The sequence below is a fragment of the Pleurodeles waltl genome, chromosome 6, assembly GCF_031143425.1.
Source record: "Pleurodeles waltl isolate 20211129_DDA chromosome 6, aPleWal1.hap1.20221129, whole genome shotgun sequence".
Lineage (NCBI taxonomy): Eukaryota > Metazoa > Chordata > Amphibia > Caudata > Salamandridae > Pleurodeles > Pleurodeles waltl.
This window is the reverse complement of record NC_090445.1, coordinates 473,562,971-473,851,328: the sequence shown is the minus strand read 5'-3', so window position 1 is coordinate 473,851,328 and position 288,358 is coordinate 473,562,971.

The following is a 288,358-nucleotide window of genomic DNA, read 5'->3' as shown; positions in this document are numbered from 1 at the left end:
CAACCAAGCCTTTCACAATGCCGGACCAGAATACCTCAACTGCAGACTCCCCTTCTATACGTCAACCAGACAGCTCCGCTCCACTAACCTCGCTGCCATTCCACGCATCTGGAAGACAACAGCCAGAGGAAGATCCTTCTCACACCACTCCGCCAAGACCTGGAACTTTCTTCCCATCCACCTCAGAAGATCTCCCACTCTATCGCAATTCAGAAAATACCTCTAAACCTAGCTCTTAGACTGATACCAAATGATCATCAATGACTGTTCACTTGCTTCCCCACCCAGCGCCTTGAGACCCTAGTGGGTGACTAGTCACGCTCTACAAGTCTGTTGATTGATTGATTGATTGACAACCAGTCCAGATTGGCAGAGCATTGTACACCCCAGCAGTGTCACCAGTACTGGGCCAGTGTGGTGTGCCAACACATCGCTATTCATGTCTTTGGAAGGCCCATCGGCTTCCTCAACAATGACACAGGACTTTGCATCGTAAGCTCCCCTTAACAGTCACTGACTTCACTGTGTGACGCATCTTGGCACAGGACCTTGCTTCGCAAGTTCCACATAGATGGTTTCTTGATGACGGTCAGCGCAACTCAAAAGCAAGGAGTTTGTATCGACTAGGAGTTAAGGTACTGTAATTGAGCTGACCTAATTGAGTCCCTGTAGGTGGCCCATGCTCCATTGTGGTTGTCTTGAATTTTTGACGTTCTCCACATCTGGTGTGACCAGATGATCACAGTTGGTGCTTTGTGCTCTTAACCATTGAAGTCTTTAAAACTTCATATCTCAGGTTCTACTGATTGGATTTCTGTTTTGTTTTTAGTCTCAAATATTTATTCCAATGCACTCTATTTTTCTACTTTGGTGCCAACTTTTTCTTGTGTTTGTGTTTTCACATTATTACTGTACACATTGCCTCTAAGTTAAGCGTGAGTTCTCTGTGCCAAGCTACCAGAGAGGGTTGAGCACATGTTAATTTGGGGTTTACTTGTGATTCCACTATGAGAAAGACTGTGGTTGCTGCTTGAGTAGGGTTACACACTCCTCAACCAGTAACCCAAGTTCTTACATTCTCTTACAAATACAATAGAGAGGGTTTTTCCACTGTTAATTCTCTTATGAAACATTAGGAAGGAGGTTCTCTGAGAAACACCATGGAAGAGGTTTTAGATTGTTTAACATGGAGAGATCTTAGCCAGATCTCCAGCAAGGGAGGGAGTAGTGTGCGCTTCCACACAGAAGAGGTGGATGGTTTGAGGTTGGTAAATGGGGCAGACGTCAGCCAGGGAGAGCTGCTAATAGAAACCGCTGGGGAACTGTTTATTTGAGACTGGAGCCAGAGTCCTAGAGCCGAGAGTGAGTGACTGCAAACACTGAGGGGAAAAAGGAGAGGGGGATGAGGGCTAAATGTCAAAACATTCATAACAAAAATGTTTTCTGACACAAATAATTGTGTCGTTGGTATCATTTACAAAGATGTTGCTCCATTGGGCATAGATTGTCTATTGTTAACTTCAGTGGGTGATATTTATGTAAACAATTATTTCGTCAGAAGACAATATTCTAGGACCGTTCAGGGCTGAGACTCTGTTTACTGGTGTGAATGGTGCTTGGCAACACCAGTAAATAGAATTGCTTTTACAAATGATTTGTAAGTTGATCTACACAAGGGCAGGTTTGGTGGGTATGGGCGTCTTGCTGGCAGTTGCTGGGCAAGTGTTCCAAAAATAAATACATTTATCACCTAGACCTTTGATGCCTCATCAATCTTCAAGAAGCGTCATTAGGAAAGGCCAACCATCAAGGCTCAGAAGCAGAGGAAGTTCCTTTTAAGGAATTATTGCTGTTGTGTTGTTTCAAGAGTAGGACTTGTTGATTAAAAAATAAATAACGAACTGCTAAATCCCTAACGTTGGAAAAGCAAATCCCCCTAAATAACAACGGCGCATTTACAAACCTCACTGACTAGCAGCCTCTCCAAACCAGAAGTACTCCCATATTCTACACAACATACTAGTCAATCACTAACTGAAGTAATCTTATAACCCTCATATAGTAGCAGTCTGACACTACCAACAGCAGTCTCACATCCACCAGAGTAGCAGTCAAACGCTACTAGAAGCACACTCTCCCCTGCCGCCTTCCCAGAATCACATAAACTCACTATTGACAGTACTCTCATCCCCCTCACAAATTAGGAGTCACACATTTTTGGATGCAGTTTCACACCCTTTACAAGTTAGCAGCAGAGATTAGAGGTCTGTCTGATTGCTGTGTTTTTGTATTTGGTACCGTGGATGAGCTACTGATTGAATGTAAGACTAAGGTAATGATTGGATGAAGAAATGCATGAATGCAAGGACATTATTGAGTACATGGTAGAAGAGTGATTGAGGGTATTGAATGATGTATGGTTGCATGCGTGAAAGCACCCAAGCACTTTCAGACCTAGTGGCTTTGCCAGTGTTTGATTGATTAAGTTGTTTTATTTGGACTGTCAACGTGCTTACAGATTGGTAATTGGAGTAATTTAATAAATACGTACATGTATGGAATAAAATAAGCAAAGATACACAAAGTGGCCTACGTGTATACAGACACCCAAACGCATTAACACATGCTCCGACACCCAAAACTGTTTCAAATGTGAATGTGTTTGATGACGTTGTAGTAGTGATCTAAAGAAACATAGGCCCTCATTACAACATAGGCGGTAAATCCCGCTTACCGCCGTACAGAAGACCGCCAACACACCCCCGCGGCCGCAGAATTCCGCCACAGCTATTACGACCCACAGCTTGGAATCCGCCAAAATCTAGACACCCACACAAGTCCGCCACATCAAAGGTCAGTGATAAACTGGCGATAACAAAACCGACACCGTCATGCCAACAGGAATACACCCACACTATTACGACCCAAGAATCAACGTGGCGGTCTTCCAACCGTGGTATTCCATTGGCGGTACAAACTGTCGCCCTCAAAATACACACACATTTACAAAACACAACCACATTGGACAAATCGAAATACACACCTGATACACATACACACACCACTCCCACACACCCAATACAATATAAAACACCTGCCAACATCACCCACAAACCTTACGACCAAAAATTTAGATGAAGGCCACAGAGATAATCTGCACAGCAAAGACAATACCAGCATACAGAGGCACACAACACCATCACACATACACATCCACGCACAAAACACCACACACCCCTAAACATCACCCCACACATCACAACACACACCACCTCACACATCACCCACACCACCCCATGGCACCGCAAAGACACCCCAGGTTTTCTGAGGAGGAGCTCAGGGTCATGGTGGAGGAAATCATCCGGAAGAGCCACAGCTATTCGGATCACAGGTGCTGCAAACCACCATAGCTAGGAAGATGGAGCTATGGCGAGAATCGTGGACAGGGTCAACGCAGTGGGACAGCACCCAAGAACACGGGATGACATCAGGAAGAGGTGGAACGACCTATGGGGGAAGGTGCGTTCCGTGGTCTCAAGACACCACATCACGGTTCAGAGGACTGGCGGCGGACACCCACCTCCTCCCCCACAACTAACATGGGAGGAGCAGGTCTTGGCTATACTGCATCCTGAGGGCCTCGCAGGAGTAGCTGGAGAAATAGACTCTGGTAAGTTAAATCTTTCACTACTTCATCCCCCACCCTACCTGCATGCTATCACACACCCCCACCCTCACCCCCATCACTCAAACTCCTCACATATGTCCCACTATCTCAAACCACACATCCCAACACCAAGCCCTGCATGCAACAACAAAGCATGGACACCCATTACCAATGCATGGCCACTACACATACCCACACAGACCCCTAAACAATTAGCACACAAGGGGCTATATGTACAAACAATTGTTCTAATAGACACAGAATGGGGAAAAACCTTTGCTACATCTGGCCCAAGGTCCTACACAGGAATGCAAGCACTGGGGTACAGGGTCACCCACCCATTGCACACCATGGCACACACAGATACAATAATTATGCCTTTCCACCTCTGCAGGACCCCTACCCAACATCACTGGACAGGAGGTTCCAGACATGTCCACTCCACCCACAGAAGAGGCCCACAGTGATGACAGCAGCTCTTTCCAAATGGATCTAGTAGACCAGCCCGGCTCATGTCGGCCCTCATGACAGTTGGTTCCCCTCACACTGGCACAAGCCACAACAGAGCCTCCCCCTCTAGAAACACCAGCAAAGCACCCACCCAGCGGACCCATACCTCTGTCCCCAGGACACGTCAAGCAGCAGTGTGTCCACCACTACAGGGAACCCAAGCTAACCCACCAACCAAAGAACAGCAGGGACCTGGGGGCGGTGGTAGTGGGCACATGGTTCAGGTGACAGAGGCACAGGAACACAGGGGAACTGGGCTACTGTGTGACAGGGGGAGGACCTGCCCAGGTAACCAACTCTCGACGAGGCCCTCTCCAACATCATGGGAGCCTACCATCATTCCCAGGAGACGATGGCAACGGTACCTTGCAAGTCTCAGGAGACCCGGCAGCTGCAGGAGGAACAGTGTTTGGGGTTCAGGGAGGAACTCAAATCCATCAATACCACCCTTGGCACCATTGTAGGGGTGCTGAAGGAACTTGTGAACTTGTGAACACTGTGGCACAACAAGGGGCCCCTGACACTAGCCTGGACGATGAACTGCCCACCACCTCCGCCGGCGCTAGTGGACAGGAGGCACCGCCACAGGACCACAACAACAGCACCCCACCCCCAGCAGATGGAGAACCACCCTGCAAGCGGTCCCTGAGATCTAGGACAAAGACAGAGAACAATGCCTAGACCCCCGCCAAGAAATGAGACCACCCTGATTGTCATCCTTCTGTCCCACTTTGTCACCCTGTCCATCCCTAAACTGCCCCAGCTCCACTTCCTATGCCCCTTTGGATAATGCACCTGTGAGACTAATAGACTGGACTCTGCCATGGACATTCTTCCACCATCGCCCCTGACCATTCTACAACCCCCTCCAATATTTAGCACTTAAATAAACACCCTTAAATCACAAAACTATTTGGAGTCAGTCTGTGCTTTCACAAATGTGTATTTGCAATAACTGAGGTAAATAGCAATATCCATTCTATTGTCAACATACCTATGTCACACAACTCTAGTCCATGAGGTTACATAGCAGAGGTCACACAGTGGGACCCACATCTGTGAAATCGAAAGGGAAAGTGACAAATCAGGTTCCATATACTGGGTGAAAGTGACAGACAGATGAGAGGTAGAACAATTGTATCAGATGTAGGAGGCAGTGATGTCTTTTTACCTGTGTCTCACTGGAAGTATTGATGGATCACAGTGTTTCTGTTGTCTAGGTCCTCTTCTTCTGCCTCCTCTTCTTCACTGTCCACAGGCTCCACAGCTGCAACAACACCCCCATCTGGACCATCCTCCTGCAGAAAAGGCACCTGCCGTCACAAAGCCAAGCTGTGCAGCATACAGCAGGCCACGATGATCTGGCACACTTTCTTTGGAGAGTAGTAGAGGGAACCACCTGTCATATGTAGGCACCGGAACCTGGCCTTCAGGAGGCCAAATGTCCTCTCTATAACCCTCCTAGTTCGCCCATGTGCCTCATTGTAGTGTTCCTCTGCCCTTATCCTGGGATTCCTCACTGGGGTCAGTAGCCATGACAGGTTGGGGTAGCCAGAGTCACCTGCAAATGTTGAGGGACAACTGTTAGACACGCACTAACCCTTAGGGACAACCCCAGACCCAGACAACTATTCACACGGTATAGGGTCCTTGTCCTCACCTAATAGCCACACACAGTGCCTCTGGAGTTGGCCCATCACAACAGGGATGCTGCTTTTCCCTAGAATGTAAGCGTCATGCACTGAGCCAGGAAACTTGGCGTTCACATGGGAAATGTACTGGTCGGCCAAACACACCATCTGCACATTCATGGAATGGTAACTCTTCTGGTTTCTGTACACCTGTTCACTCCTGCGGGGGTACCAAGGCCACATGTGTCCCATCAATGGCACCTATGATGTTGGGGATATGTCCCAGGGCATAGAAGTCACCTTTCACTGTAGGCAAATCCTCCACCTGAGGGAAAATGATGTAGCTGCGCATGTGTTTCAGCAGGGCAGACAGCACTCTGGACAACACATTGGAGAACATAGGCTGGGACATCACTGATGCTATAGCCACTGTAGTTTGAAATGGCCCACTTGTCAGGAAATGGAGTACTGATAGGGCCCGCACTAGAGGGGGGATCCCTGTGGGATAGCGGATTGCTGACATCAGATCTGGCTCCAACTGGGCACACAGTTCCTGGATTGTGGCACGATGAAGTCTGTAGGTGACAATTACATGTCGCTCTTCCATTGTCGTCAGGTCCACCAGCAGTCTGTACACCGGAGGATGCCGCCATCTCCTCACCTGCCCCAGCGGTCATGCCCAATGGACGAGAACAGCGAGCAGAGAGCCACCCAACACTGAGGCAATATTTATTGCACACATTTGTCAATCCGCTATGTGCCTGTCTTAGTGTGTGTGCAAGGCCTAGATATGTGTGACGCATTTACAATTAATGCCATGTGGCCCCCTGAAATGGCGGCTGTGTGACCTGTAAGGTGGGACAAGGAGATATGAGGTAACTGTGCTGGCGTTGTACACCGTCGCGGTAGGCGGTCGAAGACCGCGGCACAATCCTGCAATAGTTAACATTGGACCCTATGGGTCCCAGGAGCCAATGACGATGTACGCCGGTGGTGACGGTATGCACCACCGTGGACGTGACTGCCATTTTCTGTCTGTTCACTCACTTGATACCTGATCATCGACAGGAGAGGACCTACACTGCAAGTGTTGCTGTGACTTCAGTCTTGAAGCGACAATGGCTCAAGTGTCTGGGGAAAGGGTCCCTGCCTTCACACCGGAGGAGTTGGACAAACTAGTGGATGGGGTTTTCCCCCAGTACACGCTACTCTACGGTTCTCCAGACAAACAGGTGAGAAAACTGTGAGTATGCTGTATGGGCAATGCCTGTTTGGAGTGGTGTGGATGGGACATTTGGTGGGGAGTAATGAGGCGTGCATGAAACAACTTTGAGTGTATGTGCGTCATGGCAAAGGTAGGAAAGTGGGCCAATGACTGTGACAGTCCGGACGGTTATATCTTCTCCTTTTCCCCTGTAATATTCCTGTAGGTCAGCGCCCACCAGAAGAAGGATATTTGGCATGCCATCGCCAAGGAAGTCCGGACCCTGGGGGTCCACCACAGATGGAGCACCCACTGCCGGAAAAGATGGGAGGACATTCGCCGCTGGAGCAAGAAGATGGCGGAGGCCCAGCTGGGGATGGCCTTCCAACGAGGGAGGGGTGCCTGTCGCACCATGACCCCCCTGATGTTGCCGATCCTGGCGGTTGCGTATCCGGGGTTGGATGGGCACTTGAGGGCATCACAGCAGACACAAGGGGGTGAGTACACTCACATTCATCTGATTCAGCGTGCATTGGATGTGTCTGGGTGGGGGAGGTGGGCTGTGGGTACCCCTAGGCCAGGGTGAGTTTTGTAGGCAAGGTCCCTTCGTAAGGCAGGCCATGTGGCACCCCACCCCACCAGTATTAAGAGCTTTCTACCCTAGTCAAGCTCCTGTTACTTCCATGTGTTCAGCAATCGGGCATAGGTCTTGTACCCCATGGCCCTGTGATTAATTAGGGATCTCTAAGTGCATGGCGTAGTGCAGAGGACTGCTGTGTCTGTAGTGTCCGCCAACGGTAGCAGTATTGCATGCACTGAACATGTCTTTCTACTTTCTTTACCCCCCTTTTTGTGGTCTCCCTGTTCTTGTGTGCATTAGCATCATCATGCGGAGGAGCAGTGCCACCGGAGCAGGAGGGAGCTGCATCCCACATGGCCCTGGAGGGCGAGAGTATGGACTCCAAATTCACCAGTGGGACAGAGGGCAAGGGGAGCTCCACAGCGGGGACAGGAGCTGAGACCAGTGACACCGACTCCTCCTCTGATGGGAGCTCCCTTGTGGTGGCGGGCCCCTCTGTGTCCACCGCATCAACAGGTACAGCCGCCACCCCCCCTACCAGCACTGCCCTCCCAGCAGCCCCTCAGCGTGTGCTCTGTGGCCGCTCACCCAGGAGGGTGAACATCTCCTTCCCCCCAGGCACCTCAGCCCTTGCCCCTGTCAGCCCTGCTGCCCTCAGTGAGGAGGCCATTGACCTCCTCAGATCCCTCACTGTTGGGCAGTCTACCATTCTGAATGCCATCCAGGGTGTAGAGAGGCAATTGCAACAGACGAATGCATGCCTGGAGGGCATTCATTCTGGTCAGGCAGCCCAACAGTGAGCTTTTCAGACACTGGCCTCAGCAATGATGGCAGCCATTGTCCCTGTGTCCAGCCTCCCCCCTCCAACTTCCTCCACCCAGCCCCAATCCCCAGTACCTTAGCCTATCCCAAGCACATCATCAGACCAGCATGCACACACCTCAACCCACAAGGGTAGCTCTGGCAAACATAAGCACCACACATCCCACAGGCACTCACACAAGCATCATACCCATGCACACATACCAACATCCACTGCCCCCACTGTGTCCCCCTCGTCTCCCTCCTCCCTCCCTGTCACGTCTCCACTCACACCTGCATGCACTACATCTTCAGCCACTATGTCCATCACCAGCACACCCATCACCACACACCGCTCACGTGCACTCACCACCCCCACTACCATTCACACATCCCCTGTGTCCTCTACCAGTGTGTCTGTGAGCCCACCTCCCAAACTACACAAACGCAGTCACACACCCACCTAACAGCCATCCTCCTCACAATAGCCTCCAGCCCATGCACCTTCACCCAAAGTCAGCAAACGAACACCTCCTACAACCACTACCTCTTCCTCCACTCCCAAACCCCCTCCATCTACCCGTCCCAGTGTTTCTAAAAAACTTTTCCTTTCAAACCTTGACCTCTTCCCTTCACCTCCCCCACCCCTTCCATGCCCTAGGGCCCACCTTTCCAGGTCCCAACCCAGCACCTCAGCCACCACATCACCGGGAACTGTGGTGCCAGCAGTAACCGGCTTCTGGAGTGCGCCAAGCAGCAGGGCAGCCAGTGTGCCAAGGAGCCAGGCCAAGGACAGTCCCCTACCTCAGAAACATAAGAGGTTGGCCACAGCCCAGAGGGAGAAGGGCAAACACCTGCCATCAAGGGCTCTCCCAGGACTACAATTGGGAGTGGCAAGACAGCTGCGCCACCTTCCAAGGTGGGGAAGGGGCAGCGAAAGAAAGGGAAATCGCCGCCAACCTGCACGGCGGACAAGACCGCCACCGCCACAGGCACCGCCGCCACCAGCACCGCTACCCAGGACACCGCCACCACCAGCACCGCTTCCCAGGACACTGCCGCCACCAGCACCGCTGCCCAGGACACTGCTGCCACCAGCACCGCTGCCCAGGACACCGCCGCCAGCAGCACGCTCACTGAGCCACCCACCAGCACCGCTGGCCAATGAGCGCTGCAAGAACCGCCGCTACTGAGGCCGCCACAAGCACCGCCAGCGGCCACGCCACATCATGTGCCACTGCAGACATGGCTGCCATCCCCAGTGGTCAGTCGTACGAAGCTGGTGGTCAGTTCCAGGGGCCTGGACAGTTTCCATGTAGGCCCTCCGTCAGTGGAGTTTCACATCCACTACCTCTGTCCTTGGCAGGATGAAGCACTCCAGGTACAAAATTCACTCCAGAACCAGTGGAGAAAGGCATCCACTACCTCTGTCCTTGGCAGGATGAAGCACTCCGGGCACACAGCCCCCTCCAGAACCAGTGGAGAAAGGCATCCACTCACCCAATCCTTGGCAGGATGAAGCACTCCGGGCACAAAGCCCCCTCCAGAACCAGTGGAGTATCACATCCACTACCTCTGTCCTTGGCAGGCTGAAGCACTCTGGGCACAAAGCCACCTCCAGAACCAGTGGAGAAAGGCATCCACTACCTCTGTCCTTGGCAGGATGAAGCACTCCGGGCACAAAGCCCACTCCAGAACCAGTGGAGAAAGGCATCCACTCACCCAATCCTTGGCAGGATGAAGCACTCTGGGCACAAAGCCCCCTCCAGAACCAGTGGAGTAGCACATCCACTACCTCTGTCCTTGGCAGGATGAAGCACTCTGGGCAAAAAGCCCCCTCCAGAACCAGTGGAGAAAGGCATCCACTACTTCTGTCCTTGGCAGGATGAAGCACCCTGGGCACAAAGCCCCCTCCAGAACCAGTGGAGAACTGTTATCTACTTGAGAGACTGTGGCTTTGCACTCCCCAGGATAAAGCAGTGGGCAAACCACCCACTGGAGAAACTTGAGAGACTGTGGCTTTGCACTCCCCAGGATAAAGCAGTGGGCAAACCACCCACTGGAGAGACTTGTGAGACTGTGGCTTTGCACTCCCAGGATAGAGCAGTGGGCAAACCACCCACTAGAAAGACTTGTGAGACTGTGGCTTTGCACTCCCCAGGATAAAGCAGTGGGCAAACCACCCACTGCAGAGACTTGTGAGACTGTGGCTTTGCACTCCCCAGGATACATCAATGGGCATGGTGCCCCCTCGTGGAACTGGTGTCACTCTCTTTTCCCTCCCCCCTCCCCTGTGTCGTAGGTGCAGTACTCACCATGGTTGTCGCCGCCGGCATTCATGCTCCTGGTAGAGGAGCAGGAAGACAATGGCAGGTAGAATTTGGAGTTCCGGCTCCATGGCGTCCTGGTTCCTCGTGGGGTGTGTAGAGGTGAGCGTTTTCTGCTGTGTTTTTGTTCACGGTGAATCCGCCCCGGAAAAAGGTGGTGGATTGGCCTCTCATGATACTGTGGGCGGTACATTGTCTTCCGCCTGTCTGTTGTTGGTGAGCGCTGCGCTGTTTGTTTGTACCGCCATGGCAGTTGGAGTGTTAAAGTGACTGTCTATGTTGGCGGTTTCCGCCTCGGTCGTGATTCAATTTTTTTTACCGCCGGCCTGTTGGTGGTTTTACCGCCGCTTTAACACCGACTGCCAGGGTTGTAATGAGGACCATAGTTTTAAAATATTTAAATATTTGCATCTGATGATTCCTTGTTGTTATACATATGCACATGGATAGCTTTTCCGATATTTAAATGCGTGCACTTAAACAATCACCTCTGAAGGACATGCATAAAGCGAGTTCAACATGTAAACTGGGGATGTTCCTCTACTTACCGTGCTCAACAGTTATCATATTCATGCTCAGCTTCAGAAAACGGGACACACGTGCAGATAATGTTTGTGAAAGGCAAACACGCTCATAAAGGTGCATGTTTAGATATCTTAGCTTTATTGGTGGTATCCTAGCAGTCCAGGAAAATGTGTGCATGATTTCACATTGTCGTATGGACTGTATTTTTAAAAGGGCTTAAGCAGGAGTTGACAGCCCAAAAATGGGGAAAGAGTATTCAGGGCCTGATTCATGAAGCCTTTTTGCAGTCACAAGAATGGCCACTAAATTTGCAAAGGCATACAATTTTACTGAGAAAACTATATAGGGCACAAATGATAATTTGAGGAAATCGGATGTTCACAAATATTTGCCATTTGCACATCAACAAGTGAAGTATCTTGATTTGGTTGGGATCATAATATAATCATTTTTTTAAAAGATATCTTTATCACATTTTTTTAAACATATATTCTCAATCTCAAATCGTCTTGACAATGTTCCCTGCCTCACTGGTAACAGATGATAGGCAATCAACAGTATTCCCCCGCCATTAATCAAACCATGTCATTTATGCCGCATCTTGTGTTCTCTTGTGGCGATCCGATGTGTGAGGAGAGACAAACTTCCGTTTGTGGTTTCGTAATAGCTTGTAATACAACTTAATCTATAAATTGAACTAAGCATCTCCGGGTAGTCCCCCTATTAAGCATGTACACGTTTGAGTGAGGACATGTTATCAGCTTTTATGGCACATTTAATCATATTCCACTTCCAGGAGCATCATGGGCAGTCTCTCCTCAACATCCTGTGTTAGCCACTCTCCTTTTGAAATATTATCTGTAGTGGGTTGGGGGGTACTGCCATTCACTCCTGTGAGGCCTTGGTCTATTGCCCCCTTCGTATCTCTTGGTCCGCAACTATCCCATCTATGTTCCACTCTAATGTGATACATCCTCTTCACTACCTTCACTTGTGCTGTTCCGTTCCCCACGCAATCCCAGTGTTGATGAGGTTTCCCATCCATTCAATACCTCCTCCCATAGCTCGGCCATAGGTTGGCATCTAGTGCCCTGTGCATCCTTTCAGTGCAGGATCGATCTCTCCGCCCCAGCCCAAACTGTGACCTCCTTCCATGCATCTACTGGGATCCCAGTACTGGATTTCCATATCATTGCAATTTTACGTTTAACCAAGGCCAAAGTCAAGTCCGGGAACCTTGTACCCACTTTGCCCTTGGCGGGTCTAGGTAAGTTCCCCAGTAAACATGCTACCATGGTCCTCGGGGATGCCTGCCCAATTCGATCCCCAAGGTCCTGTAGGGTTGCTGCCCAGAACTCTTGAACAAGTGGGCACTCCCTCACCATGTGTTTGAAATCGGCATCTGTTGTGTGACATTTCGGGCAGCTCTTAGTTTCCCTGCCATAAATCACCTTGAGTCTGTGTGGGGTGAGATATGTCAAGTGGAGATAGTTAAACTGTATGTATTTTAATCTAGTGTTGCTTGATATATGTCGAGAGAACACAAGAATTTTGTCACAGTCCGGGTTTAGTATATCATGCCCCAGCATCCATCCCATCTGGCTTTGAGTGCGGTCATAGGCAATCGTGTCATGTCCGTTAGCCTCTTATATATCCACGTCACTTGTCTCGTGGAGGTGCCTAGATTTAACAGCGTGTGCAGCACTTGGTGTTGTGGGGGTTCCTCTTGCCCTGTTTCCCATAGGTCTCGGAAAGCATTCACTAGTGCCTCATAGAGAAAAAATTGTCCAGGTGGGAGGTGAAATTTATCAGTGAGTTTGGCCCAAGGTATCAGCGTCGCCATTTCAAGGCAGTCTCCTGTCATTGTCTCCCCTGCTTCCGTCCATACCTTTAATGGGTTTTCGGTAAAGTAACACACTGGTTTCCCATGTGGTAGTCCCACCAGTGGCAATGCTCGAGCGTACCTTGGGGCTCCCCGTGTTCATCTCATACTCCCACGCCATCCATCTATGGCCACCTGCATCAACACTCCTGATCAATGCAGCTGGGTCTCATGACGCAGTCATTTAGCAATTTGTTTGTTCTGATTAGGTGCTAACCGCAACCGACTCAGGCCATATTGAGCATAAATAAGGAACGAAATGCTGCAACTGTTGCACAACTGTCGTTGTGTTAGGCAAAGGCACTACTGTAGCGACATGTGTCGAAGCGACTCCGTATAAAGGAGTTGCAGCTTCGCGCCAACAGGGTGACATATGTTGCGTAAAACTCTGCTGGGAGTCCATCATTGCCTGGCATCTTACCTTTCACCATGTCTTTTATTGCCTGTTTTATCTCGTGCAATGTAATCGATCCCCCTAGCTTCCTCTTCGTATCCGAATCTAGAGTCGGAGAGGGAGTCCGGTCAAAAAAGTCTGCATGTCTGGGCCCAAAGGGGTTAGGGGCTCTATAAAATTTCTCATATTATTGTCTGAATTCCCTATTGATGTCCCATGGTAAGTAGACCTCTGTTCCAGTCCCTGTCACTAGTTGTGTAATTGGTGATCCTCTTGATTCAGTCCTGATCAGCCATGCCAACAATCTTCCCCATTTACCCTCCTCTGCATGGATTCTGCTCACCTATGTTTTATGCTCATGAAATCTCCATCTTTTTCTACCACCTCCCCATGTTGTTTCCTAGCATCTAGTAACTGTTGGCAAGCTGTAGGGTTTGTGGTCGTAGAGGTTTCCAATGTGTTCATTGTTGTTTCCAATATGTGGAGCTTTGCAATGAGTTCCCTAGTGATGCCCACAGATTGTTCCAAGCAGTGGCCTCATACCACCACTTTGAACACTTCCCACTCCACCAACGGAGATGCGGCTGTGCCCTGATTAGTGATGAAGTAATCAGCTATAGTTGCATGTAGCAACTCCCTATATGTCGGGTCCTCTAGCACCTCTGGCTGTAGTCGCCATGTGGGGATCACTGGTCTTTCGTCAGGTACACAAAATCCCTGCAGTATGGGGCTGTGGTCAGACAGTGTGTGTCCAAGATATTCCGTAAAGGATATAATTCCACTCAGTTGATCTGAGCGGAGGAAGGCATCTAGTCTTGTATGTAGTGAGTGTAGGGGTGAGTAGAAGGAGTAGTCCCGATCTTCGTCGTCTTGGATCCTCCAGATATCAACAAAACCCCATTTACGTTGCAATTCCGCAAAGCCGACTGCTAATTTGCAGGTGGTGCTGGCAGGGTAAGGTTGGAACGGTCCCTAATATAATCTTTGTTCACATCAAATTTAAGAATTACATCCTACAGCCTTTCCCTTCACACTACCAGGATTGTGATTTTACTAAATCCTCTCACTTTGCAGTCAAAGAAAGAAAAGTTAATTTTCATGCTAAAAGAACAAGAAACAGTTTGCCAGAAGACATTTCCTGACATTTGGCCTCTGTGTCAAAAAACACATCAAGTATGAAAATTTAAAAACTAAACTTAAAGGCATTCTTTATTGCCCCCTCACCTTTAGAATTTTCAGGTTGCTGCAGCAGCACCATGCTTCTTCTTCCAGCAGCTATGCTTTACGCACTTTTGCAAGATTTCAAATTTTGGTCCACTGTGCATGAAATTTGAAAACTTTGCAACATTGTACAATCAACACAAGTGCAATCTAAGTAATATGGCTCTTGCTGTAGGTGCATTCTCCATGGTGCTGAATAGCACACCCACACAAATTGGCATCATTGATCAGAATACCACAGGGCCTATTTGCAAAGGTAAACATACACATATATATATATATACTGTTGCACATTGATGGAACACTGCATTTTTCCCAATTTACCATGTCTGAATGTAGATTTACACCTAGATGTAGACGTACATCTCTCCACTCCTTCAGATCAAATTGTGCAGCCTCCTACATCACGATATATGAGTGTAAAGTTAGAGGGAGTAACTTTGCACAATTAGGTCATTTCCGCCGCTGTGATGGCGATTGCCTCACAGGTAAGTATATTGAAAATATTGAAGTTTGACATTTTAAGAAATTGGAGTATTAGTAGAGGAGAGTGAGTATCCATCTCAAAAAATAATCACAATCCTTGTCAGGATGAAACACAAAATTCAATAAATAGACCTGCGCTTAACCCTCTGATAGCTTGGCACAAAGCAGTCAGGTGTATCTTTTTTTATTTTGATACTTTTATTAATAATTTTGAAGCATAAACAACAATAAAAAAGAAACAATGGTAACAAATAGCATGACACTTTATACTGTACGGACCACCATGGCTTGTGTGGGCCGCATAGCCAATACTCCTGTGCATCCACAATGGCCACCCCAGTACCTACCTGGGCACCCACTGTCAAATCCCTCCACAATGATACATAATCCTCTAAGTCATCGGCCAAATGTTCATCTGTGTGGACTATTTTCATTCTTATTTCCCCTGTTACAGCCCACTCCATCAAATTCTACTCCCAGCACATAGTATCAGCACGGCCACTGGAATTATGCAATTGTTCAGCCACGATTAATTTCACATCACTATATATTTACCTCATTTGCCACATAATCCATAATCTGCCTCGTAACCTGCAGATTTTAACAACAAAAAAGGTTTCTAGCTCAAATGGTTCAAATGTTACCAACAATGCAGCAAAACATGTTGCTGCACAGCGGAAGGCCCTCTGCAGAGCTGGACTGGTCAACTTTCTGTTGTTTATTACTCTACTTGGGTGCTAAACAGAAGGCACTATTAAGGTGAAACCAATGCCCATACAGTGTTACCAAATTTAAGCATGACGCACTAATTAAGTCATATTATTACAAAATGTGTTGCATTATGCTGCATAATTTGTCTTTTCCTGTTGTGTAATTCTCTCAACCCTGTTATATAATATGACCCTCCTGCAGCATAATTAAAGTGGCCTTGAGTATCAGGCCCTGTCACCTGCATCTACCGAATAGCCGTGCATCATTCCACCAACACTAACCCCCAACAATGAAAAATGATACTACATCTTCTCCAGTTTGTGCAACAGAAGAGTCCCCAACAAACAGTAAAGGGGGAATCATGCAATGTTCATCCCAGTAACCCTGCATAAAGTCTCTATCCCATCTGACCAGTAGCCCTGCAGCTGACCACAGGTCAATGTCATGTGCAAGAAATCTGCATGGTCCAGACTGCACCTGGGGCAATCCGAATGCCTGATTGGATACACCCTGGCCAGTCTCAGAGGTGTATATCAGGTTTGATGCAAAAACTGAAAGTGGGTTAGCTGCAAGTGGGCATTACTGGAAATTGTTCTGACATGCTCACAGGAGCGCCTCCACTCTGCATCGGAACACAGAGTTTTGAGAGCCCTATCCCACTCCCTGTGGGCCCGCAGTTCCGGTTTCTGTTTCTTGATGTTTAACACCCCATGCAATCTTGACACCCATGTGCAGCTGTGTCCAACTCCAGCAGTATTGTCAGCATCCTAGAAACTAGAGGAGCGACAGGAAGTACCAGCCAAAGCTCAATCATCACCTTGGTCAACCTTGTTTACTCTAAACCTTGCCCTGACCCTACACTGAACTAATCCTGTGCCTCTGCAAAAACCAGCAATATCACTTCCAGGAACAAGTTCCCCAGCATTGTGCATCCGTAGCACCCGGCCAATGATCTCTTTCCCTGTCGTCACCTTGATTACACCAACTAATGGCATGCAGCAGGTGTGTAGCTTAATAATTATATAATTCTAAATCAGGGGGGCCCAAGCCCCCTTCATCCCTGTCCAGCTTCAAGGTCGACAGTGCAATCCTGCTGCATTAGCCATCCAGACCAACTTAGCCAACATGGAATCCAATTCCAAAATGTGGTCTTGGAGATCTCACAGATTGTGTTTAGAAGATGATGTGAACATCTCTGCAACAAATCCATGTTTGCCAGAGCCATGCATCTGGCCAGCGATAGTGGCAGAGTGTTCCAGAAGTCTATGGATTTTCTCAATCCCTCAACAATCCTTCCCATATTCAGGGTATACTGTCTTTCCTTCTGATGTGTAATCATAATGCCCAAATATCAACAGAGTTGCTGTTTCCAACGAAGCCTGGTATTAGGAAGGTCTATCCGTGGCACTACAGCTAGTTGCCCCAGGGGCAAAATAAGTAGCATTAACACGCACCCCTGAAACCTCACCAAGCTGCTCCAGTGTGGCCAGCAGGAGTGTCAATCGAACATGTGAGTCCCTTAGATACACCAGCATGTCATCTGCATACAGCGAGATAACATGTCGTACTCCACCAGTCTCTATACCCCAGTCAGACCATATTTTCTATGAGTGTATTGCTGGCATCTCCAGTGCCAGAGCAAATAGGAAGGGTGATAAAGGGAACCCCTGCCGGGTCCCTCTTTCCACATCCTACGCCACCAACACAGTGCTCCCCATATGCACCCTCGCTATGGACTTTGTGCACCCACTTCCTGAAATGGACCCGTGGACCCATGCAACACAGTGTCTCAAATATGTAACCTCAGCAGGGCTCGCCTTAATGTTGGTGGCGTCCGGTGCGACAATCTTTTTTGGCGCCTCTGACACATGACCTCCTCCATGTATTCCCTCACTACCACCCAGCAAAAGTACCCCTCATCTCTCCATAGCCCCTATCTCACTTCACTTACATTTTATTTGTTTTAACACACTACTAAAGGTTGGCTCAACTAATCCACTCAGCTGTCCACCTATAACATAGTTCTGTTCTTTGCAGTAGGAAAATTAACACTCTGCTCTACTTTATATCGAGTCAAAACTGTCACTAGACAAAAATCGTATCTCTCTCTCCCTAGAAAGAACATTAGTCACAGGAGTTTTTTTGCATTTTAATTGCTTCCTGAAGGCTTGACACACAAGTACCTTTTCAGCAGGTGCTTTTCAATTGCACGTTTTGTAAGGTATTGCTAAACACAGCTCCCCCTAAGGTCAGCTCCCCCTCATCCAGGTCAGCAACTGGTGTGGCCGCACTGGTTGCACCACCCTTAAGCCAGCCCTGAGTCTCAGCCCACCATGCCAGAGGGCCACCAAAGTCCCATTAAGTTCCATAGCCATTGTGGAGCAGAGTACCTGAGTGATAGTACAAATTTTAGCAGTGGTGATCCTCCCAGGGATGAATCCACACTGATTGTTGTGTACCAATGTACAACCTATTGACCAAAACCTTGGCTAGAAGTTTAATATCAGTAGTTTTCATAGATACAGGCCACTAGGATCCCATATGTGATGGGTCCTTATCAGGCTTGTGGACCATCACAATCACCACCTCCCACATCGTAGGGGCAGGTGCTGAGACTCAGCAAGCACCTCACGGTACACCTCCAGCAGCTTGCTCATGACCAGGGGTGCAAATGATTTGTAAATTTCAGTAGGCAGGCCATCCAGGCCCAGTGTCGTATGACTTGGCATCTCCTTGAGTGCCACGTTCAAGTCAAGTCATCTCTTCTTGCCATGCAGTCACCTGCGCTCCTTTTCAGTGACTTGAGCCAGCTTGCAAACCTGCAGGAAATTCCCAACCTCCCCTAGGTGGGTAGGGCCCTAAAGGTGTTGGCCAGGTATTGTTGCAATGTCTCCGTAATGGCTGTCTGTGTGTTTACTCACCCGATGTCCCGCTTTATGAGGAGGAGGATCTGCACAGTAACCTCACTAGTAGCCTGCCAGACTTATCGCCCTCCCCGTGAAGTTTTTGCCTAAATTCTTGTAGCGTGAACCTGTCCACTTCCTCGCGCAGACCACCCTGTTTGTCACCAGCAGGGCCAAGCTATACTCAGGGTCCAACGGTACCCTGCATCGCATGGCCACCAACCCCTCCTCATGTTGCAACAGACCATTGCATAGCTGCTGCTGAACTCCCACCATTTTGCCTCTTAGACCACACATTTCAAGGACTTCCTCTCCACAGCCTGCGAGGCTGTTGTACCCCAGTTCTGTTCATAGCAGACCATAATTCTCTATTCCAGACCCACTTGGAACACAGCATTTTGTAACAACCCCAACCTCAGTATCCACCTAGGGATCAGAGGTCTGTTCCATGTCCTAATAGAGCAACAATGAAAGGGGAATAGTTCAACAAGTATCTTTAATGGTACTGCCCCTGTTCAATTCTGTGCAACACACTCTAAGGGACAAGTATGTGGACTAGCCTGCTATATGTATTATGCGCTGTAGCGCGACAAGAGTACTCTCTCCTTTCAGGATGAAGCACTCCTCATATGTTCACATAGGCCAGACTGTCCATTAACTCGCTCAGGCTATGTTTCATGTTCGATTTGGTATGAAAGCAGGGAGGGTGATGATCCCGCTCTCTTTCCAGCACACAGTTAAATCCCCAGCATGAATTATTGGTATAGTAGGTATGGGGTAAGCATCAACCAGAAAAATTGGCCATCTTCAATGTTTGGCACATATGCATTAACAAAACGGGCCTACTGCCCATCTCATAGCCTATGCACCAGGACGTCCTCCTCTGACGAGGTGCTGAGCAATGGTGCTGCAAGGGGACCTCTGGTGCTGTCCACAAGGACAAACCTCTCACATAGGACGAGTATTTTGCAGAATACATCTGATCTCTCCATTTCCTGTGGCTCTTATCCACCTCGACATGTCAGATGGATTTCCTGCAGAAACGCTAGCCTGATTGCCTATCTTTTAAAATAAGCGAGTATTCTGTGTGGTGCTTAAGATGTTTATTGAGGCCCCACACATTCCCAGTGGCCACTCTCAAACAATTGCTAATGGTGTGTGTAATTGAGCTTGTGAAAGCACAAAGGAAAGGGCCCCAAGTCCTTTCCGGTGTCCCTCACAGTGTATCAGCATACGTTCACCCCATGTGGTGGTCGTGTCCACTGTCCCTAAACAAACAGTCTCATCATATGTAGCACTAACTGTATTACAGACAACAACCATGATTCATGAATTAAACCCAAACAAACCCTGGGGAAAATGATATATGTGCTGTCCACCATGCTCAACCCTAAACCTACATAGCACTTCACATACATAGAAAACAGTATCCAACCATAAACATTCCCTCCATCCCTAAATCCAGGTAAGGAACCAACTATTCTAAACAGCCTTCTGAGGTGTTGTCTCCAGCGGGTCACACTCCATTCCAAAGGGGAGGCGTGCTCTTCCATCTGGGACCAGCTACCCATATTGTGCCTAACCTAAGAGGCTTAAATAACATATTGTCACTAGCCCAGGGAGAACCACACCAACAATCTCAAATTAAAAGCCCCATTCATTGGTAACTAGCAGGATGACAGACAATTTGAACAGTATGCAAGACATCATCGGAAGTACACATCCCCCCTTTCCCTCGTAAGAGCTACATAGAAAGAGTCATAGATCCCCTTTCCTCAGGAGCTATCCCTCAGACATGACCGTCTCTGGAATCACAGTGTCCGGAGCTTGACTCCTACCCTCCACTCCCCATAGCTCCACTTCACCCATAGACACCTTCAGTTCTGCACCTGGAGGGGTGGGAGTTTTTGACACCTGCATGCTATCATCTCCCACTGTAATCCTCTGGCTGGGTGAAGAGGTGTGATCAGTCATTGTGCAGGACGTTCAATTTAGCTGGAAACAGTAACATATCATGCACCCACATTACTCTTAGTTTCTGCTTAACAGGGTCAAACAATTTTGGCAGTTTTTGTACCCTGTAAATATAGTCGGGGAAGATGTGTAGAGGGCGATTCTTACATTGTTTCTCCTTCTCCTTCTTTGTGTGCTGCACAATATTGTCCCAGTCTTTGTAATTCAATATGCAAGATATAATGGCTTTGGGGGAACTCTTGGAGGAGGCACTGGTGCCAATGCCCTATGTACATTCTCCACTACAAATATTTTGGAGATTCCAGGTGGTTTCAGCGTTTCCGTGATACAGCTATACAGATATTTTGATGTAGCGCTCTGGGGCTGAACCCTCAGCTTCTTCCCCAATTCCCATGAAGCGAAGGTTATTTCTATGGGACCTTCCCTCTGCATCCTCCAACTTGTTGTCCATCTGGTGTGAGAGGTCTGCAAGAGATTTAACTGTGCTCCACATATCCTCCTGTAGCTCAACTAGAGATTGGTCAGTGGCCAGTGCCCTCTCATTCACTTATTAGAGTTTTGCATGTAGGAGATTGACTTCAATAGTTACAGTGTTCTATTTTGGTTTCCAGGAAGTACGTCAAATGCTAAAGGGCTGCCAGTATCTCAGTCTCATTGATACCAGATGCCTGCGATGAGCCATTGGAGTCCTCCTCAGCAAGTGGTGTGACCTCCCTGCTACTGTCTATATACCTGTCCATCTTGGTCTGTTGTGTGGCATGTGTAAGAAGCTGACCCTTTATGTGGTATGTGATACCATGTAAAAGGTCCTTGGGTTCCCCAGTGAGTAGATAGGATTTGTTATGCAGTCCTAAAGTGCTCTATTTTGGGGTAATGTGGTCGAGCAGCCTTAGACTTAACACAGAGGAGTGCAGGAAATCTACAAATACACTGAATAGGTAATAAATGGGGCACATGACTCAAGAAGGAGATCCACAAGAATTTATAGAAATAGCAAGTATCTTTACATACGTTTAGGCATCAGAGAATAATCATTCAGGTAAGTATGTTTTTAAAGTACAATTTCCAAGTTCTGCAATGTTATCCTATGGGAGTAAAAACAAGTTCTGCAATTAGGTACTGTTTGATGACTTACTGCACCAGTCTCTGAAACTTAAGGTGAGCATCTGGCAAGGGCCAGGACCACGCCAAGAGGTCTCTCTGGGCAGCACTGGGTCAGCTGGGAGCAGAGGTGTAGTACAAGGTTTGGTCTCTATGCAAAAAGACTGCAGGCTCTGCCTGGGTGGCCAGTCGAGGACAACCAACAGGTAGGTTACAAACATGGCGTGGTCAGGGACGTAGGTGCACCTTTGGTCCTCTTCTCACCATGTCAGGGTTGACGGGTGCAGAGGTGTCCTTTGGTGTCAGGTTTCTGTGTCTGGAGGCACTTGCGGTTGAGGGATGCTGTGGTCTGATGCTGCAGGTGTTGTCCAGGTTGTAGTCCAGGAGGGGTGACATCCCAGTGGACTCAAGATCTGAAGAGCTGGGGGACTTTGTTGACACCAAGGGCCCACTTCGACTCGGGTCGGAGGCGACGGGTGCAGTGGGTGTTTTAGATATCAGGTTTCTCTCACCACAGAAGCTGTGGGAGAGGAAACCTATGTGCAGAGGCTGCAGGTGACTTCAGTGAGTCCAGGAGGGGTGGAACCACAATGGACTCAGACTCTGGGGAGCTGGGGAACCTTGCTGGCGTTCATGGTTCACTTCACCTTGGGTCAGAGATGACAGGTGCAGTGGTGACTTCGGGTGTCAGGAGGCTTCAGAGGCCCTTCTTTGGAGTCTTTTGGAGAACAGGTCTGCTGTTCACGGGAGGTCTTGAGTCTTTATCAAAGGTAGGCAGTCCTTCCCAGTTTCTGGAGTCACAGCTGCAGGATGAGTCGACCTTTGGTGTGGATTTCAACGAGGGATGCATACAGGTCGACAGGGTTTGTACCAGGTCAGCTGCTTCTTTCCTTATTTTCTGCTTGTGCAGCTCTTCTATATCCTTGGTCTTCTTAGGGCCTAATGATCTAGTTCTCTAGCGCCAGGGGCTCCCCTAAATACTGAATTTATGGGTGCTAGGGGTGTGTAGGGTAGTTGCCAATGGGCTGCTTGAAATGGGTACTTCTGAAAAGTTGTGTCCACCTCACAGTAGCTCACTTTACGGGTGGTCCTACCCCGGCGGTGGCACGCCTGCCTGACTAGCTAATTTTTCCTCCTAATCAGGTGTCAAATGGGGTCCAGACAGTGGGGTGGCTTCCTTCTTGGGAGGGGAGCCAGATTCTCATTTCAAAGGTGGCTGCCCTTTGAGGTTTACCGCCTTAGAAAGGCTAATCAGCAGGTCATCTTGTGGGATGGGGTGTTACACCCTCTTCCTGAACAAGCCTTTGTTCTGGACCTCCTGAGAGCAGAAGGCTCTCACCCTAGGGGTCCAGAATGGTGTCTTTGTTGGCAGTCTGGTAGAAACCAGTCTATGAACACACCAGAGGCTGGTACGGTATAAGGGGGCACCTCTAAACTGCCCTCGGGGTGCATGTATTGGTAAATTCAACACTGTCATAATTGCAGGTTTACTGTTAGAAATGGGGTCTTTGGTAGACAGTCAGGTTACCCGCTGTTCAAGCAAGGACCCTCACTCTAGTCAGGGTAAAAGAGAATCACTCTCAGCAAACCCCTGCTTACCCCCTTGGTAGCTTGGCAGAGCAGTAGGCTTCACTTCAGAGTGCTAGGTGTAAAGTATTTGTACCAACACACACAGTAACTTAATGAAAACACTAGAAAATGACACAACACCAGTTTAGAAAAATAGGAAATATGTATCTAAACAAAACAAGACCAAAACGACAAACATCTGAAATACACAAGTCAAGTTATGAATTTTTAAAGATTAAACTCAAAAATAGCGCTTAGAAACACAAAATGCTTTGATGAGGTGTTAACACAGTGTCATGACGGAGTCGTTCCCAAGAAGCCGGCACCAGCAGCACCGGACACAGAGTCGCATAGACCCCCAAGTATAGTACCTTTGGTGAAGAGTGAAAACAAGTCGATGCGCGAAGTCGGGGATCGCGGCGTCTGTGTGAAACGTTGAATCCGCGCACTTCAAGCAACATAGGTCACGACGTGGTGCGGCGTCTTCCATGGAGGGCTGCAGCGGCGTTGAAGGTCATCGCGTTCCAGCGAAGATCATGGAGTTAGTTGCAGACGGCGTCACCAGATTCAGCAGCGGCGTCGGTCCAAAGTCGTCCGAAGTCAATTACCTTGGATTTCAACCAGCTTTCTTTCCAAGGGTCCAGGGACTGAATAGGGCACCACTTATCAGAGCAGGAGTCTATCCACAGACTCCAGGTGCTGGCAGAGGGAAGTCTTTGCTGTCCCTGAGACTTCAAACAACAGGAGGAAAGCTCTAAATGAAGCCCTTGGAGATTTCTTCACAAGATGGAAGGCACACAAAGTCCAATCTTTGCCCTCTTACTCTGGCAGAAGCAGCAACTGCAGGATAGCTCCACAAAGCACAGTCACAGGCAGGGCAGCACTTCTCCTCAGCTCTTCAGCTCTTCTCCAGGCAGAGGTTCCTCTTGATGTCCAGAAGTGATCTAAAGTCTGTGGTTTTGGGTGCCCTTCTTACACCCAATTTCTCCTTTGAAGTAGGCCTACTTCAAAGGAAAGTCTCTTTTGAATGTGAAATCCTGCCTTGCCCAGGCCAGGCCCCAGACACTCACCAGGGGGTCGGAGACTGCATTGTGTGAGGACAGGCACGGCCCTTTCAGGTGTAAGTGACCACTCCTCCCCTTCCTCCCAGCACAGATGGCTCATCAGGAAATGCAGACTACACCCCAGCTCCCTTTGTGTCACTGTCTAGTGTGAGGTGCAACCAGCCCAACTGTCAAACTGACCCAGACAGGGAATCCACAATCAGGCAGAGTCACAGAAATTGTATAAACAAGAAAATGCCCACTTTCTAAAAGTGGCATTTTCAAACACACAATCTTAAAATCAACTTTACTAAAAGATGTATTTTTAAATTGTAAGCTCAGAGACCCCAAACTCCACATGTCCATCCGCTCCCAAAGGTAATCTACACTTTAATCAGATTTAAAGGTAGCCCCCATGTTAACCTATGAGAGGGAGAGGCCTTGCAACAGTGAAAACCAAATTTAGCAATATTTCACTGTCAGGACATATAAAACACATTACTATATGTCCTACCTTAACCATACACTGCACCCTGCCCTTGGGACTACCTAGGGCCTACCTTAGGGGTGTCTGACATGTAAGAAAATGGAAGGTTTAGGCCTGGCAAGTAGGTACACTTGCCAAGTCGTATTTACAGTTAAAACTGCACACACAGACACTGCAGTGGCTGGTCTGAGACATGATTACAGAGATACTTATGTGGGTGGTACAACCAGTGCTGCAGGCCCAGTATTAGCATTTGATTTACAGGCCCTGGCACGTCTAGTGCACCTTACTAGGGACTTACTAGTAAATCAAATATGCCAATCATGGGTAAACCAATCAACCATACAATTTACACAGAGAACATATGCACTTTTCACTTGTTAGCAGTGGTAAAGTGCTCAGAGTTCAAAAGCCAAGAGCAACAGGTCAGAAAAAATAGGAGGCTGGAGGCAAAAAGGTTGGGGATGACCCTGCATAAGCAAAAAAGTCCAACATTCACCAATACAAGATGTTTGATACCAAAACATCCCTGTCTTCGGTGAAGCCATCATGTAGCTGGGGAACTTGTATTGACCAGTGTCCTGCAGATGCATTTAAAGTAGATTCTCTGGTCACTTACTATGTCTGAGAATTGACAAAGATATAGCAATGGCATATCTGCTCATGCAGATATTCCCTCACATGTAAATTAATGCACCCCGCCTTAGGGCTGTAAGGACTGCTAGAGGAGTGACTTACATATATTGCATGCAGTGGTAGGGGACATGGCACATAGGCTGTGTTCCATGTCATGTTTTCACTTTTGTCTGCACCAAGACATGCAGCCTGCAATGGCAGCCTGTCGTGTGCTTGGTGAAGAGTCCCTTAGGGTGGCACTATCTGTGGTGCAACCCTTAGGGACCCTCTTTGGTACCCCAGAGTTGATAGGTACCAGGGGTATCATTTACTAGGGACTTACCGAGGGTGCTAAAGTTTTTTGCCAAATGGGAAAACAACTGTGCAGTTTTGGGAAAGAGATCTGGCACTAGGGACCTGGCTAGCAGGAACCCAGTGCACTTTCAGTCAAAATCACATCATGTACCAGATTAAAAGTGGGGGGTAACCATGTCAAAAAGAGTCCCTTTCCTATAGGTTGAGCCACTAGTTATCACCACTCTCCAGCACCAAGCTGACCATGCTCCTCTGCCAGCAGTAAGTCCACACATGTGGAAGGGGACCCCAATGCCTCATGTTGCACTCTCAGCTCTCTACTAGCCCAGTACAGTTCTCAGGCTCTTCCCTCATAGCGCACTAGGGCCCTGGAACCCCCTCATAGACCTTCAATAGCACCTCCAGGCAAGACGCCCATATTGGGATCCCACTGGGTGATTCAAGTACCAAGGACTCCTTCTCTCCATCAAAAACAGAATCCACGGGTCTCTCCTCTCCAGAAGCCACTTTCGTGCATCATTGCAAAACAGTCTTGAGTCTGCAATTCTCTGGGACGCTGCTAATCTCACAGAGCATTTAGCAGAGCCTGGCCATCACAGAAGCTATGCCATCTGGCTGCTGCCCACTGTCTTATTTACCACAGTGCTGCCTCCATCCCAGCTGGGGTAGCATGTCACTCAAATCACCTCCACAGCCACACCTCACCAGCACATTTTGCTGCCCTCATTTCTCAGGCCGGCAGCTCCTCCACTCATGCCAACCGCAGCATGCCAGCTCCCCTGCACCCGAAAGCTGCTAGGCCTCAGCAGGAGGATGGTCTCACTCCACAGGCTACTCGGCTCGCACACAACATGCCGATTTCAGGCCATGACAATTTATCAGTGTCTCTCTCACGTCTGGCTCAGTCTCAGTACCGGGAGTATTCCAGCAGGCACCCCATACCTCTCAGTGGCCTCCTATTCATTCAGGCATCTGACTCACTGCACTCTGTTGGCCACCTCATACCAGAGAGGGTAGATTGTGGCCACCCCTCACCAGCGGCAGTTCAAAAGGGAGGATATCATCAGTCTTCCGTGCATCACAGGCTCCATTCATTGCATCTTCAACCAGGATGTTGAACAAATAAAAGCAATGTGATACGGAGCTTCCCCTTAGTGCATGCAGTCAGCCATCTTGTCAGGCCACCCCCCCCCCCAGTCAGGCTTATTTTAGAGCAATGTATAAAGTATTTATGTAGTACTCGAAAAGCAATATCGTTAAAACACACACAAGAAAATTACTAAACCAATTTAGAAACAGGGAATATTTAAATAAACAAAATGGCAGCAAAATGACAAAAATCCAATAAGGAGAACAAGAAATATAACTTTTTGATGTTTGAATTAAAAATAGAGACACAAAGCACAAAGAGTCAACCACACATATTAGGTCATGCTAGAAAGGGCCACAGTCTCAAGTTAAGCCTGACAGTGATAGATCACTGGTTGAATACAATGACCAGGTTCGTTATGGTCAAAAGTGTACCTTCAGACTTAGAAAGTTTTATGGAGGAAAGTGATCATCGACAATTAGACGTCAGGTCAAGCTGCAAGCTGGATGCGAAGCAGACCTTGACGATAATGGGTTGCTGAATAGCAGGGTTCCAGTGCGTTCAGTCATAACAGCGGGAAAGCTCCAAGTAGCAAAGACCAAAGCCCATGCTTAGGAGGACTTTGACATTGATCAAATGCTGCTTCGTATAAGTCCGACGCAGCTCTCTACATTCAGACTTAAAAAAATTCTTGAAGTCATAACTCATTCAGAGGAGCAAACCAGTGAGCTGAGGCTGAACAGTGATTCTACGTTGATGACTGCAGCTTTGACGGTGATCCCTGGTCTTCCTCGATACTCCAGGCATAAAGTTGACAAAAATAATCTAAGTCCCTCTTCTTGCAATTTGGGGACAAGAGGAGTTGACTCTAACACCAGCCCTGGGTCCAGGACCTGGTGGATACCACTAGGGGGTTAGGAATCACTGCTGCAGAGCCCAGCAGCAGGGTCCAGAACAGGGTCCAATTGGAACGGTCAGTTGGGCAGTTGCAGGGAGAGAGGCCTCTGAAAGCTTGTTGTGTTTCTGTAGCTCAAACAAGATGTCAGCCAACTGACCCTTAGAATCACTCCTGGGGTCCTGGGCTTAAGGCACGCAAGTCCAGTCTTTCTTCAGTTTCTTCAGACAGCAAGGCAGTCTTACTGATTCCTTGCAGATCCAGGTGTGCACTGAGGAAAGGTTTGTGGGGTCTGCTTTTATGCCCAGTTCCAGCCTGTGAGTGGAGGACAAGCTTTTGTCAACCCCCTAAACCAATTTTGGTAAGTTCGTATACTGCCACTTGGTTTGTGCCAGCCTGACTAGAGAGACAAAAGGGAGGCAGGGCTAGGTGTGAGCTTCATCTGCAGTGACAAGATAGGCTTCTATTGAAGCTCAGGAAGAGCTCAGCACAGCCCCTAGGCTATTGTGTCAAGGGAGGAGTCCTCCACCTCACAAAGAGAGCCCTTTCTTCCCTTTTTGGGGGCAATATGCATCTCACCACAGTGGAGCCATCATGGGTCAGGTGGCAGAGGGAGAGTGGCAAGAAAACATTTTGGTTTTACATAGGATTATGGTAAATATCTAAAATTGTAATCTCCAAAGTAGTAATATAAAATCCAAATTGACCATTACATTGGATTATAAACTACTATTAAAATCACTCCTTGAGTCATTTTTCTAGCTGTTCTCAAACATTAGCACTTATTAAAAGGTAATAGTGTAAACAATTGTTAACCAATGGGAGAGACAGCCTTGCCACAGTGAAAATGTATTTGACCGCCAGGGTTGTAATGACCCCCTAAATGTTCCAATTAGGGGTATACCAATTGTAACGTGGTTAGAGAGGAGAGCCCAAACACTTTACCACTGGTTAGCAGGAGTAACATGAGTCCTTTGACCAGCAAAAGCTGGTAGGTGTCCAAGGTGAGATCAGGACACTACCCACTGAAAAAAATGTTTCTGGCTCCCACCAGCACCGAGGATGGATGTCAACTGGGTGGCCAGCAGGTTAGTGGGGCCATGGGCCTCCCCGCACAGCCCCTTAGGAACATTTTTTGAAAAACCTTGCTGTAAGTCTAGTGGGTCATTGAATACATGACCCCAGGATAGCTTAGCAAATTTTTTAAAACACGCCGAGCAGGAGCTGTATGTTCTTCAGCCAGAGTGCAGGGACAACTTGCAGTTGGGTCTAGGGTTATGTTTTGTGGCCTGAAGGTGTTAAAGAAAGACTCAATAGACTCAGTGCATGTATATGGTTGCTTTATTTAAATGTTCTTATGGCAATAAATGTTATTCATTGCCATGTTTGTACATTGAAATACTTTGGAATATAGTTATTGATACATTATTACAGTAATTTATTGACAAAGTCAATAGATCTGCTTTATATACGTTGGTGAAAGCAAATAGGCCTGTCTTTTATATTTTGGGCTTCCGATCCCTTGACAAAGCCAGTAGGTCTGGTTTTCTTAATATGAAACCTTTTTTATTGTTACTTTATGTTTAAAAAAAAAGCTCAGAAATTCACTGAAAAAAACTAAGGGTAAAGCGATGGTATCACTAGATTATGGTAATAGTATATTACTTTGAATTGTAAAAACTTCAGAAATTCACTGAAAAACCAAGGGTTAAAGTGATGGTATAGTTAGGCGAAGATGCCAGTAATAACGTTACATTTTAAACTAGAAAAAAGATACTACTGAAATTCACCTGTTTTACTTAACTGAAGTAACCACAATTTACACCATCAAACATGATGACACCATTAGTAACATCACTAAATCACCGATGATGTCTGAAATTACATAACTGAAGACAACATTTTGTAGCGTGGTGGCACAATAAACCTGACTTCTTTCAAGGGATTACCCCTTCATGCCCAACCTAAGCCCCTCTTTAAGTGAGAGTTTATTGTAAATGACTGATGGATTAACACATATCACAAAAAAGCACAATTTATGAGAAGGTCTAAATTTTGTTGTAATTCCATTCAGCCTGGTTTTCTATGGGAATTAATATGAGAAATCCTACTTCTGCTCCGGTTTTCTTGACCCCATGTGATGGATCGGCTTGAGTCTTTCTACAAAAGAGGTGAGGTTGCCAAACCTCTCTTTTGGAACTTTTCATCCAGATTTCTCAAACAGCACTAAAGTTATTAGTAAACAAATATATGTCACAAAAATCCCAAAAAGCATACTGTCTGAGCAAAGTTGTGCCACATTTGGGGTAATTCTGTTTAGCTGTTTTTTGTATCTTAGAACAACCTTTCCTATAGGAATTAACATTACAAATTCACCCTTTTGGGGAACCCCTCATATTTTTCTTTGCCATTAATTGATGGATGTGCAAAACCTTCCAGGAAGGAGCCACGGTGGGTAAACCTTTTTATGGAAAGTTTGTAATATTTTGTGCAGATTTATCATAGAGCACCGAAGTTATTAGTGGAACACAAAATATTATTCCTATGGAAATTCTTACTGAACCACAAAACATAGTGGTGACCGCCACTCTGTAATATATATGTAGATTGTTAGAAATGGGGTCTTTGGTTGGCAGTCAGGTTACCTCTTGTCCAAGCAAGGACCCTCACTCTAGTCAGGGTAAAAGAGAATCACCCTCAGCTAACCCCTGCTTACCTCCTTGGTAGTTTGGCACGAGCAGTAGGCTTAACTTCTGAGTGTTAGGTGTAAAGTATTTGTACTAATACACACAGTAACCTAATGAAAACACTACAAAATGACACAACACAGGTTTAGAAAAAATAGAGAATATGTATCTAAACAAGACAAGACCAAAATGACAAAAATCGACAATACACAAGTCAAGTTATCACTAAAAATGTAAAAAGAGTCTTCATGTAATTTTACACACAATGCTAACGCTGTTAGCGTGAAAATGTACCTTGGGCGCATCAAAAATAACCCCACACGGGTGAGTTTGCGTCAAAAAAGTCTTCAGATGCATCAATTTCATTCACGAGCGAGACCTTGCGTCATTTCTCCTTCTGTCAAGTCGGTGTGCGTCATTTCTTCTCTCCGCAGGAGAGCGATGCGTCGATTTGGTCCTCACTTTTGGTCCGGGCAGGTCTTGCGTTGTTTTTACACATCCAGCAGTGTTTGCGTCGGAAATCCAGCCGCACAATGATCCGAAAAACACGCAGCGCGTGTTGCGATCTCACCAGCCTCCGTCAGCGATGCTGTGTGTCGTTTCTCCAGCCCCGGGCATCGATCCTTGGGTCGCATTGCAAGCGAGCGTCGATTTTTTGCCACTAATCCAGCGGTGCATCGATTTTTCAGCTTCAGATCGTAGTCCCGTCAATCTTTTCCCCACACGGCGGTCTGTGTGTGGATTTCTCACTCTTGGGCTGCCAGCTTCTCCTTTCAGGATCCCAGGAACTGGATGGGCACCAATTGGCAGAGTGGGAGTCTCTCCAGAGACTCCAGGTGCTGGCAGAGAGAAGTTTTTGCAATCCATGAGACTTCAAATAACAGGAAGCAAGCTCTAAATTAAGCCATTGGAGAGCTTCACAAGAAGGAAGGCAACACAAAGTCCAGTCTTTGTCCTCTAGCACAGGCAGAAGCAGAAAATGCAGGATAGCTCCACAAAGCACAGTCACAGGCAGGGCAGCTCTTCTTCCTCAGCTCTTCTACTCTTCTCCAGGCAGAGGTTTCTCTTGGTTTCCAGAAGTGTTCTAAAGTCTGTGGTTTTGGGTGTCCTCCTTATACCAATTTTTCCCTTTGAAGTAGGCTTCAAAGGAAAGTCTCTCTTGATTGTGAAATCCTGCCTTGCCCAGGCCAGGAACCAGACACACACCAGGGTGTTGGAGACACCTCATTGGGTGAGGGCAGGCACAGCCCTTTCAGGTATGAGTGACCACTCCTCCCCTCCCTCCTAGCACAAATTGCTACACCCCAGCTCTGTTTGTGTCACTGTCTAGTGAGAGGTGCAACCAGCCCAAATGTCAAACTGACTCAGACAGGGAATCCACAAACAGGCAGAGTCACAGAAGTGGTTTAAGCAAGAAAATGCTCACTTTCTGAAAGTGCCATTTTCAAACACACAATCTTAAAATCAACTTTACTAAAAGATGTATTTTAAAATTGTGAGCTCAGAAACCCCAAACTCCACATGTCTATCTGATCCCAAAGGAAATCTACACTTTAATCATATTTAAAGGTAGCCCCCATGTTAACTTATGAGAGGGTCAGGCCTTGCAACAGTGAAAAATTAATTTAGCAATATTTTACTGTCTGGACATATAAAACACATTACTATATGTCCTACCTTAACCATACTCTGCACCCTGCCTTTGAGGCTACCTTGGGCCTACCTTAGGGATGCCTTACATGTAAGAAAAAGGAAGGTTTAGGCCTAGCAAGTGGGTACACTTGCAAAGTCAATTACAGTTAAAACTGCACACACAGACACTGCAGTGGCAGGTCTGAGACATGATTACAGAGCTACTTATGTGGGTGGCACAACCAGTGCTGCAGGCCCACTAGGAGCATTTGATTTACATGCCCTGGGCATCTCTAGTGCACTGTACTAGGAACTTACTAATAAATCAAATATGCCAATCATGGATGAACCAACTACATATACATTTTGAATAGGAGCACTTGCACTTTAGCATTGGTTACCCGTGGTAAAGTACCCAGAGTAACAAAAACAGCAAAAACAGAGTCCAGCACACATCAACAACCTGTGAAACAGAGGCAAAAAGTTAAGGGAGACCTCGCCAAGGATGAAAAGTCTAACATATATGTACATATATTACTCTGGCAGTGATGACATCAGAGTATAGTTCAGTGCTTCAACAGTAAAGGCATGCTTTACCTTCTCAATAACTTTGACACCTTTCAACAAACATGCACAAAACTTTCACAAACCTTCATGTAAAGTTTGCCATTGATCCATCAAGTGGAGGGTCATAAAAAGGGGATCCCAAAACATTAATTTCATATTTAATTCTCTGTAGTAAATTTTGTGCTCCAGTAACGAAAAAACACAGCTCAGGCGAATTACACCAAATTTGACACACAGTTAGAACTTTATTTCAGCATAATGCTTTTCATTACTTATTGTAAATCCATTCAGTAGTTATCATGAAAGTGTGCTTAAAGAGGTTCTAGGGTGGGCATAAAGGGGTTGACCTCCAGGAAACATTAGTGATATCTGGACCGTTGGTGTCCAGCTATGCTGTGTTTGGGCAAGACAAAAGTGACTGGTCAGTCTTAATTGGATGGCCACAGCATAAGCAATATGTTGTGGCAGCCATTAAAGAATACAGGAACATGACCTCTGCATCCTGAAAATGAAATTAGAAAAATATAGGGTAGTAAAGCACATTCTGACCTCCAGCCCCTTCAATGGCTGGCCACAACATGGGCAACATGTTGTAACATCGATTATAAGACTCGAGGACATGGTCCCTATTGAAATGCATTGCAGTGAGAGGCTGTTTTTGAGGGACAGATAAAGGAGCACATATAAAGGATGATAACAGATTGCAGTCACAATGTAAGTTTGTTGATGGTACCATAGTAGTTTCAGTAATTGCATTTTCTAAGGTGAGTTTACTCTGTGACAAATGCTGATCCTCCGCTGTGATTTAATAAATCACATTTGAGAGAAAAAAGTTTCTCAGTATTTTTTCATAGAATCTATGGAAGGTGCTCAAGAATCTAAAATGAGAACACTTTTTCTATAGGCTTGCATTATTTTTCTCAGCAGTGTGAAAAATCAGTTCTGATATTCTGAGTAAAATGTACTCCCAACAACAGCAGTTTGTCAGTTGATTCCCCAGTGTTCTACTGCAACCTCCCACACTGTTCCAATGAACAACTAACAAGCTATCATTTTGTATTTATGCCAAAAGTGTAGTGTACTTTAACGTCATCTTTATGTAATCAAAGCTATGAAATGGAAAGTGTTTCCTACAGGGATCCTAAAATAAAATAACAAAATGAGGGATTTTTATTTTTTCATAGAGTTAATGGTTACAGCTCTAGAAAGTTAAAATAAGGAAGCAAGTTCTACAGGTTTTCAGATATCTTCCTCACCCATGTCAGTAAAACAATCTGTCCTGCAGATTAAAAATTACCTTCAACATCAGCAGTAATGTGTCAGTTAACACCCTAGTGATCAACTGCAACTTCACTACGGAGTTCCATTGAACAACTAGAGCACATCATGTTGTATTCAAGACAAAAGTAAGGCACTTCTGAACACAATTTTGTTGAAATAGGAGCTATTGAATTTAATCCCTTTCCTAAGAAGCAGGCTGAAGTAAATGGGCAATGAGATTTTAATGCAGTTATGAAACCAGCAGGATGAACATGTGAGGGGGAGTAAGCATTTTTATTAACTTGAAGCATAATGTACTTTTTAAAGTGTAAAATGTTTAAACAGAGAGAAGAATGTATAAGCACAGAATTCCCTATTTACATCTGTTTACTCACCATACCCATCTTCTCAGTAATGGTATGATTAAATTGCTTTTGCGTATTAACGTAAAATTATGTGAATTATGCAAAAGGTAAATCCATCACTTTGTGCTATATTGTAGTGTGAAATGCATCCTTGTGTCAATGTTTGGTGCAGGGATGAATTTAAACAAAGCCCCTCCCAGAACTACCACTTGCATTCAGTTGTTAGCTGTAAAGTGTCATAATAGCCACAGAAAAGAAAAGAAAGATAAAAAAAGGTGTTGGGAAATGAGCGCATGCAGAGGTTTGGAAATATTTGTCATGAGTAATATAATATGTGAGAATATAAGTAGTGCATGTTGGAAGCACAAGATATAGGTAGTCGACTAAATTGTAACGGGTATTTCAGTGTTTTAGGTTTTGTAAATTTTAGCTCTTTTTTCTTTTTTCATTTCCACTACAACATCACTTTAACATTTTCTTCAGTAAAAATATATACTGATAGATAGATAGATAGATAGATAGATAGACAGACAGATGGATGGGATGATATGGTGTAACAGCCTGGTGACTAACTTCGGAGCTGGGGAAACCATGTTTGAGTCTTGGCATTGGCTCAACATCCTGTGATTCTGGCCAAATCACTTAATCTCAGAGTGCCTAAATTTCAGGGCTCTGAGATCCTCACAGGTGATTTGCTGCATCCTGAATGTATTTATTATTTTCCTGCTTCATTTATTGTATATTGGAGCATATTGCAGTACCTGTAGGTGGGCATGCCTGGTGCATGGCTTCAAGGCTCAGATGGTGTGCATTTGAGCCTGTTTTGACACCTTCAGGACAGCAGTCAGTTTAGAGATGTAGTGTGTTAATAGCAATGGGCTTACACTTTTGTAGGTATGGGTCTGTATCATAATATCTCTCTCAAAATCTCTTCTTAAGGTTCCCGAAAGCAGTCCTCACTTTCAGCAGAATGGAATTTCTGGTACAATATGCCCACGCAAAGGAAGTGTTGTTTAAATACTTATAAGTACTGGATTCAGCATGCATTCTTGTCAGAAAAATAGAAAATAGCCAGAATATGTGGGTTACAATGTGTCACTGTAAATTTAGCCAATGCAGAGATGTGCACATCTAATCCCGCCCGCACCTTTTTAGGTTGAGCATAGCAGCACGCAATCGCTGCTTTTCTGACGTGTTGGTATGTATCTGGGCTTTTGACCATGCCCACCACACACCCATCACTATCACTCGTTCATGGGCTTACCCTTTAAAATTACTTTATGTTCGTTGGTAAATGCTTTACAGTTGTCCCTCGTTGGGGCAATTTAGTTACAGCTTTGGACATTACCCCTGTTACATGACTAATTGCACTTTTGCTGATATGTTTGACTGCAAGTGAACTTCTTTTTCATTGTATATGCTGCTTCACGCTGATGCCGTGACACTTTGAATCAGCTTGCTTATGTGAAACTGTATTACTTTTCATTTTTAATTTATGTGGTAAGAAAAGTCCGGTTAGGCGTGTACAACGCTAATAGCTCTAACTCGAGCAAATGCGAGACGCATTGCATTGCAAATGCTTGTTTAGCTCTAGCAAACAGGCAGCTTTACCTGTCTGTGGGCCAGATTTCTTCTTTCCAACACACATAGAGCATGCTTTGGACCATCTTTTTGTTCATGACTGTAAGCCTTTGTGGTTCATCTCACTTCTCTGCTCTTGATTAATGGCTTTCTCCCCTATTATTGTGCTTGTGCTGTCCAGGAGCATTTCGGTGTCACATTCATCTGATTATTTGACTTGTATTCTTCCACTGCTAAGGATGCTTGCATTCAAAGAAGAACTTTCATCTTTTATTTTCAGTAGTTGGAATACAAGTGTTTTCTTGCTGTCTCCACTGTGTGCTGCTTCCCCCTTCACATTCTTCCCCGCCCCTTCCCTAGGCTCCTCCATTACTTCCTCTGCCTCGCTCTGCTTTCATTTTTTAGGTTGAACATAGCAGAGCGCAAGCGCTGCTATTCTGACATATTGGTATGTATCTGGGCTTTTAACCATGCCCACCTCACGCCCATCACTACCAGTCGTTTGTGGGCTTGCCCTTCAAAAATCCTTTGATGACATTGGTAAATGGTTTACGTTTGTCCCTCCTTGGGGAGGTTTTGTTACCGCATTGGCCATCGACCCTGTTACATGGATAATTGCATTTTTGCAGATAACTGACTGCGAGCGAGCTTCTTTTTCCCTTTGGCTCGCTCCTTCGCGCTCACAACGGCACTCTGAATGGCTCGCTTACGTCAACATTTTTACTTTTTATTTTCAGTTTGTGTGGCAAGAAAAGCCCAGTTAGAAATTTACAACGCTAATAGCTCTATTTCGAGCAAACGCGAGACCCATTGCATTGCAAATGCTTGTTTTCAAATGTATTTATTTATTTTTAATCGTCACCTGCAATTTGCTGCCAAACTATTTAATTCTCAAAATGCGCTCTCGTGTACATCAAATACTTTGTTTTCATGCACTGCTACAGGATGGGAGCTTGCCATCTTGGAACCGTAAACGGAAAAAAGCATTCAAATGACGACCATGCCTTGATGCAACTATGCATCATGACTCATTTGTGGGCATGTGTCATGACGCTATCACGCAAGTGCACATGCATGCACATTTCATGACACATGATGGCCATCTTGGCTACTGCTTATTTGCACCTTACATTCACTTATCCATATCTAAATTTCGATGTATTAGTAAAATTACTTGTTTTAATGGGGTACTTGTATGTTCTTTTTAGTATGTATATGTCCAGTTTGTTTTCTTACTAGCCATAGAAGTGGCCCTTCCTCTCACTTGTCTCCAAGTGATATCCTCATACTGTGTCTCATTCAATCCGGCCCACATGTAGCATCCCCTGAAGGTTAATATACTGCAACATAGGACATGCAGAAATGTTTCTGGAGCACTTTACAGTTGTGGAGATCCATTAATAGTAACAATTTTTAGAGCAAACGTCTTCTCCACCGAGACCAAGTGTTATGCAGTATTTTATCTGCACCACCTTACTGTCATATGATTGTGGTCCACTCCTAATTTGTAGATCCATCTGGCCGTATTGGAGGCATTTCGTTTTTGACAGCTGTATGTCAGCCATCTTTCTAGTTGAAAAGACTATTTTGCTTCATGTGTGCAGCCAGGATGACACGTCACTGTCTGTGTGATGTGTGTGGCGTGAACGCTAACTGTACACTGAGTCAGATGTGTTGTTACATGTTGTAATATATAAAATGTAGAGCAGTCTGTAAATGCAGTGATATTTATGCTCTCAATTGCATAAATCACATTCTAGAAAATGGTGCAATTTATCAGAATTCTACGGCACACCGCCCTCCTGCTAGCATGTACGGTAAGTGTTACATGAGTGACGATGGTCCTCTGGAATTGGTGGAGTATCTGTCACACAGTATTCTGGCAGATTCAACCTGCCATGTCTACAAGTAGTTGATCCTCTCCCGTTTAAACATTGGTTAGGAATCCGTTGGTACTGTACATCTTGGTTGCACCTGTTTAAAGTAGTGTCTGGAGATGTTATTTTACCAGTTGGCATAATTCACTCTTGCATTTTTCCAAATATTTTTGTCTTTAAACAAATGCCACATTATGATGTTTTCGTTTCTTGGTTGATAAATATTTATTTTGCCACGTCCACAGTTCACATTAGCATGGTGGGTCTGTCCTTACACTAGTGTTATTTTATTTGTGACCATTTGCAGAAAAGCAGTCACTCGGTAAATGTGGCATCTTGTTTGCGTTACTTTTACATATAGCAACTGTGCTGGCCGTATGAGCAGAGATGCACGAACCCCTATCTCTAAGACAAAATAATTTTCTAAATAGAATGAAAGCAAATTTAAAACCAGAAAGCCTTATTAATCCAGGTTTTAGTAAAAGGCGTAAAGATGTGTTGTCTAAATCCAAACACAGATTTACTGGTGAATAAAAATAAATATTTTAAAAATGCTGATTGTATGCAGTGAATGTTTTGCTTTTTCAACACCTTAGTCTATTTGAAAGAGATATTGTAATGGTTTGTTCACAAGTCTTTTAAATGAGAGCCCATAGCAATGTTTGCATGATTAACTGGCATAATGTAATTGATTGTGTAATTGTCAATGAATGCAAAAACAGCAGTTTAATTAGTCAATTTCCTTCAGCGGATTCTATGCAACCTTGCTACAGGGTCTTCTATTGGGATGCTGTGGTATTTCAGCCACTCTAAACAAGTATGGCTCTCCTTCCCTAGATGCTCTTGTTTCAGAGGTAGACAGGCATGCAGCTGCTTTCATACGTGTAGGTGCATTTTCAGGGGCAGGCAGGGGGGTTTGCGAAATTAATGTAATTCCGTGAAATGTTGGCAAAATGACACAAAATTATGTAAAATTACATGTAATTGCATGTAATGCAAATATGTTATGTGCTATATTTTAACTCGACATGAGCCATCTCATCAAGTTTGGTGCGAGGAGGCATTTAAAAAAGCACTGAGAACAACAACCTCTCGCGTTCTGTTGTTTGTGTGTATTCGCAGTACATTTTTATCATGAACAGAGCATATCGCAGTAAATGTTTACCGCCTATAGCACAGAATTGCAAAGTGGCATATATTATACGGATTATGCCGGCATAATTTAAATTTTGCCCAGGCCTATAAAACCTACGCAAAGCATGCGAGCAGAGATGTAAAGAGGTTTAAGCAGTGCGGTTGCTAAGGAATCCAGGGGCCCTATCATGACCTGCTGCTCTGACTCACTGAACAACCGGAGTCTGTTTTTAGTGTACCCTATGGCCCGATATGTCTCCTACTAGACCTTGAATTTGGAGAGTACAGCTCAGAAACAGTGAGCACGGCTCGCTTCTTTCTGTTTCTGAGATTTGCTGTCTAAAACAATGCTTAACAAACATTGGTAAAGCCAATAGATCTCGCCTATACTAGAGCAATTGGTTTTGGCAGTGTGTTTTGCCATGTTTTAGGCGATTGTGGCTGCTGTCCAGCATAGCTAAAAGTTAGTGGCATGGAGCATTTGAAAGGAGTGGGGGTGTAGAGTGTTGTAGTATGGATTTGTTGGAGTGTCGTAGAGTGGAGTAGGGGGAGTATAGTGTGTCGAATTTAGTAGAGGGGAGTGGAGTTCAGTGGTTCAGTGACAGAGAGTGTTGTAGAGTGGAGTGGGGGTGGAATGGGTTGGAGTGGGTTGGAGTGGACTGAGGTAGTCGGTTGGATTGGATTAGGGTCGATCAGATTGGGGTGGAGTGGATTGGATTTAGTGGGGTGGATTAGGGTGGGGTGGATTGGACTGAGTGTGATGGATTGGATTGGGCTATATTGGATGGGGTGGGGTGGGGTGGATTGGATTGGGGTGGATTCAATTGGTTTGAGGTAGGGTGGATTGGACTGGATTGGGTGGGGTGGGGATTGGATTGGGGTGGGGTGGATTGGGTGGATTGCAGTAGGTTGGGTTGATTTGGCGTGGGTGGATTGGGGTGGGGTGGCTTGGATTGAAGTGGGGTGGATTTGATTGGTGGTGGTTGGATTGGATTGGAGTAGAGTGGGATGGATTAGATTGGAGTAGAGTGCAGTAGAATGAATGGAATTGGGTGGATTGAAATATGTTGGGTTGATTGAAATAAGGTGAGGTGGATTTGAGTGGGGTGGATTACACTGGATTAGGTAGGGGTAGGGAATGCAGTAATATGGTGTGGTGGGATACAGTAGAGTAGGGTGGATTTGAATAGAGTGGAATGAGGGTGGATTAGACTGGACTGGAGCAGGGTAGATTGGACTGGAGTGGGGTGGACTGGATGGGGTAGATTAGACCCACTGGAGTGGACATAGTGGATTGGACTGGAGTGCAGTGGGTTGGATTAGAGTCGGGTGGATTGGATTGGACTGGGGTTGATTGGATGGATTGGAGTCGGGTGGATTGGATTGGAATGGGGTGGATTGGAGTAGGGTGGATTGAACCAGGATAGGGCAGGGTGGATTGGACTGGGATAGAGTAGGGTGGATTGGAGTGAGTGGGGTGCAGTGGAGTGAGTGGTGTTGAGTGGAGTGGATTGGATTGGCGTAGAGTGAGGTGGACTGAAATGGGGTAGATTGGATTGGGGTGTGGTGGGCTGCAGAGGGATGGATTGGATTGCAGTATGGTGGGGTGGAGTGGAGTGAGTTGGGGTAGATTTGGGTGGATTAGAGTAGAGTGAGGTGGATTGGAGTGTGGTGAAGTGATTTGAAAATGGGTGAGGTGGATTGGGGCGGAATGGAGGCGGTATATTGGATTGGAGTGGGCCAGGTGGATTGGATTGGGGTGGCTTGAAGTGAATTGTATTAGAATGTGATGGACTGGAGTGTGGTGGACTGGATTGTGGTGGATCTGATTAGGGTGGATCAGATTGGGGTGGGGTTGATTGGATTGAGTGAGGTTGATTAGGGTGAGGTGGATTCGATTGAGTGTGGTAGATTGGATTGGGGTATATTGGATGGGGTGGGTGGGTTGTATTGGATAGGGGTGGGGTGGATTGGAATGGATTAAGGTAGGGTGGATTGCACTGGATTGTGGTGGGGAGAATTGGATTAGGGTGGGGTGGATTGGATTGGTGTAGGGTGGATTTGATTTGTGGTGGGTGGATTGGATTGGTGTTGGGTGAATTAACTGGAGAGGGGTGGACTGGATTGTGGTGGGGTTGATTAAAGTGGTTTGGAGTGGGGTGGATTGGACTGGAGTGGGGTGGATTAATGCTGACTGGATTGGACTGGAACGGGGTGCATTAAAGTGGATTGTTTTGAAGTGGGATGGATTAGGGTGGGGTGGATGGATTGGATTGGAAGGAGGTGGGTAGCAGTGGACTTGATTAGACTGGGGTTGATTTGAGTGGGTGAATTGGTTGGATTGGATTGGAGTGGTGTGAGTTGTATTCGAGTAGGGTGAGATGGAATGGAGTGGAGTGGAGCAGAATAGAGTGGGGTGGATTGGGCTGGAGTGGATTGGGTAGGGTGCAGTGGATTGGATTGGGGTGAGGTGTATTGAATTGGAGTGAGGTAGATTGGAATGGACTCGGTTGGGGTGTATTGGAATGGTGGGATGGACTGTGGTGGATTGGAGTGAGGTGAATTGGGATGGAGTGAGGTGGATTGGATTGGAGTGGGGTGAACTGGAATGGGTCAGATTGTTTTGAATTGGAATGGATTGTTTGGGATTGGAGTGGGGCAGTTTGGAGTGGGGCAGGTTGAAGTGGGACAGTTTGTTTTGGATTAAAGTGGATTAGGGTGGGGTGGATTCGACTGGATTTGGGTGGGATGAGGGAATTGATTGGATTGGGGTAGGGTGGGGAGGATTAGACTGGAGTGGATTGGGGTGGATTGCAGTGGGTTGGATTAATTTGGCGTGGGTGGATTGAGGTGGGGTGGATTGGATAGGAGTGGGATGGATTTGATTGGTAGTGGGTGGATTGGATTGGAGTAGAGTGGGATGGATTAGATTGGAGTAGAGTGCGGTGGAATGAATGGAATGGGGTGGATTGGAGTTGGGTGGATTGAAATAAGTTGGGTTGATTGAAATAAGGTGAGGTGGATTGAGGTGGATTTGAGTGGGGTGGATTAGACTGGATTAGGGTAGGGGGTAAGAATTGCAGTAATATGGTGTGGCGGGATACATTAGAGTAGGGAGAATTTTAATAGAGTGGAGTGGGGGTGGATTAGACTGGACTGGAGCAGGGTGGATTGGACTGGAGTGGGGTGGACTGTATGGGGTGGATTAGACCCACTGGAGTGGACAGAGTGGATTGGACTGGAGTGTGGTGGGTTGGATTGGAGTCAGTTGGATTGTATTGGACTGGGGTGGATTGGATGGATTGGAGTTGGGTGGATTGGATGGACTGGAGTAGGATGGACTGAACCAGGATAAGGCAGGGTGAATTGGACTGGCATAGAGTGGGGAGGATTGGAGTGAGTAGGGTGCAGTGGAGTGAGTGGTGTCAGGTAGAGTGGAGTGGATTAGATTGGAGTAGAGTAGGGTGGACTGAAATGGGGTAGATTGGATTGGGGTGTGGTGGGCTGCTGAGGGATGGATTGGATTGCAGTATGGTGGGGTGGAGTGGAGTGAGTTGGGGTAGATTTGGGTGGATTAGAGTAGAGTGAGGTGGACTGGAGTGGGGTGAAGTGAATTGATAATGGGCGGGGTGGATTGGGGAGGATTGGAGGCAGTAGATTGGATTGGAGTGGGGCAGGTGGATTGGATTGGGTTGGCTTGAAGTGAATTGCATTAGAATGTGATGGACTGGAGAGTGGTGGATCGGATTAGGGTGGATCAGATTGGGGTGGGGTCGATTGGATTGAGTGGGATAGATTAGGGTGAGGTGGATTCGATTGAGTGTGGTAGATTGGATTCGGGTATATTGGATGGGGTGGGGTGGTGTGTATTATAGATAAGCTGGATTCGACTTGATTGAGATAGGGTGGATTGGACTGGATTGGGGTGGGGAAAATTGGATTAGTGTGGGATGGATTGGATTGGTGTAGGGTGGATTGGATTGGTGGTGGGTGGATTGAATTGGTGCTGGGTGGATTAACTGGAGAGAGGTGAACAGAAGAGGGGTGGGGTTGATTAAGGTGATTTGGAGTGGGGTGGATTGGACTGGAGTGGGGGATTAATGCTGACTGGATTGGACTGGAGCGGGGTGAATTAAAGTGGATTGTTTTGGAGTGGGAGGGATTAGGGTGGGGTGGGTGGATTGGATTGGAGTGAGGTGGGTAGCAGTGGACTTGATTAGATTGGGGTTGATTGGAGTGGGTGAATTGGTTGGAATGGATTGGAGTGGTGTGAGTTGTATTGGAGTGGGGTGAGATGGATTGGAGTGGAGTAGATCAGAATAGAGTGGGGTGGATTGGGCTGGAGTGGATTGGGGTGGGATGCAGTGGATTGGATTTGGGTGAGGTGTATTGGATTGGAGTGGGGTAGATTGGACTGGACTCGATTGGAGTGGGGTAAACTTTAATGGGTCAGATTGTTTTGGATTGGAATGGAGTGTTTGGGATTGGAGTGGGGCAGTTTGGAGGGGGGCAGGTTGAAGTGGGACAGTTTGTTTTGGATTAATGTGGGGCACATTGCAGTGGGTCGGATTGAGGTAGATTGGTGTTGGACAGATTGGAGCAGGGCAGTTTGAAATGGGACAGATTATTTTGGATTGGAGTGGGGCAGACTAGAGTGGGGCAGATTGTTTTGGTTTGGAGTGGGGCAGATTGAAGTGGAGCAGATTGTAGTAGGGCAGATTGGAGGTGGGTGGACTGGATTGGAGTGGGGAGGATTGGACTGGGTTGGTGTGGGGTGGTTTGGATGGGAGTGCAGTGGCTAGGAGTGGGGGAAATGGGATGGAGTGGGTGGATTAGATTGGGGTGAGGTGAGATGGATTGGAATGGAGTGGGGCTTATTGTTTTGGACTGGAGTGGGGAAGATAGCAGTGGGGAGAATTGGAGTGTGGCAGACTGTTTTCGATTAAAGTGGAGCAGAATCGAGTGGGGCATATTGTTTTGAATTGGAGTGGGACAGATTGTTTTGGATTGCAGACAGCAGGTTGTACTGGGGCTTATTGTTTTGGATTGGTGTGCAGCAGATTGCAGTGGAACATAATAATGTGGATTGGGCAGACTGGGGTGGGGCAGATCATTTTGGATTGGAATGGGGGAGATTGTTTTGGATTGAATAGGGACATATTGGAATGGGGTAGATGGGAGTGTGGCATATTGCTTTGGATTTCACTGGGGCATATTGTTTTAGACTGGTGTGGGGCAGATTAGAATAGGGCAGATGGATTTGGATTGGAGTGGGGTAGATTGTTTTGGAGTGGTGTGGATTGTTTTAGACTGGGGTGGGGCGAACTGGAGTGGGGCAGATTAGATTATGGTAGGTTGGGAGGAATTGAGTGGGGTGGGTTGGAGTTCATTGGATTGGGGTGGGGTAGATTGGTGTGGGGTGAGATGGGGTGGATTGTAGTGGGGCAGATTGGAGTGGGGTGGATTTGGGTGCAATTCACAATTATGTGTTAAAGCATAATTTCAGAAATTGCATATAACAAAGAAACATTGTTGCTTTGCAATATTTAGAACAAGATGATCGTCATCTTTTGAAAACATCGCCCATGAGCAAAAACAAAAGAAAAAATGAGTGCAAAGTGACAAAAGATGACTTGGACAAAATAAAAAAAAGTTAGCTACAAAAAATATAACTGCAATTTTGATTGTCCTGCTGGGCATGCTTTTACAGTCACACACCTTTTGTTTGCAGGGCACTGAAAGTTAAAAAGAACAAAATAGAACCTCAATCACATTTCGAGCAAGGGACATCACTGGTTAAGTTGAATAAATCACTTCTTGCACCTTGGTCCACACAGAGGAATGGAAATGATGCCAGACCTGCAGTGACACCTTACTAGGCTCTAAAGTAGACTGCCACACAAACCAACAAATGGTAAGCAACAGGTAGGCTCCAAGCTCTTTACTGTATACAACAGTCTTGCAAGCAAGACGCATGTGCTAACTCATGCACTTATAGGCTCAACCCTAAACATATGAGGTTGAAAGGAATTCACTTTACACACTGTGGGCGCACACAAATAAGCACCCAGTTCTGCATGCATTGTATATTCACAAATATGCCTTCAGGGCCAGATTATGAGCCTGTTTTTTGCACTGTGGCGTGCACAAGGAAACTGTGCATTTCATTTTGGTATCTCAAGTGCATACAATGTCTCTGAGTTAGCGCCTATTTTGCTGACAGCAGAGCTCAGATACACGAGGCAATTACTGCCTTGTGGTTCAAGCTTCATTCTGAGCCAAACGTACACTGACTCAGATTCTTTTTTCAACTTAATGTATGCAAAAAAGATGACAAAAGGAAATGCACTGATCTTTTCTGTGCTGCATAGAGCAGAAAAAGAGGTGATGATATGGGTCCAGGATCTTGAGTTATTTTCATTTTGTTCATGCTTTGCAGCTGCTAAAGAGTCAACATGTGCTGTTACATCTATCTGAGGAGACATGCAGGTGTATACCTGAAAGGTAAGTGTGTTGGTAGAAGAAGTCTATGAGTTAGTGTGTGGTGAAGTCTATGAGAATGCACAGTTCATAGGTACTGGACAAGTGCTCCATTTGTATTTGCGGTTGATTAACAAACATCATATAGTGGTTTATGTAGAGAAGCATGTGAGGAGATGCTCCTTGTTTTCCTGCTTTCTGGGAAGGTTGGGTATGGGCATTCAGTGATGACTGGTGAGCTATGTGTGTCTGGTTATGGTGAGGTGGGATGCATGATGGTTAAAGATGTGTTCCACTGTTGGCATATCAAGAGGAAAGCACGGTAAACCAGGCAGGGCATATGGAACGTAATGGCACCTCACTCAAAATCCGTATGGGTTCTTATGGGTGTTCTTCTAACAATGAAACTTAGCAACTTACCAAAGATCACACAAAATGATGTGAGCTGTGATCAGAAATTAGAATAGTTTTACATGGAACAGAATAGACTACACCAAACAGTAGCAGTTCACTGTACAACACTGCTTGGCACAGCTACTAAAGTTGCGGCAAATTTGCAAGTATTCTTTTAGACGATCTTCGCTAAGTAATTCTTTTTGTCTGAATCCTTTTCGATTGATACATACCAGGAGCGCATGTCTAAAGGGACACTGACATATGTTCATAGATGTATCATACATATAGGTGCTTCTTAGTGCAACACCACCAGTGCCACTAAGAATGATTTCAGGAACATTTACAACAGTACAAATTAGATATATGGTGTATGGGACTTAACTACACAGCCAGTGCTTAATTTATAAAATAATGAGTACGGATGTGCAGGGCTCTGTTCAGAAGCCCACAGTGTAGTCTTAAATTCACCCAGGCCTCTTTAATTCACTGCCAGACACACCCTGCCTTTTTTTTTTTTTAAGCTCTTATGGGTTCCTGCTTTCTCCCTTTGTGACCGGTTTTCCATCTTTCTCTTCCTCCTTTTTTAAGTCGAGCGCCCAAGTGCTTTGACTTGTTGTAAGTATTGTGGGCTTTTAACCACACCCACCAGAAGCCCAGTGCCTTTACACATTTGTGACCTTTCCTTTAAAAATCCTTTGATAACACTAGTAAATGCTTTAAGTTTGTCTCTCCTTGGGGAGGTTTTGTTGCCACCTTGCAGACTGCCCCTGTTACATGAATAATCACCCAATTACCGATATGTTTGACTGTGACCAAACTTCTATTCCTTTTGTGTCTCTCCCTCATGCTCATGGTGGCTATAGCGCTTTGAAGTGGCTCGCATGTGTCAACTGTTTTACACTTCATTTTCAATTTATGTGGCAAGAAAAAGCCAGTTAGGAATTTACAACACTAGTAGCTCTAAGTGGAGAAAATGCGAGACCTATTGCATTGCAAATGCTTGTTTCCTCTTTGTGTGTTTTCCCTGTTTTTCTTTCAGAAAATGAAGAGAAAAAATAAGTGCAAGCCCCCAAATATTAGTGCTGGTGGGCCCCTCTTTTAACTACTGCAAAAATTAAGCACTGTACCCCGCATTTACATGTTCTGGCCTATAAATGTCGAACCTCGACAATGAGAACTGCTGACATTCACAGATAACAGTGCTTGAGTCTTCCCCTTAAAATGCAGTTTGGGCTGAACTGCTTCCGCGAGGTGTCTGTTTCTGAGCTTTTTGGATGTGTATATTTATTTGTCTCATGATTTTTATTTACAACCATTAAGGTGAATCTCACCTTCGTCAATATTCTTCGATATATTGTAAACATGAATAGAAGATTAGAGATAAAACTAACAGACATGCTTTATGAAATACAGATGTGAGCATTTTAAAGCAGTATCCAGGGCATACTTGTAGTACAACAGGTTACCTACCAGAGGAGGATCACTTGTGTGGCCAACCATAGGTATTGTATTCTTGAACAATTTTCACTTGTAATATCACACAATAAAAATATGTATATATTCTTATCTAAAAAAAATAATATGTAAATTACAGTTTGAAAACCAACTCAAAAATACAGAAAATTAATGTACTTCTTATACCACTGTCAATACCCGTGCCCTAAAGCTAGAAACCTACGTGCTAAAAGGAATTGGAGGAAAACCTAGTGTGCGGACTCTCATAATTTCCACCAGAAAAGCAAAGTAAATACAAAGAGGCAATCACGATAGCAAAAAAGAAATCTACTACACTAATGGAATAACAAATGCTTCGAATGTACTTACAGACCTCTTCAGATTTGTTTAAGAGTTTAAAGACTACTGTTGCTCTCATCTCCCATCCATTCCCATACAAAGTCTATGCAGTGATCCTTTCCGGCACAAAGGTGCTACCGATTTCCGAAACCCTTCTTTGCCCTTGCGATCTGATTGTATTTGCGATTTGATCTCAGCCACCTCACCTTTTCCAAACATTCTCCCCTCTCATTGCACGGCCGGTAGCCACTCTCCTAAACAACTCTTGTGTCTCCAGTTGGCATTGATTATGTTGGTACATTTTCAACATCAGTGCTTTAAATGGGCAAGTACTGTCCTGTACTGAGTACCTGCACTTCTTTAATTTGAACGGGAGGGTACCTGTACTTCTGAACACTGAGGCAATACATTTATTGAGAGAGTACCAGCACTTTTCAGGAGCATAAAGGTACTCTAAATAGTGAGTACCCACACTTCTACATTTCCATTTAAAGTACTGAACAACATAATCAAGTCTCTCTTCAAAATTATATGAAACCCACACTAAATTCTCTACTTGCTCTTTCCAATGAAAAATGCAGAGCCACCAAAACATTTTTAGCCAGCAAGATTATCATAAACAGGTAGTATAACGCCAACACAGAAACAGGCTACATCAGCACACAAATGTACACCCTTTAACACTGTTTTCAATGAAGAATGGATAAACTTACTCCAATTGTTTAAGACACCTTAGTACTGATATGTGCATGTCCCTCGATGCACGTCCCTCGATGTACTCTGTTACCACAAGAAATTGCTTTACTGCCTCTTTACAGCAATCTGGTGTCCAGACGCTAAGCTATTGCAATTGATGCCAGCCTCATGTACCATCCTGACTTATTTCACATATATATTATTCTGTGTATAGTGGCACTATGGTCACTATGAAGGGATGTCCGTTACGTGAGAAACCTACAAGGGGACTCAACAAACCTTCTCAACATCCACTCCTTGCAACAGCAATGACACCTTAAGCTCCAAGGGTCTAGCACAAGAGTTGCAAAAACTGTGATTTGAGAATGTGGTTCTAAAACACACCATGGTGGCACAGTCTTCAGGCATCCCAATAGTCCCTACAAATATAATCTGTTTTTCCTGGGAATCCAATAAAATTAAGAGGGTTTTTTGGATGAACTTTTGGCGCATTCTGCTTTTCACCCTGTACATTTCAGTCAAGACCAAGTCAAAGTGGGTTACCTGATTCATTGACTTCCTGAATCGACATGGGCTTAGGCTACTCCTTTAATAACACATTTGCACTCTTCTTTGCAGTCTTGTGATACCATCTTCTCAGGTTTTAAGAATATATTTGAACCTACTCATTTGAAATACATTGGTGATTGAGCACTGTGTGACCTTCAACGTGGTGGATTGGATGAACTGACTTATGTAACACCTTTTCGTTAGTTAAAAGATGAAGCTATCTTGATTGCTGAACTCCAATGGTTCACTGATGACGTGGTTTTAAGGGCACAAACCATATACTCCAAAAGTGGAAGGTGAACCACGAATGGACCCCAAACCTATGTGAGCTTGTAGAGGGTCGCTGGGACTGTAAGAAAACAGTGATGGTTAGAAAAATAGCCCACCCAAAGACCCTGAAAGGTAGGTGTAAAGTGCACCTACTACCCCCAGAGAGCACAGAAGTCGTGATAGGGGGATTCTGCAGGAAGAACAAACACCAGCAATGCAACAACAGTGGATTTCCGGACCTGAGTGCCTGTAAGACAAGGGGACCAAGTCCAATAGTCGCAACAGTGTCAAGAGTGGGCAGGAGCCCAGGAAATGCCAGCTGAGGGTGCAAGGAAGCTGCCACCTGTTGGAAGAAGCTGGGAGTTCTGCAAGAACGAAGAGGACTAGGAACTTCCCCTTTGGAGGATGGATGTCCCACAATGTGAAGAAGCTTGCAGAGGTATTCCCACGCAGAAAGATCACAAACAAGCCTTGCTAGCTGCAAGGGTTGCGGTTAGGGTTTTTGGATGCTGCTGTGGCCCAGGAGGGACCAGGATGTCGCCACTTGGATAAGGAGACAGAAGGGGCGTCCAGCAAGTCAGGGAGCCCTCACAGAAGCAGGCAGCACCCGCAGAAGTACCTGAACAGGCACTTAGAGGAAAAGTGAACAGAGTCCACTCGAAGTCACAAAAGGGAGTCCCACGATGCCGGAGGACAACTCAGAAGGTTGTGCACTGCAGGTTAGAGTGTCAGGGACCCAGGCTTGGATGTGCACAAAGGAAATCCTGAAAGAGTGCACAGGAGCCGGAGCAGCTGCAAATCACGTGGTACCCAGCAATGCATTCTAGCGTGGGGAGGCAAGGACTTACCTCCACCTAACTTGGACTGAAGAGTCACTGGACTGTGATAGTCACTTGGACAGAGTTGCTGAGTTCTAGGGACCACGCTCGTCATGCTGAGAGGGGACCCAGAGGACCAGTGATGCAGTCTTTTGTTGCCTGCGGTTGCAGGGGGAAGATTCCGTCGACCCATGGGAGATTTCTTCACAGCGCCTGGTGCAGAGAGGAGGCAGGCTATCCCCAGAGCATGCACCACCTGGAAACAGTCGAGAAAGCCGGCAGGATGAAGCGATACAAGGTTGCTAGTAGTCGTCTTGCTACTTTGTTGCGGTTTTGCAGGCGTACTGAGCAGTCAGCGGTCGATCCTTTGGCAGAAGGTGAAGAGAGAGATGCAGAGGAACTCTGGTGAGCTCTTGCATTCGTTATCTGGTAAGATCCCCAAAGCAGAGACCCTAAATATCCAGGAAAGGAGGTTTGGCTACCTAAGAAGGAGGATTGGCTACCAAGAGAGGTAAAAGCCTATCAGAAGGAGCCTCTGACGTCAGAAGGTTGTGCACTGCAGGTTAGAGTGTCGGGGACCCAGGCTTGGCTGTGCATGAAGGAAATCCTGGAAGAGTGCACAGGAGCCGGAGCAGCTGCAAATCACGCGGTACGAAGCAATGCAGTCTAGCGTGGGGGGGCAAGGACTTACCTCCACCTAACTTGGACTGAAGAGTTACTGGACTGTGGGAGTCACTTGGACAGAGCTGCTGAGTTCCAGGGACCACGCTCGTCGTGCTGACAGGGGACCCAGAGGACCGGTGATGCAGTCTTTTGTTGACTGCGGTTGCAGGGGGAAGATTCTGTCGACCCATGGGAGATTTCTTCAGAGCTCCTGGTGCAGAGAGGTGGCAGGCTATCCCCAAAGCATGCACCACCTGGAAACAGTTGAGAAAGCCAGCAGGATGAAGCGATACAAGGTTGCTAGTAGTCATCTTGCTACTTTGTTGCGGTTTTGCAGGCGTCCTGAGCAGTCAGCGGTCGATCCTTTGGCAGAAGGTGAAGAGAGAGATGCAGAGGAACTCTGGTGAGCTCTTGCATTCCACTGGCCACTCAGAGCAGTCCAGTGTGCCACAAACACCTCTGTTTCCAAGATGGCAGAGGTCTGGGACACACTGGAGGAGCTCTGGGCACCTCCCCTGGGAGGTGCAGGTCAGGGGAGTGGTCACTCCCCTTTCCTTTGTCCAGTTTCGCGCCAGCTCAGGGCTGGGGGATCCCTGAACCAGTGTAGACTGGCTTATGCAGAGATGGGCACCATCTGTGCCAATCAAAGCATTTCCAGAGGCTGGGGGAGGCTACTCCTCCCCAGCCATCACACCTATTTCCAAATGGAGAGGGTGTTACACCCTCTCTCAGAGGAAGTCCTTTGTTCTGCCTTCCTGGGCCAGGGCTGCCTGGACCCCAGGAGGGCAGAAACCTGTCTGAGGGGTGGGCAGTAGCAGCAGCTGCAGTGGAGACCCTGGAAAGGCAGTTTGGCAGTACCCTGGTTCTGTGCTAGAGACCCAGGGGATCGACAATTCCATGATCTTAGACATGTTACATGGCCATGTTCGGAGTTACCATTGTGATGCTGTACATAGGTAGCGACCTATGTACAGTGCACGCGTGTAATGGTGTCCCCTCACTCACAAAGTCCAGGGAATTTGCCCTGAACGATGTGGGGGCACCTTGGCTAGTGCCCTGGTGCCCTCACACTAAGTAACTTTGCACCCAACCTTCACCAGGTGAAGGTTAGACATATAGGTGACTTATAAGTTACTTAGGTGCAGTGGTAAATGGCTGTGATATAACGTGGGCGTTATTTCACTCAGGCTGCACTGGCAGGCCTGTGTAAGAATTGCCAGAGCTCCTTATGGGTGGCAAAAGAAATGCTGCAGCCCATAGAGATCTCCTGGAACCCCAATACCCTGGGTACCTCAGTACCATATACTAGGGAATTATATAGGTGTACCAGTATGCCAATGTGAATTGGTAAATTTAGTCACTAGCCTGTTAGTGACAAATTTGGAAAGCAGAGAGAACATAACCACTGAGGTTCTGGTTAGCAGAGCCTCAGTGAGACAGTTAGGCATCACACAGGGAACACATACAGGGCACATACTTATGAGCACTGGGGCCCTGCCTGGCAGGGTCCCAGTGACACATAGACTAAAACAACATATGTACAGTGAAATATGGGGGTAACATGCCAGGCAAGATGGTACTTTCCTACAATCAGTATGTTGTTGGACACCTCTCTCACCTCATCTGTGAGCGCCCATGTTAAATGTTAAGTTCTGCTATCTCCATGGACATGGTCATCTGGAAGGGTGTTCTGCAAGTGACTGGTAACACAGAGTATAAACGACGACAGGGGACTGCAGAATTCAGTGCAGCAAGAAGGAAGTTAGACTTTCTCTTTGTTTTGCCAGATGAATCCAATGGAATGAAAATGGAAAAAGCCCTTTCTAGGATGGTGGTCTGTTCTTAAAATATTCGCAGAGGTTCTTATTCCAATGTAATAGAATCTGTTCCTGTCATGTCAATTCCTGTTTAAAGCACATATCAAGGAGGCAATCACAAGAGGAAGGCATGTTGCAGCACATTCATTCCTTGATTTTTTTGTCATGCTCTTCACACTTTTGTTACAATTTTTTCCTTTGATTTTTGCTTCTCGCATTTAGGGGCATATTTATACTCTCTTTGCGCCGAATGTGCGTCAAAATTTTTGACGCACAATCGGCGCAAACACTGCCCCATATTTATACTTTGACGCGGGCGTCAAAGTTCCACCATGTGCGTCATTTTTTAGAAGGGGGAACCAGCCTTGCGTTAATTATATGCAAGGTAGGCGTTCCCTTCCAAAAAATGACTTTAAGGCCTGTGCGCCTTATTTATACTGTGACGTCATTTTGACGCACAGGAGGGGGCAGGCCTTAAAAAACAGCCTGATGGGCGCCGTTTTTTAACGCCTGGGTCAGGGCAGGCGTTAAGGGACCTGTGGGCTCAGAAGGAGCCCAGAGGTGCCGTCCAATGCCCCCAGGGACACCCCCTGCCACCCTTGCCCACCCCAGGAGGACACCCAAGGATGGAGGGACCCATCCCAGGGAAGTTAAGGTAAGTTCAGGTAAGTATTTTTTTCGTATTTTTTTGTGGCATAGGGGGGCCTGATTTGTGCCCCCCTACATGCCACTATGCCAATGACCATGCCCAGGGGACATAAGTCCCCTGGGCATGGCCATTGGGCAAGGGGGCATGACTCCTGTCTTTGCTAAGACAGGAGTCATTTCAATGGGGGTTGGGCGTCAAAACAAATGGCGCAAATCGGGTTGAGGCCAAAATTTTGCCTCAGACCTGACTTGCACCATTTTTTTACGCCCAAGCTCCATTTTCCCCTACGCCGGCGCTGCCTGGTGTGAGTCATTTTTTTTTACGCACACCAGTCAGCTGCGCCGGCTAACGTCATTCAATAAATAAGGGGCCCTCATGGCGCTTTGGAATGGCGTTAGCCGGCGTTAAAATTTTGGACGCACAACTGCGTTGGCGCAGTTGTGCGTCAAAAAGTATAAATATGGGCCTTAGATCTTCAACTGGAACCTTCTTCTGGATATTGTGCCTGGTTAAATTGCCAAGGGTTTGTTTTTTACCATATGTGGTTTATACTTCATGTCTGGCACTCTGTTAAGAAAACACTGGACCCCTTTCATGTATACTATTTTATGAAGGGTAACACTGTGATTACTGGGAAGAGTTGTTATTTCTCAAGAAAGGGACTCAATAAACCTTCTAAGCATCCATTCCTTGACAGTCACACATTCTTGTCAGACCTAGCTGCAACCATTATTATTGACTATCTAGTACAAACAGCAAGCAATGACCTGACTCTCTCTTGACAAGTCCACACAATTTCTATAAGACTTAAATGTTTCACTTTTATCAGTGATATCAAGGATCGATTGAAGTGTAAATGGTGACAATGTTAGTATCCACCCAGAATCTTGCAAATGTTTCACTAATCAAGTGCCATCCGTGTTAGGAACAACAATCTTCACATAACTGCCAGAAAAACTACAGTTGTGATATTACCTGTCACTCCAAGCAATAGACATTCAAATGTATTACGTCTATTCTTCAGTTCTCAGTGCATCAGCAAATGCAACACAGGAGACAGATGAGGCAAAAGAATGCATCAAAGAATTGTGATTGAGACCTAAAGAAGAAACGTAGTTTGGTTGTCACATTTATCAACCTCTGATGGAACAGAAGCATTGCCATTAAACTTAAAAAGAAGTTCAACACATGTAAGTCAAACGGGAGAACAAACAAACTTCAAGTTCAGAGTGACATTTATCTACACAAAACCAATACTTCCATCCAATTCTACTCGTGTCACTCCAATGTCAGAAGTGTGCCACAATAGCTGCCATTTGTACCACATAAACTGGCAGAGCAGGATCTGCCAGACTTCCGCAATGAACATAGCAATGGCTCTGTGACCCTAGTGCCCCCAAAACTATCAACACCACTATCAAGCATAATTAATTTCTTTTGGAAATTATGTAATTATTGAGTCAGTTGAAAAACTGTTTCTGATCTACAGAAAAAACTTAAACAATGTCAAAATGAGATAATCTCTGCACTCTGCACATATGCATGTGAAAAACCCAATGATATCCCTAATTTCAGCTCCAATAGTAGCCACAATGTCTATCACAATTCTAAATATTGTACTGGACTCAAATGTGATCCTTGTGTGTCTTGGAAAATGAAGTACAAACACAGGAGCAACTTACAACAGAAATTTAAAAAATGGAAAAGAGAGCATTCCATCTCCTCAATTGATAATGAATGACGAGCCATTGATGGGGGGAGCAGTAAAAGTAGATGTCCAATCCAAGTTAAATGAAGTAACACTAAACATGACCAAGTGTGTGTCTCAATTACATATTTCTGAAATATGTTGCTGATCACCCATGGACTGAGATGCTTTGAACATAACATGTCTGTGACTCTACACACACCTCAACATCAAGGTTATCAATTTCTTAGTCGCTGATGGTCATGAGCACCTCTTTATCATCACACACTACCCATGTAATCAAACTTCCAAATGTCTTGCACAAATCACCGGCATGATTGAATGGTACTTTGTTGGTGATCACTCATCATGGAAGACACACACATTGACTGTGAAGGCACTGAAAATACATACTGATAATGTCCTTGCTATGATGAAACACATCTGCATTATAGGAGATATAAATCGAGGTCATGCAAATCAATTACGATGTATCGCGGCAATTGTGCTAAACATACACAATTTGCAAGGACACGTGACATGTTAAAATTTCAAGCACTGACATATCGGAGGTGCCTGCACACAAGCCATTAATGTGCATACCACTTTGCATGCTACAGATGACTTCACTTGTCAATGATTATTGAAAAGCAGTTTTATGGGAGGCACCGATGTGGTTTGACGAAACATTTACAATCACACATACATAGATGTTACAGATTGCATATGTGATACATGTGCCAAATTAGAACCCACAACTGACCATGTTCACAGAACCTGTGGTGTGAAGTGGTATCTGTGGAACACCTCTCTATCACTTATGACCGATAGACTGTTTCTTAGGGAAATATTTATCTAGACTTTGTGCTATTGCAAAGTCATGCAAAGTGGCACAAAGTTCTGATAAAGCTTAGGTATTTACTTTCCAGCACAAAGTTTTATTTGCCTTGGAAACCTGCCCTTGAAATAGTGCCAATAGTGCTTTTTGTTACTTGGCATCAAGGGGTGTTGCATGGGTGGTACTTGGGCATTCCAATGCTTCCACACATACACCTAATACATTCTCCAAACATTTCACTTACATACACCTAATAATTTCTCCAAACATTTCACTGCATGTGTACTGTACTCTATAGCATAAATCCAATGTGCAAAATGTAAGTAATAATGCTTAAGCATTTGATTATGTATTGGAAGGATATCCTTCAAGTAGAAGTGTCTGCTATATGTCATGCACACACCTTTACAACAAGCTGCAATGCAACACAGCAACTTTGGTTGCGGCACTGTACTGCACTATAATTTATGAAATGTGTTCCAGAATGTATAAATCGTCTTTACCTCCTCCTCCTTTCCTTCATGTGTAGGAACATTCTTTGTTTGGCACAGGCTAGGGTCAGAATGACCACCTAAATTTCCCTCCAACTTGATATTTTCGTTTCCACAATTTGTGCATTTTCAGAACACATTGCACACAGGCATCACTGCCACGTGTAGGTTGTTTTGACTCAATCTGGCTTCTGAAAGAGTAACATTTTGCCTTTCTGCAGGTATCACCTTTTGGAGGAGCAAACACGTTTGTTAATTTCAATTCTAATTTTCTGTAAACTTTTTCCTTTCTGTATAGGTGTATGGTATTAATATACAAATATGATTTATACCCACTAACTTAAGGTTATTGAACTATTTTTTGTATGTTATTTAAAAGTAAGTTAAGTAGAAATGTAATTTGATGTTAACATGACCTTACAGTGACTAGCAAACAAAAGCAATTTTTCACAGTGGCAAGCTGCCCCATGTAGAAAACCAGATTACGAGTTACGAGGGAACTAAATTCCGATCCCTGTGTGAACACATGTTTAAACAGGGATTGTATCTCAATAATGGGGCAATGAGACTAGCTAGAAAAATAATTAAACAAATATTTTTCAAAAGTTATTAAAAATCCGATTCAATAGTGAAGTTGGATCTTTAATAAATAAAAAGGAAAAGTAACTTTTAAAAAGTTACTGTTTCCCTGCCTGACGTTTGTTGAGGCTCTCCCACTTCTATCAGCTACTAATTAACATTTAAATAGGTTTAAAAAAAGGTGAGAAATGCCTCCCTAACAATAGGCTGACCTGAATGGGCACAGATGACTTCTCTGTACCTGATAGGGTATGCATGATGGGATTCTGAGCATCTTTTTTTTTTACATCACAATGTCAAATCATGCTTGATGGACAAATCCTGCTTGACAGGTTGGTTGGGTTTACATATGACACTCTGTGGCATGTTTGAAAGGAAGAGAAACAAGATGTTGAAACAACTCTTGGATGGGTGAAGTTTGCAGAGTTCCGCATTCTGGAATTCCACAGAGTGAAGGAAAAACTTCAACTGTGAACTCTGTCTAAATCTGCACGAGCGGGCTGAGTTGTGCTCAGCTGCCTGTTAGCATTGATTGGTATCCGTGCTTTATCCAACTAATCCTCCCCGTTTTACATTTATTTCCATTGTGTGTATATTTGTGTTGGTATATTTTTTCACGCTTTTGCCTCTTATTTGTTTTCTTTTCTGTGACTTTTTTGTCCTTTTATTGGTTTTCCCCTAATTTCTCCTGACTTAATTTCCCCCTCTCTATTCCTTCTCTTCCCCCTGTCCTTTTTTCATATTCCACCCAGCGCCATGACAGAACTTGGAGAATGAGGCGGGGCCAGTGTAGGTGGTACAGCAAACCACACATCCTGTGGGCACCGTCATCACCAAGGGGCGCAGCCTCGCACCATTTTTAGTGAGGAGTAGGGGACCACTCTTGTTGATTTGTGCAGCACCACCTCCCCCTCCATGCTGGCAGCAGGCCCGGCAGTAGGTATGCCTTTCGAGAGCGTGGGCTGATGTGGGAGAAGGTGTGCCATTGTGTCTGCCAACGCACTGGGGTTTGGCGCTCCCAGCACCAGCTGATGCACCGTTGGGCTTATAGCCTTGACTGGGAAAGGGACCTGCTCAACGTGCTGGCCATACAGGTTGCGGGGCTTGGTGAGTACTAGTAATTAAATATTACTAATTTTGTTGTGTCCTCTCCTATAATGCAATTTTTTACCAAATGCCATGCTGATCACACATAGAGGTAAATTAGGTTCACGTAACATAATATTACAAATATTATGTGATCCAATTTGAGCAAGCCAGGTGATCGCTACAACCTAGTTCTGCTTGTTACTGTAGGTGCTCGCTTGTGCTGATTATTTAAGAAGTTATGCAGACTCCCCTGTCCTCTTGTCACTAAGACTGTGATACTGTGGTGGAAGTAGTAAGTAATATATCTCAGTGAGTTAACGTTCTCTGTGTCTTTCTTTTTCTGCAGCTCCTACAGTCCCAAGCAATATTGAAGCGATTTATGCATGCATCTGTGCACTGAAAAGGGAAAGTGACTGAATTGGTCAATCAAAGTAGGTTGCAAAAGCGATTTGTGAAGCATAGATCATTCATTGCAATGCTTTAGTATTTCCAAATGTAGTTTTTGAAATTAGAAATAGGGCTGAGATAAGTCAACTCGATCATATAGGTATTAGCAATCTGATTTAGAAAAGTACAATGTCAATATGTTACTGCATTTGCCTTTGCCTGTCAAAATATTTTTTTTGAAGATTAACTGTACCACTAATCTATTTTTGTTATCTTCTTTATTTCTTACATCATCACCGAATGGGCAAGAAGAGGGCACTAGAGGGTCGGGCCAAGGAGGGTGCCACCACCAGTGCCCGGATGGATGGAAGTTCCACTGCCATAACCAGAGCCGTGTTTGCAGCAGATGACTCTGCTGGCCCCAGTAAGTTCTTGTTCATATTTATTTCTCTAACTTTTACCTCTCCCCATTAGATTAATTTTTCCTCCTTTCCCCTATGCTGTTTTTTTAATGCTCTTTGTTTTATTCTGGGTTTATTCCTGTTAACCCACCCCGCATTATCCTTTTTCCTATATTTCTTGCTTTTGTAGCTGACTTGCTTCTGTTTCTGTACTAATCTGTAGCTTAAGCTTTCTTCTGCTTGGTCGTGCTGTCCCTCTCCTCTAACTTTATTAGACCGTAAGGACTGGTACTATAATACTAAGACACTACATTAGGTAGTCTGCTATGAAAATTGCAGAGTTTGCAGACCCAAGTATGCTCTTCTACACTTGTTTGTGGAGAATGCTTTCTATTTCTCAATCTTGCTCAAATGATGAAAGAGTGGCCAAGGTTATGGTGAAGCCAGCCCCAATGCTGTTTTGCATTATCCAAGCAGTTTTGGGAGCAGCATGGCAGTAAAGTAGTATGAGGATGGTCATATTGCATTTGCAAAAATTGCCAACCAAAACCCAGCCATATGTCCTTCATTGGCCTATTTATTTTACCCCTTTACTGAGCTTTGAATGACTCACAGTCAACCTCCTATCTGTGCCCCTCCATTACGGTTAGCTTGACTACTGACTTTTCTAACATTGTCAACCAGAACAATGCCCAAAGTGACATTTTAGATGGTAGAGGAGATACAGGGAACTCAACTGGTCATGTGCTGCAGTTGTATTTTGTTAAAAAAAGAGAGAGGTGTATGTGGCATCTAACCTGTGTAATGTTTTTTATAGCCACATAGTCCACCAGTGCTTGGGCAAGCACTAGTGCGCCAGGTGCAGCCCTAAAGGGGGAGTCATTGTGGTAGCAGGGACAGTTAATGGTAAGTCACATATCTTGGTTATTGACAATTACAAGTATACCTACTGTATTTCTTAAGTCAGGCAGATCCCCCCATCCATCATCATCCATGACCTCCCTTCCCATGGAACTTTGCGAGTTGCGACTCATGGGCCATGATGACCCCACCCAACGGCAGCACAGGACAATCCAGCACTGCAGTGTTGGCTGTGCAATGTGTTCCTGCTTCCATTAATGTAGCATTTACTTTAAATGGATTACAAACCAAAACAAAAACAAGGTGTCTTTCTCTTCCCTCCCAGTGCCCACACAGTCACCCCCCCACTACTGCACTCCTTTATTCATTCCTAAGTTCTGTCCACATTGCAAAAAAAAAACTATATTTTGGCATGTGCCAACAGTTACGAGTCAGACAAGTGGTTCATATTTGAAACTTCATACGGCTTTCATAATGGATTTATGCCTGTTCAAATTTAACATTCATCAACATTCAGTTTCAACTACAGTGACTGACTAAGCCTAAGCTACATCCAGTGAACCACCCTCATCCCAGTATTCTATAGCAAAACCTCTACTGTACCTACCTGGGCTTTTCCCTGTACCTTCCCCTGCAGCAGCAGACTAAGGGCCTGATTTAGAGTTTGGAGGAAGGGGGTGCTCCGTCACAAACATGACAGACATCCCATCGGTCATATTACGAATTCTAGTAGGGCAGATGGGATACTTGTCATGTTTGTGACTGAGTAACCCGCCAAGTCTAAAACCTAAATCAGTCTTTAGGTCAAGTTTCCATTTTCTTTCCTTACTGCCAAGTAAATGAATTTGATTTCAATAATTTGTGTTTGAGGGTGAGGCCAGGAAGTAAAGTGCGATTAAGTGTCTGTGATTTTCTGTTTTGTGAATGGGATACTCTGTGATGAACTTGCCCAATAAAATCAATATATCCCATTCTGTTTTTCCCATCATCTATATATGCGAGACAGGACATCTATTATCCCCATGTTATACATGACGTGTGTGACATATAATCATCATCTGCCTCTTTGGAGTCAGGGTAGAATTAGAAGGCATTTGACGAAGAGCAGGGCCATTGGAATCAAAGATAACTTTTTGTCCATTGCATCTGCCCCAGCTGCAGAATACAGAGAGGAGCAAATTTGTACCAGATGCTTCCAGTCATCTAGCACAACAAGAATATAATACTTGTACTCCATAGTGGATGATACTTCATTCATTAAACAGAGTTCTTTCTATTTTTTCTACATAAAGTGTTTGTGTGGTTTAATTCTTTAGGAAATCCTTTACCAGAAAAAAAACACTCTGTTTTTGTAACCTTATGCTGCCTCCTCTCAGCCAGCCAGTGGTTTTATGTGAAGTATGTGTTATTAAAATCATATCCCTCCTTGTGACTAACTTTCCTAATCATCACATAAAAAATTCCCATGGCCTATGGGACCAGAAGCAATGTACCTATACTGTGCCACTTGGTAAATAAAAAAAACAAGTGTTTGCACAGAACAATCTTTACAATTTGCCTTTTTTCTTTTTTTTTCTTTCTTGATATAGCTACTCCTGCTGGTCCACCACCGACCCGGCAGGAGATCATAGACCAGCTCCGATGGCAGAGGCCGGAGGCCACTAGGGCACTTTGCCAGTAGCTGGTAGACAAGGAGGGCTCAGCACATGCCGCTGCTCCTGGGCCTGGGCTGAGTTCCGCCAGACAAGTGCTTGCAGCTGCCCGTCCCCATGCGTGCTTTCAGACTGGCTCTACCATTGTTGCATGCTGTGCAAGCTGACAAACGTGTGCCATTGGATGGCACACCTAGAGGCCCACATTCAGCATCTGGAGACCCTCATATAAAATGCCCTCCTCTAGCCCTTTTTAATTTCAATTTTTTTTTGGTGGGAGGGAGTTGTGGGTGGAGAGGGTGGGAATTTGAGAATGGCATTTTTTTTGTTATAGGCACTTTTAATTCAGACCTGGGCATATTTGTTTTGGACATTTGTTGGGGATAGAGGATGAGGTGGAAGAGGGGTGGACCTGCTGTGGGTAGAGAGGGTGGGTTTTGCATTTTATATGTTAGTTAAGGGGTAAGTTTTATAATCCACTTTAAGGTTTTTATGTGTTTTCCTTTAACTTTCCACTGATGCCGTTTCATGCTGCATGTCTTCTTAATCTATTTCACTAAGTGTATGCCAGTTAGGAGGGTATGCTGTCATCCCCTATATTGACCACAGAAGCATAAATAAACAAACACTTGTCTCATCTGCAGAAGAAGATAGTTACTTACTAAGTAAAATAGTTCATTTCACTCCATAGTCCCCTTACCTGAATAAATGAAGTGATGGCTGGCAGCTTCTCCCTCTGTAGTTGACAAGGTTAAGTGGTTTATTTGTGCATAACAAAGGCCTGCATGAAGATGTTGATGTCGAGGAATGATGTTCTTTCCTACTTATGCGTGGTTTGGTAAGTGGGGCTGCTGTGGAATATTGCACAGGTAATAGAAGATCCTGCAGTGAATTGGTGTCACATTTAATCACATTTGTCCCACCAAGTATTGGATCTATTTGGTGTAAATTAAGTCAGACTAGAATAAATCTCGCAGCCTGGTGTAGAAGGGTTAAGGATATGATGAATGGTTGGGAAAGGGGATTTGGGGAAAGGTGTGACAAAGACAAACACAAAAGCAGTGTTCTTCAGGGCAATGAGCAGCACATCATCATCATCAATCTGTTGTGGAAAGAAATGAAGGAAGGAGTATAACACAGTTCAATTATATGTATTCCAAACAGTACTTCTGCCCCAGAGATCCAAGTTATAGATACTTAAAGGTCCTGTCATCTAGATTTGAAAATATCCAATTATGGAGGACTGGAAGCAAATATTTCCACAAGCCAACCCCACTAGTGCTCCTCTGGGATCTTGTGTACCTTTAGCACCACCACATATGTGGTAAGCTAGTTGTCTATATCATCCCCTGCCACAAAGTTGGGCACCACCTCTTTAGGTATATGGGCCTTCTTGTCACCTACAGACACTGAGGGCCTCATTACGACTTTGGTGATCTGACGGGGAGCACGGCAGCTGCCGCCACGGTCATTTGACCTCCGTATTAGGAGATACACAGCTCAGACCACCAAAAGACAGTCTAGTTCCCAAAACTGCCAGGACACTGGAGGACGGAAAAAAGGCAGTCAGACCACCAGCACCTCCAGCCCGATAAAAACTCAACCAATCTAATTATGATCCACAAATCACAAGAGTTGTTCTTTTGTGGCAGAAAACCATTGATGTTGCGAACCACAGGGGTCTGAAGACACATCACTCAGAACACCACACCACATTGGATAGTTTGAATACACCTCAACTGACACAAATTCACTCACCTGACACACCTACACACTGAACTATAAAACAACCCCCACACAACCCACAATCCTTTGCAACCGTAACACCACTCACAGAGAGTAGCCAAAAATAAAAGAACTAGTAAAACAAACAATAGGCACCCCTAACATTACACTCAGCACACATCCTACATACGCACACCATACACACATACACAACACACAATTTACAAAACCACACAATACACAACAACCGTCACCCACTCACATCACAGCACCCACACCTCATTACAAACATCATTCATCCTTCTATTCACTACCTCACCGTCTTGAGCACCACTACCATGTCCCCACAAAAACACCCACCTTTCACTGATGATGAGTTGAGGATCATGGTGTATATAATTGTCAGTCTAGAGCCATATCCTTTTGGAGCACAGGTCCAGCAAACATCAGTAGCCAGGAAAATGGAGTTGTGGCAAAGGATAGTTGACAGTGTGAATGCAGAAGGCCATTACCCATGCACAAGAGAGAACATCAGGAAGAGGTGGAACAACCTCAGGGGGAAGTTACATTCCATGTCATCCAGGCACCAGCTGGAGGTCCTCAAGACTGGAGGTGGGCCCCCCTCTTTCTCCTCCACAGTTCACATCACGGTAGGCGAAGGTCTTGGACATCCTGCATCCTGAGTGCCTGATAGGAATACTTGGGGGGAGTGGAGTCAGGTAAGTAACAACAACAATCAAGTCACCAAACAGTTATGTCTTGCATGCTCACTCATCACCTTTCCCCAATCCAATGACCAAACCACCCACCACACCCTGTCCAAATCTCCAAATACCCCTCACTGTCATGCCGCATGTCAAGTAAACTGACCTTGGGCCACAGTGTTTGGTAAGGGCATGTGAAGTCCTGGGAACTGACAACACTACAACTCCCAGAAGACACTGTTTCAACATTAACAAAACCAGAACCATGCACTAAATTTGAAATGTCTTGCATGTGAAACTAACACTCAACCGTCACCAAACTGAATGGTCCATCATGTAACAGTTCATGGCAATGACAGCTATGCAATGGCCCACTACCAGTACCATTACAAGCAAATCACAGCTACAGCTGTGTCCCATACAAAACTGGACTCAGGAAAAACATCTCTAATAATGTCATGTACTCTCTTGGGGGGGCACCTAAATGGCAAACTGGATGCACTTCGCGTACATCCATACAGAAGGCCAGGGCAAATTGTAACACCAATTTTGTGTGCCAGCTCTGACAACATTGTACATTGTTCATTGTTCAGTTTCTAGTTGACTCAGTGATGCCATACACCTTACCAGGAGAGAAATGTACATTGCCATGTCTTCACTCAGACAAGATATTAGGGTATTTGCAGCCATTTAAACACCAGCATACTACAAAAGCATGGAGCATGCTGTATGCAATTGCAAATATATGTGTCCCACATTGCACTATCCCAGATTAAGTAGGAGCAGTCATTGTCATGTCCGGGGATCATGTAAAGGCAGTGTGTGCATCTCACATACCACGTTTAGTTGTCTCATTTATACTTCACTTGTTGCATCACGTACACCAACTGTGCCTTCCACTTCTCCTACAGGTAACCTTGCCATCCCCAACATGGAGAGGATACCAGAGACAGACACTACCCCTCTGGATGAAGGCCCCATTGAGGAAAACAGCCTTGGATGTCTGGACACCGAGGACAAAGCTGGTCCATCAGGGACACCTGGTCAGTCAACAGCTGTCAGCCTCACCCTGCCCACAACGACTCCTCCCAGCCCCATTGCAACAATATCAAAAGCAACCATTTGCCTCCAAACCTATGTCCCAGAGACAGTGTCTTCTATTGTGTGCACCTCAGTACAGGTGCCTGAGTTTCCTAATGTCACCCCTGACAATGATGGTCCTGCCACCAGTGGGAGTGGGTACACTGTGCCGGTGGCACAGCTATGTGGATGTAGCGTGCATGGGAGGGATGGTGTGGGTCAGAGGATAGGGGCTTCAATGGAGACAACTGACCAGGAGAACATCCCTCAAGACTATGCCTACCAAAATCCCCAAGGCATGATGGGCCAGGTACTGACCATAATGGGGGAGATCAGGCAGCTACAGAGAGACAACCACCAGGAAGCCATGCAGCAGTAGCAGGCCCAAAATGCCATCCTGGCTTCCTTTGCTGGGGTGCTTAGGGATGCCAACACTACCCTGAGGCCTCTTCTACTAGCCATGAGACATCAGGCTCCTCAACATCTGTGGCTGCTAGTGGAATTTAGGCCCTGCCAAGGGAAGGGAATGCCTCAGACATCCCACCCTCTGTAGCAAAGAACTCCCCCTCAAACATAGACGTCCACCCAGACATCCAGGAGGAGCAGATGTGAAGACTAAACCCACTGTCAGGAAGTGAACCTCTCCTGATTAATTACCCTTCTGTGTGTCTGATACACCCTTTTGACTGTTCTGATACCTAACTCAATTTTCCTATGGTGCAAGGACACTGGACCTGTGTTTCCAAATGGTGTAGCTTTTACCCTGATGATTTCATCTACCATGACTGAACCCTCCACTGTTAACTTCATTTCCTTTCTGTTTCAATTCACTCATTTTGTTGTTCACACCCCAATAGATACCACTTAATCACAGATCCTGTGTAGGTATGATATATCAACCATATACAACTGTCATGTATGAGAACTATTGTACCAAAATGTTCCTCTCCGATGTTATACCTCTGTTTTGGTCATCACACATCTACTGGACAACCAGGATTTATATTGCTTTGTGATTTAAAAATACACATGACACTTCACCTGTATTGTACATCTCCACATATGTATTTGGAGCATGGCAATCAGCACATTGTGAAGTCAAGCTGCGGAGTTCAGTGTTTCAGCTTAGGTGTCATTCTCTACCAACCCACAGAATACAGAAGGTAGGGACATGTCAGTCTATCACCATCCCAGGAGGCAGAGAGATTGGTTCAATGTATCATCAGATAAAGCCTTATCACATACCCATACACCATCCTCCCAAATGACCATGCTCCATGAAACAGACGGGGTTAGTACTAATCTCCTCAGTCATGGAGCCTTCCACTTACCATAGTCAGGTATCTGTAGGCTTGCCACTCACCTATGCCAGTCTTCAGTCACATGCACATTCGTCTTCAATGAGGAAGCACACTGACAGCTATGCACAAGTTAGGACACAAACAACACAAACCATAATGATAGTAGAGTGTCCAGATACCACATTATGACGTGTTAGACACAATTGGACACACACATGCCACCACTTGAGCCACCTCCAATACCAAACATGTCTATTTTGTGGAAAAGGACACTTCAAAATCACCATCCTTACAGTCTGGGGATAGAATTCACACGCCACAAATCTGATGCAAAACTGTACCCAATCTAACCATCTCCACTGCTCATGTCAGTCTGCAAATCCCATCTGCCTGTGACACTGTCTGACAATGCCAAATGAGGATGAGCCAAACAGTCAATCTGCAAATCTGCAATTGACAAAGATAAAGTAAATGCCAGAGTGGAACAAAAACATAATATTGTCCATTCATAACTACAAAAGTGACTTTGAATGTGCATTTTCTGAACAATAGACTATGTACGTAACAGTTCTGTACACAACTCGAAGGAACATTCAGCATGCATATCTGAGTCATGAGCTTTGGGGCCACTTAAGATGACACTGATGGTGGTAAGAAGAACATTACATGCCATGCATTACCTCAGCAATGCCCCATGGCATCTCATTTGTAACATCACATCACATTCCTTGAGTCAGTTGAAGTACCAATTGATGACATCTGCCCTAATGTCTCCAGCTTCATCCTCATCAATTATTTGACATACCTTGTAGGGTGAGTAGATATATTTGGATTCCATGTCAGGGCTACATGGTCTGCAGGTCTGCTAGTGGGCGGTACACTGGAGGTTGTCTTGCTCTCCTAAGGCCAGGGTAACTATGTGGGACAACACCAGAATGTATGTGAATGACTCAATCCTTACAACATAAGTATGATCACAACAACGTCACACATATCTAAATCATGTCACATGAAACAGTGAATAAGTGCTCTTCAGCACATAGAAAGCCAAAATATGAAAGTGTACCAGATTCTAATCCCCTTAACCCTTGCATGTATTCTACATGGAGATACATTTCATTGACAGTGAAAGTTACATCAACCCTGTAGACATGTAACACATATTATTTGCACCTATACCAACTTCAGCTTGTCATTAGTATGGTGACACCACTGTTTAATATACATAACCCAAAATACCTCATTTCACTCCCTCTACTGATGACATGCACATTAATATTTGTAAACACTGAGCCTGCACTTCACACATTGTCATAGGTTTCAGTAAATGGTGCAGCTTTCATTACAACATCATACATATTTGAACCCTAAAATGGCAGCTGCCTGACCTACTGTACTGGACATCAGGAAGTGGCTTGACTCCACCAGTGGATGTCGTCATGGCAGTCGGAGGTTACGACCACGATGGATTCTGATTTGAATACATTGCTGCCTTTGGGGGACTTGGGCCAATGGCCTTGTCCGCCGGCGGTGACAGTCCTGTACGTGACAGACGTGACTGCCATCGTTTGCATTTCATTCTTCATCTCTCACTTGACTCCTGACACTGCTGCCAGCAAGACCTCCACAACCGGAACTGCTGTGTACTGCCTCTGGGAGCAATCATGCCACATCCTACAGGTGACAGGGCGCCTGCCTTCACAACGGAAGAGGTGGACAAGCTGGTGGAGGAGGTTCTACTCTTGTATGGACAGCTAAATCGCGCACCAGAGTAGCAGGTGAGTCTAACTCAATACCAATGGGAGAAAGGTTGAGTGTATGATGAGGTGGATGTAATGTGCATAAATGAAGGATTGAGCTATCAAGTGTGGGTAGATTGTTATGTGCACATGTGCATAGAAAAACTGTTAACCCAATACATAGTAGGTATTGTGTGATATATGTTCCCTGATCCACATATGCACATTACAGCATTTATATCTATGTAGGTGTGACAAATATTTGTTGAGATGTACCATTTTAAAGACATACTTGTGGTCTGATCCTTTGTTTCTAGCCAAAAACTGATACCTGGTACTGGGTATGCATGCTGCATGCCTGACTCCACTTTACACATGGTCGGACTGCAGAGGGTGACTGGCAAAAGAGTTTGAAGTGTGAGGAATGGTATGTTTGGCAGCTTGCACTAACTTGATTGTTCAGCATACTTGTTTTGGGATGGGGCATGTGTACATGACTCTCTCCTCTTGTTTGTGTCATCAGTGCAGGTCAATGCCCATAAGAAAAAGGGGATCTGGTGTGCCATCACAAAGAAAGTGCAGACCCTCGAGGTCAATAGCCAGGGGAGCACCCACTGTCGAAAGTGGGGGGAGGATCTGAGACGCTGGGCCCATAAGACAGCTGAGGCCCACCTGGGGATGTCCTCCCAATGACAAAGGGGTGCCCACCAGACCTTGACCCCCTAATTACCTGCATAATGACGGTGGCCTACCCTGAGTTGGATGGGCATTTGAGGGCAGCACAGCAGCCACAAGGGGGTGAGTACTGACTAAACACATTTACATTCCTCTGCAAGGTCAGTGTATTATGAGAAAGACTCTAAGCTGTGACAATGTGGTAAGTGCAAAAGGTAGAATGTATCCTAGGAAAACCTATATGTGGAGTCCTCAACATTGGTACATAGGTGTGCACATTGTATTGTATATATGGACATATTACTCACCTATGTCATCCCTTCTGTACAGTAGTATATGATGATGCACATGTGACTGTCATATGTGTACCACTATACTGCGGTTAGTGCCCTGCTGGTTTTTCCTTGCCTCCTACAGATCCATGCTCCCAATATCCTGATGGTAAGTTGTCCTGGTCTTTGCCCTGTTTCCATTCAAATGCCCTTGATCCATCTCTGTATGCAACATTGAGTCTGACAAGTTAAGTACATGCCTACTATTCCTGATTGTCAACTTATTGTGAGGTTGTGATCTCAATCTGAGATTTCACATGCCATACTTGCTGCACTTACTCTGATCTGTTAGGAGGTATCCCCATTGGTAGATGAGAACTAAACATTGGCACATGTTATGTTGCCTCAGAAGGGACATCCTGCTTGTACTAAACCATGGTGGTATAACTAGACTCCTACTGCAATCCATATTATTGATATGAGAGCTCAGAATATTAGTACCATGCACATGTTCTTTGGACAGTAAGTGGCTACACAGCAATATCCTCTTCCAGTGTGTTGTGGGCATGCTAAATAGGCCACTACATCTTGTTAATTGGTACAATCTGAACGGGTATTTTGCCAACATCATGTGTACATTGTTAGGCTCAGACACATATCAACATTGTGATGCAACTTCAACATACTTACTTTTGCTATTGTGGATATGTTTTGATGACTTTTAGTATGGAATTCTATAGTTTTTGCTGACTGAGTTGTGTTGCAGATGTGGTATTTCACCTTCACATGTTGTTGGAATGGTATGTGTAGTCAGTCATTTGGCTTGCCTCAAGGTGTATATCTCTATCTTGTTAAGCTCAGAAGTGTGTTATGGCATTCTAACGGTCATATACAGAAGTAAGATTGCACATGTCTGAAGTGTGAATAGTGATGTTGCCACTTGAATAATGGGCTATTGATCTTGCCAAATATCATGATTAATTGTACTGTATGTAACCTTCATGCACGACAGGTGTACATTGTAATTAAGGGGAGGGTATGGTACCTGACCTTGTCTCTGAGTAAATCCTGTTGGTCAAGTTTTCCCCTATAAGTGTACATGACTTTTTTTACAGGTGGAGAATGATTTAGATGAGTAGCTCCACAAAGTATGTATCATCCTTTCCGACATGATTATTGGGCCTTGTGTTGCTGACATGTGTTTGGACTCTGTCATACTCTAATTATTGAAAAAGCAGTTATAGTTGCTGCTTGTTTGCAATTGTCAATAATGAAGGTTGTGGAGTCTGTGACATGAAATGCTTTTGGCTTGCATGTAAAATGCTGTCTTGTGTTTGGTACATGGTGTGGTTCCTTTCCTGGTACATGACATCTGCTACAAATGTAGGTATGTGTGGATTTTGAGTATGTGATATGTTGAACTGAATGTTGGCACTATTTCCCATTGCTTGGTTGTTGGTTGACTATGGTACTGTGGATAGGGACTCAGATTCATGTTGGTAGTCAGGTTGTCATGGAATGGTTATTATGATTGCTCTACTGATATGATGGTGTAGTAGGTGTGTGATAGGTGGCTTAGCTGGTGTGTGACATTGTAATGTAGGGGTGTAGTTGGTATCTAGTTGTTGCATGATGTTGGCACTAACCTGGTTCTACCTGGGTGTGTTGTAAAAGTGGTTGTAATGTGACTGATGTGTACAGTGTGATGTCAGTGTTTTTAAAGAATATGATGACCCTATCTCTCTTTCTGTTTTCCGGCATCAGCATCGGCAGGTGAAGGAGATGGGGTACATTCAAGTGGGGAAGCTGCTGGCCACAGGCCCAAAAGTCATGACACCACTGACTCTGAGGGACCCAGTGGTCTGGAGGGTGAAGGAAGTGCCACGGGGGAGGCAGGATCCAGTTCATCATTTAAGAATCAAACTACGGTGGACACTCCCTGACAGTGGCAGACCCATCTGCGACCACCCCAGCACCATATCTGTCTGCCACCCCCTTTCTACCACCACCCTCCCTATGGCTCCCTACCCAGTTGGCCATACCCACTCAATCCAACAGGTGGAATGTCTCCTTTGCCGCAGGCACCTTTGCCCCAGCCCCTGTTAACCCTGCTGCCCTCAATGAGGAGGCTATTGACCTCCCGAGGTCCATCTCTGTGGGTCAGTCGACCATCGTGAATGCCATCCAGGGACTGGCAACTCAAATCCAACAGAGTAATGCATTACCGGAGGGCATTCACGGTGCACTGGCTGGCCTACAGATCCTTTTAGGCTCTGACTTCCACACTGACGACAGCCAGTCACCCTTTGTCTACCGTCCCCCCCCACCTTCCTCTCCCCAAACTCAAACCCCTCTTCCCAGGCCCAGCCAAGGCACGCAAACAGACAGGCACGCATCCACCTCAACATCCAAGGGTAGCACAGGCAGACATAAGCAGCACAAGACACACCACTGGCATGCACACAAGCAACATACAGATTCACACACAGCAACAGTCACAACCTGCCCTGTTACCCTCACCACCCCAGCATCACAGACAACACACCTGCAGATACCACACCAACAGTCACAGATACAGCCACTACACCTATCCTACCCACAGACAGCACAACATAGCAGACCCTCAAACATCCACCCCAGTCACCATACCCACAGACACCACACATGCAGCACATCCGCCATACCTGCATGTCACCACCCCAACAGACAGTCACCCACCCACAATGGCATCCCCAGCACCCCCACCCCCTCATCCCAAGACACATAAATGCCCTCACTCATCCAACCAACAGACACCAGGCACTCACAAGCATACCTCGCACGAACATGCACTCAGGACATTCACACCAACACCTCTTACACCCACTCCCTCTCCATCCACACAGAAACCCTTTTGCTATGACCATCCCCGTGTGTCTAAAAAAGCCTTCCTCTCCGAGTTTGCCTTTTCCCTACTCCTCTCCCCGTGAGACCCCTAAATATATTGCTTCCCTCCCCATGTCTGTCCCTACCACCTCCAAGGCTCCCCCTGCCCCCTGCAAGTAACCATGCCCCTCTCCCTGCCAATAAGTCTACCCCGCAAATAAAGCTAACCCTCCCCTAAGCCTAAACCTAAACCCTCATCCCAAGGCACATTCCAAAGGTCCCCCTTCCAAACCTAAGCTCAAACCCCCTTCTATGCTCCCCCGATAATCCCTGAGGTGCCTGCCTGCCCCCTTGATGTCCCTACCTGTGGAAGATAAATAGCAGTCAGGAGCCAAGTTCAGGGCACACCTATGTGACTAGTTAAAGAGGGCTGGCATATGGTCTTTGAGTTTAACATTGCACATTTTTTAATATATTTACAACCAACCTGTTGTTGGTTTAGTGGTTACATTGTCGCGTAGGCTCTCATTATCCTAATGAGACTACTGGATTTTTTGGGCAGCAAGATCGTTCACAGTGTGGGGACTAAGGCCCTCATCCTGACCTTGGCGGGCGGCGGAGGCCGCCCGCCAAAGTCCCGCCGTCAGGTTACCGTTCCGCGGTCGAAAGACCGCGGCGGTAATTCTGACATTCCCGCTGGGCTGGCGGGCGGCCGCCTTCAGGCCGCCCGCCAGCCCAGTGGGAAAGAGGCTTCCACGATGAAGCCGGCTCGGAATCGAGCCGGCGGAGTGGAAGCTGTGCGACGGGTGCAGTTGCACCCGTCGCGTATTTCACTGTCTGCGCAGCAGACAGTGAAATACATTTAGGGGCCCTCTTACGGGGGCCCCTGCAGTGCCCATGCCATTGGCATGGGCACTGCAGGGGCCCCCAGGGGCCCCGCGACCCCCCCTACCGCCATCCGGTTCCCGGCGGGCGGACCGCCGGGAACTGGATGGCGGTAGGGGGGGTCGGAATCCCCTCGGCGGCGCAGCAAGCTGCGCCGCCTTGGAGGATTCCAAGGGGCAGCGGAAAACCGGCGGGAGACCGCCGGTTTTCCTGCACTGACCGCGGCCAAAGCGCCACGGTCAGAATGCCCTGCGAGGCACCGCCGGTCTGTCGGCGGTGCTCCCGCCGACCCTGGCCCCAGCGGTCTAAGACCGCCGGGGTTAGAATCACCCCCTAAGTCTGTCCCACGGCGAAGGACCCTTGTCACCCCAAATACGGGTTGTACTCCGGCTAACTAGCAGTGCCTTATCTCTCCCAGAGGGAAGAGGCAATTGGGCAGCCGAGCGCATGACATCTTAGTGCTTCCCAGGGAAGTCGTGGTCACTCAGGTCACAACCAGTTCTCTCGTAGAAAGTGCAGTCTCATATATAAATGACAAAGGCAGTTTGAGTTTTAAAGATTGGTTTAATAAAACAACTGCATTTTAGATAACAAGGCGTGAGCCGCAATAACCAGAACCATACAACACAGTAGGATTGAAATAGTAATGAGGAGAGTGAAACATAAGAATAATGCTATCATAGTGCAACTAGATTACGTTCTCTCTCTAAGTTATATTTTGAGCACAGCATGTGAAGCTCTAAGCCTGCCTTTCAGGTTCCCCCAGGAGGACATCAACCCTCATACCTGAACAAAAGCCTGTGATTTGGATCAGCATCTGCAACAGGGCAATCAGCCTCTAGTCGTGGGTTCCTGGTCAGAATCTCCCTCTTACGTGTACCAGGACTAGAAAGTGTTTTTATAACTAACACGCCGGTGTTCTAAGAAACGTCCCTACATAAGAATGTGTACTTTCTACGAACCCTAAAGACTAAACTTCTACCACGTCTATCGGCAATGTACCAGACTGTATCCTTGACTGAAGCACAGAGCGAGCAAGAATGTATTGTATTGTTTGAGAACTTCAGTGCTGAAGTAAGCTAAACAGTGTGATAGAAGAAAATAAAACAAGACCGTGAAACTGGTTATTGTAAAATAACAGTGCGAGGCTAAATAGAATGCATCTAGGGCAAAGTGCACAGAGGCCTAATACTTTAAGCAAACGCGCAGAAAGCTACATTAAAAATGGCTACACTACAACATCTTTGTCATGCATTTCTTTTCCTAGTATGGAGTTGTTCCTAGCTGACACTGGTTGTGTGTCAGTATTTGTGTGTTTGTCGTGCTTGTGCTACCTGAATTATTTGGGCAGTATGTGAGGTTGTGTGCTGTGGTTTTGTCCCACGGGAATGGTGTGTGTGTGTTGTGTGATGAAAAAATGTGTATGTTCGAAACATTTTGTTATCATGCTACTGAGTGGTGTTTGTGTAGATGTGTTTGTTGTTGTGTTGTGTGGCGTGGTGTGTTTTGACAGTGTGCGTGTTTAGTGCATGTCATGTGAGATGCGATGTGCTGTGTGTGATGTTTATGTTGATTGGTAAGTTGGATGGTTGTGTGGTTGTGTGTATTCGTTGCCTATTGGTTGTAGGTTGTGTTCTATGCGTGATTTGTCCCTGGATAGTGTCTATAGTGAGTGCCTGCCAATGTATTGACGATGGTATGGTTGTGGTGTTGTTGTGACATTTTGTGGTGTTGTGTGTTTTTGTGTGTAACTGGGCTTGATGTGTGTTTCCATGCATGTGTGTTTTTGACACGTGTGTATGTTGGCCTTAGTGTGTGTACTGTGTATGTTCAGGTGTGCGTTTAGCTGTATGTGAGTGTGTGTGTGTCCGTGTGTAGTAGTGCATGGTTGTCCTCCTTGCACCCTATTCCCAATGGTATTGAGTGTGAGTGTAGAGAGATTGACATTATGGATTATACATCCTCCTTGCACCCTATTCCCAGTGGTATTGAGTGTGAGTGTAGAGAGATTGACATTATGCAACAGTTAGAGGTAAGTGTGTGTACTTACATTTGCTCTCATCGTCAGCGGCAAAGATTCCGTTGTCTTTGTGCGAGCAGGAGCAGCAGGATGACGTGTAGTTCTGGTTTCATGGTGGCACCGGAAAAGTATGGCTTCCTGAAGGTGAGTGTCTCCTTTTATGCTGTTTATTTCCGCCTAGGTTTCCGGAGTGGTGCGACTGCGGCAGAAACCTTAGCGGTATGCTGCCTCGTAATCTGTCCAGCCTGCAGTTGCCTTCTGTTGTCAGTTGCAGTCTGACCACAATGTCTGGTGGTGCTGTGACTGTATTCTGTTCAGAATACCGCCATGGTCCTAATTTGGTGGTATTCTCCGCCAGCCTGTCACCCCAACATGGCAGTCCTGAGACTGCCAAACTCGTAATGAGGTCCTGAGTGTATGCTGCCATCATTGTTGCTGGACTCTGCTTGACTAGCTCATATGTCCAGCTCTCTGAGGGTCCTTTCAGGAGCCGTATTCCTTTTCTCAGACTCCATGGTTAGTTTTTTTTCTTCCATTTTAAGTTGAGCCATCTATAGCCTGAATTTTCTCCTGCCTTCCAGTCTGCCAGCTCTTCTGGGGACAGGCTATGTGAAAATTCACTGCTTCCAGCTCTGGCAGGGAGCTCTAACTCAAGAGACAGGCCATCCTCCTCTCCTGAAGGTTGTGCTTCATGGCTGATGTCCAGGCCCTGATCCTGATCTTCCAAAACATCCTCCTCATCTCCATCCTCTGTGGTTGTTGTTAACTTCTGGACCTCTATCTAGGCACACACAGGCTGCAATGCCATGTCTGAGACATGCTTAAAAGAGCTACTCAAGGAGGTGGGACAATCAATGCTGCAGGCCCACTTTTAGCATTTCATTCACAAGCCCTGGGCACATGTAGTGCCACATTACTAGGGACTTGCAAGTAAATTAAATATGCTGTGTGGGCGTAGTCCAATTTTACCATGTTTAAAGGAGAGAGCAGAAGTACCTTTAGCACTGGCTAGCTGTGGTAAAGTGCAAAGGGTCCTAACACCGTCAAAAATGATTTCAGCAAAAGGTGGAGGATAAAGGCAAAATGTTTGGGTATGACCCTGCAGAGAAGGCCAGGTTCAACAAATGGCAACTGGACCTGGACTGCATCCTGCTGTTTGACCTCTGCCTGACACCTTATTAGTCTTTAAGTGCTTCCCCGGAGGTCCTGGTGAGCTTTACACGTGTACTCCTGTGGTTGATTGGGACTTGAACGATAGTCAAAAGGTAAAATATTTTACCAGGATGAAAGTGGTTGTTGTGTCCAACCAGTGCTTCATCGCGGTCAGCGCTAAATAGAGCCTTGGGCCCATATTCATACTTTTTTAGCGCCGCATTAGCGCCATTTTTTGACGCAAAAGCAGCACAAACTTACGAGATACAATTGGCTTTTGTACGTTTGTGCCGCTTTTGCATCAAAAAGCAGCGCAAATGCAGCGCTAAAAAAAATATAAATATGGGCCTTGGTTCGGGTCTACTGCGACAGTTACCATAATGCCCACTTTAGGCTTCTTTATACTATTTTTACTTAAAACTTTAAAAATTCACATCTCTGATTCCTCTTATTGGATTGTTGTGAATTTTTTGCCATTTTGTTTATTAATTTATTTTTCCAATTCAATTGGAGATTTTAATATTTTGCATTTTGACTTTATTACTGTTCTGATACTGAATAAACTACATATTGCACAAATGGAAGCCTGTCTGCTCTGTGCCATAGCTATCAGGGGTTGAGCTGTGGTTAGTATACTCACTTTGAGGATTTCCCGAGGCAAATGCTGTGATTATCTCTTGAGGTGGGTAGACACCCCCCAAATAATAATCCGGCTTCTTACATTTAAGTAACTCTAGTTGTTTACCATACTTAAAAAGGCAAAGATATGGTATGAACTCTTGTATAAAATTAAATTATTAACTCTACACAAATTGCATAGTGTCTATTTTGGTATATTTGTTAGATACTTGGAAAATTGCAGTAAGTAACTTGTCCAATTTTTAGGAGTTCCCAGGCATAATTCCTTTGTGAGGCACACAGGATGTACATGGCAAAATCTTGTCCCCTCCGTCAAGCCTTCCATATCCACTCAGACATTTGCTTATCCGTTTGTGAATTACGAGCCTCAGTCTTAAAAACATTTAAAAACCTGGATTCAAAGTTTCCTAACTTCGAATGGGAGCACATTCATAACAGTTTGGAATTCACAAAAGTTTAAAGCCATGTTTCACTGGGGGACCTCCACTAGTCCCTGCTTAATTGTGAACACTTTTTTGGACCCCTCTTTCGATTGTAAAAGTAACTGTTTTCTTCCATGGGAAAATCATAGGGATTTATTTTTCCCAATGAAAAACCACTTCCCAAAATCCCCTCAAAATCTGAGGATCTTTCATTTGCATGCTGGAAAGAGATTTACTCCAGCTCTTGATAACATCAGATTTCTGACAATTTCCAGGGTGGAAAGCATTTGGGTAATAAAAAAAAATACAATTACTTCAGTGAATTACAAGAGTCCTTTTGTACTCCTTTTCGAAAAAGCTTGTTCACACACACATGCGTAATTTGCTTTGTGAATGAGGAATCTGTGAGCATAATGCACAAGTGCATTGCATACGTTACGCACATGTGGAACATATGTGCATACATTATTCGTTTGTGAATCACACACAGTGTTGTCCCACGTGGCTTCTGCCTGGAAACAGCTTTTGCGAATCACCCCTTTGTTTTCAGAGAAACGTGGTCTGCGTTGTCGAACTTATTGTTCCATAACCCTGGTGCAATTAATTCTCTGATGTCTCTGCAGTTTCTTTTTCTGTCTACACTTGAAATGGTTTCTTCCCTGACTACCCTCAGCAATTTGACGCCAAACACGATGCAAAGCACTTCCAAACGACACTATTCTCTGATGATTGTGAGGAGGGGGGTCCCTTGGAGCTACTTGAGCAGTACAAGTTTTCTCTACCTGCGGAAAATTGAGAGTTTTGCAAATTAAGCATGACAAATGTAATAACATGGAAAGTAGAACAAAATGATACTGCTGCTACAATCCCCTTCAGGCATTCCATTGTATTTATTTGATTTAAAACAGGCTACGCTTCCTCTGTTTGAATCACATTTCCATTTAAAATGACTTATCCCAGTTTTTCAAAGACATGTTATATATATATATATATATATATATATATATATATATATATACACACACACACACACACATTTATTTAAGGAATATTACACATCTGACGCAATTGTCAGAGACGTATAAATGCAACCTCTCTTTTAAAACAGTTTACTGCAAATTGGGCATAAAATCCGTAAAGCCTTCTCTAGAATATTTTTTACAATTTAGAGATCGTTGAAAGGGGCAAAATGGTAGGGAGAACCTCAAAACGGATCTTTCCAGTTCAATACTGATAACTACTTTTTATTTCAGTACATCGCAAACACTAAAGAAACAACATTGATCAAAACCTCGAGACAGTCTATTTTCTCATCACAATTATGAACGTTTCAAACCATGGTGATTTTTGGCACTGCTGATTTTATCAAATTCACCTGAAAGGCGCCACTCCTGTGCATGTGCCAGATGTAAAAGCTCCAGACAAAAGGTTCTCAGATGATTTGAACACATTCAAAAACCTGAAGTAGGCTCCTGTTTGACTCCGGTTCATTGAAATGGGCACTCCCGATGTGGCTATTGGCTTGGATTTGTGCTTTGGTTGAGAAGACACATAGTAAAGTGGTCATCTCCTGTACCCCCTAACCTCTCTTAAAATGGGAGGCTCTCTACATTGATGCAAGGTATCGGCTCAGCTGCTGTCATGTTGCATTATGCACTATGTGTGCTTGCTTCACCTGTCCACCCAGGGCAGTAAATATTTGTGGAGACGCTGACAGTCCTCTTTTTTTTGCTCAGTGGGAGGGCAGATCAAAGCCCACCATTCACTCTTAGGTGACATTATAGCTCAGATACAGGATTGCCTGTATACAATTGGGCGTGGCAGACATGTCAGTTTGTCCTCTGGTAGCACCACCTGATACTGCAGAAGATGTCAGTCATGTATTTTCTGTACATGCTTCTCCTCACTTCATTGTGTAAGACTGGTGATAGTCAATGTATCTGATCCATCTAGACAGCATTCTTTACAATATGTTCTCAGATTTAGATGACGCTTCTATCCTTCTCCTTTCAGTTAAATGATGGACCTGTTAGTTTAATGTCAGTTAAAGATATTTCAATAGTTACGCAGTATTAAACATGGTTGCAGCATCTAACCAAATACATCTATTAAGTATTTGATAAGGAAAATTAAATGTGTGGATTGCAGTTTGAGTATTGAGGATGTGTCATCATTCTTTCAGACAACCACTTTAGAGGAAGGCCCAAGTGAAACCCATTGGTTCATCCCAATTCAATAAGAAAAATAAAATTTTACCTATTTAAAAAGTCCCAAAACATCTTGAAACCATATCAAAAAGCCCAACTATTTCTTTCCCTAGACGTTTTGGGTCACTGCAAAGGATGGCTGAAATGTTTTACTATGGTAGTCTTGAGATGTTGTAAAGCGTCACCTCTAACTAAGGTGTGGGATGTTTCTTGACTTTGCCCCATTCACAGAGGCCATGGGAATCCCAGATCCTTTAGAAGATTTTCCACACCAGGCACAACATCGGTGCTGGAATAAGGGTGTGGAGGTGCTGCACCAATCACAGAACACCTTGCTAGAGTCCAGAAGGTGAATGGGCAACAAAGAGGTCTTTAAATGTTGTGCTCATCTTCTCATATCTGCTGTATGTTCAAAGGCAAGGTTCAAACGTCAGGCTACATGTTCCAACAAATTGTTGCGCATTCATTTTACATGGACATTAGTGTTTGATTTTCTTTATCTGAATGCAAAGCAAGAGGGTTTTGTAAAACAAACTAAGTGACAATTTTGCATTGGTATGGGAATGTGAAAGGAAAGTCTGTAGGATGAGAATTTTATTCTAACATACAACATTTAAATACCTGTAAATGAAATACAGAAATACTGAAATATATAGTGACGCTGGACATGGCCCTTCATTCAGGGGCATTCCCAAACATTTTGGCTTTACCCTCCTTTTATCTGAACCCATTTGTAGTGGGATTTACAGCTCTGCACACTTTAACACTGCTAGCCAGTGCAAAGGTGCTTGTGCTCTCTCCTGCAAACATAGTAAGCATGGCTTATACGCACCTGGCACATTTAATTTATCTCTTAGACCCTTGGACAGTGGTGCTATATATAGCCAAGGCCTGTAGAGTAAATGCTACTAGTGGGACTGATGCAAAAAGAACAGATGATGGACAGAATGCTGAACAATGCAAACATTGACCCCCAGTCACAAAGATCTCGGTTTAATTCACCGTTTTTTTGCTCACCACGCCACCCCAGCTTGGACCCAGCCACATGCAGATCAGTCTTGACCCTGTTCCCCATGGGAACAGTCCAGCCCAAACTGCCAAGCCAGGTCCTCCCTGGTGAAAATGACCAGACTTGTATTTTGAACCCAGGACCACCGTAGTGACTCCAAGGGCTAGTTGGATGACCCCCTGATCAGAGCCTCAAGGACAGAAAAGGCGCCAAACATCACATACATCATGAGCCCAGTACCTGAACTCTGTCTGCTGTGAGTCTTGCCCCCCCTCCTCAAGTAAGTGATGCCACCCCAGCGCTCGATCCTTGGAAGTAAGCCTGAAGTTGCTCTTCCAGCCCAGATGTGGTCCTGAAAGCAGAACCAAAGCAGTGTAATGCATCTCTTTTGCAGCCGCATTGGAATTGCCGCATTGTGACACAACCCTGATGCTGGACAACGCATTGCAGACTGCGGTCTCGAAACCTCCAATGCACAACACATCATTGATGCAGGCCTTCACATTTCAAGCTTTTCATTGACGGCATCCTCGACAATGGTGCAGGACTCCACATCACAGCCCTGAGGCTCTTCAGACCCGCCCCTGTGCAACGTATCTTCGACGCGGGATCTTGCAACACTCCGCAACCAGGATTTAAGGCACTTTTGAACGAGCCCAACTTAGACACTCTACATGGTATGCGTTCCATCACAGTCAACCTAAACATGGGCCTTTGTTCCAGTCCAGTGAAACCATAGAATTACAGTTGATGCTTTGTGGTTTTAGGCACAATTTTTACTTCAAATTGCATATCTCTGGTTTCAGTGAATGGATTTGTGTAATTTTATTCCCAATTAATTTATAACATTTTACTCTATTTTTCTCAATGGGTTTGAGATTTTCTTTGCGTTGTATTTTCACTTTATTATTGTTTGAAGTGCTGCATGATTACTTTACACATTACCTCTAAGTTAAGCCTGGCTGCTTTGTGCCAGGATACCACAGAATTAAAAACAGGATACTTGGGAGTCTGCTTGTGACATCACCCTGACAGAAATTGTGATTGCTGCTTGAATAGGGTCTCAACCCCCCCCAACAATACCCCAACTTCCAACATTAGCCATTTATATAGGAAAGCACAGATGAGGCACATTTTCATTTTTTGTAATTCTGAATTGTGATTCAAACAAAGATTTTAATAGGATAGAAACAAGTAAAAACACTTTTCTTTGTGTTGTGCAAATGTACCTGAAACCCAATTTTAACACATTATTGTTCAAACATTATATAGTTCTATAGGTAAAGATGCATGACACTTTAAATTTAATGGCTGGTGTAATGGAACATGTGCTGTCACAGCATGTTATCACACTATGCTATAGTAATACTATATACTACATTCCTACCACTCTCCAGATGAATGGACATGTCTTACTTGCTACACTTGTTCTTTGTTCAGTTACCTAACATTGATGGCAGCACCCACACTCTGGAAATTGTTCCAGCACCACTTACTCTAGGATGTTTTGTGGGTGGGAAATCCTAAGGCATCCGATTTTAGGAGCCTTCAACTTTTCTGTATACACCAGTTCCATGTATGGTACAGGGTGCAGTCAGGAAGGAAGAAAAGGAGATCATCTCACAACAGCAGGTGTGGGGCATTCCTTGGGTTAGAGTGGCCTAGCCAGGTTGGGGGCAGAGGAATAGATGGGCATTTGAGTTTTGCCACCAGGATCTGCGGCCTCAGAGCTGAGTACAGGAACAGCTGTCAAGGAGCATGCTCCACCTGCTACCTTGAACAGCACTTTGTAAAGGTCATGATGTTTTTCTTTAAAAATTGAGTGTGAAAGTCACCATGGATGTAAATTCACAAAAAACACCAGAGGTGGAGGGAGTGACTTCACACACCATTGACCTTAGTAGCATTCCATGAAGTGACATCCTCATGACCTTTGACCTTGGGTCTTTACAAGAAAGGAGGTCACAACCTTTAGTGCTATACTTTAGGAGCCCTACTCCTTTCTCATTTTATTATATAAAATTGTGTGAAAATATACTGATACAGAACAATGAACAGTAATTGGAGCCTCATTTATTTATACCACAAAGAGCCATGGCTTAATGGTTGCTCCATTGTACAGCACAATGGGATGTCTATTTTAAGATCATAGAGAGTATTTAAGTTAAGGTGTATACATTGATACACACCTTATATTGAACCTGAACTATATTATTCCTTGTTGCCATTATGTTTTGATTCCTCTTTTAAAAAAAACATTTTTATAAAGTTTTAAAATCAACGAAAAAAAAAAAAAACATGAAACATCCACAACAATACTGTTAAAGTGTTCATGTAAGAATGGATCCAGCGTATCAAGTCCACAGCAGCAAATCAGTGATACATATTCCTGACCATTTGCACTATCGCTTGGGCAACTCACTTAAGTTAATGTTTTTTCACATGCAGAATTTTTCATGTATTAAGAGTAATGAAACAATCCAGTAACTTGTACACAAAATGTGTTTGCTTTGTAACACCTATATTGAATGTCCTGGCCCCAGAGAAATCTTCAAAAAGTAAATGGTGCTCACTAAGATGCCCATCCCCCATATGCCATGGGAGCCCTCTTAGGCCCAAAACACCATACAATCTGCCAGTGCCACATTTTTTCCATTAGTAGTATCCCTATACCATGAGTGGCCCTTATGTCAAAAATTACCTCTTGCGTGTTAGGACCAGAATTGGTCATGGTTGCCCTCCCCCCCCAAGGAATGCCATGGTTGCCCTCTACTAAGCCAGGAATTACCATTAGCCAGAGAGTGCTAGCATTTTACAATGTGTACCCCATGCTAAGAATTTTCTCCAGCAACAGCATTTTTCTATGGCTGCCCTCATATGCCAAGTGTAACTCCAGCATGTTAGCCCCAGTATCATTCTAAGAATTTTCTCTGGCATGCTAGCACAAACATTTTGCTGGGTGCCTCTATTAACCCAGAATTACCTTCAGAGTCCCAGTCGAAAACACCACGTTCTCTTTCATTCTTACATCCACTCACTCATTCACACTCAGAAGCACTCAGTTTATTACACACTCATTTGGACTCACCTATTCTTTCTCACTTGTGCAACTCACAGAGGTTAAGGTTTTTTCACACGCATAATTTTTCATGTATTAACAATAATGAAACAAAGGAGTAACTTTTCCAAAAAGGTGTTTGCTTTGCAGTTATTTTTTATTTAATTAGACGAATATGTACTGCACTGCTGAATTTATTTATTTTACAGAACCTAAATTTAATGCCCTGGCCCCAGAGAAAGCATCAGAAAGTAAACAGTGTTCACTAAGATGCCCCTCAGCCCCATATGCCCTGGGTAGCCCTCTTAGGCCAAAAACACAATGCAATATGCTAGTGCCACAATTTTTGCATTAGTGCTATCCATATACCAACTCATAAACTCAATTGTAAACATTCTTACTCTCATTTATTCATGCACACTAATTCCGACTCACCATGAAGTAATAATTCTCAGTTATCTTCACTCTGTCACTCAATCACGTCTATTATGTTCTATTGAAATTGCCTCATACTCTCTGTCTGCACACTCATTCTTATTCATCCTCACTAACGCACCCTCACTTCCCCCTTGCCCTCACTAATGCTCGCTCACTCTAACTTACTTAACAACTGCCTCACTCGTTCACCTTACTATCAGTCACGCCCCCTCTCTCTACCTTTAACACACACATACATGCTCATACACACTCTCTCACACAAATGTACTGTCACATGCACACATGGATACAACATATATTTAAAATAATTTACTTTACCTCAGCTATTAGGGAATGTCTTGTACCAGCTCTTTGTGTTAAATGTTTTAGTAGGTTAACAGTGAAGAAAAGACTGTTAATTATGAGTATACTACAAATGGGCAGAAAACAAGGAGGTGCAGCCTCGATACCCATGAGGGTGATTACTGATTAGCCCTCTGATCTTGCCACTTCCGATGCCAGGATGTTCACAAGCAGTGCAAGGGATTGGAAAGAGCAAGTCAGGATCACAACTGCTACCCCTGAAAACCTCTACTCAATGTTTATTCCCCCGTTGTCCAAATCTCATTTCTCCTTTTTATCCCTTTCACCTCTTTACACTCTCTTTCTCACATGTTTCCCTCGTGCTCCCTTTATGTCTTCTACTGAGTTCTCACACACCAGGCTCTCATTATTACTACACTTATCACTCTCTCTTTACCTCTGTCTCTTTGACTCTTTCTCTCACCCCTCTCTCTGTCTCAACTATCACCCCTTTCTCTCAGGTGTCTCTTTTTCACATATCCACCCTCTCTGCTCTCTCTTTGTCACACCCGTCTCTTCCTCATATTCTTTCTCTCGTAGCTCCATCTTTCTCATTTTCCCCAGTCATATCTCTTACTCGTGTTTTCCTCTCTGCTTCTGTAGTCTCTTTTTTGCTTTTTGCTGTTATTACTCACCTGTCTGTGTGATATTTCCTCTTCCTTTCTTCTAGTCTATATACTGCCTCTGCTCATCTGTTAACTCACTGGAACCTGACCAGAAATTTGCAGCCACCATTTTACATACCGGGACACGGTCCCTCGAACTGAAAAGTGGTATTAAAATACAAATAATGGGTGAGAGTGGAGTTAGTTTGATCTCCGGGCCATATCATAGAAGTGTTTGATAGGTAAAGTTAATATTAAGAAATTATTTTGTTGGATGTCAGATAAAAAATTCGCGTACACGTTACAACACGCAGCATGGACCTCGTGTAACGTCGCAACAAATTTGCAAATAACTACAAAAATAACAAAAATTGGGACAGTATCAAATAGATTATTTTATTCAGTGATAGCAGAAGTGAGACAATCATGTTTGCCCTCACAGATGTACTCAGATACTGATCCAAACAGTTAGATATGCACTAAGACCCTTATGCACTGACTCAGAGACTGAGTCAGACCCTCATGCACTCACTCACAGACTCTATCAGACTGTCATGCAGTCACTCAGACACTCACTGATACCCTTATGCACTCACTCATAGAAGCACTTACACTTTCACACACACACATTCAGCAGCTCATGCCCTCCTCAGAAACCCACTCAGAGTGCATGCACACAGTCAAAGACACACTCAGACTCACATGCATTCACTCACAGACCCACTCAGACCCTTGTGTACTGAGTGACAGACTCACTGACTCCCTTAAGCGCTCACTCACAGATCCACTTAGACTCTCATGCACTCACTCACACAGCCACTCAGACTTTCATGCACTCACTCAGAGACTCACTGATACCCTTATGTACTCACTCACAGATGCAGTTAGTCTCTGACTTACTCATGCACACACCCACTCAGATCCTTATGCACTCACTCACGCATGCACTCAGACCATCATGCACTCACTGACAGATCCAATCAGACTTTTATGCACTCACTAAGAAAGCCACTCAGAGTGTCATGCACACAGCCACAGACACACTGAGATTCTGATGCACTTAGTCACAGATCTACTGAGACTCTAAAAAAACTCACTCACACAGCCAGTGAGACCCTCATGCACTCACTCACAGAACCACATAGATCATTACACACTCACTCACAGACCCAATTAGACTGTCATGCAATCACTCACAGACTCATAGACATACTGGCACAGTTATGCACTCTGTAAGAGACCTAGTTATACTGTCACACACTCACTCACACAGCCACTCAGACCATCATGTACTCACTGACATACCCACCTAGATCATTACGCACTCACTCACAGACCTAATCAGACTGTTTTGTGCTCATTCACAGACTCACTGAGAGCATTATGCACTAATTCAGAGATACAGTGAGAGTGTTATTCAGTAACTGACACACCCAATCAAACCCTCATGCACTCAATTACAGACCCACCTACACCGTTACACCTTCACTCACAGACCCAAGCAAACTTTCATGCACTCACTCAGAAACCCATTCAGTGCCATGCACATAGTCACAGAAACACAGAGGTCCTGTTGCACTTAATCATAGATCGGCTGAGACTCTGACGCACTCTCTCACACACCGAGTCAGACCCTCATGCACTCAATGACACATGTATGCATTTACATACAACCTCAGACCTATAGTTACTTTATATAGTATAAAAATAGGTATTTTAAATTACGTGTATGTAATGTGAGATATTCATATATCTCTCTGTTGACTATCTTAGAATGTTAAAATGGATGTCTGATTTTCAAAATTTTTAAATATATACTTATTATTTTTTAAAGGAATGATGTGCATTGAAAAGCCTGCTTTTGTTTTCTCTTTTCATGGCATAGTCCTGAATATAGCGACGTCTTTGTAGATATTATGAAAAAAAAAAAAACAACATTGATTGAGAAAATTAACAAGAGTTTTGGGCATCTGTAAAATGGACACTGTCACTTCTATATATACTGTTCATATGAAAACGCAGATTGTTGTTATATGTACAACCCATATTATGGTCCCTCAGGAATACAGGAACAGCTTTATTAACATGTTCCCTGGCATTGTCAATCTGAAGACAGAATTGATTTAACCATTTCTATTTCTGCCTTTGACATATGTTGGAGTACACAAAGTCAGTGTGAGGGAAAAGTCTAATTAATTGCCCAAAGGTATCTTTCATTACAATTTCCAGTCTGACACCAGTCAGTGTGCCTAGGTCATTACCACCACAGTGCACAAGTATGAGGTGAGGGGGTTGAAAATCTGTAATGCTTTCAACGAAAGGCAGCAATTGATTCCACTTTAACCCTCTCTGACCAATCCACTTAATGTCCACATTAGGCAAACCGAGGTCCCTGTCCATTCTTCTCTTACTAGCAGCCTCCCTAGCCCAAAACACATAGCTGTGCCCAACAATCCACACTCTAACGATTGTGAAGTGAAGTCAAGAGAAGGCTAGAGAAGAATGAGACAGTTTTGAAAATGGGATGCAGTTAAAATGGAGGTGTGCTTTTGGTTTAAAAAGCATACTTTTGATTGGGAACTGTAAATATGCATGTCACTAAACTTAGGTTGTATCTTGAAATACAAGGCAAGTAGATGTTTCAATGGCTGTGGTAAAATGTAAATGTGTACTCGAGAGTTTCATATGCTTTGGAATCTGTTCAGTAAACAACACCACTTACAGCTTTTTGTGTAAGAAGTATGGCCATTCTAGAATGTGCAGTGAACTTGTGAACCTGTGGGTCTTGTGGGTTGGTATGCAGACTGTATTGGGTTAAGGCTTTTAACCCCTTGGGTGCCAAGGACGTAATGGTTCCATCCTCAGCTGCACTGCTCAGGTGCCAAGGACGTAACCGTTACGCTTCCCTTTCCACCCCGGCCCCCTCTGACTCCCCCCGTGACGTCTGATGATGTCAGCGTACAATTTATTTTTACGTGACAATTTCACCCAAAGGGAGCGATCCTTTAGGCAAGGGTCACTCCCCTGGGGGGGGCAAATTTATTTTAGGCCATTTCTGCCCTCCCCTTTTGGACGGATCGGCCTATTTTAATTAGTACGATGAAACCACTAGGAACCAGGGATTTTTTTATTTTTATTATTTACAGATAGGGAGCGACCCCTTAGGCAAGGGTCGCTCCCCTGGGCGGCAAATTTATTTTAGGTCATTTCTGCCCCCCCGGGGGCAGATCGGCCTATTTTAATCAGGCCAATCTACCCCAAAAGGGGGGTGGAACCACTAGACACCAGGGATTTTGTTTTGCGCCAATTTCACCCAAGGGGAGCGACACCTTAGACAAGTGTCGCTCCCCTGGTGGCAATTCTATTTTAGGCCATTTCTGCCCCCTTGGGGCAGAACTGCCTATTTTAATTAGACCGACATGCCCCTAAGGGGAGGGCAGGAGCCACTAGGCACCAGGGATTTTTTTATTTTTTATTTTTTACAGATGGGGAGCAACCCCTTAGGCAAGAGTCGCGCCCCTTGGGGGGAAATTTATTTTAGGCCATTTCTGCCCCCCTTGGGAGCAGATCAGCCTATTTCTATTAGGCACATCTGCCCCCAAGGGGGGCAGAAATCCCTTAGGCACCAGGAAATGGTGTGTGTGTTGTTTGCGGGGGCAGCCCCTTGGGCAAGGGATGCTCCTCATGGGGGCACATTACTGTTGGCCATTTCTGCCCCATTAGGGGCAGATTGGTCTATTATTGTAAGGCCCATCTGCCCCCAAAGGGGGCAGAAAGCCCTCTGGACACCAGGGATGAATTTTGTTCAAAACAAGAGGGTGGGGGTATGGCAATACCCCCACCCCAAATAAATGGGGACAAAGTTGTTCTGCACACAGGTGGGCAGATGGGGCAATTACCCCCGATCCACTCTGGGGGTGGGGCAGAAAGCCTAGATGATGCCAGGAACTTTAAAAATATACAAAATAGTGGGGTGGCGGCTACCAACCAGTATGCGCATGGTTATGCCTCCACCCGAACTGAAGGGGGTAACAGCCTTTCAGATCTCCCCCCATGCACTAAAATATCTTATCCCAATGGCAAGCAAGAGGACATTTGATTATTTTGGGTTTTGGTTTTACGTTTGGGCCATGAGAGCATGTCTAACTCTCAAAATTGTCCCACTTGGAGTGATGAGGGCTGCACTTTTCGGACTTTGGCACGCTGCCATGCAGAAAAATCTATGAGATCTAGACACATTGTATGAAAACTAAACATCTGGGAGAGTCCAGGGTGGTGTGCTTCACATTCACTCCGCACCATTTTGTTACCCACAATGGCCTGAAAACCTCCAACTTTGCTTGAAATCATACATTTTCTCCACATTCTTGTGATGGAACCTTCCGGAATCTGCAGGAATCCACCCAGCATTGTTGCATCTATACCAATAAAAATTCTGTCCCACTTGTCAGCCTAAAAACATTTTTTCTCAAACTGCCCTTTTTGACCCGCTTTGGTTCCCCCTTAATTTCGACATGTTTCTGGCTCTTCGCTGTCACAGGCACTTGGCCCACCTACACAAGTGAAGTATGATTTTTATCTGGACACTGGGGGAAACATTGGGTGGTAGGAAATTTGTCCCAGTGCTATGATCCCACACAGAAATGTGGGGAAAATGTGAATTCTTTAGCTAAATTTAAGGTTTGCTGAGGATTCTGGGTAGGAAAAAACTGGGTGATCCATGCAAGTCACACCGCCCTGGACTCCCTCAGGTGTCTAGTTTTCAGAAATATCTGGGTTTGGTAGGTTTCCCTAAATGGCTGATGATCCCAGGACCAAAAACGCAGGTGTTCTCTGCAAAAACAGGACGTTTTGTAATTGATAATTTTGATGTGTTCACGTAGTGTTTTCCTACATGCCGGATGAGCTAGATCCACAGCTAGGCACGTTGCAAAAAACAGGTTAGTTTTCTTTGGGAAAATGTGATGTGTCCATGTTGTGTTTTGGAGCATTTCCGTTCACGGGCGCTAGGCCTACCCACACAAGTGAGGTACCTTTTTTATTGGGAGCCTTGTGGGAATCCTGGGTGGAAGGAAATTTGTGGCTCCTCTCAGATTCCAGAACTTTCTATCACCGAAATGTGAGGAAAAAGTGTTTTTTTGCCACATTTTGAGGTTCGCAAAGGATTCTGGGAAACAGAACCTGGTGAGAGCGCCACAAGTTACCCCATCCTAGGTTCCCCTAGGTGTCTAGGTTATAAAAAAATGCAAAGGTGTGATAGGTTTTCCTAGGTGCCGGCTGATCTAGAGACCAAAATCCACAGCTAGGCACTTTCCGAAAAACACACCAGTTGCCAATGTACACATTTGATGTGTACATGTTGTGTTTTGGGTACCATTTTATTCAGACTCTTGGGGAAATGCTGGGTTAAAGGAAATTTGTGGCTCCTCTCAGATTCCAGAACGTTGAAGCACCTAAATGTGAGGAAAAAGTGTATTTTTTGCCAAATGTTTAGGTTTGCAAAGGATTCTGGGTAACGGAACCTAGTGAGAGCCCCATAAGTCACCCCATTCTGAATTGACCTCGGTGTGCAGTGTTAAGAAACATATAGGTTTGCTAGGTTTCCCTAGGTGCCGGCTGAGCTAGAGGCCAAAATCCACAGCTAGGCCCTTTGCAAAAAACAGGTCATTTTCTAGGCCTACCTGCACAAGTGAGGTACCATTTGTATCAGGTGACTTGGGGGAATGCTTGATGGAAGGAAGTTTGTGACTCCTCTCAGATTCCAGAACTTTGCAGCACTGAAATGTGAGGAAAAAGTCTTTTTTTGCCAAATTTTGAGGTTTGCAAAGGATTCTGGGTACCAGAACCTGGTGGGAGCCCCGCAAGTCTCCCCATAGTGGTCTAGTTTTAAAAAATGCACAGGTTCCGTAGGTTTCCCTAGGTGTTGGCTGAGCTATAGGCCAAAATTCACAGCTAGGCACTTTCCAAAAAATATGCCAGATTTCAGTGTGATTTGTCCAACTTGTGTTTCCTGTCACGGGCACTAGGTCTATCCACACAAGTGAGGTACTTTTTTTATCGGGAGACTTTGGCTAACACAAAATAGAAGAAAAGTGTTGTTTCCCCTTGTCTTTCTCTACATTTTTTCCTTTCAAATGTAAGACAGTGTGTCAAAAAGATGTGTATTTGAGAAATGCCCTATAATTCACATGCTAGTATGCAGACCCGGGAATTCAGAGATGTGTAAATAACCACTGCTTCTTAACACCTTATCTTGTGCCCATTTTTGAAATACAAAGGTTTCCTTGATACCTATTTTTCACTCTTTATATTTCACCAAATGAATTGTTGTATACCAGGTATACAATGAAAACCCATTGCAAGATGCAGCTCATTTATTGGCTCCGGGTACCTAGGGTAGGTTAATGAACCTACAAGCCCTATATATCCCCGCAACCAGAAGAGTCCAGCAGACATAACGGTATATTGCCTTTAAAAATCTGCAACAACTAGAAAATGTTATAGAAGAAAAGGTGAACAATTTCAATATTTGTTTATTTTAGCTGTTACTTTCTGTAGGAAAATCTTGAAGGATCTACACAAATGACCCGTTGCTGAATTCATAATTGTATCTACCTTTCAGAAATGTTTAGCTGTCCGGGATCCAGCAGTGGGTTCACACCAATTTCTGTCACTAACTGGAAGGAGGCTGAAAGAACAAAAAATAGTAAAAATGGGGTACATCCCAGTAGAATGCCAAAATTGTGTTGAAAAATGTGGTTTCATGATTCAAGTCTACCTGTTCCTGAAAGCTGGGAAGATGGTGATTTTAGCATTGCAATCCTCTTGTTAATGCAATTTTCAGGGGAAAAAAACACATGCGTTCTTCTGCAGCCCTTTTTTCCCATTTTTTTGTTGTTGAAATTTTCGCTGTCTTTCTGCTAATTTCTTGATCTCCTCCAGGGGAACCCACTAACTCGGGGTACCTCTAGAATCCCTAGGATTTTGGGAAAAAAGATGCACATTTTCAGTGAGTAGTTTATGTGGACAAAAAGTTATGAGTGCCTAAGCGCAAAAGGCTTGGCACAGGAGGGGGAAAAAGCATGGCAGCAAAGGGGTTAAAGAGACAGTTGTGTATTTATAAAAACTGAAATGCTTTGTACTGACTATTTTATAATAAGGATTGATTTTCTTACTAAAGGATTGTTGATAATGTTAACTATACTCTTCAAGTGATAAACTAGCAACCAAAGTGTTGTATGAGACTTTGTTTTTGCGCGTTGATCGCAATGACCACAGTTAAACTGCAACTATGGAAAGGAAGCCTACCATATTGACCTTCTTTAGAAAAGTAAATATAAGGGTTAAGATATAGTAGACATTCAGAACTTGCCTTGCAAAATAAAATAAAATGAAAGGTATGTTTTTATTTGCTGTAATGTGCAATATCACACAGTGCAAAGTGGAAAAGGTTGCCATTCATGGTTGCTAAGTGTAAGAGTATTGACCTTTTCTTACACTTATTTTTCTCAGCTGCTGAGAATCTTGAAACTATCAGTGAAGAGAATAGAAGAAGAAATCTGGATTATAATAATTTTTCAGGTATGTTAATTGTATTTGAAAGTGATTAAAATACATATTTTTAAATAATAGAACAGAGTCTAACAAATATAGAAAATGTAATTGAACAAGATAAAATGATCGATGAGTAGCAGTTTTGTATGTGGGTTCACTGAATGATGTGCTCTTTAAAGTGCTAATGATTTACTTGGGTAGTAGTATAGTACTGCACATAGTATAATATGTAGTATATAAATCTGGTTCAGGTGTTCTAGTAGTGACTCTGTTTATAGTATAATACTGTCACCATCTCATTTAATGTCAAAGCTATTTGTAAACTACAAATCATATGTTTTTGTGCATTTTACGGGTCTCAGAGTTATGATGTAGGTATATTATAAAATATAGGTGGTCATTGCAACCCTGGCGGACGGTGTTAAAGCGGCGGTAAGACCGCCAACAGGCCGGCGGTAAAAAAATAGCAATTACGACGTGGTGGAAACCGCCGACAAAGACAGTCACTTTAACACTCCGACCGCCACAGCGGTACAAACAAACAGCGCGGCGGTCACCACCAACAGACAGGCGGGAGACAATATACCATCCACACTATTATGACAGGCCAATCCGCCACCTTTTCCGGGGCGGATACACCGTGGATAAAAACACGGCGGAAACGCTCACCTCTACACACTCCACGAGGAACGAGGACACCATGGAACCAGAACTCCAAATCCTACCTGCAATAGTCTTCCTGCTCATCTACCAGGAGCACGAACGCCGGCGGCGAAGACCACGGTGAGTACTGCACCTACGACACAGGGGAGGGGGGAGGCAAAAAACAGGGACACACACACGCAACACCCCCACCCTCACCCACTACAACACACACACTAATGCATATCAATACATCACAGTTACAACCCCCAAACCCCCCTGGAAGAATGCAAAGACCAAAGAAAATGAGTGTAACCATCGGAATATATTACAAACAAGTAGGCAGAAATATATATATACACCATGTACAAAATATATACCAGGCATAGAAGTCCAGGTACTGCACAAAGAAAGTCAGTGGAACACTGGGACCACACGGTATGGGCGAGGCCCACACAAGATCCCCGACCATGACGGAGAGAACACTGCGGGGGCATCAGAGAGCAAGAAAACAGGCACCTCAGGGGGAGGGAAAGGGGGGGCACCTCAGCCGCTTGAGTGCACAACGCCAAATCCACAAGGGGCCCACATGCCCACCGTTCCATCCTGGGGAGTGCAAAGCCACAGTCTCTCAAGTCTATATAGTGGGTTGTTTGCCCACTGTTCAATCCTGGGGAGTGCAAAGCCACAGTCTCTCAAGTCTCTACAGTGGGTGGGTTGCCCACTGTAACATCCTGGGGAGTGCAAAGCCACAGTCTCTCAAGTCTATACAGTGGGTGGTTTGCCCACTGTTCAATCCTGGGGAGTGCAAAGCCACAGTCTCTCAAGTCTCTACAGTGGGTTGGTTGCCCACTGTAACATCCTGGGGAGTGCAAAGCCACAGTCTCTCAAGTCTCTACAGTGGGTGGGTTGCCCACTGTAACATCCTGGGGAGTGCAAAGCCACAGTCTCTCAAGTCTCTACAGTGGGTGGTTTGCCCACTGTTCAATCCTGGGGAGTGCAAAGCCACAGTCTCTCAAGTCTCTACAGTGGGTGGGTTGCCCACTGTTCAAACCTGGGCAGTGCAAAGCCACAGTCTCACAAGTGGATAACAGTCTCCACTGGTTCTCGAGGGGGCATGGTGCCCAGAGTGCTTCATCCTGTGAAGGACAGAGGTAGTGGATGGATGTCTCCACTGGTTCTGGAGGGGGACTGGTGCCCAGAGTGCTTCATCCTGTGAAGGACAGAGGTAGTGGATGGATCTCTCCACTGATTCTGGAGGGGGACTGGTGCCCAGAGTGCATCACTCACCCTGTGACTGACCCAGTTGCGTCAGTGCCCCTGCCGCTCATGGGCTAGCGGTGCTTGAGTTGGCGGTGCCCTGTTCAGCGGTGCTTGAGTTGGCGGTGCCCTGTTCAGCGGTGCTTGAGTAGGCGGTGCCCTGTTCAGCTTCTCTTGAGTTGGCGGTGCCCTGTTCAGCGGTGCTTGAGTTGGCGGTGCCCTGTTCTGCGGTGCTTGGTTAGGCAGTGCCCTGTTCAGCGGTGCTTGAGTTGGCGGGTCCCTGTTCAGCGGTGCTTGAGTAGGCGGTGCCCTGTTCAGCGGTGCTTGATTTGGCAGTCCTTCATGGCCCAGCGGGGCTTGTGCTGGTGGCCCTTCACGGCCCAGCGGGGCTTGTGCTGGCGGTCCTTCATGGCCCAGCGGGGCTTGTGCTGGCGGCCCTTCAAGGCCCAGCGGGGCTTGTGCTGGCGGTCCTTCATGGGCCAGCAGGGCTTGTGCTGGCGGTCCTTCATGGCCCAGCGGGGCTTGTGCTGGCGGTTCTTCATGGCCCAGCAGGGCTTGTGCTGGCGGTCCTTCATGGGCCAGCGGGGCTCGTGCTGGCGGTCCTTCATGGATCTGCTGAGCTGGGGCTGGCGGTGGCCTCCTGGGCAGCTGGGCTGGGGCTGGCGGTGGCCTCCTGGGCAGCTGGGCTGGGGCTGGCTGTGGCCTCCTGGGCAGCTGGGCTGGGGCTGGCGGTGGCCTCCTGGGCAGCAAGGATGATGGCGGTCGTCTCCACCGTGCAGCCCTTCCCAGACTTGCCAGGTTTCTTGTGGCCCTTCCCCACCTTGGAAGGTGTCACAGCTGACTCCACACTCCCAACGGGACCCCTGGGAGTGGCTTTGGTGGCTGGAGTCTTCCCCCTCTCCCGCCGGGCACTGGCCAACTTCTGATGCTTCACAGGTGGGGGACTGGCTGTGCTGTGGCTCCGTGCCACACTGGCTGTCCTGGTGGCCGGTGCACTCCACATACCTGTGACTACAGGCACCACTGGTCCCGGAGATGTTGTGGCTGAGGTGCTACTTCGGGACCTATGAGATGGACGGGGTGGGGAAGGTGTGGGAAAAAGGTCAAGGCTGGACAGGAAAATTATTTTGGACACACTGGGACGGGTAGCTGGAGGGGGTTTGGGAGTGGAGGAAGAGGTGGTGGTAGTAGGAGGTGTACGTTTGGTGACTTTGGGTGCAGGTGCAGATGCATGCGCTGGAGGCTGTCGTGAGGTGGATGGCTGTTGGGTGGGTGTGTGCCTGCGTTTGTGTATCTTGGGAGAGGGCGTCACAGACACACTGGGAGAGGACACAGGGGACGTGTGAATGTAGTGGGGGTGCATGCAGGTGTGAGTGTAGATGAGACTGGGAGGGAGGAGGGAGACGACGAGGAGGGAGACACAGTGGAGGCAGTAGATGTTGGTGTGTCTGCATGTGTGTGTTGCTTGCGTGAGTGCCTGTGTGATATGTGGTGCTTATATGTTTGCCTAAGCTTCCCTTGTGTGGTGAGGTGTGTGCAGGCTGGTCTGATGGAGTGCTTGGGATAGGCAGAGTTACAGGGGATTGGGTCTGGATGGAGGAAGTTGGAGGGGGGAGGCTAGAGACGGGGACAATGGCTGCCATCAGTGCTGAGGCCAGAGTTTGAAAAGCTCGGTGAAGGGCCACCTGACCAGAATGAATGCCCTCCAGGAATGCATTAGTTTGTTGCAACTGCCTTTCTACACTCTGGATGGCATTCAAAATGGTAGACTGCCCAACAGTGAGTGACCTGAGGAGGACAATGGCCTCCTCACTGAGGGCAGCAGGGGTGACTGGGGCAGGGCCTGAGGTGCCTGGGGCGAAGGTGATGCCCACCCTCCTGGGTGAGCGGGCACGGGGTGAAGGCTGAGGGGCTGCTGGGAGGGCGGTGCTGGTAGGGGGGGTGGCGGCTGTACCTGTAGATGCGGGAGGCACAGATGTTGCCGCCACCACAAGGAAGCTCCCATCAGAGGACGAGTCCGTGTCGCTGCTCTCAGCTCCTGTCCCCGCTGTGGAGCTCCCCTCGCCCTCCGTCCCACTGGTGAATTCCGAGTCCGAAGTCTCGCCCTCCAGGGCCATGTTGGATGCAGCTCCCTCTTGTTCCGGTGCCACTGCTCCTCCGCCAGATGATCCTAATGCACAAAAGAACAGGAAGACCACAAAAAGGGGGGGGAGACAGAAGAAAGAAATGTTGAGTGCATGGATTACCGCTACCGTTGGCAGACAAGACAGACACAGAAGCCCCCTGCACTACGCTGCGCTCTTGGGCTCCACAGTTCAATTCCTGGGAAATGGCCTACAAGGCTATGGACGACATCTGCACACATAGATGACACAGGGGCATGAATAGCTGTACTTGGCACTCTACAGAGGTGGGGTGGGGTGCCACAGGGCCTGCCTTACGGAGGGGCCTAGCCTACGGAACTCGCCCTGGCCTAGGGAAACCCACAGCCCTCCTCCCCCACCCAGACAACTCCACTGCGCGCAAAGTCAGCAGAATGAGAGTGTACTCACCCCCTTGTGTCTGCTGTGATGCCCTCAAGCGCCCATCCAACTCCGAGTAGGCCACCGCCAGGATCCTGAACATCAGGGGGGTCATGGTGCGCTGGGCACCCCTCCCACGTTGGGAGGCCATCCCCAGCTGAGCCTCCGCCGTTTCTTGCTCCAGCGGCGAATATCCTCCCATCTTTTACGGCAGTGGGTGCTCCGTCTGTGGTAGACCCCCAGGGTCTGGACATCCTTGGCGATGGCACGCCAAATATCTTTCTTCTGGTGGGTGCTGACCTACATGAAATGTACAGGGGAAGAAGAGAAGTCATTACCAACTGCACCGTCACAGTGAGTGGCCCACATCATTACCCTTGCCATGTGGCACATGCATTCACCGTCTTTCATGCATGCAGCACTCTGCCCCTGCCCCCTTCCTTCTTACATCCAGCCCTCTCCACACAGGCATAGCCCATACAACATGCTCCCTGTGTACTTACCTGTTTGTCTGGAGGACCGTAGAGTAGTGTGTACTGGGGGAGGACCCCATCAACGAGCTTCTCCAACTCCTCCGATGTGAAGGCAGGGGCCCTTTCCCCAGACGCACGAGCCATTGTCTCTTCCAGACCGAGGTCACAGCAGCACTTGCAGTGTAGGTCCTCTCCTGTCGAAGATCAGGTATCGAGTGATTGAACAGATAGAAAATGGCGGTCATGTCCGCGGCGGTGCGTACCGTCACCGCCGGCATACATCGTCATTGGCTCCTGGGACCCATAGGGTCCAATGTTAACCAATGCAGCATTGCGCTGCGGTATTTGACCGCCTACTGCGGGTTCTGGGTAAACTGTGGGTACGTACCTCTGAGTTGTTTGACTCTATGCTTGCTGTTGTCCTTCATAGGCACCGTCCGCTGGGACATGTGAGGAGATGGCGGCATCCTCCGGTGTACCGACCGTTGGTGGACATGTCGACAATTGAGTAGCGACATTTGATAATCACCTACAGGCTTGACCGTGCCACAATCCAGGAACTATGTACCCAGTTGGAGTCAGACCAGATGTCAGCAATCCGCCATCCCACAGGAATCCCCCCTCAAGTGCAGGTGCTGTCAGTGTTCCATTTCCTTGCAAGTGGCTATTTTCAAACAACTGTGGCCATGGCATCAGGGATGTCCCAGCCTATGTTTTCCAACGTATTGTCCAGAGTGTTGTCTGCCCTTCTGAAACACATGCGGAGCTACATCGTTTTCCCTCAGGTGGAGGATTTGCCTACAGTGAAAGGTGATTTCTATGCCCAGGGACATATCCCCAACATCATAGGTGCCATTGATGGGACCCATGTGGCTTTGGTCCCCCCCACAGGAGTGAACAGGTGTACAGAAACCAGAAGAGTTATCATTCTATGAATGTACAGATGGTATGTTTGGCAGACCAGTACATCGCCAATGTGAATGCCATGTTCCCTGGCTCAGTGCATGACGCCTACATCCTGCGGAATAGCAGCATCCCTTATGTGATGGGTCAACTCCAGAGGCACTGTGTGTGGCTATTAGGTGAGCACCTGGAAGCAAGTCAGTGGGAATGGTTGTCTGGGTCTGGGGTTATCCCTCCAGGTTAGTGTGTGTCTAACAGTTGCCCCTCACCATTTGCAGGTGACTCTGGTTATCCCAACCTGTCATGGCTACTGACCCCAGTGAGGAATCCCAGGACCAGGGCAGAGGAGCGCTACAATGAGGCCCATGGGCGAACTAGGAGGGTGATCGAGCGGACCTTCGGCCTCCTGAAGGCCAGGTGCCTCCATATGAGAGGTGGATCCCTATTCTGCTCACCAAAGAAGGTGTGCCAGATCATCGTGGCCTGCTGTATGCTTCACAACTTGGCTTTGCAACGCCAGGTGCCTTTTCTGCAGGAGGATGGTTCAGATGGAGGTGTTATTGCAGATGCGGAGCCTGTGGACAGTGATGAGGAGGAAGCAGAGGAAGAAGACATGCACAATAGGGACTCAGTGATCCTGCAATATTTCCAGTGAGACACAGGTAAGAATACAAACCTGCCTACTACATGTACTTTAACACTACTACCTCTGTACTGTCTGTCGTTTTCACCCAGTGTATCGTCACTGAGTTGTCACTTTCCCTTACGGTTTCACAGATTTGGGTCCCACTATGTGACATCTGCTTAGATTCCTCATGGACTAGAGCTGTGTGACATAGGTATGTTGACATTACTATTTTAAAAAACATTTTGTCACTGTAATTGCTAATACACTATTTCGAAATCACAGACAGACTCCAGATCATTTTGTGCTTTAGTTGTGTTTATTTAAATGCTCAAAATTGGAGGGGGTAGTGAAATGGTGAGGGGTGATGGCGGAGGAGTGTCCATGGCAGAGTCCAGTCTATTAGTCTCACAGGTGCATTGCCCATATGGGCATAGGAAGTGGAGCTGGGGCAGTTTAATTATGGACAGAGTGACAAAGTGGGACAGTAGGATGACAATCAGGGTGGTCTCATTTCTTGGCTGGGGTCTTGGCATCGTGCTCTGTCTTATTCCTGGATCTCAGGGACCGTTTGCGGGGTGGTTCTCCCTCTGCAGGGGGTGGGGTGCTGGTGTGGTGGTCCTGTGGCGGGGCGTCCTGTCCACTAGCGCCGGCGGAGGTGGTGGGCAGTTCATCGTCCATGCTAGTGTCAGGGGCCTCTTGTAGTGCCACAGTGTCCCTCCTGGTGTTGAGTACTTCCTTCAGCACCCCTACGATGGTGCCCAGGGTGGAGCTGATGGTTCTGAGTTCCTCCCTGAAGCCCATATACTGTTCCTCCTGCATGCGCTGGGTCTCCTGAAACTTGGCCAGTACTGTTGCCATCGTCTCCTGGGAGTGGTGGTAGGCTCCCATGATGGAGGAGAGGGCCTCGTGGAGAGTGGGTTCCCTTGGCCTGTCCGCCCCCTGTCGCACAGCAGCCCTCCCAGTTCCCCTGTGTTCCAGTGCCTCCGTCCCCTGGACAGTGTGCCCACTACCACTGCCCCCAGGTCCCCTGGTGTTGTTGGGGTGGTGGGTTATTCTGGGTTCCCTGTAGTGGTGGACACACAGCTGATTGACGTGTCCTGGGGACGGAGGTATGGGCCTGCTGGGTGGGTGCTGTGCTGGTGTTTCCAGAAGGGGGAAGGTCTGTGGTGGCCTGTGCCTGTGTGAGGGGAACCGACTGTCCAGAGGTCCCCGATGGTCCGGGCTGGTCATCTAGATCCAGTTGGACAGAGGTGCTGTCATCACTGTGGGCCTCTTCTGTTGGAGTGTGGACATGTATGGACCCTCCTGTCTGGTGACGTTGGGTAGGGGTCCTGCAGGAGTATAAAATGATGTTTATTAAATCTGTGTGTGTAATGGTGTGCAATGGGTGGGTGACCGTGTACCCCAGTGCTAGCATTCCTGTGTGGGAGCTTGTGTGATGATAGTTTAGGGGGGTGTATGGGTATGTGCAGTGGGCATGCTTTGGTGATGTGTGTCCATGCTTTGTTGTTGCATGCAGGGCTTGGTGTTGGGATGGGTGGTTTATGATGTTGGGACATTTATGAGGAGTAGGGGTGCTGGGTGTGAGGGTGAGGGTGGGGGTATGTGATAGCCTGCAGCTAGGATGGGGGATGTAATAGTAAAGCTTTGACTTACCAGAGTCCATTCCTCCACCTACTCCTGCAAGGCCCTCAGGATGCAGAATCGTCAAGACCTGCTCCTCCCATGTTGTTAGTTGTGGTGGAGGAGGTGGGGGTCCGCCGCCAGTCCGCTGAACCGCCTGGTGGTGTCTTGAGACCACGGAATGCACCTTCCCCCGTAGTTCGTTCTACCTCTTTCTGATGTCCTCCCGATTTCTTGGGTGTTGTCCCACTGCGTTGACCCTGTCCACTATTCTTCGCCATAGCTCCATCTTCCTTGCAATGGAGGTGTGCTGCACCTGTGATCCGAATAGCTGTGGCTCTACCCGGACGATTTCCTCCACCATGACCCTGAGCTCCTCCTCCGAGAACCTGGGGTGTCTTTGCCGTGCCATGGGGTGGTGTGGGTGATGTGTGGGGTGGAGTGTGTGGCGATAAGTGTGGTGATATATAGTGGTGTGTCGTGTGAGGTGTGTGGAAGTTGTGTGGGTGATGGTGTTGTGTGCCTGTGGATGCTGTTGTTCTTGCTGATGGTGTTTCTCTCTGGCCTTCTCCCGGTAAATTTGTCGTGGGGTTTGTGGGTGATGTGGGTGTGTGTTTTATATTGTAATGGGTGTGTGGGAGTGGTGTGTGTATGTGTATCAAGTGTGTGTATTTCGAATTGTCCAATGTGGCTGTGTTTTGTAAGAGTGTGTGTATTTTGAGCACGGCGGTGTGTACCGCCAATGGAATACCGCGGTTGAAAGACCGCCGCGTGGATTCGTGTGTCATGATAGTGTGGGCGTATTTCTGTTGGCGTGACGGTGTCGGTTTTGTTATCGCCAGTTTATCACTGACCTTTGGTGTGGCGGACTTGTGTGGGTGTCTGAATTTTGGCGGATTCCGAGATGTGGGTCAAAAGAGCTGTGGCGGAATTCCGCGGCCGCGGCGGTGTGTTAGAGGCCTTCTGCACGGCAGTAAGTGGCTTTTACCGCCAATGTTGTAATGACCGCCATAGTATTTGTATGTGGACAATATATGTTTATTTAGATATATATGTTAGTACTGACAGAATGTTTTCATGCATGTAGTGGAATACTGCTTTTTGGAATGGTGATAAACAGCAATGCAGGTGTAGTTTCTGTTTTGTTGCTGGGCAGGGCATTAGTTCTATAGAACGTTTTCCAAACTGAAACATATGTTTTACTGCAAGTTTGTCAAGTGTTTTTTTTATGAAGGAGGTATTTCATGAAGTGTGCTGCAATATGGTGAAGTGTTTTGGAAATGTATTACTCTCGTTTGGACATTTACTGTTGCACAATTTCAGCTTTTAACAAAGCACTACATAGAGTGTAGTAGTCAGCTAGGAACTGATATTCATGTTTCTGGATGCTGTGGTCCAACCATTGAAAGAGAAAGGCAGACAACTTTATACAACGTTTCATATTCTAAAAGCACTTATATAACCAGCAATAGGAAAGGCAATTACATATACACTTATATATGCCTCCATACTTTAAGAAAGGCACTGAGGTATTATTTTTAAGCACTCTGAATTTATGAGGTTTCTGATATGGTGTATGTATTTTATGAACCATGCTGCAATGTGCTAACTGATTAGAAAATTTTGTTTTTAGTTTTGTTTACTGTTGAACTTTCATATTCCTTGTAGAAGTCCTAATGCTGCTAAAAGTAGAGTGTTATGCACTGAATACAGTGTCGTAATCACCAAGGAAGTGGTATTCATGTTAGCAGAGCATGCATTCTGTGTTTTATCTAGTGACAGAGAAATAGAAACACTTTTATATTTGCTTATGTACTGAGAGAGCAGATATATATGTATGCAACAATGAGAAAGGGAATTTCAGATACAGTGACGTACCCTTTTATTTCCTCATAGGTACTGAGATACATCTTGAAACGGTATATATATATATGCAAAATCATACAGGTTCTAAAAGAGGCTATGACTTGATAATAGATTTTATAAAAGATATTATTACCTTTTTAGAGGTAGATATCTACATTAAGTAAAATATACACACTACTACTGACACAATGTTTTCATGTGTACATAGACATACTGGTTTTGTGAAGTGTGAGGCCTAGTACTGTCGAGGTTCTCTATGCTCTCTCATTGGGCACTAAAATTAGCCCCATATTTGTTTATGTAAAAGTGGTTTATTAGCTCAGATGCACCAATTTTTGTGCCCCCCACTGGCATCTAACAACACCAAATGTGTGCCACATTAAAAATATGTCGCACCATTGCAGTAATTAGAACATTAGTGTCAAAATGATTGATGCTTTTGTGGCACTTTGCTGCACTAGTGTCAAAAATGTTGACACTAGTGATGAAAAGCTCAGGGAGGCTCATTGATTTTAATGACTGTGTAATTTTAATGCATGCTCTGAGCAGGTGTTAAAAATGATGGAAACAATGGTGCATTGAAAACTGTTGAATTTCACTGCTTTCTATTTTTGGGCCTCCTAGCGCTGGAGCACCCCACTTACATACATTATACCTGGCACAGGCATAATGTGGGGCAGCAGGATACAAGTGGCACAATACATGGATTGTGAAACTTTGTAATTGTGGTGCACAGGAAATGGCACCTTCACACCACATTTGCGTCAAAAAATGACATCAATCTAATCCAAGGTGGTGGTACATCCCTTCTTAAATCTGGGCTACAGTTTTTAGTTTTAGAAACAGTGATGTAGTTGGAGGCCCTCAAACTACCCAGTTGATAGAGTATAATACTCATCAAGGAATTCATATTGATGTTTCTAGAGCAAGGATGGTGTTATGTAGGCAGTGCTAGAAAACCATAGACACTTGTGTGGTGTCTGAGATATTGAGGAACAACTTATATCTCCAGCAATAACAATGGCAATTGCAGATATAGTGATATAGGAACTCATCAAGCAATAGGTGTATTACAGCACCTTGTGCTGGTGGTAAATCTAGATAGCTACATTCACTTACATAAGTAGGCAACTGCTGGCATAGTATGTTCATGTATCCAGACAAAAAATGTTTTTTGAAGGGTGAGGCCTAGTGGTACACAACGTCTGTGCTCTGTTACTGATATTGAAATTGGCCTATATAACTGATTTGAGAAATCTTAGTCACGTTTTAGTTCAAATGACTCACCTTTGTGATATGGTTTGGATATGTAATGAAGCATGCTCCAATCTCCTAAAGTGGTTTGGAAATGTAGACCTCAGTTTTAGAAAAGTTTTTCAGATCCTCTAATGCAAGCGCTACTTAAAGTACAGCATTTACTATGTAACACATATTTATGTTTCTAGAATAGAGATGGTATGTCTGAGCTACTGACAAAAAAATAGTGACACTGGTGAATACACTGACAGATTTACAGAGTCATACAGTCTAAAACTGGCAGTCTAATTCTAACAAGCAAAGTCAAGTATGTTGTATCACTTATAAACCTAGAGAGCTGCATTCACTTAGATATATAGCCAAGATCTGACACATTTTTTTCATGTCTTCAGATAAATGTTCTTTTTTTAAAAGTGAGGTGTAGTAGTGCAGGCCCTGTGTATGGTCTGCCACCGACCACTGAAATGAGCCGATAAAACTGACCTGTCAAGTTTAAAAGTCACCTTTTACTGCAAATGCGTCAGTTCTGTGATATGCTGTAGGTATGCTGTGAAGTATTCTGCCCTTTAGTACTACATTGTTCTAATAGCCTTGTAGCCCTTCGTAGCTGGCCTAGAGCAGCAATTAAAGTCGCACTCCCTTGTTAAAGGCCCTCATCTTTAGATTGGGCATTTAACATTACATTACAGTAGGGCTTTAATGGTTGTTATAGCATGCAACAGCAGGTGTAAGGCTATATTACATGATATATATACATTTCATCAACTGTTAGACCTGACAGCCTTAGGGTGGTCACCTCCAACTTTTTGCCTGCCTCCCTCCAATTTTTGACACTGTTTTTGCTGGTTTTAGGACTTTGCGCACTTTGCCACTGCTAACCAGTGCTAAAGTGCATATGCTCTCTCCCTTAAAACATGGTAACATTGGCTCATATCCAACTGGCATATTTAATTTACTTGTAAGTTCCTAGTACAGTGCATGACATGTGTCCAGGGCCGGTAAATTAAATGCTACTAGTGAGCCTGAAGCACTGATTGTACCACCCATATAAGTAGCACTTAACCATGTCTCAGGCATGCCATTGCAAGGCCTGTGTGAATAGTTTCACTGCCACCATGACTTGGCATTTAAAAGTGCTTGCCAACCCTTAAACTTCCCTTTTTTACATATAAGTCATCCCTAAGGTAGGCTCTAGGTAACCCAAAGGGCAGGGTGTTGTGTATGTAAAAGGCAGGGCATATTTCTGGGTGTTATATATGTCCTGGTTGTGGAAAACTCCTAAATTTGTTTTCCACTGCTGTGAGGCCTGCTCCTTTTATAGGCTAACATTAGGGCTACCCTCATATACTGTTTGAGTGGTAGATTCTGATCCAAAAGGGATAAACAGGTCATATTTAGTATGGCTAGAAGGGTAATACAAAATCCTGCTTATTGGTGAAGTTGGATTTTATATTACTATTTTAGAAATGCTACTTTTAAAAAGTGAGCATTTCTCTGCAATTAAAACCCTTCTGTGCATTAAAGCCTGTCTCCAATCCACGTCTGTGCTGGGCTGGTTGATAGCTCCCTTGTGCATTTCGCCCAGACAACCACAAACACAGGATGCTCAGTCACACCTGCACACACCTGTATACTGAATGGGTCTTCCTGGGCTGGAAGGGTCGAGGGGCCTGACACTTACATTTCAAAGGACAGTAGTCTGCCCTCACACAATGGACTGCCAAACCCCCTACTGGGACCCTGGCAGACACGGTTGTACTGAAAGGGGACCTTGTGAAATTCAAATCCACTCTTTGAAGTCTCCCCCACCTCAAAGGCACTTTTGGGTATATAAACTGGGTTCCTGACCCCGCCAACTTAGACACTTCCTGGGACAAACACTCTGAAAACCTGCCAAGAGGAGCTTCATGGCTGCCCAAAGGACTCACCTGGACTGCTTTGCTGTGAAGGGCTGCTGCCTTGCTGTTGCCATTCTGTATTGTTGGCCTCTGGCTCTGCTGAGAAGTGCTCTCCAAGGGCTCAGATTGAGACTGCCTCCTGTTCCTGAAGTCTCGAGCCAAAAAGACTTCTTCTCTGCAAAGAAACTCCTTGTGTGGCGAAAACTGATGCACAGCCTGCCGGAATCGACGCACAGCATTGAAAGAATCACCGCATCGGCGAACCGGAACGACGCACCAGGACTTCCTTCGGGAGGAATTGATGCAGCGCCTGCCATGCAACAGAAACTCTAACACATCATGCACCAGATCGATGCAGCACCTGTGACTTCGTACTGCATGCCCAGGATTTCCACGCATCATCCCTGGGCATCAAAAGAACCTGCATCGCAAAGAGGGTTCAAGCCTGCGTGCCGGAATTCGACACAAAGACCTTGTCATGTGGAAAAGAATCAACGCATCGTCTGTGTGTGCCTGGAAATCTGACACACACCTTCCTTTTTCCACGCATGTCCTCCTCTGCAGCCTTCATGCATGTAAACGCATACCAGCTACTTTGTTCATGCAAGAGACATTTGTTCATTTCTAAAGACTTAAGACTCTTCTTATCATTGCAACAGTGATATTCTAACTTGTAATTATCAAATCTTGATCGTTTTGACCTTAAATTAGTCATATAAATATATTATATTTTTATGAACCTGTGTGGTGTTTTCACTGTGTTATTGCATGATTTATTGCACAAGTACTTTACACATTGCCTTCTAAGTTAAGCCTGACTGCTCAGTGCCAATCTACCATAGGGTGGGCACAGAATAATTTGGATTGTGTGTGATTTACCCTGATTAGGATTGTGGTCCCTACTTGGACTAAGGGGTGTATCTCTGCAGACTAGAGACCCCATTTCTAACTGAAACTTTCATACTGTAATTGTTTATATTTCATATAACTATGTGAAATATTTTACAAAGAATTAAAAATGTGAAGGTAAATAAACATTATTTAATTATTTTTCAGGTGGAATATTGTACTTTAATAAAAATGACTTACAATGCCGTCAAGAAGTGAGCAAAGAAAGAATGAAAAACAAAAGTACTTTTTATAGAAAACTGAGAAACAAAAGGAACAGATGGCTGGAAAAGCTTTGAAACTACAAGAACCTGCTGGTAAGAGGACCAGGACATTTCTTGAAAGTGTGACCTTGACAAACAGGAGAGTTAGGTACATTAGAGAAAAACTTTTACATAAAGTAAGAAGCAAGAAAAAGCATATGATGTCAGAACTAAAAAATATGGCAAAGAAAAAGAGTCTTTATCTAGGAGACAGCTTCAGTTTAAAGAATTAAGTTAGGATGTTTCATATCAGAGTAGTTCAGAATCTAATGAGAAATGTGAAAAAATACAAAAGAAGGACACAAGCTTTGAAACAAAAGGGAGATGTCGAAGGTGTAGTTGAAAAGGCTTTTGCTCTGAAGAGAAAACGATGTATTTAATTTTGAACAGAATGAAAACACTAGATAAAATAGTGTTGAGTATGAGGAGGAAAAGTAAACAAACAAGAAGCACATATCTAGTAGTGAGCCTTTCTTTAACAAAGAAAGCTACTTGCAAGAGACCAGACTAGTGCATGCAGTTGATCAACAAGGACACTGTTATGAAGTTTAAGATGGATGTCTTATTGAGAAAGTACCTAGAAATGGTGAAGACGTTCAGGGTAGACATAGACAGCCCCCTGCTTACAAGTGGAATTTTAGCAATATTTGTAGTGTTCAACAGCAATCAATTGACAAAGTGAGAAATTTCTTCCATTTTTTTTGCAGAAGTCTTAAACAAAAAATGTCAACTCTACAAGCATTACATCTATGTAGAATAAGAAAATATTAAAATCTACATGGTCATTCATCAGCATATTTGTCAAAGGAAGTGTGCCAAAGCACTTTTCATCATTTTAGAATGCTAGTAGTGCACCACACAAGTATGCAAACTTTAGTTAGAAGAATTTATCATGTGAAGACTCCTGAAATATGTTTAGGGGAAATGAGTAAAGCTCTTTTGAATGTAACCCTAGCAGAAGCACAAAACATTTGTGATGAAATACAGTTTCATTTTTGTGGACCCGAAGAGGAATCTAGAGAAAATGTTGAGTTAGAATCTGCAAATATAGCAGAGGAGAAGTTTAGTGTTTCTGTGGATGACCTGCCTGAAAACATTTGAAAGTTTAAAACAGTCTGTTCAGAAAACTGAAGAAGACAATATAGATAAGTAGCAAGATTTTGCAGCCTATTTATTTGTAGAAGAATGGTTTGATTGTTTTACATGACAGATTTTATGTAAGTATTTTTTGCAAGAAATTACATGATAACAAAATGCCATGTAGAACAGTATATAATAATTTAGAATTAGTTTCTATTCCACCTGAATTGCAAGACTTGAATGTGTATGAGTCTATACTTATACAATGTGTACATCCATTTCAAGCAATTGTGTGTATGGAGCCAAAAACAGGAAAATTGCCTCCAACTGAGCTCCAAAAGGATCTAAAGAGTAGAATTGTTCACTTGCAGTTAGATTTTAAGCACAATGTTGAAACTGCTGGCATAGACAGAGATTGGGAAGAAGGACTTATAATTCTAGTGAATGGTGTAACTACTAAGCGTGAAAAGATTTGGCAAGAGTTAGAGTAGATGTTACCAAGGTGAAGAAAGCAACATTATGGCCCTCATTATGAACACGGCGGAAAAAACCACTGTGTTCATGCTGGTGGTCTTCTCAGTGACTGCAAGTGCCCCTGGAACCCTGCCGGCCATATAATGTACATTCCTCTGAGCCGGCAGGCAGAAAGATCGCTTCTGCCCGTCGGCCCAGAGGAATGCCTGGTCGGGACATTGGTCAATGCCTCTGTGCGGCGGGTGCATAAATTGGGCAGTAACCTGCGTGATGGGGCCCCCAGGGGTGTCGCAGTGCACCCCTTCCACCAGCCTTTCCCTGGCGAGAAACCTGCCAGGGAAAGGCTGGAGGCTAAGGGATCAGTATCCAAGGGGCAGCACTGCTGCCCTGTCGGATAATGATGCCGTCCACCGCCAGGCTTCCCTACGGAGGTAGCCTGGCAATGGGTGAGGGCTGCCTATGGCGGCCCTCCATAGCTTCATTATGTGGCGGTGTGGGCCGCCATGCCGGCTGGTGGGATTTCCCACCACCGCCGGCATGGAGGCCCACACCGCAATTTTCATAATGAGGGCCTATTTCTGGTACAACATAACATTTTTATAAAAATGTAGACTTTCTACAGTAGAATCAAGAGGTCAAATAGAGAACGTGGCTCAATCAAAAACTGAACAAATTTATGAACACAGTTTTCATCCTCTACATTCTAAAGACATTAGATGCTATTGATCTATTTCAAATGAAGAAAGCACAAGGAAGTCCATTAAGTGTATGAGAGAAATGTTTAGGAGCTCAGGGCCGTATTTATACTTTTTTTAGCGCCGCATTTGCGCCGCTTTTTGATGCAAAACAGCGCAAACCTACAAAATACAATGGTATTTTGCAAGTTTGCGCCGTTTTTGCGTCAAAAAACGACGCAAATGCGGTGCAAAAAAAGTATAAATACGGGCCTCAATGTTTTCCACACCTCTTTCCTACAGGAGTAGGTGGAAGATATGATGGACGTACTCTACAAATACCAGCATCTGAGTACAGGTCAACCAGACTATATTCAGAGGATCCTAGATTTCAACAGAGTATTCGTTATATATTTCATCTACTTTTTGAGAGTGATTTGTCTGGATTATTCAATGCAGTAAACTATATTCTAAAAACAGAAGTTCAAGTTCAGAATCATCTGACAGCAAGGGAATTTGTTGATAAAGTGCACATAAAATATGAACACCTTGATGGAATTGTGAACATGGTACAAATGAATATTGGTGTCATCCTCAGGGTGACCTGAAATTCATGTTGAGGAATTTAGGGTCACCTGCTTGGTTTGTAACACTGAGTTGTGCAGAGTATGCATGGGATGATCTCCTTGATTTTTTAAGAGAGGCAAACTCAAACATAAGAAATATCTATCTAAAAACACGAGACGCACTGTATTCATTAGATCCTCCAAATGTTTGTAGATACTTTAATCACCATTTTTCAAGCAATAATGGCTTTCACCTGCAAAAAACAAATCCACCTTTTGGCGAAGTCTCTGATTTCTTTTGGCATAAAGAGTACCAAGCTAGAGATGTTCCACACATTCACATGCTATTGTGGATACAAGAGACTCCAAAGTTTTGAGCAGATACTGACAAGTCTGTGTTGTCTTTCATAGAACAGTATGTCACATGTTCAATACCAAAAGGAAATTCTGATAAAGGGTTGAGACAACAAGTTCTTAGATTTCAAACTCATAGGTGTGGTAAATACTGTCAGTAAAAATATAGATTAAAAGCTAAATTTTATACTCAATGTCGTTTTGGATTCCCTCGACCTGTCATCTCAGAAGGAAGAGTAAATATCTTTATATCTGCAGTGAGACACAGAAATCACGCAAGAATACATACAACCTCAAAAGATCAGGAACATCAAACTATGTCAACGACTACATCCCTGTCATTTTAAGAATGTGGAATGCAATTATGGAGATCCAATTTTTTACAGATAATGTTATTGGTGTAGTTCATTACGTCACTTCTTACATAACAAAAGTGAAGAAGACCAAACTTGAAGAAATGTGGGAAGAGATTTTAGCAGAAAAGAGTATCACAAAGAAATCGTATAGCTTCAGTTTCAAAATGCTGTCACACAGGGAAATTGAATCTTATGAATGTACAGGCAGGTTGAGCTCTGCAAGTTTGTTCTCAAAATCAAGAGGAGTTGTGTGGGTAAGCTTAGGCCTTGCTTCTACTTTTATGAGAGTATTAAAGACTTTTCCAGAAATACAGTATCTTGCTCAAGTTGATCCTGATAGTACAAATATTTTGAAGACTAACATGTTGAATACATAGTACCCTAGAAGAAGTGTCCATCTTGAAAATGCGTGCCTATACACCTGTTTAAACCATGGCAAAATGAAACAGAACTACTTGGTCAGTATGACTGTTATGAAGATTCATTCAATGCTGTAAAAGATACAATTCAGTGGTCAATATTTCCTACATATTGGCAGATGTTAAAAGATGAGATTGGACAAGAAGAAACTTTTGCTGCTGAAATAGCCAAGAACAGTTCACTAAACACCAACGTTCTGTACTAGGAAGTCAAGATCCTCTTGGAGAACCAGTAATTCAAAATGAAGTGGCTGTAGCAATTAATTAAGTGGAGATTGCCATGCTGCTGGCAAGAGACGAAACTGTAGATTTAGAAAAGTTAGTAGTACAACTGAACAATGAACAAAGAGATATTTGCAAAGAAGTTAAAAGTAAAATCGAACATGGATTTTTTCACACCAAAAACAGTGTGACTGTGCTACATATAAATCAATATTATTGTATATCAGTGGACAAGTTGGAAAAAGCTTTCTAATTAAAGTTCTTACTACTTTTCTTCAAAAGACTACTGAGTCAAATATGTTGTGTGTTGTAACAGCTCCAACAAGATTAGCTTCTCATAACATTAAAGGAGTTACATTACATTGACTACTTACGCTACCGGTTGAACATGATAATAAACTTGAATATCAGAAGTTATTTGCAGATTCCTGTCATGAGGTATCAAGAGTATTAAAAAAGATGACTCTTCTTATTGTTGATGAAGTCAGTATAGTATCAAACATAATGCTTGCTTTTATACATTTAAAGATGCAGCAAGTATTGAGGACAAGCTATGATGTGCTATTTGGAGAAAAACATATAATTGTGTTTGGAGACCTACTCCAACTCACACCCTTAAAAGGACAACCAATTTTGAAAAAACGTATGCATAATGACACAAGGAATCCTCTCGGAAGTATTTGGTTACATTCTGAATAGAAGGAATTAGTTCAAAACATGCAGCAAGCCCCTGACATTCAACATGGAGAAATACTGAAAGGCATTAAAATAGGATATCTCACAAAAGCAGGAAAACATGCTTTGGAAAGTTGTCTGATCAGGAATCCATTTCCATCTGGTATAACTGCAGCAGAGCTAATGTTCAAATTTATAAAAGAAAACACATCAATAGTTTGTTCATTACCAACACATGTAGAGTGTGCAAAGTTTAATGAAAAATACTGCAGCTGGAAAAACAAGACATTTTGGAAATTAAAGCTATATTTAAAATTGAGCACCAAGGAGTGACAATACTGCTCACAGATGAACTTCAGCCAAAAATGGATTCTTTGGAGAAATCTGTATCAAAAACAGCAGGACTAGAAAAGTGTTTCGGTGTCTGCAAAAACAGTTGAATTATTTTACGTCGCAACTTAATAGTTGAAGAAGGCTTAGTTAATGGCACAATGGTGTCAGCGAGACCAAATCCTCAGGGCACATGCGTTGTTGTCAATAGGCCTTCCTCCTGGCAGCTCCAACTCTACAAGCATTAACAGCGCAGAGTCTTAGAGTGGCCAAGTGGGGGGTAAGGAGTTAAGGAAGGGTACATCGGGGAAGGAGACCAGCAGAAACAAGATACTACAGAGAAATATCAATCACAGAACTCTTCGGAATCTGTCAACTATAAATCCAGCAGTCGCTTGGAACAATAGTAAATCATAGCGCCTTTCATAAGTTTCAAGAAATGAAAGGTTAATACGGTATTCACTCAAAGAAATGTTACTTCACATTTCAAACACTTTTGAAGATACACGATTTCAGTTTGTGCCCCTATTTTGCATTAACCATAATCAAAAATTCCCTTGAGTTCAAATTATTGCCTTAGCATTTATTCATAACCATTTAAACCTTTTCTGAATAACCGCGCTTATACAATGTATCTCTGTCGCTACCGAGCGACTCCACAAGTAAGCAGCTGAAGTTGAAAAGTGACCGCGAGAAAGCGGTAACCCTGTAACAGCAAAACATTCGCTTAGTTTGTTATCAATTTAAATATTTACAGCTGATTGCCAAAGATTACCACTTTCTCCAACAAAAAAAGAATTTCAACCTTTAAACAGTTTTATCAAATAAGAAAACAGATGGTGGGAGCTAGAAAGCACCATCCATCTTACCGCCCTGAGTGTCTGCTACTCACTGCTTCAAATGCCTCAACACGGGGAAATCCCAAGCAGGAACATGGAAACACCCGACTTTAAACAGAAAAGCTCCGGTCCACACAAGATCCTCAGAATAGTGAGCAGTGAGAACTGGGTGGGGTCACTTAAATAGACGTGTGCCCCGCCCCATGTGCCACACCCAAAGTGTCCCGCCCCAAGTGCCACACCCAAAGTGCCCCGCCCAATGTGCCACAACCAAAGTGCCCCGCCCAAGATGGCTGCCATGAAGATACTTGAGACCAATGCCATGAAATAAAGACAATGCATGCACAGCGCGCTGCAGCAGCCACTAGACTCTGCAAATGGCAGTCTCTGGACCAAGACTGTGTGGTGGAAACAGTAATGCACGGACTCTGGCATCAGGCGGGCACTAGAGCGCGTGCGCAGCCATAGTGTTGGCAAATGGGTAATGTTGTAGAATTTATTCATTTTCCAAATAAAGATGAGGTGGAATACTTAGGTATATATTTGATCACATATCTGATGTAAAGAAGATTGGCTGGTGTGTTGCCCTGTTTTTACTTGTAAAAACGTATAAATCTGAAGGCAACAGTTTCCACTGTCTTTAGCATATGCCATAACCATCCATAAATCTCAAGGCTTAAGTGTAGCTTCAGCTTTGGTAAATGTTGTTGCTTCTGCTTTTAAAGTAGGAATGTCATGCCCAGCACTGCCATGAATTAGAACTTTGTCTGGATTGTTCTTGATTGACTTTGGTGATAGTAAAGTTAGTGCTGACGTTACCTGTGTAAGAGAATGTAATTGGTTAAGATATCTATATGTTCCTCAATTAGGGCAGTATCCAGTTTATGAGAAACAAATACTCTGCCCAAAATGAAAGAATACTAAACAATCTACAGATGTTGAAGAAAAGAAAGAATGGAAAAACAACCTAGATAAGAAAAGGAAACTTGAAAATAACGTGAAATTTCAGGTTATCAATTGGAAAACACTTCAGGTGTCAACTGCTATGCAAATGTCTCTCAATGCACTATAAAAGTTTCCACATTTAGTCAATGAAATTGAACAAAAGACGGATACAAGAATGTGTTCAGCACTATATAATTTGCTGCAACGTTTAATAAGTGACAGAACTGTACTACACTGAGCTTCAAGCATTTGAGATTCTATGGATTTATTCACTGGATCCTTGATGTTTAGTCTGAACACTCAACAAGAGACACAAGAATTCATTTTGGTGTTGTTTTAAGTCTTAGAAGAAGAGTATGCAAATATTAATGTTATTTTTGGAGTGAGTTGCACATGGAATCATGACTGTGAAGCCTGCTCTTTTAAATGCAGACTAGCATCCAATCTGAGAGATTTCTATACCTAACTTTACCTGATTGCAGAACTATAGATTTGTTTAAAAACTGTCCAAAAATGCTAACCAAAAAAGGACCTGCCCAAACTGTAGATCAGAACTGTTCTCTACACTATTTCTACAAAGAATTGGAAAATACATATTAGTAATGCTACAACTGTGTAGACCAGATGGTACAAACTTAGAAACTCAAATTACAAACTTTAAAGCTGGACAAATATCACTATCAGAAAGACATTTTACAACTTTGACTATCATCTTTCATGAAGGAGTTACTACAACATCTGGACAATATGCTGTATATTTAAAAAGTAAAACTGGATGGACAGGATGCAACAACATCAACCTAATACACAAACAAAAGCTTCCCTTCAAACTACCAAACTTATATCTTCTTTTTCTTCAACCAAAGTTCTAAAAACAACTATGGACAAAAAAACTGGCATACTTACTATCTACTACTCCCTACATATAATGTTTAGATATTATTTGGCATATTAAGGGTAATATCATTTAAATACATTGTCAAAACTGAAAAGTCCTTTAACATGCTACAGGAAAGGTAATCCATAAAAGTTCTACAAAAATATACTGATATTACAGTATCTCAAATTTAGAACATCAATGTTTCTTAAACAATGGAAAGTAGTCCCCCTAGGTTTCTGCAACGTAAATTATACATTAATTTTCAAGAAAAGCCTGTAGATTCAAATATGATATATATGGATTATGAACACCTTCTACATCATTTGGCCTACCGGGGATGATGCTTTCTGTAAAGAGCTCTGAGTTCGAAAAACATTTGTAATTTAATGGTGATATTGTTGCTCCAGAATAAAATTAAAATCCAATTCTTTACACTACTATAGTAAGTAAAGAACAAAGCATCTAATATAATAAATGTAGTGAGTGTAATGCATAGTGTCACTTATTGGCAGAGATGCACTATGCACAATTGTTTTTTTCTTTTCAATCCATTGATTGTTTTTCCCCACTCTTCCAAGATGAAGCTTTATATAAACCATCATTATACAGTGAAGAAGTACAAAAGCTGAGAACAGTAAAAACATAAAAATTGATGTACTGAATCATTGCATTTATAATTATTAGAAATGATTCAATGTTGTTATGTTTATTAACTAACAAGTCTGAGTTCTAACATACGTTTCTGTTTTTCTTTTTTCCTAACAGTTGTTCCAGTTCACTACTGCAATGAATTAAAAAAGATGTATTCAAGCACATTAATATTGCTGAGACATACTATCTAGACAGTTTTTAAACAAAAAAGTACTCATACTAAACCTTTGTTTACATTTTTTCTACCTCTTTACTGTAAAACATATTTTAACTAATGCAATGATGTTTGAGATAAGTAACTTTAAAGGAACCATACAAATAATGTCATATAAACAGTAATATAATTATTAAATCCATTCACTCAGTCACTCATCTATGTACTCTGTCAATGTTATATGCAATACATAAGTAATAGCTGAGAAAATGATAGAAATCATCACGTTAGGTAGTACTCATGCATGCCATCTCATTGTTTTCTTAGTTACTCATTTAGCACTCAGGCATTGACTCACTCATCCACAGAAGCAATCATGCACTCATTCAGTGAGCTATACACCACATGTACACTGACTCATTCACTCATACAGATGCTCATGCACTCAGCCAATCAGTTCTGTAGCACTCATAACCACATCCATTAACACATACACCATCTATACATCGATTCATTCATACATACAGCTCTGTTGTATTGTCACCCACATAGCACTCATATACTCAGTGCCTTACTCATGCACAACTCATACAGTCATTCACTCATTCATATGTGGAGTCATGCACTCACTCAAATTTCTAGTAAACCACTCACACATTCACTTGCTTACCCATACAAGCACTTATACACTTATATAATCACTTACACACAATTGATGCCTTCAGTTATTCATCTATACAAACACTAATTCACTATGTCAATCACTTATGTACCAATTATGCACTCATTCACTCATCCATATATACATTGATACACACAATAAGTCACCCATGTACCATTTGTACCCTCATCTGCTCATCCAAACACCATCCATACATTCATTAAGTGACACATACAGCACTGTTGCAGACATTCACATATTCATATAACATAAATGCATTTAGGCCATCCTTACAAGTGTGGCGGTCTTAAGACCGCCACACTCGCAATGGTGGTCGGACCGCTGCCAAAGTGGTGGTCCGACCTCCACATTACGACCGTGGTGAAAGCGCCACGGTCAGACCGCTGGCACCGCCACTTTTAGGCCGTCTGATGGCCTGTGGTGCTAGCAGTCTTAATCCCCCAGGGCAGTGCTGCTAGCAGCACTGCCCTTGGGATTATGACCTCCATGTGCATTCCAGCTTTTGCATGGCAGTTCCACTGCCATGCAAATGCTCATGGAGACGGGGTGCCATGGGCCCCATGGGGGAACCTGCACTGCCCATGCACTTTGCACAGGCAGTGCAGGGGCCCCCATAGACAGCCCCGTCACACTTTTCACTGCCTGAATTACAGGCAGTGAAAAGCACGACGGGTGCTGTCGCACCCGGTGCACCGCAACTTTGCCGCCGGCTCGATTACAAGTCAGCATCAATGTTGTGGTGAGTTTCCTGCTGGCCATGTGGGAAACTCGTAATACGGCCAGCAGGCGGAAAACAGGAGTGGGCCTTAGTGTCTCACCCATGTACCACTCATGCAGGCACTCTCTCACCCATATGTGCATTAACACATTCACTCAATCTCCCCAAAACTAGTCATCCCTACCTCACTTATGCATGGAAGCAGTCATACACTCAATCACCAGTACACTACTAACCCACTCACTGTCATCTCTTCAAGCAGGCATGCACTCATTCAATCACATATATAGTACTTATCCCCTCACTTATTCAGTCATACACACCATTACACACTCAGTCAATTAATCATGGATCAGTCACGCACTCACTCAGCTGTATATTTAGTGATGCACACAGCGACTCATGCATGCAGCAAACATACCATCAGGCACTCACCCTGTTCACCATCCATACATTTCTTCACTGCCATATACAGCAGTCCTCAACACAGTCACACACTCATATACCAGGGATGCATTAACTGTGTCACCTGTGCAGCACTGATTCACTCAGCCATATGTGCACTTATCCACTCGCTCAATATGTAACAAAACCACACACACACTCTCTTACTTGTACATACAAGCACACGCACTCATACTCTGAGATAATCACCCAAACTCCACTTATCTATTTACACACTCACCCATACAAACACTCATACAGTCAGTCAATGAGCCATACAACAGTTATGCACTCACTCATTCACACACTCATTCTGTCAGTCAATCGCCCATTCACTATTCATACACTCAGCCATTTGTGCATAGAAGACTCATGCACTCACTAACCCATACAGTAGTCATACACTCACTGTCGCACCCATTCAGCAGTGATACACTCACTCACTCACCCATATATCAATTCATACATTCAATCTTCCTAAAACTACTCACACCCTACATCACTTATCCATACAAGCAGTCATACACTCAAAGAATCACTGACCCACAACTAAACCATTCACTCACCCATACAGTCATGCAGTCACTCAATAAGATATATACCACTTATACATAAACTCATTCACTAATGCACACACTAATGTGCTCACTGAATTATACACAGTTCATACACTCACTCACTTATCCATACATGAACACACCCACAATTCATGCACTCACTCATCTATAGTCCTCTTCTATACTTCTTTACTCATGTACACACATAGGGCCTGATTCACAAAGATAAACTTAACCAAAAGTCTAAACTTAGACCAAAAATGTAACTTTATTAAGCTGCAAAAACCAACTTCTCTGATATGAAATTAACATTTGTGCGGCTTTGCTGCATGGCTGAGTAGTTTAACAGACTGTTCTCCAGCAGACACAGGGCCTGATTCTAACTTTGGAGGACGGTGTTAAACCGTCCCAAAAGTGGCGGATATACCACCTACCGTATTACAAGTCCATTATATCCTATGGAACTCGTAATACGGTAGGTGGTATATCCGCCACTTTTGGGACGGTTTAACACCGTCCTCCAAAGTTAGAATCAGGCCCACAATCTTTTAACAATCCATGCAGTACATAGCTTTTACACTAAATTCTGCAGCAAGACCTTCTACTTGAGTGTCCACTTCAGTAGAATGAATTTTACCTGGTACAACTGGTGTTTCTCGTCCAACTTCTCTTTGTTTTCTGGTTCCTTTTACCTTGTTGCTATGGTATGTTTACATTGATCTTGTACCACATGAATATTTCTTCTTGGATCCTCTTGACAACACCTTGTCACAAAGAGAGCACTTAACACAATTTGCCACAGTTTTAGATTCTCCACTAAGGATTGTGAAGAAATCCAAAGCCACACTAGCTTTGCAACTAGAAAGCCCTTCTTCTGCATTTCATTTTAAACTTCTTCAACCTCTTCTTCATGCTGTAAATGTTCAGGTATATCACAGTCTCTTCCTTCTGTTGCCATCTTTCAGCAAAGCTAGCTGTGTAGAATGCAAAATCAAAAAATATCTCTTCTCTCTCTACTTCTTGCTTCTCCAGGTGTGATCTATAGAAAAGCAATAGAACCTTCTTGTAAAATAAATGGGTGTGGTGCCTTTGGAAATCTTTGTAAACTCTCTTATCCAATCATATCACTCTATTTCAGGTCACAATCATGATTACAAACGTATTTGCGGCTTTCACAAATAAATAAATAAATGTTTTAGCAACAAAATAAGGTCAGTTCTACAACTTAGGAAACTACATTACTATATAATAAAGCAAGCAGTACCCTAAATACTTCTAAGTCATTTTTTTGCAATGTTTTGTTAATACCTGATCAGAGCGAAGTCACCCTGAATACTGCACTGTAATTAATCTCCAAAGAAACAGGGTTAAAACTAACTGTATTTATGTCCGACCATCAATAGTAAAAAACAACTTGAAAACTGTTAATGCCAGAACAAATTCAAATATTCAATCTGTACAATATATATATATATATATATGTGTGTGCTTTCTAATGTTTTATAATGTTTTATAGCCATGGGGTCTTCATTTAGCAATGACATTGCAATTATCACATTTACCCCGATTTTGAAAAACAAAATAGCAGAATAGAACTTGGATCAAAAGTATGAGTGGATTCAGTAAAGTAAATATAGTTCTAGGATAACCACATTTTTAGATGCAAAAACCAAGCTATTTTTTTATAAGAAATAGAAGGACTGCAATTTTATTTAATATAAATGTATAGAATAATAATCCTCAACAGTAAACATTTACAGACCAGAACAAAAATAAATTGCCACGTTGTTGTCATAGGTAAGACTGTTAGCGCTCTAGTTGTTCTTTAAAACAGCGTATGAGACTATAGTAGAACACAGGTAAATACAGTAGAAAGATATTTTAGAACTCACTTAAAACAAGTCATAATTTTTCTTTACACACCACTAATCATGATTTCTATTACAAAATGAACCCCCTCATTTTGTTCCTTTCCAAATGAAATGTATATCTCAAATTAAGAACAATATCCGATTAGAGCATTAAAAAAGCTTTATACAAAAACATCAATATTCACTGAAAAAAACAAAGGTCACAGGGACGTTATAGTTAGGAAAGAGAATTAAAAAAACCTTAGAATCCACTGAGAAAACCAAAGGTTATAGGGACTTTGTAGTTAGGTCCTAAATTTACTCCCACAAAACCAAAGAAATTCAGCAGTTATAGTTACCTGAGCTAACTTTAACTTGTGCTCCATGTAATGCACTGCTTATGACATCACATATTGTATCACTCATGACATAGTCAGTAACATCACTGATGACATATCAAATAACATCACTGATGACATCATCCACATCCACTCACACACAAATCATACTCTTACACAAACTCACATAGATCATTAACAGAGCAATATAACTCACTCACTCATACAACACTAAAATACTGACTTACTCATGTGTGCATAACTAACTACACTATTACTACACTCATACAACAATTCACACACCCACTCACAGCCCATGACACCACTGATACATTCACTCACTCACCCATTCATAACTCACAAATCTACTATATTATACCTATAACCACAGACACATCCACTCACTCACACATATATCAAATAGACACCCATGAACTCACCAATACGTGCAGGTCTTACACCCAAATCACCCAAATCACCCACACAACAACTCCTACCCCAATCACCAATACATATAGACACTCACTCTCCTTTATTGCTACTCATACTCACACATCCACTCACTTTCATAATGACTCACTAATACAGCACTCACTTTTGTAAACAGCAGCTCAAAGAAAATCAGTCACTGATACACATACTAAATCAACCACTAACTGACTAAAAAAGATGCTGTTACAGCTATTCAGTCCCCAATTAAAACTCTCACACACATACATAATTACCCAAATTATCATACAGCTTCTGACAGATCTTGCTTCTTACATGTACACCCTGTCACAGACACAGTTACTGTACCACACAAGAAGTAGTAGAAGCACTTACCTGTGGGTACAGCCACTTATAAAGACATTCACTCATCCATGTTCTCAATAACAGAGAGTTACACACTAACACAGTTGCTGAAACATACAGGCAGTACTCTATATAAACACTCACACACCCATTCTCTCAGCTATATAGCTACTCAGATACCCACTCACTGTACAAATACAGACTATCACACAGGCACAGCCTCGTATATATACACGTAGTAACACATCCACTTATGGTTTCATACAAAAACGAACTCAACCACTAACTCACCAATACAAGCACTAACACCTTCAATCATACATATATAACGACTTACAAATACTGGATGACGTCATCAGTGCCGTCATCAGTGATGTCTTTGAGATGTCATCAGTGATGTTGCTGACTATATCATGAGTGATGTAATTTGTGATGTCATAAGCAGTCTATTACAGGGGCGCAAGTTATAAGAACTATAAGTGCTGAATTTCTTTTGTGGAAGAGTATTGAGTTCCTAACTATAAAGTCCTGTCAAGGTGAGGGTGTCTCTACCCTGGCCCCTTTTATTTTTACTGTTTTTTCTGGGATCCGGATTGACTCAGCAGAAGCTGAGTCTTAAGATGGCTGCCAACACTTCCTGGTTTGAAGTCTTGGCAGCCAATCAGAGCAGTGCATTTCCCTGCACGAGCTTGTCTTTTTTGCGAATACTTTGCTGCCAGAGATATACAAATTTGAATTTCCCTACATTTCTCAAAAACTACTGAACAGATTTACACCAAATAAGTGAAAGCATAACCTGCATTCCAACAGCTAGCTTTCTGCCAAATTTGGTGTAATTCTGTCTGGTGGTTCGGCCTGTAGTCGTATCTAAAGAACCCTATGGAAATTAACATAGGAAACACAACCTTTTTTTAGCCCCCTTTTTCTTGGCCCCCACTTGACAGATCACCCCGAAACTTTCCATGCACAACACGAATCACTCCAACACTGTTTTGGCAAAATTTTGCAAAGATTTGGCAAACGGTGTCAAAGTTATAGGCAAGTCTTGAAAACATGGTCCTATCTATAACTACCTATTGGTGACCACCAGTAGTAGGCGATATATGTATATATATATATATATATAGTAGGGTACAGGGTATCTTTAGGAATTAAGGTGGGTGTGGGTTTTTGGGTGGCAAGCTATTTTTAGGGTTTAGGGTGGGTATAGATTTTTGATTAGTAAAGTTATTTTGAGGGTTTACGGTGGGAATGAGTTTCTGGTTGAAAAGGGTATTTTTGAGGTTTAGGGTGGGTATGGGTTTTGGGGTGATCATGGTATTTTTAGGATTTAAGGTGGGTATGAGTTTTAGGGTGATTAGGGTATTTTTAGGGTTTAGGGTGGGTATGGGTTTTTAGGTGACAAAGGTATTTTTAGTAGTGGTGGGCAGAGCTCACAAAGTTCTAGCCCACAGAATTCCATGGAGTTCTGCAGATGACGGAGTACCACCTGCCCTACCGCCCTGGGTCTGAATGCACCAGATATCAGAAGCCATTCAGGCCAGGGTATACCAAATGGCAGCGAAAGCTGCTGCTTCAGGTCTCTTGTCCTGACACAGCCCACCGGCCTGGAGCCTGTTGCTTTCCGCCACACCTGTACACTTCCCTTTGCCAACTGACCTCCTTTACAAACTTGCTATGGAGGGTCAAGCACACTCCCTCTCCTCTGCACTTACTGTAAGCATCAGACCACCCTTTCTTTAGGGCCCAGCACTAGCAGCAGCAAACCAGCTCACCACCAGCAGCTTAGTATTTTCACAAAGTGCCTAGCCTTGCTTGCCACTGGGCTCTAAGGCTTGGGTCCGATGCTGGTGCCATTGCAGCACGTCAGCAGCAGCAGCTTGCAGAAGTTCCACAGGCATGCCTGGCTGCTGCCTATGTCTTTGGGCCGAGTGCGCACTGCAGCTCAGTTACGAGCCACACAGCCCAAGCTCATAACTGGGCTTCAGTGCGCACACAGTATCTCCACTCCACTATTGTGGCTACCGGAGAGTTGAGTGGCAAAAAGTTTATTAACTCGACCAGCGGAGTGGAGCTCACCTACCACCCGTACGTTTTAGGGTTTAGTTTGGGTATCGTTTTTTGGAATGGTAACGGTATTTTTAGGGTTTATGGTGGGTATGAGAATTTTGGTGGGAAAGGTATTTTTATGATTTAGGGTAGGTATAGAGTTTTGAGTGGTAAGAGTATTTTTAAGGTTTCAGGTGGGTATGGGTTTTTTGGAGGAAAGGGTATTTTTAGGGTTTAGGTTGACAAAGGTATTTTTTACCACTTTATTTATGATTTTTCACGAATAAGAGACAGAACATCAGCATTCTTCTGCACGGACAGATCAAGAAAATGCACACATGTCATTATGGTAGCCAGTCAGTGGTACACAGCAAAACATATAGGTCGAACATGCAGGGCTATCCGCAATCAGAAAGACATCCAGGGAACAATCGATGAGAAAGCATTGTAACTGTGAGGAGTGCAAGGGGCCTTAGAAGTGTGAGGGGGAAAAGTTAGGGGAGGAGGAGGGCCATGAGGACAGACTATTGTGTTGTGCCAACAAAAGGTAATTTCAAAGGGGTTGCCATATATTTTTAGGCAGTGATGATGGGGGCTGCAGGGATGCGTATAGTTCACTAGTGGTGTCACAAAAGACCAGGCTATCAAGCCAGGCCTTGGCGATCCGGTAGGGGGCATCTGGTGCTTAGCTAGTAATAGTGCAATGGCACAAAGCGATTTACTAATTTAGTAATATAGTGCAAATAGCTTCAACCACGCAACTAAGAATTCAGGGACAAGATCTAGATCTATCACTTTGGTCAAAAGGGTGTGAACAGCCTGCCAGTAAGAGGAGCCTGGGATGCAACATTTCGGGCAGGCTGAGGATTTGGAGGGGCCTCAACATGCCAGAAATCTTAGTATGACATTCGCTCTGTGCACAAATTTGTAATGTATGTGTTTGGAGTGATGATTGGGTGAGGTGAGTTGTGTCTGAGTGTAGCAAGCCAACTACATTTTGCCCATAATCGATCACCCTAAATCAGCCTCCCCCAAGCTGCGGAGCTTTTCATCATGTGTGGCAAGGAGGGCAAAACTTGTGTCATATTGTTTAGAGATCAGTCACCTGCTATACTTGTCTGCAATTAAAGAAGTCAACGGAGGCAAAGTCATCTGGAGCAGATGATAGCAGGGAATGGTGGCCCAAAGCGCACTTCTGATGCATTGCATAAGGAAACAATACATATATGAGGCAACAGGAAGATGGCTCTCATCAGATATATATAGCACGTGACCCGCAGGGAAAAGGTCACCAAAGAGGCATAATGCGTGTCATGTAAAAGTGCATTGTATTAATTTTTTTCCAGTGATGGGAAACAGGGATCTGTCATCGGCATGAAACCAGTGGTTTGGAAATTGGCATTGTGCTGCCAGATAATATAATTGTAGTTGTGGGAAGCCAAATCCACCCTAATCATATGGCAGCACCAACATGTTCCAACCTATGCGAGGTCTCTGACCTGCCCAAATGAGTTTCAGAAGAAGGCCCCATAATGTAGTAAAAACAATATTTTGTTCAGGGGATGGAGATGTTTAAGATAAGGTACAGGAAACAAGGCAAGACTACCATTTTTATTATGATAATAAGGCCTGCAATAGAAAGCAGGAGACAAATTCAGTAGTCTACCTGGGAGGTCAATTCATCTAGTGCCAGTCCACTGTTAGCTCTGAGGATTTGTTCTTAATCTCGAAGCAGTTTACCAAGGTGTTAAACAGGGCATGTCTCCCAGGTCAAAGGGAATTCACTCTCAAAGAGGGCACTAGCATTGGTAAGAGGAAAGAGTTTGGACATAGGCCAGTTGATGTAGAGGCGAGAGCGTGCACCATAGCTGGTTATCTCATGAAAGATAGGTGACAGGTTGCCCGAGGGGTGTCGTACTAATAAGAGGATATCATCAGCATATAAAGAAAGAAGGAGCATCCTAGAGTTAAATTGCTAGCCACATTGCATATGTTTTTCCTGGAGATGCCACACCATGGTATCCATTACAATTATAAAAAGTAGCAGGGATAGGACACAGTCCTGTCGGGTTCCTCGTGTTATGGCAAAAGGGACCATCAAGGAGCTTTTGGTGTGAGTTCAGGACATGGCTTCAGAATACAAAAGCTTGATCAGGGAAATGAAATTGAGTGGTATGCCCAGTCTAAGGAGTGTAGCGTATAAGAAGGGCCATTCTAATGAATCAAAGGCCTTCTCTGCATAAATGAGACTAGTGTGAGGGTACCTGCGGTGATCTGGCTAAGGACCGAGAAGACAGTAAGCAGATTCACGGATGTGGAATGTTGGGGAACAAAGCCCGACTGGACAGGGGAAATGATCTGCTCAGGAGGGAGAACAAATTTCATAGAACCTTGGCCAATATCTCATTGTCAACGTTTAGCAGTGATATAGGCCAATAGGAGCCACCGTGGCACGGGTTCTTACCGGGTTTAAGCTAGAGGGTAATGACTACTTCATGCAGAGCTGGAAGGAGTATCCCCTTCTCTAGGGACTGTGTTTACATGGCGAGGAGATGAGGGGCAAGAATATGTTTACATTTCTTATAAAATGTCCCAGTAAACCCGTCTAGCCCGTGGGCTTTATTGCCATCCATTGAACAAACGGCCTATACAATCTCTTTAAGAGATAGGCTCACTAGAAATTGTTGATGGGCCTAAGGGAGCCAGGCCATAGGTACCACTTCTAAATACGAGGAGAGATCGGTTGTGTCAGCCGTCCCACAGGCGGAGTTGAGATGAGTATAATTGTGAATCAGGGCAGTCAAGACACACTCATTATCGGCCATTCAGGTACCATCAGGGAGGATATAGGAAGCACCTCTAGAGAACCATAGCAATCTGGCAAAACTACGTCCTGGGTATTCGCCCTCCCCATAGCGACAAGCTCTAGCACCTTTCAATAAACAATTGACTTCACGATCTGTTAAGTCCCAAAATTCAGCCAAGAGGGAGATGTGCTGAGTATTCGGTGGCGAGCTGCGCTGCAGCAAAGGTTTTTTAGGGTTTAGGGTGGATATGGGTTTTTAGACAGCAAGGGTTTAGGGTTGTATAGTTGTATATATATATATGTGTGTGTGTATATATGCCTGTGTATATAAATAAACATACACCTCTCTCTCGCTCCTTCTCTCTCTCACTTGCTTTCTCTCTCACTCTCTCTGTATATATATATATATCCATAAAATGGTGGTTGTCCGTGATGATAAGTGGGAGGGGAGATGGGGGTAAATAAGAAAATGTATTTACCTGCTGGCCGCTGTCTGTTTTCTCTTCCAGTCCTGATTCTGCAAGGTCTAGTGCGCACTGGGCAGGCTCCCAGACGCCAATCAAGACACTGCTCTCATGCTGGCAATACTGTTTACCAGCATGAAAGCAGTGCCGTGATTGGCCTGAGCGGGTTGGTTTAGTGCTCGCTCAGGGCCTGGGAGCCTTTGCATCTTCCCCACCCAGCTGTTGCAGCACAGCAGGGTGGAGAGATCTAAATGTGCATGTCAGTTTGGCAGGGCTTGGCCAGCCGGACAAACCGACATGTGCATTTACTGTGTGCACAACTCCGCCTCCCCCTGCTGCCATTATGGACTCGCCCTGCCCTAGTGTCAGTGGGGCTCAACCGCACTACGAAGAAAATGATAATAAAATGGTTTTATCATTTTATTTTTCACTTTTCCCTCTGCTGGCTCACAGCGGGTGGGGGTGACGCTCCTCTGCCAGAACGGGGGAGGTGCCTCCGTATATTTATATATATATATATATATATATATATATATATATATACCTACTGGCAGAAAGTAAGATCATGTTTCCATAGAAAAGGTGTATTTTGACTTGCCTATACCTTTGGCACCAATTGAAAAATCTTCACCGAATTTTCCAAAAAAATGTTTCAGAGAATCTTGTACATGGGAAGCTTCGGGTGATTCGCCAAGCAGGGGCCACAAATAAGGAGGGGTCAAAAAAAGGTATTTCCCATTTTAAATCCCTTTGAGATTTTAGACATGACTAAAGCCGGAACTGCTGCACGAAATTACACCAGATTTGCAGCAGGAAGATAGCTCTTGGTTCAGAAAGAGTGTTTTTGTTATTTGGTGTAAATCCGTTAAGTAGTTTATGAGATATTAAAAGAAAGAAATATAGATATCTAGAGGTGCGAAGGTGTCACGAATAATGAAGGGCTCGTGCTCTGATTGGCTGCCAACACTTCAACCATGTTGGAAATAAGTAGTAGTATTGGTAGTAGTAAGTATGCACCTACCATTGGCAAAAAGGCCACTAATCCAATACAGGGTTGCGAAAGATCTAATTAAATTAGCCCCTTGCTCATCCCATGGTAGCTGTAACCGAGCAGGCAGTCCTAACTTAGGAGACAAGAGTGTAAAGCATTCAAAAACACCAATACAGAAAATAAGTAAAACACAACACACAAAAACTCCCACACCAATTAATAAAAATAGGTTATAATTTTATGAGTAAGTAGACACCAAAACAACAAAAATTCATTGAAGGGAACGGGAGATGCGAATTTTTAAAGAATAAACACTTTCTAGTGGTTAGAAACACAAACCGCCAAATCTGGACATCTGGTTGTGATAGACCGAGCTAAAGTCAAAGTCTGAGGCCGACTGCAATGGAGCCCTGGATGGATACACTAAGCGGGTGGCCTTGGTCAAAATTTTACCTTCACACTTTTTAGAAACTTTTCTGGAGCTTTTTCTTCCAAGGGCCCTCGATGCTCTTCACCAGCCCGGATTCGGTAAGGGTTCACTGGCTTGACTTTCAGGGTGCTCCCAGTCAAATCCTTGAAGTTGTATCTCCAGAGATTTTCAGTGGGACAAACTTGAAATCCAGGTTGGGTCGGGTGAGGGTTCGCCGGCTTGACTTCCCTGGTCAAGTCGATCAACTCCTGGAGCTTTTTTACCAAAATTCTCAAAATCTCGCCAAATTTCAGGCGATGTTTCCTGAAGTCCTTCTTGCAGGTTCCAATGGTCCAAAACATGAATCCAAGGGTCTGGAACCTCCTGTATGGTCCTGGGACGGTTGGGACCACAATTCCCTAAATGCAATTGTCCAAATTCTTAAAAGTCCACTAGATGCACTCCAGGCTGGGGAATCTTGCCAGAGATGATGCAGGTGAAGCTCTGTTAACCTGTAGCTGCAGGGAGTCCACTCCTTAGTCCTTTTTTGCAGATTTGCAGCAGGAAGATAGCTCTTGGTTCAGAAAGAGTGTTTTTGTTATTTGGTGTAAATCCGTTAAGTAGTTTATGAGATATTAAAAGAAAGAAATATAGATATCTAGAGGTGCGAAGGCATCACGAATAATGAAGGGCTCGTGCTCTGATTGGCTGCCAACACTTCAACCATGTTGGAAATAAGTAGTAGTATTGGTAGTAGTAAGTATGCACCTACCATTGGCAAAAAGGCCACTAACCCAATACAGGGTTGCGAAAGATCTAATTAAATTAGCCCCTTGCTCATCCCATGGTAGCTGTAACCGAGCAGGCAGTCCTAACTTAGGAGACAAGAGTGTAAAGCATTCAAAAACACCAATACAGAAAATAAGTAAAACACAACACACAAAAACTCCCACACCAATTGTAGGAAGTTGGCTCTGTATGTGCTATTTCAAAGTAAGGAATAGCATGCACAGAGTCCAAGGGTTCCCCTTAGAGGTAAAATAGTGGTAAAAAGAGATAATACTAATGCTCTATTTTGTGGTAGTGTGGTCGAGCAGTAGGCTTATCCAAGGAGTAGTGTTAAGCATTTGTTGTACATACACATAGACAATAAATGAGGTACACACACTCAGAGACAAATCCAGCCAATAGGTTTTGTTATAGAAAAATATCTTTTCTTAGTTTATTTTAAGAACCACAGGTTCAAATTTAACATGTAATAGCTTGTTTGAAAGGTATTGCAGGTAAGTACATTAGGAACTTTGAATCATTTCAATTGCATGTATACTTTTCAAGTTATTCACAAATAGCTACTTTAAAAGTGGACACAGTGCAATTTTCACAGTTCCTGGGGGAGGTAAGTTTTTGTTAGTTTTACCAGGTAAGTAAGACACTTACAGGGTTCAGTTCTTGGTCCAAGGTAGCCCACCGTTGGGGGTTCAGAGCAACCCCAAAGTCACCACACCAGCAGCTCAGGGCCGGTCAGGTGCAGAGTTCAAAGTGGTGCCCAAAACGCATAGGCTATAATGGAGAGAAGGGGGTGCCCCGGTTCCGGTCTGCTTGCAGGTAAGTACCCGCGTCTTCGGAGGGCAGACCCGGGGGGTTTTGTAGGGCACCGGGGGGGACACAAGTCCACACAGAAATTTCACCCTCAGCGGCGCGGGGGCGGCCGGGTGCAGTGTAGAAACAAGCGTCGGGTTCGCAATGTTAGTCTATGAGAGATCTCGGGATCTCTTCAGCGCTGCAGGCAGGCAAGGGGGGGGTTCCTCGGGGAAACCTCCACTTGGGCCAGGGAGAGGGACTCCTGGGGGTCACTTCTCCAGTGAAAGTCCGGTCCTTCAGGTCCTGGGGGCTGCGGGTGCAGGGTCTCTCCCAGGCGTCGGGACTTTAGGTTCAAAGAGTCGCGGTCAGGGGAAGCCTCGGGATTCCCTCTGCAGGTGGCGCTGTGGGGGCTCAGGGGGGACAGGTTTTGGTACTCACAGTATCAGAGTAGTCCTGGGGTCCCTCCTGAGGTGTTGGATCGCCACCAGCCGAGTCGGGGTCGCCGGGTGCAGTGTTGCAAGTCTCACGCTTCTTGCGGGGAGCTTGCAGGGATCTTTAAAGTTGCTGGAAACAAAGTTGCAGCTTTTCTTGGAGCAGGTCCGCTGTCCTCGGGAGTTTCTTGTCTTTTCGAAGCAGGGGCAGTCCTCAGAGGATGTCGAGGTCGCTGGTCCCTTCGGAAGGCGTCGCTGGAGCAGGATCTTTGGAAGGCAGGAGACAGGCCGGTGAGTTTCTGGAGCCAAGGCAGTTGTCGTCTTCTGGTCTTCCGCTGCAGGGGTTTTCAGCTGGGCAGTCCTTCTTCTTGTTGCAGGAATCTAATTTTCTAGGGTTCAGGGCAGCCCTTAAATACTAAATTTAAGGGCGTGTTTAGGTCTGGGGGGTTAGTAGCCAATGGCTACTAGCCCTGAGGGTGGGTACACCCTCTTTGTGCCTCCTCCCAAGGGGAGGGGGTCACAATCCTAACCCTATTGGGGGAATCCTCCATCTGCAAGATGGAGGATTTCTAAAAGTTAGAGTCACTTCAGCTCAGGACACCTTAGGGGCTGTCCTGACTGGCCAGTGACTCCTCCTTGTTATTCTCATTATTTTCTCCGGCCTTGCCGCCAAAAGTGGGGCCTGGCCGGAGGGGGCGGGCAACTCCACTAGCTGGAGTGTCCTGCTGGGTTGGCACAAAGGAGGTGAGCCTTTGAGGCTCACCGCCAGGTGTGACAATTCCTGCCTGGGAGAGGTGTTAGCATCTCCACCCAGTGCAGGCTTTGTTACTGGCCTCAGAGTGACAAAGGCACTCTCCCCATGGGGCCAGCAACATGTCTCGGTTTGTGGCAGGCTGCTAAAACTAGTCAGCCTACACAGATAGTCGGTTAAGTTTCAGGGGGCACCTCTAAGGTGCCCTCTGGGGTGTATTTTACAATAAAATGTACACTGGCATCAGTGTGCATTTATTGTGCTGAGAAGTTTGATACCAAACTTCCCAGTTTTCAGTGTAGCCATTATGGTGCTGTGGAGTTCGTGTAAAACAGACTCCCAGACCATATACTCTTATGGCTACCCTGCACTTACAATGTCTAAGGTTTTGCTTAGACACTGTAGGGGCACAGTGCTCATGCACTGGTACCCTCACCTATGGTATAGTGCACCCTGCCTTAGGGCTGTAAGGCCTGCTAGAGGGGTGTCTTACCTATACTGCATAGGCAGTGAGAGGCTGGCATGGCACCCTGAGGGGAGTGCCATGTCGACTTACTCATTTTGTTCTCACCAGCACACACAGGCTTGTAAGCAGTGTGTCTGTGCTGAGTGAGGGGTCTCTAGGGTGGCATAATACATGCTACAGCCCTTAGAGACCTTCCTTGGCATCAGGGCCCTTGGTACTAGAAGTACCAGTTACAAGGGACTTATCTGAATGCCAGGGTGTGCCAATTGTGGATACAATGGTACATTTTAGGTGAAGGAACACTGGTGCTGGGGCCTGGTTAGCAGGGTCCCAGCACTCTTCTCAGTCAAGTCAGCATCAGTATCAGGCAAAAAGTGGGGGGTAACTGCAACAGGGAGCCATTTCTTTACACAAGCCCCCCCCAGCCCACAGGCCAGGAGACTCAGCCCAAGCTGGGAGAGTCTTCCTAGTCTGTCAGGCGAGGAAGAGTAGGAGAAATAGGCTGGTTAGTTGCAGGGCCTACTCTGCCTTACATCCTTCTGTTCAGGTCATTCCCTTTGGGGAACTGACCTACTTCCACAGTGATAGGACCTAGTCTGAATTGCCTCTTGTCTGCCTCTTCAATGTCTCCACCCATTCTTTCTATTTTGGTCTTAGAGGTGTCCATCTCTGCTAACCTCATCTTGGCCAGGGTCACCCCTAGCTTACCCAGAGAGGTTACCCAGAGCTGGAGTAACCCCACCATGACCAATAGGGTCAGGGGGCCTAACTTGCTATTTGGCATGGGGTCAGACCACCATGCTAAGGATAGTGCAGCCATAAAGGCTAACACCCAGCAGAGGCCACTGACAGCTGTCAGTGCCCAGAACCACACCTTTAGCTCTTCACCTACAAGGGAAGGGGCTAAGTTACAGGCTTCTTTGGGTTCAGGGTGCCTGTCTGCTGTATTAGAGTGGGGGGTTACCACATCTTGTAGTAAACACCCTTCTTCCACTCTTTCTTCTGTTAGCTGAGGAGCCACCCACTCAGGCTTAACAGTTGCCTGACTAGCCAGGACTTCTTGTGGGTCAGGTTGGACTTTATCAGAGCCATTTTTGGAGTTCTCCCCTACTGGAGCAGAATCTCCTTGGCTTGCTGGAACCTTGGCTAAAGGTTGTCCACCTTTCCTACTCTGTTTCCTTTTCTTTTTCCTCTGGGGCCTACTTGCATTTACTGCAGAGGCAGGCACTCCAGAATCCTTGGGAGAGGACTGGCCCTGGACCAGTTCTTCTCTTAGGCTCTGACTAACCTCTGGGTAGTCATTTCCAAGGAGACAATCAAGGGGGAGGTCTGTACTGACTACCACCCTTCTCCAGCTAAAAGTTCCACCCACTTCTATGGGCACAAGAGCCACAGGCCTATTAGTGACCCTGTCTGGGCTAACTCTTACTCTGGCCATCTCACCTGGGATGTACTGGTTTGAGAGCACCAGCCTGTCATGCACAATAGTGTGACTGGCACAAGTGTCTCTCAGGGCAGTGGCTGGGATTCCATTCACCTGTAGGTGGTGGAAGTGTCTACTTCCCTCTGGAATCTCCAACTCACCTGTTGGGCCCATTTTCCAGTTGAAAGCTATGAAGACCTCCTCATCTGAGGAGTCATCTCCAATGGCTACACTGGTTACCCCTGGAATTTTGTTCTGGGGTTTGTTTTTGGGACAAGAAGTGTCCTTGGTGTGGTGCCCAGACTGTTTACAGTTGTGGCACCATGCCTTAGTGGCATCCCAGTTCTTACCCTGGTACCCACCTTTGTTTTGGGTTGTGTCTTGGGGCCCACCCACCTGTTCTGGTTTTTGGGGGCCTACAGAGGACTCTTTTTCTTTGTTTCTAGTGTCACCCACTTTCTCCTGGGGAGTTTTTGTAACCCCTTTCTTTTGGTCACCCCCAGTGGAAGTTTTGGTTACCCTAGTCTTGACCCAGTGGTCTGCCTTCTTTCCCAATTCTTGGGGAGAAATTGGACCTAGGTCTACCAGATACTGATGCAACTTTTCATTGAAGCAGTTACTTAAAATGTGTTCCTTCATAAACAAATTATAAAGCCCAACATAGTCACACACTTCATTTCCAGTTAACCAACCATCTAGTGTTTTTACTGAGTAGTCTACAAAATCAACCCAGGTCTGGCTCGAGGATTTTTGAGCCCCCCTGAATCTAATTCTATACTCCTCAGTGGAGAATCCAAAGCCCTCAATCAGGGTACCCTTCATGAGGTCATAAGATTCTGCATCTTTTCCAGAGAGTGTGAGGAGTCTATCCCTACACTTTCCAGTGAACATTTCCCAAAGGAGAGCACCCCAGTGAGATCTGTTTACTTTTCTGGTTACACAAGCCCTCTCAAAAGCTGTGAACCATTTGGTGATGTCATCACCATCTTCATATTTTGTTACAATCCCTTTGGGGATTTTTAGGATGTCAGGAGAATCTCTGACCCTATTTAAGTTGCTGCCACCATTGATGGGTCCTAGGCCCATCTCTTGTCTTTCCCTTTCTATGGCTAGGATCTGTTTTTCCAAAGCCAATCTTTTGGCCATCCTGGCTAACTGGATGTCCTCTTCACTGGAGTTACCTTCAGTGATTTCAGAGAGGCTGGACCCTCCTGTGAGGGAGCCAGCATTTCTGACTACTATTTTTGGAGTCAGGGTTTGAGAGACCCTGTTCTCCCTAAATAGGACTGGTAGGGGGGAATTTTCCTCCAAGTCACTATCTTCATCCTCTGTGTTGCCATCCTCAGAGGGGTTGGCCTTTGCAAACTCTGCCAACAGCTCCTGGAGCTGTAGTTTGGAAGGTCTGGGGCCCATTGTTATTTTCTTTATTTTACAGAGTGACCTTAGCTCCCTCATTTTAAGATGGAGGTAAGGTGTGGTGTCGAGTTCCACCACAGTCACATCTGTGCTAGACATTTTGCTTCTAAAAGTTGGAATACTTTTTAAGAATCTAAAACTGGTTCTAGAATCTAATTCAAACTTTTACAAACTTTTAAACTCTAAAAGAAATGCTAAACAGGATCTAATACAAGGCCCTAGCAGGTCTTTTAAGAATTTAGAAAACTTTTCAAATTGCAAAAATCAATTTCTAATGACAATTTTGGAATTTGTCGTGTGATCAGGTATTGGCTGAGTAGTCCAGCAAATGCAAAGTCTTGTACCCCACCGCTGATCCACCAATGTAGGAAGTTGGCTCTGTATGTGCTATTTCAAAGTAAGGAATAGCATGCACAGAGTCCAAGGGTTCCCCTTAGAGGTAAAATAGTGGTAAAAAGAGATAATACTAATGCTCTATTTTGTGGTAGTGTGGTCGAGCAGTAGGCTTATCCAAGGAGTAGTGTTAAGCATTTGTTGTACATACACATAGACAATAAATGAGGTACACACACTCAGAGACAAATCCAGCCAATAGGTTTTGTTATAGAAAAATATCTTTTCTTAGTTTATTTTAAGAACCACAGGTTCAAATTTAACATGTAATAGCTTGTTTGAAAGGTATTGCAGGTAAGTACATTAGGAACTTTGAATCATTTCAATTGCATGTATACTTTTCAAGTTATTCACAAATAGCTACTTTAAAAGTGGACACAGTGCAATTTTCACAGTTCCTGGGGGAGGTAAGTTTTTGTTAGTTTTACCAGGTAAGTAAGACACTTACAGGGTTCAGTTCTTGGTCCAAGGTAGCCCACCGTTGGGGGTTCAGAGCAACCCCAAAGTCACCACACCAGCAGCTCAGGGCCGGTCAGGTGCAGAGTTCAAAGTGGTGCCCAAAATGCATAGGCTATAATGGAGAGAAGGGGGTGCCCCGGTTCCGGTCTGCTTGCAGGTAAGTACCCGCGTCTTCGGAGGGCAGACCCGGGGGGTTTTGTAGGGCACCGGGGGGGACACAAGTCCACACAGAAATTTCACCCTCAGCGGCGCGGGGGCGGCCGGGTGCAGTGTAGAAACAAGCGTCGGGTTCGCAATGTTAGTCTATGAGAGATCTCGGGATCTCTTCAGCGCTGCAGGCAGGCAAGGGGGGGGTTCCTCGGGGAAACCTCCACTTGGGCCAGGGAGAGGGACTCCTGGGGGTCACTTCTCCAGTGAAAGTCCGGTCCTTCAGGTCCTGGGGGCTGCGGGTGCAGGGTCTCTCCCAGGCGTCGGGACTTTAGGTTCAAAGAGTCGCGGTCAGGGGAAGCCTCGGGATTCCCTCTGCAGGCGGCGCTGTGGGGGCTCAGGGGGGACAGGTTTTGGTACTCACAGTATCAGAGTAGTCCTGGGGTCCCTCCTGAGGTGTTGGATCGCCACCAGCCGAGTCGGGGTCGCCGGGTGCAGTGTTGCAAGTCTCACGCTTCTTGCGGGGAGCTTGCAGGGATCTTTAAAGTTGCTGGAAACAAAGTTGCAGCTTTTCTTGGAGCAGGTCCGCTGTCCTCGGGAGTTTCTTGTCTTTTCGAAGCAGGGGCAGTCCTCAGAGGATGTCGAGGTCGCTGGTCCCTTCGGAAGGCGTCGCTGGAGCAGGATCTTTGGAAGGCAGGAGACAGGCCGGTGAGTTTCTGGAGCCAAGGCAGTTGTCGTCTTCTGGTCTTCCGCTGCAGGGGTTTTCAGCTGGGCAGTCCTTCTTCTTGTTGCAGGAATCTAATTTTCTAGGGTTCAGGGCAGCCCTTAAATACTAAATTTAAGGGCGTGTTTAGGTCTGGGGGGTTAGTAGCCAATGGCTACTAGCCCTGAGGGTGGGTACACCCTCTTTGTGCCTCCTCCCAAGGGGAGGGGGTCACAATCCTAACCCTATTGGGGGAATCCTCCATCTGCAAGATGGAGGATTTCTAAAAGTTAGAGTCACTTCAGCTCAGGACACCTTAGGGGCTGTCCTGACTGGCCAGTGACTCCTCCTTGTTATTCTCATTATTTTCTCCGGCCTTGCCGCCAAAAGTGGGGCCTGGCCGGAGGGGGCGGGCAACTCCACTAGCTGGAGTGTCCTGCTGGGTTGGCACAAAGGAGGTGAGCCTTTGAGGCTCACCGCCAGGTGTGACAATTCCTGCCTGGGAGAGGTGTTAGCATCTCCACCCAGTGCAGGCTTTGTTACTGGCCTCAGAGTGACAAAGGCACTCTCCCCATGGGGCCAGCAACATGTCTCGGTTTGTGGCAGGCTGCTAAAACTAGTCAGCCTACACAGATAGTCGGTTAAGTTTCAGGGGGCACCTCTAAGGTGCCCTCTGGGGTGTATTTTACAATAAAATGTACACTGGCATCAGTGTGCATTTATTGTGCTGAGAAGTTTGATACCAAACTTCCCAGTTTTCAGTGTAGCCATTATGGTGCTGTGGAGTTCGTGTAAAACAGACTCCCAGACCATATACTCTTATGGCTACCCTGCACTTACAATGTCTAAGGTTTTGCTTAGACACTGTAGGGGCACAGTGCTCATGCACTGGTACCCTCACCTATGGTATAGTGCACCCTGCCTTAGGGCTGTAAGGCCTGCTAGAGGGGTGTCTTACCTATACTGCATAGGCAGTGAGAGGCTGGCATGGCACCCTGAGGGGAGTGCCATGTCGACTTACTCATTTTGTTCTCACCAGCACACACAGGCTTGTAAGCAGTGTGTCTGTGCTGAGTGAGGGGTCTCTAGGGTGGCATAATACATGCTACAGCCCTTAGAGACCTTCCTTGGCATCAGGGCCCTTGGTACTAGAAGTACCAGTTACAAGGGACTTATCTGAATGCCAGGGTGTGCCAATTGTGGATACAATGGTACATTTTAGGTGAAGGAACACTGGTGCTGGGGCCTGGTTAGCAGGGTCCCAGCACTCTTCTCAGTCAAGTCAGCATCAGTATCAGGCAAAAAGTGGGGGGTAACTGCAACAGGGAGCCATTTCTTTACACAAGCCCCCCCCAGCCCACAGGCCAGGAGACTCAGCCCAAGCTGGGAGAGTCTTCCTAGTCTGTCAGGCGAGGAAGAGTAGGAGAAATAGGCTGGTTAGTTGCAGGGCCTACTCTGCCTTACATCCTTCTGTTCAGGTCATTCCCTTTGGGGAACTGACCTACTTCCACAGTGATAGGACCTAGTCTGAATTGCCTCTTGTCTGCCTCTTCAATGTCTCCACCCATTCTTTCTATTTTGGTCTTAGAGGTGTCCATCTCTGCTAACCTCATCTTGGCCAGGGTCACCCCTAGCTTACCCAGAGAGGTTACCCAGAGCTGGAGTAACCCCACCATGACCAATAGGGTCAGGGGGCCTAACTTGCTATTTGGCATGGGGTCAGACCACCATGCTAAGGATAGTGCAGCCATAAAGGCTAACACCCAGCAGAGGCCACTGACAGCTGTCAGTGCCCAGAACCACACCTTTAGCTCTTCACCTACAAGGGAAGGGGCTAAGTTACAGGCTTCTTTGGGTTCAGGGTGCCTGTCTGCTGTATTAGAGTGGGGGGTTACCACATCTTGTAGTAAACACCCTTCTTCCACTCTTTCTTCTGTTAGCTGAGGAGCCACCCACTCAGGCTTAACAGTTGCCTGACTAGCCAGGACTTCTTGTGGGTCAGGTTGGACTTTATCAGAGCCATTTTTGGAGTTCTCCCCTACTGGAGCAGAATCTCCTTGGCTTGCTGGAACCTTGGCTAAAGGTTGTCCACCTTTCCTACTCTGTTTCCTTTTCTTTTTCCTCTGGGGCCTACTTGCATTTACTGCAGAGGCAGGCACTCCAGAATCCTTGGGAGAGGACTGGCCCTGGACCAGTTCTTCTCTTAGGCTCTGACTAACCTCTGGGTAGTCATTTCCAAGGAGACAATCAAGGGGGAGGTCTGTACTGACTACCACCCTTCTCCAGCTAAAAGTTCCACCCACTTCTATGGGCACAAGAGCCACAGGCCTATTAGTGACCCTGTCTGGGCTAACTCTTACTCTGGCCATCTCACCTGGGATGTACTGGTTTGAGAGCACCAGCCTGTCATGCACAATAGTGTGACTGGCACAAGTGTCTCTCAGGGCAGTGGCTGGGATTCCATTCACCTGTAGGTGGTGGAAGTGTCTACTTCCCTCTGGAATCTCCAACTCACCTGTTGGGCCCATTTTCCAGTTGAAAGCTATGAAGACCTCCTCATCTGAGGAGTCATCTCCAATGGCTACACTGGTTACCCCTGGAATTTTGTTCTGGGGTTTGTTTTTGGGACAAGAAGTGTCCTTGGTGTGGTGCCCAGACTGTTTACAGTTGTGGCACCATGCCTTAGTGGCATCCCAGTTCTTACCCTGGTACCCACCTTTGTTTTGGGTTGTGTCTTGGGGCCCACCCACCTGTTCTGGTTTTTGGGGGCCTACAGAGGACTCTTTTTCTTTGTTTCTAGTGTCACCCACTTTCTCCTGGGGAGTTTTTGTAACCCCTTTCTTTTGGTCACCCCCAGTGGAAGTTTTGGTTACCCTAGTCTTGACCCAGTGGTCTGCCTTCTTTCCCAATTCTTGGGGAGAAATTGGACCTAGGTCTACCAGATACTGATGCAACTTTTCATTGAAGCAGTTACTTAAAATGTGTTCCTTCATAAACAAATTATAAAGCCCAACATAGTCACACACTTCATTTCCAGTTAACCAACCATCTAGTGTTTTTACTGAGTAGTCTACAAAATCAACCCAGGTCTGGCTCGAGGATTTTTGAGCCCCCCTGAATCTAATTCTATACTCCTCAGTGGAGAATCCAAAGCCCTCAATCAGGGTACCCTTCATGAGGTCATAAGATTCTGCATCTTTTCCAGAGAGTGTGAGGAGTCTATCCCTACACTTTCCAGTGAACATTTCCCAAAGGAGAGCACCCCAGTGAGATCTGTTTACTTTTCTGGTTACACAAGCCCTCTCAAAAGCTGTGAACCATTTGGTGATGTCATCACCATCTTCATATTTTGTTACAATCCCTTTGGGGATTTTTAGGATGTCAGGAGAATCTCTGACCCTATTTAAGTTGCTGCCACCATTGATGGGTCCTAGGCCCATCTCTTGTCTTTCCCTTTCTATGGCTAGGATCTGTTTTTCCAAAGCCAATCTTTTGGCCATCCTGGCTAACTGGATGTCCTCTTCACTGGAGTTACCTTCAGTGATTTCAGAGAGGCTGGACCCTCCTGTGAGGGAGCCAGCATTTCTGACTACTATTTTTGGAGTCAGGGTTTGAGAGACCCTGTTCTCCCTAAATAGGACTGGTAGGGGGGACTTTTCCTCCAAGTCACTATCTTCATCCTCTGTGTTGCCATCCTCAGAGGGGTTGGCCTTTGCAAACTCTGCCAACAGCTCCTGGAGCTGTAGTTTGGAAGGTCTGGGGCCCATTGTTATTTTCTTTATTTTACAGAGTGACCTTAGCTCCCTCATTTTAAGATGGAGGTAAGGTGTGGTGTCGAGTTCCACCACAGTCACATCTGTGCTAGACATTTTGCTTCTAAAAGTTGGAATACTTTTTAAGAATCTAAAACTGGTTCTAGAATCTAATTCAAACTTTTACAAACTTTTAAACTCTAAAAGAAATGCTAAACAGGATCTAATACAAGGCCCTAGCAGGTCTTTTAAGAATTTAGAAAACTTTTCAAATTGCAAAAATCAATTTCTAATGACAATTTTGGAATTTGTCGTGTGATCAGGTATTGGCTGAGTAGTCCAGCAAATGCAAAGTCTTGTACCCCACCGCTGATCCACCAATGTAGGAAGTTGGCTCTGTATGTGCTATTTCAAAGTAAGGAATAGCATGCACAGAGTCCAAGGGTTCCCCTTAGAGGTAAAATAGTGGTAAAAAGAGATAATACTAATGCTCTATTTTGTGGTAGTGTGGTCGAGCAGTAGGCTTATCCAAGGAGTAGTGTTAAGCATTTGTTGTACATACACATAGACAATAAATGAGGTACACACACTCAGAGACAAATCCAGCCAATAGGTTTTGTTATAGAAAAATATCTTTTCTTAGTTTATTTTAAGAACCACAGGTTCAAATTTAACATGTAATAGCTTGTTTGAAAGGTATTGCAGGTAAGTACATTAGGAACTTTGAATCATTTCAATTGCATGTATACTTTTCAAGTTATTCACAAATAGCTACTTTAAAAGTGGACACAGTGCAATTTTCACAGTTCCTGGGGGAGGTAAGTTTTTGTTAGTTTTACCAGGTAAGTAAGACACTTACAGGGTTCAGTCCTTGGTCCAAGGTAGCCCACCGTTGGGGGTTCAGAGCAACCCCAAAGTCACCACACCAGCAGCTCAGGGCCGGTCAGGTGCAGAGTTCAAAGTGGTGCCCAAAACGCATAGGCTATAATGGAGAGAAGGGGGTGCCCCGGTTCCGGTCTGCTTGCAGGTAAGTACCCGCGTCTTCGGAGGGCAGACCCGGGGGGTTTTGTAGGGCACCGGGGGGGACACAAGTCCACACAGAAATTTCACCCTCAGCGGCGCGGGGGCGGCCGGGTGCAGTGTAGAAACAAGCGTCGGGTTCGCAATGTTAGTCTATGAGAGATCTCGGGATCTCTTCAGCGCTGCAGGCAGGCAAGGGGGGGGTTCCTCAGGGAAACCTCCACTTGGGCCAGGGAGAGGGACTCCTGGGGGTCACTTCTCCAGTGAAAGTCCGGTCCTTCAGGTCCTGGGGGCTGCGGGTGCAGGGTCTCTCCCAGGCGTCGGGACTTTAGGTTCAAAGAGTCGCGGTCAGGGGAAGCCTCGGGATTCCCTCTGCAGGCGGCGCTGTGGGGGCTCAGGGGGGACAGGTTTTGGTACTCACAGTATCAGAGTAGTCCTGGGGTCCCTCCTGAGGTGTTGGATCGCCACCAGCCGAGTCGGGGTCGCCGGGTGCAGTGTTGCAAGTCTCACGCTTCTTGCGGGGAGCTTGCAGGGATCTTTAAAGTTGCTGGAAACAAAGTTGCAGCTTTTCTTGGAGCAGGTCCGCTGTCCTCGGGAGTTTCTTGTCTTTTCGAAGCAGGGGCAGTCCTCAGAGGATGTCGAGGTCGCTGGTCCCTTCGGAAGGCGTCGCTGGAGCAGGATCTTTGGAAGGCAGGAGACAGGCCGGTGAGTTTCTGGAGCCAAGGCAGTTGTCGTCTTCTGGTCTTCCGCTGCAGGGGTTTTCAGCTGGGCAGTCCTTCTTCTTGTTGCAGGAATCTAATTTTCTAGGGTTCAGGGCAGCCCTTAAATACTAAATTTAAGGGCGTGTTTAGGTCTGGGGGGTTAGTAGCCAATGGCTACTAGCCCTGAGGGTGGGTACACCCTCTTTGTGCCTCCTCCCAAGGGGAGGGGGTCACAATCCTAACCCTATTGGGGGAATCCTCCATCTGCAAGATGGAGGATTTCTAAAAGTTAGAGTCACTTCAGCTCAGGACACCTTAGGGGCTGTCCTGACTGGCCAGTGACTCCTCCTTGTTATTCTCATTATTTTCTCCGGCCTTGCCGCCAAAAGTGGGGCCTGGCCGGAGGGGGCGGGCAACTCCACTAGCTGGAGTGTCCTGCTGGGTTGGCACAAAGGAGGTGAGCCTTTGAGGCTCACCGCCAGGTGTGACAATTCCTGCCTGGGAGAGGTGTTAGCATCTCCACCCAGTGCAGGCTTTGTTACTGGCCTCAGAGTGACAAAGGCACTCTCCCCATGGGGCCAGCAACATGTCTCGGTTTGTGGCAGGCTGCTAAAACTAGTCAGCCTACACAGATAGTCGGTTAAGTTTCAGGGGGCACCTCTAAGGTGCCCTCTGGGGTGTATTTTACAATAAAATGTACACTGGCATCAGTGTGCATTTATTGTGCTGAGAAGTTTGATACCAAACTTCCCAGTTTTCAGTGTAGCCATTATGGTGCTGTGGAGTTCGTGTAAAACAGACTCCCAGACCATATACTCTTATGGCTACCCTGCACTTACAATGTCTAAGGTTTTGCTTAGACACTGTAGGGGCACAGTGCTCATGCACTGGTACCCTCACCTATGGTATAGTGCACCCTGCCTTAGGGCTGTAAGGCCTGCTAGAGGGGTGTCTTACCTATACTGCATAGGCAGTGAGAGGCTGGCATGGCACCCTGAGGGGAGTGCCATGTCGACTTACTCATTTTGTTCTCACCAGCACACACAGGCTTGTAAGCAGTGTGTCTGTGCTGAGTGAGGGGTCTCTAGGGTGGCATAATACATGCTACAGCCCTTAGAGACCTTCCTTGGCATCAGGGCCCTTGGTACTAGAAGTACCAGTTACAAGGGACTTATCTGAATGCCAGGGTGTGCCAATTGTGGATACAATGGTACATTTTAGGTGAAGGAACACTGGTGCTGGGGCCTGGTTAGCAGGGTCCCAGCACTCTTCTCAGTCAAGTCAGCATCAGTATCAGGCAAAAAGTGGGGGGTAACTGCAACAGGGAGCCATTTCTTTACACCAATTAATAAAAATAGGTTATAATTTTATGAGTAAGTAGACACCAAAACAACAAAAATTCATTGAAGGGAACGGGAGATGCAAATTTTTAAAGAATAAACACTTTCTAGTGGTTAGAAACACAAACCGCCAAATCTGGACATCTGGTTGTGATAGACCGAGCTAAAGTCAAAGTCTGAGGCCGACTGCAATGGAGCCCTGGATGGATACACTAAGCGGGTGGCCTTGGTCAAAATTTTACCTTCACACTTTTTAGAAACTTTTCTGGAGCTTTTTCTTCCAAGGGCCCTCGATGCTCTTAACCAGCCCGGATTCGGTAAGGGTTCACTGGCTTGACTTTCAGGGTGCTCCCGGTCAAATCCTTGAAGTTGTACCTCCAGAGATTTTCAGTGGGACAAACTTGAAATCCAGGTTGGGTCGGGTGAGGGTTCGCCGGCTTGACTTCCCTGGTCGAGTCGATCAACTCCTGGAGCTTTTTTACCAAAATTCTCAAAATCTCGCCAAATTTCAGGCGATGTTTCCTGAAGTCCTTCTTGCAGGTTCCAATGGTCCAAAACATGAATCCAAGGGTCTGGAATCTCCTGTATGGTCCTGGGACGGTTGGGACCACAATTCCCTAAATGCAATTGTCCAAATTCTTAAAAGTCCACTAGATGCACTCCAGGCTGGGGAATCTTGCCAGAGATGATGCAGGTGAAGCTCTGTTAACCTGTAGCTGCAGGGAGTCCACTCCTTAGTCCTTGTTGAAGCAAGGCACACTCCCCAGGGCTATAGTACCAGATTGTGCAGCATAAGTGCGGGCCAAGGGTGCAGATCCAGATTCCAGCAGGACAGTCCTTCTTTCACTTGTAGTTTCAGACAGCAGAACTGACAGGCTATGCACCTCTCACATATGTTTCCACAGATCCTGCGGATCAGGAAGGGGGGCACCCAAGACCAATAGAATGCAGGGTGACACCCAGGTGCATGACCACTCCATCCAAACTGTGGCATATTCCTATTCCAGAAAGCACTATTCATCCAAAATCCATGATGTCATAAGGTTCAGCAGAACAGTCAGACCTAACTAAAACAACTCCCACAGTGGTTCTTTTCCATAGCTCACATCCTCCTAACATCTGCAAATTCCTTCCTCGAACCTACTACCTGGCTGATGGGTACAGGATGTGGGGGTAGGTGGTCTGGCATTCCCCCCCACCCTTCTCTCCTTTGAGGCTGGATGTTTAATTACCCCTCCCACTGCTCTGATGTTCCGGTGCAGCTGCAGAGCTCACTTCAGCAGATAGTCTCTCTCCTGGACAGCCACTTATCACCTACTCAAAGCAGCCTTGCTAATTCTGTTAGCACTGACCAATCAGGAAAACCTCCAGAAGGCGGGAATATGGCTTAAGGAAAGGAAAGACTCATAGCTTCTTTCCTGTATAAGGTATGATAAATTTACCAATGGAAAATTGCTAGATTTATCAACACTAATCTTTTAAGTCCTGGAATGACATTTCTATGCCTTTTCTAACAATATGTACAATCAAATACAATATTGCAATGTTAGCAGTGGAGCCCAGTATCTATAATGGGAGAAAATGAAATGAACAGTTTTCCCTCACCAGGATTTCTAAAACATCTTTTATAAGGACCCGGCTTATATATATATAACCCCACACCCCTACTCCTAAGACACCTAGAGGAAACCCTGGGATATCTAATATGTAAAATTAATGTAGATTATCACTTTCTAAGTGTCCATAGCACCAAAGTTGAATAGAGACACCATTTACATGTAAATGCAGTCTGCATTGTCCAACTGCATTTTAAAAATGACAGCAAAACCTCCAGCAGTGCCCACATGCAAAGGGCAGCAATTCTGCTTGGTCTCTTACGTCCATGCCCCATTTTCTACTAAGGACTTATATGGGCTGTTATTTAAGTGTGAGGGTACCCTAATACATAGTGTACTCTACTACATGTGTGTGTTTCAACATAGTACTGGTCTGGGTCTGGCTAGCAGAGCCCAGGACACAGTCAGAGTCAGTTACCATCAGTACCAGTCAGCAATGAAAAAATGGGAGTGAACAGGGCAAGAGGATGACTTTGCAACAAACTAGGAAGTATTGGCAGCCATCATGGGGCTCAACTTCAGCCGGTCCCAGAAAAAAAGAGAAAAAAGAGAAAAGGGACCAAGGTATGGACACCCTGACCCCTTTGCTCTGGTGTAGGGCCCCAAAGCTTGTGAACCACCTCCCCAGGGTAAAACAGGAAATAAATGTGGGGGACCTGCGCAGCCCTCTGCAGCCCCAGGGCAAAAGATGAAATTGACATGGGTGGGGGCCAGGTGACCCCTTGCTGCCCTGGGACCACCACCTCCCCAGGGCAAAGGATGAAATTAATGCAGGAGCCACCAGTGCAAAAAAGCACTTTTTTTAAAAGTTCAAATTTGCTAATTCATGTCAAAAATTAAAAAAGCAAGGCGGCCTCCCGTGCTTGTTTGGGAGCTGGCCCACCCAGGGGCTACCACTTCTGCAGGGCTTTATTGAATAAGCATGCAGGAGGTCATGTGCCCCCCGCACTCGGGGGACCACCACATACCCGGGGCAAAAGGTGAAATTAATGGGGGGGACATGCGTGGCCCTCAAACAACACCAGGGACTGCCACATCCTCAGGGCAAAAGATGAAATTAATGTGGGGAGCACCCTCAGCAGACTGTGAACCACCACAGGGTGGAAGATTAAATTAACACAGGGGGCCTGTGCACCCCCCTGTAGCCCCAGGGATCTCCTCCTCCCCGGGGCAAAGGATACAATTAATGCAGGGAAGCCAGCACTGCTCCCCTGCAGCCTTGGGGATCACCACCTTCCCAAGGCAATTCATTTCACATTAAGGGGGGCTGTGTGCCCACCCTACAGCGCAAGGTACAGCAACCTCCCTGGGCTAAACAAAGATAATGACAGGGGTCCGTTGCTGGCCCTGCTTGCTTTAGCAGCTCCCTCTCGCTGACAGCAATGCCGGTTCCAACAGGAGGTGGTGAGCCAGCTGGGATCACGGTGGCCTTAAGGGTGCCCATCCGGTCCCCAAAATTGTCACTGGGGGTCCTGGGGGCACACAGTTCCCATGGCCAGGCTCCAGAGGATGGGGTCGCCAGGGCCAAGATCAGCCTTGGGTGGGTGTGCCACGCAACCCTGCACTGTTGGTGATTAGTCTCCATGGGAGTTTGCGATCCCCGTGGTTGCAGGGGGGCCGGGCAGTCCCCCGCCCTTTTTGTTACTCACCTGGAGAGTCTGCAGTCCCTGGGGCTGTGGGGGGGCTGGGCAGCCCCCCACACTGTTTGTGATAGGTGCCCTGGCGAGGTGGCAGTCCATGGGGCTGCGGGGGGGCCACCCTGCATTGATAGGTTCAATAGTTCCCGCGACCTGGCTCATCCAGAAGCCTCACAGAAACAAGCACAGGAGCAACAAATAACAAAAAGGTTGTTGTCTGTACCAGGAGCTACCTTTCTGCCACATTTGGTGTAATTCCATCCAGTGGTACAGGCAATATCGCTGTTCAAAATTCCTGTGGAAAAATGACAGCTCACTCCGAAACTTTCCAGACAGCAGCTCACATGAGCGGCAAAATTTTTGGGAAAAGTTTGTGAAGATGCGTCTCTCGTTGCGAAAGATAGAGGCAAGTAAATAAATGTTTTTTGTAGTAAAACTAGGTGCTAACTATAACGACTTAGTGGCGACTGCCACTAGGTGATATATATATATATATATATATATACATATATATATATATATATATATATTCATGGTACTGACTTTAGTTGTAAAGGCATTCATTAAGACCTAGTAGTTGTTAAGACTTTGTGGTTAAGGCATTTTGTTGTTTAGGAAATCATTGTTCTGACATACAACCCAGTTTAAGGCCCTGAATATAAATTGGACAAAGCGGTATTCATTGGTGACATACCACTCCGCCCAATCATAACAAAGAGAGTGTCCTTTTTCACGGATTTCCCGAGTGTGGGAATGCTGGGAAGTCCATCTGGAAAAATCTCAGGAGGATATGGCTGCAAGCATAGCCTGGCCTCGGAACCTGTGCTCCTGCCTTACCCTCTTCCATCTAATGGGAGGGCCAACATGCTCCCACCTGACAGTCCACAGTCTCTGCTTTGCTGCCCCACTCCTCCCATCGCCTTCCTACAACAGCCCCAATACTGTACATTCCACCAGGTCAGAGCAGGTGGTAAATGGAAGTGGAAGTGGATTTGTTCTTAGAATGGGAATGCCACATGGGGTTTGAACCGGGTAAATCTGGGTCTGTATATTATTCCACATTCTGGGGACAAATACTGATAGCCAAATTTATAAAGTGGGATACTGCTAGAAAACGTTATTTCCAGCCATAAGGTACCTCACATATAAATCCGGACAACCTTTAATTAGGACCGAAGAAGGGGAAAAAGAAACAGCTTATCTCAACAGCTGGAGAAAGCAACCATTCCAATCTGACCTATGGATAATGGTACATCACCTAAATAAACAAGCCCTGACATGCATATAATCAATAAATGTTTTGAAGGAACAGGTAAAATTATAAAACTCAACACATTATGGCCCAGAAGTAAACGATAGTCTAGTCCTAGTATTCGTTCTTCAAAGGCTTTCTTGGTATTGTGCGACATATGTTTATTGGTATTCCCAAGTCAATCATACTCATTTTATGGTCCATCAGGACTGAAAAAGATAACAGTGAATTCAAGAGATTCGACCCTGGTACCAAACACAGTCCCTCCCTGACATACATTAGTGCAGTGAGCCAACAAACCTAACAAACTGCGACTCTAATCAGAACTCCTTTACAGTAGGAAATCGCATTGGTTAAAGCATACAATCTTTCCATTTGTTTCATGAAAATGTCAGAGCATTCATAGAAAACTCACACTGCTGTCTTCCTCGTCCTTGACGAGCATAACATCACTCTAAGTGCGGATTGCCAGGGGTTAAACAGCCCCCTTCCGAAGAGCGTTATGAGTGACACAGCCTTGTTCCTCTCCTAAATGTGTGATTATTGACTTTTGTCACTGCAGTAGGGGTATTGGACACCTCAAAGGGCATTTATCCTTTAGTCTTTCAAGACGAACTTCAACAGAAAAGGCGCCCCGTTCCATCAGCTCATGTCATGTCGAGGTTCTGTCCACTGTTCACGCACAGTCTGCTTCCTGACGGGTATAATTGCTGTATTTTATTTCATTAACAATAATTATGCATCAATCTGTCCCTAACGGCAATTTGTCCACATCATAAAACTATTGCTCGCCTGATGTGACATCAGTTGGCAAAACTGGCAGACCCCGACATACTGCAATGGGGCTGGAGAGTATTTCAAACGCTAACAATAAACAGCTCCTGTAAAGAGAAAGACTCTCCCAGCTACAAAAGGGAACAGAATTTCAGGAAGTCTGTATTCAAACATAAAGAAGCAATTCAACGTATTTGATGAGGAACAAACCAATTCTAATCACAGAAGCCTGACTTGATTCAAATGTTCACGGAGGCAGGGCGATCCGTATTATACACATTCGTTGCTGGAACTCAATAAATCCAGACCTAAGAAACTTACCTAATCTGTGATCATTTAAAAGAAACTGAGAGACAAGCTTCTTCAAGGAGGCTTTTCTCTGCACATATTGGCTTCATCACCGATTGCAAAAATAGAACAGCCCCCACAAAGTACAACTAATAATAAGCAAGAATGGACTGGCCATCTGGATATGGAATGACAGCCTGGTAGCCCTAAATATTTGACAGATGCTTTACAAAATGTTTCAAGTTTTTAGATAGGCCAGGATGCCTACTGTAATTGTTAAAATCAAATCAAATCAAATCATTAACATTTATAAAGCGCGCTACTCACCCGTGCGGGTCTCAAGGCGCTAGGGGGGAAAGGGGGGGTTATCGCTGCTCGAACAGCCAAGTCTTTAGGAGTCTCCGGAAAGCGGAGTGGTCCTGGGTGGTCCTGAGGCTGGTGGGGAGGGAGTTCCAGGTCTTGGCCGCCAGGAAGGAGAAAGATCTCCCACCCGCCGTGGAGCGGCAGGTGCGAGGGACGGCAGCAAGTGCGAGGCCAGCGGAGCGGAGGGGGCGGGTGGGGACGTAGAAGCTGAGGCGTCTGTTGAGGTATTCCGGTCCCTTGTTGTGGAGGGCTTTGTGTGCATGGGTGAGAAGACGGAAGGTGATCCTTTTGCTGACTGGGAGCCAATGCAGGTGTCTCAGGTGTGCGGAGATGTGGCTGTTGCGGGGTACGTCGAGGATGAGGCGGGCCGAGGCGTTTTGGATGCGTTGCAGGCGGTTTTGGAGTTTGGCGGTGGTCCCGGCGTAGAGGGTGTTGCCGTAGTCCAGGCGACTCGTGACAAGGGCGTGGGTCACGGTTTTTCTGGTGTCGGCGGGGATCCAGCGGAAGATCTTGCGGAGCATGCGGAGAGTGAGGAAGCAGGCGGAGGACACGGCGTTGACTTGCTTGGTCATGGTGAGAAGAGGGTCCAAGATGAAGCCGAGGTTGCGGGCGTGGTCTGCGGGGGTCGGTGCGGTGCCGAGGGGCGTGGGCCACCAGGAGTCGTCCCAGGCGGACGGGGTGTTGCCGAGGATGAGGACTTCCGTTTTTTCAGAGTTCAGCTTTAGGCGGCTGAGCCTCATCCAATCTGCGACGTCCTTCATACCCTCTTGTAGGTTGGTCTTGGCGCTGGCGGGGTCCTTGGTGAGGGAGAGTACAAGTTGGGTGTCGTCGGCGTAGGAGGTGATGATGATGTCGTGCTTGCGTACGATGTCGGCGAGGGGGCTCATGTAGACATTGAAGAGTGTCGGGCTGAGCGATGAGCCTTGAGGTACGCCGCAGATGATCTAAAACAATATATTACTCCAATTAAGGCCCATTTTACTTGAGACACACAGGGACGTAGTAAGTCGTGTGTTTCTCAAGCTGGCCTAAAACATATAAATAATTGTTTTTGAGACTTTTCTAATGTTTTCTCTGTTCCTTCATGTCTTTGCAACATTTTTCATTACAGTCTTGGTGTTGTATTCGTAACATTACGGTTAAAATAGCAAATAGAGAAATACAAGAAAATTATGGTTCGGACAACAATGTCCTGTGCATTGTAAGCAAGCATGACCCACTGCATATAAAACGGATGTACCGGGTTTTTTTTGTTGACCCAGATGACATACTAATCTGGTTGGTGCTCTGAGACCTAGGCCTGTCCGTGGTGATCCCAGAACCTGTTCTGTGACATGGAGGGGTGCACTAAGAATTCCCTTATACTGATATCAGAATACCGCCCATGTCATGGTTCGTTGACATGAAGGAGTGGTGGCAGGACACCTATATTGTGAATTAAAAATAATGAACATTTTTTCAGGTTCAAGAGTGTTGTGACTTCCTGCCCTATCTATGTAAAGTACCTCTTACATTTAACACCCATTCTATTGAGCAGACAGACCATGTTGAGTACGCACATGAAAGATATGAATAAAAACAAGGTTCCATGTTGCGGTTAACAATACTATTGCTGCAAACTGCAGGATCCATTTAAGACAGCTCTGATTTGAAGTGAAAGAAGACAGAGATTGAATACAGTCTCTCCAAACAGTGCAAGTATATTGACTGCATTTTTGGGTTGAAAAGAGGATTCCCAGGTACTGAGCTGTGAAAAGGTAGAGACATGGCTACCCTTAAAAAATACATGAGGATCTTTCAGCAAGGAACTGCTGATTAGATCTTCCTAATAGCTCCATTTGGTTGATGGTAGGGGAGAGGAAGTAGTCAGCAGATTCTATTGTTAAGGGTCAGGAAGTTTTTAGATAGGGCCAGCACTTTTGTTTTTCTCTGATTGCTACTTCAGGAAAGTTGACAATAGCCAGTTACAGAGTCTTCACAATTCATTGTACCAATGTTATGGATAATCCTGCCCAGTTACATCATCATCCTTGTTTTCTGTGAGATCCATCATCTTGCACAAAACTGTGTTCGCCCTGCAGCCAAAAAAATGAAGTTTAAAATGGCCATCTGGTACTCCCGCAAACCGCAGAAGGAGACTGTCCGCGTGCCGGAAAATGACGCATGACTTCCCCGTGTGAAAAATAATGACGCAAGTCCGTGTGTGAAGGGGCGAAACCGACGCACACGCCATTTTTCCACGTATCTCCTCCTCTGCGGCCCTTTGCGGAGATTTTCCACTTTAAACCAGGTACTTTGCGCTTGAAAGAGACTTTGTTTACTTTTTAAAGACTTAAGACACTTTATATCACTTTTCAGTGATATCTTTACAAATTCACATTGCATCTTTGATTGTTTTGACCTGAAAATGCCCAGATAAATATTATATACTTTTCTAAACACTGTGTGGTGTATTTTTGTGGTGCTATATTGTGTTATTGTATGATTTATTGCACAAACGCTTTACACATTGCCTTCTAAGTTAAGTCTGACTGCTCGTGCTAAGCTACCAGAGGGTGGGCACAGGATAATTTGAATTGTGTGTGACTTACCCTGACTAGAGTGAGGGTTCTTGCTTGGACAGAGGGTAACCTGACTGCCAACCAAAAACCCCATTTCTAACAGCTTTTATTGTAGCAAAGCGAGGAACAAGCTTCTAGTTTAGTTAGCCTTTGCACAACATATAATCAGCACTTTCAGTCCAAGGGTAAATAACACTGTACACAATATGCTAGTTTGTGTTGCCCATTCTGGAAACATATTCTAGCACCAAGTCACACCATTGCACCAGAACAGTACTTCCAACATGGTGTGGTTTGTTTTATAAATTGTGCGCTGACCCAAACAGGGCAGAGAGCATTCTGGCAATGACTATCCTGGGTCGCATGCTATGTGACATGCAGCTTTGCTGATGCTGATCTACCAGCCTCATTAGAGGATTGCCATCTGCACCACAGGCTGATTCCTAATACTGTTTTCAGGCAGGCAGAAGGGTACACCCACTATGCTCTCAACACAGACATAGGGTTAGGTAGGAACCTCTATAACGTCTAGAACCACATACACCATGTTTGGATTATTTATCTTCTGTGCCATGCTTGTAGTGCTGATTACCTTGCAGTGTTTCATCTGCCTAATTATTGCAGCTCACTCCGTATATGCCGAAATGAAATTATTTCAATAAATGTATTGAAAACATATCTCACATTGTTTTTGTCTGACCTTGGCATTCACAGGTAACAAAACAAAAGAGATAAGATTTGTTACCACAACTTCCCTGGGGAGTCAGAGTATCATGTTCAGGTTGTCATATACAACTTTTAACCAGGTGGGTTTGGAGGTTTGGATGAAGCACTGTGAGCTAGCAAGGAGTTAGGCTGAGAGTTACTAATTGTGTGGATGGACTTAGTCACCCAAACGTTGTTCTGTCGTCCTAAAAATGCAGTTCTATTACCAAAATAGGAACTGCAAAACATGGTGCTACAAATATATAAAGGTCAGGTACTTATTTAACTGATCTCCTATTCACCTTTATGCAGAGATGTGATGGTGTTAGGGAAATAGCCTTCTCAGCAGGATAGGTGGTACCTATGTTTGTCTGTAGGTTGTTCAATCTTGAACATTTAAATGGATACCCCACTTAGAGCCATATTTACAGGCCCCTTGTGCCACCGAAGCATCACTTTCAGCTACGCTTCAGTGGTGCAGTGCCCTGCACCTCATTTAAAAGGTGGCATTAAGCCGCTTTCCATGGCTTAACACTGCCTAGTAAATATGGCCCCTGATGCAGTTTTCAGCGGCACAAGGGCGTGCAATGGGTGTTGCTGTGGGCGTACCTATGCAAAACCCATTGCTTTTTGATGCTGCCCCAGATTTATGAGGATTCGTAAACCTAAGGCAGTGCCAAAAACTAGCGCCACCACAGGGGTGGCGTTAGCATGGCACAACGAGGAGAAATATTTTTATTTCTCCTCGATTTTGCTTTTTCATTCTGCAGCACACATAGAAAGAACAAAATGCCATGAATGATTGTTTCTGTACAGGAAGGTATCCTGCAAATAAACAATCATTCCCTGCAATGCAGGCACCCTTGCACTTTGGTCATCTAAATTTAGCTAGCTCCAGCGCTAGGGGAATCACAAGGGTACGCCGTATTGTCATAAATATGGCACATCCCTGGGTTTCTGAAGTGACACAGCGCTGCCAATTTTGGCTTAGCGCAGAGCTGCACTATTTAGTGTTTCCTTCTCTGAATTTCATTTTCTAAGAATGGCAAATCCAGGTGTTATTCCAGTAAATTGTAGACATGCTGTTGCATAGCTTTTACTTCTAATAGGGATGAAGATGTTATACGTGTCTTAGAGGCACACAATGTATACAAAACAGAAACAATTTACTTATAGGCCAATTGTCCTGCAGTCAATGCCAACACAAATACAATTCATGTAAATGCAGCAACTAATATTCTACAACAGTACAGAGCATACAACTATTTAGAAGTACCTCTGACATATCAGGAACATGAAAATTGGTTTCAAGACCCCTTACCACATGCTGTTGAAAACATTAGATTGGGTCCTCTCAGTAATGATGGCCCACATGGCCAGTTCTAGCTTCCTGCACTCCATATCCAAATATACAAAATTTAGTAGCAGCAGGTCTGCATCCATTTTATAATAATTTAGCCAGACTATACGGACACTTAACACAGTTCGTAATGCGAACTTTGAATACTGTCCCTGTAATAATAATTTGCTTATTATACACTATCAATTGTGTAACCGTGATAATTTGAAACCGTTTGAATGTATCACTTTACTGATACTTTCATGGTCCCAGCTGTGAGCCGGGCTAGTGATGCCTTAGTCATGCCTTACTCCCCCCTTATAAGACATTTCAGAGATGCTGTCATTTCCTTTTCATCACAGTATCAGTTTGAATCATGTTATGCCTTTGAAACCTTGTGTAACTTGGCAACTCAGTTAAAAAACATAGTGGCAATGTTTAAAGCATATCTAGACCAATGCTAGTTGTCAAGATAACTTCTGAGCACCTGGGCCTCACCCAGGGAATCCAGGAAGCACATATCAACTGTTGACAACTGCTGGTTCTTTAATTGATCCTACTAATGGAAAAAAACATTTGAAAAATGTGTGCATTGATAATAATGACTAACAAGTTCCTCTGTTTTCCCCATGTGTTTCCTTGCACCTAGCTCCGGCCAGCTATAAAAGCCAGAATTTCAGACTAAGACCTGCTTCTCCTCGTTTAACTTAGAAGCAAAGCTTACTGGTCTCCATTCTTCTGCAATGTTCCCTTCCCAGTGGCAGTCCTTTCTTCGCGACTGCATCTATACCTTCACAGTGACAGGCTTCTCCTCACAGTGACGCGCTTCCTGAGGTTCGACCTAGTATTTCTAATCTTCTCTGCAGTTACCACATTACGTGTAAAAGGTGGGCAGCTTGCAATTCATCTCTTGCATTGCCATTCCTTGAGCTAGTGAAAAATACACAAGTGATCCCAAATAAGGTAACACATGAGTTTCTGTTTAATTTGGGATCTTGATCAGCGCTGGTTAATCAAACTTATCTAAAGCCAGCAATAATATTTAGATCAAACTCATGAATGAAAAGACATTAGAGGAAAATTGTATTTCTTTTAATAGTTGCTCCTTCCTGGATCTTGTGCGCAATCTGTGTTTTTTCGATCAGAATCTGTTGGTGTTCTAAAGGCTTTTGGGACAATTGAGAACTATAGTCTGATTTGCCACTGCATATTTACATATGAACCTTGAACTCCTGAGACTCTTGAACTACTAAAGAATATGAAGAAGTTGTGTTGTGATTAACCCAGTTATTTTCTCTCATTGGAAATCCTTGTATATGATAATTCCAGTTCATAACAGGATAACTAACCTTGCATACTACCATACCTTCTTCCCATTGGGACACCATGCTGCTCTGTCCAGCCATCTTCCACTCACAACAACCAAGCCTGAATAGTCACTAGCTGACAGTACAGAACAGTCATGCAAACTATCAGTCTGTACCCATCCACATAGCGAGAGGTACCAAACCTGAATGACACCAACCTAAATGTAGTATCTTACACATGTCACAGACCACTATCTCACACCAATGGTATGCTATGCAGCATCTGCCATTGTCATTACTGGGAATCATGTCAAGCCACTGTATGCATATGATAAAGAGGTAACCAAACACATCTTCAATATGCAACTCCCTCTCTCACTCCATCCATAGGTACCCCTACCAGTGCCACCATGGAGAGGATACCAGAGGCTGCCAGCCCACCACAGGATGAAGGCCCCAGTGAGGACAACATACCTGGATTCCTGGACACTGATGACCTACCTGGCCCATCTGAGTCACCTGGTCAGTCTATCACTCCCTGCCTCACCCTGCTCACATCAATCTCCCCCATCCCTGTGGCTTAAACATCACAGCCAACCCTTCGTTCCCACTATTGTGTGCCCCACAGTACAGGGACCAGAGTTGACCCCTCAGATCCCAGACAATGAAGATCCTACAAACACTGTGGGTGGGCACACCGTACCAGGGTCACAGGCACATGGTGTTAGGAGACGTGGGAGGTAAGCTGTGGGCCAGAGGATGGGGCCTCCAAGGGAGTCTACTGACCAGGCAACCATCTCCCAATTCCTGGTAGTATACCAACAAATCCCAGGACAGGATGGGCCAGATCATAACCATGTTGGGGAAAACCAACAACTGCAGAGGGAATACCACCAGGAGGCCATGCAACAGTGGCAGGCCCACAATGCCACCATGGCCACCATAGCCACCATTGCAGGGGTGCTGAGGGATATCAACACCACCATGCATGGCTCTTCCACACACCATCAGGCCCTTCCACTAGCAATATAACATCAGACCCATCCATATCCACTGTAGGCAGTGGAATGGGTGCCCTGGGGAACCACATCCCTCAGCCACCACTCCCTCTGTAGCTGAAGAACTACCCTGCAAACATGGATGTCCATCCAGACATCCGGCTGGAGCAGATGCCAAGGTCACACCCACTGCCAGGAAGTGCCCCTCACCTGATTTGTCTCCCTTGTGTGCCACTGAGACACCCTGTTGGTTGTTCAATGACATAACTCCATCTCCCCATAGGCAATTGGACATTAGACCTGTTCAACCAACAGCTGTACCTCTTACTCTGATGATTCCATATACCATGGCCCGACTCATCACCTCTTAGACTATGTATGCACCATATGTTTTTGTCACAATTCCAATATATGCACAATAAACACCAATGAAACACAGCTACTGCATGTATCTTCTTTACAACATAAACAAAAGTCATGATTGCTATATGTGAGATGACTATGCACCCCTACATCCAACAGTCAGTGTAATGGACAGCAGAGGGAGGCATCCTCAGCAGGAGATATTGCACAACAGATATATTCCAGGACACATGTCAGATAGTCCAAAATCCTGACCCACACAACAATATAGTCAGTATGCAAACCTGTAAACAGACAATGACAGAGAGTACCATCACGATGGAAGGCATGGAACCACACAAAGCTTATATGCAGCACATAGAGGTCGTCCCCAGTGTAGATTACCTCCTAACCGGGGCCCCCCAGAGATTAGCTAAACAAAACCAGTCACAGACTATTCATCATAAATCACTGTTATTGCCATCTGTCATTTACAACCCTCAATTCTCAAATCAGTCAGTGGGTAGAATATCAATGAGTACAGGAGAATGCAGCACACATTGCTCAATACTGCTCTGTACATTGGAGATTTGATTCTAGGAAACCTCAGTGGGTACACTTGTTAGATATGAGACACTTTTACTGTGCACCTGACAGTCAAACAGTCTGCTCCCCCAAAACACCCATAGGGATAGGACCATATCCACGCTGATGAGTCAACTCAGGAGAACTATTGTCAGCAAAGCATGTGAATATCCAACAGCTGCTAACCCACATTCACTACCTGCACATCACTGGAAGTACTGATTGATGACCTTAGTCCTAGAGTCAGCTGCACCTTCCTCCTCTGAATTCTCATCACTTGCCATGTCAGCATTAACAGCCACTGTTCCAGCTGCTTCACCCTCATCAGGTAGCAATGGTATCTGACATCTCAGGTCTGGATTGTGAAGCAAGCAGCAGGCTACTACTATCTGGCATACCTTTTGGGGTGAGTGGAGGAGGGCACCTCCAGATAGGTCCACACACCTGAATCTGGCCTTCAGGGGGCCAAATGTCCTTTTGATTACATGCCTCATCCTCCTGTGGGCCTCATTGAAGCTGCCTTCCCTATCCGTGGCAGGGTATCTCACTGATGTCAACAGCCAGGGAAGGTTAGGACAGCCTGAGTCACGTGTGAAAAAATGTAGGACCAGTGACATAACAGGTACTGCAACAGAGAAGATTTTGCTGACAGATACAATAACAGTGAACCACTTTCAAATGCATACATACCAAGGAGCCAGACATTCTCTGTGTGTAGTCGTGCCATCGTGTGTGGGACATTGTAGTTCCTCAAAATGAAGGAGTCATGGACAGATCCAAGAAACTTGGTTGTGACCTGTGAGATGTATGGTCTGTCAGACACACCAGCTGAACATTAATGAAGTGGTACTTCTTCCTTTTCCTATACACCGGATCATTGGCACTAGGAGGATCCCTATTACATGAGGGATGTGTTCCATATAATAAAAGTATGCTTTCACATAGGCCAAATCTGCACATTGGGGGAACCAGATGTAGCTGTCCAGGTGTTTCAACAATGCACACGGTAAATCCTTCAACAGAAAACTGAAATGGGCTGTGACATCCCTGCTGCCAACCCCACTATATTCTCAAAGGAGAGATCAGGCTCCAACTATGTACATAGATCCATGATGGTCTGACAATTCAGAGAACAGGTTTGTATGATATGCCTGTCCTTCAGGGTTGCAAGATCAACTAGTGGCCGGTATACTGGTGGTTGTCTCAATCACTTCATGGCAGGATATCTAGGTAGAGAGGAGAGAATGTACAATGAGAAATGCACTTGACACATATAAGCAGAACATGTCAAAATAGCATACACCTAACACTGTTGGACATGTGTAGCACTGCTGACATATACTATAATGGGCATGAGGAAGTGTTTTAGACACCAGCCTTGCCGCACAACGCTGAACCTATAAGTCGTATAGGGCACTTGTCACATGTGTAATCTACCATATGTAGCAGACTTGGCTGTCCTGCACTGATCATTCCAAAAGTAATGAGATACATCAATATCGTGCCACCACCTATGTGCCACTGAGTATCCAAGCAAGGCCATCAACTGATATACTGGCACATCACGTCACTGTGTCATGCATGTCACATGTCAGTACTCCCATGATGGCACAACATGGGGTTACTTCTCAACTTCCAAATCTGTTCTAATATGTGTATGGTGCACTTATATGAGCACATCAATGCATGAGATCTTCACAAAATGGCAGCCACCTGTCCTGCAGCACTGGACAGATGGAAGTGACCTAGGTCCTACGGTGTATGTCGTGATTGCGGTAGGCGGTTGCAACCGTCGTGCAACTTGTCATTGGTTAACATTGCTGCCTATGGTGGATTGGGGCCAATGGCGATGACCACCGACAGTGACGGTCCTGTACGTGGCAGCCGTGACCCCCCTTTTCGGGAGTCTTGACTCCTGACACTGTTGCTATCAAGACCTCCACGACCTGAGCTGCTGTGTACTGTCTCTGGGTGCCATCATGCCATGTCCTGCAGGTGATAGGACCCCAGACTTCACCCCACAAGAACTGGAGAAGCTTGTTGACAGGGTCCTACCTTTGTATGGACAGCTATATGGGAGACCAGAGGAACAGGTGTAATGTGTGATAGGGGTGCACGTTATGGTGAATTGGGTAAGTGTACCGGTGAGGGAGTATAGATGCATGCAGATGTCATCAAGTGAAAGCATGTGGGCAGAGAGGATGGGTATGTGTGGGCACCTGGGGAGTCAGATGTGTATAGGTCTCTCCTGTTAGTATGGCGCCAGTGTACATGACTTTCTCCTTTTGTTTTTGTTTTTTCATACAGGTGAACGCCCATCAGAAGAAAGAGATTTGGCGTGCCATTGCCAAGGAAGTGCAGAACCTGGTGGTCCATAACTGGCGGAGCACCCATTGTCACCGCAAGCAGTGGGAGGAACTGATATGCTGAGCCCAGAAGACCGCAGAGGCCCAGCTGGGGATGTTCTCCCAATGAGGGAGGGGGTACCGGTTGGACACTAACCACCCTAATGGTCTGCATTTTGGCAGTGGCGTACCCTGAGGTGGATGGGCATTTGAGGGTAGCACAGCAGCCACAAGGGAGTGAGTACTGACTGTATACTGGGACTTGGCTCGGGTTGTATGGGATAAGCTGCCTCACTGTAGCTTATGTGAAAATGTAGTCACTGCAACATGTTGGTAGACTTGAGGGGAATGAGTAGTAACCACCCGGCCTGTGCATTAGCTGTAGATGTGTTTTGATAATTTTCTGTTAGTGGATGCACATCTCCCATATCCAGAATTCTCCATGTCTGCATTGTGGCGATGGTCTAATCAGATTGGCACATGTGTGACGCCATGCTGCCTTTACTATGGGTATGAGCTTGTGTATCACCCTATCCATTAAGAATGACCTCCTCCATCCGTCTTTATTTGGGCATTTGTGGCTCTGAGGTGTCAGTCAACTCCCATCTGTTTAGCAAACCTGTATATGCAACTGTGTGACTCAGCCTTTATCATTGGGACTATATACATCAGCTCTGGTAATGGTGTTGACTCCATGTGAGGCAGCCATTACATTTCCACAACAGATATGGCTTGTAGAGGACTGGACTAACTACTTCACAGTTGTATCCCCATATAATGCCATTCTGCTATCTATTGGGTACGTGAAGGTTGGTCAAGTAGGCTCATTTGAAATGTACCTTAGAAATGGTGTGATTGCAATTATTATGCATTTCTAAGTTCCAGACTTGTGGGGGTGAAACCTCAAATCCAATGGGATAGTACTAGAGGTGGTTAGTGCCTAGACAGACCTGGTCACTCACAATATGTAATGTTAATGCCATGTGTGCCGATGGCCTAGCAATTACAGCGCACCATAATTTATCAGCTGCCTACATCATGTCTGAGTTGTTACCAGGGAGCACATCTGATGAAGTGTGCAAATGTCTGCTGCCCTTGGCCTAGCTGAAGGGGGTGATTAGGACAGGATTGGGTATTGTATGACTTATGAGATGTTGATGTGAAATAAATGTTGTATTTTCTCTTCTGAGGCTGTCCTAAGTAGTAGTGTGATGTGTTGTCAGTGCAAAGGCAGTGCTGTAGGACCATGTATGCATATTGCATACATGTATTTACCGTCAGAGATATGTGTTGTCTGGACTTCGGTACAGGTATTCCCAAATCTGGAATGGTGTGAGTGTGGATGGGGTTATAATGTTGTTAAGTCCAACTTATGAAAATGCATGTGTGGTGTTTTTGTATGTGGACCATGATGTCATATGTGTGTTCTTGATGTTCATCAGTTGTGACACTGCACTCAGCGATTGGGTATGGATGTGTAATATGTGCAATAAGTGCCATTGTAGATGCACTGCGATGTATGATTAGTTGTGATACATATGTGTTTGGTGTCTGCAGATCTCCCTCTGTGATTTGGTCAAACTAATCACATGCCTGTACCCATAACTTGTAGTGTACACATCAGATGTCACCTGTACAGCTGTCCAACTTGTAGTGGCTTAATCAGTTGATTAGATCCAAATTGTCATTATTGTACAGAGTGTTATGTCAGCCATGTACTGTGAGAGGCAGATGCTGTGTGGTGTGTGAGTGTAGTGGTATTCACTGTCATATACATCTCACAAAGGACATGGACTGATCAGCCATTGTAACTGTTCGAGCCTGATGTGTTTTGTTCAGTCAGCTGCACTTTGAAAGGGTGACAATAGTACGGAGAGGTAAGATGTGAATTCAGGAAGACATTTGTACTTCATCCAAGGCATGATGTCCATGTAGACATGGCTATGGTGGTAATTATGTGGATAACTCTAGTTGTGCAGACTTACTTCAATGTAGATGTAGGTGTGAGGGTTGGCATACAGGGGCGAGTGGTGGTGACATGTTGTGACATGATGTAGGATGTGTATTGGCACCTGAGATAGCCTAGGTAGGATATGCATTGTCACAGATGTGCATGTTTACAAGTCTGTATGTGACGCATGTGTTAACCCTCTCTCTCTTTATTTCTCTCCCTCCCTTATCTTTCTCTCTATTTGTGTGCATCAGGATTGGCAGGTGAAGGAGAATGGGCACAGGTGAGAGGGGATGCTGCAGGCCATGGGACTCAGAGTGCTGCTACCAGCTATAGCGAGGGACTCAGTGGCACGGAGGGCGAGGGGAATGCCAATCGGATCATCCACATCATCTTCTGAATCCTCCTCCAGCGCAGTGGCGGACCCTTCTGGGACCACCCCAGCACCATCAATGTCCGCCACCCCCCTTACTACCACTGCCCTCCCTGTAGCTCCCCACACAGTTTTCCGTGCCCGCTCACCCAGGAGGATGGGCGTCTCCTTCGCCACAGGCACCTCTGCCCCTGCCACAGTCAGCCCTGCTGCCCTCAGTGAGAAGGCTATTGACCTCCTGAGGTCAATCTCTGTGGGTCAATCAACCAGTATGAATGCCATCGAGGGACAGGCAGCTCAAGTCCAGCAGAGCAATGCACTCCTGGAGGGCATTCAAGGTTCACTGGCTGGCCTACAGAGATCATTTGGGTCTCTGGCAATCAGTCAACCTTTGACTACCGTCCCCCCTACACCTTCCTTTTCCCAAACCCCTCTTCCCAAACCCAGCCAAAGCACATGCACACACAAGCATTCATCCACCTCAACAGCCAAAGATACCACTGACAAACACAAGTACCACAAGACCCACCAATGGCATGCACACAAACAACACCCACCTGCAGACACACCAACATCCACTACCTGCAACAACTGCCCCATCACCCACTCCTTCACAGACACACCAGATACACCTGCATCCACCACACCAACATTGACTGATCCAGCCATAAACTCCTATCTTACCCACAGTCAGCACAATTGCAGATCGGCAGACATCCATCCCAGTTACCACATCCACAGCTAACAATACCACCGACATACCCACATGCAGCCCATCTATCATACCTGAAGTCACCACCCCAACATACAGTCACCCATCCAGCATGGCATCTCCCAGCACCTCCTCCCCATCTTCTCCCAAGACACATAAACACCCACACTCACCCACCCAACAGACACCCAGCAAACACAAGCGTTTGTTGCATGCGCTTGCACCTAAGACATCCACACCAATACATCCTACAACCACTCCCTCTACCTCCACTCTCAAACCTTTTTGCCATGACCACCCTTGTGTGTCTAAGAAGCATTGCCTCTCTGAGTTTTCCCTGTTACCTACTCCTTTCCTACCCCATGATACCCCCAAATGGTCTGTGTCCCTCCCCAAGTCCAGCCCTTCTACCTCCAAGTCCCCCCTGTGCCCCTGCTAGTTCCCATACCCCTCCCCCGCCAAGGATTCCATCCCTCCCAAGCCCAAGCCCAAGCCCAAGCCCAAGCCCAAAGACCCCCTCCCAAACCCAAGCCCAAACCCTACCCTTCTCCCCCCAACCCCTGAGGTGTCTGCCTGCCCTCTTGATGCCCCTACCCTGTGGAAGTCATTTAGCAGTCATGAGTCAAGTAGGGGCACACAGAGGTGCCATTTGTACATTTGGCACCTTGGACATTGGACAGGCCAGTGGCCTGCTGATTGTATATAGTTATTTATTTTCATCACTACTTTCCGATTTTAATACATCTGACCCAACCTGTAGCTGGATTCGATGGTAACATACTTGTCTTGCCTTTCCTTCAACATGGCTATTTTGTATTTGGCACCTTTGATTTGTTTGTGTGTGACATGTGTGTGTGTTGGTTGTGCCAGCTGTAGTGTCTGGACCTCATGTGTTTGTATGGCCCTGCCATTTGTCCTGCTGTGATGGCTGTGTATTATGTGTAGGATATGTTTGTGTTTGGTACATGTATGTATGTGGATTAATTGTGTATTGCTTGTGTTGACATGTGTAATGGTGGTGTTGTGTGCCCTTGTATGATTGTTGTGTGTGCGGCATTTGTGTGGTGATGGATATGTCAGATACGTTGTGTCTTCTGCTAGCGTGGTATGATATATGTTTAGTTGAATGGTTGTGTGATTGTGTATATTGGTTGTCGGGTGTTGTTTTGTGTTGTAGTATGAATATGGTGTTATGTGGAGGTGAGTACTGAAATTGCTTGAAGAAGCGTTTGTGTAGTTACGGTTGTGGTGTTGTGTGAATCGGTGCTGTTGTGTATTATTGTGTTTGACTGGGCTGGTGCTGTGTATCTTGCAGGTTGCTGTGTATCTCAATCAATAAATCAAAAAAATGAGCTTGCTACTCACCCGTGAGGGTCTCAAGGCGCTTGGGGGGAGTCAAAGGGGGGGCAAGGAGGGTCACTGTTCGAACAACCATGTCTTGAGGTTCTTTCTGAAGAGCAGGAGGTCTTTGGTTTTGCGAAGGTTGGTGGGGAGGGAGTTCTAGGTTTTGGGGGCGAGGTAGGAGAAGGACCTGCCTCCTGTGGTGGTGCGTTGGATGCGGGTGACTGTGGCTAGGGCGAGGTCAGCTGATCGGAGTTGGGAGTGTGGAAGTTCACTCTTTCGTTGAGGAAGGTTGGGCCGGTGTTGTGGTGAGATTTGTGTGCGTGGATGAGTATCTTGAATGTGATTCTCTTGTCTATGGGGAGCCAGTGAAGGGATTTGAGGTGTGGTGAGATTCATTCGTGGCGGGGGAGGCCAAGGACGAGGCGTGCTGCTGTGTTCTGGATTCTCTGGAGTTTGCATTTGAGTTTGAGTGTGGTGCCAGCATAGAGGGCGTTACTGTAGTCTAGTCTGCTGCTGATGAGTGCATGGGTGACTGTCTTCCTGGTCTCTAGGGGAATCCATTTGAAGGATTTTTTTAGAGTGCGGAGTGTGTGGAAGCAGGAGGAGGTTAGAGCCTTGATTTGCTTTGTCATGGAGAGGGAGGGGTCCAGGATGATGCCAAGATTGTGTGCATGATTTGCGAGGGTTGGTGCAGGGCCTAGGGCGGTGGGCCACCAGGAGTCATCCCATGTGGTTTTGTTGGGGCCGAAGATGATGTACTCGGTTTTGTTAGAGTTAAGCTTGAGGTGGTTAGATGTCATCCAGTTGGCGGTGTCGAGGAGAGCAGCGTGTAAGTTGGTTTTGGCGGTGGTGGGGTTGCGGGTGAGGGAGAGGATGAGTTGGGTGTCATCTGCGTAGGAGAGGATAGTGATTCCATGTGACCGGAGGATGTTGGCTAGGGGGGATCATGTAAATGTTGAAGAGTGTGGGGCTGAGGGAGGACCCTTGGGGGACTCCGCAGATGATCTTGGTAGCGATGAAATGGAAAGGTGGAAGGCGGACTCTCTGGGTCCGGTCGGTGAGGAAGGAGGTGAGCCAGTCTAAGGCTTTGTGGTGAATTCCTATGTTGTGGAGGTGTATGCGGAGTGTGTGGTGGCAGACAGTGTCAAAGGCTGCGGAGAGGTCTAGGAGGATGAGTGCGACGGTCTCGCCTTTGTCTACTTTGGTCCTGATGTCGTCAGTGCAAGCGATGAGGGCGGTTTCCGTGCTGTGGTTCTTGCGGAACCCGGATGATGAGGGGTCAAGAGTGTTGTTTTCTTCGAGGAAGTGGGATAGGCGGGCGTTGACTAGTTTCACAGCAACCTTGGCGGGGAAAGGGAGGAGGGAGATGGGGCGATAGTTGGAGAGGATCTCCGGGTCGGCTTTGTTTTTTTTTAGGAGAGCGTGATTTTCACGTGCTTCCAGGGGTCTGGGTAGGTGGGGGAGTCGAAAGAGGAGTTGATTATGTCGCAGAGTATGGGGGCGATGGTTGGGCTGGCTTTATTGTAGATGCGATGTGGACAGGGGTCGGAGGGGGATCCGGAGTGGACGGAGTTCATGGTTTTTCGGTTTCTTTGTGTGTGGTGGGGGCCCAGGTGGTGAGTGTGGTGGGGGGGTCATGAGTGGGGGTTGAGTTGGGTGAGTGAGGGGTTTGTGTGGTGAGTGTGTGTGGGATGAAGCTGTTGTGGATGTCCAAAATTTTGTGGTGGAAGTGGTTGGAGAGGGCGTCACATAGGGGCTGTGTGTGTGAGGGGTCTATGTTGGTGGCTTTGGGTTTGGCTAGTTCATTAATGATGGTGAAGAGTTCTTTGCTGTTTCGAGAGTTGTTGTCAAGGCGTGTCTTGTAGTGATCTCTTTTGGCGGTGCATATGAGTTGGTGATGGGTGCGAATGGTGGTTTTGAGGGTGGAGAAGTTGGTTGTAGAGGGTTCTTGTCGCCATATTTTCCCTTCTTGGTGGTATTTGCGTTTGGAGTCTTGGAGTTCGGGGGTGAACCATGGGGCGTTCTTGATATTGCGGGTGGCGATGTGTTTTCTGAGGGGGGCTAGTGTGTCTGCGCAGGTAGTGATCCATTTATAGAGGTTGTGTGCTCCTGTGTTGGGGTCGTTGGTGTGGGGGGGGGGTTGTGAGCCAGTTGGGAGTTCAGGCGTTCTGTGGGGATCTTGTTAGGGTGTGGTGTGCTGATGGTGGTGTGTGGGGGGTTTGGTGAAGGAGAAGTGGACGCAGTGGTGGTCAGTCCAGAGGAGTTCGGTGGTGTGGGTGTAGGCTATGTGTTGGCTTGAGGTGAAAATTGCGTTGAGCGTGTGTCCTGCTGAGTGGGAGGGTGCGGTGACCAGTTGTTTGAGTCCGAGGTTGGTGAGGTTGTCTATGAGGGAGGTAGAGTTGTGGTCTTGTTGGTTCTCCAAGTGAATGTTGAAATCACCGAGGAGGATGTAGTCTGTGGAGGTGAGGGCGTGCGAGCTGATGGTGTCAGCGATGGTGTCGCAGAAGATGGGGCGTGGTCCTGGTGGTCTGTAGATTAGTGTACCTCTAAGGGTGGAGTTGTTGTTAATGTGGATCAGGAAGTGCATGTGTTCTGTGTTGTGTCTTGGGAGCTGGTGGTGACTTTTATGGTGTCCCTGTGTAGGATGGCGATGCCACCACCTAGCCTGTTGAGGCGGTCTTTGTGTTGTAGTTTGTATCCCTTGGGGGTGGCAATGGCTCTGTCGGGTTCTGAGGAGGGGTTGGTCCAGGTTTCCGTGAGGAAGGCGATGTCAGGTGAGTGTGATGTGATAATGTCCCAGAGTTCTCTGGCATGTTTGTGAAGGGAGCGGGTGTTGAGGAGCAGGCAGTTGAGGCGGTTGCGGTGGGTGGTGTTGGTGTGGTGCATGAGGGTGTTGTTGCGGGTTGTGTCCTGGTTGTGGGGTGGTGTACTGTGGGGCTGGGTGTTGGGGGTGGGGGCAGAGCAGGTGTGTATTGCGTTGGGGGTGTTGTGTTTGTTGTTGGGGGGTCGCTATGGTTGGTGTGGGGGATGAGGAGCAGGAGAAGTGACAGGTGTGGCAGGTGAAGGGGCCATGAATGTGTGTGGTGCTGGAAAGGCTGCAGGTGGGGCGAGGCCCTGGGTTGAGTGAGTGGAGGGTGTGGCGGGAGTAGATTTGTCTGAGAGGGCCATGGGGACTGGCGCTGGGTGCGCTCTTGGCGCTGACTGGTGCAGACACGCTTGCCTTAGGATTGACTTTGGCACGCCAGTGTCCACGCCCGCTGTGTGCGTCCGCGCCGTGGCTGCCATAAATGGGGAGGAGGTAGGGAGTGGCAGCTGGGAGGAGGGAGGTCTGGGCAAATGGGAAGGCTGGGGAGGGGGGACCGCGGGGATTAGCAGCGGCAAGGGAAAACAGAGGAGAAAGGCAAAAGGATGGTGAGGAGGTGGGGGTAGGTAGGAGGGGCCGCAGGGATTAGCAGCGGCAGGGGATTTGCGCGAGAGGAGAACGGATGGAGAAGGAGGCGGCGCGGGGTGGCGGCGCGAGGAGCGACTTGCCTGCTGGAAGCCGTGTGTTGGCCGTGGTATGTGTAGTATAAGTGTGCATGTATATTATATGGGTGTAAGTGTGTGTATGTAGGTCTGTGTGTGTGTGCATATGGGTGCATGGTTACGTGTGTGTGTCGACTTCGCAGCCGTCCCGGATGTGTATGTTGTGTGCTGGTGTACTTTGGCTTTTCCCTACAGTGTCAGGTAGGTGTGTGTACTCACCGTTTTTGACTTTGTCACTGGTTCCGGAGTCATTGTGCGAGCAGGAGCAGTGGGAGGACTTCCACTTTGGTTCCATGATGGCTCCAACAGGCATGTGTTCCAGAAGGTGAATGTCTCCTTTTATAGAGTTGGTTTCCGCCAGGGTTTTCGTTGTGGTGCCACCACCGCAGAAACCTTGGCCGTCAGCAGCCTCGTAATGTGTCCGGCAGGAACATGGTGTTGGCCGGTCTGAAGGTGGCTATCGCCGTCCGTGGCGGCATAACCGCACTGGCGGTAGTGGTGGCACTTTGGTCTTCTGTTGGGAAGAAAGACATGGTCATAATTTGGCAGTCTTCTTCACCAGCCCTTTGCGGTATAGAATTGGTTAAGGGGAACCTAAGATATGAATTTTTAAAGAATTAATGTTTTTTAGCGCATAGAAACTAAAAGCACCACTTAGGATATCTGGTCACACCTTGAACGGGGCAAAGTTTAAGGCTGGCCACGATAGAGCCCTGCTCAGCAACAGCAAGCGGGAGGTTTTGGTCAAAAGTTTACATTCGGATTTAGGCCCAGATTATGATATTGGTGGTATAAACCGCCTACAGCCGTGGTGACAGCTGCCAAAAGACCATCAGCACAGCTGCCAAATTATGACCACTGCCGGATTTCCGCCATAAGAAGGGTGGAAATCCGTCCGTGGCCATACTGGTGGATGGTGGTAAGGTGGCGCTGCTACCACCAGCACTGCCACACCAGTAGACTGCCCCCAGCCATATGACATATGATACAGCCTGGTGGTGTTCTCATGGTGGGCCCTGCGGGACGGTTCCTGATGGAAGACCACTTGGATGAAGGTAAATTGGGCTTCCAACAGGGGAGGATGTGCTGGTGTTGTGTGTGTGTGTGGGGGGGTGGGTGTTGTGTGCATGAATGTGTGAGTGTGTGCGTGAATGCGTCTGTGTGTGTAGTGTTGTTTGCGTGGGTGCATGCATGTATTTGAATGCGTGTAAGAATGGAAAAATGAATACGTGTCTGCATGTCAGTGTGAATGTGTGTACGGATGTGTGCGAGCATGACTGGATGTATGCGTGTATGAATGCGTGTATGCCAGTGTGAGTGAGTGGGTGTATGTGTGGTGCGTGTCTGCAGGTGTGTGCGTATATGGGGGATTGGAAGGGAGGGAGCGTGGATGGAGGGGTTAGGGGGTGCCTGGGGAGTGTTTGGGGGTGGGTGAGCCTCATACCAGTGACAGGGAACGAATTCCCTGTCACTGGTAGGGCCTACCGCCATGGTTTTCGTGGCATTGCTAGTGCCACAAAAATCATGGCGGTCGGCTGGCTTAAAATTCTGCCGGTGGTACTATAGAGGCCACCGGGCTGGAGATTGATGTCTCTGGCCCGGGGGCTGCTACCGCCATGGCAATCTGAGTGGAGAAGTGGCGGGTTGGCTGCTGCCACATTACCTTTCACTGTTGGGGTCATAATGACCCCCTTAGTCTTTTTCTTGAAGATTTTTCTCACCGGGACAAAGTCACCAATTTGATCCCGCTTCCCTGGGGCCCTCTTCAGATACACGTCACAGGAGACCTAAGTGAAGAATTCTACCATCGGACTTAAACGATTTTTCAGAATGGAAATCTTTGTCCGGGCTGAAGTTGAATTTGGATCCAACGTCCCAGGAGCCCTTCTCGGATACACTGAGGAAGTACTGTTCAACTTTTCACGTTCAGACTTTGTCATATTTTTGGAGCTTGTTCTCTCCGACGTAGGATGACCCTCCACAGCAAGCCGATTTTAAGTCAATGTCGTTGGATTGCCTTCCAAGGAAACCCCTGTAAAATCCTGGAAGTCTGGGGCTCCGGAGCTTTTTTTTAGTGGGACAAATCAGCACGTCAGGGTTGAGGTGAGCTGGCTTGACTCATGACATCAGGTTGGTCCCTTTATGTAGCTTTCTTTCCAAATTTCTCCAAACCTCTCCAAACATATGGATCTTCTTCCAAAAGGTCTTTGAAGGTTCTCAGGGGTTCCAGAAGCTCTGGGTTACTTCTTGAGGGTTAGGACTTCAACTCCCAGAATGCACCTGGCTCAAACTCCAAAATGACCACTAGACAGTGATCAGCTTGTCAGTTTCTTCAGGTTTTGATGCAGGGGACTCTAGTTAGCTATTTGTCACATGTAGAAAACAGGGAGTCCCTTCTTGAACCAAGTGAAGCCAGGCAAAATCCTCTTTGTGGTGAAGCCAAAGTGTGCAGCTGGTGCAGTCCTTCAGAGTGCAAAGTCCAGACGTAGGTCATGGGTCCAGCAGGGCAGTCCTTCTTTTGTTGCTGTTCCTTGTAGGGATCTGAGGTGTGGGTGCATATTTATCATTGCTCATGGGTTAGAAAAAGGAGGGGGGCAACAGTCCAATCACAGGCAGGCACCACCCTCTTAGATGACCACTTCCTGGGAAAGTGTGGCAAAACTCAATCCCAGAGAGCAACATTCTTTAAAGTTCCAAAATGGCAGAATCTGAATTTTGGAGGTTAGGTTTGTCTGACTAGTGGGCTAAAATTAATTAACACACCCCTTTCCTGCTCTCTCCTAATCTAATCACGGGAGCACCTGGTTGTCTAGGTTGTCTAGGTTTGCAGGAAATAGATGAGGTCCTGAGCTGCTCCAAATGTCCTTCCCTCCTTTGAAGACCAGTTTGGCTGCTCCCCCCATCCTGTTTCACCATCTGCTGAGGCAGATCTCCTCCCCCAGGAACTTCCTTTGTCTTCAGCCCAGGCCGCTTCACACCTCACCAAGGCAGCTTAGCCAGGCTGCCAAAGACTGGCCAATAGAGAAGGGCACTACAGAGCTGAAGTTGGCAACTTTCAGGTAAAGTTCAAATACTCTTTTCCTGAAGTAGTTATATTAAATTCAAAAATGACAAGTTGTTGGATTTATTATAACAATAAGGTTGATACCAAACCTGAAATATTTAGCTTCTTTTGGGACTTTATTAACTTAAAACCAAGTCTCCCTATCTTAGCCTATGGAGCCCGTTCACTACTGCAAGGGAAAAACAAACGTGGCTATTTTCAATCACCAGGGTTTATAAAACACTTATAAGGTCTTTGCTTATAGGTATATAGCACCCAGCCCTATGGGCAGTTAGGACAGGCATGTAACTTTAGTTTAACCCCCAGGGTGCCGCGGGCGACTGGTCTCATCCAGGGACACGGTTCCCATGTGCCCTGGACGAGACCAGCTCGTCCTGCACCTGGCCCATGGGGGGAGCGCTCCCCCCCCATGGGCCGCCCACCCACACCCCTCAGTCAGGAATGAAAGGGGAATCGCTTCCCCTTTCACCCCCGATCCTCCCACCCCGTGACGTCTGATCACGTCAGTGCACAAATCGCATGCTGACCTCATCAGAGGTCACCTCGGATTCCAGCGCGATCCCAGAAGAGAAATGTTTTTCCATTTCTCTTCTGACCGGGAGGTAGGGGGGAAGACAAGAAAGGAAAGGAGAGGCCTTTCCTTTCCTTTCTTGTCTCTCACAGCATTTCTGCTGCCTGATCGCGATGTGATCAGGCAGCAGAAATGCCCACTAGACACCAGGGATTTTTGGGGGGGGCATATTTCAAATAAGGGGAGCGGCCCCCTGGGCAAGGGCCGCTCCCCAGGGGGGCAAATTATTTCTACACCATTTCTGCCCCCCCCCCCGGGGCAGAAAACCACTAGATACCGGGGAATTTTCTGGGGGGGCATATTTCAAATAAGCGGAGCAGCCCCTTGGGCAAGGGCTGCTCCCCAGGGGGGCAAATTATTTCTAGGCCATTCCTGCCCCCCGGGGGCAGATAGGCCTAATATTATTAGGTCGATCTGCCCCCGGGGGGGGGGCAGAAAACCACTAGACACCAGGGATAATTTGTTTGTTTATTTTAATTTTTGTATGTGTGGGGAGTGTCCCCTTAGGCAAGGGTCGCTCCCCTGGGGGCCACTTGTATTTGGCCCATTTCTCCCCCCTTGGGGGCAGATCGGCCTATTTTTGTTAGGCCTATCTGCCCCCAAAGGGGGCAGAAACCTCTAGACACCATTGATTGGTGAGTATGTATGTGTGTGTTTTGTTTGAGAGCACAGCCCCTTGGGCAAGGGTCGCCCCCTATGGGGGCACATTACTGTTTGCCATAACTGCCCCCCTTGGGGGCAGATTGGCCTATTTTTGGAAGGCCCATCTGCCCCCAAAAGGGGCAGAAAGCCCACCAGAGACCAGGGAAGATTTTTTTCTTCAAAATAAGAGGTTGGGGTATGGCCATACCCCCACCCCAAATAAATGGGGCCAAAGTTGTTCTGCCCACCAGTGGGAAGATTGGGCAATTACCCCCGAGCCACACACCAGGTGGATAGAAAGTCTACTAAATGCCAGGGAATAAAAAAATAAAAGAAAATAGTGGGGTGGTGGCTACCAACCAGTATGGGCCTGGTTATGGCCCCACCGGAACAGAAGAGGCAAACAGTCTTTCAGTTCTCCCCTGCATACTAAAACATCTTATCCCATGGCAAGCAAGAGGAAATTTGATTATTTTTGGTTTTTGTTTTACATTTGGGCCATGAGAGCTTGGTAATTCTCAAAATCGTCCCACTTGGAATGGTGAGGGCTGCACTTTTTTTTCCTTTGGGATGCTGCCATGTAGAAAAATCCACAAGACCTAGACACATCTGAAAACTAGACATCTAGTTGATTCCAGGGTGGTGTGCTTCACATGCACCCCGCACCATTTCCTTACCCACAATACCATGCAAACCTGCAACTTTGCTGGAAAGCACACTTTTTCCCACATTTTTGTGATGGAACCTTCTGGAATCTGCAGGAATCCACAAAATTCCTACCCCCCAGCATTTTCTCATGTATACCGATGAAAATTCTGCTGCACTTGTCAGCCTAAAAATGTTTTTTTTCAAACTGCCCTTTTGAACTCACTTTGGTCCCCCCCTCAATTTCGACATATTTTTGGATCTTCCCTGTCACAAGCATTTGGCCCACCTACACAAGTGAGGTATCATTTTTACCGGGACACTGAGGGGAAAGTTGGGTGGTATGAAATTTCTCCTGGTGCGGTGATCCCATACAGAAATGTGGGGAAAATGTGATTTTTTTAGCTAAATTTGCGGTTTTCTGAGGATTCTGGGTAAGAAAACATTGGGGGATTCACGCAAGTCACACCTCCCTGGACTTCCTCGGGTGTACCAAAAACACAGGTGCCCCCGCAAAAACAGGTAGTTTTGTATTTGATCATTTTGATGTGTCCAGATAGTGTTTTGGGGTATTTCCTGTTGCGAGCACAAGGCCTTCCCACACAAGTGAGGTACCATTTTTATCAGGAGACTTGGGGGAATGCTGGGTGGAAGAAAATGTGTGGCTCCTCTCAGATTCCAGACCTTTCTGTCACCAAAATGTGAGGAAAATGTGTGTTTTTAGCCAAATGTTGAGGTTTGCAAAGGATTCTGGGTAACAGAACGTGGTGAGAGCCCCACAAGTCACCCCATCTTGGATTCCCCTAGGTCTCTAGTTGTCAAAAATGCACAGGTTTGGTAGGTTTCCCTACGTGCCTGTTGAGCTAGAGGCCAAAATCCACATGTAGGCACTTTGCAAAAAACACCTCTGTTGTCTGTGGAAAAATGTGATGTGTCCACGTTGTGTTTTGGGGCATTTTTATGTCGCGGGCACTAGGCCTACCCACACAAGTGAGGTACCATTTATATCGGGAGACTTGGGGGAACAGAGAATAGCAAAACAAATGGTATTGCCCCTTGTCTTTCTCTACATTTTTTCCTTCCAAATATAAGACAGTGTGTAAAAAAGACGTCTATTTGAGAAATGCCCTGTAATTCACATGCTAGTATGGGCACCCCAGAATTCAGAGATGTGCAAATACCCACTGCTCTTCAACACCTTATCTTGTGCCCATTTTGGAAATACAAAGGTTTTCTTGATACCTATTTTTCACTCTTTATATTTCAGCAAATGAATTGCTGTATACCCAGTATAGAATGAAAACCCACTGCAAGGTGCAGCTCATTTATTGGCTCTGTGTACCTAGGGTTCTTGATGAACCTACAAGCCCTACATATATCCCCGCAACCAGACGAGTCAAGCAGATGTAACAGTATATTGTTTTAAAAAATCTGACATTGCAGGAAAAAGTTACAAAATAAAACGTAGGGAAAAATGGCTGTTTTTTTTTTACCTCAATTTCAATATTTTTTTATTTCAGTTGTTACTTTCTTTAGGAAACCCTTGTAGGATCTACACAAATTACGCATTTCTATATTCAGAATTTTGTCTACTTTTCAGAAGTGTTTAGGTTTCTCGGATCCAGCATTGGTTGCACACCCATTTCTGTCACTGACTGGAAGTAGGCTGAAAGCACAAAAAAATCGTAAAAATTGGGTAATTCCTAGTGAAATGCCAAAATTATGTTGAAAAATTGGGTTTTCTGATTCAGGTCTGCATGTTCCTGAAAGCTGGGGAGCTGGTGATTTTAGCACCGTAAACCCTTTGTTGATGCCATTTTCAGGGAAAAAAACACAAGCCTTCAGCAGCCCTTCTTTTCCCAATTTTTAAAAAAAAACTAAATTTTCACTGTATTTTGGCTAATTTCTTTGTCTCCTTCAGGGGAACCCACAGAGTTTGGGTACCTCTAGAATCCCTAGGATGCTGGCAAAAAAGGATGCAAATTTGGCATGGGTAGCTTATGTGGACAAAGAGTTATGAGGGCCAAAGTGCGCCCTGCCCCAAAAAAGCCCAAAAAAGGCCTGGCACCTGAGCGGGAAAAGGCCTGGCAGTGAAGGGGCTGAAAGCAGCCAGCAAGGCAGGCCTGCCTTTAAAATGACACTGGGCACCTCAGCAGTGCACCTATGGGTGCACTACCTATGCTGGGGTCCCTAAACCTACATGCCCTCCCATACACTAGGGACTTATAGGTAGGTTGACACTGCCAATTATTATTAGCCTAACTTGCATATTCACTTTACACAGAGCAATGGCTCTGGGACTGGTAAGCAGTACCCTGGGCACAGTCAAGAGTCATTAACCACCAATATCTGTCCAAAACATTTGGGGATGACCAGGGCAAAAAGGAGGACTTTCCTACAGTTGCAGTGTGCCCTTCATTGCTGCCCTGTTAGTTTCAATTGGGATTCAGGGAGTATTGTCACCCCATCTGAGCCACCTGGACTTTCGCAACAGATAAACACCCATCTCGTTCTTTTCAAGACTCATCAGACAAACGGTTTGAGAGATTTGGTGGTCAGAGCACAGACAAGAAGAGTATGTGAAACCAAAAAGGACTCACAATACTCATCTGACATCATCATACGGAAGGAAGAGAATCTACCTCAGCACAAACCCCAACTCAAAAAGAAGAAGGTTGCAGGAATTTCAGAAAAATGTGACACACATACTGAGCACAGTACTGTGGAACAGAATGTGGGCAGTGACTCAACTCAACAGTGGAGAGGAGATCATGATAGTTCACCAAAATCTTTAAGAGTTTTAAGATGAGAGAGAAACTAACGACTATATAGAAGTCAAAACCCCAGACAGGAGAGTTGCATCTCCAGACCATGTCTATAACTTTGACATGCAAATTAAGCGGGACATAATGCACACAATTAAAGTAATTCTCTGGGAAAGATTAACACTAAGCTATGATATTCTCTTGGCTCAAAAAGACTGGCCACTGAATTTTGTTAAAACTCTCCCACAAGCGGAAGGTGTGATTTTACAGTCTTTCTCAGTTCTTGTTCCAAAGCAAGTAAAGAAAGCATATGCTTCAGACTGGGCTGTTGTACAAGCCCTAGCATTATACCACAACTATGTGAGCTGGGATAGGGACTCTTCCTAACTTGTAATACCGGTAAGATTCAGCCCACAAGTACAACCACAAAACCATATAAACCAAGAAGCAAAAGCACCTGTGTGGGAGAATCTCTGACAGCTCAAGTACTAGGGAGTATTTGAACCCTGTGTATCTCCTATGAACAGCTTTTTGTTCACAGTATCTAAGCTGGATCATTCCTACAGAATAGTCTTAGATTACAAACATTTAAATAGTCATACACGCACCTTTGCAATACAAAATTCACACAGCAGAGCACTACTGAACGACAGTGTCAGAGAAAAGTACAAAAGGACCTTGGATATCTCAAACATTTTTTTCTGCCAAAGTATAGCATCTAACAGTTTTTTCCATGTTCGGATCTCAGCTCTGATCTTGCCAACCTTCCCAAGGGTATAAGAACATTCCGGGGTGGTTCCCTGCCCGTGTGAAATCAATATTGCACAAAATTAATCCCGAATCATTGTCCTATGTAGATGATACATACTTGATGGATAATGACTTAAATTCACATTCACCCAGATCAGATTGCATTGTTTTGAGATTTGCTGAACACGGCTACAATTTAACTTGAAGAAAAAAAAATGCGCTTCTCAGTGTCCTGATTTTAGGATACGAGCTTTCAAATAAGGAGAAGAGCCTGGCACCACCCTTCCTTAAGGAGTGTGTACAATTACAGCCACCAAACACCATTAAACAAGTACAATCCTTATTAGGATTTTTCAATTTTGACAGAAAATGCATACCAGATTATGCACAACACATAAAAGCACTAAATGATTTAATTTGTCCAGATTTTTCGAACAAATATTGGACACCCGAACATACACAAATCATGAGATCATCACAAACTGACATGCTTGAACACATGTGAAAACAAAAAAACCTGTTTGTCAGGATAATTCTGAGTGTCATTGGTTTCACCTATGTCACATTCTATGAAGGTGACACAGAGCCGATTGCATATAAATCACATTTATAGTCAACTGAAGAAATGTGTTTGGATCCACTGAAAAAAATACCGACTAAAGTTCAGATGGCTGTCATTAAGGAAAGACCACTGGCTCAGGGAAAACACATTTTTGTTGTCTCAAAGGCTAGAGTTTCAAATGCAAAAGCATTACATCCTCAAAGGATACAATGGGCCACTTTTTTGATGGCCACTGATGTGGACTATGTATTTGAACCAAAATTGCAAACTCAAGACTTTCTTCAGTACGAAATGGAGTACTCCAGGCCCACTAACATTATGCCTCTTGATGAGTATAAATCTACTATTTACACTGATGGTTCAGCCAACCTGCTGTAGGTTCTAAACATCAATACTCCGCAGCTTGCACAGCTGTTTATGGAGTAATGAGGGATGGAGAATTCCACCCTCAACAAACATTTATGCAGCTTCTTGGGGATTGCACTACAAAACTAGCTATACTGAAAGCATTGAGTTTGGCATTGGAACATACGGATCCTGAATTCCTGACGCTTATAGCGTGTGGTTCGTACTATTGTATTCAGACTTTCAATGAGAATTTGCATTACTGGTGCCTCAATGGATTCAGATTCTAAAGGAAACACCACCAAGCATAAAGTACTTTGGGGAAAGGTATCAGAACTCAAAGACAAATTGCCACAAGCTCAAGTTATACATACATTGGACCATCAACGTGTTGGAATACACATTGCAGGGAATTCAATGTCTGATGAACCAGCCAAATCTGCAGTAATTACTGCAGTTGCAACTGTAATTACTCATTCCCATACAAGGGTGGATGATGAAATACTGGCTGCCATAAATACCTCAACTCAGGGAACCCCTTTACCATAAGCATAGCCAGCAAAATATATCATCTTAGTACCTAAAACATTTCTTATGTAACTAATCTAGGGGTGGGTGATTGCATGATCCCCAAACAACACCATTGTAGGAGGCTGGCCTGGCTTATAGTGGGTACCTAGTGGTACTTACACCTTGTGCCAGGTCCAGTTATCCCTTATTAGTAGATTAGTAGTGTTGTAGCAGCTTAGGCTGATAGAGGTAGCTATAGCAGAGCAGCTTAGGCTGAACTAGGAGACATGCAAAGCTCCTACTATACCATTTATATCATATAGCACTATGTCATAAGAAAACACAATACTCAGAGTTACTAAAAATAAAGGTACTTTATTTTAGTGACAATATGCCAAAAGTATCTCAGAGGATATACTCCCTTAGGAGGTAAGTAAAATACACAAAATGTACACAGAAACCAAAATCAGGTAAGTAAAACACTTAGAAAAGTAATGCAAACACTGTGGAATACAATAGAATGCAATAGAAGACAATAGGCTTAGGGGCAACACAAACCATATACTCCAAAAGTGAAATGCGAACCACGAATGGGCCCCAGGCCTAGTGTACACTAAGGGTGTCCAAGATACCCCACCCCAAGACCCTGAAAAGTAGGAGTAATGTTACCCTACTTCCCCAGAAAGACAGTAAAGTCGACATAGGAGATACTGCAAAGACAACAACTGACTGCAAAGCACTGAAGATGGATTCCTGGACCTAAGGACCTGCAAAGGAAGGGGACCAAGTCCACGAGTCACGCAAGTGTCCTAGGGGGGCAGGAGCCCACTAAACCCTGGATGAAGGTGCAAAAGGGCTGCCTCCGGGTGGAAGAAGCTGAAGATTCTGCAAGAACAGAAGGTGCCAGGAACTTCTCCTTTGGTCAGAAGTTGTCCCACGGCGTGTTGGAGGATGCAGAGTTGATTCCATGCAGAAAGACCACAAACAAGCCTTGCTAGCTGCAAGAGTCGCGGTTTAAGATTTTGGGTGCTGCCAGGGCCCAGGAAGGACCAGTAAGTCGCCCCTTGGAGGTGGAGACAGAGGGGGTGCTCAGCAACAGAGAGAGCCAACGCAGAAGCAGATAGCACCCGCGGATCACCTGAACAGGTCTGAGCATGGCAGTCATCTCAGCACAACAAAAGAGGGTCCCACGAAGTCGGAGTCCAACTCACCGAGTTGGGCAATGCAGGACAGAGTTCTGGGGCCCTGGGCTGCGCACAAAGGAAGTCTTGCAAAAGTGCACAGAAGCCCTAACAGCTGCAGATCACACAGTACACAGGATTACTGTCTGGCGTGGGGAGGCAAGGACTTACCTCCACCAAATTTGGACAGAAGTACCACTGGACTGTCGGGGTCACTTGGATCCAGCTCCTGTGTTCCAGGGACCACGCTCATTGAGATGAGAGGGGACCTAGAGGACTGGTGATGCAGAAGTTTGGTGCCTGCATTGGTAGGTGGAAGACTCTGACGACCCACAGGAGATTTCTTCTTGGCTTCCAGTGCAGGGTGAAGGCAGACAGCCCTCAAAGCATGCACCACCAGGAAACAGTCGAGAAAGCCGGCATGATTAGGCGCTACAATGTTGCTGGTAGTCTTCGTGCTACTTTGTTGCGGTTTTGCAGGCATCCTGGAGCAGTCAGTGGTCGATCCTTGGCAGAAGTCGAAGAGGGAAATGTAGAGGAACTCTGGTGAGCTCTTGCATTCGTTATCTGAAGAAAAACCCATGGGAGAGACCCTAAATAGCCCTCAGAGGGGGATTGGCTACCTAACCAGGTAAGAGCCTATGAGGAGGGGTCTCTGACGTCACCTGCTGGCACTGGCCACTCAGAGGTCTCCATTGTGCCCTCACACCTCTGCATTCAAAATGGCAGAGGTCTGGGACACACTGGAGGAGCTCTGGGCACCACCCCTGGGGTGGTGATGGACCGGGGAGTGGTCACTCCCCTTTCCTTTGTCCAGTTTCACTCCAGACCAGGGGCTGGAGGATCCCTGAACCGATGTAGACTGGTTTATGCAAGGAGGGCACCATCTGTGCCCTTCAAAGCATTTCCAGAGTCCAGGAGAGGCTACTCCTCTCAGGCCCTTAACACCTATTTCCAAATGTAACACCCTCTCTCAGAGGAAATCCTTTGTTCTGCCTTCCTGGGACTGGGCTGCCCACGCCCCAGGGGGGCAGAAACCTGTCTGAGGGTTGACAGCCCCAGAGAGCTAGTTTAGCAGTCCCTGGGGTCCATGCTGGAGCTCCGGGGATGCATGGGATTGGCACCCCAACACCATATTGGCATTGGGGGGACAATTCCATGATCTTAGATATGTTACATGGCCATGTTCAGAGTTACCATTGTGAAGCTACACATAGGTATTGACCTATGTAGTTCACGCGTGTAATGGTGTCCCTGCACTCACAAAGTCCGGGGAAATTGCCCTGAACAATGTGGGGGCACCTTGACTAGTGCCAGGGTGCCCTCACACTTAGTAACTACTTAGTAACTTTGCACCTAACCTTCACTCAGTGAGGGTTAGACATATAGGTGACTTTTAAGTTACTTAAGTGCAGTGTAAAATGGTTGTGAAATAACATGGCCGTTATTTCACTCAGGCTGCAGGGGCAGTCCTGTGTAAGAATTGTCTTAGTTCCCTATGGGTGGCAAAAGAAATGCTGCAGCCCATAGGGATCTCCTGGAACCCCAATATCCTGGGCACCTAGGTACCATATAATAGGGAATTATAAGGGTGTTCCAGTGTGCCAATCTGATTTGGTAAAATTAGTCATTAGCCTGCAAATGCAGTGACAATTTTAAAAGCAGAGAGAGCGTAAACACTGAGGTTCTGGTTATCAGAGCCTCAGTGATAGAGTTAGGCACCACACAGGGAGCACATACAGGGCACACTTTATGAGCACTGGGGTCCTGGCTAGCAGGATCCCAGTGACACATATCAAACACACGGACAACATAGGGTTTCCACTATGAGCACTGGGGCCCTGGCTAGCAGGATCCCAAAGATACAGTAAAAATACCCTGACATATATTCACAAACAGGCCAAAAGTGGGGGTAACAAGGCTAGAAAGAGGCTACCTTCTTACACAACCCCCCCAAATGAAGGACAATAAGGCTAATCTTGGCCAGTTGAGTCTTTATTGTCTAAGTGGTGATAAGTGGAGAGTAGCTCTGCAATAGATTGGTGACTCCCTTTATCATCCACTATATGGTTACTTGGGATGGGGATGTGCACCACCCTGTTTGAAGTTTTTAAGCTAGCCAACAATGTGAAGTTATATTCTCAGAGTTCCTATTAGTATCTTTAAGTTTAGAGCAGTGGGAATTATCCACTGGACCTATATCAAGTGATGAGAATGCCAGACAGGGATGTTGTCTCAATAAAGCCATAGCTGGGCAAACACTTTGTCCACATGGCTGTAAGAGAGAAAAGGATTGCTGTTTCTCTTGAGTGGGAGCAGGGCAGGGATGTTGTCCTATGAGCTCCACACCAGGGCAGGGCGGCTGTCCTAAGTGTTGTGAGGCAGTGCAGGGTTGCTGCACTAAAGTTTCTCTTGGAGGGTTGGAGGGATGCTCCATGTTAACTAAAATGGTGCACTTTTTCTCACCAATATTGGTTATCCCACAGAAAGGTACTTCTACCTCAGGGGGTACAGCTGTGTTAGCTGATGATTCCCTTGGTACAGGTGCCACCCCAGGAGAGGTTTCTCCCACCACAGGAATGGTATCCTGAATGGCAGGGTGGGTAGGGGATATTGTGATGCCCTTTTCACCTGTTGTTGGAGAAGGATACTGAGTTTTCAGGCCGTTTTTCTCCTTTGCTTTTTCATTTCAGCTGAAATGAGAGGAAGCAATTCCTCAGGGATACCCAGCATGGCTGCATGGGCATTAAACTCTACCTCAGCCCAACCCGAAGACTGTAGGTCATTACCTAAGAGACAGTCTACAGGTAAGCTAGGTGATACTACCACCTCCTTAGGGCCAGTAACTCCACCCCAACTAAACTGAATTATAGCTAAGGGAAGGAACTTAGTGGAGTTATGGACATCAATAATCTTGTATTGTTGTCCAATGATGTGTTGTGCAGGAGACACTAGGGTGGTCATTACAACATTGGCGGTAAAAGCCGTTTACAGCCGTGCAGAAGACCGCCAACACACCGCCGCGGCCGCGGAGATCCGCCACAGCTATTATGACCCACAACACGGAATCCGCCAATATTCAAACACCCACACAAGTCCACCACAACAAAGGTCAGTGATAAACTGGTGAAAACAAAACCCCTACTGTTACACCAACAGAAATACACCCACACCATCACGACACACGAATCCACGCGGCAGTCTTTCAACCGCGGTATTCCATTGGCGGTACACACCACTGCGCTCAAAATACACACACATTTACAAAACACAGCCACATTGAACAAATCGAAATACACACACCTGATACACATACACATACCACTCCCACACACCCAATACAATATAAAACACACACCCACATCACCCACAAACGACTACGACCACAATTACTGAGAGAAGGCCAGAGAGAGACACCACCATCAACAATACTAGCATCCACAGGCACACAACACCATCACCCACATAACTTCTACACACCTCACACTACACACCACTACATATCAGCACACTTATCAATCCACACACCACCCCACACATCACCTACACCACCCCATGGCACGGCAAAGACACCCCAGGTTCTCGGAGGAGGAGCTCAGGGTCATGGTGGAGGAAATCGTCCGGGTAGAGCCACAGCTATTCGGAGAACAGGTGCAGCACACCTCCATTGCAAGGAAGATGGAGCTATGGCGAAGAATAGTGGACAGGGTCAACGCAGTGGGACAGCACCCAAGAAATCGGGAGGACATCAGGAAGAGGTGGAACGACCTACGGGGGAAGGTGTGTTCCGTGGTCTCAAGACACCACCTTGCGGTTCAGCGGACTGGCGGCCGACCCTCCCCTCCTCCCCCACAACTAACAACATGGGAGGAGCAGGTCTTGGCGATTCTGCATCCTGAGGGCCTCGCAGGAGTAGCAGGAGGAATGGACTCCGGTAAGTCAAATCTTAACTATTACATTCCCCACCCTACCTGTATGCCAGCACATACCCCCACCCTCACCCTCACCCCCATCACTCTAACTCCTCACAAATGTCCCAGCATCACAAACCACACGTCCCAACACCAAGCCCTGCATGCAACAACAAAGCATGGACACCCATCACTAAAGCATGGCCACTGCACATACCCATACACCCCCCTAAACCATCAGCACACAAGGTCCCACACAGGAATGCAAGCACTGGGGTACACAGTCACCCACCCATTGCACACCATGACACACACAGATGTAACAACTATCCTTTTATACCCCTGCAGGACCCCAACCCAACGTCACCGGACAGGAGGGTCCACACATGTCCACACCACCAACAGAAGAGGCCCACAGTGATGACAGCAGCTCTGTCCAACTGGATCTAGATGACCAGCCCGGCCCACCGGGGACCTCGGGACAGTCGATTCCCCTCAACCAGTCAAAGGCCACCACAGACCTTCCCCGCTCTGGAAACACCTGCACAGCACCCACCCAGCGGGCCCATACCTCCGTCCCCAGGACACGTCAATCAGCAGTGTGTCCACCACTACAGGGAACCCAGGCTAACCCACCACCCCAACAACAACAGGGACCTGGGTGCAGTGGTAGTGGGCACACTGTCCAGGGGACGGAGGCCCAGGAACACAGGGGAACTGGGAGGGCTGCTGTGCGACAGGGCGTGGACAGGCCAAGGGAACCCACTCTCCACAAGGCCCTCTCCAACATCATGGGAGCCTACCACCACTGGAGGAACGTTATTTGGGCTTAAGGGAGGAACTGAGAGCCATCATGTCCACCCTGGACACCATCGTAGGGGTGCTGAAGGCAGTACGCAACACCAGGAGGGACACTGTGGCACTACAAGGGGCCCCTGACACTAGCATGGACGATGAACTGCCCACCACCTCCGCCGGCGCTAGTGGACAGGAGGCAACGCCACTGGACCACCACACCAGCACCCCACCCCCTGCAGAGGGAGAACCACCTCGCAAACGGTCCCCGAGATCCAGGAGAAAGACAGAGAACGATGCCAAGTCCCCCGCCAAGAAATGAGACCACCCTGAATGTCTTCCTTCTGTCCCACTTTGTCACCCTGTCCATCCTTAAACTGCGCCAGATCCACTTCCTATGCCCATTTGGGCAATGCACCTGTGAGACTAATAGACTGGACTCTGCCATGGACATTCCTCTGCCATCACCCCTCACCATGTTGCTACCCCCTCCAATATTGAGCACTAAAATAAACACCCTTAAAGCACAAAACAATCTGGAGTCAGTCTGTGATTTTGAAATAGTGTATTAGCAATTACTGTGGCAAAGAGCTCTTTCATTTGTAATGTCATCATACCTATGTCACACAGCTGTAGTCCATGATGATTCAAAGCAGAAGTCACACTGTGGGACACACATCTGTGAAATCGTAAGGGAAAGTGACAACTCAGTGACCATACACTGGGTGAAAATGACAGACAGTAGAGAAGTAGTAGTGTTAAAGTACATGCAGTAGGCAGGTCTGTATTCTTACCTGTGTTTCACTGGAAATATTGCTGGATCACTGAGTCCCTGTTGTTCATGTCTTCTTCTTTCTGCTTCCTTGTCTTCATTGTCCACAGGCTCCACAGCTGCAACAAAACCGACATATGGACCATCCTCCTGCAGAAAAGGCACCTGTCGTCACAAAGCCAAGTTGTGAAGCATACAGCAGGCCACGATGATCTGGCAAACCTTCTTTGTTGAGTAGAATAGGGATCGACCTGTCATATGGAGGCACCTGAACCTGGCCTTCAGGAGGCCGAAGGTCCATTCGATCACCCTCCTAGTTCGCCCATGGACCTCTGCCCTTGTCCTGGGATTCCTCACTGGGGTCAGTAGCCATGACAGGTTGGGGTAACCAGAGTCACCTGCAAATGGCGAGGGACAACTGTAAGACACACACTAACCTGTAGGTACATCCACCGACCCAGACAACCATTCCCACTGTCTTGCTTCCAGGTGCTCACCTAATAGCCACACACGGTGCCTCATTACATAAGGGATTCTGCTATTCCGCAGTATGTAGGTGTCATGCACTGAGCCAGGGAACTTGGCATTCACATGGGAGATGTACTGGTCGGCCAAACATACCTTCTGTACATTCATCGAATGATAACTCTTCTGGTTTCTGTACACCTGTTCACTCCTGTGGCGGGGGGGGACCAAAGCCACATGTGTCCCATCAATGGCACCTACGATATTGGGGATATGTCCCAGGGCATAGAAATCACCTTTCACTGTAGGCAAATCCTCCACCTGAGGGAAAACGATGTAGCTCTGCATATGTTTCAGCAGGGCAGACAACACTATGGACAACACGTTGAAAAACATAGGCTGGGACATCCATGATGCTATGGCCACTGTTGTTTGAAATGACCCACTTGCAAGGAAATGGAGCACTGACAGCACCTGCACTTGAGGGGGGATTCCTGTGGGATGGTGGATAGCTGACATCAGGTCTGGCTCCAGCTGGGTACACAGTTCCTGGATTGTGGCACGGTCAAGCCTGTAGGTGATGATCACATGTCTTTCCTCCATTGTCGACAGGTCCAACAACGGTCTGTACACTGGAGGATGCCGCCATCTCCTCACATGTCCCAGCGGACGGTGCCTATGAAGGACAACAGCGAGCACAGAGTCAAACAACTCAGAGGTACGTACCCACAGCTTACACAGAACACCAATCATAATCCAAAAGGTGGCCTGTATGTGTGTTGAGTCTAGGCCTAGGTATGTGTTACGCATTTAAAAATGAAGCCATGTGGGCCCCTGAAATGGCGGCTGCCTGACCTGTAAAGTGGGACAATATGATGTGAGGTAACTGCGCTGGGGTTGTACACCGTCGCGGTAGGCGGTCAAAGACCGCGACGCTATGCTGCATTGGTTAACATTGGACCCTATGGGTCCCAGGAGCCAATAACGATGTATGCCGGCGGTGACGGTACGCACCGCCGCGGACGTGACCTCCATTTTCTATCTGTTCAATCACTCGATACCCGATCTTCGACAGGAGAGGACCTACACTGCAAGTGCTGCTGTGACCTCGGTCTGGAAGAGACAATGGCTTGAGTGTCTGGGGAAAGGGCCCCTGCCTTCACATCGGAGGAGTTGGAGAAACTAGTGGATGGGGTCCTCCCCAGTACACGCTACTCTACGGTCCTCCAGACAAACAAGTAAGTACTCTGGGAGCATGCTGTATGGGCTATGCCTGTGTGGAGAGGGGTGGATTTAAGAAGGAAGGGGGTAGAGTGCGGCGTGCATGAAACGACGGTGAGTGCATGTGCTACATGCCAAGGGTAGGGATGGGGGCAATAACTGTGATGGTGCAGTTAGTAATACGTTTCTCTTCCCCCTGTACAAATCATGTAGGTCAGCACCCACCAGAAAAAAGATATTTGGCGTGCCATCGCCAAAGACGTCCGGACCCTGGGGGTCTACCACAGATGGAGCACCCACTGCCGGAAAAGATGGGAGGACATTCGCCGCTAGAGCAAGAAGATGGCGGAGGCTCAGCTGGGGATGGCCTCCCAACGTGGGAGGGGAGCCCGTCGCACCATGACCCCCCTGATGTTCAGGATCCTGGCGGTGGTGTACCAGGAGTTGGATGGGCGCTTGAGGGCATAACAGCAGCCACAAGGGGGTGAGTACACTCTCATCCTGCTGATTTATCGCGCAGTGGAGGGGTCTGGGTGGGGGAGGTGGGCTGTGGGATTCCCTAGGCCAGGGCGAGTTTAGTAGGCAAGGTCCCTCCGTAAGGCAGGCCATGTGGCACCCCACCCCACCTCTGTAGAGTGCCAAGTACACCTAGTCATGCCCCTTTGTCATCCATGTGTGCAGATGTCATCCATAGCCTAGTAGGCCATTTCCCTGGAATTGAACAGTGGAGCCCAAGAGCGCGGTGTAGTGCAGGGGGTTTCTGTGTCTGTCGTGTCCGCCAACGGTAGCGGTAATGCATGCACTCAACATGTCTTTCTTCTATCGTCCCCCCCCTTTTTGTGGTCTCCCTGTTCTTGTGTGCATTAGCATCATCAGGCGGAGGAGCAGTGGCACCGGAGCATGAAGGAGCTGCTTCCCACATGGCCCTGGAGGGCGAAACTACGGACTCAGACTTCACCAGTGGGATGGAGGGCGAGTGGAGCTCCACGGCGGGGACAGGAGCTGACACCAGCGACAAGGACTCGTCCTCTGATGGGAGCTCCCTTGTGGTGGCGGCAACATCTGTGCCCCCACATCTACAGGTACAGCTGTCACCCCCCCTACCAGCACCGCCCTCCCAGCAGCCCCTTAGCCTTTGCCCCGTGCCCGCTCACCCAGGAGGGTGGGCATCACCTTTGCCCCAGGCACCTCAGGCCCTGCCCAAGTCACCCCTGCTGCCCTCAGTGAGGAGGCCATTGACCTCCTCAGGCCCCTCATTGTTGGGCAGTCTACCATTTTGAATGCCATCCAGGGTGTAGAAAGGCAGTTGCAACAAACAAATGCATTTCTGGAGGGCATTAATTCTGGTCAGGCGGCCCTTCAGCGAGCTTTTCAGACTCTGGCCTCAGCACTGATGGCAGCCATTGTCTCTGTCTCTAGCCTCCCCCCTCCAACTTCCTCCACCCAGACCCAATCCTCTGTACCCCAGCCTATCCCAAACACACCTTCAGACCAGCATGCACACACCTCAACACACAAAGGAAGCTCAGGCAGACATAAGCACCACACATCCCACAGGCACTCATGCAAGCATCACACACATGCAGACACACCAACATCCACTGCCTCCACTGTGTCCCCTTCCTCCTCGTTTCCCTCCTTCCTCCCAGTCTCGTCTCCACTCACACCTGCATGCACTACATCAACAGCCACTACTGCCATCACTAGCACACACACCACCACACCCCGCTCACGTGCAGTCACCACCCCCACTACAATTCACACGTCCCCTGTGTCCTCTCCCAGTGTGTCTGTGATGCTCCCTCCCAAGATACACAAACGCAGGCACACACCCACCCAACAGCCATCCACCTCACGACAGCCTCCAGCACATGCACCTTCACCCAAAGTCAGCCAACGAACACCTCCTACAACCACAACCTCTTCCTCCACTCCCAAACCCCCTCCAGCTACCTGTCCCAGTGTCTCCCAAAAACTTTTCCTGTCCAACCTTGACCTCTTTCCCACACCTCCCCCACCCCGTCTGTCTCCTAGGTCCCGAACTAGCACCTCAGCCACAACATCTCCAGGACCAGTGGTGCCTGTAGTCACCGGAATCTGGAGTGCACAGGCCACCAGGGCCGCCAGTGTGGCACGGAGCCACAGCACAGACAGTCCCCCACCTGTGAAGCATCAATGGTTGGCCAGTGGCCGTGGGAGAGGGGAAGACTTCAGCCACCAAAGCCGCTCCTAGGGGTCCCGGTGGGAGTGTGGAGTCAGCTGCAACACCTTCCAAGTTGGGGAAGGGACACAAGAAACCAGGAAAGTCTGGGAAGAGCAGCACGGCGGAGGAGACCGCCATCATCCCCGCTGCCCAGGAGGCCACAGCCATGATCCCCACTGCCCAGGAGGCCACAGCCATCATCCCCGCTGCCCAGGAGGCCACAGCTATCATCCCCGCTGCCTAGGAGGCCACAGCCATCATCCCCGCTGTCCAGGAGGCCACCGCCATCAGGAGGCCCGCCAGCACAAGCCCCGCTGGGCTAGAGAGGACCGCCAGCAGAAGCCCCGCTGGGCTAGAGAGGACCGCCAGCACAAGCCCCACTGGGACAGAGAGGACCGCCAGCACAAGCCCCGCTGGGACAGAGAGGACCGCCAGCAGAAGTCCCGCTGGGATAGAGAGGACCGCCAGCACAAGCCCCGCTGGGCCAGAGAGGACCGCCAGCACAAGACCCGCAGGGCTAGAGAGGACCGCCAGCAGAAGCCCCGCTGGGCTAGAGAGGACCAGCAGCACAAGCCCCGCTGGGCTAGAGAGTACCACCAGCACAAGCCCCACTGGGCTAGAGAGGACCGGCAGCAGAAGCCCGCTGGGCTAGAGAGGACCGCCAGCACAAGCCCTGCTGGGACAGAGAGGACCGCCAGCACAAGCCCCGCTGGGAAAGAGAGGACCGCCAGCAGCTGAGTCACTGCAAAGGAGCCCGCCACTCCAAGCACCGATGAACAGGGCACCGCCGCCTCAAGCACTGCTGAACAGGGCACTGCCGCCTCAAGCACCGCTGAACAGGGCACCGCCGCCTCAAGCACCGCTGAACAGGGCATCGCCGCCTCAAGCACCTCTGGCCCATGAGCGCCAAGGGCACTGACGCTACTGAGTCCGTCACGGGCAGGATGAAGCACTCTGGGCACCAAGCCCCCTCCAGAACCAGTGGAGAGATACATCCACTACCTCTGTCCTTAGCAGGATGAAGCACTCTGGGCACAAAGCCCCCTCCAGAACCAGTGGAGACTGTTATCCACTTGAGAGACTGTGGCTTTGCACTCCCCAGGATTGGACAGTGGGCAACCCACCCACTGTAGACTGTGAGACTGTGGCTTTGCACTCCCCAGGATGGAACAGTGGGAACAGTGGGCAACCCACCCACTTGTTAGACTTGAGAGACTGTGGCTTTGCACTCCCCAGGATGGAACAGTGGGCAACCCACCTGCTTTAGAGACTTGAGAGACTGTGACTTTGCAGTCCCCAGGATTGAACAGTGGGCAACCCACCCACTGTAGAGACTTGTGAGACTGTGGCTTTGCACTCCCCAGGATGGAACACTGGACAACCCACCCACTGTAGAGACTTGAGAGACTGTGGCTTTGCACTCCCCAGGATGGAACAGTGGGCAACCCACCCATTGTATAGACTTGAGAGACTGTGGCTTTGCACTCCCCAGGATTGAACAGTGGGCATGTGGCCCTCTTGTGGATTTGGCATCGTGCACTCAACCGGCTGAGGTGCCCCCCCTTTCCCTCCCTCTGAGGTGCCTGTTTTCTTGTTCTCTGATGCCCCTGCAGTGTTCTCTCCATCATGGTCGGGGATCTTGTGTGGGCCTCGCCCATACCGTGTGGGCCCAGTGTTCCACTGACTTAATTGGAGCACTACCTGGACTACTATGCTTGGTGTATATTTTGTTTATGGTGTATATATATATTTTTGCCTACTTGATTTTAATATATTACAATGGTTCGACTAATTTCCTTTTGTCTTTGCATTCTTCCGCGGGGTGGGGGGTGTGACTATCATGTATTAATATATATTAGTGTGTGTGTTGTAGTGGGTGAGGGTGGGGGTGTTGCGTGTGTGTGTCCCTGTTTTTTCCCTCCCCCATCCCCTGTGTCGTAGGTGCAGTACTCACCGTGGTCTTCGCCGCCGGCGTTCGTGCTCCTGGTAGAGGAGCAGGAAGACTATCGCAGGGAGAATTTGGAGTTCCGGCTCCATGGTGTCCTAGTTCCTCGTGGGGTGTGTAGAGGTGAGCGTTTTCCCTTCCAATTCCTGTTTCTGCCCTGTTTTTATCCGCGGTAAATCCGCCCTGGAAAAGGTTTTATCCGCGGTAAATCCGCCCTGGAAAAGGTGGCGGATTGGCCTGTTGTGATACTGTGGGCGTTACTTTGTCTTCAGCCTGTCTGTTGGCGGTGACCGCCAAGCTGTTTGTTTGTACCGCCGTGGTGGTTGGAGTGTTAAAGTGGCTGTCTTTGTTGGCGGTTTCCGCCACGGTCGTAATTGCAAAAATAATTCCGCCGGCCTGTTGGCGGTCTTACCGCCACTTTAACACCGACCGCCAGGGTTGTAATGACCACCTAGGTTTTCAGTCCCCAAAGTGATAATGGCACCTGTGTCCTTGTAGGCCTGAGCCTCAACACAATTTATGGAAACTGTCTGCCTGTACATATCCATTGTAAGGGGACAAGCAGCCAGTGTGGCAAGGCCAATGCCACCAGGTGTGACAGAAACTGTCTTGGGACTGACTACCCCAGTTTCTATGAAGGACCCAAAAGTGAATACAACTACACCCTTATTTTGACTGTTGCCAGCAGTCCCACCGCTATTACCACTACTGCTTTGGGCACTAGAGTTTGATGTATTAGTGGTGGTAGGCTCAGGGGGTTTACCTGGGCAGGACCTATTCCCTGTCTATGACCTTTATTTTTACACACATAGCACCAAGGCTTTTTAATGTGTGTGGTTTGTGTAGAAGAGGAAGAAGTTGATTTACCCCACACCCTGAAGAGTGTTTAGGATTTGAAGAAGGATCTTTAGTTTTATCTTTATCCCCATGCTTATCCTGAGATTTCTCACGATCTTTCTTCTTGCCATCCTTGTCACCTCCTGTATGAACTTTTCTATTCACTCTTGTTCTGACCCATTTGTCTGCCTTCTTTCCCAATTCTTGGGGACAGGTCAGATCTGAGTCTACCAAGTACTGGTGCAACAAATCAGACACACAATTGTTCAAAATATGCTCTCTCAGGATTAGATTATACAGGTTTTCATAGTCAGTCACCTTACTGCCATGTAACCAACCCTCCAAGGCCTTCACTGAACAGTCTACAAATTCTGTCCAGTCTTGAGAGGACTCTTTTCTGGTGTCTCTGAACTTAATCCTGTAGTGTTCAGTGGTTTAGCCAAATCCATCCAAGAGTGCATCCTTCAAAACTTCCATCCTTCAAAACTTTGTAATTGTTAGCATCACTTTCTCTGACAGTAAGGAGCCTATCCCTACCCTTCCCAGTGAAAGATAGCCACAGGATAGCAGCCCACTGCCTTTGAGGGACCAACTGTACCATACAGGCCCTCTCAAGTGCAGCAGACCACTTGTTAATGTCATCCCCCTCCTTGTAAGGGGGGACTATCTTATGCAGGTTTCTGGAATCTTGCTCTCTAACAGGATTGCATCAAAAACACTGCTGCTTCCACTACGGGGAACTAACCCCAACCTCTGCCTTTCCCTCCCCACATCCAGAGATTCCCTGTCTAAGCCAGCTGCTGCTGTTTAAGCTTCAGCCTAGCCTCTTCCAACCTCAGCTTTCTGAGTTCCCTTTCCATTAAGTCATCCTCACGGTGGGAGGCTTGGGAATTGTGAGACACCGAAGAAATATGGAAATTAGCAGAGTTGGACCAGTCCCTAACTGGCTGGACTCTAGTAACCTGGCCTTTAGGAGTAAAAGGTGCCCTACTAGTGTGTGACCCCCTCCCACTACCAGTGTCACTAGGTGGCCTGTAAGCTGGCAGGTCCTTGGAAGAACCCTCCCCAGCATCCTCAAGGGACTCCTCTGAGTCTGGCTGGGTACCCCCTCCTCTACCTCCTGATCCTGGGATGGGCCAGACTGGTTCTTTTCACTGTCTAGGAGAAAGCTAAGGAGAAGATCTTTTGTATGATTCTTACCAATTGCTAAAATTCTTTCAATGCTGAGACCCTTTTAAAGTTTTGATTCCCATGTTGCCTGGACAACTGTGGGAGTAAGCTCTACTGCAGACATGATAGAAAAGGTTTAGGGCAGAGAGAGAAAAAAGTTTTTGGAACTTTTTAAAGAACAGAGAAAAACTTTTGAAAACTTTTGAAAGTTTTCAGAAACTTTTCAGAAACTTTTTAGAAAGTTTTAGAGAAGGAAAGTTAAACTTTTTAGGTTACTGTGTATATTCTGAAGTATTTGGTATATGTTTTTCCTATGAAAAGCACCAATGACAAAGTGGTAAAGCAGTTACAAGTACTTATCCCACCGCTGTACCACCAAGAAACAGTCGAGAAAGCCGGCAAGATTTGGCGCTACAATGTTGCTGGTAGTCTTCTTGCTACTTTGTTGCTGTTTTGCAGGCGTCCTGGAGCAGTCAGCGGTCGATCCTTGGCAGAAGTCGAAGAGGGAGATGCAGAGGAACTCTGGTGAGCTCTTGCATTCATTATCTGAAGAGAAACTCACAGGAGAGACCCTAAATAGCCCTCAGAGGAGGATTGACTACCTAACCAGATAAGAGCCTATTAGGAGGGGTCTCTGACATCACCTGCTGGCACTGGCCACTCAGAGATATCCATTTTGCCCCCACACCTCTGCATGCAAGATGGCAGCGGTCTGGGACACACTGGAGGAGCACTGGGCACCACCCCTGGGGTGGTGATGGACAGGGGAGTGGTCACTCCTCTTTCCTTTGTCCAGTTTCGCGCCAGAGCAGGGGCTGGGGGATCCCTGAACTGGTGTAGGCTGGTTTATGCAAGGAGGGCACCATCTGTGCCCTTCAAATAATTTCCAGAGGCCAGGAGAGGCTACTCCTCTCAGGCCCTTAACACCTATTTCCAAAGGGAGAGGGTGTAACACCCTCTCTCAGAGGAAATCCTTTGTTCTGCATTCCTGGGACTGGGCTGCCAAGGCCCCAGGGGGGGCAGAAACCTGTCTGAAGGGTTGGCAGCAGTGGTAGCTACAGAGAAAACCCCAGAGAGATAGTTTGGCAGTACCCAGGGTCCATTCTGGAGCCCTGATGATGCATGGGATTGGCACCCCAATACCATATTGGGATTGGGGGGACAATTCCATGATCTTAGACATGTTACATGGCCATGTTCGGAGTTACCATTGTGAAGCTTTACATAGGTATTGACCTATATGTAGTTCACATGTGTAATGGTGTCCCCGCACTCACAAATTCCAGGAAAATTGCCCTGAACAATGTGAGGGCACCTTGGCTAGTGCCAGGGTGCCCTCACACTTAGTAACTTTGCACCTAACCTTCACTAAGTGAGGGTTAGACATGTGGGTGACTTATAAGTTACTTAAGTGCAGTGTACAACGACTGTGAAATAACGTGGACATTATTTCGCTCAGGCTGCAGTGGCAGTCCTGTGTAAGAATTGTCTGAGATCCCTATGGGTGTCAAAAGAATGCTGCAGCCCATAGGGATCTCCTGGAACCCCAGTACCCCGGGTACCTAGGTACCATATACTAGGAAATTATAAGGGTGTTTCAGTGTTCCAATCAGAATTGGTAAAATTAGTCACTAGCCTGCAGTGACAATTTTAAAAGCAGAGAGAGCATAAACACTGAGGTTCTGGTTAGCAGAGCCTCAGTGATACAGTTAGGTACCACACAGGGAACACATACAGGGTACACTTTAGGAGCACTGGGGTCCTGGCTAACAGGATCCCAATGACACATATCAAACACACTGACAACATAGGGTTTCCACTATGAGCACTGGGGCCCTGGATAGCAGGATCCCAGTGAGGCAGTAAAAACACCCAGACATATACTCACAAACAGGCCAAAAGTGGGGGTAACAAGGCTAGAAAGAGGCTACCTTCCTGCAACCATAGAGTAGAATTAATCCAAGCAGCATATAAGGGTGTTCTTCTGCCCTTGCTGCTGTGGAGGCTACAATTTCCTCGCTAAAATAAGGCTATTGATGGCATGGTGTATACAAGCAGACAAAGCAATAGGCCCTTAGATGTGACATTTGCAAGCAAATCAAAGGCTCCACTATTAAGCGCCCACTGCAGACACCCCTTTAAGTCTCAAACAAGCCTATGCATTGTGGACCCTTAAACTTAAATTCAGATAGTGCATACAAATACATTCTACTTGCTATAGACTCTTGCTCCAGATTCCTTTTGGTGTGGTCACAACAATCGTCTGATGATCACACTGTTATTTAAGATTTTCAAGTTGGGACATATGCAGTAGCTACATTCCACTTGGACCAAGGTCCTGCTTTTTCCTCCGAAGCATAGAGGTATACCATGGGACACTAGGCATAGCTGTGCATTTTTCTTCCCCATATCATCCAGAGGGAAATTCAATAGTGGAGACAAAATAAAACGAGACTTAAAGCATTCCTTTACAGCTAGATTATTAGGTTCAGGTTGCAGGTAGATCCATTACCTGTTTCGGGTCCAGAGAGCATTAAATAATCTGCCTGGAAGATCTTTGGATTGTCATACCCCATATAAAGTTGTGTTTCGCATCCTGATGTATGTCCCAGATCTTGATTATCAAGGTGCAGTCAAGGCAGAAACTCCTTTTGACATACATGAACATCTCACTGTCTGACAGAAACTACAACACTTCTGAGATGAGCATTCTCTGTTGCATGCTGCCACTTTTAGAATGAAGGAAATATCAGCATCCATAGGCTGGATTTCTAAAGTTGGAGATCTAGGTGGTGATTATGGACATGGTGGTAAACACCGCACTGCTGGCAGTAACTACCTCCAACAGGCTGGCAGTCTGGACCGCCAAATAATGAAGCGCATAAGAAACAAGTATCGGTCCATCCACAGACCGCCATCTTTGTAGTCCCGATGAGGATGGAGGAGGCTTCCCCGCCCCCGGTGGAAAGGACCTACCTGCACCACCAAATAATGAAACACCAGACCGCCAGCAGCCCCGGGTGGAGAACCAACGCCAGGCATAGCGTGGCGGAAACAAACAATATAAAAGGATACACTCACTGGAGGCACACAGAACAAGCCAACGCAGACATGGAGCTAGAGTTGGAAATAATGCCAGTGCTATTCCTTGCCATATTCCTCCAGGACCGTGACCTAGCACACATGGGAAGAAAGGGCACAGTTGCACTTACACCCCACCCACCTTGCAACGCACTCCCAACCCCTCCCACATCCCAAGCCATACATATCAAAACAGGATGTACCTACCAGACACATGGCAACAAAGACCTGCACCAAAGCGCACACCACACCCCCACAGTGAAACACTGAACATCACAATACTGTGCCAACAGCAAAGTATTGTCCAAATTAGGCCATTGGCCAGTCCATGTGAAAGTTCCTGAAGGGCCAATATAGACTGAACTTGATTCCCACGTGTGCAAAGGGTACTCCACTGGAAAGGGGCATCAATCGGGTGGGCAGGCACCTCAGGCGACAGAGGCATGGGGTGGCAGGTGTGGGGGCTAAGGTCTGGAAGGGGGTCTTGGGCTTAGTTTTTGGAGGTGGAGGGGGTTTGAGCTTGCCCTTGGAAGGAGGGGGAGTGGGCTTGGACCGGGGAGTGGCAGAGGGACCTGGGGCAACACGGGGCCTCTTCCTCCCTGGGGAAGGGGCACAGGAATGGGTAGGGCAGACTAGGGCGGACTTGGATGAGGAAGGAGTGGACTGGGCAAGTACATGGACACATTTAGGGACAAGACGGGGTGGGCCAGTAGGTTCAAACAGGTCAACACGTGATAGGAAAAGCTTTTTAGGTGCAGTTGGAGGGGATTTGGAGGCAGGTCTGGGAGTGGAGGTTGAGGGAGTGCTCATTTTAGGTATAGGTGTGCCGGACGTGGATGCAGGTGCCTGTATAGTATGCTTATGTGTAGTGGATGTGTGTGGTGTGGATGTCTGTGAATATTTGAGTGTTTTGGGAGGAAGGGGGTAGACACAGTGGGAGAAGACCGGCTGCCAGTGTAGATGGATTTTGTCTGGGTGTCTGCAGGTCTGGTAAGTATGCTGCAAGTGTCTGTAAATGTAGTCTTGGTGAGTGCCGGTGTGGTGTCAGGGATGCATGTCTTGATGTCAGATGTTGTGGTGAATGCAAGAATGGGGGCAGCAGCAGTGACTGAGGGTGCAGTGTGTGTGGGTGTGCATGGTGAGGTGACAGACAGGGTGGCGGGGGAGGTTGACACACTGGGGGAAGTGGATGTTGTTGTGTGTGCTTTTGTATGTTGGGTGTGTTCATGCCTGTGGTGGGAAATGTGGTGCTTGTGTGTTTCAGTGTGCTTCTTGTGTGTGCATGGCTGTCTGTATGTGTGCTTGGGATGGGTGAAGGGAGTGGGGTACTGGAAGGGGTAGAGGTGGCAGGAGGGGGTACGGAAAGACCAGGGACACTGGCTGCCATCAAAGAGGAGGCCAGAGCCTGAATAGATCTCTGTAGGCCAGACATGGCATCGTGAATGCCTTCCAGGTACGCATTGCATTGCTGCATATGGGATGCTAGCCCCTGGATGACATTCACGATGGTCGTCTGCCCTACAAAGATGGCCCTATGGAGGTCAATAGCCTCCTCCGTGAGGGCAGCAGCGCTGACTGGGGCAGGGGATGAGGCACCTGGGGCAAAGGAGACGCCCACCCTCCTGGGCGAGCGGGAACGGGCAACTAGGTGGGGAGTAACTGGGAGGGCAGTGATGGTATGGGGTCGCAGAAGATGGCAAAGGATGGGTGGGCACAGAAGAGTCCACCACCACCAGGGAGCTCACATATGAGAAGGTGTCGGAGGCACTACCTCCAGTGGTATTTGCCTCCCCAGTGGTACTCCCCTTGCCCCACAACCCACTGGTCCCCTTGGCGTCCGTTGACTCTGCCTCCTTAGAACCGTGGGCTGCTGCATCCCCACTCGCCAGTGACTCAGCTCCCTCATCAGATTATGCTAATGTACACAGGGACACAAGAGCACAGGGGTGGGGAAACAAAACAAGGGAGAACAATGTCAAAGCCAGAATATATGTAACTTTTGGCTCACACACGCTCCCACCCAGGGCACACACGTACCCTCAGCACAAACAACATACGTTATGAATGTTCCTCTGACTAGTGGGCATGACCCCAGAATACACCGAACAACCCTCATGAAACACGAACCTGATACACTGTGTGAAGTACACCCGTGAGAGACCATGCCCAGCCAATGCACTTACAAGTCCGTAAGGACTGCAGGGACACACCTGACACTACAATGCATATATCCTACAGCACCCAAAGGCATCCATCACGGTGGTATCACAACAGTGTTGCTACTTACCCCCTTGTAGCTACTGTGCTGCCTTCAAGCGCCCATCCAAATCCAGATAGGCCACCGCCAGTATGTAGGCCATTAGGGGGGTAAGTGTCCGATGGGCACCCTTTCCTCATTGGGAGGCCTTTCCCAGCTGGGCCTCTCCGGTCTTACTTGCCCAGCGCCTCAGGTCCTCCCACAGCTTCCTGCTTTGGGTGCTCCGCCGGTTGTAGACCCCTGGAGTCCGCACTTCCTTGGCAATGGCTTGCTACAGGCCTTTCTTTTGATGGGCACTGACCTGCATGGGACACACAGAGCTAAGAAACAGACGTCCGTATGGGTGCACTGTGTACAAATGCCATGTTGTTCCATATGGAACGGCCATTGTTGACATGCATTTGTTCACCTTACAGGCAGAACATGCTAGACAAACAACGGCTGGGCAGTCACGCATCTAACACACATGCATACAGGCATCCACCACAATCACACATATCTACGGATGACAGATGGCAAATCACCTGCTCCTCTGGTCGCCCATACAACTTTGCACATGGGGTGGGACCCCGTCTACCAGCTTCTCCAGCTCCTCTGCGGTAAAGGCCGGGGCCCGTTCCCCTGTAACACGCACCATCTCAGGGACCAGAGTCAGGACACAGTGGCATATGCAGTAGAGTACTACCCTTCACGTGAATCAGGAGTCAAGTGTCAAGAGTTTGTTAAAATGGCGTAGGCACCGCAGCGGTGTTCTCCATCACCGCCGGCAGCGATCATGATTGGCCAAGGTTCCCTATTGACAACCATGTAATCCAATGATCAGGTGCATGGCAATGAGCACCGCCTACTGCCATGACAACTAATGCCAGCAGAATGAAGTCACTTCCACTCTATCATATCTGGATGGCAGTAGGCTGCCATTTTGCTACCACCACATGTCCATAGCCTGGCCAGGGGCCTCATCCAGGACCCCAATCTCTCTCCCTTTTGTCGCTTGCTGACATGATTCTATAATCCTCACATATACCCATCTTTCGAAGTGTGTCCACACTGTGATGCCATTATGACAGAGTAACCTCAGCACACATATGCCTGACGGTGTACCTCATTCTTTCCGTTTGTGTGTGTTACCTACGTGACACATTTTGAAAAGTACAATGACATCATGGGATGCAAGTGTATGTTGACACTCAGAATGTGTTCTTTCCTCCCCCATAGGTACAGTGGTGAGGGAGGGCCGCATCTGTATACAGACCCCTGGTAGATTTGGACACTATGGAGGAACGTCACATCATTATCACCTACAGACTCAATAGAGCCACAATCCATGACCTCGGTGCATTAATGGATCCTGCTCTGAAATCGGCATATCGAAATCAGCATGCCATCGCTACAACTATGCAAGTGCTATCTGTGCTCCATTTCTTGGCTACGGGCTCATTTCAGATGACAGTGGGCATGGCTGCAGGGGTCTCACAGCCAATGTTCAGCCGTATCCTGTCCAAATTCCTGGATGCCTACGTTCAACACTTTCAAACTTATGTCCAGTTTCCCCAAAGGACTGAACTCCCTGCCATACAATCTGGATTCTATGTCTTCGCTAATATAAGGGTGAATGAACAGGTGTACAGGAATCATAAGAACTATCACTCCATGAATGTACAATTGGTGTGTACTGCTGACTCAGTACATATCACATGTCAATGTCAGGTTCCCTGGATCAGTCCATGATTCTTTGTTCCTGAGGAACAGCAGTGTGCCACACATGATGGAACAACTACAAGGGGACAGAGGTTGGCTCATAGGTCAGTGTGTATGACACTGGCCCAGGACATTACTGGCAGGCAGGTAAGTAAAGGCAGTTTGTTCAAGTCCTCTTCCGCCCACTTTTGCAGGTGATTCTGGCTACCCCCAACTTGCAATGGCTCCTGACACCTGTGAGGAATCCCAGGACAGAAGTAGAGAGGAATTATAATGAGGCCCATGGACGTACTAGGAGGGTGATTGAGTGCACTATAGGTCTCCTGAAGGCTAAATTTCGTCCATCTCTCCAGGGGATCCCTGTGCTATGTCCCTGACAAGGTGTGTAAGATAGTGGTGGCCTGCTGCATGCTGCACAACCTGGCTGTGAGGAAAGCTATCCCACTTCCGGAAGAGGAGGGTGCTGTTCAACCAGCCCTGCAACCTCAGAGAGGGGATGAGAGAGATGGTGAGGAAGAAGAGGGGTTAGATCTCAACTCCAGGACCCATCTAATCCAGTTATACTTCCAGTGATTCTAAGGATACTGTTCAATGATGCTTATGTCTTCACTGCATAGTTACAGTCTGACTCATGTAATAAGTACTGTGGTGTCTTTTGTCAGTGACAATGCTCACTAATGACTGAAGTGGCATGTGCCAGGGAACCCTATATCAGGTACAGTGTGACATACTTCAGACACTACAGTGCGTTCGTAAAGGTGTGATTATGATAGTAACTGGCTAATACATACACAATCACAATTCACATCTCATATTGACGAGGGACATATGATTTGAGTGCATAGGTGTACTTATTAAATGGCAATATATACATAAGTGTTGGGACAGTGAAAGGGAGTGGGCACATGGTGAAAAAACATGCTCAGGTATATATGCTCAGTTGTTGGTACCACTGGGTTTTGGTCCATGTGCCCATTGGAAAATAGTGTGATGGCAGTGACATGTCAACAAGGTGGGTCAGTGGCACACAAGGGAGACAGTTCAGGGCAGAGTCACTTCATGGCACTGGACTTGGTCTTGGCTGGTGTTTCACTGGCAAACCTGGGTCTGAGAGCACGTTTGCGAAGGTGCAGCTGGGCTGCAGGCGTAGAGCTGCTGGTTTCCTGTGTGTCCTCTGGCAGTGCCATCAATCTAGTGGATGCTGCAGATGTAGTTGGCAGGGCAGTGCACTGGCTTGTGGTACGGACTTGCAGGTGAGTGGAGGGCTCAGGCTGGCTGTGGTACTGGTGCTGCAGCATCCCTGTAATGGAGGCCATGGTGGCATTGAGCTGTTTCCATTGCTCCATGGCCTCCTGGTGGTGTGCTATCTGCAGCCTCTGATTCTGCTCCAAGGTGGCCAGGATCTGGCCATCCTGTCGTGGATATGGTGGTATGTTCCCAGGACCTCAGATATCACCTCCTGGGCTGCTGCATCCATCCTTTGGCCACAACCCAGGGCTACTCATGCCCTCCCACTGGCCCCAGCCCCCTGTGTCTGTGTCCCCTGCACAGGTCTGGCAGTCCCACTTGCAGTTGGCCCTTCACCATCCTGCCTGTTGGTGGGTGGGGACTCTGGTCTCTGTACATGTGGGCCACCAGCCCGTGGCCAGGAGACACTGATGTGGGCTCGTTTGGGCAGAGCTGATGACGTTGGCTGAGTGGTAGGGGTGTCAGTAATATCCTGGATGGGGCTTCTGGAGGTTGACAGTCCAGGACTGTGTGATGGCCCAGGGAGTTCCTCTATTTCCAGACATCCCTCTGCACTCTCCTGAGTGGGGCCTCTGTCTTCAGGTGGAGGGCTGGCACTCCTTGACGTCTTCGTCCGGGTGGCATGGGTGGTGGTGCCTGTGTGTGGGGGAATAGACAGGTGGATGTCAGGTATTTTTTCGGCAATTGCTGCATTGCTCTGCACTATTTGATTCTTATATTCCCCTGTTGTTGCATGCAAGGTCCCTTTGTGTACATTTTGTTGCATTCTATGTGGAGGTGGAGGTGCATTGTGGGTGCTGTAGTGCCACTGGGATTCCATGCAGGGGTAGGTGACTGTGCACATGGGGCTGGATGGAGATCTGTTTGTGGGCATGCAGGGAACCTGGATGTGGATGTTGTGGACTGGGTAGCAGATGGGGTCCTGGTGATAGTGAGGGGATGGGGTGGTACATGCATTACAGGTGTGGTGGATATGAAGAAATTGTAGTCGCCTTACCTGAGTCCAGTCCGCTGGTGAGTCCGGTGAGTCCCTCGGGGTGCAATATTGCCAGGACCTTCTCCTCCCAGTCGGTGTATTTGGGGGGAGTAGGTGGGGAACCCTCACAAGTCTTCTGTATGGCGATGTTGTGCCTGGATGCCATAGACCGAACCTTCTAGCGCAGGTCGTTCCATCTCTTCCGGATGTCGTCCCTTGTGAATAGAAGATTTCCCACTGCATTGACCTTGTTGACTATCTGCTGCCATAGCTCCATCTTCCTGGCCACAGGTGTTTGCTATACCTGTGCCCCGAATAGTTGTATTTCGGCCACCATGGTCCTTAGCTCCCTGTCTGTGAAGCAGGGGTCCTTAGGGGGTGTCATGGTGTTGTGGGTGGTGTGTTATAGGTGTATTGGTGAGGATGCTGTTCTGTGGTTGTGTGTGTGACTTGTGTGATGTTGAGTTCAGTGTATAGGTGTTGTCTTCTCAATATCTGTTGTGCTATTGGCATTGAAAAGGATTTTAGGGTGTGTATGTGAGTTTTTTACAGTGTTGTGGATGTGTGTTAGGTGTGTGGGTTTCAAACTTGCCAATGTGTGCATTTGTTGTTTGAGGGTCCCATTGCTGGCTGCAGCAGTTTGTACCGCCAATGGTCGTTTGACATTCACTGTCAGCCAAGCTGGTTTGTGCATCATTTGGTGGGTGGAGGATTTGTCTGCATGGCGGTGGCAGGGTGGGGTGTACTGCCTTTCCGCTGTCGTTGGCCCTGGCGGTGGATTTTTGGAGAGTTGTCATTTTGCATCATTATGCAGCGGTGTAGAGTCCACCGCCACTGGCGGTCTTCTGTTCACCGTCAGCACGGCGGTCGGCGGTGGTTACCACCAAGTTCATAATGAGGGCCCTAGTTCGAGAAAAGATTGCGGTGAAAAAATAATTAAGCCAATTACACTGTGTACCAGTTCTAATCCTTGTAATTCAAGGTACCAGAACTGTGATTTTGCCACTACTCTCCCTTCCATACAGGATATATCTCATCAAGGTCTAAACAACGCTGAAACCATTTCTCCTTGGCTGTGGAGGGTGGAGTATGAACTTTTGTTGGTTCCAATTACTGCTACAAATTTTAAGAGATACACCAGAAGTAAGTCGACAATGCTCTACTACATCTCAAAGTAATGAAGTTGTTTATGATGAACCACCTTTAGAGGCGTTTACCAATTTACTTTCACCTGTAGTAGTTCCTGGCTTCACGCAGTCTGCATCTGGCTACTTTGTCGACATTGATGAATTCTCTTCAGACTCTACTGATGCTTCTCATATGATATACAATTTTTTTTAATGATCTGACTATGGTCCTATTTGTTGAATACACTCCCCTTCTTTGCTTTGTTCTTGTGGATTGGATTTATGATTGTCTTCTCTTGCTTATAAATGGGTATTCTCTTTCTGAACACTCTGCTGTTAAACTGGTAAATGTGTAAATGAAGCCTCACTTATTTTCCTACAATGTGAGTAGAGACCATAATGAGCATTTCTGCTGTTCCAAATCCTGATGATATGGTTTGGGATATGCTTCCATATGATATATTTGGTCCTACAAAGACTATTAAAATTCCATATGTTTTTTAAATTTCTATGCACAATATCAACACACCTAGCATTCTGTCTGATTGGGATGTGAAAACAGTTGATTGAATACTTTCTGAACTTGAATATTATACTGGATTTGAAACTGAAGATATGCACATGAACTCTGCAAATTATGGCAATATATTTTGTTATCATCATTATACATACCATCACCTACATAGAGCTAGAATCCCACAGAATTCCACACAATAGGAGCATTGTCTAACTCCACCAGTAGGGAGTTTTAAAACATATTCATATAAGTTCACATATATTTCTGGGCATGACACTACTGATCCTGTATCATATTACTCCAAATTATCAGCAACAAAAACAAGAAAATGTGTGCTGACCGCTACTAAATTAATTTGAATTCAATTGTTTCTCAACTAGCCATCAAGGGCTATGAATATTGGAAAAAAACAACTGATTTAAGATCAGTTTGGGAAACACAAGATTAGCGAGTCAAGTACATAGATGCTTTATTTAAAGCATGTCTGATTCCATTACATATATTTTTTCTTTATGACACTGTTCAGCAGACAACTTGCTTAGGTCTAGCAAAAATTAAAGACATAAATGTGCCCAGTATCCTTTCAATTACAAAATTTCACAATTGGCAGAGTTTAGTTAATTACCTAGATGATCAGCTCAATGGTATGGTCAGAAATGGTATAATTAATTCAACACCTTCAGGTCCCAACGGGTGGTTATTGTTGCCAGTGAACACAAATGGTTGTCATGCATGTTTTATAAACTTTACACAGGGCTTTAAAGTAAGTGACCGGACCCTTGTTATATCGAGACACAACATGCACGGATAGTCACTATATAACGTGGGCAACTTATGTCAGCAATGGTTGCACCATTCATTTTGACAGCTGTAAAAGAACACCTATTTCTCCTCTCTGAGGACATGGATTGGCAAGATGTCTTATTAGGTCCTAGATCGCCATGCTAAAAAACATTCTTGTATCCAATATGCAATGAAATATGGAAGCTTTCTTAAATGGAAGCTGCCACATGTTTAAGGCAAATAGATCAGGCAAATTTAGAGAAAGCATTAGCCGGTGTCAATAATGGGATAAATACATTATCCACTCAGATTTACACAATTAACAACATTGTGCAATCCGCAACTGATATTATCCAAAATAACATGTCATTTTTACAACACAGGCAGAGTCAGCTTAGACCCATAATGCAGCTCAGTTGGACATTACAGGTTCTAGAATTGAATTGCATTCCCTGGAAGCATGTGAACTCAAAAGAGTTATTAATGCCCTTCAATTTAACACATAAGCAACATACGATGGCTAAGAAGGATGCACAGTAAACAATGCTTCATATAGAAAAGTTAGAAAAGTTGCCTTTCACAGTGGCTGAAACACCATCAGCAGTGTGGTTAATACATGAAGTATTATCCGTGCCAATATCCATGTTTCAATTCAATTCATGTTTGAAGCATTTTCGGTAGGTAGATTTGAAGCCTTAGGGGAGACTTTTATACATGAGGTGTAGGAACTTCCTTTCAATCAAAAATGTATAAGCGGGTAAAAGAAAATCTTTCTGAGTGGTAGCAACTGTAAAACTTCTGTAAGCAACTCAATGATTTCTAAACAGGTAGCAGTGCACGGCGTATGTAACACATTGTTGGCTAACTTAGCTTCTTACTTGATACATTGCTCTTTATTCATCCGGTGTTTCAGTTACTTTCGAATGCAAATTACGTAATGATGAGTGATCAAGGCTGCAGTGGATCAGAGCTGGTGTCCCATATGTGATCATTTACTCAAATGGTGACCTGCTGTGGTAATATGTTATTTTCCCTCAAACATGAGGTTAGGGTAGAACATTTATGGCCTTCCATTCCTACCTTTAATGTTAACTTTGACAAGGTCAGCTTTTTAAAAGCATTATTGTTTCAAAGACACATGACACTAACATGCCCGGCAATCATTAGAATTGCATGTGGCTATGTCATTAATCGAGATACAGCCACTTTCAAATTCCAACCTTCCAAGGCATTTCGGTGAACTTGTGAGCGGCACTTTTAATGCTTCCAACACTGCCGGTGTCTGCCGGTGTTGTGCACCTTTTTAAATTGATTGGGTCTGGGTTTATTAGCACTTTCTACACTGTGTTTGGAGTTTTGCCCTCTTTTATAAACTCCCTGTTTTCGAGTGTTTTCGGTGGCATATCACTTGTTTTGGTATTAATTGGCAGTATTTTGCTATTACAATTTTTTCTCTGCATATGGATGTCCCATTTCAAAGCCTAATGGTGGTAGAAATGCTGCACATGCAGCTGTGATGTGAACGCATGATACAGCACTTTGGGGTTTCTTTGTTGAAGGAACTAAATGACAACTGGCCTTTGTCTTTTCAATCACTATGATTCTGCTGAGTGCAGCCTGTGTCCAGTTGTCTTTGGCACCCTTTTGAGTGCGCTCTGGATGTGTGTTTTGCACAGCAATTGGTAGTTTCTATGAACATAAATCTTGTGAGGTTCCTATTGAGTGTTCATTTCTGGAGGTGTCCTTTGAGATTACGGTTGCTTCAAGATTCCTTTATGAGCCATTCTACATGGAGAAGAACACTCCAGCTCCAACTATGTTTCTGTCTGGCTCAACAGCTGAGGACACAGTGCAGGGTGCTATTTCCTCAGCAGAGGCTGAGGCTTTGGATCATGTCTTTTACTTTGATGTGCTCCCCAAAGCTTTAATGGTTCTGTCCACTGCAAAGTCGGGATCCTTCTTGGACTCCATTTTCATTTGATGGCATCATGGCTGCCTCCGATGACCTTTAAATTGGGCATCTGATTTTAAGCAAATTGATTGTTTTAATTGGCTCATTTTAATTGTTTACTCTGCTTGGTGATGTGAATATTTTATTGTCTCTTGGGTTTTAGACATTTTACTGCTTCTAGTATTGTAGATTGGTTTTAGAATCTGTCTTCTATAATTGGCAAGGGGAGGGTGTTGTAAGGACCTTTAGGAGCAGAGTCGATCACCTCTGTTTGAGCTTTGTTTTACAGTTCATAATTTATTTATTTTAGTAAGGTTGCTTTTAATGATGATTTTTTTATGGTGTTATCAGATTGATTTTATTCTAGGAAAGTGAGGGACAAGCTGCTTATTTAGTTTGCACTACATATAAGCAATATATTCTGTCCAAGGCTAAAGAACATGGTACACAATAGGCTAGTTTGTGTTTTTCGCTTAGGAAGTCGTTTCTATCACCTAGACACAGCATTATATCAGAACTGTACTTCCAAAATGGTATGGTTTATTGTATCACTGTTGTTGTTTGACCATGTGACAAGCGGCCATTTTGTGCAGCCAGTCAATGTGCTTTTGCCATAGGCTTGCATGTGTTCTTTGTTCTCCATGCCTCCTTGCTCACTGTTGTTGTTTGACCATATGGCCAGTGGGCATTTTGTGTATCTAGCCAGTGTGCTTTTCCATAGACTTGCATATATTGTTTGCTCGCCATGGGTCCTTGCTCATTGTTGTTTGACCATGTGGCCGAAGGCCATTTTGTGCAGCCAGTCAGTGTGCTTTTGCCATAGGCTTATATGTGTTCTTTGTTCTTTAGGCCTGCTTACAGGCTGTTGTTGGTTGACCATGTGGCCAGCGGGCATTTTCTGCAGTCACTGTTTATTTAGTCCAATTTTCAAAACTCATTTCTATGTAGATTTATAGGAGAGGGCTATGGCTTTTTGTTTTTGTTATAATTGTAGTAAATGTATATTATGAATATGATTATGATGAACAGTGCTTTTGTTTAACACAAGCTTTATCCGCTCAATCGATCATCAAAGCGAATATACAATAAATAAATATATAGTAATAAAATGAAGAGTCTAAAAAATACATAAAAACAGTTCAGTTAGAAACCATCAGACAGTACACAGTGACTGCAAACCCCCTTCTACAATTTCTTGAAAATTTGTCCACTCATAATTGAGACACATTCCTGATAACAGAGTTGCGTATACGACATGCCGCTAGCAAATACTTGCTAACAGCGAGTATTAAAATCGTAGAGTGGTGACTTTTTAGAATCCTCAAGGCAGAAGCACAATCTCTTATTCCCATTTCACGGCAAATATTACAAATCCACTTGGTCCTGGGAAGAGAGTAAGCGGGGCAAAAAAACATAAAATGTTCAACAGTTTCAGGTTTGTGCCGCAAACAGGACATATATCAGTAGATGTTTTTGTACCCCATTTACACACCAACGACTTCAGCGGCAACGACCCGAAACGAAATCTGGCATATAAACTTTTACCTAAAATGTCAGGAATAATGTCTAAATATAATTCGAATTGCGGAAACCACTTAAAATCTATAAAAAGATTTGTTAGACTACCATGAGCTCTATGAGTGATGTAGTTGTTACATACATAGGACCAGTATACATGCTTCAACACTTTAGAATGGGCTTTCTCCAGTTTATGCGTTTTTTCCCAGGTTGTTAAACCATCTAGATACATGTTTGACCCAGGGAATAGAGGTTGAGTTGGAACACTTTAACAGATCTAGAAGTGAGGTCTTATAAACATCTAGTTCTGGTACGGTCCATAGCCTTATCCAATATAAAAGCGGTCTTAAAATGATTAGGTCAGCTATGCGTCTCAGGCCCAGATCTAAAAACGACGGTGTCAATGGACTGCTTGGAGGACAGGCACATAAAGACCTTGCAAAGCTATTCTCACCAATGGTTAACCTATTGCAGTCAGAAAAACCCCAGACCTCCGCACTGTGGGCAGCAGCACCCTGCGCTCTAGCAATATAGATCTTGATTGCTGGGGAGACAGTTTTTGCTGTCGTGCCCCTATAAAAGCGCAGGATAGATGCTGCACTGTGCTGCAAGCGGCCCGCACTTTTATTGACCTGTTCTGCCCAGTGCAAATTATCAGTGAGCCTTATACCCAAATAGTCGATGGAACAGACCTTGTCCAGGAGATTTCCGTCTAAGTAAATGGTACATTTTTTCCGCACTCCGGAACGAAGTACCATTAGCTTAGTTTTCTTGTGATTCAACTCTAGACCATAGTCCCGACAAAAGGAATTGATTCGATTGATAAGAGTTTGTAGGCCCATGGGAGATTTGGAGATGAGGAGGGAGTCATATGCAAAAAGGAGAATCTGGATTTTTTTGGGTGCACAAGGTGGGTGCGTCGTTCTGGCATGCCATTAAAACCTGTACCACCTCATTAATGAAAATAGAAAATAAAAAAGGTGCCAGCACACAGCCCTGGCGAACACCCCTATTTATGGGGATTTTGTCCGTTAGTTCGCCTAGGTTACCCCATCTCACTTGCGCATATGTACCTTCATGCAGTCGCTTCAGGAGTTGGATTATGTTAGCTGGAGTCCCTATTTTATGTAGCACCTCCCACAACTTCTCCCTTGGAACCAGGTCGAAGGCTGATCTCAAATCAACAAAGGCAATATATAACAGTTGTTTTGCAAGAACTGTATATTTCCAATACAGGACGGCCAGTCTGAAGACCTGGTCCACTGTGCTAATCCTGGATCGAGACCCATCTTGAAGGGGAGAGAGGATCTGGTGATCTGTGGCCCAATTAGTTAGTTTGTCTAAAAGTTGCTTGGCAAATATTTTTGGGAGATTGTCAATCAGACTAATTGGCCTGTAATTTGACGGGAGGTTTACGTTGCCCTTTTTGTGAATGGGAATAATTTCAGCACCCTTCCATGTCATGGGAATCTGCCCCCCTTCAGTAATTTTGTTAGAAAGTGTGTTAATGTACCAGGTCCAGACTGCTGGCTCAGAAGAATAGAGATCCCCGGGATTTTGTCTGGGCCTGGGGCTTTTCCAAGTTTTAGCGAGCGAATAGCCTTGTTAGTTTCTTTAATAGAAAAACAGATGTGGCCCTTAGAAGTCTATGAGCCCCCTTCTAGAGGAGCTAGGCCAGGAGACACATCCGGGATGGAGGGAGGATCTAGGCCCGCTTCCCGAGTAGCGGAAGTCATGGAAGTGTCAGTTTTGTCATATAGACTTAGAAAGTGTTCGACCCATCTTTCTGGCTGTATATGATTGCTTATACCTGTCCTACCCTTTTTCTCTCGATTGCACAGCAACTCCCAGAGCAGTTTATTGTTGTTGGATTGTGTAGCATCCAACAATTCCTGCCAAATTGTTTCTTCCCATATTTTTTTAGCTCGGGTAATGGATTCCTTGTAGGTGCGTCTAGCTAGTTGTACTTTCTCGGGGATCCCTTTCGTAATGGCGTTTTTTAGATCTGTCTTGGCCCTATAACAGGATTCGTCAAACCATGAATTACTGGAAGTGCCTCCTTGCTGTCTTGCTCCAACCTCCTTATAAAAAATACGTTGCAGTCTAATAACCATATTTTCATGTATAGATAGGAGTGGAATGTCATTGAAATCACATTTGTGATATGGGGCCACGTTATCTGTAAAAGCCTGGTAAATCTCACGTATCAAATAAGGATTCGACTGCACCTTTGGCCACCTGACCTTCGTGGACTGGTTATTCAAGGTGGGAGAGGGGACCATAGTAACTTGGTTATTCGATGTTCTACCAAAGACGTCCCCTGAAATAGAAAGTAGGAGGGGATAGTGATCACTTTCACATCTTACATCCACCTTCATATCTCTCAGCGAGGGCCACAATCTCACATCCACTAAAAAGTAGTCGATTACACTTGTGTGCGCGCCTTTATATGCTGCCAGGAGGCGGAAGTGCGGGCCAATCAGGGGGGAGCGTCCAGCTCCCCCCCCCGGCAACCAAGAACAGTGCTTTATATTACATGCATTTCTTGCATTTTTTGCATGCACATCCTTGCCTCCCAATGGGTTTCTCATTCTCCCATAGTACAAACATTAGCACTTAATTTTCATTTTTTTTATTTTTCACTGTTAATTTTTAATGTTAATTTTTTATTTAAATTTGATAATTGTATTTTTTTTTTTTTTTTTATTTTCATTTCTTTTTATTTGCATTTTGCCTCCATCCATCCCCCCCTGACTTCCCTAGGTGCACAGCGACACACCAGGATTATTTGTTTTGTAGGTATCATTCCATTTCCCTCTGAACACCTTGCCTGCCATAGGTGTACACCAGCCTTCATTTTTAAGGATTATTCCATATTCCCATGCACCGCTCTGACTGCCACAGATGTTTCCCTTAAAATAGGTGCACATAAAGCAAATACATCTGTATGTTGTTATCCTGACTGGAAATTCAATTTTATGGCTTGACTTTAAAATTGATGGATATATTGTTGTCTGTACTAATTCAAACTGCAAAAATGCCATGTTTCACTAAATGTTTCTCTTGCTTGTTTGCTTTTAGGTGCACAAAAGAAGAGACATCACCCACGGTGCTGGAAGACAAAAGGCCCTCCAAATACAGGTGACCACACATGTGATGTCAGTTCTCCAATCTCTTTTGCTTTTGCAGCTCAGTGATACTGCCAACTGACAGCTTTAAGATGGCCCTAAAGAAAGGTGCTGCCAAGAAAGTGGCCAGTGAGAACAAGTACCGTTCCACTACTGGCATGCTGACCACAACCTTTTTCTGGAAACTTGTGTCTGCCACAGCAGCCTTGCAAAGGAAGCTGGAAGCACCACTCCTGCATCAATGGCACCCCCAGCCTAAGCTCCAACCCATCTCTGTCAGAGAGGCAGCCATTGCAATCATGGTGACTCCGACAAGCAATGACATTGAATTGGATGTGTCCCTTTCACACAGTAGCATTCAATCATTACAGTAAATGGAGCAAAGTGAACCGCAGCCAGCAATAGTAGATCTTCCTGAAGTTGGAGCAGAAGAGGAGGTTGGACTTCCTGTAGAGCAAGAACCTCCACTTTTAGAATCATTTTCTCTCAGATCTTAAGCGAGAAAAAGGAAGGGTACTCCACCATCTTTTCCTAGCACCCTCTTCTGATAATGATCTGGACATGGATTTGACCCCGGCAGAGTTCAGGAAGCACCACGAGAGGCAAGGGAAAAAAACTGATTTTTAAAGCCTTAGAATTATGGAAGGGGATGAGGAGGATGAAGACAAGCCAGTCATTATTAAGGAAGCTGGCACAGAGGATACTGACAATACCCCTCCAATTCAACCTGCTGCAAAGGATGTGGCACACATACTACCAGCATAATCTCCCAAAATTGTAAGGTCTCTGCTGAGACCTGCATCAAACCCTACCTTCAGTAGAAGTATGCACTGAAGAGAGTCAATCAATGCACACCCACCTACCTCCAGTTCTTCTTCAGGCATTGGCACTGGCACACTAAGAAAGTTTTCCTCCCCAGTTTGGGACTTTTTCATGATTAGGAAGCAGGAGGATAACATTGCAATATGCTCCATTTGCCACACAAGTGTTTGTTGATTTAAGCCTGGTTCATACTATGGTACTGGAGGTCAAAAGACCCATAGGAAAAAACACCACGCAATCCAGTAGCAGGAGCACCTTAAAAAAATTGCTGCATGTGATGGTGGCAAAGGTGAGGAGAAGGGGGAATCATCAGGTCCAATCATGGTGGGAGGTGATGATGAAGAAGAGGGTGGAATCTTTACACAAAGCAGATTTGTCCCCAGCAGTGTGCCAATATCACCCACCTTAGTGGCCTCAAAATGTCAGATGGAGACACTATGGCATACAGTGACTGCCCAATACGCACATTGGATCTACCACATCTTACTTCTAAGAAATCAACTGCGTCAGTGGCCCCAGAAAAGAAGAAAATCCAGTCTACTATTACTAGATTGTTTGACTGCAATCACCCAACAGCATGGTTGTACAATGGGAAGCTGGCTAAAATGTTAGTACTGGACCTCCCTTTTTCTTTTGTGGAAGTACTGTTTTTGTTTATAATTTGTGGTTGCCAACTGCCTAAAATGGAAGTTTCCAAGTCAGGCCTATTTTTCCAGAGGTGCTGTTCCAGGGCTCGATCATGATCTGCTGCAATTGGTTGGATAAGTGTTGCTGCAAAGTGCTGTTTACACTATCCTCTTGATGACAGACATGTGGACAAGTTGTTAAGCAATTGATTACATGTGTATCAGTGCACACTGGATCTGTTGACTGGGGATTAGGCAACAGCTATCTGCAGGTCTCAGTGCAGAATAAATATTTTAGGGCATTTGGATGCATGCAACAGTAGCCATGTTTGTCATGGGGAAATCCCATACAGCTGCAAACATCTTGGAAGACTTTAACAGCAAGGTGTGTTAATGGCTGTGACCCAGAGGTCTCAGAATTGGATTTGTTGCCAAGGACAATGGCAGTTATATAGTCAAGACCAAGGCACATGGTAGCTATTTCAGGGTCCTGTGTTTGGAGCAGTTCATCAATCTGGTTGTGCAGGACTTTTTCAAAAACAGAAGACATAGTCAACAACAAACTGAGCACCTGCAGAGGAATCTGCACTCATTTGAGCCATTCTTTTAAACTCCAGAAGCAGTTGAGGATTGTTCAGTGTGCTAATAGAAAACTAGTTAAAGCCCTCATACAAGAGGTGCCAACACTTTGGAAGGCCACTTATAGAATTTTCACCATCGTTTTGAGCAGGACAGACAGTCCAATTACTGTGTTATTCAAAAAGGAGGGGATAGAAATGGGAAACCTTTGACCATGGATGCGGACAAATGGGGCATGGTTAAATGCCTAACACATGTTCCACTCCCTTTTGAGGTTTTCACACAGAAGGTTAGCAAGGATGACAGTACAATGGGCCACACTTTTCTGTTGTTGCATCTGCAAGAGGACCAGTTAAAATATGTTTCTGAAAGTTTCACACTTGCAGGTGTCAATGAAAATGAAAATATGAATGCCTTGGATGACAGCTTACTCCTTCCCTTAGCTGTAATACAAATCTGCAAAATGCCATCATGCTGTTCAAAGAGTACATCTGGGCCACACTACTTGATACAAGGTACAAAAAAAATCAGTCCACTTGAATTCCTCTTTTTGAAAGGTATGTTTCAAAATACAAGAGGTGGATTGTTGAGCAAGCCAGAGTCCTTGAAGAAGAATGGCTGGAATTCCTAGAGTCCCACTCCTGGGCAGAAGTACCAGTGCCATCTTCAACTTCCAAAGAGAGCAGTCTTGTCTAAAAGCCCCTCAAACCAGCAACAAGAACACCAGAAACAACTACAACTACAGGAACAGATGAATTTGCCCCAACCTCTGCATTGGCTTGGTTTCAAGTGGCAAGTCTTATGTCCAGTGCAGAGGTGAAGGCAAATGAGGTGGAACAAGAGGCAGCACCAATGACCATTAAGAGGATGTTCCAGGAGTATCTGGATGGCCCAAAAGAGGTCTATTTGGAGCAAAACCCTTTGGTGTATTGGCATGCAAAGATGCACCAATGGCCAGTGCTCAAAAGGCTGGCAATAAAGTATCTGGCTTGTCCGGTAGCCAGGATGTCTACTGAGCATGTGTTCAGTGCAGTTGTTACATTGAGAAGGACCTGTTATTCACTTCAAAAGGTGGAGAGATTGACTGTGATCAAAATGAACCAACATTTCATACCACGCAATTAGACTGTTCCTGAAACGGCACAGGAAAGGGAGGAGGAGGAAGATTGGATGAGACTCAATTGTGTTAGCTGACCAACTTCTGGGCAAACACCTGAGTTTGAGGACAAACTCTACTTCCCCAACTGAGAATTCCACCACTGTACTTTTTAATTATTTATCATCAAACCTCTTTCTTTGCCAAAATAAAAAATATATAGCCAGAGGAATATTATGTTTGCGTCTGATTTATGCATTTAAGTCATATGTATGGTCAGATTGGAATTGTACCAGTTTGCAGTTAAGAAGGCTCCCCGCTCCCTTCATGACATTGGAGACAATGCCTGCCTCCCTCCAAGGCCAATCCTTTTTTTTTGCATCACCTATCAGGGTTGCCCCAGAAGATCATTGGTTCAGAAGGCTGCCAAATTCCAACGTGTTGCTTGCATGAAAGTGGAGATACACTTGTGTACCTACCACTGTACTTGGATTGGAAGAGGTAACTATTGCACCAAAGAGTGGTGATATATTATTGAGTTATTGTGAGTGATGATTGATGATCTATGTGGTGGCAGACAGTAAGGGAGGGTGTTCAACTAATTAGTAAACTCGATTTCAATGATTTGCAGTGTTTAGGGCATGATGGGTGAGGTTTTTTTCTGAATGTGATTGGCCCTTTCAAACTCAGGGAAGTGTACCCACAGGGTCCACTCCTTTTTTCTGGTTCTTCAGAGACCAGTAACTTTATTTACAAACACAAATCTACACAAAATACTCCAATTCTGTTTCTCTACTTGGTCTTCAACAGGAGTGAGACGGAGTTACATGGAGACAGGAGGAGGATGGAAGAACTCAGGACTGTACTACCTCAACAGCCAAAAGAAGGAAGTTATCAACTTCAAAAGGAAACCATTATGATGATGACTCTCAGGCCTAGTGCTCAGCTCTGAAATGGAAAGAGGTGTGTTGATTTTCCTGAAATGCTGCTAAGTGTGTGTGCTGCACAGCTGGGAAACATGAAACTCCTTTTATTTGTGCTCTACCTCTGAGTACACTCCTCATGAAGCTTAACATCCTTCTGTCCTTTTCCTTTACTCTCCAATACAGTTTCTGTTTTACAATCCGCAGGCCTTCTCCTCTCCTGCACGGACATAAGGCAAAAGCTGAACTCTGCACTCCTGCTTACCTGCTAGATGGGTTCAGCCAGGTATCCAAGCATGACAAACAGTCAGAGAAGAATGCAAATGTGCCTCCCAATTTGGCAATACAGTATTATGTTTCTTTTAACAATCATAGGCCCTCATTATGATATTGGCAGTAAAAACTGAATACCGCTGTGCTGATTGCCGCCAACATACCGCCGCGGAGGTGGACATCCGTCTGCTACATTATGACACATACATTCAAACCTGACAGAAAACAGCCTCAACCACAAATCCGCAAGACCCACTGAATGAGATAAACTGCTGGTACCATGACTCATACCAGTACACCACCAACACTATGCCCTCCAAATAATGACCCACCAATCACCAGAGTGGACGTTTAATGAAGGTAAACCATTGGCGATGAACACCGCCATGGCGGATAAGGCCACCCAAAGACAACATTGGCCAGAACTAAAAACTACACCTGACACAAATACACACACACACCAATATCACTATAAAACAGACACCCACATCACCCACAATCCTTTTCTAACATGACAAGACTGCAATAGCTAGCCACCAAATCACAGAGACAATTTCACACACCCACCACAACCACCCATTCATCCATCATGCACCACACACCCCACAACTCACCGCATTACTCTACACCCTCTGCACAACACACACAACACCCATGTCCCCACAAAGGCACCCCCGTTTCACTGATGAGGAGTTGCGGGTTATGGTTGAGGAAATAGTCAGGGTAGAGCCACAGCTATTTGGAGCACAGATCCAGCAGATGTATATTGCCAGGAAGATGGAGCTATGGCGGAGGATCAATGACAGGGTGAACGCCCTGGGACAGCATCCATGAACAAGGGACGACATCAGGAAGATGTTGATAGACCTACGGGGTAAGGTACGTTCCATAGCAGCAAGGCACCAGCTCGCCATCCAGAGGACTGGTGGTGGACCCGCACCTCATACCCCCAAGCTGACAGCATGGGAGGAGCAAGTCTTGGCAATCCTGCATCCTGAGGAACTCACTGGAGATGCCAAAGGACTGGACACTGGTGAGTCAATTTTAAAACCTATCCCCCATACCTTCATGACACATCACTCCTCACTGTCAGAGTCACCAGATCCTCGGAGTCTGCGCACGTTCCCAACACGTCCACCACTGAACAGCTCCAAGACTCTGTTAGATAAATCACAGAGGCTAAGAGAGTTCAAGAGGGGAAGAGGGGATTAGGAAGGGAAACAGCTGGGAAGGAGACCAGTAGTAAGAAAAAGGTTAGAACACACAATATGAAAATTATATCTCCTGAAATCAATACTAGACTATGATTCTAAGCATAGTCATTCTGAAAACATGAACAATCTAAGAATTAATTTTAAAATGACTAAGTTTCAAGATGGCCTGATACCTGTAAGGGAATCAAGATGGATTAAATGAAAACTTACTTATTCAAGTACTTTCCTTTACATGAGAATCAGAAAAACATTCTGACAAAATTTTAAACCAGTCATATAAATCCTTTTTTGAGAATGCATACTAGGACCATACAATATTGCATCTAGACACTCTGATCTTCTATGTACTCTTAAAATGTTTCAACACAAATTGCGCATATTGTAGATTTATATATATATATGTATATATTTATATATAGTAAACACCATAAAAGGATTGTGCACCATGAATAACACAATATGGATTCAGGAAAAACAAATCACATAGCTCGTCAACTCGAATATTACATGATAAATATCTTAGAATAGTGGCATACAATAAACAACATGAATTAAACTCGAGGAGAGAATCGTGTGTCTTGCCGATTCGTAAACCATGATGTAAATGCCAAGAAATAACAGCTCACAATGAGTAACAAGATCAAAGTACAATGAAACGAATCGCGCTTCTTTTGCCGATTCTTAAGCCACGATGTAAATGTCAAGAAATGGTAGCGCGCAATGAACAACAAAGTTAAAACACCAAAAAGCAAATTGCGCGTCTTGCCGATTCTTAAGCCACCATGTAAATGTCAAGAAATAGTAGCGCGCAATGAACAACAAAGTTAAAACACCATAAAACGAATCGCGCGTCTTGCCGGTTCTTAAGCCACCATGTAAATGTCAAGAAATGGTAGCGTGCAATGAACAACAAAGTTAAAACACCATAATACGAATTGCGCGTCTTGCTGATTCTTAAGTCACCCTGCAAATGTCACAAACACTCAAGCGCATATTTCACACGCACAAAGTACTCTGTCAAATCATAAAAGAATTAGGCCCAAGAACATGAGAGTTCTCGATAACGGCATCGGGAGGCCAGCCCAACCACCGTCTTACTGGCCAGAACAAGGATCACCAATGAAGAATGAAGGGCAGAGGCCTGGAAGATCAAATAGGCCACCGGGACAGGAGCTCAGGAAGTAGCTGCTGCTCTGCACCGGGACCTCTGAATAGTGAACACTTGGAGCTGGGCTAGCTCCCTTTTATAGAGTCTTGGCCCAGCCCACAACCACACCCAGGCATGCTGCAGGGAAAGTCTCTGGAAGGCCCTGGAAAGGGACCACACCCTAACACACTCTGAACGCCTGCAGCAATACATTGCAAATGAACAGTATTTGTAAACACATTAAAAATAAGTCTTCAGGATTAAACTCTGCAATGCAAAAGTTTAAACAACAACATATCAGCAGAATGCATAAATTATGTTGTTTTGAGAGTGCTGGGTTTTTGCATTCTAGTCGCCCATAGAGCGCGCACTGCCCTGGTGTTGACAGTACTCCCCTCTCCCAGACGCGCTCTAGGGCCTGGTTTGCCTGGATTAAGACGATGAAAGCGTCTCACAAGTACTGGAGCATGAACATCAGATGCGGAAACCCATGAATTACTTTCAGGGCCATAACCTTTCCATGAGATTAAGTACCATAGGTTACGCCCTCTCAGTTTAGAGTCCAACACTTTCTTGACTTCATATTCTTCTTCCCCCTGTACTAGAACAGGAGCTGGATGAGGGTGGACCTTTTGGACTGCCTTCTTCAAGAGGGAAGTGTGGAACACTGGATGAATCCGTAAGGATCTAGGCAATTGTAGTTTATAGGTCACTGGATTGATTTGCTGGAGGACAGTGCAAGGACCTATGAATTTGGGGTTAAACATGTGCTTCTTCTTGAAGTCTATATGTTTTGTGGAAAGCTACACTTTGTCACCTGGTTGATATTGCGGTCTCTCACAATGTTTCTTGTCATAATGCCTTTTGTATTTTTGTTTGGCTTTTTCTAAATGCTGTTGAATCAGTTTCTGGGTTTGATGCAAATGCTGAATGGTTTCTGACACAGCTGGAGTAAGAGAACTTTCTTGAGGAATTGTGATGGGCAGGGTGCCAGGATGATAGCCAAATAAACCAAAAAAGGGTGTAACGCCAATACAAGTGTGGAATGAGTTATTGTAAGCTAACTCAGCTCACCAGAGCATAGATGTCCAAGAATGAAGTCCCTTTTCAGCGTAGGCACGCAGGTATTATTTCAAAGTCTGATTTAGTCTCTCCGTTTGACCATCTGTTTGAGGATGGTGACTAGTAGATAGCTTAGATGTCACTTGGAGTGTTTTACACCATGTCTTCCAGAAATTGGAGGCAAATTGTGACCCCCGATTGGAGAGGATAACTTTTGGCAGTCCATGATAACGAACCACTCTGTTCAGTAAAATAGTTGCCAGTTCACTAGAAGTGGGCAATTTTTTAAAGGCAATGAAATGTCCATATTTCGTGAGACTATCTACTACCACCAGAATTACTGAATGCTGTTGAACCACTGGCAGACCGGTAATAAAGTCTAAAGAAATGTGCTCCCATGGACGACTTGGGGTTGGAAGTGGATGTAACAACCCTTTTGGTTTTGAATGACTTGTTTTAATGCGAGCACAAACTTCGCAGTTGTTTACCATTTACATCTTTTGTTACGGTAGGCCACCAAAAATAGCCTTGGATCAGTTCAAGAGTTTTAGGAGTACCTGGGTGACCTGCCGTCGGTATAACATGCAACCAATGAAACACTAGCTTTCGAAGTTTGGTAGTGGGTACGAACAAACAAGCGTCATGAAAGGGTAGTCCTTGCTTGATTGACCTTTTGGGATCTGCTTGGACCCATGTTTGCCATTTTTCAACAGTGAAAAAGTTGCAAATTTCTTCCATGAAATCTTTCGTTTTTATGATACATAGAACCTTGTCAGGAGCAATGATAGCTGTGGAGAATGTAAATGCAGGCAACGTGGTAGACTCTTGACGGGACAAGGCTTCAGCTTTACGATTATCTTTACCAGGCCGAAAGGTTACGACAAAATCAAATTAGGCAAAAAACAGCATCCAGCGTAATTGCCAAGGGGTCAAAAGTCTGGCGGAACTCATGAATTGAAGATTACGATGATCAGTATATACTGTGACAGTGTATTTGGCACCCAACAAATGATGGCTCCATTCTTTAAAGGCGTCACAAATCGCCAGAAGCTCTTTTTCATCAATGACATAGTTCTGTTCAGCTTCGTTCAACTTCCGAGACAATATAAGCTATAGGATGAAGTTGACCAGTGTCTTTATTTCGTTGTGATAAGACGGCTCCTATTGCTACATCTGAAGCATCAGCTTCCACTCTAAAGGTCGATTCACATCAGGATGAGTCAAGACTGGGGCAGTGGAGAAAGCTTTCTTCAAAGTCGAGAAGGCTTGATCAGTTTCTGGGGACCATACAAACTTTTCTTTCTTTCTTAGTAGCTTAGTGATTGGAGCCACTGTCTGGGAGAAATGATTTATGAATCTCCGGTAAAAATTTGCAAACCCCAGGAAACATTGTACATCACGAACAGTCTTTCGGATGGGCCAATCAGATACGGCTTTTACTTTCTTTTCTGCCATCACCGTACCTTGAGGGGTAAGAATAACCCCTAAAAACTCAACTGTGGTAACATGAAACTCACACTTGGTTAGTTTGCAATATAAATGGTGCTTTCAAAGGGCTGCAAGAATTGTATTGACATGTTGGACATGTTCGTTTTCATTGTCAGAGTAGATCAAAATGTCATCAATGTAGACCATGGCAAATATGTCGAGGTACTCTCTAAGAACGCCGTTTAAGAAAAATTGAAATGCTGCTGGAGCATTACACAGACCAAAAGGCGTGACGGTGTATTAAAAAAGGCCATATCTTGTCTTGAACACTGTTTTCCATTCGTCACCCTCTCTCATGCTGACCAAATGATAAGCACCTCGAAGGTCAAGCTTCGTGTAGATTTTTGCTCTCTTTACTTGTTCCAATAATACCGGAATTAGGGGTAAAGGATATTTATTCTTGATGGTGACTTTGTTCAAACCCCTATAGTCAATGCAAGCTCGAAGTTCTCCATTAGCTTTTGGAACAAAAAACAAAGGCGAAGCTGCAGGAGACTTAGAGGGGCGAATGAAGCCATTCTCCAAAAATTGGTCTAGGTATTTTCGTAAATGTTGATTTTCATGTTCTGACAGGGCATATACATGACAGTTGGGAAGTATCGCACCTGGGGCTAGATCAATTTGACAGTCATAAGATCTATGAGGAGGTAGAGTCTCTGCTAATTTCTCATCATTTCACATCTTTGTAAGATGAATATTGTTTGGGCAGCTGAATTTCTTTCTCCGCGGCAGTAGCTATGTAAGAGTTACAAACTTTTGGTACTTGAATCTTTTGGAGACATTGTTCGTTACATAGCGCAGATGAGAACACAATTTTTCGTTCTGCCCAATTGATCTCTGGATTGTGATGAGTTAACCATGGCAAACCTAGGATAATCCCATATTGGTGAGCATGGATCACGTCAAGGATGATTTTCTCTTTATGTTTCTTTCTTTGATTCTTATCTTCACAAATCATCGACAAGGGGATAGTCTGAAGAGTTACTGGACCTCCAGTCAAGAGTTTTCCATCGACTGCCTGGATGATTTCTGGGGTCTCCTTTTCAATACATGGGATCCCCCATGCACAAACCAATTAGACATCAACAAAGTTCCCAGTAGCCCCAGAATCGACTAGAGCCTTTTTGAAATAGATCTTTTTCTTGACCTGAACTCTTATTTCCAGTTTAAGATGTCTAGATTGTGAAGAGTCCACGGTGACACCCAAGAGCAACCCTTCTCTGCATCTTGGGTGTTTTAGTTTTCCAACTCGACTGGTATATTGGCTGCTACCTTCTGAACTGGACCTTGCTTGTTCTTTGGTTTGATTGGACAATCTTTGACAAAATGACCCTTCCGCCCACAATAAAGACATTGTCCATTTTTTCTGCGTAGGTCCTTTTCATCTTTGGTCAAAGGTCTTCTGATGGTTCCAATTTCCATCGGTTCCGGCGTTCTCTCTTTCGGAGTTCTTGAGTCTCTGTTATCATTAACACACCATGAATATTTTTCAATCTTATTGCGTGTTCCTTTACGTTCTGCTAAATGATGATCAAGCCTCAAGACAAGGTTTATTAATTCTTGACAGTCTGTAGGTTGTGGGTCGATTTGCGCTAAAATATCTTTTAGTTCCTCTTTGAGTCCTTTGTAAAACAAGACAGCTTGTTTTTCTTCAGGCCAGGATGTCTCGGCAACCAGCCGGTTAAAGTTGGCTAAATACAACACTAGGTCTTGATTCCCTTGGCGTAAATCTAATAATTCACGATCTGCTGAATGTGTTATAGTTCTACGATCAAAAACTCTCTCAAACTCACGAACAAAATTTCTCCAGTTGTACAACAAGGGACTATTTTTACGCACAAGAGGAATTTCCCAAGTAGCTGTATCCCCAGCCAAATATGATAACAAGAATGCTACTTTGGACTGGGCATCGGGGAAAGTATGTGGTCTGCAGGTGAAGTGTAGTCCCAATTGAACCAGGAAAAATTACGCTTTCAAAAGGTTACCTGAGAAACTTTCTGGGGGAGCTAAAGGAATTGCAGAAGGAACATTTAGGGAAATGTTTGTCGGATTACTTCCAGTTGCCTGAGAAGAAGTACCTGGACAGGACACACCTGTGGGACTTTGTTCCTTCTTCTCTACCTTATCTTGCAACTGACTCACTCTCTCAGCTAAGCTAGTTGTCAATTCTTTGGATGATACCACCTCTGCCTGGAGCTGGGTGATAGCCTTGACTAACTCGTCCAGCGTGGCCATGCTGAGAACATACACAAACCTGGAGGATAATAATTTGTGGGCTCACTATTCTGTCAGAGTCACCAGATCCTCGGGGTCTGCGCACGTTCCCAACATGTCTACCACTGAACAGCTCCAAGACTCTGATAGATAAATCACAGAGGCTAAGAGAGTTCAAGAGGGGAAGAGTGGATTAGGAAGGGAAACAGCTGGGAAGGAGACCTGTAGTAAGAAAAAGGTTAGAACACACAATATGAAAATTATATCTCCTGAAATCAATACTAGACTATGATTCCAAGCATAGTCATTCTGAAAACATGAACAATCTAAGAATTAAGTTTAAAATGACTAAGTTTCAAGATGGCCGGATACCTGTAAGGGAATCAAGATGGATTAAATGAAAACTTTCTTATTCAAGTACTTTCCTTTACATGAGAATCAGAAAAACGTTCTGACTAAATTTTAAACCAGTCATATAAATCCTTTTTTGAGAATGCATACTAGGACCATACAATATTGCATCTAGACACTCTGATCTTCTGTGTACTCTTAAAATGTTTCAACACAAATTGTGCATATTGTAGATTTATATATATATATATAGTAAACACCATATAAGGATTGTGCACCATGAATAACACAATATGGATTCAGGAAAAACAAATCACATAACTTGTCAACTCGAATATTACATGATAAATATCTTAGAATAGTGTCATACAATAAACAACATGAATTAAACTTGAGGAGAGAATCGTGCATCTTGCCGATTCGTAAACCACGATGTAAATAGCAAGAAATAACAGCTCACAATGAATAACAAGCTCAAAGTACAATGAAAAGAATTGCGCGTCTTGCCGATTCTTAAGCCACCATGTAAATGTCAAGAAGTGGTAGCACGCAATGAACAACAAAGTTAAAACACCATAAAACGAATAGCGCGTCTTGCCGATTCTTAAGCCACCATGTAAATGTCAAGAAATGGTAGCGCGCAATGAACAACAAAGTTAAAACACCATAAAACAAATTGCGCGTCTTGCCGATTCTTAAGTCACCCTGCAAATGTCGCAAACACTCAAGCGCATATTTCACATGCGCAAAGTACTCTGTCAAATCATAAAAGAATTAGGCCCAAGAATATGAGAGTTCTCGATAACGGCGTCGGGAGGCCAGCCCCACCACCGTCTTACTGCCCAGAACAAGGATCACCAATGAAGAATGAAGGGCAGAGGCCTGGAAGATCAAATAGGCCACCGGGACAGGAGCTCAGGAAGTAGCTGCTGCTCTGCACCGGGACCTCTGAATAGTGAGCACTTGGAGCTGGGCTGGCCCCCTTTTGTAGAGTCTTGGCCCAGCCCACAACCACACCCAGGCATGCTGCAGGGAAAGTCTCTGGAAGGCCCTGGAAAAGGACCACACCCTAACACACTCTGAAAGCATGCAGCAATACATTGCAAATGAACAGTATTTGTAAACACATTAAAAATAAGTCTTCAGGATTAAACTCTGCAATGCAAAAGGTTAAACAACAACATATCAGCAGGATGCATAAATTACGTTGTTTTGAGAGTGCTGCGTTTTTGCATTCTAGTCGCCAATAGAGCGCGCACTGCCCTGGTGTTGACAATCACCCTGAAACACATGACTCCGCCCCATCCCACACAGTGCACCACCACAATTAACTAACCCAAAAGCCAAGCCCTGCAGGCCATACCCACCGCATGCACATCCCTTCAAGCCCTGCATGTACACCCACCACCAATTAATGCACAGCATGGAGAACTAACAATCCCACAATACATCACCACACCTAAACAAAGGTGGCAGGGCTACAGCAATGATATAGGGGAAGTTAGGGATGCAGAACATGTCACAGACATGTAGCATAATACACCACTTACATCCCTAATGGTGCCCCAGCCACTGCTAGCGGCGAGGAGGTGCCACGGCTACCTAGTCCCCCAGCAGAAGATGCCCCCAGTGATGACAGCAACTCTGGAGTTCTGGATCTGGATGAACTCCCTAGCCCATAAGGGACCACTGGTCAGTCGGATACCCCAGCCCACACCCAGTCCACCACAGAGCCTCCCCCCTCAGTATCCAACACCACAGCAGCCACCGAATGTCCCCAGACCTCTGTCCCCAGGACACGTCAATCAGCAGTGTGCCCACCTGTACAGGGACCCCAGTCCACACCTCACAGGCAAGACAATGAGGGTCCTGGGGTCAGTGGCAGTGGGCACACCGTTCAAGGGACACAGGCACAGAGGGCAGGGACACTCGGAGGACAGCTGTGCACCAGGGGGAGGAGAGGCCCAGGGAATCGACTGTCAAGGAGACACTCACCAATATCCTGGGGGCTTACTAATAATCCCAGGACAAGATGAGTCAGGTGATAGACATCATGAAGGAGAACCAGCGGCTGCAGGAGGAACACCACCAGGAAATCAGCAAAGAATTTCAGGCCCTCAACTCCACCATGGTCTCCATAGCAGGGGTGCTGGGTGATATGGCCAATATCATGAGGGAGTACACATCACACCAGCGGGCCCCTTCCCCTAGCCAGTCAACTGACCTGCCCTCCATATCTGCTGCAGTTAGTGGATAGGAGGACCTGCCACATGACCCAGAGGCCACCAGCACCCTTCCCCCTGCAGAAGGTGAACCACTCTGCAATGTTCCCTGCGACCCATACATACAACAGAGACACTTCCCAAGACCAAGACCACCCCCAGAAAATGAGACCCTCCTGAATGTCCCCCTTATGTTCCACTGTGTCACCTTGTCTACTTTGAACTTCCTCTATTCCCCTTCCCATGGCCCCTTGGTCACTGTACCTGAGCTACAAACAGACTGGACCACTACCCTGGACTATTCCCAACAATCACCCCACTCTATTGCACTTCCCATTGTAGAACAATTTTCAAGAAACACCCTGGGACACAACATGTGTAATAGTGCTTTATCTACAGGTAATGTAAAATGTAACAAACTGTAATAAACTGCATGATCCTGTGTAAATGTCCAGTAACATGTGGACCCATCCAACAAATGTGTCCCAGTAGTCTGTTCACATCACAGCAGTACACTGTTGGAACAACACCAACATCTGGAATAAGGGAAGATATAGTTGACAGTCAGGTGGGATGCAAAGGGAATGACTATCACCATGCTACAGTCACATAGTACAACACTAAGATGTAGTCTTGCTTAGTTCAACAGTCTTACCTGAGTGTCATTGGAAGTACTGCTGGATCAAATGAGACCTGTTGTCCACATCCTTCTCCTTTTCTTCCTCCTCACTGTCCTCAGTGTCCACTGCTGCCACAGCTGCATTTTCACCCCCCTCCTCCTGCAGATAGGGTACATGCAGTCTGAGGGCCAAATTGTGCAACATGCAGCACACAACAACAATTCTGCAGACATTCTCAGGGGAGTAGCATAGGGATCCACCTGTCAGTTGAAGGCACCTGAACCTAGCCTTCGGGAGACCAAAGGTCCTTTTGACAATCCTCCTTTCATGCCCATGGGCATCATTATACCTATTTTTAGCCTCTGTTCTCAGATTCCTCACAGGGGTCATGAGCTAGGACAGGTTTGGGTAGCCTGAATCACCTGCAAGAAGTGAGGGACACACATTAGCCTTACACACTTTCAGGGGGTATGACTCCTGAAGGCATACACTGACGTTCATTGGGTGGGACAAAGGCAATATGGGTCTCATTGATAGCCCCAATTACATGAGGTATATGTCTCATTTCATAGAATCAAGCCTTCACTAAGGGTAAGTCATCTACCTGGGGGAATACGATGTAGCTGTACATGTGTTTAAGCAAGGCAGACAAAACCCTTGCAAGCACAATAGAGAACATTGGCTGTGACATCCTGGCAGCCAAGACCACTTTTACCTGGAAGGAGCATGTTGCCGGGAAATGGAGCATTGAGAATACCTGCAGAAGAGGGGGGATTGCTGTGGTGCTACGGATAGCAGGTAGCAGATCAGGCTCCAATTGTGCACACAGCTCTGTGATTGTGGCCCTGTCCAGACGATAGGTAAGTATGATATGCCAGTACGCCAGTGAAGCCAAGTCCACAAGGGGACACAGGTGTTTGCCTCCTCCTATTCCTCCGTAGTGGTTGTTACCTAAGGAACCCAAATGTAGAAAAGGAGTTTCAACAGGAACCATGAACACACTACAGCAGTGTACACAGAGCATGTTTGTATGTTGGACACTGGAACTGTGTAGGTGAGTACATTCGACTACAATGACACACTTATGAATCTGTACGTGTACCAGCATTATAAAATAGCACTTGCCTGTCCTGTATTCAGGGACAGGTGGAAGTTACCTCACACCGCTGGAATTGGCGTCATGGCAGAAGGCGGTCCGCACCGCAAGGCAATTCCTCTTTGGCTAGCATGGCCCTTCATGGAGTATGGGAACCAATGATGAGCAATGCCGGTGGTGATAGTGTTCACCACCGCAGACTTGACCGCCATTTCCTTTCTAATACTTCAATTGATTCCTGACTTTCTACAGAACGACATCTCCACTGCTTGTGGTGCTGTGACCTGTGTCTGGCACCCGCCATGGCTTGTGCTACAGGGGAAAGGGCCCCAGCCTTCACATCAGAGGAGTTGGAGTGCCTTGTGGACGGGGATCTACCCCATTATGGCCAGTTGTATGGCCTTCCAGATCAACAGGAAAGTACACCATGGGTACGTTGCATGCAACATGACTGCATGGAGATGTGTATGTGTGCTGGCAGTGTGTCAGGTGGGGAGGAATGGCTGGTGGCATCGTCAATGCAGGGGTATGGGTTGTGTGTGCCTGATATTGGGAAGTGCTTTTTCTGGGCCATATGCGTAACAGGCTGGATTGTCAGGTTCATGGTGTCCCGCCTTCTGTGTTTCCTCTGCAGGTCAGCGCCCATCAGAACAAGGTATTGTAGCGTGCCATCGCCAAGGACGTGCGGACCCTGGGGGTCTATAGCAGGTGGAGCACGCACTGCAGGAAATGGTGGGAGGACCTGAGATGCTGGGCCTGGAAGACTGTGGAGGCCCAGCTGAGGGTGGCCTCCCAAGGAGGGAGGGGTGCCCATCGGAACCTGTCCCCCCGATGACCTGCATACTGGAAGTGGCCTGTCCAGAGCTGGATTGGCGGTTGAGGGCAACACAGCAACCACAAGAGGGTGAGTACAGTGTGGATGTCAACTATCTCTGTTGGCTGGCATGGGATTTGGGTGCAGGTTTCTAGTCAGTGGATGCCCCAATATGCCAGTTCAGATATTGCTGCGTGGTCCACCTCGGGATAATAGGGTTAAAAGCATGTATTAAATAGCCATGTAGGCGATGTCCCATGTCAGGCAGGGTGTAGCTGGTACCAGTTGGTGTGTGGCTGTCAGGGTTTGGCTCCTACCTGCTGTGGTACTTAGTCAATGGTATGATCGTTTCAGGCTCTGGCCTCTTCACTGATGGCAGCCAGTGTCCTTGTTTCATCTGTCCCCCCACGTACTACTACTACCCAGTTCCAGTCCCCTTACCCCCAACCCATCTCACGCACATATTCTGACACGCATGCACCCAAAAGAACACACAAGACTCGCACAGACAAACACAGGCAGCACACTTCAGTCCACAAGCACTCACACAGCCAACAGACAGATGCGCACACATAATCATCCACTGCCTCCACTGTCTCCCTCTTCTCCTCCCTCACGGTCACATCCTCACTGACACCTGCATGCACTGCATCAACATTCCCAGGTCCTGCCACCCACACAGCCTTGCACACAGTCACCACCACAGCAGACCCGCAAACATGCACCCCACACACCACATGAGCAGCACACCACCACCACATGCAGCACACCCACCTCACTTGCAGACACCACCACAACATCCATCCACATGTCATGTTTGTCCTCCCCCACCCTGTCTGCCCCCCTCCAGTAACACACACATGCTCGCACTCAGACTCCCAACAGCCATCCAACTCACACATGCAAACTGTCCATGCACCTGCAGTCAAGTCCAGCACAACTCCTCCTCCTACAACCACTCCCTCTACCTCCACTCCCATCCCTCCTCCCACATCCCTCCCCATTGTCCTTAAGAAGATTTTCCTTTCTTGACATCCTACCTTCCCCTCCCCCTTTGTCCTGCCCATAAAAGGAAGGTCCCACCACCCAAGGCCAGTACCTCAAGCACGCAGTCCAACACAGCTGCAACCCCAAAGTCTCCAGCTGGCACTAGGGGGCACATGAGTGTTAAGCCAGGCCCACGCAACATGGACACTCCCCCCCAAAGAGAAGGCTAAGGTGCCACCCCCTCCCAGACTGGCAAGACCATGGGACCACCTACAAAACCCAGGGCCAAGGGGTCCCCAAAGAAGTCCCTGCCCAAGGAGTCCCTCCCAGAAATCCAAGGCCAAGAGGCCCCCCAGACATCCAAGGCCACGCAGACCCCCCCCCCAGACATCCAAGGCCAAGGTGGAGCCACAGAAATCAAAGGCCAAGGAGACCTCCCAGACATCCAAGGCCAAGGTGGAGCCCCAGAAATCAAAGGCCAAAGAGGCCCCCCAGACATCCTAAGCCAAGGAGGAGCCCCAGAAATCAAAGGCCAAGGAGGAGCCCCAGAAATCCCTGGACAAGGAGGCACCCCAAAAATCCCTGGAGAAGCAGGCCCCACAGGGATCCCTGGACAAGGAGGAGACCCAGAAATACCTGGACAAGGAGGCTCCACAGATATCCCTGGTCAAGGAGGCCCACAATATAGTGGCCATGGAGCAGCATCAAGAACCAAAGGCCAAGGGGCACCATCAGTAACCAGTGGGGAGCCAGCCACCTCCTCATCCTGTGGGCAACCAGCCCCCTTCTTATCCTGTGGGCAGGAAGCCCCCTCCAGAACCAGTGGGAAGCCAGTCCCCTCCTCATTATGTGGCAGGAAGCCCCATCTAGAACCAGTGTGGAGCTAACCCCCTTCTCATCCTGTGGGCAGCCAGCCCCCTCCAGAACCATCGGGCAGCCAGCCCCCTCCTCATCCTGTGGGCAGCCACCCCCCTCCAGAAACAGTGGGCAGCCAGCCACCTCCTCATCCTGTGGGCAGGAAGCCCCCTCCAGAACCAGTGGGCTAGGAGCCCCCTCACAATTAGTTGCAACCCCCGCCCACCCCAACCCTCACCCCCTGAGGAGCCTGCCCATTTTCAACATGATGCCCCTGAACAGTGGAGTCCCCATGTTGCCTGCAGTCAAGTAGGGGCTTGGACTTTGCCCTGTGGGCATTAGTGACTTTGGACTGGCATTTGGGCCTGTATTTGTTTATTTCTGCAGTTATGCATGTTTTTGCATTTTCCATATTCATACAAAAGGAATACAGTGGTTGGAACTGTGTATGTGTCCTGCTTTTATTCACTCCAAGGTTCTGTTGCTGGTTATTCCTGTGCATGTCTTACTGGGTGTGTGTCACTCTCTCCCCCCTCTCCCACCCTTGTGTGCTAGGGGGCTGTACTCACTGTCGTCATCTTTGTCGGAGTTGGTGCTCCATGACGGCCATGGCGTGATACAGCATTGGGAATACTTGCAGTTCAGGTTCCATATCGGGCGCAGACTCCTGTGTGCCCCTGGAGGTGAGTGTCTCCTTTTCAGTGATGTGTTTCCACCACCCTTTTAGTGTTGTTGCTACTGCCCCAGAAATAGTGGTGGTGTGCTATGTTTTACTATGGTGGCGGATCCTTGTCTTCCGCCTGCCTGTAGGTAGCTGCCACCATGTTCGGTGTTCGGACCGCGCTGGAGGTTGGTGTGGTACATTGGCTGTCTATGGGAGGGATCACCGCCATGGTCATAATTTTGTGTTCATTACCGCCAGCTGGTTGGTGGTGATACCACCACAATAACCCTGGTGGTCAGAAGACCGCCAGGGTCATAATGACTACCATAATTTGTAGAACTGGGTGGGTTCACATCTTTCCTCGATAATTTGAATTTTTCAAACCTAGATGACAGAACATTTAGATCTCTAATAATAATAACTTGGGTCTCTGGGGCTGAAGGACTATTTGCAATGTATTTAACTGAATTGTGTCATTCTAATTCCTTAATTTCCTTCACAGATTAATGATGATGTGCTGCTCTGCACCCTGATGAATATTGATGTGTTGTGTAGTGTTTATCTTTGTCACACCTTTCCGCAAATCCATTTTCCCATCCATTCATCAGACCCCTAACCCTCTTCCCCTGGGCTGTGTGATGTAGTGAGTTGTGACTTAATGTACATCAAATGGATCACACACTTGGTGGGGTGGGTGTGGTTAACACCAACTCACTGCAGGATCTTCTATTACTGAGCAATAGTCAACACCAGCCGGGCTTACCCAACCACACATAAATGGATCCACGTATTTTAGATGATTTTAGATATAGAACATCAATTGTTAACATCAACATCATCATTCAAGCCTTGTGTTGCATAACTGCTTACTCCAGACTTTGTGTATACTTTTACTAACTCAAGGATTCTGTAACTTTAGTTTTCATTAAATTCAATGCTTCCCATTGCTCAGAATATTTTTCCAATGTTAGTTTTTGTTATAAAATCTGGTAATCTTTGTTGTATCATGGGGGAATAGTCTGGTTGGAGTCTTTCTAAAGCTATGATATAAATGTATAACCTACTAACTCTGTGTTTTTCTTCCAATTTAGATCCTGTGATGGCTAATCATTTTGATTAATCCTACAGTTGGCGCTCACCTAGGTGGGAGTGGGATCTTGCTTTTGATACCTTCCCTGTTAGCGCAATACCAACACCATTAAGAAAGCACCTTGGGAAACCTCTAGAAAGGTTCTGGAAGATTGAGAGAGGTAGCAGTAACTGCTTCACCTATTCAGGTAAGACTACTATAGTGTAAACAGAACTCGTTTAATTAGTAAGTAACTAACTTCTACTGTAGATAAGTTATTGTTTATCTAGGCTGCTGTAGGCAATATAGTGAATGTCAGCATGCCCTTCTAATGGTCAATATTGTTACACAGGGTAGTAGAACAAGGTATAACTAACTATAACTAACTGGTATACATTTGGAGAAGTGTATTTAACAAAATAGGCTGTGTGAAAAAGTAACAGTAAAAAGGCAAAGTAAAACACAACAAACCTTTTTCAGGTATAAAGTAAAATATAATGTTTGCCTTTACTCATCAACAACAAACAAATGTAAACCCACCCACTTCACCCACATCAGGCCCACCTCTCTCCCAAAAACAATATCTCTTCAACCAATGTCCAAAGGTAAATGTCCAGGTAAAAGCCCAAACCAAAGTCCAAACAAAATTGCCCTATCCAATTCCAACCCTCTCTACCCACAACAAAACCATCTCTCAACAAAACAGAAATACAAAGGGGCTCAGAAAGAGGGCATTCTCTATGAGGGTCTGCATTTCTTGTAGCTGAACCTTGAGGTGTGCCACCCGACAGCACAAGTGTGCCAGCCCACACAGCATGCAGCAATGTAGCAGGAGGGTAAAGGGGGGCAGCAATGGTGGTACAGGCATGGGTAGCTGCTGGTAGTGCTGGTACTGATGTGGCCTAGAGGATAGAGAAGCAGACAGCTGGCTGAAGGAACTGGGGCCTAGGGCAGGGAGATGTGCCTCACCCTCCTCCTCTTACAGCCGCTGATACTCCACCCAGGATGAATCCAACCTCTGTTGCTGCAGCCGGGCTGCTATCTCTTCCTGTGTCAGTGGTGGACCAGCAGGAGAAGCTAAATCAAGAGAGAAAAAGGGCAAATTTTAAACAATGTTATGTGCAAACACTTGTTTAAAATTATTTAGTGGCACTGTAGCTGCACTCTGCTACCCCGCTCGGTTCATTGGACTTTTTATTTGTACGCTGCTGTGGTGGTCCAACTGCCACACTAAAACCCTGGTGGTTAGACCGCCAGCACTGCTGGGCTCCATGATCCCAACAGGCTGACAGAGATGGCAATCAGCCAGGGCGGCGCTGCATGCAGCGCCGCCCTGCTGAATACAACCTTGTTCTCCGCCAACCTTTACATGGCTGTTTTTCTGCCATGAGAAGGCTGGTGGAGAACAGGTGCAAAGGGCAAGGAGGGGCCCTGCACTACCCATGAATGTGGCATGGGCAGTGCAGGAGTCCCCCTGCCCAGCACCCTCATAATGTTCACTGTCTGGTGTGCAGACAGTGAACATTGCAAGGGTGCTGGTGCTCCCTGCAGGTGAAAGCATTGCCGCTGGCTCGATTATGAGCCAGAGATAATTCTGCCGCCTGTTTCCCACTAGGCTGATGGGTGGAAACCTCGGTTACCGCCTGTCAGCCTAGCGGAAAACAGCTAATAGGTCAGGCCGAGTAGTTGCCATTATGCTACTGGCTGCCCTGCCGGGATATTGGTGGAGGGGCTTTCCCATCCGCCAAACAAAAATATAAGCCCTTTGTGGAAAAAAGAAGAATAGCTAACATTAATGAGTAAGGCACTATGGAGTATTCTATTCTTGTTGTGCTAAACAATGGAGGCATGCAAGCTAGTGCATCTTGTACTATTTTGCAACTCTATGCAGTCTTAAGCTGGGGCAACGGACAATTATCTTACTCTGATTCAAATGGCTCTTCTCTTCTCCAAATGCCTTTCAATTCTACCCTTACTTCAAAGAGGCACATGCATAATATGCATCACAGACATCATGTATAACATGCTGATAAAAGATATCCTGTCTGTAAACTGTGGGAGAAACGATGCACTGCACTACTGGGAAAGGAACAGATTTTATAGATTTTATTGGACATGTTCATCACAGAGTATCCCATCTGCAAACCACAAAATCACAGGGACTTAGTCCCACTTTACTTCCTAGCCTCGCCCTCAAATTCAAATTATTTCAAACAAACACATTTGCTTAGCAGTAAGGAAAGGAAACTTCTCAACGGAAGGGTAAGTTAGAGGGAAAAGGCCGGGTAGGTAGAGGTTTTGCTATAGAATAGTGGGGTGTCACTGATCATCATGTCTCTAATCTTTAACTTAGCAAGTCATTGTAGTTAAAAGTTGGTGAATATCAAAAGGGAAAAATGTGTACAGGCATAAATTCACTATGGAAGCTGCTATATATATGAGCCACTTGGTCAGAAAAACGTGGCACATGCCAAAAGTAAATTTTTCAATTTTCTTTAGTAGGCTGGGACAGAACTTAGGAAAGAATAAAAGAGTGAAGTACTAGGAGGTGAATGAGTGGGCGCTGGGAGGGAAGGAAAACACACTTTGTTTTCTTTTTGCTTTGAAATGCATTGAAAACTTTGTAAATGCCACATTAACTGAAGCAGACACACAATACACAGCCAACAATACAGTCTCAAAGTGAACCATTCTAAAGTTAGGCCATGAAAAGTCTAACAAAATGTCACATGGGACTCATTTAAGCAGAGTCAATTGTCCAAAGGTCTAAAAACTCTGTAATACCTCCAAGTAATTCATTATCTATAGATGAAACAATAATCTTACAAGAACAAGGGCACTGCTGCCATACTTCACAAAACAAAATAAAATGATGGACTGAGTGTTGAAACTTTTCAAACGCTCACCTCCAGTCACAGATCTGGGTTTAATCCATCATTATTTTGCTCGCCACGTCACCCCAGTTTGGACCAGCCATATGCAAATCAGTCTTGACCCTGTTCCCCATAGGAACAGTCCAGCCCGAACTGCTAGGCCAGGTCCTCCCTGGACACGAAACAAGCATCCTGGGACCGGTTTCAGGGTATCACCCTTCATCAGCCAGGCTAGTTTGAATCCAGTGGTGCAGCGAGCAAGGGACCCACGTCTGGGCATACCCCTGCCACTTAGGGCGCACAAAGCAACATCACAAAACAAAATAAAATGATGGACGGAGTGTTGAAACTTTTCAAGCACTCACCCCAGTCACAGATCTGGGTTTAATCCATCGTTATTTTGCTCGCCACAACACCCCAGTTTGGACCAGCCATATGCAAATCAGTCTTGAGCCTGTTGCTACTGCTGCCATACTTTTCATAAATGCATCAGGCTGGATTCTTGTTTCAAAAATTATTATTTACAATCTTTCGGGTCATAACATCAAATCATAATAAGATAAGGTACAGTGTGAATGAGTGGTTTAAAAGGTGCAGACGACGCAGTGCTCACATGGAATTACACATAACATTAAAACAATACAACATAATACAATGCACTGTTTGTTACCCAATCACGTTATTACATATCATGGATAGCCTGCTGCTCGGGGTTTCTCCCTACAGGTAAAATGAATCCTTAAACCATATTAGAAAACATAGTTGACGTTTCGACCTCTGATCATTTATGAAGTCTCCCCAGGATACCGTCGTCCACGCTCACACCTTCTGTCTTTAAAAGGCGAGAGTTCTCTTTTCGGTGTGAATTGAAGCCAACACTATAAATCAAACAATGTCATAGTAGTCTGTGGGGCATTCAGAAAGCCATGTCTTTGCTGCATTGACATTGTACTTCTCTAAATCAGATCACCTATTTTACTAGTATTGAGTTGACCTATTCCTAGTTTCCTAAACCAAAGCCATATTCTAAATTTCCTGAACTACATTTAGAACTACTAAAACATTGTAACAAATGACTTTTGCTTCTCAACCCCCCCTTGATGGACCAACTCAGTCAGTTTCCCTTTTCAATGCATAGATGCTTGCTACACATTACTGGGAAATTGCTTGGGACTACACAAGCTACATAAAAAGAAAGACACAGAGAATACTAACTCACTGATATTACTATTACTACAATCTTAGTGACAGGACATACAAATCTGCATGACCTCTTGAATAATCTGCACAATCGATCACCTACAGCGACGAGTACAACGAAGAAGCACCGAGCACCTGGCTTGCTCAAATTGGATCACATAATATTCATAACGTTATGTGAACCTAACTTACCTGTGAGCAGTGTGAGCAGCATGCTATTTGAAGAAATGTAGCATTGTAGGACACAACAAATAAATCATTACTCAGGAAGTCACACAACCTAGACTCCGAGCCAGTACAGCAGGTCCTGCTTCCGGTCGAGGATGTTGGCCCAGTGGTGCGTTAATTGCTGCTGGGTGCACCGGTCTACAGTTCTCCTCCTCATACGCTGGTGCATCCTCTCTGACAAAAGGAAATGCTCCGGCAGGCTGTAACCACTCCCAGGCATGCAGCCTAATGTCATCATGGAAGGGAAATAGCATGTCACAAAAAGAAACAGGTGTGTCGACCTCTGTCTCTTAAAAATGGTGGAGGGCTGCACCCCTTGGTTGTGCTGGTGACCCAAGGTGTGCAGTTAGCATCCGCACTGACGCTGCCTTGCCCATGCTCTGCGATAGTGCTGGGTAGTGGGAAAAAAGAAATAGAAAGAAGGAAGGTATAGAAGGAAAGAAATGAGAAAGTGAAGGGAAAACAAAAATAAAATCCAAAAAAAAATATCAAAAAATACAAAAACGTAAAATACACAAAGGCAACTACACATGCTAATATAGTAAAGGTAAAACAGGGGTAAATGAGTGGGATGGAGGAGGATTGCAAATATTCCAGGTAGATTTACTATAGGCCCAGCACCATGCACAGAACAGGTAAAACAAAATGGCCACCCAAACATTCTACTGCGTGGTGCTATTTGCTCTCACTTTGCAGTGCCAAATGCGCTATTGGTACCAATTAGCCTGAACAGGTGGCCAAGCACAACTTAGCCTGCTTGCAGAGTGAGGCAGAATCTCATAGAGTTTTTTAGGCACTCCACTGAATTCCACATAGCAGGAATCTGTTGTTCCACCCTCGCCTAGCAACAACATGAAAGGGGTAAGATAAGTTTCCATGGTTTCCCCGAGGAGCCAGAGTGTCATGTTCAGCTTGTCATAATCACCTTTTAACCCGATTGGTTTACAGGTTTGGGTGAGGCACTGTGAGTTAGCCAAGAGTTAGGAAGACAGTTGCTAATAGATAGACTTAGGGCCATATTTATACTTTTTCATGCAAAACTGAGCGCAGTTTTATGTGAAAAAGTATAGCGCCGGCTAGCGCCATTCCAAGACGCTGGCTGGGCGCCATATTTATGGAATGGTGCTAGATGGCACTAATGCCCTGTTAGCATCATTGGAAAGGATGCTAACAGTGCGGGGGAGGCATAGGGGAAACCAGGGCTTGGGCACTGAATTATGGCGCTACACTGTTTGGAGGCAGAAAAATGCCTGTAAGCAGTGTAGCCATTTTCTGGCGCACAACCCTCATGGACACGGCTCCTGTCTTAGTAAAGACAGGAGCCAGGCCCACCACCCCAATGGTCATGCCCAGGGGATCAATGTCAGGGCCCCTGAGCGGGGAAAAAAAAGTAAAAATAAAAATAATAACTGGGACTTACCTTGGATGCGTTCCCCATCCTGTGGTGTCCCTCTGGTGTGGGTGAGGTGAGTGGGGGGTCCCTTGGGCCAGGGAAGGGCACCTGTGGGCACTTTCCATGGTATTTGACCATGGAACTATGCCTACAGGTCCCCTTACGCCTGCCCTTACCCAGGCGTTAAATAATGGCGCTAAGCAAGCATAATGCCATTATTGAAGGCCCTCATTCCATCATGCAGGATTTTAGCACAGGGAGATAAATACGGCGCAACGGCCATTTCGTCCTGTTTTCACTTCCAGAAAATTACGTTAACTCCATAACTTTGGCGCTAGACATGTCTAGCGCCAAAGTATAAATATGGAGTTAGGTTTGCGCTGAATTAGCGTAAAAAAATGACACTAATTTAACTCAAACCTAGTATATGGGCCTTAGTCTCCTACACTTTTTTGTTCTGTTGTCCTAAACATGCAGTCCTATTACCAAAGTAGGAACCACATAACAAGTCAATTCGTACCTGGAGCATACTGTAAAGTTCAGCACTCAAGCTGCGAGGGATCACCTCCTCCCTGCATAGTCATGGCAAACTACGCAAAGCATAGATAACTCTCAAGGTGAAAAGTGATAACCATTGTCACTGCAGCATAAATAGAATGACATGTTCTGCTGCTGCCTCAACATGCTGTGCAGCCTGCAAGGCTTGACAACACAGTCACATCACAGCAGCCTGTGATGCAAGCTGCATCTGCAGAAGATCAGCAAGCACAGCCTAGAACTGCCAAACTCTTAGCTCCCAAATGTAATATCAGAATGTTGAGGACACTGCTCATGATCCTGCACCTGCTGATGAAACTGCTGTGTGACTGTGAAGAGCACACCAACTATCTCAATGCTGCTCTGTGCAACATCATATATGTTACAGGCACCCTCAAATCAAAGACTGAGAGATTGTATCTTGAACTGTGTGATCTCTTTTGATCAAGATCTGAACAAACTGACCTACAGGTTACCAATCATGTTAGTTGTTTATTCAGCCTAAAAGTGGGGTTGCCTCTGCACCTGCTTATAGCCTATCACTTTTTACTGATTCTACTGCAGTGGAGACACTGGGGCACCACTGGATCTGTGTAAGACCACTGTAGATAAGGTGAAGACTACCTTACTTGGCTGCTGCCCCATAGATGTATTCGTAGAACCCTGTGGCTGAACTTCCATCACTGTGTTTGGTGCTTTGATTTGCTGTGACAATAAAGTACTTCTCCTTCTACTAAGACACGTACTTGGCTGGACAGTAAGATTTATTCTGTTGTTTGCTTCTTGGAGTTCTGACTGTCTGCCCCCAGCACTGCTTCTTGGACTCCAATGCATCATGAAGAAATGGAACATAACGCATATCCTACTAGTCTGAAACATGGTGCTAAATAGAGTCATGGAGCAAATTAGCATTACCCGAGGATCAAAAAGACGATGTGATGCAGGAACAGACAGTACCTGAATGTCACTTACAGGGTAGGGGATTTCCCACAATATCTGCAGAGAAAAATAGGGACAATTAATGGGTACAGAAAATAAAATGCCAGAGTAGGGAAACCCCATCCAACTCAAAGGGAAACTGGAGTACATGATAACTTTTTGTGAGCATTGGTTTTATCACATGGATGACATGGCATGTGTTCCTTATTGTAGGAAAATGCCTCTTTTTGCATAACATCCCTATTGTTTAGGACTGATGCTTCTGAATTTTGACTCTCTGCACTGGGGGCTGATAACCAGGATTCAGTGTATGTGCTCTGACCCCTACAACATGACACAATTGGCTATACTCCTAATTGGAGTACTTAACTTACCTATACATCCCTAGCATATAGTGTAAAGTGTACTCAGGTCCCATAAGTTAAATTTTACTAGTGAACTGCAGCAAATATTGTGAAAGAGGGCCAGTGCAAAACATGAGTGCAGGCTTACTACTGTAGTCTGTCTGTACAGTTTTAAAACTGCAAATTCAGCTTGCCAGAATTAGCCCTTTTTACAGGCCTAAACCCTCCTTTTAAATATCAATAAATCACTGATAAGTTGCCTTGAATGCATATATGGCAGGGTGCACGATATTTAAAAGTAGGACATGTAAAAGTTTCATGCTAAACGTACAAACACTGACATGACTCTAACAGCTATTTTCACTGTTGCATTGTTAGCTGTTCCACGGGAAAGCACTGGTATACAATAATAAAATGAATAATGTGATCTTTACCTAGGAAACAGCTACAAAGTTAATTCTTTATTAGAAGCCAAATTCACTTGTAAAGGTTGATTTGTACTACATATTTTACAAAAGGTACATTTAGAGAGTTGCTGGGACGCGGTCGGTCGGGTAGGTGCAATAACCTACGAACTAACATCGAATCATTGTTAGTTCCAGTTACTGACTAGCGATCTCTAGGAGCTTTATCCTAAAATCGGGGATGGGCGACCTATTTTTGACATAGCAAGCATTGAAGTAAGTGACTGCTTTATTTATCTGTCCCAAATAGGGCGTATATATTTTTGTATATTTTTCTTTTGGAGAAGTCTTTATTTTTTCGGTCCTGATGAAGCGTCAATGGACCCGAGTGGGCCAATGGACGCGAAACATGTAGACCCAGTGTCAAGAGGAACCACAATAGGTCTGTTCCCCTTACACTAATTACCGAGAGCACGTGAACATTACACTCACGCATTGTCTCTCTCCTTGTTTTTAATTTTGGTCTCCATCTAATTTATTCTGATTAAAATACATGATCATTGTTCTACGATGGATAACCAATTTTACTTTCGTCTCTCCATAATTGCATGAGCATTTGAAATCAACTACTCATTATCTATCCGCAATACGGTTAAGAGCTCCCGTTTGGGAGCCCGTTAGGTATTGCAATACCGGCCTACTAGGAGTGTTCCCAATGATGAAACCAGACATTCAATGTGATGCTTGAGGGTTCTCGCTCCTGGCTAATAGAGTTCTTCCCTACTCTAATTTGGAACAGTGTACTACTTTATTTACTACATTTAGAGAGTCACCTTTTACCTGTATAAAGCTTCTAGAAGACAATTTGAGTGAGCTTCCAACTGTCGCCCAAGTTGTGAATGGCACCTTTGAAGAGATGTGAACTTGCTACCAGAGCTGAGAGAAAGGCCTTAGGTCTAGGGAGGTGTTCTGTTCAACTGACAAAATGAAAGTTGCAGCTACACTTGGGCCTGTCCCAGTAGTTAGCCGAGCACCAATCCCAGTGGAAGAGGAGTTGCCCCAAAAACGGTTATGAATGACCACAGGGAAGGGGTTGCAAATCTCCCTGGTCACACCTCCTTGGTGGGCATAGGAGCCTTGTGCAGGGGATGAACGGTTCTTCCATGTTGAATTGAAGTATAAAGGTCCTCTGGGGCACACAGGAACTTCTGCAAAGGTGGTTGAAGTGGCAGTTAGAGTTATCCTTGGGACCCTTTTCCCCATTGGTTAGGGAGGGGCCACGAGTCACCTCCACCTACAGGCATATGCAGGAATATATATGGCACCCTTCAGTACCATCTTCAGCAATCTGAAAGGATGGGACTGCTCCACTTGTACCCAGGAGAAAAAGTGGAATCCAATGGTTAATTGTCTGACCTTCTTTTTAGCTACAGAACACATCAAGTTGAGAGAAGCCCTTTCACTGAGGAGTCCAGCTAACCTGTTCCAACTACACCTGCACTGGACCATGCTGGTGGATTTTGCTGGAGTGAGTCTTGACACCGAAGTGTAGTCCCTGAGGTCCTGGGACCCTCGACTGGGTGAAAGTATACACCTCCTAACATCCTGAAAAACCTTTGGCGTAGAAACCTTTTAGATCCAAAAACCTCCGGAGGACCAGGACAAAGCTGTCAAGTCAGACCTCCTAACATCCTGAAAAACCTGGGACGTAGAAACCTTTTTGATCCAAAAACCTCCGGCGGACCAGGACAAAGCTGCCAAGTCAGTCCAATGAGGATTTGTTGACACTGGACCAAAGATTCAGGTTGCTCCTGCTTGGAGCTTTTCCACATCAGCAAATTTGTTTCAGCAGGACATTGCAGAGACTATATCCAGCCTAGTGGAGTACTGTTTGGCTACAACTTTTAGCCTTGCCACCCTGCAAGGAAACTGAGCTCCAGAAAAAGGACTGTGAGCCTGATTACGACCTTGGCAGAGGGGATTACTCAGTCACAAACATGATGATACGTTCTCTGTATTACAAGTTCCATAGGATATATTGGAGCTTCTAATGTGGCTGGAGGATATCTGTCATATTTGTGATGGAGCAATCCCCTCTGCCAAGGCTGTAATCAGACCCTAAGTCCAAAGGTAGAAATCTATACCAGGTGTAGGTGCCAAAATTAACCCACTGGCAGGGGACCTTCTTTGGCCGTTAATTTTGAATTTTTCCTAAGTTTTGCCATCAAAATTCAACAGCTTCATAAGACCTTGTTTGATGGCTATCCAGCCTCACAAAGCCCTTCTCTGAAACAACATGCTACCTTGGCCCATTGAGAACTTTTGACTTCCATTGCAGAGACTGACCCAGAAGTGAAAACCTCGATCTGGAACAAAACGGATTTCTGGATCTGATCCACACTCCATTGCAGTCAGCCTTAAATCATGCTTAGCTCCCGGTCAAGTGCAACCAGGTGACCACAGCTGACACTTAACCTTTTTGGCTCTATTTTTCTGTAAAATGATAAAAATTCATATCTCCTGCTCCCGTTATTGCTTTTTTAAAATTTTGATGTCACTTTGTTCATTAAATTATCCTCTCATTTCATAAATTGTAGTGAAATTATTGATGTGTTTTTATTTCGAATTCTTAACTGTTTTCATACTTCTATGTTTTACACATTTTCTTATGTTAAACTTAGCTGATCTGTTCCATAGCTACCAGGAGTTGATCTAAGGGTCAAATTACTAAGGGCCAGATATATCATTCTTAACAATAGCAATTACCTAATTGTGATGTTTTGCGAATCGCAATTAAGTAATCGCTATTGGAATTTATGAAACTCCAGGAGTTTCATACTGCAATTCACAAGGGCTCGCAAATAGACCTACCTCATTAATATTCATGAGGTAGGTCGTAATTTGCAAGCCATTGCGAATGGCTACAAGCACAGGGATGGCGGCCTGCTGGGCTCAGCAGACCACCATGTCTGTGATTGCTTTTCAATAAAGCAATCTTTATTTTTTTTTTTATGCAGCCCGTTTTCCTTAAAGGAAAACAGGCTGCCTTTAAAAATGTTAAATGAAGGTGAGACTGCTGTAACCTAATGCCACAGTCAGGAGTTGACACCTCCCAGTGCATTATTTTTAAAAGAATGAGTGCAGGTGCCCAAAGCTTCGTCGGAATCCTGCTGCTGTTAATGTGCCAAGTACTAAATCTAGGCAGCCTTGGCCTCTATAATCCACTAGCAGACACGTCCACTACCAGGCACATCCTGCTCCATTATCTCACTCTTGTGGGTTCCTGTTCTCTCCCTTTGTGATGGGTTTTCCGTCTTTCTCTGCCTTCTGCTTTCCACTGTGTGTTTTAGGCAGAGGTGCATATATGCTTACTCGAGAAGTGATTTTGAGATACACTCTTCCCCTTCGGAGCCAACTCCACTGGCATCTGCCATCAGCCACTTGTGGATGAGACACCTTAGGTTCTCGGGCCCCTTGTTCCCCAGCCGTCACATCGACCAGCTATTGAGAGAGGGGATCTTTGACTTTGACCTGTTCCCTGGCTTCTCCGGCAACCTCTTCCCCAATGTCTGTAAGCACAGCTTACTGGCAGCGGACATGCGGCGTGCAGCGCCACAAGAAACAACACGCAGACAGAGCATGTATGGTGCACCGCAGAGTCTGCCATCAGCAGTGCAGCCGCATTTATTTATACCTTTCCTCGCACCCCAGCCCTCAAGACCCCATATCGCATCATTGTATGGGAGTGCCCGAATTGCTCTCTACATCCCTCCCCTGTTTTAATTAAAGAAACTAAACTCAACTCAGATACCTTTACATATGATAAACATTTTGCATAAGGAGGGTAAAAGAGGATAGCGGAGGAGAGTGAGAAGAAACATAAGAGAGAGTGAGAGAACACAAGCAACGGAATAAAGACACAGAATAAAAAATAATGCACTATCACATGGTCAGCTTCGTGTTCAGCACACAAAATCCTGCAGATGCTGGCTCGGCACAAGATTGGATCTCAGATGATATTGCCTGCTCCAACCTGCATGCTTATCCCAGTCGTCTTTGTCCTGCAACTGCAAGGGATTTTGGCTTCACTCTTGTGAAGCGTCACTCACTCATCCACTTTGGATTTCTCCATCTCTCAGGTCCTTCTCATCCTCCCCACCATCATCAGAGTCTGTCCCAGAAGTCTCCACTCTTTTGAACCACGGCACATTTCTGGTGACTCGTTGATCCCTTCGCTGGGCCGTCACCAATGTCCCATTCACCTGGACCTCAGTCCACATTTCAGATTCATATGGAGTTCACAATTTCCATCCCAGACGTCTATCTTTCATGACAATCGAGTCACCCACCTCCAGGTCGATGCACTTCTGTCGTGCTGAGCACTGGCCTTTTGATTAGTCTTTCTCTGTCTTTTTGAATGGCCTCTCTGTCAAGCTCCTTTGGCTGCCATAGAACGTTAGCCGGGATGCAGTCTTGGGGAGGCTGTCCTAACTTGAGGGCAGCAGGGGCACACCCAGTTGTATCATGAGGCGTCTGCCTGTAGGCTCGTAGGAACTTGTAAATGCACCACTCAGCATCCTCTCCTTGGTTGACCCCCAGTCCTAAGAGCTTTGTTGAGGGTCCTCATATATCTCTCGACATCTCCATTAGCCTGAGGCCAGTGAGGAGTGATCCATCTATGGCATAGGGCTAGTTGCTGCAGATAGTCCTGAAACTCTTGCCCCTGACATGGGGGACCATTGTTGGTCCTTACTACGTCAGGGAGGCCCAGCATGGCAAATGTATTTTCCAACAATGGCCTTATGTGCTCAAACGCAGGTGATGACAACAGTTCAACCACGGGAAACCGAGTGTAGGAGTCAATCATGACCAAAGTTGATCGTCCATCCGGAAAACTATAGAAATCCACGCTGATCTTGGTCCATGGCTGTGTGCATGGCAGCTCTGTGATTACCAGCGCAGTCAGCTGATCAATGGCTGTGATGGCACATGAGTGACATCTCACTCGATTGTCGACAAGAGTGTCCATCCAAGGAAACCACACCTTAGTTCGAAGGTGTGCCTTGGTATTAGCAGCCCCTTGGTGTCCTTGATGGGCCAACTCTCCTACTCGGTCCCACAGGTATCAGGGCATCATGGAAGAGGAGGTGAAGGCTCCCCACGGACAGCTCATTACGAACCCTCCAGGTCACTTGCATAGCAAGACACTCTTCAGGGTCCGGGGATCGGGTGCCATCCAGAAATCGTTTCCATTCTTGCCAAGCCAATGCATGTTTCACCCTTTGATAATGGGATCTTGTCTGGAGGCTTGTGATATCTCCGAAAATGTCATAGCCACCGGGCATGCTGCCTGCACAACAATCTTCATAAAACTCTCCAGTCGCTCCACCTCCACAACCTGGGACTCGCTGTTTGTGCCTCAGTGGGGTGTCACGACAGATAAATAATCAGTGGTGTCATTCACTCCAGGTTGATAGATAACTTGGAATCTGCAGGGTTGAAGCAAAGAAACCCTAGCGCTCAATCCTCAAAGAGCCAGAAATGCTGATCCCACAAACAGTGAAACGAGCGGCTGGTGGTCGGTGACCACCTGGAACTCATGCCCGTACAAGTGAAAATGCTGACAGGTCCAGTGGATGGCCAGGTCCTCTTTCTTGATCTGGGCATAGCAAGCTTAAGTAACTGACAGTGCTCTGTTTGCATATGCCACGGGCGCCCATTCTTGATCCTTCTGCTCCTGCAGCACGATGGCACCTAGACCAAAGGGGGTGGTATCGACTACCAACTCCGTCCTCTTCCTCAGGTGGAAATAGGCCATGATCACTATGGGGGTCATTCTAACATTGGCGGGCGGCAGACACTGAAATACTTTGCGGGGCCCTCTTACGGGGGCCCCTGCAGTGCCTATGTCTAGTAGCGCTTCCTTGATATTCTGAAATGTTTGGCTTGCCTCCCGGCTCCTGTACCACTTGGTGTCTGTTTTTGTAAGTTATCCTAGGGGTTCAGCCTTGGTGGCCAGCTGGGGGATGAATCTCCTTCAGTATGTCACCATACCAAGAAATCTCCTCACTTCCATTGCACTGCAGGGTGTGAGTGTATTTCTGAAGGCATCTGCCTTCTTAGAGTCTACTCACAGCCCCTCGCGTGAGAAGATATATCTAAAAAATTAAACTGAGTTCTTATAGGGGGCACACTTCTTGCGGTGAAGAGTGAGCCCTGCATCAGTGAGCCACTGCAGCGTGGCTCTTAGCTGGCGATGGTGATCTTTTAGGGTCTCTGAAAAGATGAGAATATCATCACTGAGGTTGAGCACCCCCTCAAGTTCGAACTAGGTCTTTCGAATGGCATTTTGCTGCTGATGAGAATCCGAAGCTGAGCCACCTGTACCACCGCAACCTCACATGTTTTGAGAATGTTGTGATGTTTCTACTCTCATGGGACAGCTCCAACTGATGGTAGACGGAATTCAAGTCCAACTTTGAGAACCATTGCGCCATTGTCGGTGTGTTGTGTCTCTCCCGCCTGATGGGACAGTTGGGCAAGCGCATGTCCATGCACAAACGGATGGCTCCCAGTTGCTTTGGTTTGGGAGCAATCACAAGTGGTGATACCCAGGGGTAGGCCCGGTGACCTTCTCAATCATGTCCTCGTCCTCCAGGGCTTGCAACTCCTTCTCCACCACTGTCCTCAGATGAAATGAACTCTCCTGTGCTGCAGGCAATGGGTTGTACAGTCGGGTCAATGTGCAGTTTGATTTACTTCCCTTTTAGCTTACCAAGTCCTGTAAATAGCTGAGGGAATTCATCTAGTAGCAGATCAGCAAAACAGAAAACAAGCTCTCGGTCCTCCACCGTATGGCACCCTAATAGAGTCTCTCCGTTTCCTTCCAAGATGTGGAACTTGGCTTTTGTCACACTGACTCAGCCGGAGACAGTCACTTTGATAGCCCCTCTGAGCAGCAAGGGGTCATGACCACTGTAAGTGTAGATCTTGGTGTTGCAGGGTATCAGTTGTGTTTGGGGCGACAACTGCTGGTATAGGCCGATGTCCATTACAGACACAGATGCACCAGTGTCGATCAGGACAGTCCCAGGGGCACCGTTGATGTCAACAATGTACATGGGTGGCGGGCATTCCCTGTGTTTCTGCCAGCCGGCGAACAAGATGACAACAATATCTTTCTCATTGTCTTCTTCATAACGCACGCACGGTGAGGTGAACGCAGGGTTCACCTCACCGGAATCTGCAGCAGCACCATCCGTAGGCATGAGTTGCTACACCATTGCCACTTTGTCTTGTGTCACCTTCTGTCTGGTTTGACCCTCGTAGCACACTTTCACAAAATGGTTCAACTTCCCACACTTAGCACATATCTTTCCCTTTGCGGGACTGTTTCTGGGCACCCTATGTTTGAGTCCACAGTTGCCACACTCTGTCTTCCTGGCCGTTGAGGTCGTGGCTAGCCCTGAGGGTGCTGATGGGTTTGCAGAGCATCAACCCGCTCTTCCTTCTCAGCGACTTGTTGCGTGGTGCTGCATGCCATTGACGGCTGCCCTTTAGCAGTGACCAAGGCGTCCTCCTAGCTGGCTAAGAGTTTATGTGAGTGGGCCAAGATTAGGATCTCATCTAGTGTGATGCCGGCTTGTTGCAGAATAAACTTGCATAGCATGTTTGATCGGCACCCTTGGATGATCTGTGCATGGATTCATCATGTTGCTTGATAGCTTCTGCAACCTGGCATAGAACATGTTCACAGACTCCGTGTATGTTTGTTGCGATTGGTGGAGCTTAAACCGTTCGTAATCCAGGTTTAACTGGGGAGCAAAGTACTGGTGTACGGCTGCCATGGTCACATCAAAATCATTGATCCTTCCAGTGTTGGGGAGCGTTTTAAAGAGTTCGTACAGTTCAACCCCACCCATGTTCAGACAGCGCCGTCCATTTCCCTGGTGGAGCAGAAATAGTTGTACAGTCGGCCGAGCCAATGATGCCATTGCAGCGCAGCCATGGCCAGGTCAGTCAACTGACTGAAAGGTGGCAGTGCTGCAACCGATGAATGGGCTTCCACATTAGGCACTGGCTGCTGTTGGTCATGGTGTTGCTGTGCTGAGCTCGTTTTGCTGTCAGCCCACCACGTGCCACACTGTTACACTCAATAGTCTTCATCCCTGTTGTCTGTACTGTAGCTTCACCTTTCTGTACCGACTCTGTTTGTGGACAGGTCTTTGCAATGCCCTCTTTTCTTTCTGTGCACTCTTGAATTTGCAGTCTATATATTTTTATGTGATGTATTTTTCTTTTCTTTTTTTTTTCCCAGCACACAACACCTCACACAGGCACAGGCCTCCAAGTGGCAATCAGGTCTCTTGCGAGGGAGATGACCTGCCCTACACAAATCTAGGCCCTCCTTGGCCAGAAGCATGGCAGGCACTCCTTGGGCAGCTATGGGGTGGGGCCTCACTGCATGAGCAACACACTCCCCGGGGAATCTGCAGACGCTGATCGACACACTCTTCTGCTGCGAGCGAGTGTCGTTCTGATGGACGAGACCTACCGTCGCTGGTGGGGAGATCTGGTGGTGTAGGCCGTACACGCACTATGATGGATCATGTGCACGGGGCCGGGCACTGATGGGCCACCGTGTGGCAAACTGCCAGGAGCACTGTAAGCAAGAGGCCGCTCGCCACGCAGCTTCCACCATGTTAGGAGGTGTCTTCGGGTACGAGCCAGGCACTTGATGCAATCAGAGATGCATTGAGCCCGTTCTGTCTTGTTGCCAATGTAGCGCGGCCTACTCACAGCAGGCATGTGGCATGCAGCGCCCCAATAAACAACACACAGGCACGGCTTGTATGGTGAGCCGCAGTCTGCAGTCAGCAGTCAGCAGTGCAGCCACATTTATTTGTACCTTTCCACGCAAACCAGCCCACATGACCCCTTATCACAACATTGTGTGGGAGAGCCCGAATGGCTCTCTACAATGCCCACACCCCGGCGTGCACTTCTCGTTGTTGACCGCCTCTCTGAGGTACGAGACTTCTGTTTCCAATAGACCTACCACAAAAAACTGTCACTGCAAGTACTTTAGCCCATCAAGCTAGGTTACAGAGGTTGTGGGCTGCGCAGATCTCTGCAGTAGAGTACAAATCTGGCATCCACATGTTATGCACAGATAACTACTGCAGCTGCATTTACCCGTTAAACTGTCCCATAAGTATTTAAACTTGTGAACTGCAGATTATTCAATTCAGCGGGTTAAAGAGAGATCTTCAGCTGTACTAGAGCATTAATCCACTCAGCTATTGTAGAACCTAACAAGTTTGTGTGTATTTAGTGCAGTGCACTGTGTGAGTACTCCATGGTATTTAGTGAAACACATGAGATAATTTCGAGCCTCTTTGTAGGTGTTTTCACATTTAACAATGATATGTGTAAGTGTTCTTAGGATAGATTTTCTGTAACATGCTTCTAACACGGGGTCCTTACTAGTACTGGGGCCACCGTATTCCGAAGATGTACGGGCAAAAGACTCAAGCAGCAAAATAAAAGATGCAAGCGACACCCGGACCTGACTATTAAACTGGCTGCCTTATCTCTGCAAGCTTCTCAGAGGCTCGTGCAACCCGAAAACATATTTTAAACACTAGTAAAAAAAGGTGCGTTTGATCTCATCTACAAACATTATTCTCTACTTGGTATGTGTGTGTATTTTGTGAAGGGTTTGTGTGGTTGCGTCTGCTCACAACACTTTCACCCTCCTTTGGCCTCATGTAGGCCTGGAGGATCAGTGGACTAAGGTGCACTAGACGATCCTTTGGTCATAGATTCCGGCTTCATCACAGCGCAGCCTTTTACTCTTATGAAGTGGATAAAAGTGCAGCATTGGATGCACACATAGAGTCTGTTATCAGTGGATACAATAACAATATTTTTACTGAGGACAGTACACTGTTACCGGGGGGAGGATGAGGAGAAATTTTAGGTGGGAGGAAGCTGTAAGGGAATGGTATTAGGAGGTCGATGGTCAGAAACTGAGTCCATCCCAGTTCTGCCTTTGGATTTCCTTCAATTCCCTCTTCCTGTCCTGTTTTTTGGGCCTGTAAAAATTTGCTTTGTAAATGCTGGATCAAAAGACAGTCTGTCCAATCTTAAGTTTTGAGTCACAGAGGCCTGCTTTATTATTTATATTGACGGGAACTGCCTGTGGGGATCCTAGTGGGCAGGAATTGATGAGCCAAGCAGTTCCCCAAAGGGACTCTATCTGGGGCTGGGCAGCGGGAAACTCTACAGGAGGGGCAGACTACTAGGAAAGGTATGTGCACGACAAAACTGCTGAGAGAATTCTTGAACTGACTGCAGATGTGTGGGTAGGATAGGTGTTTGGGGTGATCGGCGTGCCTGCTGTAAAGATCGCTGTCTTTTTTGATAGGGGTGGTCTATGTGTAAACTGCAAGTTACAGTTTCAAGCACTGCAGCTCAGGGGATTTGTATGCCTCTGCTTTAATGTGCGCACATCTTGCAGGGCACGAATGGGTGTGGGCCTTGGAGAAATACCACAGACACTCAGGGGCTTATTTTGACTTTGGCGGTAAAAGCCACCTACCGCTGCAGTGACGGCAGCCAAAATACCGCCACTGTGGCTACCAGCCGTCCGCCATATTAGGAGCACTGCTGGAGTTCTTCCACAAGAAGGGAGAAAAAACCGGCAGTGTTCATGGTGGCGGATGGTGGCGGATGGTGGTAAGCTGGCGCTGCTACCACCAGCACTGCCACGCCAGTAGAACACCGCCAGCCGTATTATGACAAGTAATACGGCCTGGTGGTGTTCTGCTGGCGGGGCGCTGCAGGCAGTAGCAGCGCCCCTTCCCGTTCCCTGCTGGAAGACCTCCTCAACAAAGGTAAGTTGGGCTTCAAACAGGGGAGGAAGGTGGGAGGGTTTGGGGTGTTGTGTGTGTGTGTCTGAGTGTGTGCGTGAATGTGTGAGTGAGTGTGTGAATGCGTCTGCGTATGTTGTGTTGTATGTGTAGTTGTATGCGTGTGAGTGAATGCGTGTAAGAATGGTGAAGTGAGTGCGTGTCTGCATGTCAGTGTGAATGTGTGTGTGTATGTCTGGAAGTATGCATGTTTGAATGTGTATATGGCACTGTGTTTATGAATGCGCGTAAGCCAGTGTGAGTGATTGGGTGTGTGAATGTATGGGGGTAGGGGTGTGTTTGTTTGACTGTCGAGGGGTGGGAGTTAAGAATGTGTATTTCTTTGGATGGAGAGGGGTGGGGTATCTGGTGTGTGTTGGGGTGGGGGAGCCCCCTACCGGTGACAGGGAAGGAATTCCCTGTCACTGGTATGGCCTACCGCTATGGTTTTTGTGGCAGTGCTAACGCCATAAAAACCATGGTGATAGGCAGGCTCATAATGCTGCTGGCGATACTGTGCCAGCCACTGTGCTGGAGATTGACATCTCCGGCCTGGCGGCTGATACCGCCATGGTGGTATGAGTGGAGAAGTGCTGGGTTGGCTGCAGCCAACCCGCCATTCTCATAATGTGGCAGACATTAACACTCACCACCGGGGTCATAATTACTCCCTTAGTGCGCCTGCAGGAAAAGCCTATGTGTAAACTGCAAGACCCAGGTTTGAGTCCTTGTTTCCTTGCTTGCTAGCTGAATGGCTTCATGGGCCACCTGTGAAGATTTCTGCGTTCATCCTGCAGGGCAGGAGTTTGATCCCAAGAAAGAGTGCAGGGTGTGTGGCAGACCTGTTGCAATCATCTGTGTACAGAAAATGGGGTCTAGCACTGACTGCTTCTGTTGCCAATGTAGCGTAGATTTCACAGTAAAGCAGAAACAAGGACACTCCATTCTATAATTATTTAGTTGGTCTTCTATCTTTAGTTAACTATATACAAAATAACTACACAGAAACGAAAGATGATAAATCATACAAGTTAAAGAAGTTGTTTGGAAATTGTATGACATACAGGGCCTGATTTCAAGTCTGGTGGTCGGAAAACCCAGCTGCCAGACTCGGGTGAGGAGACCGTTGTGGAGCTGGCAGACTCCTCACCAGACCTGTTAAAGTTTTCCACTGAGCTTGACACGCTAGCTCTCATTATACTATGAGGCTGCTGGATTTGAGCTGTAGCATCACCTGAATTGTGGGGAACTGAGTTCCATCCCACACCATGTGACAGCTGTTGGCTTAGTCTGTTTCCAGCCAGTCAGCAGTGCCTCATCTATGCCCAAGAACAGTGCTGATCTGTGGCAAATGCAAGCATGACATTCTGACTTCTTAAGGAAATTGTGGTGGATCAGATCTCATCCTTTTCTCTCATTTACATTCGTCTCACACATGCAAAGACAAACAGAAGCAGGGATTGGTTCAATAAGATTTATTGAATCAGCTGCGTCCTAGATAAAATAACATGAAATGCAATAATGAGGATGATGACATTTACTAGAAGCAGAATGGTGACAAGAAAAGTGAAACACAAGAAAAGTCCCACCATGCTGTCACTACACAAGATGTATGATCTACCTATGCTACTAATGTTCTATGTTAGAGCACAGCAGGATATGCCCTAATCCACCCTTCAGGACTCCCCGGGAAGACATCATCCCCCATACCTGTGTATGACAGTAGTGAAGGAGCCTATTGTCTATTAAGACACCATCCCCATGTAGGCCAGGGAACCGTTAGGCTTAACGAGCAGCTGTGGCGAAGTCAGACAGTATGCAGTAGTGGTCATCTGGATAGAACCTCCCTCTAACGTGCAAGGGACAGAGATGTTTTATAATAAAACAGCTAGTGTCCCCATGTAAAAATTCATATTTTGTTTTAAATGTTAGAAACACAGAGTACCACTTTGTGCTGACAACCCTATCTCGTGGCAGCCTTGAAGAGAGCACAGAGTGAAAGAAAGTCATGCTAGGAAATGTAAATACTTTCCTAAGCAAAGGACAGCAAGATAAAGGAAAATGAAACATTACCACAAATGTTACAGATTCTAAACGAGAAAAAAAAGGAACCGGCCTGGTTGTTAAAATAACGTGCCAACAGACATCACTAAAATAGCTTCAGTACAGGCTGACCAGCGGGAACCAAGGTTTTCACCAGTCAGCCCAGTGGAGAGTATGTGGCAGCATTGGACTCGGATCCACATGGAGCTAAGTACAATGCTGTTGCACAGGACTCTCAGAATGTGCACTGTCTGCAAAGCAGACAGTGCTCATTCCAACAGTGCAGGCCAGGCAGGCCCCTGCACTGCCCCTGCCATGATCATGGGAAGTGCAGGCCCCCCCATGTTGTCCCAGCACACCCTTACGGCCAGCCTTTCCATGGTGGGGTGACCACCATGGAAAGTCTGACAGTAAGGTGAGTTGTAATCAGCCAGGCGGCGCTGAGCTCAGCACTGCCCTGACTGAGCACAACTCAGACCACCATCACCCCGTCAGGAACAATGTCCTGGTGGGAACAGCCATACCCTGGTGGTCCAACCACCAGGGTCGTAATGTGGGGTCCAAGCATCAGTTGTGGCGGTCCAAGCTGCATTGCAAGTCTGGCGGTCATCCGAGTGCCAGCCACGTAATTGGGTCTGCAGTGTAACCTACAGAGATTTAGAGCCATATTTGTCATTTTTTCACACAATGCAGCAAGACACCTTGCTGAGCTGCCCTGTATGAAAGAAGATAAAAAAGTAATGAGGAGGGATCTACCCTTAGAACCCTACTATACCCGGGTAGAGAATACACAAAATGTAAACAATTGGTCTAATAGTAGAAAAAAATCTCTAAACTTGATTTGTACACAATGAAACTGTTAGTCAATCATCGGCAATGAAAATTTATTACAGAATGTATTAATTCATTTATTCACAAAAGTCATCAGTATAAAATCATCATTAATACGTATAAATAAAACTATACAAACATGCTTTTTCGTCTTTCTATGTGAAAACATTGAATTGTCACACATAAGCAATCTGAAACTTGGCACCTATGCAAAGTTTGGCTTAGAATGTCACACGAGTATACCGAAACCACAGAAATGCCATATGTAAGTGATTTAAAAACTTAGCAATATATTTGTTTAGAAGTGCAAACGTTTACTAAAATATCTTCTAATGGCATGAACAGAACCAAACGCAAAATGTATGCATACAGTCTGAGAGTCTAACACATAAAGGTGCGTGTAAAACTTGTGTATACTGTGCAATTCATACATAGGAAGTGTGATCTTTGCGGCACGGGGAGATGTGAGCGAGGAATCAAAAGAAGACCAGTATTTGCTTTAAGTAAGCCAAACACGAAGGCAACTGAAAGAAAAAAATCAATGGGTTTATTTTTCACAATTTTCCAGCCAGACACCTTCATGTGGTGCGACCACTGTACAGAGGAGTACTTCAGTATTGATTTCTTTAGTATTGATTTCTCCTATTACAAATTGCTTTTGTGAGGTCTGTGTTGTTCATTCCTTCTAGATAAATATAATTTCTGGCCTGCGAATGTGGGCTGGCCCCGACACGGAAGTCTAATTTTTACATTCCTTCTTACTCATTCACTGATAGTAGTATGTTTCTAACAGACATCCAGATACAACAACAGCATTCTGCCTTTTATATCTATGGAAGAGGATGAGGAGGAGGTCAGCTACTATATCTCTAAAAGTTCGTATTAGTTTACGACCGGATACGGAGAGTTACGTCGGCAGGACACTTGAGATTTGACCTGAACAAAAGGTGTTCAGCAAAATATCAGCCCACTTTAGCAGCCTTTATGAACTTGGAAATTAATTGCTAACCCTGCATGAACAACTGACTTCCAGGATCTAACTTGATAATCTATGGCCCTTCTTCAGTGTGTGCACATTATTGAATTCCCCAAATCACCTCTGACTTTGTCTAGCAGGATCCAGATCCTAGAGGGCATTTCGGACATACTTGTGGAAGAAGACATTCCTCCTTCATAAAAAGTGTGATTCTTTCTATCAACCCTCACCATTCCTGGACTGCATCCCCATGACAGACCTGTGTGTTGGCTGCATCTGGCCATATGGCCTGTTTCAAAGGGATACTCTAAGTGGTTGCTGGCAGCCTCGTCGTCTGGGCAGTGGTATCCGTTTCAGAACAGCCAGCTCATAGCTATACTAACCCACATATCTCTGATACCATCACTGAGATAATGAGCCCATGCTCAAACTTTTACCTACCATGTCCATATGTTTAATTGATAAAAGACTCGTCCACATATTGATGAAGACCAACTACAGGAACCTATCCATAAGTGCTTCAAGGGGTAGATCTGATACACTCCATAGGAACATAGAGAAGTTATTAGCTTAAAAAAAAATTCTTCCATGGACTGGGTCCATGGAAGGGAGAGAACATACTAAAGCACCCATGGCTAGCATTGCAACTGGGGGACAGGGCCTCTTCACAGTACATGTTTCTCCTGGTCCTCAACAGTAAAGGTGTGCTCTGCCAGATAAAAAGCATTTGCCAACCAACATGTTCAACCCCTCTGTAGAATGTGAATTATGCTTGTCGGGCCTTGAGTGGGTATTTTTTCAAATGGAGGGCACATATGCAGATATTTTCGATAAACATCTCACCAGGAAATGCAGGAAGTTATAGCTCCAGAGGAGACATTCTCAACTGGGTTGGGTGGAAAGGTATTTCCGTGTCTTTTCCACATTACTGATCAAGTTCTTCAAAACTCAAGGGCAGCCCCACATGCTCAGTTATCCTGGTAGTCACAGCCTGGCATTTCCAAGGATTGTTTTTCAACATTATATAACTGTGTTGGCCAGAGACATTTTGGATCTATTTAAACTTTGACCTTTTAACACGAATGATGTGTGAATGCTCCACCCATCTATATAGTTACTCAGCTAGATAACTTGGGTCAGGAGGAGTTAGCTTTCACTTATGTGGCCTAGTGTCAGGCAACCTGAATCCTCTGGTGGCTGCCAATGGAAATCCACCACCAGATTCCGTTCAAGTGCAATTCTATGTATGCATGTTTGTTATAGCACAAGCTTAGCCAAAAGGCAGAAAATCACTGTACATTGTCAAAGACAAGAATAAATTCCACAAGTGATTGGAGAGGTAGTTTTTTTTTGGAATGTTAAGTATTGAGATGTAGTGCTCTTTAAAGAGGTGCTTCTTCAACTCTTTCCTAAATTGAAGCAGTGTTGCAACAGTCCTGGTGGATACAGGGATAGTGTTCCAGCTTGAGTGTATAGATGGAAAAGACCTGCTGTCTTGTTCGTTTTGTACATTTCTTAGACTGCAGTCTGATGGTGTCATGGCTCCGGAAGTGCAAAAACTGCTCAAGATGGTGAGCTTGTCTGCAAAATAAGATGGAAGCTGGTCCTGATAGCTTTGTAAACAATGAAGTTAGTTTTGAAGATGATGCAGGCTGGCAAGGGAAGCTAATGGTGTTCCATCAGGAAGGAGGTGTAATGACCAAATTTCCTCAGGCCCTGGATGAGACGTGCTGCAGTATGAAAGATCCCCTTGAAGGGTGACACTGTTAAATCTTGGAGGCAGTCGAGCAGGGCCTTAACACCAACCAAATGCAAGTGCATGAGACATTGAACAGCAGTTCTGAAGTCACTTTCAGGATAAACTGTTCCCCTTTCTTTAGAAGAGAGCGCTGTACCTGGCCATCTTTGTTTTTGGTAATGTGTTCCTTGAGGGTGAGAGTGCTGTACAGGATGAATCCAAGTGAGTTGGGTTTCCAAGCAGTCAAGGTTTGTGCCATTGATCCAGGTTTTTACTGTTCTTGTTGCCCTTTGGCAAATAGCAGAAATTCTGTCTTGGTTGTGTTACTCTTCAGATTTGCACTGAACAGATAGGTCTTGATGATGTGCAGTAAGTGTTTGAAGATTTGGATGTCTAATGCAGAGGAGACCTTCAAGTACAGTTGAGCATCATCAGAATATTGGTGAATCTTGATGCTGTGACCTGTAAGTAGAGCACCAAGAGGCTTCATATAGCGGTTGAAGACGACAGGGTAAAGAATGGAACCCTGCAGGACTCTGGAGGTGATCAGGATCTTTCAGGACCTGGAGGGGCTAATGTGAGCAAAGTGGTGTTGATTTAAAAGGCAAGAGGAGAACTAGTTAAGGAAATTGCCCATGAATCTCATTCAAGACTCTAGGGCGCACATAAGAGTGGGCTAGTTGTGTTGAAGGCAGCGAAGAGGACCAGAAACATCAGGAGACAGGGGCCATCTACATCTGTAGCCTGGAAGACATGATCTATGATGTATATAGTAGAGGTCTGAATGCTCCAGCATGATCTAAAACCAGACTAGTAGTCAACCACAACATGGTTAACACCAATGTGATCTTAGAGATGAACATGGACTGCTTTCTCAATGATCTTGCTGGTTGGCAAGGTGATCAAGAGTGGGAGGACGTGGTCTGTCTTGAGAGCTTCAAGGAATATGCCTTGAGTGAAGGAGGCATTCACAAAAGCGAGAAAGGGTGAGAGAGTCACCCTAGAGAATGATTTGATGAAAGGTGAGGGTATGAAATAATCGCAATAAGATGTGGCTTTGAGAGGGCTGAATATGTCAGCAAAATCAGCAAGAACAAGGCTTTGAAGGGTGACTATTGCAGACTTCTGTGGGAAGAGATTGGCAAAAGAAATGAAGCTGGCTTAGTGTTGTCGAGCTGTCAAATCTTCTGTATATTATTACTGTTGTAGAGGTTGATGACATTCCTCTTTTTTGTGGAGTGAGGAATAGATTGGTCCACTGTGGGGTTGATGCAGTGATTGATTGTCTTGAAACACATTCTGCTTCTCTTGGTGGCTTTTATTGCTGGTGTTGCTATAGTACTTTGCATTTGCAGATGTGATGAGCTGCCTCTGTTGAGTGGATAACTTCAGTATCATAAGGTCTTAGGGAGTTCTATTTTGCATCCATTTTCTTGTCTGTATATGGAGCATTAATTGTCAGCAAGGTATTTAGAGAACCAGGTTGCTTTGTCTCGCACTTGTGTGTTTTAACAGCAGAGCTATTGTTCACATCGTTTTGAGATTGTTTAGAAAGGCGATGCTTTAGGGCCTGGAGTGGACAGGGCGAAGGGTGAGTTCAAGCATTTGGATGTTTATGGTGAACTCTTTGATTGATATGAAGGTTTGGTCTTTTCTTCTGGATTGACCTTGTTTCATTGGTAGGACACTTAGCGGGAAGATGTTATGGCAAAGCAGTCATTCTAGTCCAGGGGTATACGTGGTTTGCATTGGAATGTTTGTGATGTTGAGAAGACAAGGTTGCGGATGTGGCCTTTGGAGTGTGCTAGTTGAGTGCCATGCTGATTTTGAGTGTGTTGATGAGGTTCAGGTGGATGCTGCTTGTTTTTGTTTTTTTAACTTGTGTTTTCTTGGATTTAGAAGCCATCGAAGAAGGTGGTACCAGCATGTCGTATAAATGATGTGGCAAAAATATCTGAGAATTTATCAATTAAGTCCTTGTTCTGCTCAGAAAGCTTGTAGATGAGATGGAATGTGACTGACTAGAGAGTGGGAAAAGTTATTTCAGTAGCTTCATGGATTTGACTTACTTGCTTGCCTAGAGTGCAAGGCCAGGAGGACTTATAGATTATAGAAAGGCCTCCTCCCTTCTTTTGTGCGTAGTCCTCACAATGGATGCTGTAGCCTGTGGGAAGAAGGATATCTAATATTTGTGATGCTGTGGGGGTGAGATGTTTCTAAGATGAAGAGGCATCAAGCTTGTGATATGTGATGAGGACTGCAATGTCTGTTGCGTGGAGCACTGCAGAGTGAGCATTCATGAACATGATTGGTAAGGTGTATTCTGTGGTCTGTGGGTGTGTGGTAGTTAGTGGGATATGTAAGAGGTACTGTCTATGTTTATTATGAATACTATGTGAGTGCTTGGGTCATCTAGGTCAGTGTGTGAATTTGGGGATTAGCTGTATTGGGTAGTTCTTGAGGTATATGATTATATCTTAATTTATTATTTTCGATGGAACTGTTCTGACCGAAGGAGATTCTGACCCACGCAGCCCCAAACTGGATATGCCTTTAGCTGTGTCCGCCCTTTGCTGGGAAAGAGTGGGATCATGAGAATCCATTAAGGCCCTGATTATGAATTTGGTGGATGGGAACACCCATCCACCAAACTCCCAACAGGGTGGCCGCCCACTGGAGTGGCAACCACGGTGCCGGTCCCATCATGACTTTCCTGCTGGTCTGTCCGGCGGAAACCGAGGTTGTTCATTCCTGTGCAGATAGATGATGGAAAATTGGTAGATACGATTTAATTGGGTTTTTCCAAAGGCACTGACTGTCCTAACTGTACTGTAGGCAACACTATTTAATTTTCATCCTATTTTACAGAATCGGGGGTCTAGCCAGACACCTGTAAAAAGTATTTGGTGACAATTAAGAACAATGGACAATTATGAAAAGAGTATTTTCTCACCACTTATCTAGTTACTAAACACCATCTGACTGGCTTGCTCCATCTTGCAACTTTGTTCTCGTGCACCTTCTACACAAGCCATTTCAGGCACTCTCTTCTGTGATGTTACTTTACTTTCTTGGTTGGCAGTTAGGGTTTGCCTTGCCATTTTTCACCCTTGGCAATGTCCTTCCTATTCGTGGTCTCGAGGCTTATGAATGCATCTGAAAAAACATAAAGCAAACAGGACTCTCAGCGCCCTGTATACTTTCTGCACTTACAACTGCTCACAGTTCTTCTAACCCTACAGCTTTCAATGGAATAGTGTTGAGTTACCAAAGATTACAGGGGTGTGATGACATTGGGGGTGATAAAAGGGCTGATGATTTCACTTCTGCCACCTGTGTAGTTTTTGTGAATTGACGTCCATGACTTTGAACCTCTATGTGCATTTGAATCACTGATGGTTATTCTTTACAATTATATAGGACTTAGGACATATTCCTTCTTCATTGCAAGCTTTTTGCATTTCACATGAAAGGGGTGTTTCCTCACACAGTACCGATAATATGAATGTTTTATATTGACAGATTCAGAGACTGTCTGACATAACGCCCTAAGGCCAGACTCCACTTTGTGAAGGTTGTGAATCAATTTTCTGCTTGATCCTCGGCTTGTCTACCTTTGACCTTGATACCGCTTTCCCTATCATTGAAAGAACCTGTGAAAGTGTCAAACATCCAGGCACTTCTATAAGACACTTTACACATCTGGGACAAGTGCCTTGTTATCTATAGTCCAAGGTCAGATAACAAAAAAAACATAAACAATGTGGTCTGAATTTACGTATTTTTACCATACTGGTTTCTGCAAGTGAGTCTTAGGACTAGCATATTTGTTAGGTGTGGTCGGAACTCACGTTTCAGCATAGTTATATAAAAATACTGTGAGATTCCATAGAGGTCCTCCAATGGTTGTAAAATATGCATGTTACACTGTTTTAGTAATATTCTGTGAGGTTATTTTACATGTGCTAAGCAATCTGATGAGACTGTTGAAATAAAATACTTTAAAATACAAAGGCCCTCATTATGACACTGGCGGTGGGTGATAAAGTGGTGGCAATACCGCCAACAAGCTGGTGGTAACTACCTCCAAATTATGACCATGACGGTGATATTTCCGATAGACAGCCAATGTACCACACCCACCGCCAGGGCAGAAACAACAGTCACCACGGCAGTAGCCGCCTACAGCCAGGCGGAAGACAAAGTACCACCCATCATATTTTGATCCTGCAATCCACCACCTTTTCCGGGGTGGTACCAACGCCATCAAAAGCCTGGCGGAAACAGAGCACAAAAGTCAAAGGACTCACCATTGGAGACACAGGGAAAAATCACGCCACCATGGAACCCGAACTGAAAGTTTTCCCGATGATCTTCTACGTTATGCTCCACCTGGAACACCAACTCCAGCGAAGACGATGGCGGTGAGTACAGCTGCCTAGCACACAAGGCAGAGTGGGAGGAAAATGAGAGTGACACACATGCACAACACACACACACCATAAACACAACCATATGCATTACAAAAATGATTTGATCATGAAAATTTGCTGAATAATGCGAAGGCAACTTAAATTTACAAAAAATGATTGTAATCAGTCAAACAATAAATGTAACAATCCGATTTACACATTAAACATATCTGTACACATGTATAAAAAATGGACACTGCCCAGTCCATAGTTCACAGGGCCCACATGGCCACAGGGCAAAGTCCAAGGCCCCACTCGAATCCTGCCCCAATCCAGAGAGAACACTGAAGGGCCATCAGTTGGCAAATAGGCAGGCACCTCTGGGGCACCTCAGCTGGATGTGGAAACAAGCCCACTGGTTCTGGAGGTGGCAACATGCCCATTGCTTTGTCTGGGGAGTGCAAGGCCACAGTCTCTTGAGTGGGTGACTTGCCCACTGGTTCTGGAGGGGGCAACATGCCCATTGCTTTGTCCCGGGGAGTGCCAGGCCACAGTCTCTCGAGTGGGTGACTTGCCCACTGGTTTTGGAGAGGGCAACATGCCCATTAATGGTCCTGGGAGTGCAAGGCCACAGTCTCTGGAGAGGGTGACGTGCCCACTGGTTCTGGAGGGAGCAACATGCCCTGTTCTTGGCCCTGGGGAGTGCAAGACCACAGTCTCTGGAGTGGGTGACCTGCCCACTGGTTCTGGAGGGGGCTGGCCGCACAGCATCCCTTGGAGGCTGGACTATATGGCATCCGCTGGCGGTGACGGCTGCACTGTGGTGATGGTTGTGGGAGGGTCCTGCTCAGCCCTTGCACCCTCCGATGGCTGCACTGTGGGGGTGGTTGGGGGAGACTCCTGCTCAGCTCCTGCACCCTCCGATGGCTTCACTGTGGTGGTGGTTGCGGGAGGCTTCTGCTCAGCCCCTGCACTCTCTGATGGCTGCACAACCATGGCTGGCGGTGGGGGCTCAGTGACAGCTGCTGGTGCAGGCTCCTTCCACTTCTCTTTAGATGGTGTAGGCTCTTTCCCCTTCTCTGCAGCTGGTGCAGGCTCCTTCCCCTTTTTTGTAGCTGGTGCAGGCTCCTTCCTCTTTTTTATTGCTAGTGCAGGCTCCTTCCCCTTTTTTTCAGCCGGTGCAGGTTCCTTCCCCTTCTTTGTGGCTGGTGCAGGCTCCTTCCCCTTTTCTGCAGCTGGTGCAGGCTCCTTCCCCTTCTTTGTGTCTGGTGCAGGCTCCTTCCCCTTCAGTATTGTTGGCCTGGAATCCTTTCCCCCATGAGTAGGTGCTGCTACCACTGGGCCCGTGGACTGTTTGGCTGAGATGCTTGGCTGGGTCCTTGCTACCCTGCCCATACGTGTGGAATGGGGGGGAGGGGTAGGGGAGAGGTCTATCTGGGAAAGGAAAAGCTTTTTAGGGATGTTGGGTTGGGAAGAGGGAGGAGTAATGGGAGTGGAGTATGAGGGAGTGGTTGTTGGAGGTTTGTCTGCTGGATTTGGTGGCAGGTGCATGGGCTGTATGCTGGTTTGAGGTGGATGGCTGTTGGGTGTCTGAGTGCTTGCGTTTATGTATTTTAGGAGGGGGGACAGACATGGTGGGAGAGGAAATAGGGGACGTGTGCATGGAATCTGTGGAGGAGTCTGCCAGTGAGGTGTGTGTTCTGCTTGGTGTGATGATGATGCTGGTAGTGGATATTGATGCAGTGCATGCAGGTGTGAGTGTGGACGTAACTGGGTGGGAGGTGGAGGAGGGGGAGACAGTGTAAATAGTGGATGTTGTTGTGTTTGCAAATGAATGTTGTTTGTGTGAGTGCCTGTGGGATGAAGTGTGGTGCATGTGTTTGCCTGTGCCACTCTAGGGTGTTGTCTTGTGTGCATGCTCATCTGGCTGTGTGCTTGGGATGGGTTGGGGTTGAGGAGAATGGGACTGGGAAATGGAAGTTGGAGGGGGGGGGGGCGGTTGAACCGGGGACAATGGCTGCCATCAGAGAGGAGGCCAGAACCTGAATCGAGCTCTGATGGTCCACCAATCCAGCGTGAATGCCCTTCAGGAATGCATTAGATTGCTGCATCTGGGCTGCCAGCCCCGGGATGGCATTCACAATGGTTGTTTGCCCTACAGAGATGGATCTCAGGAGGTCAATAGCTTCCTCACTCAGGGCAAGAGGGCTCACTCGGGCAGGGCCTGAGGTGCCTGGGGCGAAGGAGATGCCCATCCTCCTGGGTGAGCGGGCACGGGCAACTCGTTGAGGGGCTACTGGGAGGGCAGTGCTGGTACGGGGTGGCAGATGTACCTGCAGCTGGGGTGGTCACAGAGGTGTTGGCCACCACCAGGGAGCTCCCATCGGAGGAGGTGATTGAGTCTGTATTGTCCCTTCCAGTTTGTGCCGTGGTGCTCCCCTGCCCTCCATCACACTAGTGACCACAGCGTTGGTGGACTCTGCCTCCAGGGTCCTGTGGGATGCAGCTCCATCTGTTGCAACAAAAGGGGGGGGAGAGACAAAAGATACACTGGGTCAGTGACTGCACCAACACCACCGTTGGCATACACAGCCCCCACACACACAGGGAACAGGCCTATGCACTATGCATTGCACTACCAGTGAAATGGCTAGTCAACAAGGAATGAGGAGGGGTACACACTGCCAACTGAAGCACACCTGGGACCCACACAGCCCTGACCATTAGTTAATACTAACAAGCTAGGTAAGCAGTATTTCATAATCAAACACTTAGCCACCAAAGGACCTACGCTGCTATGTCTGGCCTGGCCTAGGGGCACCCACTGACACACAACCACCACCAAGATACCACCCCTCCAGCCGTAAGCTTGAATGATGGCCACTGTACTCACCCTCTTGTGGCTGCTGTGATGCTTTCATGCACCCATCCAACTCTGGGTAGGTCACCACTAGCATGCGTGCCATCAGGGGGGTCAGGGTCCGACAGGCACCCCTTCCTCGTTGGGAGGACATCCCCAGCCGGGCCTCCGCGGTCTTCCATGGCCAGTGTCTCAGGTCCTCCCACCGTTTGCGACAGTGTGTGCTCTGCCTGCCATACACCCCCAGGGTCCGCACGTCCTTGGCGATGGCATGCCATATTCCCTTCTTTTGATGGGCGCTGACCTGCAGAGGCAATACAGACAGGAAAAGACCATTAGACAAACAGTCCAGCCAGTAACACAAATGGCCTACCATACCTGTTTCCATCACCATTGGCACACACATAGCCCAGCACGCAATGTGTACACCGCAAAGAGGACATCCACCCACCCCCCTTACACGAGGCCTTCACACACACAACTCCATGCATTCAAGCCACATGCATCATGCCCACAGTGTGCTCACCTGTTGGTCTGTAGGCCCATACAACAGTCCGTAATGGGGTATGACCCCATCCACCAGTCGCTCCAACTCCTCAGAAGTGAAGGCTGGGGCCCTTTCCCCAGTCACATGGGCCATGGTAGGTTCCAGACACAGGTCACAGAAGCACATGCAGTGTAGGTCCTCTCCTGTGGAAGGTCAGGAAACAAGTGAGGAATCAGATATAAAATAAAGGTCTCATTCACTGCGGTGCATACCGTCACCACCAGCGTAGATCACCATTGGCAACTGTACCCCAAAGGGCCCAATTATAACCAATGAGGAATTGCACAGTAGTTAACGACCGCCTACTGCCACGGCGCACAACGTCAGCGGCATTACCTCACTTCTACCTGCCCCTCCACACAGGACAGGCAGACACCATTTCAGGAGGGAGGACAGGCCTATGGATTCATTCTCCTTCACAGAATAAATAGGCACACCCTTCACAAATTACACTGTCCCACCACATGTTTGCACATTACGGACTGCTGTTGTGGCTCCATTTTTCAGTTTGTGACAGCCTCCTCACCCTTGTGTCCCTTAGATACCTACCACTGCGGATGAATAGGAGATGGAGACATACCACCGTGTACAGACCCCAGTGGACTTGGCTACACTGGAGGACAGGCACATAATACTCACCTATAGACTGGACAGGGCCACAATCACAGAGCTGTGTGCCCAATTGGAGCCAGACCTGATATCTGCTATCCATCACCGCACTGGGATGCCCCCTCTTGTGCAAGTGCTATCTGTTTTCCATTTAATGGCAACTGGTTCTTTCCAAGTGACAGTGGGCTTGGCAGCAGGAATGTCACAGCCAATGTTCTCAAATGTGCTGACAAGAGTGTTGTCTGCCCTGATAAAACACATGTGCAGCTACATTGCATTCCCCCAGGTTGAGGATTTGGCCACTGTGAAGGCCGGATTCTATGCAATGGGACATATCCCCAATATAATTGGTGCAATTGACAGAACACATATTGCATTTGTCCCCCTCTCCCAGAATGAACAGGTGTTCAGGAATCGTAAAAGTTTCCACTCCATGAATGTGCAGATTTTGTGCTTGGCAAATTAGTACATCTCCCACGTCAATGCTAAGTATCCTGGTTCGGTGCATGATGCCTTTGTCCTGAGGAATATGTAATAACAAAATGTTGGTCAAAAGGTCAGGATTAATTACTCTATTTTCTACAAAGAGAAGTGATAAATACTCTCTTCGGGGAATAATTTCTTCGCAAAATTTATTCACATATACTCAAACAGGACGAAGGAAGAAAACTTCAAGAAAGACGGAATGTCCAAAATTAAACCGGAACGTAGCACCAGAAGTGACATTTACACAACATCAACAATTATGTGCCATGTGACACAATACAGACAAATCACAAAAAATGAAGAAAATACAATGTCTAAGGCTTGTCCCAATTAAACCTCCTCCATTGGAGGTGGTGGTACGTAAAACACTTAAAGTCATGATCCACTTGGAAGCGATGGTTGTGGATAGCTTTACCCAAAAGTGCTAGACCCTTATCAATTTCTTCTTGGGGATCCTTGAACTGTGTGATGTGATTCTGGAGGGTCAACAATGCTTTCTACCTAACCTCGCCACAATCCACAAGGTGTTGATGCGTTTTGGCCCCTTCAATTCTGGGGCTCATCAGGACTACAGAGGGACAACATTGCCTAATGACAAACCAAGAAAGACACAATAAGCTAAAACCACTAGAATGCCAAGAAGTGCCAAACAATTGGACACCCGGTGCAGGTTGTGTGACATAAAAAGTCTAAAAATCCCATCATGTAAATCTGCACAGTTATAGTGGGTACATGGTGCTTGCTAGGGTCTAAAATAATGGCTGGAACAACTCGTGTGACAATCGTGCTCAAGATCCCATTGTATCGTGAAAAACAATGTGTGGGAGTAAAAATATTATTAAAGCACTGGGTCAGGGTGAAATTTACCTTGACCGTTCCTAAAACTTGTGACAGTCAAGTGGTTCTTCGTCCAAGGGTAACCTAAACACAGGGAGATACCGAGCAGTCAATAATGTTGTTCCACTGAAATCAAAAAACATGCTTGCCTAGTCAAGCCTGTGGAAACATAAGGAAACTGGACACACTTATTGTCAAAATGAATTGGACAGGATTCTTCATCTAGTGCGCGTTTAAAATCTGCGTGCAGCATCTGAACGGTGCTCGTGCGGTGCTGTGTTTCTGAACGCCTCGAGAAGTCTCGCACGAATCGCAGTCCTAATGTAGATAATTGCTCAGCCGGCCAAAAGAGCTCGGCTCTTATGAAGCCATCGTGTCGGCTCAACAAGGGGTCAGAAGGGGACGGGGCAACCCTGGAAGGGATCGGCCATGTTGGAGTGGCACTGGGCGGCTGCGGGGGAGGCGGGCGGGAGACTGGAAAAACCTTGTCTGTAATAACCTGGTCCTTCTATTTGGTTGTGGGGTGCTTCTGGAGGAGCTATTGGAAAAAGGGCAAATGGGCACACTGTGCCTTAAGGAAATGTACTGCCCGAGAGTGCGCCTAACTGTTTGCAAAAAGCAGCAGCTGGCAGACCTCCTGATACAATGAGATGGGGGACTTCAAATAAAAAAACACTTAAACACCTAATAGATGGAAAATTATATATCATAAATGATGTAAAAGCGAAATATAATATGAAATATAAAGTGGCCATCGATTTGTCACTCAGCATGTTTATAAAAAGTGTAGGAACTCTGGAATCCTGTGTGACACAACCCTTGGAAAAGAATGGGGCTATTGATGTCAAAGGGGAGGCAGAAAGATAAAGTAAAAGGTAACAGCGGATATAAAAGGGTGACTCTAAGTAAGATGTTGTGTGTGGGACCAGCTGTGCCCATACATATAAGCTGTAAACAAACCAGTGTCATTTTGCTGGGGCACAGCATCACCTAAAAATAGAAACAAATAGTTAAGGGGAAGAGGAAAGTCCATTCTTTTAGATTAGTGCCCAGATTTCATCGATGTCATTTAGTCCTTGCTGGGCTGTTTGATATTTTTCGATTAGTCGTGCTTCCAATCTTAGCAATTTGTCAATTGTAGGTTGTCCATCTGTCTTTGTTTGTACTACAGCCAACACAGTCCAGCAAATGTCCTCTGCTGTATGTTTCATTTCTGTGAAATGTTCCACCAAAGATTCTCCTCTTGTTGAACATTTTATCCATGATCTGTGTTGCAGGATGCGAGTCTTGACCAACTGAGAAGTTTGGCCAATATATACTTTTTTGCAGGGGCACATAATACAATAAATTACATTCTTAGTATTACAGTTTGAAAAATCTCTTTGGAGATGTACTTTTCCATTTATTAGCACCTCTTTTTAATCATGTGTATATTGGCATGCCAGACATTTACAACATCTGTAATGTCTTTGTAAAGTTGGTAGCTGAAGCATCGTTCTGAGCCCTCTTTTCAGTATCTGTGTGTTAGCTTCTCTCACCCATTGATCTCGTAAACTTCGGCCTTTTTTTAATGCAAACAGGGGTTTTGTTATGCCTAGGTCTTTAACTATCTTCCAGTTTCTCTCTATAATGGACCGGATCTTGTTAGCCTTTGCGCTGAATGTAATAACACAAGTGAGAGGAGTTTCTTTAGTTTTCTCTTTGGGGACTAGGAGTGTTTCTCTGGGGGTGTACCATGCTCTTTTGGCAGCTGCTTTCACTAGTTCTTTTGGGTAGCCCCTGTTAAGCAATTTTTCTGTTAACTCCATAGCATTATTTAAATAATCCTCTTTGTCACTGCAGTTTCTCCGGATGCAGAGGAACTGACCATATGGTAAATTCTCTCTAAGTGTCCTGGGGTGTCCACTTGAGAAATGTAATAGAGTATTGCGGTCTGTGAGTTTCTTATAAAGGCGCACCTATAACTGACCGTTTCTTGCTAAAATCCATAGATCAAGAAAATTTATTATTTTATTGTCTTTAATAATGGTGAACTTGAAATCAGCTGTGCGTTGGTTCAGCCAATTGTGAAATGAACTCAGTGCTTCTTCAGTACCTTCCCAGATCAGTAGCACATCGTCAATGTATCTATACAATTTGATGATGTTTTTACTGAAAGGGTCGGAGTGTGGATAAATCCATTTCTGTTCAAAATAGTCCATCACTTAATTATCTATTTCAGGTGCAAAGCTGCCCCCCATAGCTACACCTTTTATTTGTCTATACCATTTTTCTTTGTATTTAAAGAAATTCTGTTTGAGGCATAGTGTGGCTAGGGAGACTAGAAATTCCGTGGGGGTATTTTTAGACTCATCACTGTTGTCAAGCACCTTTCTTATCACCTCGATTGCTTCATCCTGCAGGAATTGAGTATTCTCATTGAAGGGACAAGCTTCTATTTTGTTGATGATGTCCATGGAATCGCGGACATATGACTGGGTCTGGGTGACGTGGTTTGAGAAAGACATCTTCTAATTGAACAAGGGGTTCTAAAATAGAGCCTCATGCGGAGACAATGGGTCTACCAGGAGGTTTTTGTATGTTTTTGTGGATTTTGGGTAGAATATAAAAACATGGAATTCTGCCATCATTTTGGTTGAGGAAAACAAATTATTTCTTGCATATCCATTTGTTGTCTCTCGCTTCGCTTGTGATAAATTCGATTTGCGAGCTAACTTGTTTTAAGGCATCAGCTTGTATCTCGTGGCAATGTAGTGTGTTGTTAAGCTGTCTCATGACTTCTTGATTGTATTGGTCGAGATCCCAAATCACTATCCCACCGCCTTTGTCAGCTGGTTTGATAATGGTGTCATTTTTATTGGCCAAATTGGTGATAGCTGTTTTCTCCATTTTAGTGCAATTTTCTTTAAAGAAAGTTTTCCTAGAATTGAGAAAATCAAGTTCTTTAAGTGCAATGTCCTCAAAGACCTTAATTTCGTGGGGCATGTCGTTTTTGTCTGGGATAAAATTAGATTTAGGTCTAAGCCCGCTATTGTTCGGCTCTTTTTGTCTGGGTAGCTCATTAAAGAAAGCTTTTAGTCTTACTTTGTGGAAAAACCTCAAGACTTCAATTTTATTGTCTAAGGAGTCTTGATTTCTCATGGGGACAAACAAAAGACCTTTACTCAGAATTTGTCTCTCTGATGGGTGGAGGGAGTATGTTGATAATTTTAAATAGGGATAAGGTCTTTCTGTCTTTCTACCTCCTGTATGCTCTCCTCCAGGTGCGGAAGAAGCCTTGGTCTTGGAAGTGTCCTCTCGGTGTCCCACCCTGTCTTGCTCCTCTCCGGCTGCCTCTGCCTAAAAAAGGTTGAGCCGTGGGGTATGCTCCCTGTGCTTCTGGGTCTGAATCTGAGGATGTATCAGAAAAGGTGATGAACTTCCTATGGGATCTTGTTTGGTATTGCAAGTTCAGCGTATTGGGGTTGTCAGCTAGTTTGATAATTATGTCATTTTTATTGGGCAAATTGGTGATAGCTGTTTTCTCCATTTTAGTGCAATTTTCTATAAAGAAAATTTTCTTAAAATTGAGCAAATCAAGTTCTTTAAGTACAATGTCCTCAAAGACCTTAATTTCGCGGGGCATATCGTTTGTGTCTGGGAGAAAGTTAGATTTAGGTCTTAGCCCGCTATTGTTCGGCTCTTTTTGTCTGGGTAGCTTGGTAAAGAATTATTTTAGTCTTACTTTGTGGAGAAACCTCAAGACTTAAATTTTACTGTCTATGGAGTCTTGATTTCTCATGGGGACAAACGAAAGACCTTTACTCAGAATTTGTCTCTCTGATGGGTGGAGGGAGTATGCTGATAGATTGTAAATGGGGATAAGGTTTTTCGGTCTTTCTATTTCCTGTATGCTCTCCTCCGGGTGCGGAAGAAGCCTTGGAACTGTCCTCTCGGTGTCCCACCCCCTCTTGCTCCTCTCCGGCTGCCTCTGCCTAAAAAAGGTTGAGCCGTGGGGTATGCTCCCTGTGCTTCTGGGTCTGAATCTGAGGAAGTATCAGAAAAGGTGATGAACTTCTTACGGGATCTTGTTTGGTATTGCAAGTTCAGCGTATTGGTGTTGTTGTTCTTATAGAAGTCTTCTCTTAGGTATTGGTATGTTGTTAGAATGTTAAAATAATTTTTGATATCTCTTGCCAATTTAGATGTTTTTGGGTTAATGGTATTGACCTTAAAGTCAGCAATTATTTTATTGACATTTTCCAAAAGCTGTTTGGAATTCTGTATTGTGCTATCTATGGAAATTTCCTGTTCTAAATCCACTTTTTCCTTGAGTTCTGTTTCACTTATCCTTAGAGCTGTTTCAATTGACAGTGCTAGCCAATCTCTTGAGCACTTAGTACCAACTCCGCTAAATTGCGTGAGATATGTCGGGTCGCCTATAAAAATGACTGGTATGTTTTTCTCCTGTAGACCTTGTGGGATAGTATTGTTTTTTAAATGTACGAGTGGCACCTGTGTATGTAGTTGTGTGCGTATGTTTTTCTTTTTTAGTTGTTGCAGCCTTTCTATTTTATCTAATCTTGGTGTCTCGCTAGGGCGAAGCTCACCGCTAAGTAGTGAGGAGAGTTCTAGAAGTTTAGAGATTTGGTCTTCTGTGTAGCAGCCTGTGTGGGGTTCTGACATACTTCTAAACAATATTGAAGTCGGAGAAAATATATATAAATAACGTATAGAGACACACACAAAACCTGAAAAATAAAAAACGTTTGTTAATCACCTTCGTCGTCCTGACAAAACCATTATAGTTGAACATTTCCAATGCTCTGTCAGAAAGAAAAACAAAGGAATGTTTCAAAGTTAATGAAACCTCACACCTCAACAGGTGTACTGAAACTTATAATGAAGACAAGGTTTACCCAACAAACCCTACCTGACCTGGGTAAGCGAAAATGTAATAACAAAATGTTGGTCAAAAGGTCGGGATTAATTACTCTATTTTCTACAAAGAGAAGTGATAAATACTCTCTTCGGGGAATAATTTCTTTGCAAAATGTATTCACATATACTCAAACAGGACGAAGGAAGAAAACATTAAGAAAGACGGAATGTCCTAAATTAAACCAGAACGTAGCACCAGAAGTGACATTTACACAACATCAGCAATTATGTGCCATGTGACAAAATACAGACAAATTACAAAAAATGAAGAAAATACAATGTAAATCACTTAAAGTCGTGATCCACTTGGGAGCGATGGTTGTGGATAGCTTTACCCACAAGTGCTAGACCCTTATCAATTTCTTCTTGGGGATCCTTGAACTGTGTGATGTGATTCTGGAGGGTCAACAATGCTTTCTACCTAACAGAATTTCTTTAAATACAAAGAATAATGGTATAGACAAATAAAAGGTGTAGCTATAGGGTGCAGCTTTGCACCTGAAATAGCCAATTTAGTGATGGACTGTTTCGAACAGAAATGGATTTATCCACACTCCAACCCTTTTGGTAAAAACATCATCAAATGGTATAGATACATTGACGATGTGTTACTGATCTGGGAAGGTACTGAAGATGCACTGAGTTTATTTCACGATTGGTTGAACCAACGCACAGCTGATTTCAAGTTCACCATTAGTAAAGACAATAAAAGAATACATTTTCTTGATCTATGGATTTTAGCAAGAAACGGTCAGTTAGAGGTGAGCCTATATAAGAAACCCACAGACCGCAATACACTACTACATTTCTCAAGTGGACACCCCAGGACAGTTAGAGAGAATTTACCATATGGCCAGTTCCTCCTCATCTGGAGAAACTGCAGTGACAAAGAGGATTATTTCAATAATGCTATGGAGTTAACAGAAAGATTGCTTAACAGGGGCTACTCAAAAGAACTAGTGAAAGCAGCTGCCAAAAGAGCATGGTACACCCCCAGAGAAACACTCCTAGTCCCCAAAGAAAAAAAAACTAAAGAAGCTCCTCTCACTTGTGTTATTACATTCAGCCCAAAGGCTAACAAGATCCGGTCCATTATAGAGAGAAACTGGAAGATAGTTAAAAACCTAGGCAGAACAAAACCCCTGTTTGCATTCAAAAAGGCCGAAGTTTACGAGATCAATGGGTGAGAGCAGCTAACACATAAAAGATACCCAAAAGAGGGCTCAGAACGATGCTTCAGCTACCAACTTTACAAGGACATTACAGATGTTGTAAATGTCTGGCATGCCAGTATACACGTGATTGAAAAGAGGTGCTAATAAATGGAAAAGTACATCTCCAAAGAGATTTTTCAAACTGTAACACTAAGAATGTAATTTATTGTATTATGTGCCCCTGCGAAAAAGTATATATTGGCCAAACTTTTCAGTTGGTCACGACTCGCATCCTGCAACACAGATCGAGGATAAAATGTTCAACATGAGGAGTACCATTGGTGGAACATTTCACAGAAATGAAACATACAGCAGAGGACATTCGCTGAACTGTGTTGGCTGTAGTACAAACAAAGACAGATGGACAACCTACAATTGACAAATTGCTAAGATTGGAAGCCCGACTAATCGAAAAATATCAAACAGCCCAGCAAGGACTCAATGACATCGATTAAATCTGGGCACCAATCTAAAAGAATGGACTTTCCTCTTCCCCTTAACCATTTGTTTCTATTTTTAGGTGACGCTGTGCCCCAGCAAAACGCCACTGGTTTGTTTACAGCTTATATGTATGGGCACAGCTGGTCTCACGCACAACATCTTACTCAGAGTCATCCTTTTGTATCCGCTGTAACCTTTTACTTGACCTGTCTGCCTCCCCTTTGACATCAATAGCTCCATTCTTTTCCAAAGGGTTGGGTCACACAGGATCCCAGAGTTCCTACACTTTTTATCAACATGCTGAGTGACAAATCGTTGGCCACTTTATATTTCATATTATATTTCGCTTTTAAATCGTTTATGATACATCATTTTCCACCTATTAGGTGTTTAAGTGTTTTTTTATTTGAATTCCCCCATCTCATTGTATCAGGAGGTCTGCCAGCTGCTGCTTTTTGCAAACAGTTAGGCGCACTCTCGGGCAGTACATTTCCTTAAGGCACAGTCGCCCATTTGCCCGTTTTCCAATAGCTCCTCCAGAAGCACCCCACAACCAAATAGAAGGACTGGGTTATTACAGCCAAGGGCGGTCATGACAAAATTGGCGGTAAAAGCCGCTTTCCGCCATGTAGAAGACCGCCAACACACCGCCGCGGAAATCCGTCACAGCTATTATGACCCACATTTCGGAATCCGCCGAAATCCAGACACCCACACAAGTCCGCCACACCAATGGTCAGTGATAAACTGGCGAAAACAAAACCTCCACCATCACGCCAATAGAAATACGCCCACACCATCACGACACACGAATCAACGCGGCGGTCTTTCAACAGTGGTATTCCATTGGCGGTACACACCGCCGCGCTCAAAATACACACACTCTTGCAAAACACAGCCACATTGGACAATCCCAAATACACACACCTGATACACATACACACACCACTCCCACACACACAATACAATACAATATAAAACACACACCCACATCACCCACAAACCCCCACGACAAAAAATTCCAAAAGAAGGCCAGAGAGAGAGCACCAGCAAGAACAACAGCATCCACAGGCACACAACACCATCACCCACATAACTTCCATGCACCTCACACAACACACTACTACATATCACCCCACATATCACCACACACTCCACCCCACACATCACCTACACCACCCCATGGCACGGCAAAGACACCCCAGGTTCTCGGAGGAGGAGCTCAGGGTCATGGTGGAGGAAATCGTCCGGGTAGAGCCACAGCTATCGGGAGCACAGGTGCAGCACACCTCCATTGCAAGGAAGATGGAGCTATGGCGAAGAATAGTGAACAGGGTCAACGCAGTGGGACAGCACCCAAGAAATCGGGAGGACATCAGGAAGAGGTGGAACGACCTACAGGGGAAGGTGCGTTCCGTGGTCTCAAGACACCACCTGGCGGTTCAGCGGACTGGTGGCAGACCCCCACCTCCTCCCCCACAACTAACAACATGGGAGGAGCAGGTCTTGGAGATTCTGCATCCTGAGGGCCTTGCAGGAGTAGGTGGAGGAATGGACTCAAATCTTAACAATTACAACCCCCACCCTACCTGCATGCTATCACATACCCCCACCCTCACCCTCACCCAGCACCCCAACTCCTCACATATGTCCCAACATCACTAACCACCCATCCCAACACCAAGCCCTGCATGCAACAACAAAGCATGGACACCCATCACTAAAGCATGCCCACTGCACATACCCATACAACCCCCTTAACCATCCACACAGGAATGAAAACTCTGGGGTACACGTCACCCACCCATTGCACACCATGACACACACAGATGTAATAACCATCCTTTTATACCCCTGCAGGCCCCCTATCCAACGTCACCGGACAGGAGGGTCCACACATGTCCACACCACCAACAAAAGAGGCCCACAGTGATGACAGCAGCTCTGTCCATATGGATCTAGATGACCAGCCCGGCCCATCGGGGACCTCGGGACAGTCGGTTCCCCACACCCAGTCACAGGCCACTACAGACCTTCCACCCTCTGGAAACACCAGCACAGCACCCACCCAGCTGGCCCATACCTCTGTCCTAGGACACGTCAATCAGCAGTGTGTCCACCACTACAGGGAACCCAGGATAACCCACCACCCCAACAACAACAGGGACCTGGGGGCAGTGGTAGTGGGCACACGGTGCAGGGGACGGAGGCCCAGGAACACAGGGTACCTGGAGGGCTGCTGTGCTACAGGGGGCAGACAGGCCAAGGGAACCCACTCTCCATGAGGCCCTCTCCTCCATCATAGGAGTATACCACCACTCCCAGGAGACGATGGCAACGGTACTGGCCAAGTTTCAGGAGACCCAGCGCCTGCAGGAGGAACAGTATATGGGCTTCAGGGAGGAACTCAGAACCATCAGCTCCACCCTGGGCACCATTGTAGGGGTGCTGAAGGAACTTGTGAACACCAGGAGGGACACTGTGGCACTACAAGGGGCCCCTGACACTAGCATGGACGATGAACTGCCCACCACCTCCGCCGGAGCTAGTGGACAGGACGCCCCGCCACAGGACCACCACACCAGCACCCCACCCCCTGCAGAGGGAGAACCACCCCGCAAACGGTCCCTGAGATACAGGACAAAGACAGAGCACGATGCCAAGACCCCCGCAAAGAAATGAGACCACCCTGATTGTCATCCTACTGTCCCACTTTGTCACCCTGTCCATACTGAAACTGCCCCAGCTCCACTTCCTATGCCCATATGGGCAATGTACCTGTGAGACTAATAGACTGGACACTGCCATGGACATTCCTCCGCCATCACCCGCACCATTTTGCTACCCCCTCCAATATTGAGCACTTAAATAAACACACTTAAAGCACAAAACAATCTGGAGTCTGTCTGTGATTTCGAAATAGTGTATTACCAATTACAGTGACAAAATGCTCTTTCAAGTTTAATGTTAACATACCTATGTCACACAGCTCTAGTCCATGAGGAATCTAAGCAGATGTCACACAGTTGGACCCACATCTGTGAAATCGTAAGGGAAAGTGACAACTCAGTGACCATACACTGGGTGAAAACGACAGACAGTTGAGAGGTAGTAGTGTTAAAGTACATGTAGTAGGCAGGTTTGTATTCTTACCTGTGTCTCACAGGAAATATTGCTGTGCCGTTTTTTCCGCCGCCCTGTAAGTAGTTTTCTTTTTTCAGCGCCTTGCCTCTTGCGCTTCTGCCCCCGCCGTGCCCCTTCTGATTGTGCCACTTTTCGCCGCCCTGTAGTCCGTTTTTTCTGTTTTCAAGCGCCTCGCCTCCTGCGCTTCTGCCCCCGTTGTGCCCCTCTGATTGCTGTGTCCCCGATAGTATTCTGTGCAATTAGTGTATTTCTGTGACTGTTTTCTTATTGTGTCTGTTTTTGAAAATTGTGCCCAACTTTTTTGTCCCTTGTTTTGGTGTTTTTGCCCCTTGTGCGCTCCCCCTCGCTCTCCGCTCCCTGCCGCTGCCTCCCTGCGGCCCCGCCCCCCCTCGCGCCCCCATTCGCCACTCCCGCCTCCCAGCTGCTCCTCCCTCCCCCCTCCCTTCTTAATGGCTGGCGCTGCGCGTCGCGAGTGACCGACCTCTGACCTGTTTTAGGTCTAGAGCTCGCCCCCCACGTCCGCAGCACCAACCTGCTGTCTCCTGCCTCTGACCCCTGCCCACGCTGCTGCTAGCGTGTTCGAGGCTTCACTTGACCCGTGTGCCGTTTTTTCCGCCGCCCTGTAAGTGGTTTTCTTTTTTCAGCGCCTTGCCTCTTGCGCTTCTGCCCCCGCCGTGCCCCTTCTGATTTTGCCACTTTTCACCGCCCTGTAGTGCGTTTTTTTCTGTTTTCAAGCACCTCGCCTCCTGCGTTTCTGCCCCCGTTGTGCCCCTCTGATTGCTGTGTCCCCGATAGTATTCTGTGCCATTAGTGTATTTCTGTGACTGTTTTCTTATTGTGTCTGTTTTTGGAAATTGTGCCCGACTTTTTTGTGCCTTGTTTTGGTGTTTTCGCCCCTTGTGCGCTCCCCCTCGCTCTCCGCTCCCTGCCGCTGCCTCCCTGCGGCCCCACCCCCCTCGCGCCCCCATTCGCCGCTCCCTCCCGCCTCCCGCCTCCCAGCTGCTCCTCCCTCCCCCCTCCCTTCTTAATGGCTGGCACTGCGCGTCGCGACTGAGCGACCTCTGACCTGTTTTAGGTCTAGAGCTCGCCCCCCACATCCGCAGCACCAACCTGCTGTCTCCTGCATCTGACCCCCGCCCACGCTGCTGCTAGCGTGTTCGAGGCTTCACTTGACCCGTGTGCCGTTTTTTCCGCCGCCCTGTAAGTGGTTTTCTTTTTTCAGCGCCTTGCCTCTTGCGCTTCTGCCCCCGCCGTGCCCCTTCTGATTGTGCCACTTTTCACCGCCCTGTAGTGCGTTTTTTCTGTTTTCAATCGCCTCGCCTCCTGCGCTTCTGCCCCCGTTGTGCCCCTTTGATTGCTGTGTCCCCGATAGTATTCTGTGCCATTAGTGTATTTCTGTGACTGTTTTCTTATTGTGTCTGTTTTTGGAAATTGTGCCCGAATTTTTTGTGCCTTGTTTTGGTGTTTTCGCCCCTTGTGCACTCCCCCTCGCTCTCCGCTCCCTGCCGCTGCCTCCCTGCGGCCCCGCCCCCTCGCGCCCCCATTCGCCGCTCCCTCCCGCCTCCCAGCTGCTCCTCCCTCCCCCTCCCTTCTTAATGGCAGGCGCTGCGTGTCCACGTAGCGGGCGCGCCGCTGGCGCGCCGGAGGCGCACCAGAGGCAAGCCAGTCTGCGCCCGTCCGCGCCTGGACCGCGCCCAGCGCCACCCCCGGTCCTCACGCCCCCGCAACTCCGGCTTCCGATACTCTGCCAGCGATCTCCTCGCCCTCAACCCCGGCCCTCATCCTGCGGGATGGCGGATTGCTGACATCAGGTCTGGCTCCAACTGGGTACACAGTTCCTGGATTGTGGCACGGTCAAGCCTGTATGTGATAATCAAATGTTGCTCCTCCATTGTCGACAGGTCCACCAACGGTCGGTACACCGGAGGATGCCACCATCTACTCACATGTCCCAGCAGACGGTACCTATGAAGGACAACAGCGAGCACAGAGTCAAACAACTCAGAGGTACGTACCCACAGTTTACACAGAACACCATTCATACACCAAAGGTGGCCTGTATGTGTGTTGAGTCTAGGCCTAGGTATGTGTGACACAGTTGAAAATGAAGCCATGTGGGCCCCTGAAATGGCGGCTGCCTGACCTGTAAAGTGGGACAATGGGATGTGAGGTAACTGCGCTGGCGTTGTACACTGTCACGGTACGGGGTTGAAGACCGCTGCCCAATGCTGCATTGGTTAACATTGGACCCTATGGGTCCCAGGAGCCAATGACGATGTACGCCGGCGGCGACGGTACGCACCGCCGCGGACGTGACTGCCATTTTATATATGTTCAATCACTCGATACCTGATCTTCGACAGGAGAGGACCCACACTGCAAGTGCTGCTGTGACCTCGGTCTGGAAGAGACAATGGCTCGAGTGTCTGGGGAAAGGGCCCCTGCCTTCACATCGGAAGAGTTGGAGAAACTCGTGGATGGGGTCCTCCGACAGTACACGCTACTCTACGGTCCTCCAGACAAACAGGTAAGTACACAGGGAGCATGTTGTATGGGCTATGCCTGTGTGGAGAGGGCTGGATGTAAGAAGGAAGGGGGCAGAGTGCTGCGTGCATGAAAGACGGTGAATGCATGTGCCACAAGGCAAGGGTAGGGATGGGGGCCAATCAGTTTGATGGTGCAGTTGGTAATAACTTCTCTTTTTCCCCTGTACATTTCATGTAGGTCAGCGCCCACCAGAAGAAAGATATTTGGCGTGCCATCGCCAAGGGCGTCCGGACCCTGGGGGTCTACCACAGACGGAGCACCCACTGCCGGAAAAGATTGGAGGACATTCGCTGCTGGAGCAAGAAGACGGCTGAGGCTCAGCTGGGGATGGCCTCCCAACGTGGGAGGGGTGCCCATCGCACCATGACCCCCTGATGTTGAGGATCCTGGCAGTGGCCTACCCGGTTTTGGATGGATGCTTGAGGGCATCACATCAGACACAAGGGGGTGAGTACACTCTCATTCTGCTGACTTTGCGCGCTTTACAAGGTGTCTGGGTGGGGGAGGTGGGCAGTGGGTTTCCCTAGGCCAGGGCGAGTTCCATAGGCAAGGCCTCTCTGTAAGGCAGGCCATGTGGCACCCCAGCCTACCTCTGTAGAGTGCCAAGTACAGCTAGTCATGCCCCTGTGTCATCTATGTGTGCAGATGTCGTGCATAGCCTTGTAGGCCATTTCCCAGAAATTTAACAGTGGAGCCCAAGATCGCGGCGTAGTGCAGGGGGCTTCTGTGTCTGTCGTGTCCGCCAACTGTAGCGGTAATGCTTGCACTCAACATGTCTTTCTTCTGTCTCCCCCCCCTTTTTGTGGTCTCCCTGTTCATGTATTTCCATTAGCATCATCAGGTAGAGGAGCAGTGGCACCGGAGCACAAGGGAGCTGCATCCCACATGGCCCTGGAGGGCGACACTACGGAGTCAGAATTCACCAGTGGGATGGAGGGCGAGGGGAGGTCCATGGCGGGGACAGGAGCTGACACCAGCGACACAGACTCGTCCTCTGATGGGAGCTTCCTTGTGGTGGCGGCAACATCTGTGAACCCAACATCTACAGGTACAGCCGCCACCCCCCCTACCAGGACTGCCCTCCCAGCAGCCCCTCAGCCTTTGCCCTGTGCCCGCTCACCCAGGAGGGTGGGCATCACCTTCGCCCCAGGCACCTCAGGCCCTGCCCCAGTCACCGCTGCTGCCCTCAATGAGGAGGCCATTGACCTCCTCAGGTCCCTCACTGTTGGGCAGTCTACCATTTTGAATGCCATCCAGGGTGAAGAGAGGCAGTTGCAACAAACAAATGCATTCCTGGAGGGCATTCATTCTGGTCAGGCTGCCCTTCACCGAGCTTTTCAGACTCTGGCCTCAGCACTGATGGCAGCCATTGTCCCTGTCTCTAGCCTCCCCCCTCCAACTTCCTCAACCCCGACCCAATCCCCTGTACCTCAGCCTATCACAAGCACACCTACAGACCAACATGCACACACCTCAACACCGAAGGGAAGCTCAGGCAAACATAAGCACCACACATCCTACAGGCACTCACGCAAGCATCACACACATACAGACACACCAACATCCACTGCCTCCACTGTGTCCCCCTCCTCCTCGTCTCCCTCCTCCCTCCCAGTCTCGTCTACACTCACACCTGCATGCACTACCTCTACAGCCACTACGTCCCTTTCCAGCACACCCACCACCACACCCCGCTTACGTGCAGTCACCACCCCCACTACCATTCACACGTCCCCTGTGTCCTCTCCCAGTGTGTCTGTGACGCCCCCTCCCAAGATACACAAATGCAGGCACACACCCACCCAACAGTCATCCACCTCACGACAGCCTCCAGCGCATGCACCTTGACCCAAAGTCACCAAACTTACACCTCCTACAGCCACCACCTCTTCCTCCACTCCCAAACCCCCTCCAGCTACCCGTCCCAGTGTGTCCAAAAAACTTTTCCTGTCCAACCTTGACCTCTTTCCCACACCTCCCCCACCCCGTCCGTCTCATAGGTCCAGAACTAGCACCTCAGCCACAACATCTCCGGGACCAGTGGTGCCTGTAGTCACCGGAATGTGGAGTGCACCGGCACCAGGGCAGCCAGTGTGGCATAGCCACAGCACAGACAGTCCCCCACCTGTGAAGCATCAGAAGTTGGCCAGTGCCCGGCGGGGGAGGGGGAAGACTCCAGCCACCAAAGCCGCTCCCAGGGGTCCCGTTGGGAGTGTGGAGTCAGATGTGACACCTTCCACGGTGGGGAAGGGCCACAAGAAACCCGGCAAGTCTGGGAAGAGCAGCCCGGCGGAGAAGACCGCCATCATCCCGCTGCCCAGGAGGCCACCGCCAGCACCAGCCCAGCTGCCCAGGAGGCCACTGCCAGCACCAGCCCACCTGCCCAGGAGGCCACCGCCAGTACCAGCCCAGCTGCCCAGGAGGCCACCGCCAGCACCAGCCCAGCTGCCCAGGAGGCCACCACCAGCACAAGCCCAGCTGGGCCATAAAGGACCGCCAGCAAAAGGCCTGCTGGGCCATGAAGGACCGCCAGCAAAAGGCCCGTTGGGCCATGAAGGACCGCCAGCCCCGCTGGGCCATGAAGGACCGCCAGCAGCTGAGACCCTGCAATGTAGACCACCATCTGAAGCACCGCTAAACAGGGCACCGCCATCTGAAGCACCTCTGAACAGGGCACCGCCATCTCAAGAACTGCTGAACAGGGCACCGCCATCTCAAGCACTGCTGAACAGGGCACCGCCATCTCAAGCACCGCTGAACAGGGCACCGCCATCTGAAGCACTGCTTAACAGGGCACAGCCATCTCAAGAACCGCCGAACAGGGCACCGCCATCTCAAGCACCGCTGGCCCATGAGCGGCTGGGGCACTGACGCAACTTAGTCTGTCACGAGGTGAAAGATGCACTCTGGGCACCATGCCCCCTCCAGAACCAGTGGAGACTGTCATCCACTATCTCTGTCCTTAACAGGATTAAGCACTCTGGGCACCATGCCCCCTCCAGAACCTGTGGAGACTGTCATCCACTACCTCTGTCCTTAACAGGATTAAGCACTCTGGGCACCATGCCCCCTCCAGAACCAGTGCAGACTGTCATCCACTACCTCTGTCCTTAACAGGATGAAGCGCTCTGGGCACCATGCCCCCTCCAGAACCAGTGGAGACTGTCATCCACTTGTGAGACTGTGGCTTTGCACTCCCCAGGATTGAACAGTGGGCAGACCACCCACTGTCATCCACTTGAGAGAATGTTTCTTTGCACTCCCCAGGATTGAACAGTGGGCAGACCACCCACTGTAATCCACTTGAGAGACTGTGGCTTTGCACTCCCCAGGATTGAACAGTGGGCAGACCACCCACTGTAGAGACTTGTGAGACTGTGGCTTTGCACTCCCCAGGATTGAACAGCGGGCATGTGGCCCCCTCGTGGATTTGGTGTTGTGCACTCAAGCGGCTGAGGTGCCCCCCCCCTTTTCCCTCCCCCTGAGGTGCCTGTTTTATTGGTATCTGATGCCCCTGCAGTGTTCTCTCCGTCATGGTCGGGGATCTTGTGTGGGCCTCGCCCATACCGTGTGGTCCCAGTGTTCCACTGACTTTCTTAGTGCACTACCTGGACTACTATGCTTGGTATTTATTTTGTACATGGTGTATATATATATTTCTGCCTACTTGTTTTTAATATACTACAATGGTTACACTAATTTTCTATTGTCTTTGCATTCTTCAGGAGGGTTTTGGGGGTGTAACTGTGATGTATTGATATGCATTTGTGTGTGTTGTAGTGGGTGAGGGTGGGGGTGTTGCATGTGAGTCCCTGTTTTTTGCCTCCCCCCTCCCCTGTGTCGTAGGTGCAGTACTCACTGTGGTCTTCGCCGCCGGCGTTCGTGCTCCTGGTAGAGGAGCAGGAAGACTATCACAGGTAGAATTTGGAGTTCAGGTACCATGGTGTCCTCGTTCCTCGTGGGGTGTGTAGAGGTGAGCGTTTTCCCTTTGAAATTCCTGGTTCCGCCGTGTTTTTATCTACGGTGAATCCGCCCCAGAAAAGGTGGCGGATTGGCCTGTCATAATAGTGTGGGCGGTACATTGTCTCCCGCCTGTCTGTTGGCGGTGACCGCCGCGCTGTTTTTTTGTACCACCGTGGCGGTCGGAGTGTTAAAGTGGCTGTCTTTGTTGGTGGTTTCCGCCACGGTCGTAATTGCAATTTTTTTACCGCCGGCCTGTTGACGGTTTTACCGCCGCTTTAACACCGTCCGCCAGGGTTGTAATGACCACCAAGGTTTTTCCAGTCTCCCGCCTGCCTCCCCCGCAGCCCCCAGTGCCACTCCAAGATGGCCGATCCTTTCCAGGGTTGCCCCGCCCCCTTCTGACCCCTTGTTGAGCCGACGCAACGGCTTCATAAGCGCCGAGCCCTTTTGCCCAGCTGAGCAATTAACTACATTAGGACTGCGATGTGTGCAAGACTTCTCGAGGTGTTCAGAAACACAGCACCGGCACGAGCACCGGGCAGACGCTGCGCACAGATTTTAAACGCAAGCTCTATGAAGAATCCTGTCCAATTCATTTTGACAGTAAGTGTGGCAGTCCTTCCAGTTTCCCTATGTTTCCACAGGCTAGACTAGGCAAGCGTGTTTTTTTATTTCAGTGCAACGACGCTATTGATTGCTCGGTATCTCCCTGTGTTTAGGTTACCCTTGGACGAAGAACCACTTGACTGTCACAAGTTTTAGGAATGGTCAAGGTAAATTTCACCTTGACCCAGCGCTTTAATAATATTTTTACTCCCACACATTGTTTTTCACGATACAATGGGATCTTGAGCACGATTGTCACACGAGTTGTTCCAGGCATTATTTTAGACCCTCACTAGCACCATGTACCCACCATAACTGTGCAGACTTACATTGTGGGATTTTTAGACTTTTTATGTCACACAACCTGCACCGGGTGTCCAATTGTTTGGCACTTCTTGGCATTCTAGTGGTTTTAGCTTTTTGTGTCTTTCTTGGTTTGTCATTAGGCAATGTTGTCCCTCTGTGGTCCTGATGAGGCCCAGAATTGAAGGGGCACAAACGCGTCGACACCTTGTGGATTGTGGCGAGGTTAGGTAGAAAGCATTGTTGACTCTCCAGAATCACATCACACAGTGCAAGGAACCCCAAGAAGAAACTGACAAGGGTCTAGCACTTGTGGGTATAACTATCCACAACCATAGCTCCCAAGTGGATCACTACGTTAAGTGTTTTACGTACCACCACCTCCAATGGAGGAGGTTTAATTGAGACAAGCCTCAGACATTGTATTTTCTTCACTTTTTGTGATTTGTCTGTATTTTGTCACATGGCACATAATTGTTGATGTTGTGTAAATGTCACTTCTGGTGCTACGTTCCGGTTAATTTTGGACATTCCGTCTTTCTTGATGTTGTCTTCATTTGTCCTGTTTGAGTATATGTGAACGAATTTTGCAAAGAAATTAATCCCCAAAGAGAGTATTTATCACTTCTCTTTGTAGAAAATAGAGTAATTAATCCCGACCTTTTGACCAACATTTTGTTATTACATGTTCGCTTACCCAGGTCAGGTAGGGTTTGTTGGGTAATCCTCGTCTTCATTACACATTTGTCCTGAGGAATAGCAGGATCCCAAATGTGATGGCCCAAATAAATAGGCACAGGGTGTGGCTAATAGGTGAGCCCTGGTTCCCAACCAGTATAAGTTGGTGTATGCCTATGGTGTTGGCCATATAGGATAGTGTGTGGATAAATGTTGACCCTCAATAGTTGCAGGTGACTCTGATTATCCAAACCTATCATGGCTGCTGAGCCCTGTGAGGAATGCTAGGACAACGGTAGAAGAATGTTATCATGAGGCACATGGGCAAACCAGAAGAATCATTGAAATGACCTTTGGCATCCAGAAGGCCAGGTTCCGTTGCCTCCATCTGACAGGTGGATCCCTCAGCTACTCACCCAAGTAGGTTTGACAGATCGTAGTGGCATGCTGTATGTTGCACAACCTGGCCCTCAGACGCCATGTACCTTTTCAGCAGGGATATTTATTGTAGTGCTAATATATAGAGGTAAAAGTGCAATGGGATAGGTGATGATGGAGGAAAGTCTAGGGTATTGTTCCAGGCTGTTTGTAGCACAGGTGCATTGTCCATGGGGATATAGGAAGGGAAGCAATGGTACTTCAAGGTGGACAAGGTGACTGAGTGGGACACAAGGGGGACAATCAGGAGAGTCTCTTTTCCTGGCAGTAGTCTTGGCAAGTGTTTCTGGCTTCTGTCTGGTTCGCATGGAATGTTTGCAGGGTGGTTCACCTTCTACAGGAGAATGGGGGCGCTGGTGGCCTGTTGGTCCTGTGGCAGGGCCTCCTGGCCACTAGCAGCAGCAGAAGTGGAGGGCTGTTCAGATGACGGGCTCGCTGTTGTGACACTGCCTCCCTCATAATGTGGCTATGTCTACCAGCACCTCTGGTATAGAGATAAGGGTGTTGTTGATGGCCTGCAAGTCCTCCCTGATCCCCTGATATTGTCCCTCCTGCAGCTGCCTGTTCTCCTGCACGTTGTCTAGGATCTGGCCCATCATGTCCTGCGAATGTTGGTAGGCTCCCAGGATCTCAGAGAGTGCCTCCTGGAGAGTCGGTTCCCTGGTCCTGTCCTCCCCCTGGCACACAGTCATCCTCCCAGTGTCCCTGTTGGCCTGTGCCTCTGTCCCCTGAACCGTGTGCCCACTACCACTGACCCCAGGTCCTTAATTGTCTTGTGTGCAAGGTGTGGCCTGGGGTCCCTGTACTGGTGGGCACACTGCTGATTGACGTGTCCTGGGGACAGAGGTTTTGAGACGGTGGGTGGGTGCGGTGATGTTGGTTCCTGATGGGGTAGGCTCTGTGGTGGTCTGTGACTGGGCTTGGGTGACCAGCTGTCCAGTGGTCCCCGATGGGCCAGTTAGATCATCCAGACCCTGAACACCAGAGTTACTATCATAACTGTGGGACTCTTCTGTTTGGGGACTGGATAGTGATGGCACCTCCTCTTCGCTGGGATTGGCTGGGGTACCTATGGGGATGTAATGATGTATTATGCTTCATGTGTATGACATATTGTACATCTCTGGCTTCCCCTCTATGGTTGGTGTTGCCCTGCCACCTTTTACTTGTGCATGTTGGTGTATGGTGGGACTGTTAGTTTCCCTATGCTGTGCATGCTTTAGTGATGTGTGTCCATGCAGGGCTGTGAGGGGTGTCCATGCATTGGTACAGCATGCAGGGCTTGGCATTGGGATTAGTGTGATGTGATGGTGGAGTGTGTGGGATGGAGTGGGGTGATGGGAGTGAGGATGAGGGTGTGTGATGGAATGCAGGTATGGGGGTGATAATTGTTGAAAGTTGTCTTACCTGAGTCCAGTCCTCCTCCAACACCGGCCAGACCCTCAAGATGCAGTAATGCCAGTACCTGCTCCTCCCATGCTGTGAGTTATGGGGGAGAAGCTGGTGGTCCACCGCCAGTCCTCTGTATAGCGAGCTGGTGTCTCGCTGCTATGGAAAGTACCTTCCCCTGTAGGTCGTTCCACCTCTTCCTGATGTCGCCCCTTGGTCTGGGGTGCTGTCCCACGGCGCTGACCTTGTCCACGATTCTCCAGCATAGCTCCATCTTCCTTGCTATTGATTCCCCCAGGGTGTTAGATATTCGTGGGTCATAATGTGATGGGCGTTGTTCTGTTGGTGTAACCTTCTAGGTTTTGGGACCGCCAGTTTATCACTGCCCTTTGGTCTGGAGGATTTGTGTATGTGGCTGTATTCTGACAGATTGGTGTGTGTGTGTCACAATATGATGAACGGATATCCGCCACCACGGCGGGAAGTTATCAGCCGTCAGCGTGGTGGTAAGAGGGATTTACCGCCAGTGTCATAATGAGGGCCAAAGTGTCTTTTCTCTTAGTGCATTACTTGTGTGTGATATTCTAAGGAATTAAATTGGGTTTGAATTACCACTGAGTCCCTGACCCCTTTTAAAGGGACTGTTAGTAAACCAGAAAACAAAGGAACAACATCAACCATATATTGAGTGTGGGTTGTTTGAGACTACAAGAACCTATACTTTCACACCCGAGCTTTGGTGCACTGAACTAAATTCAGATATCAGTGAGTGGGAAAGTCAAACCATTAGAACTAAGCCGAAGCCTTAGTTTACACAACATTGTCTTCATGTTATCAGTTTTTTGTCACATTTGTCCACTTTTAAAATGACAATTGCTGGATGTGTTATGTTCGAAATTGGGGTACCGATTGACTAGGTGTGCATCAAGCAGCAACCACAGTCCTAGTTAAGGTAAGGCACAATTAACCCCAAAATTAACCTGTGCTCACACCCTCGTAGCTTAGCACACAGCAGGCTGAAGTTAAAGGCAATGTATAAAGTATTTGTGCAACACTTCTAACAGTAAAATAGTCAAAACCCCACACAAAAAGATTGCACACCAGCTTAGACAATTAGGGCCATATGTACAAACACTTTTTCCCATAGACACAGAATGGGTAAAAACATTTGCTACATCTGGCCCTTAGAGCTTAACTTAGTAAATAAAACAAGACCGAAACAACAAAAATCCAATCAGTAGAACAGGAGTTATGAATTTTTTAAGAATAAGAGTAAATATAGTGCCTAAAAGCAGAATACACCAACCGTGGCTATCTGGCCACACTGGAAGGGGTCAAAAGTTTAAGCCAACCACGATGGAGGGCAGGTCAGATCCTGTTCCAGATTAGTCTCGCTGACGGTTTACTATCTCAAGTTTTGTGCCAAGTGTCCCATTCGCCTTGGACAGGGTCGCGAAGAGCAACACGAGAGAAAGCTGTAGTCGGCATGGTGTGAAGATCAAGCTGGGTGTAGCGTATGGGTGAGCCAGAACTTCATGTGGGCAGTCCCCTGCGGGCTGTTGATGCTGCTTTGCAAAGAGACAGGCTAGTGCTGGCTTGCACTGATTTTCACTGTGAGTGGCACAGTTCCATTGTATACTCTGGGGTTTTGGGGCAAATGGGCCCCAAAAGCTTGATTTCAAGACCTTGAGAGACACACCAAGGATCCAGGACCTGAGAGGCACCTCTTGGGGGGGTCAGGAACATGCTGAAGATGGGTCCAGGAGCTATTGGGGAGCCTTTTGGGGCTCCTCCTTTTTGATGCTCCTTTTAGTTGGCAGTCCCATCTCTTGAAAAAAAAACCTTCATCTAGGCCACCGAGTAGCTCTCCAGGTTCACAAACTCAAATCCCATCTTTGCAGGTGAGGTCACAGACACGACCAATCAGGAGTAGGAATGGATTTAAAACAAAAAGGACTACCAGGGACAATTTTAAACTTGAATTGCTCTTAGGTATGGTGGTGTAATCCAAGTCACTGTATGGCACCACACAAACACAAGTCCTTTCCTCACCACTGATCACCAATGTTAGAAACTGGGTTACAGGTTGACTACGATGTGAGCCCTATTCAAGCAGTAATCACAATCCTAGCCAGGGTAAGGCACAATCAAGCCCTAAATGAACCTGTGCTTCCCCCCTGGTAACTTGGCAGAGAGCAGTCAGACTTAATTTACAGGCAGTGCGTAAAGTATGTGTACAACACTTCAAACTGTAAAACAGGGAAAAGACCACAGAAAATATCTCACACTAGGTTAAAAGAATAGAACTTAATGTAATAAAATAAAACAAGACCAGAGTTATGAAATGTTAAGGAATAAAATGCAATATAGCACCTAAAAGCAGAAAGCGACAACCGTGGCTATCTGGTCAGGTCACGCTGGACCGGGTCAAAGTCAAATGCTTAAGCCGACTGTGATCGAGGGTGAGTGAGATACAGCCCCAGATTAGTTGAGATGAAGATTTATTTTCTCAGGTATTGTGCCAAGAGTCTTGTTCGTATTGGAGAGGGTTGTGAAGAGCAACAAGAGTACAGGCAGTAGTTGGCAGGCTGGGCATCACAGATGGGTGGACTGCAATTTTGTGTTGGCAGTCTCCTGCAGGCTGTTGATGTTGCTGTGTGAAGAGATGGGCTAGCTTTGTCTCTCACTGATTTTCAGTGTGGGCAGCAGAAATCCTTGCGAACACTTCCGTTCGTGATCACAAAGAGCCCAAACACTTGATTTAGAGAGCATGAGAGCCACACCAAGGGTCCAGGAACTCACTGAAAACAGACCCAATAGCTGTTGGGGAGCCTTTTATATCCCTGGAGCTCAGATCAGGAGGCCAGCAGACCACCCCTTAAGTACACACAGTTAGGGCAATGGGTCTTGTACAACTCAATATTCTAAGATTTTTTCTGTCTGATTCTGCCATTTCCATCCTCTCTCTCCTGATGTTGTAAAACCTACACAGAAATTGGCAATAAAATAAACCTAAGAAATATGAGAAGAATATTGTTAATTATAGTTACTCAATTACTCCTACACCTTTACGGACCTGAATAAAGAGCAGCATTAGTGCTGAAAGAAGTGGTCCAACATAACTATCAGCAGATGTATAGTTGTACCGCGACTCAAAAAAGAAGAAATAAGAATTGGAGAACATAAGCAGTCCAGAAAGTTTTCCCTTTCATTAACGCTGCAATGAAAAATAAAAGATAAGACAATGCACTGGTGAAAGGAACTGCTTTGCTACTCTGAAGAGTGTATCGGCTGTTGCAGTTCATAGCAAATGTTGCTTGCAGTGCTGAAGTTTATAGTTAATCTGATTGGCCCAGCATAAACTACAAACATTTCTTGTAGTAGGAGATATATGGCATCATTACAAAGCTGGTGGTCAGGATTGCTGCTGTTGGTGCGGTCTGACCACGACACAAAGAACTTGGCAGCCAGACCACCAGGGTTCCACTAGCACTGCCGAGGTACATGATCCCAGCGGCATGGCAGTGGTGGAGATCGTAAACCTCCAGGGCAGCTCTGCATGCAGCACTGCCATAAAAATTGCGACCTTGTTCTCTGCCAGCCTTTTCATGACAGTTTCATTGCTGAGAAAAGACTGACAGAGCACAGGTGCAGTGGGCCACAGAGGGACCCCTGCACTGCCCATGCATTTGGCATTGGCAGTGCAGGGGTCCCCCTGCCCTGCACCGTTGCAATGTTCACTGTCTGCCTTGCAAATATTGAACATTGCGAGGATGCTGGCGCACCCTGTGGACTACAGCATTGCAGCTTGCTCAATTACAAGTTGAAGACAATGCTGTAGCCTGTTTCCTGCTTGGCTTGGGGACGGAAACCGGGGTTTCTGCCCACCGGCCTAGAAGGAAACTCCAAATAGGTGTGCCCGGGTGGTCGCTATGAAGGCGGCAGCCACCCTGTCGGGAGTTTGGCGGAAGGGCTTTCCCATTCACCAAACTCAAAATGATGCTGCTGTGAATCAAGGTAAGTTTTGGCATCACTGACATCTTCATGTATTGTTTCGAGGGTCGTGCAAGACTATTATTACTCATGACAGATATCTTTCTTTTGTCAATTCTCCTCTCCTGCTATGTCCAACATTGGTCTGTTGCTATGCAGCAGGTCTGAGCTGAGCACCACCTGGACCCTGTGTCAGCCCTGTCCTATGCTGCACCACGTCCTGCCGGGTCTCTGTGAAATTAGGTGAAGATTTCACAAGTCTTTCCAGACAAAACTAGCTTTTTGCTTCCACCAAACGAAGAACAAATGCCCATGTTTGGCATGAGATTCGCTGTGTTTGGACAAAATATTTGAAAACAAATATTTTGTCAAGAACATTGGGACATCAAAAACATCGTGGATAGGAATACTGAAGGTAAAAATATCATTTTTAGTGTTGTTTTTAATATTGTTGTCAAAAGCATTGATGTAAAAAATATCCCTGTATGTAACGTCTTTAAGTGTGATGTGATGTTAATCTGCACTTGATATAGCACTAGTGACTAGCCCTCAAAAGGGCATCTCGATGCTGTAGCAGAAGTGGAATGAGACTGTGGCAAAAAAGGATAACCAAGCCTTTTCCAATGGTAAGGGGCAAGGTAAGAAAAGGCCTGACTGCTGTATTTTGATGAATGGATACGATGCAGACATAATGAACGTTTATTTTTGGATCTTAAATTTCTATCTGGACAATAAAAATTTAATTTCGCCTTCAGGTATCTAGAGCCTTTACTGATCAGGGATTTGTAAGTCAAACAGAGTATCTTCAACATTGCTCATTTCCATGCTGGGGAGCCAGTGAAGAACTCTGAGTGAAGAGGCTAATGGCGCATCAGATGGCAGTTTGTTAACCAGACAGGCCTGCATTTTGGAAAGAAGAGATTCATTAGATGCAAATATTGGAGCATTTCCATAGTCAAGGAGACTGATTAGACTGATTATTGATGCTTGAACTCAATGGAAGTCACTGAAAAATTCTGCTAAGGAGACGCATAGTTCAGAAACAGGTATCATACATAGATAAAACCTGATCTTTGATAGATAGGTATTTGTCCAAAAGGATACCAAGATTTCTCACTATTTTTGTAGGATAAGGCACACTTCCTAGCTCAGCCGGACATAATTCCTCCAAGCAGTATAGCTGAACTTTGACAAACAGAAGGATCTCTGCTGTGTCTCCGTTTAGCTGTAGACAATTTAGGGACATTCATATGGCAAATTTTCCTCATATAGACGAGGAATCTATGTTTGACATTTTCATCGTCATGCTCAGAAGAGTTAACTAATTGAGTATCATCTGCAAAGGAACGAATTTCAAAGTCCCAGGATTTGGCTATCTGAGCAAGGGGTGCTACATAGATGTCAAAGAGCATGAGGCTTAAGGAAGAGCTTTGTGGATCCCCCCTGTCCAGGGAAAGGATCTTGGATTGAAAGGTGCCAATGGAAACCATTTGGGTCCCACAATTTAGAAAGGCTTTGAACCAGTCAAGGCCAGTTCTTTGGATGCCTATCTCATTAAGACGCTGTATCAAGATGGAGGAAGAGACAGTATCAAATGCCACTGACAGATCAAGAAGTGCCAGCATTGCTGGAATTCCAACATCCAGAGATAATCTAACTGACTCTACTACTGCTAACAAGAGAGTTTCCATACTATGGGAGACTCTGAAACCTGATTGTGAGGCATCCAAGAGATGGCGGATCTCCAAGTAAGAGGACAGCTGTTTATTAATGTAAGATACAAGAACTTTGCTGCTCAAAAGAAGACTTGATATAGGGTGATAGGTGGCTAGCTGGAACAAGTGCTAATTAACCTTATAATTAATTAACCAATAGCCGATGGACGCACTACCTCCCAAGTGTTGGTGTGTTGGCCATTGGCCGACACTAGGAAGTCACCTAAAGGACCCTCTGGTGCTCAAGTGAGGTATAATTTTTATCAGAAGATGCTAGAAAATGCAGGGTGGGATGAAGCTTGTGATTCCTCACCAATTCCATAACTTTCTTTCACAGAAATGTGAAGAAAATGTGTTTTTTACTCAAAGTTTAAGGTTTGAAAGGGAGTCTGGATAAAACAACCTGGTGAAATCAAAAATGGACTCTGGATAAAACAACCTGGTGAAATCCAAGCAAGTAACCCCATCCTGGATTCCCCCAGGGTGTTAGATTTAAAACATAGACAATTTTGCTAGGTCTCCCAAGATGCTGGCTGAGTTAGGGCCCAAAATCTACAGCTACCTACTTTGCAAACTACAAGTCTGTTTTGATTAGAAAATATGATACATCCATGTTGCATTTTGGCCCATTTCCTGTTATGGGCACTAGGGCTATCACACAAATGAGGCACCATTTTTATCAGAAC